Source organism: Arvicola amphibius, chromosome 17 (genome assembly GCF_903992535.2).
Source record: "Arvicola amphibius chromosome 17, mArvAmp1.2, whole genome shotgun sequence".
Classification (NCBI taxonomy): domain Eukaryota; kingdom Metazoa; phylum Chordata; class Mammalia; order Rodentia; family Cricetidae; genus Arvicola; species Arvicola amphibius.
This window is the reverse complement of record NC_052063.2, coordinates 1,625,594-1,897,466: the sequence shown is the minus strand read 5'-3', so window position 1 is coordinate 1,897,466 and position 271,873 is coordinate 1,625,594. Positions and strand designations below refer to the sequence as shown.

At 47.2% G+C, this 271,873-nt stretch overlaps 2 protein-coding genes across 5 annotated transcripts; both read left to right on the top strand.

Annotated features, from left to right (window-relative positions):
• Positions 1-98,111: 98,111 nt before the first annotated feature.
• Positions 98,112-163,100, top strand: Rfx4 (regulatory factor X4). 2 transcript variants are annotated; one of them, XM_038315102.1, is made up of 14 exons: positions 98,112-98,206; positions 99,849-100,062; positions 100,726-100,803; positions 106,067-106,230; positions 121,746-121,846; positions 123,801-123,859; positions 127,358-127,502; positions 132,613-132,707; positions 133,088-133,205; positions 141,484-141,603; positions 141,807-141,968; positions 150,874-151,036; positions 152,462-152,600; positions 161,521-163,100. In XM_038315102.1, exons 1-14 carry the CDS (start codon positions 98,112-98,114, stop codon positions 161,791-161,793), a joined length of 1,926 nt encoding a protein of 641 aa, XP_038171030.1. In that variant the 3' UTR covers positions 161,794-163,100. The 2 variants fall into 2 exon arrangements, with proteins under 2 accessions (XP_038171030.1, XP_038171029.1); XM_038315101.2 differs by lacking the exons at positions 98,112-98,206; positions 99,849-100,062; positions 100,726-100,803 and having other exon boundaries at positions 105,789-106,230; positions 141,810-141,968.
• Positions 163,101-173,460: 10,360 nt separating this feature from the next.
• On the top strand, positions 173,461-269,135 carry Ric8b (RIC8 guanine nucleotide exchange factor B). 3 transcript variants are annotated; one of them, XM_038314424.1, is made up of 10 exons: positions 173,461-173,986; positions 180,898-180,945; positions 204,648-205,256; positions 215,494-215,588; positions 228,702-228,930; positions 229,611-229,706; positions 235,350-235,494; positions 247,295-247,439; positions 255,562-255,681; positions 267,895-269,135. In XM_038314424.1, the coding sequence occupies exons 1-10, from the start codon at positions 173,903-173,905 to the stop codon at positions 268,004-268,006; spliced, it is 1,683 nt and encodes a 560-aa protein (XP_038170352.1). In that variant the 5' UTR covers positions 173,461-173,902; the 3' UTR covers positions 268,007-269,135. The 3 variants fall into 3 exon arrangements, with proteins under 3 accessions (XP_038170352.1, XP_038170353.1, XP_038170351.1); XM_038314425.1 differs by lacking the exon at positions 255,562-255,681; XM_038314423.1 differs by lacking the exons at positions 173,461-173,986; positions 180,898-180,945 and adding an exon at positions 258,536-258,619 and having other exon boundaries at positions 204,652-205,256; positions 267,895-268,021.
• The last annotated feature ends 2,738 nt before the right edge of the window (positions 269,136-271,873 follow it).

Below are 271,873 nucleotides of genomic sequence, written 5' to 3'. Positions count from 1 at the left end.
GTCAGAGAACATGCTTGCTTGGGATCACCGTTTCCCTCTGACTTCAAAGTCAGGGTGAGCTGTGGGAGCTGAAGCCCACAGAATGCTTCCATGTGGGGAGTCAGGGCCGCTTCCAACAAGGTCCTGATTGGGTGCCGCGTAATGGGCCCCGTTTGGCCAGCACCTTTATTTGCAGTAATGAGTCACACAAGACTGAGCACTTAAGGGGCATGTGGCTGGGCCCCTCCGCGTGGCCTCGGCCCATTCCACTGTGAAATGGATGGTCAGAAAAGCAACTGTAAAAATCACACCTCTCCCCTCTGGATTGACTCCATGTGTGTCTTAGGAAAACGTGTATTTCATTTGTCGGCTGCAAGTTGGACTTTTACTACTTCAGAACACGGGGCCAGGATGGGTTAAAATCAAAGTCACACTCCTTTGAAGAGGACGTTTTAAACGGGTCAGAAGTGGCAGCCCAGTATATTGTTTGTTGCCAAAACCAAGCTACCAGTTTAGTTTGAGACTCCAGAAGCACTTAGCAGGTCGGCTTCAGGAAATCAAGTTTGTAACTTGGGATATCATGGTAGAAAGTTCCTGAGCAATGCAAAGCTTCTCACTCCCAGGTCTAGGTTGTGGAGTAGAAGTAGACTTCGAGTCTGCGTAATAGCCGCCATTCCACGCCCAATAAATTCTAAGTCGGGTTTCCTTCCAACCATCCACGTCAGTGGAGGTATAGGGGGGAATGTGGAAATTAAGGCAAGCAATTGACCCAGAATCCTTTGCGTCCAGTGCTGGGAAGGAATTTCACGTTCAGTAAAATTGGAGTGGTAGCATGGCTTAGCGTGCCTTTGCTAACTTCGCAGTGACAGCTTCACCCTGCATCAGGAGATGCTGGAACACCACCCTCCATGGATAAATACAGGTCACAGCCCTGGAGGATGGGGCAGCCTGGCACAGTGGAGATGCTGTAGGCCAGGGATTCTCCCAAGTCTTCCAACCAGCTACACAGACGTAAAGACCCTGGGGGTGTCTGTGGTGATAGCCGGAATGTCGGGTCCTGCTACAAGCAAAGCTGCACGTGCCAGCCTCCTGTGCAGCCAGCCACCCTCCTGTGCAGCCACCCTCCTGTGCAGCTGGCCTTGGGACGTGTGGGGTGTCAAGGCATCTTGGAAACTGACTCCGTGCTGTCTTGCCCCGCCCTGCCCTTCCACAAGTCTGGATCCCACGTGATACTTTCCCAACATGCTCCACTGTGGCAGTCATCCTGTGGAGAGTAGCAGCATATAGGAGCAGGTAGCTGTCCTCCAGTACCTGCCACATGGCTCCCCCAGTGCCTACTGTTTCCAGACTTCAGCCCCAAGGTTCCCTCCCATGACTCACCTGTGCTGCCAACCCTTCCAGAAGCCATCCTGCCACCCGGCAGCCTTTCTGGATGTGGAGCAGATGATCAGGTGCCGGGCAGTGAGACCAGCGTCCTGATCTTTGTACATGGGGATGTCCAGATAGACCAAGTGCATCCGTCGAGGTAGGTATGAATGATATTTGGGACTGGGGGAGTTGCCCTCTGTCACTGTAGGATGTTCAGTCACACCCCGTGCCTCTTTCATGGGATGCCTTCAATATGACAATCAGACATGTCCTCAGACATTGCTGAGTGTCCCCTGAGGGACAAAATTACATCCAGAGCAAAACCACTGACTTAGGCAATCTTGTAAAAGTTGTTTATATTTTGAAGCAATAGTGAAATTGTGAGCCGTGATGGTCCAGAGGTTAGGAGCACTGGCTGCTCTTCTAGAGGACCTTGGTTCTGTTCCCACAACCCACATGACAGCTCACAGCTATCTGCAATACCAGTTCCAATGGACGCAGTGACCTCTTCTGGGCTCTGTGGGCACCAGGCATCCATGTTGTGCATAACCATACGCTCAGGCCAAACACTCATACACGTAAAATTATAGCTGTATAAATCTGTCCTCAAGAAACGGACAGCTGGCCTACTTCTGGGTAGAGCAACTCCACCAGGAAGTGAAATGAACTCAGAGCCAGGTTTTCCTTAGTTAGGATGCCAGTTAGGATGGCATCAGCTAAACCATGTTGGTCATCAGCTGGTTGTTACGTGAATAATTCCTGTTGTACCGTGGACTTTTATAAACATTACAGAGGTAAAAAGACTAGTCACCATCGCCATTGTTATTCACGTTTGCAGTGACTTGGTTTTGTGCTGGATCTTTCCAATTTCCTGTCTTGTTTTTCCCCCAGAGAGATAGGCAGCCCTCAGCTTTGCATTTCTCTGGCTGCTGTGTAACAGGAATTGCTCAGCCAGTCCCGTCTTCCCCCTGAATGACCCTGGAGGACTGAATGGGGTGTCAGTTGGCTCACAGTTTCAGAAGCCTAAGTACATCGCATCAGGAAGAGCTGGAGAGACAAGACCAAGGCTAGTGGACAGGCAAGAGCAAGCTCCTGCTGTGCTCAGTCAATCTGGGAGCCCAGCCTGCAGCATGCTGCCGCTCCCATTAAAGACTGTCCTCCCTTCCCTGACCCGAGTCCTCTGGGAGTGTGCTTTACCAACCTTGTCACCTCAAACCAGCCAAGTCAAAATTGAGATTAACCATTATGTGGTGGTAGGAGAGCTCTCCCTCCCCTAAGCAACCTGAAGGATGGCCTGCACTGAGTCCTCAGAGCAGAGAGGCATCAGTAGCTCCCTGTGAGTTGCTGGAAGCTTTTCCTCCTAGTCACTGTGGGTCTCTCATGTCCATGCAAGTGTCCAGTTTCTCGGTATCTGAGACAGAAATGTCCGTACAGGAAATGAACTGTCTGCACGTTCTAATTAACTCATGCAGTGGCAGACGTTACAAAGACCATAAGGCTGCAGATGCCACAGGATCTTCTAAATGAAATCAAGGGTAGAAAGTACGCACAAGCTTCTGTTCCCTGTCTGTCACTCTCGGCCATCCTGTACTAACCAGCTGGGAGACCAGAGCAAGCTGTGGCCACAGCAGGGACTCAGCCACCAGACTACCACATCCAACCTTCTGTGATCTTGGGCAGATTAGTTTGCCTCAGCCTCTCATCTGCAAAAGTGAGATAAAATTAGGATGATAATAATTCCTTGGGGCCAACCCAGTTACTCTGCTCCAGCCACAGAATAAGTATCCTATAATACCAGCTATCATGCACGATTCCTGGGAAGTGGGCCCATCCTTATAGACCCTATTGCCAGCCATCAGATGGACTCACCAACCGTTTCTAAGCTCAGTGGACAGCCTGTTGTGCTAATACCAGAGCTTTACCTTCAGAGTGGTCAGTTTACATTTCATTCAGAAGTTCCCAAGCGGGACTGAGGGCATGGCTCAGCCAGGAAAGGACTTACCTTGAAAATATGAGATCCTGAATTGGATCCCAGAACCCATGTAAAAATTCCAGGCATGGAGGCCAGGGAAAGCTTAAAGACCAGGGTTCCGATTCCCAGAGTTAAATAAATGCTAGGTGGTTGTGGCAGCTCTCCTATACGCCCAGCCTCGGAAGGCAGAGAAGGGGGTCCCCAGAGTGTGCTGGATAGCAAGCCTGTCTCAGTGATCTGTAGGTTTGATTGAGAGACTGTTGATGAGTAAGCAGAAGAGAGATTCATGATCCTGACATCATCCTCAGTTCTCCACATGCGTGTTCGCGTAAGTGCTCATGCACACACACACACACACACACACACACAAAATGTAAACTGGGAAAGAAAAAAACAGCAATACCAAACCAGCAGGCATGATAGCATACCCCTGCAGTCCCATTGCTGGGGAGGTGCAGACTCCCTGACCAACCAGCCTGGCCTGATTGATGGGCTCTAAAACTCAAAGGTGGTGGGTGGTCTGCCTGAGGATGACACTCGGGGTTGTCCTCTGCCCTCTACATGCACACCCATGAACACGCTCATAATAAAGACCATTTTTCCCCCATAGCCTTTGGTCACACTGGAGACAGAGACAAAAGAACAGTCCTCTTGATTGGCCAAACAACGCAAAACACTCCCCTGATACTGGGCCTACGGGGCATTTGCACGAGTGTGGGAATTTCACAATGTGCATGTGGCTTCCCACCCAGCGTCCGTGCTGCTCTATGTGACCAGAACCTATAATGCATATGTGTACAAATACTCCGCTCTATATGGAGGACTCAACATTCATGTCCCTTGCACAAAAATCCGGTGACCTGCGTGAGAAAGAATTTATGCATGAAGGAATCTTTGGCTTACGTGCAAAGGAAAAAGTCTGCCCTGGAAAAATGCAGGCCTTACACATTTAGCAGGCCCTCGTGTCCACAGAAACAGTCACTGCCAATTAGGCAACTGCTGGCAGATCAGAAGCAAGAGCCCGCACATGAAACAGAGGGTGCGGGGAGATTGCCGCCTCCTATCTCTGAGTTATGGGCGGCCGAGCTTGCCTCCCCCTGTGTCCAATCTGCGCTGAGCTTTTCCTGCTGTGGACCGGAGGCCCTGGGGACTTTTACACACCCCTGTTTTCATGCAGCTTACTGATTCCTTTTGCACATGAATGAAAAACGCCTTTGATTTTGAAGACTCACGTCTGTTTTGTGTAACACTTAACCGATGTGCCAGAATCATCCTGTACCTAAAGGGGGTCTTGAGCTGGGTTATTAAACTCAGTCCTTCTGGGAAGAGTCACTTTGCTCACTTAAAGGGTAACCGTCTGCCTCTCCTAATGGTGCTCATCTCGTTAAACCTGGATTAAGGAGCAAAGGAGAGGCCGACGGCAGCTGGAATCCAGCCACAGCCCGTGGATGGGCTTGGGCAAGCCACAAGAGGGGCTTCAAAGAAATAGTAGCTTCTATAGATCACCTGATCTGGAGCCTCAAAGCCTTCTAGCTCTCTCTTCTGTGGAACCTTCCCATCAAAGTCGTCATTCCAGTTGTTAGACCACGACAAGCCACCAGAGACCTTGAGCCAGTACATTGGCCCAGTAGATACCGCAGGCTGGTGGCCTCACTGTGGCGTCCCCTACCTCTGGAAAGGGCTAAGGAGAAATTAAACCATTCACCTGTTCCATCAGACAGAATTCTGCTTCTTCTAGATAGGGGGCTCTCCACTGGGTCCTGGGAGTGCGGAAATGAGCTAGATGCCCTGCTCGCTCTCAGGGCACTCTGCAGGGGCAAGGACTTTGGCAAGTTGAAGTACACGCTCAGCCTGGAGGAGGGATCAAGTTGAAACAAGACGACTCCAGCCAGGTCCTCATGGTCAAGGCAGTCTTCTGTCTTCTCTCTGCTCTCCCAGTGTGAGATTCTCTGCTCAAGGTGAGCCATTGGGTATGAGAGTTCTGGGCAGATTTTGAAGAGAGAGTAACCGACTCTTTCAGTGCTGAGCAATTTACATCCATCGTCTTCAGTGATGACTGACTTCATGGTGTTTCCACTCCAAATGCTGTCTTGAGAAACTGGCAGTGAGACTCCATTCTTCTACTGGGCAGCCAACGGAATCGCAGAGGATGCTCTTGAGCAGTTAAGGCACGGTCCCCAGAAGAGGTTGCTGCCACAGCGACTTCAGAATGAATGGACATTAGCCAAGGGAAGGATGATTTAAAATGGGACTGTGTGGAGAGAGTGGAGTTGATAGGACTTTGTGGGAGTTGAGAGACAGAAATGAAGAGAGCACCTGAGTTCGAACTTGTGATAGTGAACCTCCGGGACAAGGAGAGACTAGTCAAGAGCCTGAGTCAGCCGCCCATCTGATGTGACACAGCACTGTGGACAGACTAGGAAGTTATGGTGCTTGAGAACATGAGAGTGGGTCCCTCTCCTCTCCTCTCCTCTCCTCTCCTCTCCTCTCCTCTCCTCTCTTCCCCTCTCCTCTCCCCACCCCTCCCCTCCCCTCCCCTCCTCTCTCCTCTCTCCTCTCTCCCCTTCTCTGTCTGCTGAATAATAGTCCATGTGTATTTATACCACGTTTTCCATACCTCTTCATCCATCACTGGACAGCCATGTTGATCCTATGCTCCTTTAAGCAGCATTGCCATGAAAATGCAAGTGCAGTGTCTCCAACATGATAACTTCATCTGTGTTGAACACATACCCAGAGGCAGGACTGCCAGGTCACGTGACTGCTGGTTCTAGTTTTGAGGCACCTCCATTCTGTTTTCCACAATGGCCGCGCTAATTTATATTCCCACCAACAATGTAGGAGAAGTCCCCTTTCCCCACATCTTTGCCAACATTTTTTTGTCGTTTTGATAATAACTATTCTAGTTGGGGGTATGGTGTATGCCCGGTTTTGATTTGTATTTCCCCAAGGATCAGTGGGGTGGAGCAGTTCCGTATACACGTTAGCCGTTTGAGAACCGTCTGTTCATATCATTGACTCATTTTTTCACTCATTTTATTTGCTTTGTTTTTTGCTTTTTCTTAGCTTTTGTTTTGTGTTTGTTGTTGTGTTGTTTGCGTTTCTTATATATTATGTAAATTAATCCCTGTTGGATGACACATTTCTCCCATTTGTAGGTAGTGTCTTCTTCCTGTTGTTTTCTTTGCTCTAAAAGATTTTCAATTTCACGTAATACCATTTGTTAATGTTTGCTTTCTTTGGGTGAACTTACAGACCAATGCCCTGACACATTCTCCCTGTTTTTCCAATAGTCTCATGGAGTTCGCCCTTCTGTCTGTGATGATGTCGATTACCCTGGCTGTACGATACCTAGATCACCTGAAAGTGCAGAACGGAACACGGCAGCCCTAACACTTCTTCATGCCGCTAGAGCACGCTGCTTACAGACATTTCCCTTCTTCAGCTGTGCATTTTCAGAGGTGAATGTCACATAGTAAAGACCAGCTATTTGATCCTTCCCTGTACAGACTGTCAAAATATGAATTAGTTTCCTAGCATACTTCCAGCAGGGTCTGGAGTTTGTTGTTATGAACTTAGGGGTTACGAATATTCCAGTGTCCCAATTTCTTGTGGTTATTCCCCCTTCTGATGCTCAGATTGGTCCGTCGTTGTCTGGAAGATGTTCAGGTTGACTCCCAAGTCTTCACAAGCTCAGTAGAACTTGTATATTCTTGCCCTGTAGAGTGCTGTGATTCTCCAGTCCCTCGTGGCACATTTCCTGTCTCAGGCCGGCATGCAACCATTTCTCTTCCAGACAGCTCCCTTTTTGTGGGAAATATTTCTAGATGCAAATTCAGGTGGTAGGGAGTCTTACTATGCTGGGTGGGTAATTGTTTCTGTGCCTCTTTGATGGCTAGAGATGAGGAAGAAATGATGATGATAGATAGGTAGGTAGATAGATAGATGATAGAGATGATACGCACAGACACACGTATGTATGTATGTATGCACGTATGTACTTCTACATACATAATCAGTCATAGCAAGCTATGGCTTGAATGTACCTGTCAGATGTTGCCAATATGACAGTCTAGAGTTGATTCGCTCTTTGAAGTTAGCACCCCACCCCCATGTCAGTGAAAGAGGCTTCCTGTAGCTTTGGGTGAGTTTGCAAACCATTTAACACTATCTGAAAGAAAGCCTTAAGCTGTATCAGTTTTAGACAAAGAAGACCATAATGAATTATTAGGAAGCATTAAATAGTGATAAAGGAAGCAAGACTCCAAACAACAAGCCCAGCCCTAATGTGTGTGCAGCAGGAAGAGCACAAACGTCTGTGCAGGGACGGTGATGGGAGAGAGAGGAGACAAGCCCACCCATGGATTCCGAGACTTCAGGCAGGAGCAGTGTGGGTGACCTGGGCAGCAGTCTCAACCACACTGGTGGAATTTTCCATTCAGCCACAGCAGTTCTTCCCGAGATTTCCCGGCCACTGATCAGGATAGACATGTACTGTACCGTCGATCGTAACAGTGCACCATAGGCGCTGCGCGAAGAAATAGCAACAGCGCACAGACACCTGCCAAGGAAGGGCTGAACGATGGCGAGCTGGCCAATGGTCATGGAGTAGAAAACTACCCGTTATTAAGATGTCAAGTTTTCCAACCTAGCATAGAGATGAGATACAGTCCAAATCGAAACCTTAGCAAGGTGCTTTGTGGGTATTGACAAGGATTATAAAGTTTACACAAAAAGACAAAAGGCTTAAAGCAACTAAAACCACACTAAGAAGAGCAGAGATGAGACTCATGCCCAGTGATCTTTAAAACTAGTATGAGATAACAATAGTCAAGACAGTGTGACATTGGTGAAAGAGTCACCATATTAATTACTGGAACTAAATCCTGAAGGCACAACTAGACATACACAGGAGAAGAAAGACATCAATGGAGAAGGAATCTTTTATCCAGAAATGATGCTGCAGTAAATAAAAATTAAAAATAATATAAAATAGAAATAAACCTGTCTACAGGCCTTATACCTTTCACAGAATTTAAATAAAATGGAAAAATTAAATCAGAATGGACCGTAGATCTAAATATGAAATAAAAAATATCTACTGGGAAACTTTGAACTTAGAAAAGAGTTGGTTTTTTTTTTTTTCTTCACCCAGCAACAGAATCATAGAGAGGCAAGGAAAGGGGCGGGGGGAGGAGTGAGGTGAAAGGAAAGGACTGGACAGGATTGGACTGGAAAGATAACGAGGGAAAAGGAAATCATGCACGAAGGGTGTGAACTGGAGCCTGTGCTCCAGAAACCACTGCAGGGATCGTGCACTAAGGGTGTGAACAGGAGCCTGTGCTCCAGAAACCACTGCAGGGCTCGTGCACTAAGGGTGTGAACAGGAGCCTGTGCTCCAGAAGCCACTGCAGGGCTCGTGCACTAAGGGTGTGAACAGGAGCCTGTGCTCCAGAAACCACTGCAGGGATCATGCACTAAGGGTGTGAACAGGAGCCTGTGCTCCAGAAACCACTGCAGGGCTCGTGCACTAAGGGTGTGAACAGGAGCCTGTGCTCCAGAAGCCACTGCAGGGATTGTGTACTAAGGGTGTGAATAGGAGCCTGTGCTCCAGAAACCACTGCAGTTGCTCATGATGTGTGGCTTGCACTTGACAACCCGGCCATCTCCCGGCACCTTCCCTGGGTCTTCTCTCAGCTGCCTCCTCTACTGCTGCTTCATAAGAGGGACCCAGTCTGTCCAGTAATTGACGAAAAAGAGAATTACATAAAAAAATCAAACTACTAAAAAAAAGAAAAAACCCTGAATACATTAAATCAGTGTAGTGCAAACTAAACTTCTTCCACATCATCAGATAACATGTGCACATACTGGGTCCTGGAAACCACAAACCACGTGATAGGAAGATCTTTAGAAGGATTAAAATACAGATTATGTGACAGTTAATTTGATTGCCAATTTAACAGGATTTACAATGCCCCTGGGAGACCAATTTCTGGGCCTCTCTGTAAAGATGTTTCCAGAACGGTTTAAAGTGAGAGGCAGCCCCCAAGAGCGGGCTGGGCTGTCCTATCCGTGGGTCCTAGAAAGGAGACAGTGAGGTGAGGCCAGCATTCCTCTCTCTGCTTCCTGTTGATGTACTGTCACCAGCTATAGGGCATGGCACCCCTGCCTCACACCTCCTCCACCATGAGCCAAAATAAACTTCCTTTAGTTGCTGTTCACAAAGATTTTATTATCATCTCACGTATATGAGTGTTATTTCCATCTACGTCTGTGTACATGCATTTGTGATATCCTCAGGGGCCAGAAGAGGGTGTGAGGGCCTCCTGTTACTGGAGTTACAGTTGCGAGCTGCCATGTGGGTGCTGGGGTTTGAACCTGGGTCTTCTGGAAGAGCAATCAGTGCTCATTACCACTGAGTCCGTCCCTCCAGCCCCACCTTACGTTGCTTCTGTAAGGTGCTTTGTCATCGCAAGGAGAAAAGTAACTAATGAAGTCCATAACACGAAGTTGAGCAGAAGCTGACATCAAAGTGTTTGCTGCTCTCTGTAAACTCAGATGGATAAAGATTTTAAAGAGAAGATGCCCCAGCTGGATCATAGGACAAGGCTCAGTCCTTTGCAGTCCTGAGCTAACCCCAAACATGGCAGCCTGGAAAATTTAAGATGGGGGGGGTTACAGGGCAGCATTCTGAGGAATATAAGACCTGATTTTACATTTATTCATATACCAAATGCAACACCATCTACATTCCCAAGTGTGTATGTGTGTGTGTGTGTGTGTGTGTGTGTGTGTGTGTGTATAGCTGAGGTTGAGTTAGCTGTAGGAGACATCATTCTATGCAGATATAGTTTATGAAATAATAAAGTGATAAAAATCCTAATTAAAATATTTGAGACAAAAGCAAGGTCATGACCCCCTCAGACTGAAACCCATGGGCATTGTCTTCCTGCAACTCTGCAACTAAGCCACCCGCTTAATTGTGCAAATTACAACACAAACCAAGATAAGAAGGCTCCTGAATCAATGACAGAAGTCAAGACAACTCCCACCATAGTGGTATGTTATTTGTGTTTTAACAAATAAAGCTTGCCTGAAGATCAAAGTGCAAAACAGCCACACTAGTCAGCCATACAGGCCAGGCAGTGGTGCACACACCTTAAATCCCAGGACTCAGGAGATCTCTGTGAGTTCAAGGCATCCTGGGGCCTTGAATGCTTGAATCTCTATCTAAAAGAGAAACAGTTCACACAAAGGTGATCCCAGCACTAGGGAGGTGGAGACAGGAGCGATAGGCTGGGTGGAGAGAGGCGTGTAAAGGTGGAGGAGACCGGAGCTCAGTGCAGTGTGGAGTCTGAGGACTCAAGGAGACAGGATCTCTCTCGCCCCTTCGGTCTGAAGATTCAGGAGAGGTAAAAGGTCTCTCTACTGGCTGGCTGCTTTGCTCTTCTGATCTTCAGGTTGAACTCCAGTATCTGCCTTTGGGTTTTTAATATTCATACTACACCCACCACCGTTGTTCAGTTGGAGGAAACAGAAAATTCCAGAGCACTTAGAAAACTGCAATAAAAATGCTTGCATTTGAGACTTGAGAGATAGCAAAGTGGCACAGAGAAAATGTTAATAATTTATAGATAATATAGTATTAATTAATGAAGGTATATTAATTCATAATCTTGCCAAAGGAGTTAGGAGAGGATAGGGGTAGCCAGTGAAAGCAGAAGGGAAGGCGAAAGCCCAAACTCACCGTATTGGAGTGCCGAAGAGCTCTCCAGCACAGGAGCCTGACCAGGGGAAATGGAGACCATGCAAAACAATAAGGAGAGAATTAAAACAATGATGGTTTTAACTGTTCAGTCTTAATGGATGATAATTTGAAGAAAATATGAATGCTTACTGTTCATCTTAGGGAGGCTGAATAGGCTAATTTATAAAAGAAATCCCTTTAAAGATGTCGCAAGTTATCGTTCATGAAAAAACAGTCCAGCAGGGTCCCAGTAATTTTAGATATGAATGTGTGTTTTTTTCTGGACTATTAAAAACCACAGCTAGAGTAGTTCCTGCCTTGAGGGTCCACTTTTTCCCAGTCGGGCAGCAACAGTGAACCAGTACACAGACAGAAACTCCCATGAACATCGCTAGGCTCAGTGAATGGTGGCCCAGGCAGAGTCATAAAGTAGCTGGGGGGGGGGGGGTCACCAGACAGGAAGGGCTGCAGAGAGCTCCTGCACCATTGCAGCCACAGTGCTGCCTGGAGCGAGACTCAGTGAAACTGTGGTCCACCTGTTCTCTAGTAGAGGCCAGCAGATAGCTCTCTGGAGTCAGCCAGTCAGCCTTGGCAGCGAGCGTCTTTATGCACTGAGCCTTCTTTCTCTCCAGACCCAGGATTATCTTAGCTGACAGCATCCACTCCCCGGCCCAACTAAGGTTCCTAAGTGGATCGGCATCTTTTTGCATCATAATTATGTTATCTAACAGTTATCAATAATGAGAAGATAAAGTGATGTGGTGTGTGTGTGTGTGTGTGTGTGTGTGTGTCCCCATGTGTGTGTTAAGAAATAGTTCCTCTGTGGAAGGAAAATTAGGATATTTGGGACAGGAATTAAAAATATTAAACCTTTCTTACCAGACTTGGTTTCTAAATGTGTTACATGCTTCCTTTAAAAAATGAAAATGAAAAAAAAAGCTGCATGAAATAAGAGAGTCAGCTTGTTATCTCACCCTTCGAGCTTAGGAAAAAAAATCACTTCTTTACTAACGATCAGAGAAAGCTGACACTCTGAAAAGCAATGAGCATTTGGACTGCTTGGAGGCTGATGTTTCAGGGACAAGTGCCCTCCCAAAGATGGAGGAGCAGGATGCTCCAGAGAGGCCTGGAACCAAGAGCTTCCATGAATTGCTGGGGTTCAGCATGAACAGTGGGAACCTGCTGCAGGAACGAGAGGCTCCCAGGGACCCCAGCCTTCGGCACTGCCCTGCCAGTAACCCCACCAGGTTCTCACGGTTAAGATCTGAGAACGACCCCTTCATGGCTCTAGTAGAGAAGACTCATAGTTGTGAAATATGTCCAGAGCTGTTTCCATAACAAAAGCCTCCACTCCAGGATGGGGGCTTCTCCTGAGGCCTGCCCCAGGGCCCTGGGGAGGGAGGGAATGGCACTCCCTTTCCTGCCTGTGCCCAGTCTCTTGTGTTTCACGCAAGGGAGAAAAGAAGCCATGAAGAACAGACACTTGTGTAAAGTCACAGACATTGGTGCACCAGAAGCCTGACCCGAATATGATGGACAGCTCCGGTCCTCTCTCCTCCCCACCAACCCAGCAGTATGTGGTCTGCATAGCTTCAACAAGCTTCAACCAGTTTGACTTCCTTCCCAGCTAACAATCTTCACAATAAAGACTGGGCTTCAGCTGCCAACAACAAGACATTGTGGGGCGGGGTGAGGAGGTGGCCCAGCGGGTCAAGCTGGAGGAACTGAGTTCAGATCCCCAGACCCTCTATAGAGCTGGATACAGATCTGGAATCCCAGTGCTCTTGTAGTGAGATAGGGGGTGGAGACAGGGCACCCAAAGGTTTCTGAGCCAGAAAGCCTGGCGCACACAGAAGATTCAGTCAAGGAAGACAAGGTGTCAGGAAAGGTCTGGCATCCACGGTTGTCTCGTGACCTCCCCCTGCACAGCTCTCCTCTGTGATCCTGCCTCGAGGCCGTGAAACAGTTCCTAGGAACTATTCTTAAAAAACTCTTACATACCGTCAGAAAATAAATAAATAAAATCAGTTTTGGCGACGAACACCAGCTAATATTAAAACCAATAATGAAGCAGCTTCTGGGAGCAACTGGTGCTGCTGGTAATTCCTGCACCCTGCAGTCTCCTTAGTAACAGACACGTCTATCTGTGTCTGTGAACCCCGATGTGCAGGTACAGAAAGTGCACGCCACCTCCCACACGCTATTTCTGTCAAAGCTGTAAACCTGGATTGGATCCTTTAGATCCAGCTGCCAATGTATAACACCCGAGACCTCCAAGAAGAGGAGGTTTCTATAGGGCAAGGGGGAGGGGTCTCCCAGATATGCCTTGGGCTCACAGGGATGGGCATGAGCTCACAGGGATGGGTTGGGCTCACAGGGATGGGGTGGGCTCACAGGGATGGGGTGGGCTCACAGGGATAGGGTAGCCTTACAGGGATGGGTTGGGTTCACAGGGATGGGTTGGGCTCACAGGGATGAGTTGGGCTCACAGGGACAGTTGTGGGCTCACAGACATGGGGGGCTCTCTGGCTTTGGAGAGAGGAGGGCAGGGACTGAGGGAGGGAAAGGAGAACACCCCAGATTAAAAAGCACTGAAGCAGGCTGTTTTGTGTGGCCCTGCTTTGAATCTTCATTCAGACCAACCAGGTTTAACAAATTGTTAAGGAAATCAGGCGATCTGGACGGCAAATATTTGATGGTTGTCAGGCTCGTGTTTCGAGAGCTTGGTCTCCAGCATTCACGCTGCTGTTTTAGATTTTTGTTTGTTTCTTTTCAGACAGAGTCTTAGGTAGCTCAGGCTGTGTAGCCAAGGATGACCTCAACTCCTGTCTCTGTCTCCCACGTGCTGGAGTTACAGGCATGGCCAGGAGCTTCAAGCAGCCACCAGGAGAAGAGCAGCGCTTACCTGCACAGTTAGCTTTCTTAAACACCTCTGGAGCATCTGCCTAAGCACAGTACCTCCCGCAGTAGGCTGGGCCCTCCTTCATCAATTAACACTCAAGAACACAGTACCCCAGAGACGTGCCCACAGGTCCTCCTTCCCAGATGTGTCAAGTAGGCAGCCAGGATTATCTGCTGTACTCCCAAGAGTTCCCCAGTTAGTAAGCAGGACCACAGTTTATCCTGTTCTCAAAGTTCAAAACACGGGACTTCTGCATGATCCCGTTATCCTACTCACAACCCAGCTGCAAGCAAGTCCTGCTCTTTATAATCCAATCCTCCTTCCCGACTCTGCCCCTTTATTCCCCATCCCATGATCCCTACCATGCTCTGAGTCACCATACAATTTTCCTGGACCCGACTGAGGAGTTCTTCCCCACAGTACTCCTAACCTAACCTAGGAGGGCCTAGGGATGCCATAGAACAAGCCACCCAAAGCCACAGTGGCCCTTTGCTTTCTTCAGCAGTCTGGGGTGTCTGGGGCATTGCTTCTTCAGGTCACAGGCTGCTCGCTCTTGGTCTCAGGCTGGGTGATGTGTTCCAGTCCCATGCCAAAGTCAGGGGACGAGGTGACGTGCTCTGCCCCCCCCCCATAAGGAAGGGGAAGGGAGAGAATACCTGCTGGAGAAAGGCTATCTAGCCAAGGGGCCATGCAAAGCAGTGGCCGGAATGCAGAGGAGAAGGTCTCAGAGGAGGAGAGTAGCCAGGGAAGCAGAGATTGGGAGACTGGGCACTCCACAACCAGAGGTTTGGGGATCAGTCAGGAAGGAGGTCCCAGGAGAAGGTCTCAGAGGAGGAGAGTAGCCAGGGAAGCAGAGATTGGGAGACTGGACACTCCACAACCAGAGGTTTGGGGATCAGTCAGGAATGTGGTCCGGGGAAGGAGACAATTAGCTGGTGATGCGGGAGAAAATGAGCTGAGAGCCTCAGAACCAAGGTGAGGGCAAATGATCGACAGAGATGGAGAAAAGAATGGGAGGCAGAAAATCAGTAGCTACAGTTGACAGCACAGCCATGACTGGGACTCTTGTCTCTTAGGGACGGAAGGAGGACGAGGGCGAGGCTGTGAAGGAGCGGGCTCGGGGGTAAGTAGACTGTGTGCTCATAAATCGCTCTTTGCTGAAGGGTCTCTGGGGTGGTGTCTGGGTTTCTGTAACGATGATAAAAAACACCCTGATCAAAAGTGACGTGGGGAGGAATGGGTTGACTTCCACTCACGCTGCCGCATCACAGCCCTGCATGAAGGAGGTCAGTGTGACTCAGGGCAGGAACCTGGATGCGGGAGCTGATGATGCAGAGGCCATGGAGGATGTTGCTCACTGGCTTGCTCCTCAGGACGTGCTCAGCCTGCTTTCCTATAGAACCCAGGACTGCTTGCCCCGGGATGTCTCCACCCACAATGGGACTGGGCCCTTCCCCATCAATCACTAATTAAGAAAATGTCCCACAGTCTTGCAAGGTCGAGGCAGGTGCTCTTATCTGCAGACTATCTCATGTATGTTGTTTCTCAATTGTGTTTTCCTCTTCTTAACTCCACCTTGTGTCTGGTTGACAAAACAAAAAACTACCAACCCGACCAGGAGACAGATAGGAAGTGGAGATTTGGTTTAGTGAGTGAGAAGGTCGCATGAGAACAAAGGAAACATTAATTCCCTTTCAGATAATTTTTATGTTTATTTATTTTGTGTGTGAGGGGGGTGTGGGTGGGGCACTCACGTCATGGCACGTGTGGTGGCCGGAAGACAACTTACAAGAGTCAGCTCTTCTACCAGGTGGGCTCTGAAGATCAGGCTCCAGCAGCTGGCGTCGTGGCAGGTGTCCCACCCAGTAAGCCATCTCACCGGCCTGAAGAAATTTAAAATAGGAGATGCCTAGTGAATGCGAAAATGTTCATGGAAGATTCCAGAAAAGAGAAAGGGATGGATCAGGAGAGGAAAGATGTATGTTCAATATGTTCCTGGGAGGAGCTGAGTCTAGCTCTGTTTATCCAAGATCTGCTTCTGCTTCTTTTTCTGTGGGTGGGTGGGTGGTTTTTCAAGTCAGATTTTCTCTGTGTAGGCTGTCCTGGAACTCACTCTGTAGACCAGGCTGGCCTCAAACTCACAGAGATCCGCATGCCTCTGCCTCCCACCACCCGGCATGCTTCTTTCTAACCAACAGAACTTGTTTGTTTGAAGGGTCTGTGTGATTGGCTAAATTAAACACCACTCTTCGAGGATGCCTTTGAGAAGAAAACAATACAGTGTTCTAGAAAGAGAAATGAGCCGGAAATGCTGATAGAAGGCTCCCTTCCCTGCTGCTTTTCTTCCTCTTCCAGTCGGGAATATGAAAGGGATATATTATTTTAAAGCATTTACTATTTATTTACTTGCAATGCTGGAAGTTGAACCTAGGGTCTAAAGTAGTGGTTCTCGACCTTCCTAATATGTGACCCTCTAATACAGTTCCTCATAATGTGGCGACCCCCAGACATAAATTATTTCATTGCTGCTACTTCATAACTGTAATTTTGCTATTGTTATGAATTGTAATGTAAATATCTGTGTTTTTTGATGATTGTAGGTGACCCTTGTGAAAGGGTTGTTTGACCCCCCAAAGGGGTTGCAACCCACAGGTTGAGAACCATTGGTCTAGAAAGTGCTCCAAACACTCCACAACCCCAGCTCTCCTTTTACTTGTTTGCTTTGAGACAGACTCAGTTGCCTGGACCGACATTAGCCAAGTAGCTGGGACAGCAGGCTTCCACAGCAGTGAGGAAGGGCAGGCTCCTGACCTTAGACCCCCGGGAGACTGGGATGAGGAGGCAAAGATTCTCCTGGTGAGGGCCGTGGGCAGGTGGCACCCTTGGGGAGCAGAGATGTGGAAAGAAGCCACTGTGGTGTAGGTAGGGTCCGCTCGGGACAGACTGAGTTCCAGAACTCCCAGGAGGGGCTTGGGAGGATGAGGTGTGGGAAGTTCATGTGTGAGGTGGTCAGGTACCTCATGGTTCTAGGGGTGACACATACCATCCACCTTGGAGGGGTGGGTCTGTAAAAAGGGCTGGTCTCAGTTGGAAATACAGTGACAGTTTCCCTGAGCTCACTGTCTCAGGCACTTCATAGTGGAGAGGATATCTCGGGACGTCTCACAGGACATCTGTGGGCTTCTTGTTAGGTTTTACCTGAAGGAGAAAAGGAAGAAGGAAGAAAGAAAAGAAGAAGGGGGAAAGAAGAGAAAGAGAAGAAGAAGAGAAGGAAGGAAGGAAGAAAGAGACGGAAGGAGGAAGAAGGAAGGAAAGAAGAGAGAAGGAAGGAAGAAGGAAAGAAAGAACAAGAAGGAGGAAGGAAGAAAGAAAGGGGGGACGGAAGGAAAGAAAGAAGGAAGGAAAGACAAGAAAGAAGAAAGGGAAGGAGCGGCAAGCAAGACAAAAAGCAAGCATAATGACTGCGTAGAAGAATAAGTCCGTACTGTCCATACCCTTCCTTCACTCACCTCCTCCTCTTTCTTCCCTCCCTCCCTCCCTCCCTCCCTCCCTCCCTCCCTCCCTCCCTCCTTCCTTCCTATTTATTTTTGTTTTCCTTGAGATAGGGTTCCTCTGTGTAACAGTCCTGGAACTCACTTTGTAGACCAGGCTGGCCTCGAACTCACAGAGATCCACTTGCCTCTGCCCCCCGAGTCCTGGGATTAAAAAGATCTGCACCACCTCTGCCCAGCAACTCTACTGCTTCTTGCTGTGTAATCTTAAGCAAGTTACTTACCTTCTCTGTGACCTGTGTAAAGGCAAGTATAAATATGGTACCTATCCAGATTATTCTGATAATTGAATGTAATTCATTTAAACACTTAGAACGACTGCTCACTTATAGTGGTGCTCAATAAACCTCAGCCATCATTCATATTTCTCTTATTCCCTTAAACATGGCAGAGAGCAATGGACTGTTACTCCTGTCTTCCCCTTTCTTATGATAAGACTGTATCTCAAAGCTTGTAACAACATATGTTTGTGTCTGGCTTTCGGGTCTGCAGATTCCCTTCGGGCTGCTGGGTAGGTTCCCATCGATTACCTGTATCTCTTATTATGGGACCAATAACCAGCTTGGGGCTGCTTGCAAGGGCAAATCGGGAGTCTAAGAATCCAATGCTAGAGAGGGCGCTTGAGTGCATGTAGGAAGCTCGGGCTGGCTGGGGCTGTGCTGATCACCGCACCCTGAGCCAGTGGGCAGGGAGCCAGGATGTAGGAGGGAAGGGAAGTTAGAAACTGTGAATCCTGTCCCCCATGACAACATACCTATAATGATGGGGCGGGGGACTGGGTAGGATTGCTAAGTGCAGTGCTGTGGGGGCTGCAGCACAGGAGCAGAACCCAGAGCAACCCCTACAATCTTTACTTCTACATCATACAATAAGCTTTTCCAGAGGCTGCTGTAGCCTCCAGTGTCACACAAAACCTGCCCAGTCCATGTCTTCCTGGGTCTGCCCACCTGCCCACCTGCTACTGGCAAGTTTTATGGGTACTTCAGGCCTCCTGGTCTTTGCTGCCTCCTCCTGCCATCTCCCACCCCTCCTTGGTCCATCTTGGTGAGTGGGGTGGGCAGCCCCTGGCTAATGCATGGTCCTTCCCTTCTCTTCTGGCCACAGTCAGTCAGCATCAAGGCCGGAAAGTACTTGTTTCTCCTCAGTCCCCCGAGCCCCCATTGCTGCATCTGTGAGTCATGGCGCCGCCCCCTCCAGCAGCCAGCTCCTCTCATCCTGGTCTCTGTGGTCTTCCCAAAATGCACTTCTAGTCCCAGATGCAAGACCCATTCCTTTGCATAGTCTCCAACGAGAGCACCTTCCCTTACCCGTCCTCGGGTCCAGGCTCAGTCCTTACACACCAGATAGGCACTCCTGTTGGCCTTCGCCCCGTCCTTAAAACTCAAGGCCCAGGCCTGGTTAACTCAGCTCCTGGCTTGGCCCTCATTTCCTCCAGCCTTGTCATATATACCCCCCCCCCGCCGTGTCTCAGCATCTGCACACACACACACACACACACACACACTGCCCTCCTGGGCTGTGTTCTAGAGGGTAGGGAGTGATAGGTGTTGGACACACTGACCTCCCGTTATCCTCCCTAGGCAGGACGGCAGTGTGTGCTCCTTGTGTAGGGGTTAAATGAGACGCTGTCCCTGAGGTCGGTGGAAGGGGTAGACACTGGTCTTCAATGAAACCTTTGTATTGAAGGATGGCAGACTTTCACAGCTGTGTGCTTACTATGTAGTGAATGGCCCCCGACAGACACACTGGTGTGGGCAGCCCCTGGGCAGCATCGCTTTGAAATTTTTATCTGACTTCCAGTGAACGATAGCACTGTTTTTGAGCTCAAGTTGCACCTGCAGAGTGATACCGGCTTTGACATCTGCCCACTCCTCCATGTAACAGGCATGTGACATAACCTAAAAGGTGCCAGGCTGTCTCTCCCCTCTCAGGCCAAGCCGGACAGGCCAGTGACTAGAAGGGCCCTGTTGCCACTCTGAGGTGTTCCTGTCCAGCGCGGGCCAGGCCTGCCTGGACCTCGCAGCCCTTTTCTGTCCCCCTTGCCTTGTGGGGGCAGCCCAGCCCACCCCTTCCATTGGATAGTGAGTGTAATCTAGCTAGCAACAGCTGTGTAACAGTCTCACCAACCTACAGATCACCTCTGCCCCAGTGTCAGTGGTAGAGGGCTCCCCAGAGGACCCTAAGCCCTCCTGGTGGGGCAGCTCCCCTCCCTGGAGACAGGATCCTCAGGATCACCCAGTGCACCCCAAAACGCACACCCTAGCATTTTGTCCTAGGGCCAGTGTGGCTTTGAGAGACAGACCCTGCCATTCGATCTCTAACTTCGAACCCACGAGGGTAGGAGGGGATCTTACTCAACCCCTTCGGCTGCCAAAGATTTTCACCGACCACCACAGCGGGAAAGGGTGTGCCGGGGTGGGTGTGGGTGGAGGATTTCTGGGCACGACAGGGCGGCGTGTGAGGTTGTGACCAAATTCCCTGGACACGACCCAAGTTAGAACTCAGTAGAGGCCTGAGCAGGAAGGAGCAATTACCCACGCAGGTTAGTCAGGGCCTGGGGAGAGCAACGGGAAGGAGCTTCGTTATCCCATTTCACAGACGAGGAAACTGAGGCCTAGAAAAACGTTGGACTTTTCAGAGCCGGGATTCGAACCCAGCGCAGCCTTCAGACCGGCACTCGGCACTACCCCTTCCCCGCGCCCCGTGACCTTAACGCGGCACGTGCTGGTCCCTTGCCCCCTCCCACCATTGTCCCACTCGGCGCGGCTCGGGGGCTTCCCGGAGGCCCGCGGTGGGCAGGCCCGGGGTCGCGGGCAAGAAGCGCACCCGGCGCGGCGGGAGGGACCCGGGCGATCCGCCCCTGAGCCTCCGGCGCTGCCTCTGTCCATGGTCAAAGCAGCGGGGTAATCCGCCTTTCTCTTCCGCCCGCCGAGCCCATTCATATTCTAATCACAGCCCGGCCGGCCCGCGAACGGCCACTTTCCCGGGGCGGCGGGAGCCCCCCCCCAACTTGCGGTCCGCCAGCCCCGGCCCCCTCCTCCTGCACTTTCATCTGCACCGGGGAGGGGTCCCTGGGAAAGCCGCGTCCCCAACTCGGACGCCGGGGGCTTCTTACCAACTCCGCTGCGGGCTGTGGGGGACCGAGAGGGTGGCGGAGGGGGGAGTCGGGGGACATGGGAAGAGGGAGGGACCCGGACGCAGACAGACTGACATACAGGGTTATGGGAAGAGGCAAGGGGGTGGGGTGGGGGTGGGGGTCCCAGAGACTCAGGGGGACGTAGTCCTAGGGAGAGACAAAGAGATAGGCAGCCAAAGGAGAAACGGAGACCCAGACAGCAAGGCACGAAGACCTGGAGAGACCCGTTGGGCGAGAGACAAGGGGTACAAAAGTTGTGGTGGAGGCGAGCCAGCCCCTCACCCCTCCCTGCCAAGCGTCCTTCTTGTCTCTCAGACTGGAGATGGGAACCTAAGGCTTCAGTTTCTCCTTCCCGGCCCTCTACTCCCACGCATGTCCGCGGATCTACGTGGAAGAAACTCAAGACACACTTCCTCTGCTTTGCTCCAGGGCCCCTGCTCAAAATCTAACTCAGGACGGAAATGGGACGTGTCTCAAGGGGAGAGAAAAAAGGAGTTGGGCCCACTCGTGGCCGCACAGGCGACTCATAGGGCTCTGACACCTTCTGCACCCCCCTTCATGGCTGCACCGCGCGGGGCTCGGGCGCGGGAGGGCTGGAGAGGGGGGCAGATCTAAGCCAATTTTGATTTCGCCTATAATGAGTGCCGGGCTAAGGCTGGAGAAGGCCTCTGGAACTTTAAATAAGAAAAACGTTGCTAATGCTATAATAGAAGGGGGAAGTCGGAGGGCTGGGATTGCGTCGCTCTGAGCCCCCCTTTTCGGAGGCGGCTTTTCTTATTCAAAACAGGCCCACAATGGGCTTCACAGTGCGCCTCGCCACGGCCCCATCTGACGAGCGGCCATTCATCAGGCCCGCTGGCCTATCAATGACATTGCTCCCATCGGGGCTCCTATAAAATGATGTTTTTTCCCATGAAACATCCGCAAACATTTTGACGGGTTTGGCTTTGCCCGACTGGATTACTGAGTGTCCCCTCGCTCGCTCTCTCCTTCTGCTCCAGCTCGCTTCCTTCCTTCCCTTGCTTCTTTGCCTCTTTCTCTTTTCTTTCCTCTGGTTCTTTCTTTTCCCCCTTTATCCTTTTGCCCTCTCGCCCATCGTCTCCCTCTCTCTCGTTACCCATTCCTTTCTCCCTCCTTCCCTCCCTTTCTCCCTGGGCATCTCTAGCACAGGGGATCCCCAAATATCAGGACTTTTGGGGGGCGTCTGTGCTGTCCATGGGAAGAGCATGCATTGTGGGTTACTGGAGGAACCCGACATGGATTCCACAGGTTAGTCCTGGTGGGACTTGGGGGGAAGATACTGGGAGGAAAGGAGCAGGGACGGGGGAACTTGAGAAAGAGCTGCAAAAAGTTTAGGCGGCTCAACTTGACAGTGAGATCCCAGGTGAGAAGGAGTGCAGAAGTTTTCGGCCCAGCGCTAAATACGTAAGTGAATGCATGGAAGTGTGTGTGCGTGTAAATGTGTGTGTGCGCGTGCGCGCACGCTGCGGAGCGCGCTTTCACTTGTGCATAAAGTTGCATAAAGATGCTCTCTAGCTCGCGGCGAGCTCGAGGTGCTGCTGCTTGCAGGAACTTTGCGAGCCAGCCTCCCCCTCCCGGCCCCGCAGCTGCCCTGGCTTTGGGCAGGGTAGTGGTGTGCTCAGGATCTGGGGTGAGGGCCGGGAACGCTCCAAAGGCGGGGGAGGGCGACAGCGTTTCACCGCGCGGGAGGTGGAGGCTCTTGCTGCAGGAGCAGCGCAGCTGGAGGGAGTGGCGGCGGCGAACCCGGTGGTCCTGGGGCATTCGTAGCTTTGGGCTGTGAGAGGTGGGAGCCCAGGCGCGAAGAGGCAACCCACTAGCCTCTCCACACGGAGGCTGTAACCCAGTTGGGGGTTGGGTGGGGGGGGGGGGCCGAATACAAAGCATCAGCAGAGGCCTGAGTTCTGGCATTGAGTTCTGCGAACTGCCCTTCGGTTAGAGGGCTGTGTAGTGGGCATCAGGCTCTAGGGTCGCCGCGGTTCACTAAAGAAGGGAAGACATGGGATCTCGTACAACGAAAATACCCAGCTTCTCCGTGTTGAACCGTCAGTCAGCTTCAATGTCTAGCATCTTTGGGGACCGCCACACTTCTAAATCTAGATTACTTTTATTATGTCATTTCCAAGTAGAAGTCCTTAAAAAGTTTAATCCCTCCCATAGGCCCAGTCTCTCCACCAAGCCGCTCCAATCCCTGCTGGGCCTCAGCTTTCGAGTTTCTTGGGGGTGAAGGAGGCAGCCTGGACAGAGGCTGCCGCTTCATTGAAACCAGGGAGAATGTGAGGGCATCGCAACCCAGCAACAAGTGCCTGCTGGCCGCAGCTGTGCCCTGACACACATAACTTACTTGCAAATAAACACCGCAGACAGCTCTGCCCCCACTCCACCCACCCCTAGGCAGGTCAAAGAGGCTGATGGGCCAAGCCATCTCGACATCTTCCCAGACGTCGTTCTTCGTTTCTGGGAGGAATGTTCCAGGCCTCTCCTGGCCTACATTGCAGACAGGGTGGCGGAGACGCGGACCCGGGGTACTTTTCTGTCTGAGGCAATCAAGCCGTTATGTTCCCCAGGGTGGCTGTGAGCCCCCAGAGAGTGGTTAGAGCCTCTGTGAACACACACGGAGGAGGCAAGAAGCGTTCTTGCCTGGGGAGTGCATCGCGCTGCACATACCTGAAGGCCCCGCTGTGGTCTTCTCTGCGCCCCACTAATACTGGTCCCCGATAGGGAGCAGCAAGCTTTTGCTTCATTATTTTTTTAACTCAAGGAAAACCTAAAAACTACAACATTAAAAGCGAATTATTTAACCAGATTAAATCTATTTATACAGAATTAGTGGCTGAGGAGTTTCAAGGGGTCCCTACACGATCTCAGGGCCTTCCTCATACCCCAAATCAGGTATGCCCCAGCTGGGTTTTAGTTGATCCCTCCACAGGACTAGAGTCCTTGCTTGGTGTGGAGTGCTTTTGAACTGTGGATAGGTTCTATTTTTAATCCCGGATTATTAGGTGGTTGCAGGGGGCACTAGCCACCCCCAGCCCAACTGCAAACACCCCAAATGGGTTATAAAACCCCAGTGCCTCCCTGCTCCGGCTCTCCTCTCAAACCTAAGAGGTAACCTTAGGTCACACTCCTGAACTCAAAAATCAAAAGTTTTGGTTAATGGCAGCAATTGAGAAGTCATTCCGGGCGCACCAGGTGACATTTCACATGCAAAACTCCGGACAAGCGAAGTGCCGCGCAGCGAGGTCCGATCCAGGAGCCTTCTTTCGCCTCCCTTCCAAAGAATTAATCCAATTAGTCTTTATTCTGAGTTTCCCTTGTTATGCAAAAGGTTCATTCCCCCTCCCCGGGCGTGCAGAGCCCAGTGCTCCACTAGGCAGTTCGATTCTGTACCCCTGGTGTAAGATTGCGCTCGGCTAGAAACACGAAATTTCATTCTTATCGGGCTCAAACAACAGGCGCATAGCATCTGCTGGAGCGAAGTCCGGAGCATCCATGTTTAGAGGGGCCGGCAAGTCGAAGCTACAGTCTCTGTCTTTTAAAAGGAAAATCCCCGCAGAGTGCCTGGGGCATGGGAACGGTTTTGCTGGGGCCGGGGCTCTAGTGGCCTGCTTTGGGCCCACTTCAGCGTGACCTGCGGAAACTCACCCCTTTGTTCCGCGCATCGAGCTGGTAATATATTCCTTGAGTTTTTCCCAAATACGCACTACAAGTGTGGGGCCAAGACAATGGCCCAGTCGGGGGAGGCTCTGGAGCCGGCGCGCGCCTCCTGGGTCCTCGGCTCTGGTTTCTCAACACCACAAAGCAAAGCCCCTCTTGGACGGGACTCTGGCGGCTTCGCCCAGCTCCTTCGGACTGCAAAGGCAGCCGGCGCGCTTAGGATCCATCAACGTGCGGGTGCGTCGGGACAGGTTTTACAGTTAGCGCCAGCGCGCTGAACTCGCCCGTCCTCAAAGTTGGTTCTCAGGCCCGTTTGGCCCACACTCTCTAGGAGGGGCCGCTGGAGGTGGCTACTTGTTCGTGACCTTTCGGGTATGATTCCAGATGACCCCCACAGTGCAGCGCTGTTCAACTGCTCCTTACTCAGAAATTCGATAATGAGCAAGGAAAATGGGTAGAATTTTCAGCCACCTAGAACTTGTGCAAAGCGAGGATGGGACAGGTTGGTCGCCTACGCGTCAGAAGGGTCATTTCTTGTTAAACGGGATGGCTCGTTAGAAAGGTGCATTTTTGGCGCTCCAACTGGAAGCTTCTAACTCTACCCAGTTCCCTCCACCCACCCACCCACCCATCCACCCTGCGCCTCCAAAACTCAGATCGGATCTGAATGCCCGGGGCCCACTGGTGGGAAGACTGGTTCTGCAGGGAAGGTGACCCGGTACTAGGTCCAGCCACGTTTCATGGGCCCTAAGATGAGACATCCTGGGGCCTTAGGTTTTTACCCCAGAGACACAGGCCTGGAACCTCCTGCATTTTTCCCCCAGGAGAAGCTCTGGGTAAGTAGAAGTAGCCTCCTTGTGTATCCTGGAGAGCCGGTCCTTGGCTCATAGCAGGAAGCAGCGAAAGATCTGAGCCTTGCTCCTGTGCTAAGCCAGGCTCACCCTCCCAGCCGTGCGTGGGTAAGTGTGTGTGCGTGGCCGGAGAGGTGGACTTGCGTGGTCCCACTCTTACCACCTGCTAGCATCTGAGCTTGGCAGCAGGGTCAAAAGAGTGTCCCGTGGTCCCGGAATTCCAGATACCCGCGATTGCAGTCTTGCACGCGGCCGCGGTGCAAAGGTTTGACTCCACGGGTCTGCGGGCTCGCGATTACACGATTATCCAAGGCGGGCCCTGGATAGCGCACTTACTTTCCCCAGCGTGGTACCCAGAGACCGGGAAAAGTTAGCCAGGGCTGCTCCGCAGCTCGGGCCTGGGATCTGAACAGCAGCCGCCGCCGCCGCCCCCACCCTCTCTACCCCCAGCGCGTCGCCATGGAGACTGCTGGAAGTTGGTGGTGGAAAACAGACCCGGCGCAAAGCAAAATATTATGAGTGCAGTTGGGGTGACTTCAGGGGGGCGGGGGACCCGAGGGCATGAGCGGGAGCCAGAGGCGGACAACAAAGGGCCGAGAGCAAGGAGGGAGAGGAGTGTGTTTAGGGCCTCCCCGGCGCTGTGTGAGTGCTGGACCGTCCTGCTTCCCAGAGGGGCCAAAGTCTCTAATTTCTCTCCAGCAGCTACACCTTTTCTCAGCCGGCTTGTGCACCCTTGCTCCCACCCCGCCTCTCCGTGTCCTCTACCAGCCTCCCTCCTGGTCCTGAGTGAGGCGCCAGCTGGGCAGTACGCCCGCCTCCCCAAGAGCCACAGGCTAGCCAGCGTGAAAGGTTCTGGCTTTTCTTCCCCACGACCCGTGGGTCGCCCAGGAGGGATTTTCTCATCATCCCTGTCTTCAAATGGGATCTAAAAGGGCGGTGGGTTCCGTGGCTGGTCAGACATCTAAGAGGCTGGGCGGGTATCCTGTCTGACAGTTCTCACCCGGCCAAAGCACTTGAGTTAGCCTTCTATGGCAGCCACTTGTAACTCGACTTTAAGTCAACCAAGCCTTTCCCTGCCTGGAAAAGACGCAGACAGCTCAGGCTGGGATTCTCCAACAAGTTAGACCTAGCCCTCGTCCAGCGTTGGCTTTACAGCGGGGGGTCCAGGAAGCAGAATGTGAGACTGTTCTGTTAGCACCGTCTGAACAACGTCTCCCCAAAGCAGTGATATTCTAAACCACATGGTGGGGGGGGGGGGTCACTTGGGAATTCAATAGTCAAGAACCTTGAATAACTCATTTTAAAAGATTCTCAATTTCCTTTCTTAATGTCAGCCTAAGGTGCATTCTCATCTCCTCCCGATTCCCCAACTCCAGAGAGAATTTACAAAAAGACACTAGATTTTACAGGAGCTGTGTTCAGTGTTGGGGGCTTCTAGCTGCTGAAGGCAGCAGCAAGGGCCTGACATATGTCGGAGAGGAACACACAGCAAGCCAGTATTCCAAAATGCACCCTCAAAGGAAAACCACACTAGCTCCTTTCTTGCATCTCTGACAGGAGCCCTTCCCATCGGTTTGAGACTCTGTTGGCTCATCCACATTGAGTATGGTCTACCCTGCCATTCCAGAACTCCAGGAGGCATAGTCAAGAGAAAGACTGGGAGCCTGGGGCCAGCCTGGGCTAAATACCAAATACTCAACCAGCCAGGGATATTTACAAATCATTGTCTCAAAAAGAAACAAAATGGCTGTGTTCTAGCTAACATTGTACCGCTCAATGACAGACCTGCTTCTGTGCGTCTGGTGACACACACAGCATGTGACACCTACCAGGTACTTTTTGTCTGTAGAGTAGCTTCAGGGAAATGGATCCTCGCAAGCCCCGCATGGGGGAGGCAGGGAGGCAGTCCCCTTCTGTCCCTGCTGTTGCAAGGCCATGGGTTCTAAGATGACAAAGATGAGCTCTAAATAGATGACATCACAAAGCAGAATGCTGGGAGGCCAGAGCTTCACTTCCTCAGGCCCCTGACTGCCCACCCTACATGTTCTACAGGTCTCTTGGGACCCTCTTCGGCTGCCCCTCTAGGGGTCCCGAAACTCTTCAGGACGGAAAAGGTGGGCAAAAATCTCTGCTGCAGCTTTCACCCACCCGCCTCTCCTTAGAGACTTGTAGTTTGACGAGGGTTTCGGTGAGACAGAGTGAACTCCAAGAGTTCTCAAGCAAAAGCAAAGAGTCCTTTGGGGTTCACTCAGTCTCAGTTGGGTGGCAGATCCTGGGGACATCCATGCCGCAGACCTCACTGACAAGGATTTCAGAGTGTGTGTTTCAAGAGAAACTGTCAATACACTGGGAGTGGCAGGCGCCATCAGGGACGTAGGAGACGGAGTCATCTTTGGCTTCGGAGGCAGGGGTGACAGTGGGATGACAGGCATGTCATCAACAGCCACCCCTGTTGGGTGAAACAGCTGAGGTTACTGCTGTTGGTGGCAGGAACAGAAAAGCCAGACGTGAGGGAAGGTTGCTCCCTCTCTGGGCCCACCATCTTGGCAGCCTACTGTATAGTCTTACAACAAAGCAATGGGGTGGGATCCCCTTTAGGTAGCTCTGGCACTCCCTTGGTGGGAGAATGGTGCGTGCAGGGGCATGGAGAATCCTGGACCGTTTTTTTCTCTGAATGAGAGAAAGTGCTCTTGCGGGGAAACTGAGTTCTTCATGGAGTAGTTTATGTAATTGCCATGGCTGTACGATAGTGGTTGAGCGCTGACCTCAGACACGCGGCATTCTTGCATTCACTCATGAATTCATTCGAGAAAACCACGTGTCTCCGGTATGTCTGACACTTGGTTAGACGCAGTGCTTAACAAAAAAAAAAAAAAAAAAAAAAAAAAAAAATGCTGCCTCTGCTTCTCTAGGACGGCGCTTCTGTGGGTCAGCCCTGCCATAAAAGCTGTTATGCCTCTGGCCTGAAGTCTCGGCATTGCCAAGACTCCCTGTTCTCTTGGGTGCAAGCATCCTCAGTTGAGGGAGTGCTCACTAGACATCGTCACTTCACGAGGATTAGTGAAATGCACCGTTAGTGAAATGTCCACCGAACCCCATAGGAAAAGGGCTGTGCCACGAGGAGCAACAGGCTGATTGCACAATGGCTCTCAACACGGTGGTGCTCAGTGACTTTCCGAGCCCCAGAAGCCGGCTTGGCAGGGACACGGTGGCTCTGCCATGTGAGTTTGTCACACAGGGCCCACTGCTTTCTGAAAATGCTAACCGGAAACTGCCATGAAAAACTTAAGTTTAAAACAGCTCTGTTCATGGTGTAGCTGCTAATCTCTCGTTGTGCCTAATTTGTAATTAAACTTTAACATAGGTTTGCATGCAGAAGGGAAAATAAAGAAAGTTACATATAGGTACTGTCTGTGGTTCCAGGCTTGCACTGGGGGCTGGGAAGGTATCCCTGGTGGATGGGGAAGGGAACTACTGTTATCTTTTAAAAATATCTTGTTTTAGGCAGGCAGTGGTGGCACACGCCTTTAATCCCAGCACTCGGGAGGCAGAGGCAGGCAGATCTCTGTGAGTTTGAGGCCAGCCTGGTCTACAAGAGCCAGTTACAGGACAGGCTCCAAAGCTACAGAGAAACCCAATCTTGAAAAATAAAACCTTGTTTTAGTTCAAGACAGGAGCTCACTGTGTGGTCCTCACTGGCTTACAACTCACTGTGTAGAACAAACTGACCTTAAACACACAGAGGTCCACCTGCCTTTGCCCCTTGAGTTCTGGGATTAAAGGTGCGAACCACCAGGCCCTACCCTCCTATTAGTTAAAATATATTTTTAATTTATTTTTTATTATTCTTGGGAGATGGGATGTCTGTGCACTATTGTGGATGTGTGGAGGCCAGAGAATAATTCTGTGGGAGTTCCTTGTCTCTTTCATCATTTATATGCGTTCTGCGGATCTAACTCAGGGCACCAGACAGCTGTCAGTTAAGCCATCTCCTTGCCAGCCCTAAAATATCTTCTTGTACATTATTATCATTCTGTTTTAAGCAATGGCATCCCAGGGATAAGGGCACAATGAGGGGCGGCAGAGGGTACCACAGACAACCTACAGTGACCCATTGTTTGTCCCTGTGCGCCAGGCACAAAACTGTCCCAATACTTCCTCTTCCTTTTATGAAGAAGGTGGCGATGGGAAGAATAGACAGAGAATGAAGCATGTACCATTAGTCAAAGCAAAGAATGCCATTTCTCCCCCAAATGTTACAACAACCCTTCAAACCGTGGAGATGAAATTTAACTTACTGCTGAAAAAAGTAGGGATTGAAAGAAGTCTTTACTATGGATAAAAAACGTGCTTTTGTCTTTTGATCCATCTGAAGTTTAGAGAGCATGGTTTTATCTCTGTCAATGCCCTGGTTATATCTACCACATACAGGTAGAGACCACAGAGTCGGCCAGGGAAACACACGCTGTTAAGCCAGGTGGTGACACGGATGGTCTTTAGGTAACTCAACAAACAGTACCTTGGAGGTATGTTGTCAACCACAGACATGTGTTAAAATGGGACACTGGGTACATACAACAAGATGTAGTGGGAAGAACATGGGCTCTGGAGTCTGTAGATAGACCAAAGTTTCAGTCCTTGTCTGTTGGCCTCTAGCTCTGTGTGTGACATGCCTTCTCCGAGCCTCGGTGTTCTTGTTTGCGAAGCTGGCCCGTGCCTAGGGCCACTGTGAAAAACCAGCGTAGCCGTACATATTGTTAACTTTATCATGTGGCCCCAAGAAACCGCCCAGCCAATGCCAGACCCCGGTATCATTAGCAGTGTCCTGGCCCACCTCAGCTCAGTTCTTGGTATCTTGCTGGGAGATGAGGACAGGGTTCCTGGAGAGGGTTTCGACTGCCTCATCAAGTCAGCATGCTTGCTGTCCAGACATTGCCTCTGTTCCGCTTTTCTTTCTTAAATAGAATATTTTCAGTGGTACGGATGAGACCCAGGACCTCAAGGCTGCTGGGCAAGAACTCTACCATCGATCTCTATTCGGGGGGCCCCATTGTAAAGCCAGGAGAGCTTTCTCTTCAAATGGGCTTAGACTGAGTAATAAATGTCACCTTCGCTTCCATACCTGTCCCACGACATAAAAAGGGACTCCGTGGTCTCATTTTCTGTGATTCCATCCTTGTGTCCCTCAGTGCATAAAGGATGTGGAACACACATCATTGTGGAGGCAACAGCTGCTGGCTTGCATTGGGGTCCTGGGAGATCTGGGGATGGGTTGAGGAGATGTGTTCTGGACACCCTGCCAGAGCCTCCCAGAAACTCCCCCTACTTTTCTGGCTCTGGAACGGAGGCGCCTCGGATGCGCCCTTCTCTGATGCGCCCCTCTCTGGGTTCTCCTCCTGTCTTTCTCCTCCAGCTTGCAGACCAGGCTTGCTTAAAGACGAAATCATTTTATGTGGCTTCCAGGAAGCAGTAAGTCTAGAAAAGATTGAATTCTCGTGCCCTCCCTGCAGTGTTTGTATGTGTGTGATGTATCCCCAAGTGTGTGTGTCTGTCTACATACCATGCGAGAGAGGCCTGAGGAGGGCCTCGGGTGCCCCGCTCCATCGCCATCATCTTCCTCGAGATGTCTCTCACGAGACGTCTCTCACTGGATCCAGCTAGACTAGCAGCTGACAAGCTGCAGCAGCCCTCCGGTCTCCACCTCACGCAGCAATAGGCTAACAAGATGTGGGTGGCCGCTTCTATCGGGGTGGGCACTCATAACCTTCTGATGGCACAGTAAGCACTCCTCCCGTCGGAGCCATCTCCCCAGCGTGCACAGATATATATATATATATGTATATGTATATGTATATGTATATGTATATGTATGAACAAAAGTGTCCATTTGCTGTGTTTATGTCTTGGTAATTTGAGTTTTACCTAAATCATGGCTTTTGCTATTAAAAGCTAGGGAGTCAGACAGACAGACAGACAGACACACACACACACACAAGTGAGAGAGAAATAGAGAGAAAGAGAGATCATAAAAAGTAGAAAAGGATGAAACACACCTATATGTTTTCTCCTGAATTTGGCCCAAATATAGGTAACTAGGACAGCATTAACCTGTGCTAGCAGATTAGGTGGCTTCCACTGTGCTGTATTAGACAATCAGAATAGAGATTCTTTTTCATTTTAAAATTTATTTATTTATAGAGTTTTGAATATATATATTAATATTTTGTCTGCATGTGTGTATGTATTTGCATCATGTGCATGCCTGGTGCCTGTTGGGGCCAGAAGAGTACATCGGATCCCTAAAACCGGAGTTATAGGCAGTGGTGAGCCACCACATGGGTGCTGGGAATTGAACCTGGGTCCTCTGTGAGAGCAGCCAGTGATCTTAGCTGATGAGCCATTTCTCCAGACCCATGAGTTCTTTAAACTGCGTGCCTGGGTTCTGCTTTTGTGGTTATTTAATCTTCAATAAAACCCCAAAGTAGAATCTGTCCATGCACAATCAATAATTATTGAACAGGGAATCCAGAAACATTGGCTTGTGTTGCACTCATTCTAATTTAAAGACAGAAGGAAGGGGCTGGAGAGATGGCTCAGTGGTTAAGAGCATTGCCTGCTCTTCCAAAGGTCCTGAGTTCAATTCCCAGCAACCACATGGTGGCTCACAACCATCTGAGATGAGGTCTGGTGCCCTCTTCTGACCTGCAGACATACACACAGACAGAATATTGTATACATAATAAATAAATAAAAATAAAAAAAAATAAAGACAGAAGGAAGCCCTGGGAATAGTCTGCAGCCCGGAGAAGGTTAGTTAGTGCTTAGATCCTGTCTTCTAACCACAGTTGTATTAGCTTTGCTTAGATGCTGAGAGACTGTGGAATGCAGCAGGTATTTACTTTGTACAAGTAGAGAATTACCAGCTCATAAGCACTGATGCCCAAGACCGTCAAGGTGGGAAAATACAACATGAGTCCATGCAAGTGACTGGATCTTTGAGCTGACTTCGGACAAGCTCATTGACATGGAGAATAATTAGTAACTATTAATTACACCTTCAGACCAGCATCTGATTTTGAGGCACAAATGCATCTTGTTGAGAAAACTGTCGATTTGTCTTTGTCTGTCAAATCTTGTGCTTTACATTAGATTCTGGAAGGACGACGTTTCCTTGGATGTTAGAATTATGTAATTTATAATTTTACAAGTGATCACAGGTGACTTTTTTGAGTTCCATGCTATCTTTTTCAGGACCACTGGGCTAAATGTGGGGTGTTCATGCACTCAACCTCCTTATAGTTTATGTGCTGAATCTAAGTGGTCATGAGGAAGCGATGTTTCTTTTGGAGTAATTAAGATTGCATATATCTCCAGAACTGGACACATTACAAATTTAAACTTACTGATTATGTAATTGATTGATTAAACATTTCCCGTTCACGTTGTGAGTTCAGTTCTGCAGCAGTAAACTGGGCTGAAGGGAGAACAAGTGTCTGCATAGAGTTCTTTGCTCCATAGGAAGAAAACCAGGCCACTTCATACTGTCCTCGGGTGATGAGCATTTGGCGTAAAATTTCTGTCTCTTGGAGTTTTGTCTCTCCACTCGTTGACTCTTCTGTCAAACACAAAACACAAAAGTTTCTCCAGAAAGCACGACTTAGCGCCATAGACCATACCTACCTCTGGTGGAGAAAGTTTTGGAAGCTGTGAGGAGGAACTGCAGAGGGCTTGCAGCGCTCGCTTGATGTGTTGGAACCTGGAGGCTTCTAGAGGGCTGAGCGTCTGTTGGAAGGTCGGCCGTCCTGCAAGTTTTCATTTTCAACTCAGTGGGCAGCGTTCGTGAGGTTGCTGTGGTTTGGGTAGGGGACCATTCTACAGATGTCAGGCTTTTAGATTAAAAAAGAAGAGGAGGAAGGAGGAGGAAGGAAGAAGGGAAGAAGGGAGGGAGGGAGTATAGTGAGTATAGTGCCTGTTTTTCAGGTGCAGAAACCAGGCTTCAGGGGTTGTCAGGTTGCTCACCCACAGTCACAGAATGAGAAAGTGGGACCCAAATTCAGTAGTTTGTGCTCTTCACTGCTGCATTGTCAGAGCACAAGAAAGAAAGAGAAGGGAGGCAGAAGGAAGGAAGGAGAGGAGAGAGGAGAAAGGGAGGAGGAGGGAGAGAAAGAGAAAGGAGGGAGCCACTGGCATAAGCAAACACCGGGAATTGTTACCGTGATTCCGTCATTTTGTTCTAGAACTTGGTCAGAGCTGGCCCCGTGGAAAGCACGCTCTGCATTTAACTCTCCCATGGGCAGAATGGTGTTTTCCACGAAGGGATGCCTGTTTCAGGGGTTAGGGAAGATCCCTTGCCTCCCGTCCTTCAGCTAGGGAGGGGGTGGTAGTCACCAGCGCGCAGTCCTCTCTCTCCTTGGCAGAATAACACAGCAGGAAGAAGAGCATTAGGTTCTCCGTGAACGTTACTGCTGGCACGAACTTTGAATGGACACGGAGATGTGTGACCCAGGGATGGGTATGAAGAGTAGAGTCACAGGAGAACCCTGTGATGGGTGCTCAGGGGAAGGGAAGTGAAGGTTCCTGGCCACACATCCCGTCTGCAGACAGTTAGCCTGGGCAGAAACGAGGACAAAGGAGAAGTGGTTTCTGGAAGGAATGGTACTCTGGAAAGATAGGGATCTCTTTCCAAGATTAGAAATCATGCGATTGCAATAGATGAGCAGGTCAGAAGGAAGAAAGTATTTCACCAAGGAGAAGGACCTGCTTGTTGGTGGCCTGTCTCAGAGGTTGAAGCCTAATAGAAATCTGCTTGAGGCCTATGGACTGGGCTTTCAGGGCAACGAGCATCACCTAACAGAGCTGTGGAGAAGAAACCTAGACATATTTAAAGAGAAAAGCCATTCAGAGTCTGCCAAGGATCTGATAATTCTGATTTTCTGTGAGTTTTATCAATGTTGTAATGACAGATACTGAGCAATTTTATATCTGCTGATGTTGGGTAGATATGGCCAACAGGAAATTGAAGGGCGGCAAAATTAGTACAGGCTGGGTCTGTGGTTGTTTAACCCTCATGCTATTCTCTGTTTCTAGAAATGTGCTCTGACATTGGTCTCCTCCCCTACAGGAGACAGAGTCGAGCTCCCTCCTCTCTGGTCTCAGCACATTTCTGTGAGTTGATAACTGGATAAATATCACTGGTGCATCCTGGGAAGGGAAGAGGGTTCCTTATCAATTCTTGCACCATGTAAATAATGACCTTGGTGAGTCTCTCTGCTTGCTTTAGAGTTGTATGTATTGCAGTCTCTTGGAAGCCGGCAGAGCAAGGCGCTAATATATGAGCCCAGCAGAATGTCAATTAGGAGTCATTTTATCGCTAATTTGTTTTTTAAGACCAGTAGTATTGGGTTTTACTCTAGGCCCTAGGTCCCTGGGCTGGTCTGTGGTGTTGGTCACCCAAGCAGTGTCAGCTATGGGTTCCGTCTTGTGGCCTGGGCCTTACACCAAGTCAGATGTTGTCGGTGACTCCCACACGCCGTGTGCCCCATTGTACCGGTGTCCTGGCAGGCGGGACAGATTGTAGATCAGGTTCTGCGGCTTGGCCAGTGGTTGTGCTTCTCTTCGGTAGCATGCAAAGAACCTTCCCATACCCAGACCACCAGAACGTAAGGGAGAAGGCTCCACATAAGCCCGGCTCGGCTTCTCCACGCTCATTGAGTCATGTAGTGCCGTCTTCAGCAATGGGGCTTTGCTCTCAGTCTGGGGAGAGCAACCCATTGTCTCAGCAACGGCCTGGGTGGTTTGAGGTTCCCACTGGACCCCTTTGGCCAGCGACTCGATCAGATGGAACCCAGCCCCAGTACTGGAAGCTTCATTTGGTGACAAGAGATGGCAGTTAGGACTGTCTCCCCCATACGTTGGTGATTTCATTTACATCACTTTCATCCATGTATATATTTCAGGAAATTTCTCCTGTATCAGGTTTCCATACGACCCTTCAAATGCTCCTTAATTTAGGTGTATGTCCCCATATTTCCTCTCTCAAACCTCTCCCGCCTCTACCCTTGATCCTCCCATTCCAGCGTCTCCCCTAATCCATCCGTGATTATCTGTTCTACTTCCCTTTTCTAGCAAGGTCTCTCTGTGCCCTCTGGTCCCTCACTCTGTGCCCTCCCTCTGTGGTTCTACAGTCAGAGTTTGGGTATCACTGACTTCACAGCTAGTGTCCTCACAGAAGCCAGTATGCACCAGAGTTGGCTTCTGGGTCTGAATTACCTCTCCCAGGATGATTTTTTTCTAGTTCTATCCATTTTCCTGCAAATTTCATGTTGTAATTTTTAACAGCCGAGTAATATTCCATTTTGTAAATGCACATTTTCTTTATCCATTCCTCATTTGAGGGACAGTTATATTGTTTCCGGTTTCCGGCTGTTATGAACAGAGCAGTAATAAACATGGCTGCTGCTTCATAGGCTCCTTTCTTGGAGCAGTGTGGTTCCAGTCATCCTTGGAAAGCTACAAGTGTCTTTCTTGTAAGATGAAGTGTCCTTTGGGTATATGCCTGAGTGGTATAGCTGGATTTTGAGGTAAATCAGTTCCCATCTTCCTGAGGAACAGCCACACTGATCTCCGTAGTGACTGTACAAATTTACACTCCCACCAGCAATGGACGAATGTTCCTGCTAGTCCACACCAGAGGGACAGCTTCAAGAGTTGGTTCTCTCTGTCATGTGAGTCCTAGGATTTCAACTGGGGTCCTCAGGTGTCTCACCAGGTACCTATCTCAATGGCCCAACCTGTCAATTTCCTGAGTGCGTTCTGCCTGCTTCAGGGGCTTTGCACATGCTTTTCCTCCAGGGACCTCCCCTTCCTCCCTCTTTCACACCTCTTCCCCCTCTTTTCTGTGCCTGCCTTGTTAACTCCTTAGCTATCTCTTCCTCTAAGAAGATTCCTGACTCTTAAGATAGGTCAGATTTCTTTTCATCCCCCTTGGCACAGGGAATTGCATTTTTTTTATCGTGTGACTCTCCAGAACTGAGCTGAACGCTCCAGCCCTCTCTGAAGGTGCTGAGCCCGTGGCGTGCGGCTGGCACCAGGCTCGTGATCTGCTACAGAGACCTGATAGATGAACAGAGGGATGGACGGATATAGATTCCTTCATCGGCTCCTCGTTTGGAGCTGAGTGGTTCAAGACATCCTTGGAAAGCTGCAGAGAGTATTCAGATGACTTCATAGAACATTGGGATAAGTGTGAAGTTCCACCCTTGGCCACCAAGTCCCTGCATGCCCCAGCCCTTCCTGACTTCCTGTTGTTCTTCCATGCCCCTTCTTCCCCATCCCAGTGGTCTCCTGGATTCTCCCCATTCTCCAAGCCCACTCTGCCTTGGGCCTCTGCCCTGCGGTGTCACCCCCTCGACCAGCAGTTCGTGTCCCTTCTACCTCAAGCCGTACCTCAGGCCCACCTTTCCCGTCCTACGGTTCTTGCTCAGCACACTTCATGCTCCGAAGTCATCTCGTTGTCTGTCTGGGTCTGTCTCCACTGTGGGACGTAGGTCCTCCCAGTCAGGACTTGATTGGCTTTTTTGATCATCTCTTTAGCCTAGCGGGGAGCAGAAGGCACCACATCAATATTTGGCGAACGTGGGAAAGAATAAAGGTAAATAAGGGGTGGGGCTGTCTTTGTGGTCCAGCCCCTTCCTGGATAGAACCCAGGGGCCCCTGGGCTAGGGCCTGTGGCGTCGCTGTGGTAACCACTGACCTCAAGAGCCCTTTGGAGAGGCCACAGCTGTTGCCTCCTAGGGTCCAAATTCTCCTGTGTGTGTCCCCACCAGTGTGGAGCCAGGGGAGAGAAAAGAGAGGCTGGAAGAAAATGAGAGACAGAAAATGGCAGCGCCATTTCTCTGGTAATGACCTGGGCTCTGGGGAAGGGGTCTGGAGACAGGACCTCCTTGGCAGCCGTCTGCCTGCCATCCCAACCCTTTCCAACCCTTTCATGTAGTGTTTGTACAGTCGTGGGTTCCAAAAATAAGCTTAAATACAATGTTCTGAAAGCCTGCTTCTACAGTGCGTATTGAATAACACCTTCTATTAAAAACCTGGTGACACTTTCTGTCAGGCAGCCTTTTCTCGGGTGTTACATAAGACGTTCCTGTTGTCAGCGGTTCCTCAGATGCAGAGCTCCGTGCTTCCTATTAACGCTCCCGCTGACGGGGCTCGCTGCCTCCCAGCTGCCTGCACGCTTCCTGGCCCGGCGAGCCAGGCCTTGTGAGCTGCTCCCAAGGTACCACCACCTATCCATGTCCTTCCTCCCAAGTCCTTGGGTCCTGGGTTGGCAAACTCTTCACCCTTCCCAGAATTCGCCTGGCCTTTGGTCGCTCTGTGCCCTTGTCTCTGACCACAGCCCTTGTGCCTAAAATACCTCACTTGATCTGACTGTGAGGCAGCCAGGCCGAGATGGACACTGTCTTCCCTCAGCCATGGCATCTTCATATACACGCTGCTTGTCCACGGAGGCCACGTGCCACGAAGCAGAGTGCTTGAAGTTAGGCAGACCCGGCTCAGCTCAGCCACTGCCTGCCTGACTTTCCCCACCTGGGTTCTCCTCAGCCGCCTTAGCTTCCTCCCAACAAATCAGAGCCCGTGGGCCGTCTGCCTTGGTGTCTCCGAGGAGTAGAGACGAGGCAGGTGACACAGGGTAGCTGGCATGTGGTAAACACTTGGCCACGGCTGTGGTTCCCATGCCCACTGGCTATCTGGCTGTGTCTCTCAGCAGTGTGTTCCTGGTCCTGGGAGATGGTACCTTCCCTATTTTCCCATGACCCATGAGACCAAGTGGGTTAAGTGCTTTGCCATTTCTATTTTAGGGCGTCTTTGGGGAACCCTGATAGGCATAGCCAGTGAGTGGTGAGGCCGGGACTTGAACTCGAGTTCCCTAGTTCTAACCCTTGCAGTCACCAAGACGAGTTCCGTCTTCCCTTTCACCTTATACCAACTACATCACCCTGGATTCCCATGTGTCAGCCGCCTCCTTCCTCATTCTGATTCCTTGAAGGGCTCGTTCCCTTGCTGTCTTCGCCTCCGTCCAAATTCCTCCTCTTCTGAGACCTCTTCTGATAGAGGGTCTCCCTGTCTGTCATTCCAGTAACTGTTTTTTTTTTTTTGTTTGTTTGTTTTGTTTTCATTAGTCATCCCTGCCAAGTGGTTACTTAAGTATTCTTAGCTCTTGGGGACAAGATACTGACCAAGGCAAATAAGGTTGTTACATTTTAAGGGTTAGGAAGATAAATTACAGAAAACAAATAAGTAAGCCTTGAGGCCCTAGTCCACTGGAGATAACGTTGGTTCTGGCTGAATAACTTCTGTTAGATTTACAAGGAAGCCACGTGGCAGTCATTTGTGAAATAAACGAGTAGATAGGAAAGCTCAGGTTCCTGTGCTCTGCAAGCCTTGGGGAGTGTTTGGCTTCTGAGAGTCATTTTAATCAGCTCCCCTAATATATCAGCACGTGTCTGTGGTGCAGAAGTCCAAGTCTGGGCCGCCTGGGACCTGCTGCTTCCAGGATGCGACAACTTACTTCTTCCACAGCCTCCTGGGAAACCCAGTACCATATGCGGTTCTCCTCAACGTCATCCTGTGACACAGAGGAGTCATAGAGATCAGGGTTTCCCAGTCTCTGAGCCTATGTGAAGAGACGTGTAGGTCTGCCTGTAGGCCAAGCTGGGCGAGCGCCTGGGAAGTGAAACTCGGGCAGGCACAGTCGCATCTTCCTTCCAGTTGTGAGCCCACTGAAGGGAGTGGGTGCAGCCCAGTAGCCCACTGAAGGGAGTGGGTGCAGCCCAGTAGCTCACTGAAGGGAGTGGGTGCAGCCCAGTAGCCCCAACTGAAGGGAGTGGGTGCAGCTCAGTAGCCCCAACTGAAGGGAGTGGGTGCAGCCCAGTAGCCCCAACTGAAGGGAGTGGGTGCAGCCCAGTAGCTCACTGAAGGGAGTGGGTGCAGCCCAGTAGCTCACTGAAGGGAGTGGGTGCAGCCCAGTAGCCCCAACTGAAGGGAGTGGGTGCAGCCCAGTAGCTCACTGAAGGGAGTGGGTGCAGCCCAGTAGCCCCAGCTGAAGGGAGTGGGTGCAGCTCAGTAGCCCCAACTCACAGCCATCCTCACAGCCTTTGCTACGTCTGCCGCAAGCTTGGTTTTCACTACAGGAAGTCATCGCGTGTGAGTGAAAAGCTCCTTCCCCGTCCTGGAAGACAGTGCCTGTGCGGCAACCGATGCTCTTCACAGCCGGCCTTGCTTTATAGCTTCCACTTCAAGTATCTATAAATAGAAATATCAAAACATGGCGAGAACATTGCTCTGAGGTTTGACTTAGACCAATATATGACAATGCCTTCTTGAGTGACCCTTGCCATATGGTGGGAATGCAACAGGAACTTCATGTTGTGGGCCGTGTTCATTTACCAACATTTCTGGGGCCAGGCATAGTGTGCAGCTGGGTTCAAAATGGTAAACAGAAGCTGGGAGTAGCGGTACATGCCAGGAATCCAGCATATGGAAGGTGGCAGGACTGAAAATTAGAGGCCAGCCTGGGCTACATCATGAGACCGTGTCCAAACAAAGGGGGGAAGCTGGAGAGATGGGTCAACAGTTAAGAGCACTTATGGCTCTTTCAGAGGACCTGGGCTTGGTTCCCAGCACCCTCATGGTGGTTCACAGTCATCTGTAACTCTAAACCCACTGGATCTGACCTCTGAGGGCACCGGGCACACATGATACATATGTGGAGGGAAAACATTCATGCACATCAAATACATGTAAAGATTCTTTTAAAGTCAGAGAGTAGACATTAAAGGGTCCTGGTAAACGGAGACTGTGCTTTGTTTCCCGGCCCCGAATAATCACACAGAAACTATATTAATTACAACACTGTTTGGCCAATGGTTCAGGCATATTCCTAGCTAGCTCTTATATCTTACATTAACCCATTTCTATTAATCTATGTACCGCTGCGAGGCTGTGTCTTACTGGTAATTTTCTGGCATTTTCTACTTCGGCATCTCCCTGACTCCGCCTACTCTCTCTCTCTCTCTCTCTCTCTCTCTCTCTCTCTCTCTCTCTCTCTCTCTCTCTCTATCTCTATCTCTGTTTGGATTTCCCACTTGACTTTGCTCTGCTAAGCCATTGGCCAGAACAGCTTTGTTCATCAGCCAATAAAAACAACACACATACAGAGGACACCCCACATCAGGTCCTCCCCTCTGGAGTTCAGGAGATAAGTCTGCCTTGCGCTTAGATGGTCACGGAGGCTAGACGCCAGTCTTTTGTGTTCTTGTCACTCATAGTGTGTCTCTGACACAGCTTCTCACATCACAAAAGGAAGTTGGGAAAGGGCCTTTGATGTGTGCTGTGCTTTTCACGGCCTCCACGATGAAGATGACTAGGGAATCCTGCAGCTGTGTGGACAGATGTGCTTATAAGCTACACATTCTTTGACATCTTCTGGCAGTAATGTGGCATATATTGAGGCGAGGCTGGGCCCTCTATGCTTGAGTCTGATGGGGGACTCTGAAGAAAAAAACCCAAATGGACTTCATTCCCAAGTTGTTTGAGCCCTGAACTGAAGCCTGCCATGCATGACAAAAGCTGACGAGGAAGTAGGGAAGCAGATTTAGCAAAAATTGTCATGTGTAGGTAGAGTGTTAGCGAACGTTCTGACACAAATCGGGTTGTGCTTGAGGCTGCAGCCCTGGCACTGTCTGGGTGCCATGTGGGTTTGCAGGAGGAGGAGGAGGAGGCTCAGCCCACACTTGGGGTACTGAGGTTACGACCTTTGGGTGCTGGTCCTGTCCTCCACCAGCTGGGTGACTTTGACAAATTGTCTAACCGCTCTGAGTTTTTGCTTTCATACCTCAAAATGTGCTGACCCCCTCTCACCTCCTTCCTCTTTGGGGGTGGATGTGCATGCCAGAGGTTCCAAACCTTAATTTTTGAGAAAGTGTCTCTCATTAAACCTGGAGCTCACTGATTTGGCCCTAGGGTGCGCCCTTTCTTTGGCTCCCCAGCCCCAGGATGACAGGCATGCCGTCACGCCCAACTTCTTACATGGATGTTAGCAATCTGAACTCAGGGTCTCGTGCTTTCTCAGCAAAGCACTTCACCCACTGAACTGTCTCCACAGCCTTAAAATATCTCCTTAACAACTCCTAGCTCATTTTGATCCCAGCTCATGGTGATCCATGTCCCGATTTGAACAATGTGGAACACATCCCAAGCATTCGATACAGGCTGGCCTTTGTTACTGAATCACATACAAGATAAAGGTACATGAGCACAGGGCCTCATTGAAATTCAGTATGTGTGTCATTCTGGTTGAAAGTGACTAACTTCAAACTGTCCCATCCACCCAGTCTAGACTGCAAGACTCTTGGGAGCATGGGCTCTCCAAGTGTTCATTCCACAGTCTGGACCCATCAGGTTGACTCTGTTTGCCAGATGTTCACAAGGACATTGATTAGATGTTTAGAAACCTGTATAACAACAAAGCAGGAGAAATTGCTTCCAAGAAACAACTGAAATAAGTGACCTTGAACCAGAAAGTCGAGATGTGGATTGGTTTCCCATCTCTCCCCGGAGTCAGGAGACTAGATATATTTTGAATGGTCCCTGGCTGAGAATGGAGACCAGCCTGGCTACAGACACAGCATGTCTGTAGGGAACGGCGAGTGTGCAACAGTAGGCGGAAAACCTGATGACATCCGGTGTCTTTTTGTTCCATTGCCCTTTTTACTGTCCCCTGTCCTTGGGCTGGGCTTCATTCATCGCTGGTTCTGGGACTGAGCCACAGCAGGCGAACAGGAGAGGAAAATTCTTGCCTGATTTGTGATATGATAACCAGGGGACTGTACCATTCCGGCCCACCCAGTATGGAGAACAAGCTCCTCTCTAACGTTGCCAACTTTATCAGAAAATCTCTCCTATAGCAGTGGGTTCTCATGGCTGGGCCAGGCCCTTCCAAGGTTAACAGGACTGACTTGGGTATAATCCAGTAAGTGACAGCAAGACTCTCCCTTGGGTCCTAGTCTCACGAAAGGGAGAAGGTAGAATATGTGTGTGAGAGTGTGTATGTCTCCGTGTACATGTGAGCAGCCAGGTATGTGTTCTTACCTGAGGATCAGGGACGATCCCAGACCAATAGCAGCAAGAGCACTGCTCTCTCTCTCTCTCTCTCTCTCTCTCTCTCTCTCTCTCTCTTTTTCTCTCTCTCTCTCTCTCTCTGTGTGTGTGTGTGAATATTCATGTGCATGTGGGTGTACGTGTGTGTGTGTGTGTGTGTGTGTGTGCATTCCTACAGAGAGCAGAGCGCATCTTCAAGTGCCACCCCTCTGGCAATGTCTACGTAGTTTTTGAAACAGGTGTCACTGTCTTGAAAGTCATATAGAAAATGAGGCTGGCTTGTCAGCAAGCCCTGGAGATCTGCCATCTTTGCCTCACCGGTGCCAGGGTTTTAGGCAGAGCTCAGACCCTGGAGCTTGCCTCACTGAGCCATTTCCCGGGCTGCAGACACCAATGTGGTGGTGTGGTTTGATGGCGACAGATGTCGTCATTGTCAGCCATGGATGCTGCCAGGGAACTGTGGCAGGGCTAGAAGTGAGCAACACACAGTGATAACTTTCCGGAGAAGGCTGGAAAGGGTCCTGGAGACCCATTTGCTCTGGGATGTAATGTTTAGCAAACGCCTATCTTGTGCCTCCCAGCTTTGCAATGTTACAAGCGTCTGGCTTCCACGCCGTGCGGTTGAGCCTTGTGTTCCGTGATTTCAGCTTCTGCACTCCTCGGGATTGCTCGGAAACACCAGATTTCCATTTCCTCTCGACAAGCTGGCCTTTGTTCTTCTCCTTGGATGTCTTCCCCTACTTGTCTGTAATTTTGGAAGCAGCTTTTAAAAGAACGGTTGGTTGGGTCATCACTATAAAACAGAATGAAATGCAGCCCTTCTCCCTGCTGCTTGCCCTCACTTGGTTCTCACTTGGTGGAGCATGCTCACCTGCCCAGCTTCCTTCTGCAGCTTGTGACCTAAGGTCCTCATTAAGGATTTTCCCTCAGCTTTGGAAGAGCAAGAATTCACATTACCGAGCCTTCCTCTAAGTCCCAGCCGCTTTCTAGGAAAAACAGAGACTGAGATCCTTGCATCTGGGAGCGGTTCTTAGAATGGATAAGATAAGAGAGGACATATGCCAGTCTCCACATTATGAAGGCAGTGAGGGTCAGGGGTGGTGGTGCATGCCTGCAAACGTGGCATGAGATGCCGAGGCAGGAACATCACCAGCATGAGTTGCATATTGACACCAAGGATAAAATGAGCTGTATTTTGAGACTATTTAATAGGAAGGGAGAGAAGGTGAAGAAAGTAGCAAGAGTATTGAAAACCACATAGCCGTGAGTGCAGCCAGTCCTGGCCTGGGACCACTCTGTGCTCCCAAGAATTGCCACATCATGTAAAATCACATGATAAAGAATACAGACTTCGTCAGAAGCATTATGTTTAGGGAGACAAGACTCATAAACAGTCACAGACACATAGTAGGATCATAATAAATAACAAGCTTGGTACAAGCCTGATCGTTAAGAATGTGCAAATCCAAAGGCCTGAAGATGGCTTTGGAAGCAGATGTCTGAAAGCTGACTCACTGTGACTTATCGTGATGTCACTGGCTAGCCTATGGGCCGTGCAGGCAGAAGTGGCTTGCTTTGAGAATCTTGAATTAGCAGGTAAAGGTTTGAGGCGAGAACTTTTGTGTATTCTTCTGGGCTCGGTTCAGCTGTTTGCAGTTTTCTTCCTCTGTGTAAGTATCATCACAGAAGAAATGGAGCCCAAGGAAATACAGGTGTGGCCCCGTGCTTGACTCCTCCCTCTGAGAGCATCGCGTTGGGCTATGCTGTGTTCAAAGGACACAACTGATTGTGTGTAGCGGGTATTGTTGAATGACTGGATGAGTAGGGGGTGTTCTAGAAAATGCAATAAACTGGGGCTGGAGAGATGGCTCAGCTGGCTGCTCTTCCAGAGGTCCTGAGTTCAATTCCCAGCAACCACATGGTGGCTCATAACCTCTCTGTAATGAGATCTGGTGCCCTCTTCTGACCTGCAGGCAGGGTACTGTATACATAAATAAATCTTTTAAGAAACGAAAATGGAATAAGCATTATGCTATATTATGAACAATAGACCCCTAATTAACTTTTGGAATTGGATAGAAAACCAGAGTCCTTTAGATTTTAAAAGTGCTTCATGGATACTCTGGTACCTTTGATTTCTGCTCTCACTATACTTGGAAGAGTCCCCTGTGGGGATCACCTGACAAAAAGTGACCACCAGCTTCCCTGCCCTCCTCCACTTCCACCAGATCCCCTGGGGTTTTGTTTTTATTTGAAGGAAAGCTTCTCTGACTGACAGGTAAGTTTGCAGAGCCTGACCAGTTGATCAGACTATGGTTCACAAACCACTTCTCAGGAATGTATGCCATTTATAAAGAAAGATGATTCTTAGTTGGCAGTACTGGGCTTCGAACATCCCAGAATCAGTAGATTTTGATCAAGAAATCTTCAGGTGGGTCTTCCAACGGCCATGACGCCTCCTACCTGCTCGGCAAACTCAGCAGCAGTGCTGTGCACAGTGCTACATGGACAGCCCGTTTCTGGTCCAGGCTGACCTGTAGGAAGGTTTGTGGCCGTGCTCTCTAATGGGTTTGTTATGCTCCTGTCTCCTGCACACAGCATCTCTCTGACTCACTGTTTATTTTTCCTTCTGTAGAGAGCTGGATTGAAAGATGTCTCAATGAAAGCGAGAACAAACGCTATTCCAGCCACACATCTCTGGGGAATGTGTCTAATGATGAAAGTAAGTGCTTGGACCTCGTTCCTTTGTGACATCCCAGACGAGGCCAGGGTGCTGATGGGATTGAGAGCACTTCTGGTGTGCCAGGCTAGGGCACACCACCTGGAGCAAGACACGCTCCAACTAGGAATGTTCTGCAGAGAGTGGAGTCCAGTCACGTGGGCATGGAAATCTGGGTCAGAGCAGAGCCTTAGTTGCTGTTTACACGCCACACAGAGGGTCTTCTAGCCTGGTCCACACAGATCCTATTAGATGATACCATAATTGTGCAGATGCAGACCCTGAAGGGGGGAGCACTGTCTGACCCAGTGTTAGCATAGCTGCTGTCGGGAAGTTGAAATGTCTTGTGGACCTCAACTGGGAACTAGAGTTAACTGCAGGATGCAGATTCCTACATCTATACCTGTCCTTGTGCTGTGACAGGCCTCCCGAGTGCCTTAGAGTTAGACCTGCCCATCACACGTAGCTTCCTCCTTTGGGAGTGATGCAGTCTGAACTCAGTTTTCTCCAAGGCCAACCTGGGACCACCCCACCACCAGCCCCCAGGAGACTCCTTAAACTTGTGCTCTTTCTTATGTTGAGGTACCTATTCCTAATTCTCGGAGTGATTTTTTTTTTATTATAAAGTGTTTAATTTCATCAAGTGTTTTCTTCTGTGTCAATTGATATGATCACATGCTTTTTCTCTTTCTTATGTTAATATGGTATATTAATTACAGTGGTCTCTATATGCTGTACCTTCTTCACCCTCAAGTAATTGATCCAGCTTGGTCAGTGCAGAGTGTTTGTATTCCAGTCGCCAGTATGTTGAGTGTGTTTGGTCATCAGTGCTCACGAGAGATGCTGGTCTGTAGTTTTCTTCTTCTGATAGCGTCTCTGTCTGACTATGGTGCTACGGTGATGGTTTTGAGTTTGGAAATGTGCCTGCTTCTTCCATGTTTTATGGACTGTAGCAGTATTGGTGCTCTGAACATTTCTGTGTCTTTGGTGGATTTAGGCGCTCATTTCTGCTGAGTTTGTCACAGGACAAATGTATACTACGCTTTAGCAGCTAGGTCTTTCTGAAGCAGCCGAGCCGATGTGGGTTCCCAGATATAGCAGAGGCTTTCGGGTGGCTGTTTCCCTGCCAGCCTTTGTTGCCCCCATTCGTTTCCGTGCTGGCTGTCCACACAAATGCCTGTTGTTATCACTGTGGTTTTAGTTTGCATTTCTCAGATGCCTAATGTGTATTTTACATACACTTACTATTCCACAGCCTGCTTGTGTCTTCTTCCTGAGTGTTTTTTAGATCATGTTGTCTTCCTATACCCTATCTAGGGGGATTCACCCGGTAAAAGTAGTGTAAATACCTTCTCTCCACTTGTGGCTTGCCTTTCCACTCTGTGCACGTGCACATGTCTGTGCCTGTACGTATGCATATGTTTGTGGGTGTCCATGTACTTGAGTGGAGGCCAGAAGTTAACCTCTGGTGATCTGAAGGGGCTGCCCACCGTGGTTTTTGAGACAGGGTCTCTCACTGGCCTAGCACTTGCCTGAGTAGGCTGGCTGGCCAGAAGGCTCCAGAGAGCCTGCTCTCTCTGCAGTCTCCAGCACTGGGCTTCCAAGTGCCCTCCCCATGCATGGCTTTCTTCAGGCTTGCAAGGTGAGCACTTAATTGGCTGAGCCTTCTCCCCAATCCCCTTTTCATTCTCTTAATGTGAATGTTAGATGACTTGGCCTTCTTAATTGTTGCTTTTGCTTTGGCATTTATTTATTTTGTGTGTGAGTAGTTGGGGGTAGGTCGTACACACAGGTGGAGGCCTGAGAAAATTTCCAATAGTTAACTTTCTCCATGTGGGACCCAGGGATGGAGCAAGTGCCTTATCCCACCAAGCCATCTCCACAGCCTCCAGACATAATAAAGCCCAATCTACCAATGGTTTTATCTTACAGTTAGCACTTTCTGAGTTGAGAAAATTCGCTTGCCTTAAGGTTATGAAGATATGTTGTTATATAGGATTTCATTATTTTACCTTTGCATCAACTGTTCATCTGGAATTTTTGCATGTAAACGTGAAGGAGATGTCAGAGTTTGTTAGTAATTTTCTTCAAGCAGAGGTCCGTTACTGGAGAAGACCATCCGTTGCCCACTAACAGGGTGCGGGGATCCGGGTCTGCAGAGTTATATTCTGCACTATTGTTCCGTCTGTCTGTCTGTCTGTCTCACGCAGTCTTTGTTTCTGCACCTTTATAGGCTGTGGTGCCTGCTAACAAAGACCTCATGATATTTTTCTTTGATTTTGGTTTCTCTGGGGACAGGATCTTGCTGCTTAGGCAAGGCTAGTCTGGAACTCGGTGTGTAGCTTGGTCTTAGACTTGTGATCCTCTTGCATCTGCCTTCCCAGTAGTAAGGTTACCCACAGGCATCACCACGACTCACAGTTTTCTTCCTTGCCATTATTTTGGATAATCTACATTCTTACAAGTCCATGTAGACTTTATAATCAGCTCGTGATATTTTACATGTAGGAAAAAACCCTACTAAGATTTAAAAAAAAACAGGATTTTATTAAATCTGTTAAAAAGCTGGGAAGGCAGAGCACCGAAGAGATGGCTCAGTAATTAAGATCATGACTCGGATGACCAGGATTTAGTTCTGGAAACTGTCTCCAGCTGCTTACAACCGCCTGTAACTCCCGCTACGGGGAATCTGAAGCCTCTTCTGGCATTCTTGGGGCACCAGCACATGTGTGGTTCATACATACATACATGGACATACTGTAGGCATGCATACACACACATCAAATCAAGATAAATAAATGTGTTTCTTCAAAGTTTGGGAAAACAAGTTGGGTGACCCGGCAAAGCCCTAGGGAGGCAGAGTCAGGCAGAGGCAGGCAGATCTCTAAGCCAGTTTGGTCTACAGAGTGAGTTCCAGGACAGCTATGGCTACACAGAGAAACCCTGCCTCAAAAAACAAAACAACAGCAAAAGATTTTGGAAAAACTAACCTTGTAGCAATCTTGAATTTTTAAGCTCATTTGGCCTCTATATTTAGATCATCTTCAGTTTTCCCCAGAAGTGGGCTACACATTCAGTGGGAGTCTTTGCACCCCACATTCAGTGGGGAGTCTTTGCACCCCACATTCAGTGGGGAGTCTTTGCACACCTTACTTTAGATTTATTCCCAGGCAATTGGTGTCTTTTAGTGCTTCTGTCAGTATTATTATTTTTTCTAATTAGTCTTCACTAGTGGATTATAGTGATTGTTGACTTTTTGCATTGCCTGAATAAACCACCCTTGGTCAGAAATGAGGATAATTTCTGGGTTACCCTGACTGCTGTTTGGTGAGAGATCCAACCTCTATGTTGATGGCATTTATTGGTCGTGATTTTTAGTGTGCTTGGAATGTCCTTCTCAGGTTTCTCTGTGAAACCTGTGGAGGTCTCAAAAAGGAATGTGGAGCTTCCATTTCTCCATTTGTGTTGGAAAGCTTGTGAGAGACTGGCTTCGTTCTTAACTATTTGGGAGAAGTCTACAGGAATTTCCTTTGAAGGAGGGTGTTCAACGTCAGATTAAATATTTTAAGTGGGTATAAAATTATTCATATCTTTATTACTTTTAATGAATGTTTTTAATTAATGTATTTTCATTTTATTGATGTTTTCCTGTATTTATGTCTGTGGTGAGGGTGTTGGATCCTGGAGTTAGAGACAATTATGAGCTGCCATGTAGGTGCTGGGAATTGAAACCCGGTCCTCTGGAAGAACAGTTAGTGCTCTTAACCACTGAGCCATCTCTCCAGCCTCCAAAAATTGTTTTTTTAAGGGATGTATATTACTCGTCTTAACATTTATGTGTCCTGGCTACTTTTTGACACTAGCTAGAGTTATCTGAGAAGAGAGAACCACAGTAGAGAAAAATATCTCCATAAGACTGGCCTGCAAGTCTTAATTAGTCTTAATTAGTGATTGATATGGGAGGGCCCAGCCCACTGTGGATGACTCCACCCCCAGGCACATGACTCTGGGTATTTAATGAAGCAGGCTGAACAAGCCACAATGAGTAAGCCAGAAAGCAGTGTTCCTTCAAGGCTTGCTCTTGCCTCCAGTTCCTACCTGCAGGTTCTTGCCCTGCTTCCCTCAGTAACAGCCATATAAGTTGAAGGTGAAATAAATCCTTTCTTCCCCAACTTGCTTTTGGTCATGGTGTTTATCTCAGCAATAGAATCTCCTAGGAAGACAGTATGTACCCAAACTCTTCCCTTATTTCTTGTTGTATCTTCATGACTTCTCTTGGTTCACCCTTCTCTGTTGAATTTATTTCTATTCCTGTGTTTATTATTCCTTTCTTCCTTTGAATTTAATTTGTTGACTTTCTCTAGTTTGGGGGTAGATAATTGATTTTGAGCCTTTTTAAGATGTGCATTCAAAGTTAAAAGTTTTTCTGTAAGCATAGTTTAGCTATATGCCATAGTTTTTTTTTAAATTTATTAATTTATTCTGTATTCAATATTCTGTCTGTGTGTATATGCTTGCAGGCCAGAAGAGGGCACCAGACCCCATTACAGATGGTTGTGAGCCACCATGTGGTTGCTGGGAATTGAACTCAGGACCTTTGGAAGAGCAGGCAATGCTCTTAACCTCTGAGCCATCTCTCCAGCCCCGCTATATGCCATAGTTTTTCCTTTTCTTCCATCACCTTCCTTCCTTCCTTCCTTCCTTCCTTCCTTCCTTCCTTCCTTCCTTCCTTCCATCCTTCCTTCCTCCTGTTTTTGTTTTTTTCAAGGCAGAGTTTCCTTGTGTATCTCTGGTTGTCCTAGAACTATCTCTGTAGACCAGGCTGGCCTTGAACTCAAGAGATCCACCTGCCTCTGCCTTCTGAGTGCTGGGATTAAAGGTGTGCACACCCCCCCACCCCACCCCCCCACCCCCCCCCCCCCCCCCCCCCCCGCCACACACACCTGTTTTCAGTTTTCCGTCACTACTTCTTGCCTGGGGCTTGTTCCCAGGTCTGAGGCTGTCTTTCTGAGCACCTGACTGTGCTTAGCTGCTGCTCTGCTCCCAGTTCCTCCCTAGCTCCACTCTATCACAGGACATTTGTATGATGCCAGTATTTGAAACTGTTGCCTCCCTAGCTCCACTCTATCACAGGACATCTGTAGGACGCCAGTATTTGAAACTGTTGCCTCCCTTCTGTTTCAGCTCAGGCTTTGTTTTGGCAGACACCACATGCTTGTTTCTAGTTTTCCGGCTTGCAGTATTCTCTCATCGGTGATCATCATCAAACATTTCTTCTTTGTCACCACATATTTTACCTTAAGTTTGCCACAGCTACACCAGCTTCTTTCTGGGTTGTTATGGTATGCTTTTCGTCTTTTTTTTTTTTTTTTTCTGATTTTGCTGAATTCAGCATTAAGGTTTTTCGGTGTCATTTATTTGGAGCTCGTATGAAACCTAGGGTGGCACATGTGCTGGGCACATGTTCTGCTAGTGAACCCCTCCTCTAGCCTCACTATGAAGGTTGTTGTTGTAATGATCTGCCTGGTCCCTTTAAGAAACAAGTCACACCCCCTCCCCCCCTCGCCAAGGCAAGCTGATCTTCAGCTTCCAGCCTGAGTCTCTTCCTCTCCCACTTCTCCCCTTCCGCCTTCTCTCTCTCTCTCTCTCTCTCTCTCTCTCTCATCCATCTCTCCCTTCTCTCTCTTTCTCTCTCTCTGCCTCTGTGCTCTTCTCCCCTTCTTTCCCCTCCATAACCCACTAAATAAATATCCAACCTAACTGTGCATGGCGTGCCTATCTTCTGTCTTTTCTCGCCTGCCACGAGCCCTGAGGCATGGTCCCATGGCGTGCCCATTTGTCTGTGCCACTTGGGTAACAGCATTGTCCCTGTCTGGGACTGGTTGCTCTTGGGACCCACTGTTTGCTGCCTGCTGCCACATGGCCCACTGCTGCTCCTCAGGGACCTGCGTCACTTCTGCCACTGCAGCCTCAGGGGATCCACAGCATTTTTCTTTATCCATTACTATTGTGTTGTTCTATATGGTGCTGGGAGTCACCCCAAAGGCTTCATGTGTGCTATGCAAACCCTCTGCCACCTGGTTGCCCCAAGGCTGTTGTTTTTCTTACAACTTTAAAATATGTCGTTTGTTAATCTTCACTTTATTGAAGATTTACTCTTCACTTCATTGGTGGTGTTATCAACATACTTAGTGTTGCCTTTTCTTTTTCTCTTAAAATTGAACCATGTGTCCTTATTCCTTTATTCTTTATTTTTACGGTTTTTTTTTGGGGGGGGGGAGGATGCAGTGGTTTATGGAATGCTTATTTAAGATGCTTTCCTTGGCTCATTTTCAAAGTAGACATTTTCTAGAGAGAAAATCCTGGTCTGGAGAGAGGGCTTGACTACACAAGCGTAAGGAAACCGTTTGACCTTAGCACACATATCACAAGTGATGACCACATCCGCAGTTCTCTGTGTTGTGGGCAGAGACAGGAGTGCCCCAGGGCTCCCGGGGTGCCCAGTCAAACACATAAGAGACCTTGACTCAGAAAATATGTGGAGAGTGATTGAGGAAGGCACCAGTGTCAGCTCAGGCCACCACACACACGTATACACAACCACACAAACCTGGACACACACACAGCACAGTGGAAATCTTGGGGTTGCAATTTTCCTGCTATGTCTGCGCTGGTTTTCCTTTCCACTTCCGCACCACGTGAGTTTCGTCCGGTGACCTCATTCTGACCTCCCAAGCTCTCACTCGAGTGTGTTTGGTCTAACTATGTCCAACACCCACACGACGCCAGATATTGTTGTTTTAAGCGGTTAGTATTTATTTTTGGTGATTGGCATATTCTTTACTCCTGTCAGTACTTGAGTTCATTTTTCACGTTTGCATGAAGAAATTGTTTTCCTGACGCTTGCAGTTCAGTACAGGGTGGTACATGCCATGTCGGGTGTCCTGATTGGCCAGTTTTATACAGGCTATTTCTGCTGGGTATAAAATTCTAGGTTGGTGAGGGAATTGAACTTTTGATTTTGCTGTCAACGCATTAAAATTGACATTTAAATTATCTCCTAAATAACACACAAAAAATGTCCCTTGGGAATAAGACTATAGAGTAATCATCATTTCTCTGAATGCGGTGTGCTGTTTTCTTGCTGCTGTTGAATTTATTCTCCTGGCCTTCTCTTTTCACTGGTATAACAATGATCCCACACCACCGGGGACTCGATTGTACTTCTTCTTCATGCGGGGCAGTGTTTCTCGGATCTATAGGTTGCTATCACATTTGTAGACTCCTTGGTCCTTGTCTTTCAGGCCTGTTTTCTGTCCTCTGCTCCTTCCTCCCTAATCTGGAATTCTGGATACTTGGATACTCCAGCTTCCCACAGCACACCTACGCCTCTGGCTGGCTCTGGCTGGCTCTGGCTGGCTCTGGCTGGCTCTGGCTGGCTCTGGCTGGCTCTGGCTGGCTCTGGCTGGCCGTCTTTCTTGCCTGCCGCTTTGCAGTTGCCATGCTGACCGTTTTAAAAACATGGGTTCTGAGGTTTGACTTCAGATCCTTGTGCTTGCAAGCAAGCGCCTCACCTGTGGGCTGCCTCCCAGGCCCTCAACTGCCATGTTTAACCATGTCCAGTCTGCTGCAAAGATGGCAAAGAAGTAGGAGAAAGCCATGAGCTGGGTTGTGAGGCTAAAGAAGCATGGGAAACGGTCTGGAAAATGTGAGCCTTAGGCTTGTGTTAGCTGGTTTATGTCAGCTCGACACAAGCTACAGTGAGCTGAGAGGAGCAAGTCTCAGAAAGAAAATAGCTCCAGAAGATCGGGCTGTACGCGGGCAAGCCTGGAGAGCTTGCTTGCTTGCTTGCTTGCTTGCTTGCTTGCTTCCTTCCTTCCTTCCTTCCTTCCTTCCTTCCTTCCTTCCTTCCTTCCTTCTTTTTCTTCCTCTCTCTTCTCTCCCTCCCTTTATCTCTGTTTCTTTCTTTTCTTTTCTCTCTTTTCTATTGAGACAGGGTTTCTCTCTGTATTCCTGGCTGTACTGGAACTCAGTAGACCAGGCTGGCCTCGAACTCACAGAGATCCACCTGCCTCTGCCTCCCAAGTACTAGGATTAAAGGCGTGCGCCACCATCATTTTCTTAGTTAGTGATTGGTGTGGAAGGTCCCAACCTATGCTCAGTAGGACCACTCCTGGGCTGATGGTCCTGGGTTTTATCTATGAGAAAGCAGCCTAAGCAAAGCACAAGGAGCAAGCCAGTAAGCAACACCCTCCATGGCCTCTGCATCAGCTCTTGCTTCTGGGTTCCTGCCCTGCTTTATTTCCTGCCCTGACTTCCTTTAAGATGGACAGTGATGTGAAAGTCTTAGCAAAATAAGCCCCCTCTTCCCGAACTTGCTTTTGGTCATGGCACTCTGTGACTGCAATACCAACCCTAACTAAGACAGCCCCATCATGGGATGCCTGGAATTTCAAAGAAGGAATTGCATGTCAGTCTGGTGGCTACGGTGCCCCTGAAGCACTGGCTTCAGGAAAGGTCCATCAAGATGATGGTTTCAGGCCACGGCTGAGTCTCCGGGCATGTGGCTTAGAGCTAAGAGGGCCCTCCCCGGGGCTCCCCTCAAGGTACAGATTTGAAAAGATGAGGCACAGACTTTCTGTGTTAGTCATGGAGGGAACTGGAGGGACTCTGGTGGTAAGATGACTCCAGAGAGATCAGTGGGGTCCTTCCCACTCCTCTCTGTCTCTGGGAACTAGAGAATGCCGGTCTAACACAGATGTGCCCAAGTCCTCTCGCCCCAGGCGGCCATGTCCCTAGAACCTCAGCGTCACAGGACTCTCGCCTCCAGGCTGTATCTCATTGGGAGCCACAGCCTTCCCTTTGGGCCCCAGGACTGTCCCACCCGCCTGCTGCACACAAGCAGTGCTCTGGTGCCTGTGGGGAAGGAGTCTCTTTGCCTTGAATGTTCTATCCGGGCCCTGCTTCCTCCCCTTCCTCCCAGGTCCTGATGGTGGTTCTCCTGTATCTCACATCTCACCTCACCCCCAGATCTGTCTTCCAACCCTCCTGACTCACCATGGCTGGAGGTGACAGGATATTCATAGCACAAGCCAGGGGAAGGCTTGAACTCGGCAGTATGACAGCATAGGAAGCCCAGGGTCAGAGCGGGTCACAAGGTGATGTGACTCACGGCTGTTCTATTAAAATAGCGCCCTGTGTCAAGGTTATGTAAGCGAAAGCCTCCTTTCTTTCCCCGAGCAGCTCGCTCAGTGCGTCTCGGTTTATTATCCAATTTGGGGTCTCATAACTTCATAAAAGGGATTCTGGGGAATAGGAAATGCTGTTAGATCTTATTTGAAATTCCTAACAGGGAAGAAAATGATGAGACAACTCCTAAGCCTCATCCACTGGAGAGAGGATGTGGTGGGCAGGGAGGCTTGTCTCCCAGACCTGCTCCGTAAATCCGTCAAGCTCCCTGACAGTGGCAGAGAGAGCTCAGAGAGTTGCTGGGCCAGAGAACACCGTAAAGTCAGAAATGAGGGCTGTCTCCTGCAGGGAAATCTATATGTTGCTTTTTATAACCATTACCACCAGCACCACCAGCACCACCAGCGCCACCTATGATCATTATCGTGGTGGTGGGGACAGAACCCGGCGACAGGCATGCCACGCCAGTGCACTACCATGAGGCCACTCCCCCAGCCCCTGTCTGCTTTTGAAGGCTGGGGTTGCCTTCCTGGGTGTCAGCAGCCAGGCTTCCTGCAGGAAAGCAAGGCTGTCAGTTTGCCCACGAGGCACTAGCATGCAGCTTGATTTATATGCCCCCCACATTCTTTCCTTCCTGGGCCTCATTTCTGTTCTCACACCAAGGGTCTCCCAGCTTGACCTTGGGGTCCTTTCTGTCTGTCTGTCCTCTCCAACCCACTGTCCCTACACTCGGTGGGGAAGAAAGTGTCCCCCTCTATGCTCTGACCCCTGCCAGGGCCCTCCACTCCTCCTTCAGTTACCTATGGCCACACTCCATCGAGAAGAGCCTGGAGCCTGGGCCTGGGGCTGGAAGGTGGAGGAAGAGCTTGCTGAAGCACAGGAAGGAAGGGAGGCAAACAGTCTGGAGCTGGACCAGGTATCACGGTTAGAGACCCCGAACCACTTTGCTGTGGAAGGAGATTCTTCCTTTAGATGACCCCTCCTTGGTCATGTCTTCAGTTTTAGAGGGCTTTGAATAGCTAACACCCTCACACGATTTAAAAGCCAAAATGCTTTTTAAAAAGTCCTTATTTAGAAGTCCTGTCCCCTCCCCTTTCTTCTCCCTTCTACTTTAGCTCCTCAGCAGTGATCACCTTTACCCATTTTTTTTTGTTTGTTCTTTGAATTACATTCATTCATTCATTAATTCATGTAGTTAGTTAGTTAGTTAGTTAGTTACTTAGTGGAGATCAGAGGTCAACTTGCAGGGGTCAGTTCTCCGCTTTCACCATGTGGGTCTTGGGGCTTGAACTCACATCCTCAGACTTGGGTGCAAGTGCCTTCATCTATTGAACCATCCCACCACCCCTGCTTTCATCCATTTAAAAATACATTTCCCAGGATTTCTTAATGCACATAAGAAATGTGAACACGTGTTCTTCCACACAAATAACAGTACATTCTGTGGGCATGTGCTGTGCCGTGATTTGATGTGTTCATCTGAGTCAGCCTGGCGCTCTATGTTGGTAAGCTAGAGGCCACCAGACACAGCGGCACTCACCTGTGACGCCATTGCTTGGGGGGTAGCTACCAGAGGATCAGGTGTTCAGGGCCATCCTTGGCTATACAGTGAGATTGAGGCTAGCCTGGACTACATGAACCCTGTCACAGAAGTGGGAGAGAAAGAAAGGGAAGGAGGGAGAGAAATAACATGGAGGGCATTCTCCTTCTTCTTCTATTTGCTCTCTCTCCTCTCTCTCTCTCTCCCCTCTCTCTCTCTCTCTCTCTCTCTCCTCTCTCTCTCTCTCTCTCTCTCTCGCAGCTGCATGGTATTCCAGGGTGAGAATGCATCCGTCGTTTATTTAATCAGACAGATACTGGGCCCCTTCCCAGCTTCCCATTACAAGTTACCTGAATTTGTGTCGTTCCTGTAAGTCCGGGTATGGCCCCTGTGAGGCTGCTGCTGAACAGACACTTCATGGAACGCCCCTCCGTGTGGGAGGAGCTAGTCTACACCCCCACTCTAAAGCAGGGTGCCTGCTCCTCATAGCCTCATGGCAGAGTGGTTCTCTTCTCCTTCCGCTGATGAAGAAGGCCCACGTGCTCAGGTTTATTTTACGGCCTCGCAGAGTGGGCATCAAAGCCTGACTGGTGTGCCAACCTGGCACAGAATGTGGGCTTTACACTCCTGTGATTTCCTCCTCCTCACGTCACGGGCTGAGGTCTTCAGGGAGGGAGAGTCTTTTAGGATAGTCCTCACCCTAAATTCCCCAGCCTCCTGGGCCTCGGCTCTCCTCCACCGTTTTGATTCTGGGTGGAGGGCTTTGTTATTCAGCAAATTGTCTGTAGCTTTTCAACCCTTAGAAAAGGCAGAAAGTGCCCGGGCAAGCAGGCGCCAGCTTCTAGCTGGGGAAGACAGGGGTCCAGTGCCGCCAGCTTATCTGACAGATGCGCTTGAAGCCACCTCAGACTGAAAATGGACCATAATGACCAGTTTCTTACTCCCATCAACAGTGCATGCTCTGCCCATCTTCCTTCTGGGCTCCGGGTCTTTCTCCTCCTGGTTTCATGGAGCTGGCTTCTGTGGTGGGCAGATGAGCACCCTCTGCGTTATCACGAACACAGTTTTTCCAAGCGAGTCATTATCGTTGAAAATTATGGCATGGTTTCTCTTCCCTCACATAGAAAAAAATTGATTTTTTTTGTAGTGAAAGTATTTTTTTCTTACACAGCTTTTGGGATTCACATGAGTTAGGTGGCCCCTCCCTAGACAGAGGCTATGGAGGAATTCACCCAGAAGGGGAAGAGAAAACAGGTCTGTGGCTCCTCAGGGCAATGCTGCCAGCATCCCTGTTTTGTCTGGGACCCAGCCCTGTTCCCACAGGGAGAAGGATTTCTTTTTGCCAAGGGTTGGTACTGCTGCCAAGAACCTGGGTGCTTACACTCCCAGCTCATCAGCTGAGGTCTAGGAAGATGGAGGTGGTGTGAATTAGGGGAAATGGAACATTTGCCAACTGCCCGCTCCCAACAGGTGAGTTCTGGCCAGGTGTGGGCAGGCCAGCACAATGGAAGGAAATAGAATTAGAACTTGGAAGTGAAACCCAAGACTCACATGAACTTGAACCATCCCTCTCTTGAGCTGAAGAGGTAATTAATTAATTTAGAGACTTTCTCTCCCAACATATTAAACTTGGCGAATCAGCCTCAAGGCAGGAAATATGCTAGAACAGGAGCTGGCTGTGGCAAATTTAATCAGCACAGGGGCTGGACCACTAGGGAGAACCAGTATGTGGGAACTGTGTTCTTTATACCTCCCGCTCATCACAGCAGCCAGAAAGCGAGCCAGGCTTTGCTTTGTCGCACATGTTCAAGCTTGGGAGGCTGACAAGAAGAAGGTGTGATCATTCTCATCATGCCACCAGCAGTCATGTGACTTCCCTCTCTCCCTCTGTAAGAGGAGAAAATGCTAATAACTTGCTCTCCTGTCAGTAAATGCTAAACACCATAGACACATTCGGCGTTCTATGTGTGCGAACTCGTCCACTCCCTAGGGCAGCTGCGAAAGCAAACAGCATCTCTAAGAGCTTAGCGTATTCTTGGCACCTACGCGTCTCCTGAGTGTGCCCTTCATGTGCTGCCGTTACTCTGTGTGCCTTCTGAAGCCTCAGCTGGGTGTTTTTCACATCATGTCTTCATTCCACAAATACTTTCTGAGCCTTTGCTGTGTGTTGCATGGCGTGGTGCCAGGTCTGCGCCCTCCTGAGCTGGCAGCCCAGCATGGCAGCCGTCGATCACTTGGTGACCAAAGTGACAGGATTTAGAGGCAGAGGTCTAGGGAGGGGCTTAGGGCCTGAGCGTGGGATCCTTGAGAGTGGAATGAGCGCCATTATAGAAGAGGCCCCAGAGAGCTTTCCACCCATTCTGTCAGGAGACAGAGTACTGCATATGCTATGTAGAATCTTTTTGCGCCTTGATCATCGTGGACTTCTCAACTTCCAGCAGTGTGTGAAAGGATGTTGTTGATAAGTCATCTCTTCTGTGGCATTTTCCTTCAGAAGCCGGAATAGGCTGGACAGTCATGAAGTAGCGATCCTACCCTGCAGCGCACCATGCCTGTCTGTGCCCTATGCACTACCATACAGTTCACGAATTTCGGGCAAGGGGCTGGAGGTTGAAACACACAAAGACTCACACAGAGACAGAGACAGCACAGACAGGAACATGGACATCTAGGCACTGGTAAAAAGGCCTTTATTCCAGAGCGCTATGGAGGCTTACATACCCAACCCAGTCAGGTGGGCCAACAGGTGAAAACCTTATCCTCTGATCCTCAAGGCCAAGGCAACATGTGCTCGTGAAGCAGAGCTGGTAAACAACTTTGACTCAGCTTTCAGTAACTCAAATCAGAAGGAAAGTAAAGATCTCTAGCAGGGAAGAGCAGCTGGAGGCCAGGATTTCAAATGGTCCCAACACTACCCAGAGTCGAGGGCTCAGCTAAGAGGAGGACAGAGGGCCGTGGGGCCCCTGAGTCCATATAGTACCCTGTCACTGCACAGGATGGTGCCTGGGGGGTTGCCCTCTTGGAGAAATTGCAGCTTTTAGAGGCTCTGGGGACACTGTGATAGCATGCACACTGTAGCAGGGGTCAGAGCCCTGTGTGCTTGGTGCTTTCTGATCTCTACAGAGGAGGAAGCAAGAGACCGAAAGGCTTCTCTGGGTCACCCAGCCACAACTTGCAGAGCCGGGATTTGAGCCTAGAGGTAGATGAAAGTAGAGGAAGAGGCGCAGAGGTGCCTGTGCTGTGCTGGAGTAGGCAACTGTTTCCCTAGGGTTTCTCCGAAGCTGAGTGCTACCCTCGGCTTCAGCTGGTGAGCACTGGAGAGCAAAGATACCAGGAATCCCACTGACCCGATGTTGTACTTGATGTGTGGCCCTTCAGCCTAGTCAGCTGCAGAGGCCCTTGGCAGCACCAGTCCCTAAAGTCTTCGTCACTCATGGCTAGTCCATCTTCTTCTTTTTTTATATATATTTATTTATTTATTATGTATACAATATTCTCTCTGCCTGAAGACCAGAACAGGACACCAGACCCGATTACAGATGGTTGTGAGCCACCATGTGGTTGCTGGGAATTGAACTCAGGACCTTTGGAAGAGCAGGCAGTGCTCTTAACCACTGAGCCATTTCTCCAGCCCCTAGTCCATCTTCTTAAACAGGCGCTCCTGCCCGCTGTGGTTGACGGCTCCTTCAGATCCCAAGCCAGGCTCACATCCCACCAGCTTTGCTGTCACAGCATCCTGGACCTGACCTCCACAGTGCCTGCCCAGAACTTAGACTTTTGTTAACTGATTTTTTTCATTGAAATAAAATTTTTTATACAGTATATTCTGATTATGGTTTCCCCTCCCCCAACTCTTCCCAAATTCTCCCCACTTCCCCACCAAACCAAATGCACACCCTTTCTTTCTCTCTCTCATTAGAACACACATAGGGATCTAAAAATAAGATAAAATAGAAACAAACCAGGATAGGACAAAACAAAGAGAAAAAAAAAGATCCAAATTAAAAACACAAGAAATGCACACAAACACTGAGACACACATTTGCCTACAAATAAAACCTATCAAAATGTGTGTGTGGGGGGGTGGCGCACACCTTTAATCTGAGCACTCGGGAGGCAGAGGCAGGCAGATCTCTGGGAGTTCAAGACCAGCCTGGTCTGCAAGAACTAGTTCCAGGACAGGCTCCACAGCTTGGAAAAAAACAAAAACCCATCAAAACAATGGGAAAATAATGTAAAAGCAAAAGATCTGTAAGGCAAAACCAAAACAAAATAAAAATCTCCAAAAATATCACCAAGTTCCTCTCGTGTTGGCCGTGTACGGCTGACCACAGGGCCTGGCCTTAAGTATGGTGTGTACACCCAGAAAGACTCTGTGAAGATAACTGAGCTTCCCCCTTTTTAGCTGATGGTCTGAGCTCAAGAGAGCGAGGCTGTGACTATTTCTCAGCCTTTGCACTTGGCACAGAGCTCAAACATAGTAGACATTCAATACATATTTGGTGAGTTAGGAAGTAGCCACTCCCTCAGGAGAGTTTGAATTGACAGTCCCTAACTATGAGGGTCAGGCCTGGGAGTAACACCCTTTGAGGGAAGGAGGCCAGGAGTTCACAGTTCTTGTGTAAATATTACCGCTAGCCACCCTGGGACCAGTCACCAAGCACCAGCCCGCATTTATGGACTGTTTGGACCATGGGAGTTGTCCACAAAACTTGGTTTCTTAATTTATAAGTGCAATGGTAAAAATAAAACAACACCAGCCCCAAGGAGCCTGTGGGCCATGAGGGGCAGCGAATCCCAGGCCGGGAGCCACACAACCGGCGAGAGCTGTGGCAGATGAGAGACAGACCAATAGGCACACCATGCCGAGTGTGGGTTTAGGTGTAGTTTATTTAGTAGGTTATGGAGGAGAAAGGGAAGAGAAGAGGGAAGAGCAGAGAGAGAGAGAGAGAGAGAGAGAGAGAGAGAGAGAGAGAGAGAGAGAGAGAGAGAGAGAGAAACAAAGGGGGGAAGGGGAGAGGAGAAGAGAAGCTACCTCTTCAAGAGAGAGATGGAAAAGAAAGGAGCTCAGGCTAGAAGCAGAACCCAACTGGGATGGGGGAGGGAATGGGCGGGGTTTGTCTCTTAAAGGGACAAGACAGACCATTATATTCCCATCTCTTTTTTTATAAAAAAAAAAAAAAAAGGCGGGAGGTTAAAGGAATTGGGACTGCAGATTTTCAAGACTGCTTCCTGCTTATTTGTGGGCATCGTCTTGAGGGGAGGAACCTGAGAAGGCTGGGTGCTGGTCACATCCTGGGGTAGCTGCTCTGTTTGTTCCTGTCCAGTGTTTGTGGTATGGAAATGTCTGGTGTCTCTTACACCTGTTTAAGGTATTGGCAGAACAGAGGACAAAGTTAAGTTTAGGGGAAAAGTTTAGGACCAGGGAATCGAGAGGGGTGTATTTGACCTGTTTAAGGTAGATCCTTTAATTCGGCTCCCTAGAACTCACAAGAATTTTTTTGGGTTTATGAAAACATAAGTTTTAAACAGCAACAGAATGACTGTGACAGATATTTTTGCACAATTAAAAGTATCTTTAAGACTATGAAAGGCAGTGTGAGTGAGAATATCTTATTGAAATTTGTTTGGTGAGGCTGTCCTTTTAAATGACAGAACCTCTGAGCTGTCAATCTGCATCAGAGATCTTTGAGAAGGACAAAATTTTACTTGAGTTATTGATTAAAAAAACAACAGAGAACTTACTTGGTTGTCTACCTAGAGCCCCTCCTCAGGGTCCTCCATGGTCGCTGAAGGTCGTATTTGCCATTTGCTGTGTAGCACAGGGCCTGCCAGGCTCCAGAAAATCCTGTGGTCTAAGAAACCTGTAGGAAGACAAGCCTACCTTGACCTGAGCAGCTAGGCTGCCCATTCCAGCGATTCTGTCCACTGTCTGGAGATCTTCAGTTTAGATGAAAGGCAGTTTTTCCCAGCGGTCAGCGCTTGGCAGTTGAAACAAAATGGATGGACTTTGTTCTGTGCCCGTTTGTCTTCTGTCTTCTGTCTTCTTTGGAAGTAGAGTGCTGGTCCTAGGAGCCAACCTGTCTCTTTTTGTTATGAAAAGTCTTTTAATAGTTAAACATTTAAATACAATATTCCCCAGATCTCTGAGCAGTTGGGGGCTGTTTACCGGGAATAGATGAGTTATAACTGCAGTAGAGAACCTGCCTGGAGAGCCCGGTCTGAGCTCGCTGTGACTGACAATAGTGGAGAACAGTTTAATGTATTTTAAAGCAGGGTTGGATTAAATATATAGTATTTTATGTAAGAGACTTAAAAGTACATACCAATTTAAAACGTGAGACTTACTGCTTTGTAGTCTGAAATAAGATACAATGAACAGACAATTATAACATTTAACAGTAAGCACAGGCTGGGCGGTGGTGGTGCACGCCTTTAATCCCAGCACTCAGGAGGCAGAGGCAGGCGGATCTCTGTGAGTTCGAGGCCAGCCTGGTCTACAAGAGCTAGTGCCAGGACAGGCTCCAAAGCCACAGAGAAACCGTGTCTCGAAAAATTAAAAAAAAAAAAAAAAAACAGTAAGCACAGGTGCATTTAAGTTACATGTATGCACGCACACACACACAGTGAACAAGAATTGGGCAAAATGGATGCTCTTGGTGGGCACTCCCAAAGGCATGGCACTCTGCAAAACACACATATAAAATAGAGTCAGCACCAGGGACCAGGCAGGAGATGGCAGGACTTGGTCACTTGACCTGGTCCTCAGTTAAGATGGCAGTGAAGTCACCTGACCTCAGTTAAGATGGCAGTAAGGTCACCTGACCTCAGTCAAAATGATGGCAGTCACATGTTGTATGGAGAAGTCACTTTTTTTTTTAAAGCCACTATAGCTTAGCTTGATTGCATTCTTATGACAGCCTCAGTTACGTGTTTTTTACCATGCTATCAAACTACCTTTGTTGTTGTGGTTTGAACTGTGGGCAGCAGAGTTAAGAGTGTTAAGTTCCGAGGCCCTGGCAGGAGGCGACACAAAGAAATGTAGCTTGGGTGCTCACCTGCCTTCTGAGTGAGCTGGCCCTCAAGGAGAGGAGATGGGGGCTGGACGGCTCACCTGGGAGATGGTGCAGCGGAACAGAAACAGATGTGTTGAGGGCTGGGGAGAGGCCTGCAGGCAGGTGACGCCGCCCAAGTTAGGCTGGAAGGAACAAGAACCATTTAGAAGGGGATCTGGGTGTCAAAGCAGATGACACAGTGTTCAGTCTGTTGAGGATTCTGACATTTTTGTGCCTGAGAACTCTTAGTGTTTATATCAATATTGTAGCTTGGGAGACAGAGGAGAGAACACCCGATGGATACAGGTTTTATTAGCTGGGGAATGGGATTGGATTTCAGAACAGAGAGGCAGCGATTTGGGGGCCCATTGACGAGAGGCGCAGTGTGGGATTCAGAGGCCCCTGTCACTCCCTGCCTTCTGTCTGCACCCTCAGCATTGACCTTGTCCTCAGCCCACCATTCTGCCCAGTTACAAGTTTGCTGCCTCTTCCCCATTCCTTTACTGGCCAGAGAGTCTCTCACAGATTTTCCATGTGGGAAAAGGTTTTTTTTCCAACCCCATGTTCTAATCAGAATTATACTGATACCAATCTGCTCTCTTGGAGAAAATATTTCCTGGACTCAATTTACTGAAACAAATGAAGATTTTAGGAAGAAGTTGATGGGATGTATCCAACCTGTGGCCTTTTGGATCTGTGCATCCAGGATAATTGGCCTGGCACGAAAGCATGAACTTATGCAGACTATTATGAGATTTCGGGGGGCAGCTTGGTTAAACAGTTCTTGAGCACAGACTTTGTAGATGACAGCATTGTGTCACACCGTCAGATGGGCAGACACCGCTGTTTGCCTCCAGCGCCTCACACCATCTACATTCTTATTTAAGCTGTTTTCACAAGTATCAGCTCCTTTCTATGGAAGTTTTCTGTGCCAGCTTTTGTTCAGTGTATTTGTAGGTTTGGTCAGTATGATTTCCTTCTCTCTTTCATCTCTCTCTCTCTTTTCCCTTCTTTTTCTTTGCTTGAGATACTGAGAATGAAACCCAGGGCCTTGCACATCTTTGAGGCATCATCCCACTGTGTACCAGATGAGCCATGTACACACACACACACACACACACACACACACACACAGACACCTCTCTCTCTGTCACACACACATACACACGCACACACACGCTCACACACACATTCATCCGTGTTGCGGAGTGCCATGCTATGGAGTGCGTGTGGAGGTCAGAGAACAACTTCCAGGAGCTTCTTCCCTGCTTCTGCCATGGGGTCCATGGTAACTCAGGTCATCCCGACCTTACGAACATCTCCTGACACTGACCATGACCCGTTCACTAACCCTCCTCCCACAGCTCTCTGGGTTTGGATATTACAGGCATGTATGACACCCAGCCAAACAGTTTCTTAAAAGCCAAATTTTTAGCATGTGCTAATTGTATGAAATAATGAATTTCATCATGTATTTCCATACATGTATATGACTTTCTTTTGAAACTATCTGAGGCTGTAGCAGTTTTCTTGGGTTAAATTTGTGGATCTAGAGACTTTGTGTTGATCTTCCACTTAATGATCCTCATTGAGACATGGATGAAAGACACAATAGCTCTTGGGTGGGCGGAGACTTAATCCATTGCTGGGACTGTTGCACTGAAGGACTTAGCGATCAGGACCCTGTGGTCTGACTGGCCTGATGGCTCTTTGGCTAGATGAAATCTTTTACAGATAGGTGACTTTTACGGATGAGTTTTTTTGATATTGGGGAATTCTAACTAAATCCCAATGAAGAGAAATGTTAAGCGCCCGTCTGAAATAACTTTATTCTTCCCTTTAGTAGACATGCTGCAGACATTCGTGATTGTAATTACCGTACTTTGAATTTTTGAAAAAAACGTGGGGGAGCAAGGATTTGTTTTCTTTCTTGTACCAATTCTGAGTAAGTCACAGTGGCTCAAATTCTTTAATCTGAGCACTCAAGAAGGCTAAGGTAGGATGATTGATGTGAATTTGATCTTAGTATCCAAAATATTCTTGATTTTCCTCTTAGACTGAGAACCTTGCTGACTCTCCAGCCCTTTATAAAAGAGGCTACATGACTCATAGACTCCAGCCTGCCATACTGCCCCTTCTGGCTCCCCTGAATTCCTACACAGCCTTCATGGTCCTAAAGTGCCCCATTGGGGTCACGAAGAGATAAGATGACAAATGTCTAAGTCTGTCCCTGTCACTTCAGTAAAACTCAAGCTGCTTTTAAAGGCAGCAGGGCCAAGGCATCTGTTGAAGGTTTGTCTCTGGTGGAAGCCATTTCCTGGCTCATTGGTGGAGCCTTCCTGGCATGTGCTTAGGGCAGAAGGGACAAAGCGATTCTCTGGGGTCTTTTCATAAAAACTTTGATCCGAGTCAAAGGGAGCTGAAGGGGTTGGCTAATTTCCTAAAGGCCTACCGGAGGGACACAAGAGATCATTCTGTAGCAGTGAGGGAGGATAATATGCTTATTCTTAAGTCCTCAAACCATGGAGACAGATGTCCAAAATATTTAATTGACTGGGGCATTTTAGAAGTCTGTGACGACGGAGGGCGGCTTGTCAGACCAACTGCAGCTGCCACAAGAAGAAAAGTGGACTGGAGCCTTCTGTAGGAATCAGTTTTCTGTGTCAGGTGTAGTGGTGCACACCCTCAATTCCAGGGCTTGGGAGGCAGGTGGATGTCTTTGGGTTTGAGGGTATAGCCTGGTCTACATAGTAAGTTCCAGGTTCTGTGTATGATGAGGGCTGCACAGTGAGATCTTGTCTGAAAAAGTCCAAGTTTTCCTTGTGTTTGTATTAGCGTGCAACAAGACTAGCATGGTGGAAATGCCAAGATGTCGCTGTTTCTGCGGAAAACCGGTCTTTCGAAACTTGGGGTCACCGAGCTGCCTTTGACTTCCTCCCGTTGCCAACTGAAGCCAACTCCTTTTTTCTTTCCTTTAACAGATGAGGAAAAAGAAAATAACAGAGCCTCCAAGCCCCACTCCACTCCCGCCACTCTGCAATGGTAAGTGTCGGCTGCGAGCCAATGCGAGCCGCACAGACCTTTCTAGCTAGGGCAGCCTATCGCGCGGCTGTTTGGGTGGTGTCATGCTTACTTGACATTTGGTAACTCACCAATGCAAAGGGCTTACCTTAGCTCTGGCCTGGTGATTTGAGTGTTCATATGTCTGTCTTTGGGGGTAAATATTTTTCCATTGTCAAAACACTGGTAAGGATTAGAGTTCATGTGATTTTTTTTTAAAGTGGGTTTTTGTTTTGTTCTATTTTGGTTTGGTTTTTGGAGACAGGGTTTCTCTGTAGCTTTGGAGCCTGTCTTGGAACTAGCTCTGTGGACCAGGCTGGCCTCGAACTCACAGAGATCCACCTGCCTCTGCCTCCGAGTTTTAATAGAATCTGTTATTATAATGGATGAAGTTTTAGTAAATGGTAGAAGTGCAAGTCTGTTCATCCTTAACCTAGGAGCCCCGAGTGGATTAACAGTTGCTGGAAATATAATTAACACTATAGCGTTAACAAAAGTAGTCCTCTAGAATGACTTTCCCGTTAGTGTTTGAGATTCCTGGACTTGATGACATGTACAGCGAGCCCCTCTTCTCGAAGCTTTACTTCAACATTATGTTGTGACCTTGAACCCTTGAGCTCTCTGACCTGAGACCCTTGCTTCAGAGAACCTGGCAACTGAAGGCTATCACTTACCAGTCTAACTCAGGGAACCCAGGAGAGGGGAAAGTACTCACGTCGACTCCTTGCCAGCCTATGTGCGGGGCTCACTTACACGCCCTATGTCATTCTAAGTCAGTGGCCTTCGTATTGCTGCATCCGTTCTGTAGAGGAGGAACATAAAACCGAGACAGTTATAGCATTGGTCGTCTACTGCTTTTTAAGTGGAGGAGGCAGGGATCTGGCGGGGACTCTTAAGTGCCAGCCTGGTGCTTGGAAGGACTGAGATCTCAGATTGGGGCTGTGAGGACTTTCATCTTTCCGTCTCTGGGCTGGTGATTGCAGAGAGGAAGGGAAGGTGACAGAGGAGAAGGCATTGGGATAGATCTCAGTTTGCTCAGAGGTCTCCACGGTCAGCCTGCCGTCCAGGGGTCTCCACGGTCAGCCTGCCGTCCAGGGGTCTCCACAGTTACCTTGCTGTTCAAGGGTCTCCACAGTCAGCTTGCCATCCGGGGTCTCCGCAGTCAGCTTGCTTAGCAGAACTTCAGTGAGAAGGAACACATGGACAAATAAGAGGGACAAGGAAAAGGCCTAGAAAGGAGTCTTGGAAGCCACCATTGATATTTGGTGAGAGCAAGCTGATGGCTGTTATGAGGAGCCCATATCCTTCAGAACGCTCCCTCCCTCCCTGTTTGTCTTCCTCTGCCTCTGCAAGCATTAGCCTAAAGACTGTGACCTGGGGATTTGGCTCAGTTTGTTGAGTGCTTGCCTAGCATACAGAAGGCCTGGCTTTGATCCTTTATACATGATGAACCACCTGTGGTAGCTCATGCTGTCATACATAGGAGGGAGGTGGAGGCAAAAAGGTTAGAAGCACGCCTCCCTGTGTGCAGTGAGTTTGCGGTCAGTCTGGCTGTATGAGGTACTGTTCTCCCCAACCCTGCCAAAAGTAAATCTACTTCCCCTAGCAAAGCTGCTGCTGCAGTAGTCTCCAAATGTCATGCCAGTTATGCTCCATGGCACCACCACAGGAATGACGCAGCCGTGCAGAGGCTTTTGGGTGTGGGGATTTCTAGAAACACAAGACATCAATACTTTCTTCTTAGTGACCTGAAACAGTTCATTTTAAAATATCAAAAAGATACTAGAAGAAACTCACCTTGTGGCGTCTGTTTGTCTGTGATGAGGCAAGTGGATCATTCTAGAACTGACTTCATCCTCCAATTGGCAAAGCAAATTTGAAAATATGTTCTTTTAGGAATAGCAAATCAGTCTCCAATTTCCTTTGTATTGTATGTTAATATAGCTTCAGTCATTAACTAAATTCAAGTAGTTCTTAATGAATACCTTCTATGTGTCAGGGCTGGTCCTATTCTGGGATAAGAAAGATGTAGAAGAGGCAAGCAGAACTGTTCAGTTTTTTTTGTTTTTTGGTTTTTTTTTGGAGTCAGGGTCTGTAGCTCAGGCTGCCCTTGAACTCTCTTTGGCCTCTACATCCTGAGTGCTGGGGTTACAGAGTTGGCCAGGCACTAACACCTGGCTTATCCAGGGCCTTGGGCAAGCTAGGCAAGTGCTTTACCAATTGAGCTATGCCCACAGTGATAATTTTTTAAGGGACCACAAAGAAAACCAGGCACATATTAGCCCGAGGTGGGTGCTGTGGGACGACTCAGTGGCACCAAAGGACGGTGGCAACACTATTGTGATGAGCAGTAAGGGACAGCTTCTTGGAGGTAACACGCCCGTGGACAGATGTGTGGGGGCAAAGTCCGTGATACCGCGGTTTGCAGAAGCCAGGCCAGAGGAACATGCAGACAGGACCGCTCCAGTGGCCTGAGGCTGCAGCCCAGCTCTCCACTTTTCAGGATGAGCAAGCGCACAGCGGGCATTCAGCCTGTGCCCAGGATCCACATGGAGCACTGGAGCAGGTGACGAGGACCTGGGCTGGGAAGAGAGGAACAGTTCTCGGGCAGTTCTGAGGCCCCCCACAGCCTCTCGGAGATAAGCCCCTGTCAGTCAAGCAGAGAAGCCATATCACCACCCAGGTCTAAGCCATGGGCCAGCATGTTGCTCCAGGAATGGCAGTGTTCGTCATAGTCTGCCAAGGATGACTCCCTCTAGGCCCGGGACTCAGCCCCAGAAGCCCACTTCCCTGTGCCAGTCATAGTGTTAATACAGAAGTAGTCTGGTCACACACACCAGCATCCCACGAAGGGAGCAGACTGGGCTCCTTCAAAGCACCACAGCCATGTAGCGTGCAAAGAATGCTGCTGTACAGATGAGGGGCGTGTGCAAGGAACACTGTGGTACAGAGGAGGGGCGTGTGTCGTTTATCCCTGCATGTACTAGGTGAAGGCAGGAGGACCAGGCGCTTAAGGCGACCCTCTGACGTATCAAGTTCGAGGGGCTACACCATACTGTCTCAAGACATACACACAAAAACCAAAATCCTGATGAGGGAGAAGTCGTGTGTATGGAGGGAACGTGTAGGACATCACACTTAACCCCACCCACCCCTCCATAAAGCTCCCTCGTGAGTAGTTATTATTTTTGTGATATAGTTCCAGTCTAAAGCTTTGTCTCTCAGAAGGAACTAGGTGCAGGTTCATCCTACAGAAAACAGCAATACGATTTACAGCGCGTCTCCCTTTCTCTCTGGCTGCCCGGGAGCTCGGAGGTTAATCTGAGCTGGTTCGGCAGCGCTGTCTGCAAACTCCTCCTCTCCCCTTCATCCAATGATCATGGAAAGGCCAGGAAATACATGTAGTCACAGGTGCCTCCTGTTTCTTCTATTATTAACGCAAGTAACACATTTTCTTTTGTCAGAAAATGAAACCGAAGATTAGGCTAATGTCCATTTTCACTGTAGTTATTCTACTTTTTCTCAGAAATAACTTTTCAGTAAGGCGTGTGTGTGTGTGTGTGTGTGTGTGTGTGTGTGTGTGTGTGTAAGTGTTTACATGCACGCACCCAGGGAATCTTGTACTGTTTTTAATTTGTATTTTATTTTATTTCTATCCTCCTTATAAGAGGCACACAGATGTATTACACCATTGCCCCAAACTCTGTAGATCCACAGCTGACTTTATTTCTTAACATCCTGATGTCACGCCGGATTAGCTAATAAAGAATTAACCTCAGGATGAGGAGGTAACTCGGGGGCCAAACACACCTGTCACCAAGCTAACAACGCAAGTCTGAGCTATGGAGACCACATGGCAGGACAGAAATGACCCTGTACACCTGCTATGGTGCGTGCGTGCGCCCCTCCCCCCACATTTGAAGACGAAGAGAATGAGCTTCCTTCTAAGTGGCGCACGGTGCTGCCTGGAGAACAGCTGAAGAGCCGGCCCCTTTCCCGCATGCTAGGTATTTAGGTCTGTCCAAATGTCACCCCTGAATTATAAACAGGACCCCACAGAAGGTTCCACATGGGGCCTCTGTAGCCCTGGGGAGGGCCTCTCTGTGCGCGCATGAAGAAGAGTAGCTGGTGATGGAGTTGCAGTGTTTTCTGCCCCCAGTTTCCAGCTCTGTCTTTCCCTGCACTACAAAGGATTTAGACACACAAGCCTAGGAATCTCTCTGTGTAGGAATCTTATGTCTCAGTCGTTCAGGTCCTTCACGCTGTTTTGTCTCCTGCGGCACTGTGCACCCAGAGGGGTGTTGAGGGGAGCTGCTGTGCCAGGCTGGCAGCACCCAGCCTCCCTGGCACGATTTGGCTTGCCACTATAACTGGGTTAGGAATGGTTTGCCTCTCCTCTGGCCCCTCCCCTCCCAAGCCCCCTCCCCACCACCCTGGAGACACCAGGCCTCCTCGGAGGAACAAATAACATAACTGCCAAGCAGCCAAAAAGAATCGGGGCCACATGATCTGGAGGCAGCTTCCAGCAGAAAACAGGCAAATGTTGTCCAAGGGCTCCTGCCAAACCCTTTCCAGCAACCTCGGTCATGGGGGTGAGTAAATCCCACCTCACTGGGGATGCTGGGCGCCGCTGGAATCCCAGCCACACAATCACCCCTATTCACACTGGAGATTTTGAAATGGAAAGCGGCCCTGTTGGGCCATGCCGGCTGACCTGCTGCCAATGCATGGCTCCTCTGTGGCCTGCTCCCTCCTGCACCCACTGCTGTGCCCTTCCTGAGCCTGTGCACCGTCAGGGTTGGGGCAGTCTCCTCCTCAGCGACTAGCATAAGATGTAAGGGTCCCCCAGTACCCAGAAGGCTGAAGATGAGGTAGTGAGGTGTCGCTTTCTTGGCGAGGGTAGCTGGAAGTGTGAACATTTTCCCTTTTTTGATGGGCTGTTGATATTTGATATTAGTGTGAAATCAAATAGATTCAGTGTTTCTCTTTAAAATGTTCTCACAAATCACCAGTGACTTGCTAGACCTGGCACTGTTCTAAAGCCAGACTTGGATGTCTGTCCTTGTTTTGTTTCTGTTGCTATGACAAACGGCCTGGACAGTTTGGAGAGACAGCTCAGTGGTCAAGAGAGCACACTGCCTCTGCAGAGGACCTGTGTTCAGATCCAGTGCCCCCCTCGAGTGGCTCACAACCACCTGGAACTCCAGGTCCAGAGGATCTAATTAGTGCCTCTTTGGGTCTCTATGGGTACGCATGTGCTCTGTCTCTTCCTCCCTCTTCCTCTTCCTCTTCCTCAGCCTCCCTCCCCCTCTTTAAATTTAAGGAAATAACCTGTCCAAAAGCAAGACAGCAGGGAGTAAGGATTTTCTCTACTCAGAATTCTAGTCCATCCTTTTGAAGGAGTCCACCCAGGGACTCCAGCAGCCCGTCTCCCCACATCCACAGTTCAGAAGAGAGGAGATAAATAACATGAAGGTTTTCTACTTGCTCTTGCTTGGCTATTTTTTTTTAATGGTACAGTTCAGGGCCCAGCCTAGAGAGTGGGGCCACTCACAGTGGATTTAGCTAACAGTAAAGACAACCAGCTACAGACACACCCACAGGCCTGCTGGAGTTGGGCCATCCCTCATCCAGTTCTTGCCCCAGGTGAGTTTAGGCTGCAGTTAGTTGACCCTTTAAACCTGAACATCGCAGTATTTTAGACCAGGACACGGTTCCTAGGTCTGCCTGGGGTTCTGCTCATTTGACTCTGCTCCATGTGGAGAACCCTCCCCAGGGGTGTAAGGAGACCCACAAAGATGATCTTTGGGGCCCCACTGGCCACAGTAAGGCGAGGAGAGGTAGAGATGGGGAATGGATGAAGAAGACGGAGACTGTGTCAAAATCCCTTTAGCTTCGGAGCCTCCCGTCCCTGGCCTCCTCCTGACAGAAGCATTGATTGCCTGTGAGAATTGTAAGACCCCAAGTAATAGACGTGGATACCCGACAGCTGGGCAGACCACTGCACCTACGTTTCTGAACCCAAGCCTCTGGGAAGTTGTAAGCAACCCCGGGGGATGATCAGATGGTTCTGTGCTCCAGCCCAGGTAGTCATTGCAAAGGCAGAGAGAACTCTCGTTCCGTTTTCCGCTCTGGACTGGCCAGATCTGCAGATGCGGGACATACCAGGGCAGTGCTTCCTCCACCCCATCAGATGGTGTCTCTCAAAGTCACTCAAGTTCCCTAAAATTGCAGAATGGGCAGAGCCGCCATAGCCACGCACTAGCCGCAGACACACGTCCTGGGACACACAGGTCTTAGGCCACTGCATTGTTGAGTGAGCATCATAGACATGCGTGTGGTGTATGTGTTACAGCTGATCGCCCCTCCGGCCATGAGGAAATCGGGAGAATTAAACCTGACACAGGAGAGGATAGCACAGTCCAGTGACAGGGTTGCTGGTGTAGGCGCGTGAGCTCCAGGAGCTCTGACGTCATCGTTTAGAGTGGCAGATGATAAACACACCTGTAGCAGTCATTGTCTACCAGAACGTCTGTATGTGGGTTGGTGAGAAGGCTCAGTGGGTAAATGTACCTGCCACCCAGCCTAGGACCTGAGTTCAACCTCTGGACCAACATAGTGGAAGGTGAGAACTGATTTCCATGAGTCATCCTCTGACTTACACGCGCAAACACACACACACACACACACACACACACACACGGATGCACGTGCACACATACATACACACATGCACGCACACACACACACCACGCACGCACACATATGTGCGCACACACACACATGCGCATGCACACACACACACACACACACACACATGCACTCGACAGCACAGTTGGTATGTCACCCCTGCATCAGCACATACACGGGAGGAAGGGCCTCCACTCTGCCCTCAGGATGACTGTGATGCCGCAGACAACAACCTTTGGTTGCTGTTCTGTTCTTAGGACATTACTGCTGTGTACTTGGTTCACTGCCACCAGGCACTATGGGTGCATTATGGCACGCATGGGTGCATTATGACACGCATGGGTGCATTATGACACGCATGGGTGCATATGACACGTATGGGTACATCATGACACGTATGAGTGCATCATGACAAGTATGGGTGCATTATGACACGTATGGGTGCATCATGACACGTATGAGTGCATCATGACAAGTATGGTGGGTGCATCATGACACGTATGGGTGCATATGACACACATGGGTGCATTATGGCACGTATGGGTGCATTATGACACGCATGGGTGCATTATGACACGTATGGGTGCATATGACATGTATGGGTGCATATGACACGCATGGGTGCATATGACACATATGGGTGCATATAACACGCATGGGTACATTATGGTAAATGTATTTAAGGTACAGGGCACAGCTCAGTAGCTGAAGAGAGGGTATCTGTGAGGGATGGGGCAAGTGAAGGCTGGAGAATCAGTCAGGGGTCAGACAGTGGAGGCCTTGGATGTCCAGGGAAGGAACCTGGACTTCTGTGAGGAGGCAGTGTGGAGCCATTGAAGGTGTAGAACACTGCCCGGCTCTCATTGCTCAGCAAATTCCTACTGTTGCAATCTCAGATCTCCAAACAACCAAACAAACAAAAAATCAAGCCAGGCATAGAGACTCACACCTTTAATCCCAGCATGCAGGAGGCAGAGGCAGGTGGATCTTTCTGAGTTCAAGGCCAGCATGGTTTACATCGTGATTTCCAGGACAGTCAGAGACATATAGTAAGACACTATCTCTAAATACAAACAAAACAATACAGTGTCCAATCTCTATGGCCATCTCTGCTTTTCTATTTTTGGAATGTATTTTTTAGATCCTGCTTTGGTAAAGTAGACCTGTTGTAGCATTTCTAGATAAGTGAGCAATAACTGAAGAGGTGGACACTTTGCCCGACAGCATGTGTATACACAAAAAAAAACTGTTAGGTAAAAATGTGGCTCAGAAGAGAAGCGGTTCCGGGCGTCACAACATTCTCTGTTGCTTGAGAGCGTTGATACCAAGCTGCTTCCCTGTGTCTCAGGAGGCCACAGGCTGAAGCCTTCCAAGGCGGTCTCCTTAAGAAATGTGTGTCTCAGATAATGGCTCATGCTAGCTGGTGACCGAGTTCATTATCTGCCCATAATAGCATGGGCTCAATTCAAATACAATGAAGTTGTTAAATAGAAGGTAAGAAAATAGAGCAAGTCCAGAATTGTATGTGTGTGCATGTGTGTGCAGTAAAATAAAAAATCCAGGTGAAATGCAGCATTGTTCACCCACCATGCCGGGCTAATGATGTCCTCTAAAAGAGGGAGGGAAGGGGGAAATTCATCATCAGATATGAAGAGAAATAATTAACTGCTTTCTCTCTTTCCCGCCTCTGTCAGCGGAGCGGATGCTCCAATTAGTAACTTCAGTGCACACGCCGAGCCGCTAGGTTTTGCCAGGCAGTCTGAGGGACAGCGTCACAATACTATTCCTGGAGCATCCTTCTAGCATCAAAGGTGCCCTTCCGTGCCAATTACACCCATCACTCACAGAGCTTATTAAAATGCTTCATAGTCATAAGCCACCTGGATACTCGAGGGTTCAGCCGCTCCAGTCACAGGGACAGAACCCGACAGAAACGTAGTAGGTTAGCAGGCGCTGGCCTTTCAAGGTAGTGGCTTAATTAGCTCAGCCTGTGTGAACCGTGACTTTGATTGAGCAGATCCAAATAGTTTGTTGTTGCTAGGGGTTTATCTCACGTGCTGTGTATCACCTTGAGTGCCGTATTTCAGTCCTGATCTCTTGGTCAGATTTAGCAAGCAAACAGAATAGTAAGTAGAAATGCAGACATCGTGACTTTAGTAACACGTAATGACTACTCTCCCTCCTCTCCTCCATTCCCTCCCCCACCTCCTTCCTACCCTCCCCCATCCACTCCTCTCCCATCTCCATTCAGAAAGGGTCAGGCCTCCCATGGGAGTTAATGAAACATAGACCTAGTACTTCTTGCCTGAACTAGTATAGTGCTGCCAGATAGTCTCATATGTTTGCTGATCCATGCGAAAAATACCAGTTAACCCAACTTTGCTAGTTATCCTTGGTCGTCCACCTCAGAGGTCCTGCCACCTTTAACTATGCCACTCTGGTCCCTTAACAGGGAGAGGGGTGCTCTCTCATTTAAAAGCATCCCACAAACAGATTCCAAATGGCTTGAAAAGCTTGCTTTACCCCTGAATCCTTGGATTGTTTGGGCCAAAGTAAACTTAGGACAACGTTAACACAGCACAGAGGGACACCCTCTGCTCTCCACCAAGTCCTGGCTGCCCGATTTCTTATGTCGGTGTATTAGAATGGAAAATGTCCCGCACACAATGGCCTGAAGAATTGAAGTCAAACCTATGTTAATTTAGAGAAATAGTTTAATGGAACACTCATAAATCTAAGATGTGGGGTTTACTTTCTTGCTTTTTTGTGTTCTTTATACTCGGTTATCAGTTAACAGAACCTATTAACTTTACATTAATGTTCTTAACCTTTGTCAACATTATTATTGTGGTTAATAGAGCATTCTAGAAGTAATCAGGCAAGAAGAGCTGAAAGTTGTGTGCATGCGTGTGTGCGTGTGTCTGTGTGTGTGTGCGCGCGCGTGCGTGCGTGCATGCGTGTGTGTACAGTGAGTGCATGTGTGAGTCAGAGGTTGACATCGGGTATCCTGTCCCATTTTCTCAATTACTCTCCATGTTATGTTTTTGTTGCTTAGTCCCTCACTGGCCCTGTAACTCACTGGTTTGGTCTGCAGGCTGGCCAGTCCCAAAGCCCCCCCCCCCCCCCCCTCCCCCCCCCCCCCCCCGTCTTTGCATTTCCAGCTCTGGAATTACACGCACACACACCTCCCTGCTCATTTTTAAAACATGGGCTCTGGAGATCCGAGGTCGTGCTTCACAGTGAAGGTTCTCAGGCTTTACAACAAGCACTGCACACACCGAGTTGTGTGTGTGTGTGTGTACCATATGCACAGACCTGCCTGTAGAGGTCAGAAGATGGTGTTGGATCCCTGGAGCTGGAGTTACAGAAGTTGTGATCTGCCCGCCATGGTTGCTGAGAACTAAACTTGGGTCCTCTGAGAAAAAGAGCAGTAAATGCTCTTAACCGAAGAGCCATCCCTAGCCCCTGATGAGCCATCCCTAACCCCCATGAGCCATCCCTAGCCCCTGATGAGCCATCCCTAGTCCCTGATGAGCCATCCCTAACCCCCATGAGCAATCCGTAGACCCCATGAGCCATCCCTAGCCCCCATGAGCCATCCCTAGCCCCCATGAGCCATCCCTAGCCCCCATGAGCCATCCCTAGCCCCGATGAGCCATCCCTAGCCCCCATGAGCAGAGCCTAGCTCTTTTCTTTCGGTCTCCCTTCGCAAGCCCTCCTCCCACTCAGGCAGATGACCCACCATTCAGAGCACACGACACATCTATTGGTCTCTGTTGTTCCGCCTGCCTGGAGCCTCCACCAACTGCAACAGTAGAAAAGGCTTCTAGTGAGAAAAGTTAATCGCTGGTCACATTAGCAAATGAATTCTACTTTCTGAGCCTTAGTCTCTTGATGTGAAAGGTTGGTATACTGCCTACTTCATAGGGCTTTTCTGTTCTGCTTTTGCTTCACTTGGGTTTTCTTGTTAACTCAGGCTGTCACTGTGTAGCTCAGGCCATGCTTGCACACACCGTTAGCCTAACCGCTCCTCGAACCCCATGCCCTCCCACGCCATCCTTCTGAGTGCTAAGGTTACAGGCATGTGTCAACATGCCTGACTTTTATGTGATTACTATGAGAATTAAAAGAAAATAACCCTGGCCACCCAGTGCCTGGCACCTAGAACAAACTCCATGAATTTGAGCTGTTGTTTGCTGTTATAAAATTTCAACCCGAAGTCGTCTGTGGAGCCATAGTCATCCACTCCCATCTACACACTAAGCAGGGTCTCCCTCTTCAGAAGCATCTGTGGTAGGGAGGCTGTAGTAGTAACACATTCTCATTTCTTGTGTCATTCTCCCCAGACTCCAGAGTGAACTAGGACATAGGTTATGTCTTCTGCCAACACAAGTGCCCACAGGAGCCAGGAAAGGGACAGAAAACAGACTTGGTGTAAGAAGGAAGGGGAGGAGTAAGGACTCTGGCCAACCCCAGGGCACATGTCACCCTGGCCCATTGTTGTCATGAGGGAATATTGGTCCAGGTTGCCAGACCTCAGCTTTTTCATAAGAAGCCAGGAATCTAGATTCTTCTGTGCGAAGTCCTGGGGTTTAAAAGCTGAGCCATTGGTGCTTAGGCAAAACAAAGCATGCCTGTGAGACACACCCCCCTCCCCTAGTGGTGACAGCCGCCTCATTTACGTGGTTCCTTTAAAGTTTGAGCCTCAGCTGGGCCTTTGAAGTTACAGAGAAGCAATGCTGTGAGCAGCATTTAGGGATCTTGGCTAAACTTGCAGGTTGATCTTCATTCATCCCAGATCCAAAGCTCAGGACAGCTTCAAGAAGCCTCCTCTGTACCTGGAGCCAGTTTCCCCAGGTGAAACCCAGGTAGAGTTCCGTTGCTAGCACCGAGGACACTTGCACTGGTGTGGAACGGCTTCATTTTGTTTGCCATTGTTTCCTTAATTTGTTTATGTTTTAATGTGGGACATTTCGTGAATATGCATACCATCCTGATTCAGGGGCCATGCTAACCTGTTTCCTTATGATGAGATCACTGCTTAGCCCTCAGGAAGTGTGTGTTGAATTAAAGACCCCATCTCTACCCCTCTGTTTACTGTGAATCTGCTCACTGTATGCCATCAAGGCCCATTTTGCTCACCATGATATGGCCCAGTGTCTGGAGAGTGATAAGGTCATACACATTCGCTGAAGGAGTTAAATGGTTGAGTTAAATGATAAATGATTGAAATGACCCATCCATCAAACACCAGACACCTATTTGTGCTGAGGGATATGTGGGACTTCATGGATTCTGAAGTGACTGGATACTCCCCCAGTCTCAGGGTATTTGGTCCTCTAGAAAGGATTGCTTGAGGTATTTTTACTGGAACATGAGAATCAGGAACTACTCCATAGGTCCATTCCGAAGAGAGGGCCGTGGACTGAACGGCCGGGACCCCTCAGCACTCGGCCCTGCCATTGCCTGCATCCCTGGGGTCAGATTCATGCATGAGGTTTGAAATGGTTGAGCTGACTTATTTTTAGTCTTATTCTGGAATGAGCTCAGTGAGTGCCACCCCTTCAAGGGTGCCCTTGGGAGGCCGTGTCCTCATCCTTCTTGAGTTACGACACTGCTGGACCACTTCTCTGGCAAGTGCCCTCCGAGGGAGGCTGAAGCTATTTGAGGACATTTGCTCCATTGCTTAAGAATCATGCCTTATTTTAACAACAAGAACAAGGAAAAAGGTCCCAGAAAACAGGTACTCGTCCTGGTGTCCCCTAAACTTGATTCCGGGTTTGTTTATTTGTTTTTGAATGGTTTCCCTAAAAATCCAGTGACCATAGAAGAACTGTTTTCTGTTGGAGTGTTTAATGAATGAGCTGTGTGTACCCCAGGCTCCTCCAAGGTGTCGTGTTCCACAGCAGGGATGTGGGAAGAGGTGTCTTAACCCTCTGACAGATCCATGTCATTGGAGGCAGGATTTATTTGGATTCCTAAATTCTGTTTACTTAAAAAAAAGCTTCAAAACTTATTTATATTTAATCTGTGTCCTCAATGTCTATCACAGAGTTGGGTGCGGCAAAGTGTCTTATGGAAAAGAAAATTGAGGATTCCTAATGCCATTCATAGGACATCTGGGCCCTGTCCTTATAATACACATACCACTTTGTTTGATATCAGCAGCCTCTGTAAAAGGTAGTCATCAGTCATCACTTCTGAAGGGAAACTGAGGCCTGAGGTTAGGGAACCTGCTCACGGTCACCACCCCAATAAACAAAGAGGTTGGCATTTGAACCCAGTTGGAGAGTGGACATTTTCTTCCACAGAACCCCTAACCTGCACTCAGGAATGTACGGGATATAGCACTACCAGCCTGAATACCGCACAGAGGAAGAAGACCCTAGCATAACCAGAGGTCAACTCTACTAGGATCATGAAGTCGCCCTTTGGCAGTGACCAGTGGCTGTCCAGCTGTGCCACCTCTGCCTGCCCATGACTTTTCTCAGATAATTCCTCTCTACCACTCTTGTCAAGGGGAGAAGCTCTAAGGTGTGGACACACAGCCTCTGACATCTTCCTGTTAGAAATGGCTTCAGAGTGAACACATGGTTTGAACCCTGGCTGAGCAGGGCTCCTGCAAGCTCTAGCGTAGCTTTAAAGGCCTGAAGGGACCTTTCTCGCCAGTGTGGTCAGGCCAAGCCAGCTCATAGTAGAGGGACTGGAATTTGGGCTAGAAAAGTAACCAGGACCAAACGTAAAGGAACCTGCTGACCCCATAGGTGATCCTGGCTTCTCATCATGGAGGAAGAGCCCTGTTTCTGAGACCTTACCAGACCGGAAGGAAGGGGAGCTGAGACTTTTGGTTGCTGTTGCTCTTCTCACTGAGTGTCTATTTCTCTAGGCTGGAGGAGAACTATGAGATCGCCGAGGGCGTCTGCATCCCTCGCAGTGCCCTATACATGCACTACCTGGATTTCTGTGAGAAGAATGACACCCAGCCCGTCAACGCGGCCAGCTTTGGGAAGGTCAGTCTAAGCCCAACTTTAGATAATCCACACACTTTAAATTTTTTAAAACTTACATTTTACTTAGTGTGCTTGTGTATGAGAGAGAGAGAGAGAGAGAGAGAGAGAGAGAGAGAGGCAAAAGTCGAATTCTCTCCTTCCACTACGAGACTTGGGATTCAAACTCAGACCCTTAGGTTTGGTGGCAGGTGCTGAGTCATTTTGCTGGCCCATAACACACAGATTTAAAACATCCTAATTCTTGTTTTATGAAGTTACTAAAATAAACACGTGGGTGACTTCGCTGTGATCTTTTGTTGCAAAGTCCTCACACAGTTATACAAAACAATACAAAATCAAACCCCAGAAGAAAGCAATCTGTAGGGTTTGGTAATACCTGACCATAAAAATGTCAATCAATTCATGAGCATTATGAAACATGAAGTTGACATGCTCTGCCATCTTTCCTTTGTATTTCACTTGAACAAAGTAATGTCTCTTCTGCAAGAGGCAGATATGAGTGTACAGTTGCATCTACGTCTGATGGTGAGCCTGGGACCGGAGAGGCACTTGGCTTGGTAATGCGTGCCGTGGAGAGACTGGGAAACAATCCTGGATTATGACATTGGTGGTCCCGGGGCCCTCAGCTGTAAGTGGTACTACTTCTAATGTACAACAGGTCCCATGTTAGGTAGTCATAGGAGGACCTAGGGAGGGGATTCAACATGCTGCTATTAGGGGCTCGGACCCAGTGGTGAGGGAAGGGAGAGTGTTCTATGACTCCTGTGACACCAGGCTTGTGTTGGCATCCTCATGAAGTGGCCGCAGCAGAAAGGCCAGGTAGGTATGGATAGAGGGGCAGCTTGGGCAGCTTCTAAGAATTTAACATGCAACCTCTTTGAGCCTCAGCTGCCTTGTGGGAAGCAACAAGGTTCAGGTGAGATATCAGTGGGGGCTGGAAAATGATTTAGTCACCCAGCAACTCAGATATATATTAACCACCTCTTGTTTGTGACCACCGTTGGTGTTATGAATTCATCTTTGAAGTTTCTGCGTCCAGATGCAAGCAGCCATCCTTTAGCTCAAATTATGATGTAAAGAAAACCAACACTGTTTATTGGTTTGCTCGTGTGGAGGGTTTATTTTAAAACAACAAACAAAACAAAAACTTCCACAGCTCTGTGGTCATCTTGGCGTGTACTTGAACTCTTCCTCGAGAGGACTTTGGCTAAAGTCTGTCCTTCCCTGTTAGCTCTTCACTTCCATTCCTGTTTTAAGCCTCAAACTCCCTTCAAGATGTGGTCTAATCCCCAGAGGTCTGTGGTCTAGAAGCCCCCTGACCTGGGACTCCTCTTCTGTCTATGCCATCTCTCCTTACCCCTGTGCTCTTTAGCCTGGTGTCTTTAGCCAGAGCTTGGCCCTCCAGCAATTGTATTGGCTGCACTGCAAATAGCTATACCTGGCCAGAGACCACAATGTTGGATGGCCCCTCATCATCACGGAAGGGTCTGTGGACCATGGATGAAGCATGGTGTCCTTTTGTTTCTCATGTGACAGCCCACAGAAAACCCCTGTGAAGTTCATAGCCATCTTTACTTCTCAACAAGGCTGGGATCAAGCCTTCTTCATCAGCAGGTTTATTGGTCCTCAGCTCCTTCCCACTAATCCCAGCCCCTCTCTGCCCTGCGTCTCTTAGCTGTTCCTTCCTGATGGCCTCCCAGGCCCATTTTCCTCTCCCTTTCCTTGTTGAGACACCTCCTGCCAAATTTCTTCTCTTCTTGGGTTCTTGGTCTCCGCTGACGACACATTTGACCACACAGATGTCTTCAAATGGTTTTCCGAATGGGGAGCTTCCTCCCCACAAATTTCGGTGCCAGAAGCTTCCAACACAAACACTAAGAGACATCTATGTTCAGACTGAATGCAAGGAACTGTCCTTATTATTAAGACTGTGAGTACACAGGGCATCTGCCTTGCCAACAGTCCAAACACTCAAGTTGGGACTGTCCTTCCAGCTGCCGGGGGCGGAAGGTGCCCGCTGAGGGTCCATGATGAGTTTGTTGCATTGAAATCTCAAGCACACAGTTGCCCATCCTGAGACTCCTGTACTTTACAGCTGCCATTTCCTCCGAAGAAGGGAACCAGGTTCTGCAAACCTTAGGGTACAGCCTGCACTTGAACAGGGGCATCCAAACTTACGATTAATCTGTGAACTTTTAACTTAGAGCAGCCAGTTCGGTATTTCTTCATTTTCAAGGGAGACTCTATTGGTAGCACCCTCTCCCCACCCCTCTCCTCTCCCCCCCACCTTGGGCTGGCAAGCAGTGAGTCAGATGTCTGCTCTGAAGCTGTCCCTGGGGCAGCCTGGCTGGAAACCGCTGTTGCTAAAGATGAAGGCAGCGGTTTCGTTGCCACCAGCAAGGCCTGAGATGTCTCATCATTGACCAAACTCCACAAGCACTGGCTTCTGGGAAAGCGGCAGTGACCTTGGGTCCTGTAGTTATTCAGGAAGTGGAGAGGATGCGGAAGATTCTAACTGGATTGTTCTTGGGTTGGCTTTTGCTAGTGGCTTAGGTCGTTTTCTGTGATCTCACATCCTTAACCTCTTCTTTTTTTGTACATATGTACATGCTCATGTGTGCTTTGTGTGTGTGATTGTGTGTGTGCACCCTCGTGCGTGGGCGTGTAACAACATACTTGGACAAGTGACTTTATTTTGGCTCTGGGCTTTAGGGTAGCGTCTGTCATGGCAGGGAATTCATGGTGACAGGAAGGTGGTGCAACTGGTCAGGACGCAGGGAGACATGAACGCTGGCTCTCCATTTGCTAGGTCCTTTCTATTCCGTCCGTCCAAGAACGCTCCCCCTCCCCCGCCACCAAGCCATGTCATGTGGGTCCTTCCACCTCAGTTGAACCTTATAAAATGTCCTCACAGACACCCTCGGGTGAGTCTAATCCTGTCAGGGGACAGTGAAGGGTAGCCCTTCCAGAAGGTCTACCTCTGTGCTGTCTGTTCTTTTTATTAATCTATTTGTCTACTCTTTTTGACAATACTAGAATGTCATGATTATTGTACCTTCATAGTAAGCCTTGAGGTCAGGTATTGCCGGTCCTTTCTCTTTGTTCTTTAATAATATACTGCTTATTCTGGGTCTCTGACTTCTCTGTGTAAATTTTAGAAGTAGTTGGATAATAACTACAAAGTACCTGCTGGGATCTTGGGTTGGATTATAATTAATCTATACATCGTGTTGGGAAGAACGAAAATCTTAACCAGGTTGCATGTATCTTCTTATCCATGCATGTGGAATACCGCTCCATTTATGTAGCTTTCCTTGACTCTCTTTCCACTGAGTTTTCTTCATATAGCTTTTAAACACATCTAATTGGACTTATACGACATCTCACTTTTAAGAAGTGTTGTGTTCGTTGCTGGTGTAAAGAAAAGCTTTTATGTATTAACCTCATATCCTGTAACACTTCTATAATTTCTTTTTAATTTAAAATAACTTGTTTTTTTGCTTGTTTCTCAATATATCTTGATTTTCTTCATAGACAATCACGTTATCTGTGGATGAAGACCATTCTGTTCATTCTTCCTGATCTCTTTTTTATTTCCTTTTCCTGCTTATTACACTAGATGGGTAGGCTTTCTGTACCGTGTTGAAAAGAAGTGTGCTATTCTGTTGTTGTGAGCAGCATTAAGAACTGCTGCCCCTTCTTGAGGAATCGGCCCCTCAGTCAGTGTGCCACCACCCTTGTATGCTAGACCGTGCTCCTTGGTTTAAGTCAGTTTATCTGAAGTCAGTGCAACTCCTTGCCCTTTTGATGACTGACATCTTGGCATTCAGCTTTCATCTCTAAGCATCTTTGTATTTAAAGGTTTTTTTTTTGTTTGTTTGTTTGTTTGTTTGTTTTGGTTTTTTTTTTTTTTTTTGGTAAGGAACATATAGATGCCCTGCAGGGGCAGCAGACACTCTCAGCTGCCAAGGTGTCGCTCCAGCCTCCCACACCCAGCTTTTCTGTGGATGCTGAGCATCTGAGGTCAGGTCCTCACGCTTGCGAGTAGAGGCTGCACAGTACTTTAACCACCAAGACAGCTTCCCCTCCCTGCTCTAATTAACCATTTTAATTAAACTCTTACTATTTAGCCCCATTTCCCTCAGATTTACTGTGTAAGCCAGGCTGGCTTTGAACTTACGGTGATCCTATCACCTCAGCCTCTGGAGCAGTACTCTGTAGGTGTATGTATTTTACAGTCATGTTCGGCTGTGTACATACGTACATGTGATGTGTGTGGAGACCATGTCTTCTTCTGCTCTCTCTGCTTTGTCCTGTGAGGCAGCTGTCTCACAGAACTGGAACACACTGTCTAGACTGGCTGCCCAGCAGGCTTCAGGGACCTCGCCCTGGGGCTACAACTGCACTTAGCCGTACTGGGGATTTGAACTCAGTCCCCCATGCTTGGGCATTTCCACTGGACATTTTAGATGGCCCTGCTTTCATCTCTATTTGGCTTTGTATCAGTTGTGCTTTTTTTAAAAAACTGAATTTTAGTGCTCGCCCGCAATTTACAGTGTGCGTTTACATAGCTAATCAAGCCACCTTCATGACACCTCACGGCGAGCACCCTGCAACCATCCTCCTTCCTCCCCTCCCGCTCCTTTGTCGTCACCCCGCCACCATTAACCCCCTGACGCGTGTGCCTGATCGGCAGATGTATGATTTAGTGTATCGCTGGGCCAGCATTCTGAACAAAGTGTCATCTGGTGGGTGGATTAAAAACAAGTTTTACTTTTACCTGAAGTTACTGATAAGAAAGAGAGAGGAGAGCCGGGCGGTGGTGGTGCAAGCCTTTAATCCCAGCACTCGGGAGGCAGAGGCAGGCGGATCTCTGTGAGTTCGAGACCAGCCTGGTCTACAAGAGCTAGTTCCAGGACAGGCTCCAAAGCCACAGAGAAACCCTGTCTCGAAAAACCAAAAAAAAAAAAAAAAAAAAAAAGAAAGAGAGAGAGAGAGGAGGAGGAAACAGCAATTTTTATCTCTCTGAGGCTATCCCCGATACGTGCGTCACGGTTATGACGTGGAACCAGGGCCGAGAGCCCTAGGGTGTGACAGTGTTCTCTGACTTACAGTGGGGTTACATGAACATACATCTACTGAAAGCTGAAAATGTCATCAGTTAGACATGTGCTTAGGACACAGAACCTGCTGTGCCTTAAACATGCTTAGGGCCTTACTCACCCTGCAGTCGGGCACAGTCACCCCCAACAGAGCATCCTTCCTAAGGAGCTGTCGGACATCTCATGCGTCAGCATGGCACGTCATCGAGTTCTAGCTCTCTGCCTTCACGACCTCACGGCCAGCTGTAGCTGCCCCTCCCCGCCAGTGTTCAGCATCGCAGAGGTCACCATCCCTCTGTCGCAGACTGTCTCTGACCTGGAAAAGATCAAAATGCAAATGCAAATCCTGGCTGCTCCCAAACGCACGTCACCTTTGTAGCATCTTCATGTTGGAACAGAGGAAGCTGAGTCATCAGGTGGGGCCCGTCTATCAATGCTCTGATGTTGCCAGTTAAAAGTAGTCCAGGTGGTGCATATGACCACTTGAGACCATGAGGCTGACACAATTTATGGTCCACAATTTGTGGGGTTCTTGGGGAAAGGTAGAAACACGGAAAGGCATTGATAGTTTTGACAGTGTAATTTGAGTGCATGAGTTCATTTAGCATCACAAACTTCACTTCCACGAAGCTTTGCTGGCGGCCCTTGGCCGTAAGCACAAAACTCGAAGAGAATACAGTCCATGGCTCTTACCACTTGTCTCCGCACACTGAGAGTTTAATCTCTCGGGGAGATTAGAGATCTGTTGGTACGAATCCATCATTTTCTAGATGGGGAAATTAAAATCAGAGGGAGGGAATGATTTTCTCAGGTTGCTGTATTTGGTGGCAGGGTTGCCCCGCCCACGCCAGCTGAGATGGGTGGCGTGCTGACTTGGGTAAGATGGGAAGAAACCAGGAGTCGAACTCCAGAGGGCTGTGTTTGTGTGAATGTAGTCACTGGGAAAGGCGAGGTGTGAATGAGCTATAGAGGTCGCTCGGAGACTGGACAATGGGGGGCTCCTCCTTGAATGTCTGGCTTCTTCCTTCTTGCTGGCCAGCCTTGCTCAGTGGTGGGAACAGCTACATGTGTTTGGGGATCTGTGCTTAGCAGTCACATGTATGTGGAACACAGATGGAAATAAGACCTCCCCCTTTGAGAGACCCTCCATTCTGCCTACCTCCTTCCTGTCCTGACATGGGAAGAGGGGTCACTCACACGTCCATGAATGCAAGAGGTGAAAGTGTCCTGATGACATACCAAGGGGTCTTCATGATGATATCTTGCCATCACTCAAAGGAAAAATTAATTGTACAGACAGTGTCTTTCTATTTTAAATGCTAGCATATGTTTTCCTTAGCCTTTAGAATATGGTACCCCCTGTCCATGTGACTTCTCATCAACATATATATTTGGTTAATTTGCTTTTCTTAGTGTGGTACCCTGCAGAACTTTTCAGGTCATTTGGGTCTGAAGCTCAATCCCAGCATTAACCAGCCACAAGAACCCAGACAGCTTAGCTTCTCTGGGCCCAGTTTCCCGGTCTGTAAAGTGGACCCATGAAATCAGCTCTGGGGACTGTGGCGGAAACCACCGTAAATACCACTTAGCTCAGAAGCCAGCCAACAGAAGCACTCAGTGCCTGTTAGCTGTGATTTCATTTTATCATAGCAACATTCCATGGCTCTAATACTTCATGTTTCTTTAATATACCATCCCTAATGCATGAATGTTCCAGCCTTCTCGGCGCTCTTCCTGCTGAGCAATTTTGAAAACTATTGTTCTAAAAATGTCCCACATCGCAGTCACTGCCATCACTGCCCGCACTTTTCTTATTATCCTCTGTGCGATTATTCCATATTTTGACTTAACCTGCACCTTACGTAAGTCACCCGCTCTAACGAGTCTGCCAAAGCTGTCACCGTCTCACGCACATGCGACACGGCACCCAGCCACCCTAAGGACAGTCCCTGGTTCACGTGTGGATGTTTGGACCCCTGTAGCCCTCATCCACCTTTCCTGCCTCGTGGTTCACAGCTGCCGCCCCTCCCCTGGGCTCTTCCCGGACGCCTTCATCTGTTCACACATGGGCTATGGAAGTCTACTTCTGTCCCTTCGCAGTCTACACGGATTTCTTGTAGAAACATCTCTTGAAGAATTTTCTGTGGAAGTAGAACTTCAAAGCTCATGTGCAAATGGATGACTTCCAGGAAATACGTGTATGTAACACTTTATATGTGTGTGTGTGTGAGCACGCGTATAGACCGGACCCTTATGCCCCACGCAGAATTGCTCTTGCAGATACTTGATGGAGGCACAGAGGTCGAATGTTTCGAAGTCTTTATTCGCACCCACCGCTAGGCTTCAATTCTTCCTCCTCTGAAAGGGGGGCTAGGTTTGTTGTCAAAACAGAGAGTAAGTAGCTCACTTTACTTCTAGGTTTAAATTGGTGGGGCTCAGATCCTTAACCAACTTCTGTCTTACTGTTGTTCAAAATTTCCACAATGAATACTTATAAAACACAGGTCTTAAGTTTCAATTTCTGTTTGACCAGCCTTTCTTTTCCCACACCCAAATGACCCCTGAACCAGGACCCACCGTTCGCCTTCAGATCAGCTTTCAGCATCTCTGACTCACTGCGTACCCAGGATCCTGTCTCCTCTTGGGCGTGGGAGGATTCATACTTGCTCTTTCACCCTGGGATTGCTTTTAGATCGTTTGTTGGGTTGGATTTGTAGAAACAATAAGAAGCCCGGTGGCTAAGTTTGGGAACCAAGGCAATGGAGGCGGTATGATGAGGGCCCGGAGTGAAGCCTGTCGGCAGAGGACAGGGACCAAGTGGCTTTGCTGCATGGCTCTGGAGGTATCTCTTGATGTGCCACACGAGAGGACATATCTGTGGGTTTTCATGCTAATGGACACGATTCATGAATACCTGCTGACTCCCTGGTGCCAAGTGTTAGCGAGGTTAAAGATCAGGGGAGGTCAGTGGGATCCTGTGCACGTCTCTTCCACTGGCAAGGGGGCTGCAAACACAAGAGGTAGATCACTCTCTAGATCCCGGGTCTCAGTTGGGAAATGTTTTAGGGTCACTTTTAACACCAAGAGGAATGTGCCCTAGGCAGTGTGTGGCGTTCAGTGATGCTCGTGGGTGTCTGCCCTCCTTTTCCCATCTTACCACAGGGCCACTGCGTGGCCATGCCGTTTCAGGAATGCACACCTACAACCTGTGTTCTGTAAAAATTTTACCCACAAAAGTATGCATGGGTACCGAGCATGCTGGGCCTGCCCAAGGCTGGACCATGCACACGAGCCACTCAGTGCCACCTGAAATCATTCCAGCAGCTCTAAAGAGCGCCGTTCTGAACGGGCCCACTTCCTACCCCCACCCCGTCCCCCCTAGCCCCCAGCTCCGCCTTCCCCGGCTGAAAGAGAGAAGGGTGGGCTTCACGAGTGACCGAAGGGAATTTGGAAGGCCGGGGTGCTGCGGAATGTTAGATCAGTAGCTGGAACAGCATGTGGCGTTCTTTAGGCAGGCTTCATTGAATCCACACAAATAAAGAAAGAGGGGCTGCCTGCCCGTCTGCTCATTTATCAAACAGCGAAGCTCAAACCTTCACAGCCACCACAAAAGTGTTTTACTGTTTGCTGAGTCTTGCTCCAGAAATTAAAAGCTGAACAGCCCTCATGGGGCTGGACCGATCCTGCGGTTTTTTGGATACTCCCAACGAAATTATGCCGGTCTTTCAGATTCAGGGACCAGTTGATGATTTGGTGAAAGGAGAGGAGACTCATTTGTAATTTGCAGCCCATAAGAAACACTTAAAGAAAGAAAAAAAGAAAGAAAAGTAAAGTAAAAAGAAAGAAGAAGAAGCCAAGCCTTCCCACAGGATTTTGTTGCGGCTGCAAGGAGGAGGTGCCACCTGCAACAGCCTTTCTTTGCTCAGAGTGGGAAAACTCCGAACTCCGCTGGGGCAGGCAAGATGTGATGCATTACAGCCTGCCTCCTCCCATCCCCCACCCCCAGCTCTGAACAGACTTCCCCTCATATTTCCTGGAAAAGGGTGCTTTGCTGTTGTTGTTTGTTTCCTTGCCTGCTTAAGCTTGAGGAGGTGAAGATTAAGCTACTAAATGCCAAATACTTTCATCCCACAAATGTTGGGGAAGCAGCATTTGCCGTACATAAGCTTGACCACTGGATTTAATGTGATCCCCTGACAGCCCAGAAAAGGGTGGACGCAAGGAGGGCTGATTCTGACTGTGCGGGGGACGAGGGCCTCGGTGCTCGAGGAAGGGGATGCAGGGTGGGGCGTTAGGAAATGTAAACCTTTCATTCCATCTGTTCACTTCTCTCCTTCCCTCCCGTCCCCAACCTGGAATCTTGTCTGTGTGGGCTCTCTCTTGTCCTGCATCCTTGCTCTACTTCTGAGTGATGAAGCCCAAGGAGAAAGTCCAGGCACCCTTCGCTGCTCTGCCTTTGCTCAGCTCAGGCCCAGTTCCCGGGATAAACGGCGTTCCTGCTACAGACGAGAGCTGATGCTCATGTGGCAGAAGGAGCAAAATACTTTTTCCAGTCTTTCATTTTTCTTGTTTAGTTTTTTTGAGACAGGGTTTCTCAGTGTAGCCCTAGCTGTCCTGGAACTCACTCTGTAGACCAGGCTGGCCTCAAACTCAGAGAGATCTGCCTGCTTCTGCCTCCCGAGTGTTGTGATTAAATGTGTGCACCACCACCCGGCCCAGTCTTTCATTGTAAAACACTGTAAAAATGTGTACATGCCCTGCTTCCCTTCAAAGATCGCATCTGGGGTATTGGGGAAGAGGAGCAGTGGGAAGGAGCACCTGCTGTGAAGCCCAGGACCTGAGTTCAGATCCCCGGCACTCTGGTAAAGCACCTGGCATGGCTGGACACAGGCCTGTAACCCCAGGGCAGGGGATGAGGGTGACACAGTGGCAGGAGGATAGCTTGTTGGCCACCAGCCCAGCTCTAGATTCAGAGAGACCCTTCCTCATAGAAACAGGGTGTTAGAATTCTCCTTTTGTCTTCATACACACCTACATACATACGTATACATCTATATGCACCACACATGTCCTCGCACATGCATACACGGCACACACGTGCATGCACACATCACACACATATATCCATGTATACCACACACACACATATCCACATACACCACGCACACACACATGCATACACACACTCACATATCCACAATCACTGCACACACACATACACACACAGGGGGAAGAGCTCAGCGCTGGCACTGTGCCAACCGCCAAGATGCTTTATGTGAAGTGACTAACGGCAGCCAATCCAAGCCTGGGACCGAGTGGGCACAACACCAAGCCCCTCTGTTTAGTCGTAGCGTACAATCACTTCAGTAGGGGAGCAGGTGGGGCCACCCAGGGCTTCGCGAGAAAGTGCATCCGTTACTCTTTCACCGCAACTGGACGACTTGAAGAAGGGAAGGTGTTGTGTTTCGGTTGTGTTTGAACACTTGGCCTGCCTTACGTTTAGCTCCGTTGGGAGAGGCCTCTGGAACCTTAGTGAAGGAAGTGGGTCACTAAGGAGGGGAACCTCTTGAGATTTTATTGACTGACTCCACTTCCTGTTCACTCTCTTCCTGACCACTGGAGCCACAATCAGCCGCTTCCTGCTTCCATCACACCCTTCTTGCCCTATACCCCCTCAAACTATGAACCAATAAACCCTCCCCTGCTCACATTGTGTGGTGTCATGTATTTTGGTCACAGAAAGGGGAAAAGGAACTATAAGATACAATGTGTGGGGCAGAAAGATCATGAGAGCCAGAATGGCAGGAAGTCTTCTGAGAGACGACTGCAAAAACACCACCTGGGCAGTGACCGGCAGAATGGGGGAGATGGGGGGGCCCCACCCTCCAAAGAACTGCAGGCACTAATGACTGCAGAGAGAGGGAACGTTAGCCTTTCCTGACGTTATCTAATACAAAGTGGTCAACCCTAAAACCATATACATACAAAAAATCCAAAACTGAATTCAACAGGTTATATTTATGTATTTGTGCATATGTTTATATCTCTGTCTGTCTGTCTGTCTGCCTGTCTGTCTGTAATGACAAAGAAAAGGAAGATATGGCGTCTGTCTGAGGCGTCTGCCTGACTCTGCTTTCTTTCTCCCACAATTCTGTTCTGTCTACTCCGCCTACCTAATTTTCTGTCCTATCAAAGGGCCAAGGCAGTTTCTTTATTAACCAATGAAAGGAACACATAGACAGATGACCCTCCTCCATCAGATATCAATTTGAGACTTGGGGGCGAGGCATGAGGGTTGGAAAGAATGGACACTGAGAAGAAGGTCCCTAGCATTTCCAATGACAAAATGCAATGACCACATTTGCCTTCTAGATGGCTCCTGTTAAGGAGACTGGATTGGAGGCAGGGCCTCCTGTTGGGAGAATGTGTCTGTGGTTCAGGTAAGAGATAACATGGCTAGAGCAGAGTTGGAAGGGGCATAGAGATGCAGCTGGTCCATAGGGGATGGAGTTGGGGGACAGTGAGGACTCCCTGCTGTCATAGGGAAACTAGCAGATGGTGACACTGGTCACAAAGATGGTAAAGGCACCATCCCAACATACAGCTTATGCCAAACTGCTGGCAAAGGAGAGGATCATAGGTCAGATTGGTCAGTGAATTCCCAGACAAAGAGTGACAAGGACCTGGACTGTAACTCATATTGACTCATGGAGGTAGAACATATGAATCCGGGAAGCAAAGACCTGGATTGTAACTCATATTGACTCATGGAGGTAGAACAGATGAATCCGGGAAGGCTGACCCTATGTCCCAGTGGCCTGTGGCTTGTCTGTAGATGAGCCTGTGGCCCTGTTTTTCCAGCCAAAGGTTTGCCTATTTGCTCTGCAGAGGTTGTGTGGGATACCGTGGACATAAACAGAACAGGGCTTCAGAACCCAGCCAGCCTCCTAAATCAAGTGATAATGAGACTTAGCAACCAAACAAAACAGCACTGCTTTCTTTTATTATCTGAGATGATTTACAGGGAACAGAGAATGGTTTACATTGTTAAAGAGAAAGAAAACTCTACGCTGTAACATCTTGGTTGATTTGGGATGCATCTTGTGAAAAATTATCCTTAATGTTGTCAATCAGGACGACTTCTAATGAAATTCTTTTCTTTCTGCATGAACAGTTTGTTGAGGACAGCGGGGATCACAGTTTTTGTCCTACCCACAACCCAACCACCCTAGAGAATTCCCAGTTTAGTTCTCCACATAATCTGCTCATTCGCACATCTTTACAAGCAAAAATTATAGCTAGAGTTTAACGTGTGCGTCTACCTGGTATCCAGTCAAAGCTGTTTTGACGTCATGCTATATCAAAAGGCTTTGGGGCCGTTTTTTTACGGCGATGCGCATACTGTTGACTGTATACACAGCATGTACTTAGCCAGTCCCCTGCCCTGGGGTATTCATGGTGTTTCTATTTTTTTCTCTTATTAGAAGACCCACAGCTTCTGTGTTCTCGCTTTAGGAAACTTTCTTAGAATTCATAAACCAGAAAGTTTGAGTGTCCGTGGCCCCTGACATACATTGTAAAACTGTTCCGGGGGAACAGCTGTACTAATCAGATGGCTGGGAATCTGAAGACTCTAGTTGCACTATAGATTTCAAATTTTTATTACGTTTGTTTAGTGTGTATGCACATGAGTGTATATATGCTCATATACACATGTATACACACATATACATGCCATAGCACACGTGGCGGCCAGCACGCAGCTTGCTCCTTCCACTGTGGGTCCTGGGGTTGGAACCTGAGTGTCACGAGGCTGAGGCTAGTATGTTTATCTACTTGCTGAGCCATCTTGCTGGCCGTTTACTACAGTTTCGACAGCGCCAAGTGTTACCTTTTTCATACTATCTGCTATAGAAGGCTCATTGAGTACTTCACTCCTGTACCCATCTGCACAGGAGAAACTTCCCAGGGCTAAACAAAAGAGAGGCCCTGCTTTTTCTGAGAAATAGGTGTGTCCTGAAGGATTGCTGGGACTCCCGTGACACTATTGTTAACTTGTTTGCGTGGGTGGTTAGGAAATCAGAACCCAAATCATGACCCTCTTTCAGACTTATGCTGTTCTTGTCCTGGGCTATCGCTGGTGTTCATCCTTAACCCTTGGCAATATCTGCTCTGGACATTCCTCTGTGGCTGATCAGGCGAGGAGCCTCTGGAGGGGCTGGCCACAGGCTGATGCCCGTGTGAGGGAACAAGGTCATTAGACCTTGGTGTAGACTTAGCCTGCACCACAGGGCAGGGAGTTCACTGACCCAAGCTCTGATACTGCATTTTACACAGGACGTGGCAATCCCGGGGGACACATGACTATAAAAGTGGCACTATATGTAGCTCAGAGAACAACTGAATCGTTTTTAGTTATCACTGTTTCTCATGTGTGTTTACATGCATGTGTGTGGAAGACAGAGATCCTTGTCGAGTGTCTTACCCATCATTCTCTGGGATCCGGGGTTCCCCAGTTAGGCTGGCTGCCAAGCCCCCCAAATCCTTTACCTCCATATCCCTAACACTGGGATTATAGGCACTTGCATGTCACTGCACACGGCATTTTACATGGGTGTTGTGGATCTGAACTCAGCTTGAGCATCTCAAGCACTTGGCCCAGTGAGCCACACCCACGAGCCCACAAAATCACGTTTATAAAGTCTCATTTGCCTCCCCATGTGGTTTCATGATATTCTTGCACTAGATTCTCTGAGGACCATGTGAGCTATCTCTTCTCTCCCCCACCTCAAGATGAGGCAAGGCTGCCTGTCTGTTCTCTGCACGGAAGGCTCCCTAGTGTGCCAAAGCGGACAGTCTTCATGCTTCCCCTCAGATCTGTTTCTCACTATCTGTTGGCTTCCTTCTGTCCCACCGAACTGGTGCTAGTGAAGTCCACCCCAGCGTCAGTGGTCACTCCAATTAAGGGCAGACGACATGACTCCCAGAGTCCTCAGACATCACAGAAGGAAACCGAGCAGGCTCGCGGTGCCTGTTTATCACACGGATGGGTTAAGTCGGTGAGAACACTGGCATGGAGGAGAAAAGGAAGCCGATGTGATGAAAAGAGTCTTATCTCTAGGGAAAGCCCTGGAGGTTGCACCCCACCAGCTGGGGAAACAGGATCAGCATCTCTCTGACCATGAACTTAGCCAGAAGGAAGAGTGCCTGGGGTTCCGAGTGAGTGTAAAAAGGAAAGTCTCCGAGGAAGGCGTGGAGCCACCAGGAGGTTCTGAAGCACACTATGTGCTTACTAAGCTCTGGACTCTACATATGTTTAACACTCCCCCCCCCCCCAGAGTTTCACAAGGATTCTTTAAGGTAGAGGTTATTATTATTTTTATTTAAAAGATTTTATTTTTAATTATGTGTATGCTTATGTGTCTGTGTGTGGGTATGTGCACATGAGTACAGGAGCCCAAAGAGGCCAGAAGGGGGCATTGGTTTCCTTGGAGTTGCAGGTAGTTGTGAGCTGCCAGATATGGGTGCTGGGAACCAAACTGGGGTCCTTCTGCAAGAACAGTGCCTGCTCTTAACTGCTGAGCCATCTCTCCAGCCCCCCAGTTCTGTTTTATACATAGGGAAAGCATGCCATTTGAACACAAAGGCATCTACCTTACAAATGGCCGAGTTAAGATGTAATTCAGGTCCTCTAATTTCTCAGACTCAAGCACACAACTTCCTATCACATCACCTCTCCTAAAACGTCCTCAGGAAACACAAGAAGGGAGGCCTGTCGGCATGTGCCCACCTTGGCCAATGGCCTCCTCTCCAGACTCCTTTCAGGAGTGTGGTTTTCCCCAGCCACAGTAGTTACAATCCTCTCCTCTACAGAGAGGTGAAGGATAGGAACGAGAGCCTTATCTTCTCAGTCCACAGCAAGACCAAGCTTCCCTATGTGCCAAGGCTTAAGCGAGGTCTTTGCTCTCACACACCTTACATTCAAGAAGCAAGAGACCCAATTAGCACTCAGTGAGGAAGGCCCAGATGCTCTCAGGTGAGACCAAGTCAAAAGACATAAAGTAGAACCAGGTGATGGCAAGAGGCTGCCTGAGCTACCCGACAGCGGTTAGTCCAGGAGGCCTCTAAGCATGAGATCTGGCTCAGAAGCCCAAATGTCATCTTCAAAAGTGGAAGCCTGTGAGAAATGGGGGTGACCTTGAATTCTTGTAGGGAAATGTGGGGAGCAAAGGGACCAGCCTGTAGGGATGAAGGAGGGTACACAAGGCCCAGTTACAGGGCTGAAGGCACAAGAGGGACTGGTATACCTTAGACCAGGCTGGCTTCTGTGCTGTGAATACAGGGCTCAGGATCTGAGCCCCACCATCAAAGCGCTGTCCACCTGCCCCCCCCCCCACACACACCAGAGTTCTCTCTAGGGTGCCCAAAGACCCCTACAAGTTAGTGCACCAGGGTCTGTTTCCTTGCCTTCAGTCACACCACCACCATCCCCCTTTTGCTGATGGGTGACTGGTTCTCGTGTTGTCTTACACACACACACACACACACACACACACACCAGCCCTTCCCCCCTTTTCCTGATGGGTAACTGGCTCTTGCATTGTCTTACAGATCATAAGGCAGCAGTTTCCACAGCTAACCACCAGAAGACTCGGGACCCGAGGACAGTCAAAGTAAGCACCAAACAGCTCACTGGGCCTTGAGGGAAGACCCCAGACCGTTCCTCTGGAGTTTGAATCTCAGCCTTGGTGGGAGATCTGAGCCTAAGTGGGGGACATGGAGGAGAGGCTGGTTTTTCAAAAACCTTTGGCCCAGTTGCTTGTTGCCGTCTGACCCTTGCCACCCTGTCCCCGAGTGTTCTCCGTAAAGCAATCTCCTCTTCATATTTTCAAGAAGTCCTGTGACTTCTTAGACCATCCCCAGGTTGTACGGACTGTGTGTGTGACCTCTGCTCTGATTGTACAGAGTGGGCCACAGACACAACCCGTCTCCACCAAGAACATGGGGAGAGGCTGGAGGTTCCTCCTGCTTTCGCCTTTTCCACCAGCCTGCGAACGTTTGCTTCACTCCCTTGTCCTGGACAGTTTCCTCTGAAAACTCTAGTTCACCATGGTCCTCTTGCCTGAGTCTCTCACATCGTGAGATGACAGGTCTCATCATGTGTGGCTTGCCAGGAACATTCTGATACGTAAGACCACATGGAGACTTCAGGTCATAGCAGAGAAAGAGAAGGGGGCAGGGTATGGCGAGGCCTTCTGGAGGAACTGTCGCTTAGGACCAGAGGAAGTGCTGGCCATGAGGACACCTGTCTCCAGGTGTGTACAGAAAGGGGGACCCAACCTGTCCTGCTCCATCAGAGATACACAGGATACAAAATATCTAACGATATTTTGGAAACTTTCGGGGTCGGGAAGTGTTCCTTGGGAGAGGGAGGTGGCCACACATGTTTGGCCAGCCCCAGTTCAACAACTTCTTGTGCTGGAAGACTTCTAAGCACCTTTCTTATGCTAATGTGCACGGCAGCTCCACTAGAGGGTGCCTTCTTCTTAGGTAGCGGTCTAGACCTTTGACCACCCCAGCAAGGCTGCACAATGAACTGTCAAACACCAAAACCTTAAATCACCGTATAAGACTAAAAGTCTTGTCTTGGGGGGGGGGAGTGTTCAAAAGCACACCCCACATGGTTACACTGAGAAACTCACAATGGCCTCTGAACTGTACACCCTAGGTTTTTATTTTCATTTGATTTGGTTTTTATGATGAGTAGGGTTTTAGATAGCCCAGGCTGGCTTCAGACTGGATATACAGCAGAAGAAGTCCTTGAACTCCTGATCTTCCTACCATTGTGATCACAGGCCTGTGCCACCACCCCTGGCTTTGGGCAGGACATTCTTATCCTCCAACGAAGAGTTGGCTTTGGGAGTGGGAGGGAAGGAAAACAGATTATCAAATTTAGGAAAATCCATTTTTGGTAAAGTCTGAAAATGAGAGTAGGTGTGCATGCGTGTGTGTGGTGTGTCTGCCTGTGTTTATGTGTGCATCTATGAGTGTGCCTGCTTGTGTCTGTGTGTATATCTCTGTGTATGTCTGTCTATGTGCATGTCTCTCTCTCTCTTTCTCTCTCTCTGTGTGTGTGTGTGTGTGTGTGTGTGTCAGAAGCTCTTAGGAGAAATCCCAAAGGAATGCCCAGAAAAATTTTTAATAAAGGACATCTTAAGATAATTTCTCAATGATTTATTTTCCAGGGTCACTACATTGAATAACAAACTTCCTAACTTCATTTATAAAGAAACATTTTGGTATTTTACTTAAAAATAAGGTTGCAACTTCAGTAAGGACAGAGTGCAAAAATCAGATTCTTTGTTAATTGTTCATTGGTGATCTCTAAATCAGTAATTCAGAATCTCGGTTGAGCCAGATTTGAACCCTATATGGTGGCTCTGCCCGTCATCCTAGGACCTTGGAGTCTGTGGCAGGAGGCAAAAGTTTAAGACCACATGAACTTAAAGGCCAAGCCGCCCGAGGCACACAGCAAGACATTTTCAAAGTGGGGGTGGGAGGCTTGATTCAAAGGATGCTGGCTGGATGGAAGCTTTTGTCTGTGGTCTTTGGAAACCACTGGCTTGAGTGCATACTTTGATTTCTAAGAAGGAGTAGTAGAGTTGATATGGAAAACCAGAAAGGGCAGGAACAGAACATACGTGTTTCCTGCCCTGCATGATGCGGAGAATGGTCCTACTGAGAGAGCATGTTTTTCTCTTTGCCCTTCTCTTTTCCTTTAACCTACGCGTTAGCAGACTGGGCGGCACCCGATTTTGAAGCCTTGCGCGTTCAGAGCCCTGTTCTACTATTTCCGTAAGGATCCTTCCATGTTCCCATGTTGTTCACCTCCTCAACCAAGCTAAAGGCAGCAAGGTGCTTCAGGCTGCAAAGGAGTCTCCTGCTGCAGCGTGACCTCCCCAAATCCCTCAGCAAACCCACTTTGATAGACCAAACATAGGCATGGCTAGTGAGGACCGGTATGATACTCCCTTCAGACCCCAACTAGCAAAGCCAAGAGGGAACAAGACCAGAACAGCAACTGTACTGTAACTTATGATCTCAGCAACATGAGTGGCTAATCAAGAAGTTAGCTGTTCTTATAATGTTGTAAATATTCCACAAAGCCATATTAAGATATGACTACCTTGACCTCAAGCAGTTCTAAGGAACATTTTAAAGCTAAGGCAGTATGCTACAACTGTCTCCTCTCCAGAAGGTACCTCTGGAGTCACTGGAGCCAGCCCCTCCCCCGCAGGGGGCCCACAGAGGGAAAGGCAGTTATGTGACAGTTGGGGAGTAGAAGACCCAGACGGTCGATATTAGCTCAACACAAAGAACTTTGTGGTAACTCCATCGGCTGAACATGAGCTGGGCTGCCTTCAGCGGGCCTGAGTACTTCATCCCAGGAGGCATGCAGATGGAGGCGAGCTGCCCTCTGGGCAGAAATTTCACAGAATGGTACCAGCAGGAAGGGGGCTGTGAGAGGGAAGGTTACAGTGCCCCCATTTCTCCCTCCCAGTGAAACCTCTCCCAGGACTCAAAGTGCTTCCCTGGACCCATCGCCATGTGTCTGCGCAGAGAGAAGAGTAGCTCATGCGTTGACCAGTGTCTCTGAAAACGAGGCCCCCGATTACCCTAGCCTTACCACTGCACTGCGAGACTCCACCCTAGACCACTAACTCGGAATCTTGGGGGTCAGGATGCTGCCGTGTGCTCTGTGGGTGATTCTTAGTGTTAATAAAGCTTAGGAATCACTGACTGACTCAGAGGTGCAAAGCCCGTTAGAGGCTCACAGCCTGGCCCTGCTGCCCGCTCACCTGGGTGGTAAATTCTCTAGACCTTGGCTTCCTTGTTTGTAAACTGTAAAGTGTGAGTTCTTCCTAGCCTCGTGGGGAGTTTGTGAAATGATGTATGCCAAGCCCTTCTTGCCGTGGCCCTCAAGCTGGTGGGCAGCTGGTTCGTGGGCCCCATTCTCAAATGTTCTGAATTAGTGGGTTCTGGGAAGGGGTCTAGGAACCTGCATGTCTGTTAAACTCCAGAAGTAATTCTGAGGCACACCCTGTTAGTGCCTCACAGTGGCTGTGTAGGCGAACAGACTGGCCCACAGCCTGTCCTTGCCTGAAACTGCCCTACGCCCTTGAGCAAATCTCTTGCCGTTTCTTTTTTTTCATTTTTTTTATCATCTTTAGGATGATTGCAACAATCCTCATTTCAGAAGAAGGTTATTTTCAAATTAATGTGGATAAAGTACTTTGCGAAATGTTCAGAACCTAAGTGCTCAGTACGGAAAGATAAATCAAAAACCCAAAACCCCACCACCTCCACCAACAGCAAAGGCAGCTTCCTTCTGTCCCTCCTTAGTCATAACTGAACGTATGTCTGTGATTATGCCTATTGTGAGTTAAGAAAAAGTTCTGGTCTTTGGCATTCAGGGTCTCGTGAGACCCTGAATGTATCTTCTTAAAACTGCAGCTTTTGCTGGGTGTGGAGGCGAACACCTTTAATCCTAGTACTTGGGCGGCAGAATCTCTGAGGTGGCTGAGAGTTTGAGGCCAGCCTAGCCTAAATAGCAAGTTCCAGGCCAGTCAGGGTTGCACAGTCAAACCTAGTCTCAAAATTAATAATAATAAAATAATAATGAACAAATCGTAGGTCCCTGAGACTAGCCTCTACTGAAGAAAGTAATCACGGCCAAGTACATTTTTATTGGTGATACATGAGCACATTCTGCTCTGGATCCCCACAGAGAGGGGACACTGAGGTGTTAGGTACCCTTGGGAAGGTATTTGGTAGACATTAGAGATCAGGTATAAATGGAAAATTTCTCTTCCCTTTTTTGCTTTGCAAAGTATTTGACTTAACATTTTCTGTAGGAGGCAATTTTAGTTATTTTTACCTGCCTGATTGATGGCTGGCAGCGTGGAACTTCGGCTTAATTGTAGACTTCAGGGATGTCAAGCCTTATAGAAGAGTTAACTCTTTCAGCCCTGGGTTGGATATGTCCAGCCATCCTTGGTTTTGAGCAACGTTCTCCAACCCAGGAAACCCCCAGCTAATAATGATCCATGTACGCCCATCTGTCTCTTTCTCGGCGGCCCAGGTACCATTACTATGGGATAGCAGTGAAGGAAAGCTCCCAGTATTATGATGTGATGTATTCAAAGAAAGGAGCTGCCTGGGTGAGCGAGACAGGCAAGAGAGAAGTGACCAAACAGACGGTGGCGTATTCTCCCCGGTCCAAGCTTGGGACGTTGCTGCCAGACTTTCCAAATGTCAAAGACCTGAATCTGCCAGCCAGTCTTCCTGAGGAAAAGGTAACTTCATAGAAAGTGATTGCTAGGGATGGTTGTCCTCCCTCCCTCCGTCCCTCCCTCCCTCCCTCCCTCCCTCCCTCCCTCTTTCCCTCCCTCCCTCCTTCCCTCCGTCCCTCCCTCCCTCCTTCCTCCCTCCTTCCTTCCCTCTCTCCTTCCCTCCCCCTCTCTCTTCCTCCTTTCTTCTCTATCTCTGATAGAGTTCAGAGAATTCCCAAATGTCTGTGATTTTTTTTTTGCAGAAGCACATATATAAATGATGCCTTGGGTTCTATTTTCTTCAATGTCATAGCCATAAGGAGAGTTGAGCCCCCCCCCCCCAGCCCTACTGTGTGTGCCATGTGCTAAGCGCTCTACAGTGCGTTGGACACACGAGTGTGAAGACCACGTTAGTTTGATCTTCCTGGAGCCCAGAGTCTCAAGGTGGAAGATGGGGGCAGAGTCAAACCAGTGCTGCAGGGTGGTGTTTGGGTGCCACACGAGCACAGAGCCAGGAGCCAAGGCGCATCAATCACCCCCCTCCCGCCTCAGGCCTTTCAGGATGCGTGGCTGTTGGGTGAAGTCCGTCCCTCCAATGGAACAAATGGTATCAAGGCTGCGATCCCCAGGGCAGCCCCACTGTATACGAATGTCTCCTTATTCACTGACCCTTCACTCACCCCGCAGGTGTCTACCTTCATTATGATGTACAGAACACACTGTCAGAGAATACTGGACACTGTCATAAGAGCCAACTTTGACGAGGTAGGTCGACACCGCTGTGCCGCGAATGCTCTGTTACAGTATTGTACTTCACACCGCTCCTGCTTTAAGAGCTCCCACCAGGTGCAGGGCCTGCTGTCTAGAAGCCCCTGGCAGCCATTGGCCCACCCACCCTTCACAGTGATGCTACCCAGGCAGGCATTGCCCTTAGCCCTGTCTCACGGAGGTCATTGTGCAGATCAGGCAGCATTGGATTGGATTTCCCTTGATTTGACTAGACGGTGACACATTAGGAGGGCCATCTGGCCAGCACATCGGCACACCTACACATACGGATTCTGAGAGGCTAAATAATATTTTGATTTCAACCTTCTCCCGAGATCATCCACCGTATTGCTCTTGGGGTTATTGCCCTCCTCATCCCTCGAGGCCTGCTCTCCATTTCCTCCCAGTCCCATCAGCAGGGCCATCTCCAAGGGCGAGAAGTCCCCTCTAGTTCTGCTTTAGGATATTCCATTCAAGGAAAGAACAGAGAGGGAGGAGCCAAAGAGAATCGGAAGGACACTAAATTCCTCGTGCCCACAAAGCCACCTACTTCACCAGAAGCCTCAGTGTTTAGAGATGGCGTCATTTTAGTCAGAAGCAGTGGCGGCGGCGGCGGTGGCACCTGGGGACTGGATATGGATGTTCAATTAGAGGGAGGAGAGCTGGCCTCTAAATGAACTGCGAAACTCTGTCACTGGTGGTGGAAAATATCCCAGAGATGCCTTGTGTTTTGTCAGGCAGCATATCCGTTGTCTTTCTCCCATTGCCTGGCTCTGTAGGCTAGCACCAGAAGAGATGGCAGAATGTTGGTAAAGACAGGCCATCCTTCCTTCTCTCAACTTCTGTGCCCACATCTCTAAAACGGCCTTTCAGTTCCTCCAGATAACTGACTGAAGTGGCCATTTCAGTGGATCTTTTTTTTTTTTTTTAAGTTTCAAAAGCTGCTGCTGTCAGCAAATAATGAGTTATAAACAGTTAAGACGACTCTGGCTGCCACAACAAGTAAGCTCCAAGTCTTAACTTTCTGGAAGCCTCTCCCTTAGTCATGGCACGATCTAATCTGGATGCCCTTTAGTTGAGATTCGGGTGGCTATGGGTGATTTAGGGATCCAGACTCCTGGCTTGTGGCCTAGAGTCTCAAGAGTCTTGCAGTTCAGCCTGTGGATTGTATGGGAGGCTGCAGGGAGGTCATGCCCCGTTCTTTACCTTGTCTGTCATCTTAAGATGACGTCACATCACCCTTGTGATTGACAAGAGTGGGCTCCATCTTACGGCAGCGGGTTTGAGGAGTATGTGTGAACCCCAAGGCTACTGTGACAATCTCCCTATCACATGCAACTTTATGTGATTCAAAACTCATTCCCATCATTCCATTTCCCTTCCCTGCACCTGTTTCCAACACTTAATGGTCATCAAATGTCACATGTTACTTACTCATTTTAGAAACAGACTCATAGGAGAGAAGGAGAGGCTTGCAAACCAGAGTAGACTGTGGAACATACAGGGGTTTGGGAACTTCTTGAGGGGGGCAGGCAAAGCACCCCTAGGGAGAACAGATTCAAGGTCTGGCTCTACATTGGAAGTATCAGTTTCTCAGCTGAGAAAATAAAATAGCAACCCCTATGTATGATTCGCAGGATTAGCGGAAGGAGGAGATACACAGTTTATAAACTGCAAATGGTCTTACGGATGCTTGCTATTAGACATCCAGTCGTTCAGAGAACAAAGGACTTGTCCAAGGTCACACAGCCGGGTTAAGACCAAAGCTGTGACTAATCCTTTTGCTACCTGACACCTTTACTCCGGTGTCCTTTCTTCTCTCCTGGCTGCCTTTAAGGTGCCTAAGCAAGACATGGTTCAGTCCACCTACCCACAGCGGCAGGAAGCAGGGAGCCACGTGGCCACAGCAGCAGGAAGGGCGATGTTTTACTTCTAAGAAAAGTCTTCAGTAGATGGATTGTTTGCCACAAGCATTACGGCATAACCTCCCCGGGAAGGGACCTTGTCCGTCTTGTTCCCTGCTCATCCTTGCTGGCTCTACTCTCAGACTCTTGTACATACTGGCTGGATGTATGAGTGGGCGTTTGGATTGGTAGGGTGGGGGATGATTGGACAGATGGGTGCACCTCACGTAGACCATTGTCAATCAGGGATAAGACCCATAAATTCACATGGAGGGGACTCCTCTCCCTCTCCAGACAGTATATCACAGTGAGCTAGGAGTCCCAGAGTCCCATGGTTGAGTCTCAGAGCCATCATTTCCTAGCCTGTGACTCGAACCAACAGCATTGTCAGCCTCTGAGCCTCACTTCTAAAAAAATTGGTCGGTGATCTCATAGCAAATTGGGGCATATACTAAATAGTGTCTGCAAAATGTCCAAGTTTCTGCAAAAACAAAATAGATGATAGACATTTTGGTAACTATTGCTTTACTGAGCACTTTCCAATGCCAATGCCAAGTAAGAACTCAAACCATGTCATTAGATGTCTTTCTACATATTATCCGTGTGTTTGCTGTAAACTAAACACGGGCATGGAAAGGCGATTAAAAAAAATAACCTTGCTTAGGTGTTCTTTTAAAAAAAATAAGGGAGCTGGGGGGTTGGCTTCGTGGTTAAGAGCACTTGTTGCAAAGGGCCCGAGTTCAGTTCCCAGCACCCACGTGGAGGCTCACCGCATCCTCGGGCAACAGGCATTCATGTGGTACACAGATGCACATGCAGGCAAAACACTTGTACATACAAAATAATAAAAATAAATCGAATAAACACTTTAAAAATCTGGTGCTTCCCTGGAAGACAGGTGAAAGTTTAGGAGCCTGGATGGACAGTCCAGGATGCTGGGGTTCAATGGTCATGTTCAGCCATTTGCCTGATTCTTCCACGGAAACTGCACGCAAGAACGGAGGATCCCTTCCCACAATTCCTCCTTTTGTCTAATAATAAGTTTCCATTTGTCCAGTGCCTACACAATGCCAGGCATTTTATATAAGTCGTCTTATTTCATCCTAACAATGGGTAGAAATCACTATAGCCATCTTGAAAGGCCTGTTGACTCTCACACGCCTAGTCCCGAGCATCAGATTTGATTGTCCTGGATTTACATGGCTAAACCATAGCTCTTAATCCCTTGCCGTATGTCTGTTTCTCCCAAGTCTAACCTTGCTGGGACCCTCTGCCCAGCACTCAAGCAGCTAACCTCAGCTCCTCCCTCTCCCTCCCTTCCTATCCAGGCCAGGGTGGGGTCAGAGCAGTTCTGTCCTGAGCGGGAATGCTCTCAGTGTCCCACTTCACAGTTGGCCTCCGGGTCTCTCTCTCCTTCCTTTCCTTCTCAGAGGAGTGGGGACCGTTGGACTTTCAGTGACAGAGGAAGAGAAGGAAGGAGGATGACAGTGGATGGCACACGTGATACAATGGCTTCCAGGAGCTTGGGGACTGATGAGGGTTCCTTGTGTGGCTTGAGCAGGCTTCTTACAGACGGATGTGCGCTAGAGTCTCTCAGTGGACTTGTGGTACCCTACACCGCAGCTGGTCTTTTCTATACGTTCTGGTAGAAGCTGGCAGCTTATAGAAAATGGGGGCAGGGCTAAGGAAAAGAGAGTCAGAATCTACCAGCTCTGAGGAGTGAAGTAGGCAGAGTTTATATAGTGGAAAGGTGAGGCCTAGTGACTAGCTAGAGGTCAGTGCCCAGGGGTGAGCTGGGATCCGGGACCTGACCCTGGCAGGGTCTGCAGGGCGGTGCAGACCACCAGGCAGAGACAGGAAGCTATGGAGTGGCAGCAGCAGAGAGAGCCATGGACCAGGGAATAAGCCAGACCCCAGCTACCAGGCAATAAGAAACCTTATATACACAATGACACCCAAGTCTGTCGTCCAGAGCCCGGCAGCTATCCAAAGGCGACAAACTTGGTGGCTCTGTTATCAGCAGCAGTGTTGTGCTAGACAACGGGGCACACAATGAAAATACAAACACTAGTCCAAAGCACCAAGTCCAGGTTATGTGTCCCACACTGAGCCAGTGCTGGTTTATGGGAATCAGCAACCTGGAAAGTGCTGTATGTGGAGAGAGTGCCTTTGGGGCGGTGGGGAGAGCGGTGCCTAGCCCAGGGCTCAAATCGGTCCTGTAGAAATCCAGTGTTGGATGCTCCCAGCTTCCCGATGGGTTTCTCAGTTTAGGGATGTTATTGTGTACATAGGGCTGCCCTCTTCTGCTCCCCTTTCCTAGTCTCAAACCCCACCCTAGACGCTGTGGATGTGGGGTCACCAAGGCACTGTCTGCTCGGAGACATCCCCTCAGCCATCTGCTTACCCATAGTCCAGTTCCTGCTTCACTGTTGACAGTGACTCCACTATGAGCGTCCAGCAGAGCTCTGCTCGCTCAGGGCCCTGGTGACAAAGGAAAAGGCCAATCACGTGTGTCACGTGCCCTCCTATCTTCTGCTCGTGTGTCACGTGTGTCATGTGCCCTCCTATCTTCTGCCCGTGTGTCACGTGTGTCACGTGCCCTCCTATCTTCTGCTCGTGTGTCACGTGTGTCACGTGCCCTCCTATCTTCTGCTCGTGTGTCACGTGTGTCACGTGCCCTCCTATCTTCTGCTCGTGTGTCACGTGTGTCACGTGCCCTCCTATCTTCTGCTCGTGTGTCATGTGTGTCACGTGCCCTCCTATCTTCTGCTCGTGTGTCACGTGTGTCATGTGCCCTCCTATCTTCTGCCCATGTGTCACGTGTGTCACGTGTGTCACGTGCCCTCCTATCTTCCTGACCGTGTGTCACCACCTCTCATTCCATAAGGACACCACACACTAAGAAAACAGAAGTTTGGGATATGAGAAGTTCCTTGCACTCTGTTCAGGATTTTGGCACACATGTCTGAATTAGGCTATGTTTGCGTAGCAAACACTTCCTGTGCTCTCAACCTGTAACACCGCATCTTTCCCCTTCCTTCCCAGAGCGCCTGGAGCCGCCAGGGGACTCAGAGAATAATGGGTGCTAGCGCTCTGACCTGTCTGACCTTTTTAATAAACAGTGTCCATCGCCCCTTCTTAACTGACTCTTGGAATTCAGCTTACAGCGAGGAAGCCCAGCACCAGGCTGCAGGGCTGGCAGGTGTCCAGTAGTGGGCATGTGCAAGTGTGGACAGCATCCCCCAAGCTGGGGCAGCTCCCGTTCCCACCGGGAAGTGGACTCTGGAGCTGCAGCCTGTGCTGGGGAGGTGGTATTGCAAGGCTTTGTCTGACCACTGCTCTCTGGGTCAATGCAGGTTCAGAGTTTCCTTCTGCACTTTTGGCAAGGAATGCCACCCCACATGCTGCCTGTGCTGGGCTCCTCCACGGTGGTGAACATCGTGGGCGTGTGCGACTCCATTCTCTACAAGGCCATCTCTGGAGTTCTGATGCCCACGGTGCTGCAGGCATTGCCGGACAGGTGAGTCTGCTGGGCCTCGCCTCCCTGTGGGAGGAGCCAGGCGCTGGCTGTCTCTTTAAATTTTTTTTTTTTTTACTATTATTATAAACAAGGTCTGGTAAAGACCATTAATAGTGGACTTTTAAAAATTAAAGGTTGTAGTTTGACTGTGGATAGAATGTTTCTGCTTTGAAAATAGTTCAGGCTTCCAAAGGTACATAGTGGAGATCAACATGACCACTTCCACGGTCCTCTTCACGTGCTGTCCACATGTCATTAGTGCCCAGAACACGCGGCTTGTCCTCGCTGACACGGTGTCACTGGGCAGACCATTTTGTGCCTGGCTTTTACACAAAAGTACTCCTCCCTGTGCTTCCGCTGTGCGGCTTCTCTGCCTTCTCTGCCATGCTGCTCTTTTCCAGGATCCCGGCCAGCTGTGTCCTCCACAGGACTCTGCCCTTTGTCCTTCGGGCCTGAGAGCAGGCAGCATCTCACCCCAGTTTGCAAAGATTTCTCTACGGGTTTTCTCTGCTTGTGCACCCCTTTCTCAGTTGTCCCTAAGAAGCCCTTCCTTTAGCATCTGTGCACTGTCAGTGCTGTGTTGGGGGCGTTCCCCACAAGCTCACAGGTCTCTGTAACAGCGTGCGTTTCTGCCATATTGAATTTTATGGATTCTCTCAGGATTTCAAGTCCTGTTCAACTACAAGGAATGCTGGGAGGGGTGACATGGAGGAGCATATTAGTTTCCTGTGGAGTCTGTGATAAATTGTCACACATAGGTGGCTGAAAATGAGGGCACTTGACTCTGCCCTTTGGGTTCTTCTTTGTCTGGCCATGCCTTCCTGAGTGTCCCTTGTAAATAAGTCAGATGTGCCGAGTCACAGGCTCGCAGGCTGTCTTCACAGAGGCTCTCTGGAACCCCTGCCAGGGTTCTTTCAGCAGTCCCCGGTGTTCCTGGGCTTGTCGCCCCATCTACTCATGGTCTTCTGCCCTGTATCCTGGTCTTCCTTTGTCTCTCACTAGGACACCTACCCTAGAGTTAGGGTCCACCTGGCTAATCCAGCTGATGTCACACCTGCAAAGACCCGCGTTCCCATAGGGTCACCTTTGCCAGCTGAGTGAGCTTATGTTCGGCCACTGTTCGTCTTACTCCTGGAATGTGCATCTAGGGAAATTCCTAGAGGGTTGCTGACTTGGTCATTCAGCTCGTCACTTGGGACAGGTCTCAAGTGGCCCAGGCACCAGGCGCGTCAGATTCACTGTGTAGCTAAGGATGACCCTGATCCCTCTGCGTCCAACTCCAGAGTGCTGGATTACAGATTTGTGCCACCATGCCGAGTTTTATATGATGCTTGGGGTGAGCCCCAGGACCTCACACATGCTAGTCATGTTCTAACACTGTTTCAGCTGTGTTCATTAGAGTTTGGTATGCACTATTTTAAAATTGTTATTTTATACCTATTTTACGATTTCCCTTTGCAGCCCCACTGCCATAAGAACTGAAAAAGAACATTTCAGACTTTCGGAGTTCTGGGAGCTATTGTTGTTCACCTTGATTTGTGTTCTTTTGTGGTTAGATTGTTGCTTACAGCATTTCTTCTCAAGAGTCCACTGAGAGTGCTTGTCGTCTGACATGCGGACAGAGATGCCAGGAAGAAACTCTGTTTTCAAGGCACACACACTCTCCTGTACTTTTAGAGGTGTGTGCGTGCGTGCGTGCGTGCGTGCGCGCGTGTGTGTGTGTGTGTGTGTGTGTGTGTGTGTGTGTGTGTGTTACTGGAGACTGAAGCCAGCAGAAATGCTAAGCATCCACCACTGGGTTCCCTGCTTCCTCCCAGTTGGTCTCGGGTTCCTGGTCTCATTTCGGCCTCTTGAGCAGCTCTGAGTCCAGGAAGACACCACTAGACATGGTTTTCAAATTTTAGTTTTGTACATGATGTGAGGTGCAGGGATCAAGTTTTTATTTTTGGATTTATAGATGAAGACCAAGTATTCCAGCGCCATTTGTTGATAAGTCTGAACATTTTCAGTTGAGTTGCTTTGTTGCATTGTAGAGCATTGGCCACTCATGCAGACATACCCTGGACTCTTGGTGGTGTTCCATTCCTTGATACGCCCTGTCTCCACTCACACTGTAGTGCCTTGGTTATAACGGCCTTTAGAGTCAACTCCAAACACGTGATAGGAGACCTGACTTATTTTTCTCAAAATGGTTCCTTTGCTGCGGCATATTGTTAGAGACTGCCCTGAGTTCATAAACACAATTAGAAACAATGTCTTACTAATATGGGTTCTTGTAGTCCATGAACATGGTTTATATTTATATATTCATGTGGGTCCTGTTACAGTGCTTCTGAGGCTTCCAGTCGTTCGTTACTCCTTTGAACACATGACTTTAGTTTGTGTGTGAATCTTTTGTCTTGAGAAGTTAGTTATTAAAGTAATTTATTCTAATAGTTTCTATGGTAGGTTCTTTGGGACTACTTGTGGGTATAAATGTATAATCTATGCCAAGAGACTATTTTGTTTCATGACCTCCAGTCTCTAGACCCCTTTCATCCACAGTGTTGTTACATTGGCTAGGACCTATCGGTGACGATGGACATCTTCACCTTCTCTAGGTCTTAAAGAGAGAGCGTGTAGTGTAGTGTTCACGCTAAGATGTAGAAAATGTCATCAGATCAAGAGAGTTCCTTTCCACTGCTAATTTGCTGAAAGTTTTCATCATGAAAGTATTTTGAATTTTATTATCCCCCCCTAGACTGCAAGTGTCGTGGATTTCACATTGCTTTATTTTCAAACACTGTAGATTCTCTCCATCTTGTAAACACTACATGTTTTCCCTATCAGACCCAGGGAAAGTGTGAGGATGTCCATTGTCACCCATGCTCCTAGCCGGTGTAATACACTCCGTCACGACTTTGAAATACATTGCTAGCTCTGAATTGCTGTTTTGTTGTGGATTCCATATCTCAATTTATAAATGTCCATGGCCTTTAAGGCTTTTTTTTTCTTACATCTTTCTCCGATTTTGGTGTCAAGGAATATTTGCTCTTATGAGGTGGGAATTTCCACTTCGCTTTTATTCTAAATTTCATTCAAAATTTGTATTTTTGAGCTTAAAGTGGTCTGTATTTCTTTACTTCATGACACCGTCTGTAGATCTGTGGTAATGTCCTCTCGTTTCCTGGTGAGTGACTGGGATTTCCTTCCTCCTCCTTGGTCAGCGTGCCTAGAGACTCATCAGTGATTTCTACATAGATGTTCTTCTTTGAAAGCAGGTGCTGCTTCCTCTGGCTTGTCACATTTCTAGTTTCAATTTTATTGATTTTTTTTAAAATAAAATTGATTTGGAGCTTCTTATTCTTCCTCTCATTAGTCGTTGTATGGAAACATGTCATTGATTAAAAACCTTTCTGTTTAGTCCGGTATAGGTAGCTCATGCCTGTAATACAAGCACTTGGGAAACTGAGCTTACCATGAGTTTGAGATCAGCCTGGGCTACACAGGGAGTTCTAGGATATCCTGGGCTACAATCGAGACTCTGTTGTAAAGCAAGCAAACAGATAAAAACAAATTCAAGTAAATTCATTTTCTTGGAAAATCACTTAATGTCTTAATTTTTCTAATTGTTTAGTTTTATTTTCATTCTGATTTAAAGTAATTTTACTTTTCCCATCACTCTCTCTTTAGTCTACGGATTATTTTAAGAATGAAGTGTTTAATTTCCAAATACTGGGGTTTATGAAGATAGTGTTGCTATTAATTTCTGTTTTAATTCCCTGTGGTCAGATTGTGTGCGTTGCGTCATATCGGGTCTGTCAGGTACATTTCACTGTCTGTAGCCCAGAACCTGGAGCCTGTTGAGGGGCAGCCTGTGTTCCTGGGCTGTCGTTTGATGAGGTGAGCTGTCGTGTCTGTCAGGTCTCCCCCTGTCCTTAACGACTCTGTCCTGTCCTGTCGACTCCACCTCCAGCTTTCATTGTGGATTTGTCTGTTTCTCTCCATTTTTGTTTCATTTTGAAACTTATTTTTGAAGATTTGTAGTTAAATTCATTTAAATTGGAATGTTGTGTCTGCCTAGAGAACTGATTGCTTTTTATCACACAGATACAACATTTGTGTTATTCATAATAGCATAATACTAATACCAATACTCATGCCCTGGTAACACCGCTTGCTTAGCAGTCACGTGGTACTGGAGCTGCCACACCGCTCATATACTGGCCTTGTGTTTTATGTTTAGCGTAGAGGAAGACCTTGTATGTGTTTATCTGATGTCGAGATTCCCCCGTCTAGACCGTACACTTCACGCAATGACGTGGTTAGTCCGAGTCTTCCGTCTCGGTAGTTGTTTTAGCTCCACTGGTTCTGTCCAAAACATCTTTCTGTGTGTGTCTGGTTTGGGGCCATGCATTATCATTCTCTTTATTTCCACAACTATTGATTGTTATCGATACATCTTTTAAAAAGTTAATAGTTGCTTTGATTTATACGTAGTGTCAGATTCCTAGCTGGCTGTGGTGGCACACACCTGTAATCCCAGCATTTGGGAGGTGGAGGCAAGTGGATCTGTGTGAGTGAGTTAAAGGCCACCCTGGTCTAGATCGTGAGTTCCAGGACATCCAGGAGAGAGATCCTGCTTCAAAAAGAAAATAAAGAAATAAAAAAGAATCTTATGACAGTAATGTTGAATTTGTTGTCTCTTTTTTGGTGCTGCTGTCATTTGTTTTTATATATGCTAAAAATTTGCAAACTACTGAATGTTTATTTTTCCTTTAGACAGTTGTCTTTCAGTGCGTTCGAAGATTCAGAAGCCAGTTTTTTACTTATGCCCTTATTCTCGTTATTCCTGATTTTGAGGGGTAAACTGTACCTGTCTGTATAGCATATTCCTGCCCATGGCACATCACATTTTGTGTATGGTAGGTCTGCTGGTGAGGACTTGAGTTTTTTTGTTTGTTTGTTTGGTTTGGTTTGGTTGTTCTTGTATGAAAAATGTATTTCCTTCCATCTGAGAAGCGTTCTCACGGGGTCCAGTGCCGGATTGACAGATTATGTGTGTTGTGTGTGCACTGTGCCCATGGAGGTCATCGCGATGGTTTGGGTGAGACTGTCCCCATAGGACTGTGTTTGAACACTTGGTCCCAGTTGGTGGTGCTCTGTGGGGAAGTTCAGGCGTGGCGTTGTTGGGGGTGTGTGTTTGAGACTTTAGAGGTTCTTGCCACTTCCAGTTTGCCCCTCTGCTTTGTGCTTATGGTAAAGGATGTGAGCTTTGAGTGTCCTGTCCCCACTTATGCCTGCTGCTTGCTGCAGCTTTCTCCACCATGGCAACTGCTGCCCCTCTGGCACAGTCAGCAGATAGATCCTTTTTTCTCTAAGTTGTCTTGGTCACAGTGCTTTATCAGAACAGCAGAAAAGTGACCAATACACCGGTGTGTGCACGTAGAGGCTAGAGGTCAACAACAGGTGTCCTCTTCAGTCACCCCTTGCCTATTTGGGGGATGGTATCTCTCACTGAACTCAGAGCCCACTGTTATGGTCGACCAGTAACCCCAGTAATCCACGAATCTCTGCCTCCCAAGCGCTGGGGTCACTGATATGGGCCACTTGGCCTTCACATGGCTGCTGGGACCCAAACCCCGGTCCCATGCTCCTATAGCAGGCAGTTTAGCCACTGAGCCGCCTCTGCAGCCCATGGACGGACAAAGGTTTTTGTGTGTTTTATTCTCTTTTCAGTATTTTAAAAGTCCATGCATTTGTCTTTGACTCTTAGACTTGTATATTTGTGCTTTTCGTATCTTTTGTCCGCCGTGGAAAGCCCCACCCACTTGACCACCTCCAGCTTCTTTACGTCATTGGTTTTCAGGTGTTTGACAGTGACCCCTGAAATTTAATATTATAATTCTGTTTTAGATCCTGCCTGTTTGTGGAGCTTCTTGGATCTGTGCTTAACTGTAATTTCATTACTTTGGAGAAAACTCCTGGATATTATCCTCTATATTTTCTTCTTTTTCTCCTCCTGCCATCTCAGCAGTGTGTATGCTAACCCATCTGACATCATCCCACAACTCTTAAAGGGAACTTTTTGCTTTACTTGTTTTTACCTTTGAGTGTGGATTGGTTAATTTTTACTAAAATATTTTCAGGTTCATGGATTCTTAACTCAGCTGCCAGTGTTACCATACCTTGATTTTATTTTCATATCTGACAAATCATTTGATTCTTTAAAAGTTTTCACATGTAGTCGTTTATTGTTATCACTGTTATTTATTGTCTGTGCGTGTGCACGGCACAGGTGTAGGCGAGAGGACACCTCTGTGGAGTGGGTTCTCACCTTCCGGTTTTTACATGTGTTCTGGAGATTAAACTCAGGTCACAAGGCTTTGGCAGCAAACACCTTTACCTGCTGAGCCATCTCTCCCACCCCCACCCCCACCACCGTTATAAAGTGATTCTTCCGTCCTGTTGAAGTTTCTCAGCTGTCCTGCACACTGTTTGTCTTTTCCATTAAATCTGTATCAATATTAATCTTTTTATAGTTATTTTAGGGTCTCTTTGATTATCTGGGTATACTGACTGTTTTGTCTCCTAAGAGAGGGTTCTTTTCCTTGACTTATTTTTTAAAAATCTTATTATGTATGTATGATTATGTATATATGTGTGGTAGTTTGAATCTATTTGACCCCTATAAGATCATAGGGAGTGGCACTATTAGGAGGTGTGGTTTTGTTGGAATGGCCTTGTTAGAGGAAGTGTGTCACTGTGGGGGCGGCCTTTGAGGTTTCCTATGCTCAGGATATTGCTCAGTGAGTCAGTCTACTTCCTGTTGCCTCTGAGTCAAGATGTAGGACTCTCAGCTCCAGCACCGTGTCTGCCTGCATGCTGCCATGCTCCCTGCCATGAACTGAACCTCTGAAACTGTGAGACTCTTGAATTAAATGTATCATTAATTAGAGTTGCTGTGGTCATGGTATCTCTTCACAGCAATAAAACCTAAGACAGTATGTGTCTGTGTGCGTGACGTGTATGCTGTTTGAGATAAGATCTCTCACTGCACACACAGAACTTGTCAGTTCAGCAGACTGCCTGGCCAGCAAGTCCAGGGACCCCCCCCCCCTTATCACACTCCCAGTGCTAGGATGGCAGGGATACTCCCCTGCACATGGCTGCAATATGGGCTCCGGGGATCCAAACTTAGGTCTTCGTGTTGAACAGCAAACTCTCCCCTTGCTGACCCATCTGCCAGCTTTAGAGTGTTTGGTTGACTGTCAAGCAGTGTTTAGAACAGTGGATACTAAAATGATTAGGGTTTATGCCAAGAAATGGACATATGCCCCTTCTCCTACACACTCGGCGGGAGTTGAATCTGTCTTCAGGGCTCCCTGGGCTGCTTGGGGTTTGTAGTTGCGATGGTTACCTTCAGTACAACTCAAGATTCAAATTCTTCTGGAATATTTTGTGCTTAGTTTAGAATTTACTTGTCAGATTTCCTCCCTTCTTGTCTGAGACAGGCTTCTTTCACAGAAGCAGCAGTTGGAGCTTAAGAGCTGGAATGCCTTATCTGCCTTGTGTGCAGATAATAAAACAGCCAGAATTCATTCATTCACTCCCTAGTGTTTACCAGTTGCTGTAATGTGCTAGTCTCAATGCTTGGCCCTAGAGGACAGCATTAAATATCTAACATGATTGGGTGTGGTGGCACTCACCTTTAATACCAGCATTCAGGAGGGAGGCAGAGGCAGGAGGAACTCTGTGAGTTCAAGGTCAGCCTGGACTACGCGCTGAGACCCTGTCTCAAACAAAGAAACAAACAAACACAAATATCTCAAACATGCTTGCTGCACTGAGTTTCCAGTAGACCTTTGGAGACTCTTTAGAAATAGCACAGTCAGCCGACTGCTCTGTGGTCTCAGACTTACTAATTCAGTCCCTTTCACATTAAACTGAGAGGGCAAAGTCACCGCAAAGGCCAGGGTCTGTCTGACAGCTAACTCACTTTTTTCTCAACTTGCCTGAGTACCCAAGGCCTTATGCTTCGTTGGGTTGGAAATAGACGCTGTCACTCATGACCCTGGCCAGGTTGAGGTTCAGCTTCCAACTCAGTGGCTCAGGATTTAACCACTTTGTAACTACAGCGGAGGTGACCTGGGGCAGCATTGAGAAGCCACCGTGCACTGTGCCATGCACCTCTATTTACAGAAATGGTGTGTAGAGCCATCATTCTCAAACATTGTCTTGCTCACCTCTTCCAGGAGATTTTGGCAGAGGGCTAACAGTGTTATCTGTCGAGGTAGCAAAATAAGGTATTGCTTGTGTGTGTGCGTGCGTGAGTGTGTGCATGTGTGTGTGTGTGTGTGTGTGTGTGTGTGTTAGAGTAACAAGGATAACAACAACAAAAAAAAAAGCCAAGGACCCAGCCAGAGATGCTAACTGAAAAGCAGAAGGCATTGGAGAGGGTAAGATGTGAGGCCCCTGGAGCACCCAGTATGGGAATTGTCACTCTACATCTGGCCTTGATCCTTAGCTCTGGCTCTCACTACCATGGAGGAGGCTCGGTTCTCACTTCTCTGGAAGGACTGATGATAATACCCACTTCACAGGGTGAGGTGAGGATTAAACAGAGAAGAGTGTGTGAAGTGTTTAGTGTCTGGCTCAGCAGGCTCGCCCATTAGCAGGTGTCTGCTATCATCTCTTCCTGGCTGTTGTAACAGCTTCAGGGCTGGCAGTCACCCAGGGTCCTGAGAGAGTCACAGCAGTCAGAGCCTGAATGAGGTTTAGATCCATCCATGCAGGAATGTTGGGCTAGGGAGTGAGGTGGGGGGGGGGGCTAAGGGAACCCTTCCCTCCTGGTGAGCCCCCATGACTGCAGAAGGGTCAAGAAGAGGCTCAGTCAATGCTGAAGGAGGTGGCATAGCTGGGGGTCTGGAGAGGCAGTGGTCAGGGTGGGTAGCTCCTTGTTATCATTTATAAAGATGTGGGGGATCAGTCCCATGAGGGGCTCTTGTGGGTCACCCGAGGCCTTGGCGAGTCCCCTGGTGGGTGGCCTGAGACCTTGGCAGGAGACAGATAGATATGCCATGCAGAGAGAGTTTGGGTATAGAGTTTATTTAGTGGGTTCTGGAGGGGAAAGGGGAGAAGGTGGAGAGAGAGAGAGAGAGAGAGAGAGAGAGAGAGAGAGAGAGAGAGGGAGAGGGGGGAGAGAGAGAGAGAGAAAGAGAGAGAGAGAGAGAGAGGGAGAGAGAGAGAGAGAGAGAGAGAGAGAGAGAGAGAGAGAGGCAGAAGCTGCCTTTCTAGAAGAAGGGCAGACAGGGTGGGGGGAGGAGGTGGATGGCAGGTTGGGAGTGGGCGGGGCCATCTCCTAAAGGGTCAGGGTACCCCAGGTGACAGACCAGGCCAGCAGATTACAACATTCCTATCTTTTTCATAGAATAAAAAGGCAGGGATTTAAGCATAGCAGGTTGAAGGAATTGGGATGGCGAATTCTCAAGACTCCTTCCTGCTTATTTGTGGACATCAAAGTCTTTCTTGGGGGGCCTGAGATAGCTGGGTGCTGGTCACATCCTGGGGTTGCTGGTCACTTTACTCCTGTCTAGGATTTGTGGTGTGGAACTGTCCGGTGTCTCTGGAACCTGGCAAGGTGTTGGTAGAGCAGACGACAAAGTTAAGTTTAGGAAGGAAAAAAATTTAAGACCAGGGAATTGAGAGGGGTGCATCTGATCTGTTTAGGGTGGATCCTACAATTCAGCTCCCTGGAACTCACAAGAATTTTTTGAGTTTGTGGAAACACAAGTTTTAAACGCATACATTATATAAACAACGCCATATTTATGTCAGAATGACTGTGGCAGATGTTTGTGCACAATGAAAAGTATCTTTAAGACTAGGAAAGGCACTCTATACCCAGACTTTCCCTGCATGGCGCATCTGTCTCTCTCCCACTGGGGCTTCGGGCCTCCGGCCAGGGGACCCGTCAAGGCCTTGGGTGACCCACCACTGCCCCTTGTGGGACCGGTCCCCCACCTTATCTTTATAAACAATAACACCTTGCCTCCTCATGGGCGCTGCCACAAAGCAGCCTTGGTGTTTACATAATGCCTAAAAGACTACGGACCCAGGGCTAGAGAGATGGATCCGTGGGTAAGACTCAATCCCAGGACTCCCGAAGCAAACGAAGGTGGTAACAGCAACATCTCTGGAAGCTTGTGGGCCAGCTAGGTTACGGGGGACAAATAAGAGAGACACCAACACCTGAGGTTGTCCTCTGATCTCAACATGTGAGTACCCACATATCATACACACAGACACACAGAGAGACAGACAGAGAGAGGAGAGAGAAAGACAGACAGAGGGGAGAGAGTGAGACAGAGGCAGAGGAGAGAGGGAAAGAGAGAGGGGAGAGAGATGTTTTAAAAGCCTCTAAGCCCCAAAGAGAACCGTCTCTGGGCTGAATGCCTCCACACTTTTCTTCAGCTTAATAAAAGCAAACAATTGCCCGAAGCGAGAGGTCCCCCACAGCGCCGCTGTGCTCTTTCTGACGGTAGACAAAGGCCAGCTCCCAGCTCCCGGCTGTGTGCCAGCTACAGCGGAGCACAGGGCTGGAGAATAGCAGGCTGCCCCTGCCCCTGGGCAGTCACCCAGCGCTGCTCCACAGCTTGGCCCTCTGTGGAGAGCAGCCAGAGATTCTGAGAAGTTGCCCCTCCACCGTAGAACTCAGCTCCAGTTTGATGCTGACCAGCCAGCGTGGATTTGCCTTACGACATTCTGAATGCTCTGAGTTCACCCTGCCTTCAGTGCTGGGAAGTGCGTGTCTCTGAGGTGCCTAGTTCCACTCTCCCTCAGGAAGACACAGGTCCCTTCCTTCCTCAGCCACACCCCTCCACCGTCAGGAAAGCCTGCTGGCTTGACCTCTAGAGTATCCAGTCTGACCTTAACGTTCTCACCATCTCTGCTCTTACCCATCCTCCCTCTTACCGGGCTTGCTGTTCTGTGCTAACCTCCCTATAGTTAATTTTCATCACAGGAGCCAGAGTTACTGTTCTCTAGTTCTGTGGTGGCATTGAGTGCTGAGGCAGCACAGGAATCTCATGATGGGGGAGGGGGAGACCAGTGACTTCAAATGCTGCAGTCAAGGTGGGCAGCGTTTGGAGCTGGTAAGAAGGAAGTGTGCCATTATCCGGGGCAGGAAAGTAGTAGGTAGAGGGACTAGCATGTGCAGAGTGGACACGGGCTTTGGGTGCCCGGGCAGAAGGAGGGGAGCCTGGGCATGGTTTGGGGAGGATGTCTTGGATCTGTCCATCTGAAGATTGAGAGACATGTATTACTTATTACATCTAACAAACATTTCTTGAGGGCCTGCGATGTATCTGGTGCTGAGGACAAAAGCTAAGCTAGACAGACATAGCCCTTGACCTCTGCTCCAGAGCTCATGGTCTAGAGAAAGATGACATGATTGACATGACAAGAATGACATGATTCTATAAGTCAGCACAGAATGGCTTGACTGTCACAACCGCGCCCCCTCCTCAGAGGAATAACTATAGCTTTGGACCTCATCTTGGGAGTGGCAGGTATTGTTTCCTTACAGAAGTAACAGCCAGTCTGAGGGGGACGAGAAGGAGTTGAGCCCATGAATAAAGGGAAAGATGTTTTTGGTGTAAAGAACTCAAGGAACAAAGGTCCTAAATTAAAGGGAACTGCTCAGAGGCCAGTGGGACCCAAAATAGAGCAAAGGGGGACCAGAGAGAAGAGAAGGCTGGAGGATTCGGGGTTTTAATCTCAGAACGTTGGAAGGCACTGAGGATTTTTAACCTGGGGGGTAACACAGTTGTAGAAAATGATTTTCAGGTGTGTGACTTTTGTTTATGCTGCATTTGTTTAACACTGTGAAGTTGTGGTTCTTTGCCTCTAAAACACCTGATGGTCTAATGGCTAATAGGTAGGCAGGAGAAAGGACAGACAGAGGAGAACTCTGGAAGAGGAGGAAGGCGCAAGAGAACAAGGAGAGGAGGCTGTTAGGGGTCAGTCATCCGGCCAGCCACCCTGCAGCCACAGAGTAAGAGTCAAAGTAAGATATACAGAAGCAAGAGAAGGGAAAAAGCCCAGAGGCAAAAGATGGGACAATTTATGAAAAGCTAGCTAGAAATAAGCCAAGCTAACGTTGGGCATCAAAGAAAGAGTAAGACTCTGCATTGATTTATTTGGGAGCTGTAAAGACTGAGAAACTACTACATGACACAGATCAGCACGATAAATGTCGGGGGAGTCTTCCCTTCACCTTGTACAGGGATGGAGGTAGAAGGCAAAAGGTAAGGAAGGTGCTTAGGATGTTAATATTGGGGCCCAGGTAAGAGATGGTGGCTGACTGAACTGGCAGGAAAGTGAACACATTAAATGCACTTGGGAAGTAATTTGGAGGTAAAAATCTGCAGTCCTTACTAAAAAGGGGCAAGAGTCTGTGATGGCACATGAAGCAGGCACTAATAGAGGGAGATTGAGCCACAGGCTCACTAATAGAGGGACACTGAGCCACAGGCACACTAAGAAAGGGACACTGAGCCACAGGCACACTAAGAAAGGGACACTGAGCCACGGGCACACTAACAGAGGGACACTGAGCCACAGACATCCTCCTGATAGATGCAGCACAAGGATCACCTGGGAAGTTTCCTGGACTAAACAGAAAACTGTGGCCATTTTGGATCAATTCTTAGGCCTTACAGGAAGCACACTGAAGAAGTGACTAGAATAAATTACAACAAAGTGAGCGAGTCAGTCATAACTGAATCTAGAAAGCTTAAGAAACTGAATGTTATATATTACGTGTAATACATCCATATCATTAATTCAGGTCAACTAAAAGCTGTCTTTAAGAGAGCGGGGAAATTGGAGCCCCAGCTGAGCCTTAGGTACCCCAAGGAAGTACAATTCATTATGCCAGAGATACACATATTTATTTAAACTGTGTGAAATTCGCACAGTAAGTTCTTCCGGGTGAATAATGTCATGTATTTGCTAAAAGGTCCCAGAAAAGAAAAAAAAAAGGCATGTTGTAAATTAAACTGATAAAATACTGGTGATTATTGGGGCTGCTCAGTACTTGGAGGGTTTTATTATTATTATCTTACCCTAGGGTCTGTTTAAAACATTTCATAACAAGCAAATTACAAACAAAGCTTCAGGGCTGAAGAGATAGCCTAAGGTCGAGGAGCTCCTCTTTGTTGGGATGGTGCATGCACACAGACACACGCGTGGAGGAGCACCTGCTTTCTCAGAGGACCTGAGTTCAGGCTTGCATTACCTGTAACTCCAGCTCCACCCAGTCAAATGCCCCTAGCCTAAGTTCACAGCATGCACTCCATTCAAAATAAAATAAAAATAAACTTTCAAAAACAAAACTTTATGGAAAGCAGAATCTTATTCTGAAACAGGGACTATGAGAAGAGAAGTGCATCTGTGAGGGAGAGGGATTTCATCGGGGCGATGGGTCCGGGCATTCCTCAGACCTCTATGCTGGAGATGGGAAGATACAGGCAGTAGCTGACGTGGGTGTGGATAAATTGCTAAGAGAGACAGAGAGGAGAATTTTGAAGAGGGCCCAGGACTAGACCAAAGATCTGTATAATATATGTTTTAATTTTTATTTTATGTGTTTGTGTGTTTTGCCTGAATGTCTGCAGGCCATCTGTGTGCCGGGTGCCCATGGACGTCTGAAGTAGGTCTCGGAGGCGAGGTTTGCGTCTCTGAACTGGAGTTGTAGTGGTGGGGTCGAGGGCACGGAGCTGTGGCTGAGGACAGCTAGGAGGCACATCCACCAATGCCGAGGGAGGGAAGCCGGGGTTTCCCGAGGACAGGTCACAGTGAAGCACCTGCTGCGAAGCCCAGCAAAGCCGAGGACAGAAGACCAGGTCTTCTGCTTAGATGGAGCGTGCTGCCTAGGGACAGCCATGTAGGCTGGGAGACGGGTGCGGCCGGGAACAGTGAGGCTGAAGAAGGCTGCAGAGGGTCCATGGAGCCAAAGAATGACAGTGTGGTGGCTCAAGGGGCACAGCTGAGACAGTAGAAGCTATTTATGTTCGTCTGTGTGTGTTCCATGTATGTGAGTGTCCAGTGGACACCTTTGCTGTTGGCCCTCCTCTTCCATCTTATCTGAGACAGCTGACCCCACAGCTGACCTGACTTCCAGGGGTCTCCTGTCTCCACCCACCTCCTGTCTTGCGGTAGGAGCACTGGGAGCACAGAGTCCAACCATGTCCTGCTTCGTGTGGGGCTCTGGAGATCCGAAGTCAGGTCCCGTGTTTACACCGTGCGCCTTTTGCCTGCAGAGCCATCTCCCCAGCCCCTCCGTTTTTAAAGGGGTACTTAGCTATGCCACCCATACAGGGAGGAGGGTGGAGACTCGGGGGTGAGGGTCTTGGAGAGGGCTAGGGTTAACAAGTCCCAGAAAGAGTGGAGTGGGTGAAAGAGAAAAACAGGATTGCCATGGAGGTTGGACCATGGTCTGTCTGACAGGTGAAGGACAGCCGTGAGCCAGGACAGGGTAAGTGGTCAGGTGATGTGTACGGTCTCCATGGAGAGAGGGCCCCCCCCCCCAGCCCCACAACACCCAGGAGGAAAGTGAGTCTGGGGCCACAAACAAGTGGTCTTAACATGGGGGTCTGAAAGTGGTGCTTTCTATTTCCACAGCTCCAAATTCCCTTCCCACGTAATCCTGTGGCCCCTGGCTGCCTCCTGGGTCTAAACCCTTCCCACTTTTCTCCATCCTCAGAATATACTATGGCTTCAAGGTCCATTTTAGAGCTTTTTGCCAACGTAAAACAAGCTGCATCTAGTCCTGCGAGATGGCTCAGCCAGTAGAGGTGCTCGTGGGCCCCAGGGACCCACGTGGTAGGAGGAGAAAACTAGCTCCTTCAAGTTGTCCTCTGGCTTTTCCTTCATGGCACATATGTGTCCTAGCTTGTCTTTGCACATGTGCATATGCATATGTGCACATACGCACACATTTAAATAAATAAAGTAAATGGTGTGTGTGTGTGTGTGTGTGTGTGTGTGTTTTAAATGAGCGGATGCTTCCCAACTCTTCCCATCTCCGGCCGAGGGCAGCAGGTTGCGAGGCTGAGTAGGTGAGCATCTCCAAACACCGCACATGGATTCTTCCAGCTGGGCGTTGGGAGCAGACTAGAGGAAAGTACGATGTGTGGAGACCAGTTCCAGAACAGCTTCCTTAGACCAAGGCCCACTGTCTTCACCCCTGACAGAAGGTGCTCCCAGAGTACCATGGAGAATGTCTTGCTCAGGGAATGAATTCTGGGTGCCACCTCACCTTGCAGTGGCTCTTACCCCCCACTGTGCAAGGCACCCATAAGATCCTCCCCCAAAGCCATCGGATCCCCGAGGCACAGGCTGCACGCTGTGCTTCTGGGCTGCTCTGACCAGCAGCATCTGTCAGTAGCAGCCAGCAGAGGATCATGTGAAATGAATTTGTCTGGGGGCGCAGAAACTCAGGACACGCTTAAACTCCTCATTTCTTCCTTCAGCCTAACTCAGGTGATCCGAAAGTTCGCCAAGCAGCTAGACGAGTGGCTGAAAGTGGCTCTCCATGACCTCCCAGAAAACCTGAGAAACATCAAATTTGAATGTAAGTATTGAGTTTGGGAGCGGAACAGAGTGAGGGCAGCATTTCAAAGCCACTCCTGTCACGTGAGTCACTGAGGAAATAGCACTCGGACCATGAAGCTCCGGGGGTTAGGCTAAGTACTTCCCACATGTGCACTCATTTAATCCTAGCAAAATGTTTGCTGCTAGCAACAAGGAGAAGGGACTCATTTGGGCCTTGGCAAGTAAGAAGCAGAGACAGGATTTACCTCAGTCTCCCTGTCTGATTCCAAAGTCAGCAGTCAACACAATACTCCTAACTCCACTTAATTCTTACGGCGGGCACCACGATGAGGTAGGACGTCGTGTCCCTATCTACAGGTGTAGAGAGGCAGAGAAACTTCCCCAAAGCCACAGAGCCACACAGCCATGGATTCACAAATCAAATTTAATGCTTGAGGTGTCCTTGAAACGCCTGTCCACAAAAGGCTGTAGCTAGCGTAAGAGCCTCACAGATTCTCTGCCTAATTAGAAAGCCAAATTAATATTTCTTATAAGGGGGCTGGAGCCACGAATGTTTTCTTGGCTAAGTAGTTCCTGTAGTCCCCAGCATTAGCCGAGTCTGAAAAGCCTGGCTTCGCTCTGTCTCAGTGGTCTGAGCGCAGAGAAGACTCGTGTACAACACAGTTGTTGCCATTGAACAAAGATGAGATGATTTTAAGCAAAACAAGGTTTTAAAATATGTTTCTTAAAGGCCCGTTTGAGTACAGCGTGCAGTCCGTGCCAAAACAAGTGCAGTGCCACTGGGGCAAGTGAAGGCGCTCAAATCCCCTTCTCTGCAGGCAAAGCAGGCCTTTGAGACCTCGGAGACCCCGCAGCGCCCGCCACCTATTGATGAACCTGCTTTATTTCAGGGCTCTCAGTTCTTTTCTTTTCTCCAGCACTAAATTCCACATCACAAAGTTAAAGAAAAAGTAATTAAGGAGCAGGATTAACAATTGATTGGCCTGGAAAATTAGAAGTTCATCTCCCTGCACACACAGCCCCCCCATCCCTCCACCCCACACACTATTTTTCAAACCAAGCTAGCTCTGAGTACAAATTAGAATAATCCTGGGGAAATTTCTGACTATTTCATGACCAGTTCAGAAATTAATGAGAAGAATGCCCTGTGCCCGTTTTAATTACAGCACCGACAAAACAAGCCCCTCAAAGTCTGCAGCCAGGAGGAGGTGGGCTGGGCCTTCCACCTGTGCCTGCTTGGAGGAAGTGGTTCCTCCCCAGGGAGCCTGGATGTTTGGAGATTGTGCAGGAGCAGGGAAGCAAGTGCCTCCCAGCCTCCCACTACCACCACCCCCTCCCCCGTGCAAGACTGGAAGAATTAAGACTGTGAACAGGGACATGCCTTAAAAAAATAAATCAACAGATATAAGGTCCCTTCACTTCAAATAATCAGATGCTAAGGGCAGATAGACAAACAGCCTTTCAAAAATCAAAACCCACAAACAGAGGCCATTTGGCCGAAACGACAAATGCCAAGTTCCCTTGTGGGGCAGCCCGTGTTCCACAGTAGCACCCCTGACCACACAGCAGTGGGGCAGTCACGGTTCCGATGAGACACGCCGTGGGCCGTGTCTTAAAGGGGCTTCTTCAAAGCTTTCGTTTGATTCCTGCGATTAGCTGGAAAGCAGTGAGCTTGCAATTAGCAAAGTGAAAGCCAAGTAGATAATTGCTTTGGCTCAAGGTTGGTTGATGCCAAGGTTTCCCACACCTGCGAGTGCAGCATGTGTGTGATTTTGAAATCTGTACCCTAAGTATCATCATCAGAAAATGGCTGTTGGAGCTGAAACACAGGAGTCAGACGTGGGCGCATGCCCGCTAGTACCTAGAGGCAGGGCAGTGAAGCCCACTGAGAAAAGAACCACGTTTTGAAACCCGCTCCTGGTTGGAACATCAAACATGCAAATGTTTCCAGTTTCTTGTCTTTCTTGTTGCAGTGTCGAGAAGGTTTTCCCAAATTCTGCGAAGGCAAACGTCACTGAATCACCTTTGCCAGGTAGCTGTCTGCTCTCATTTGCATTAACCACTACCGGGTCATTGCAGAGGTCAGGGACGACATCCACAGGGATAATTTCCTGTAACTGGCGTCAAGTCCGTGGCATAACAGGGTCCTCTCTCTTATGTGTTCAGTTTCTATACGTAAGGCACTGAAAACCTCAGCCCCCATCCAAAGTTGTAACTTGTGTGCAACATCGGTTGTCCTGACCTTTCTGACATGATCTGGGCTCCCAGTTTTGTGTTTCCTTGAACTGAATTGCTGGGTTTGCCAACTACTGTTGATACTGGGGGTGCAATTGTGTATGCAGCACCCTTGACCTCTCCCCAGGAGATGCCAGTTGTCTCACTTGCTCAGGATGACATCTGGAGGAAGTCGCAGCTCGCCCAGAGTGGCATTACCTGGGCAGTCGTCAGCGTTTGGCACCGTGGCATCCCCCTCGTCTCCAGCTCCCTGTCGGAGCTGATCCACCCGAACCGTTCACATCAACTGCCTTCACACATTCCAGTTTGTAGCCCCTCCTGTAGAGTGCCGTCTGGCTCTTGGGGGACCCTGGTTATGCAATGACAAGGCAGGAGGTGGGGTTTTCTGATTGAAAACAGTCCAAGGCAGGCTCCACCTTGGTCTCCTTACATCTGTTCTTGTCATCGAAGGCACACAACATGGTTTAGGGACAGAGGGAAGCCCTTCTAGACTGGACAGCTGTGGCAAAGGTAGCCCCTGGGCATTGTTCTGGGAACAATCCGACAGATGACTGGAATGCAGGGAAGAGCGTGGTTATGGGGGAAACCAAGACACATGTCCTGTATTTCTGAGAATTTGTGCCAGCTGCACTCTCTTGCTCTCTTTTACTTGGAAAAGGGAAGCTTAGCCCTACCTGGAAACAAGCACGTGCTTTTGGTGTTTTCCTCTGGGGCTCGGGTACTTTAGGAAGGATGTTGCCTCATTAATGCACTTAATAGACCTCTGTTCCCATGCTTACACTCTCGTGGTGTGTGTGTGTGTGTGTGTGTGTGTGTGTGCGCGCGCACGCATGTGTATACCTACATTCACAAACTTGCACACATAACACATGCACACACACACAGCCTCTTCACCTTGCACGGTCACTAAATACCACCTTTCTAACCTCGCTAGACAGCTCCCAGACACACTCCTGGCCCAGCCAGAAGTCTGGACTGGGGCTAATTCTGGGAATGAAACACAACAGTACATTTGAGCTCATAAGCTCAAACACCCACACGGAGCAAGTCAAATTAAGCAAGCCCTAAGAAGAGACTCCTCTATATGTCAGGCTCTCTTGTGATACACTAACAGGCGGGCCACTCGAGTGGCGCTCACCTTAGCACCCATTTCAGGAACTCTCTTGAGTGCCTGCTGCATGCCAGACACTGTGCTAGGTGGTACCTAATTCAGGAAAACAAGTCAATGAATGAACAAACAAACAAATAAGCATATTAAGAAGAAAATGGGATAGAAATCGGGGGAAAGCACAGAACATCAAGTATTTAACTGGGATACAGTGGTAGGGGGAGAAGGTTTCAGTCTGTGGGAACACAGCATGCAAAGGTTCCCAAGCGTCAGCCCAGTCGATGCAAAGCAAACCGACCTCAGCAGTGACGCTTGGCCATGGAGCCTTGCTTCCAGTCTGTGCGCTACACGTAATAGCCATCACGAGGGACGTCAAGAGGCAGGTACCACTGTGTCCCCATTTCACAGATGGTGAGCCCAGGGGGACAAGCAGCAGAGCTGGGGTACAGAAGCTCAGACGTGGATTCGACTTGTGTGAGCAGAGGCGGGCAGGGCGACAGTTACCTCTGCCCAGAAGTTGACAAACATTGTCCACTTGGGCTAGATACCAAGGATGTCCTTGTATGTTTCCAGTTTTTACAAAAAGTTTATTAAAAGATGCTTTACAAATATGTGAGTAAAAGAAGTAGCCCGGATGTCCTCTCCTTTTATTAGTGTTTTGATTAGTGTTGGTCTAGTTGTGAATTTCAGTTCACTAGCAACAGTTTGCTGGGGAAGCTATAGTTTTAAAGACACTCACACACACACACACACACACACACACACACACACACACGCACATGCACACCTACCTGTGTCTTAATGTCTCCTATTTTTCTACCTTATTCACATTTTTCACTCTCCTAATTATATAAAAACAAGCACAAAGAAGAACCCCAAATGCTGCTGATACATTTTTTCTTTTTTTAATTGATTTTTATTGAGCTCTACCTTTTTCTCTGTTCCTCTACCTTCCTCTCCCCTCCCCTTCAACCCTCCCACAAGGTCCCCATGCTCCCAGTTAACTCAGGAGCTCTTGTCTTTTTCTACTTCCCATGTAGATTAGATCTACATAAGTCTCTCTTAGGGTTCTCATTGTTGTCTAGGTTCTCTGGGATTGTGATTTGTGGGCTGGTTTTCTTTGCTTTATGTTTAAAAACCACCTATGAGTGAGTACATGTAATAATTGTCTTTCTGTGCCTGGGTTACCTCATTCAATATGATGTTTTCTAGCTCCATCCATTTGCCTGCAGATTTCAAGCCGTTGTTATTTTTTTTCTGCTGTGCAGTACTCCATTGTGTAAATGTAGCACATTTTCCTTATCCATTCTTCGGTCGAGGGGCATTTAGGTTGTTTCCAGGTTCTGGATATGACAAACAATGCTGCTATGAATATGTCCTTGTGGCACGATTGAGCATCCTTTGGATATATACCCAAAAGTGGTATTGCTGGGTCTTGAGGAAGGTTGTTTCCTAATTTTCTGAGAAATCGCCACACTGATATCCAAAGGGGCTGTACCAGCAATGCAGGAGTGTTCCCTTTACCCTACATCCTCTCCAGCATAAGCTGTCATCAGTGTTTTTGATCTTGGCCATTCTTACAGGTGTAAGATGGAATCTCAGAGATGTTTTGATTTGCATTTCTCTGATAACTAAGGATGTTGAGCTTTTCCTTAAGTGTCTTTCAGCCATTTTAGATTCCTCTGTTGAGAGTTCTCTATTTAGGTCTGTAGTCTACTTTTTATTGGATTATTTGTTCTTTTGGTGACCAATTTCTTGAGTTCTTTGTATATTTTGGAGCATTTATGATACATTTATGTGAAAAATATTCATTGTGAGATTTCTGACCCAGTTGGGCCCCGGGTAGCTGGAGCAGTTCCTCGGCGTGGTCCTGTTCCTTTTCTGGCACTGGAGGCGCACAGGTTATTGTTGGGGTCAAGACTAGAGGGACTGGGAACAACAGCAGGGTTTGACCTGGTGCAGGCCACCGTAGTGGAGAAAAAGAAGGGGGAGGAGAAAGCCTCAGGAAGAAAAAGTGTCTCTCTGAATTTTTCGGGTCATGGTATCACCATTGTTTCTTAAAATTGAGTTTCCCTGGATCTCTGAGTAGTCTACAAAATGCAATAAGCATACCCACTCAGAAGGCACACAGGGGACAGAGAGGCCGGCTTTTAACTGGGAGCTCACGATGGTTGGATTGGGTTACAGGCATCTCGGACGGTGATCCACAGCGCGGACATCACGCTCCAGATGCTGGAGGACTGGAGGAACGTGGACCTGAGCAGCATCACCAAGCAGACTCTCTACACCATGGAGGACTCCCGGGATGAGCACCGCAGGCTCATCATTCAGTGTAAGGTGTCCCCAGAGGCTGCAGTCCTTCTGTTTCTGTTTTTAATTGATAAATATTCCAGTGGTATTCCCACCCTGCCCTCTTCCCTGGGTCCCATTCTTCCTATTGTTCTTGTTAAATGGGTTGGCCAGACAGGAGGGCTAATTTACTTAAGAGGATATGTGTCAACATGGCTGATGCCATTGGGCAGGACACAATGTCATACAAAGGACCCTGCATGTGACCCTGAATGCCACGCATACCTCCAAGGCAGTGACAGAAAGACTGGGAACTGAAACGTATGGCCTGCCTTGGTGTACGTCAGTATAGAGACAGCTGGACGAGCTGCCTGTGTGCCGGTGACCATGTGACGTGAGGGTCAGGTGACCGTGAGCCGGCCCCCCTACTTCCCTCCCCCCCCTGCCACACACCCCACACACACACACACCCCACACACACCACACACACACACACACCACACACACACCACACACACACACCCCACACACCACACACACACACCCCACACAGCACACACACACACCACACACACCACACACACACCACACACACACACCACACACAGACACGCACACACACGCACACACACACACACTAGCGGGTGACCCTTTCAGGCACATTGAAGTCTGAGAAGACGTGAATGGTGGCGAGTTGCTTCCATGCACATGCGTTCATGGCTGTGTGGGCAACGACTTCCTCCAGTGCCGGCAGCCCCATGTGGATGTGGGTGAGATGTTTGCATCCGAGAGTTAAACAACACAGGGACCACCTTAGAGACTCCTGTTCCTCCTCTGAGCCTTGGCCCAGCTCAGTGCTCGGGGCGGGGCGGGCCTCACTTTGGCCTTCCTTTCCTCAGAAGGGCAGCAGGGCACACACTCTCAGGTGGAGTAGTCAGTGCCCCTCGGAGGTTCCAGGGAGGGTGGCGCTGAAGGCAGACGGTCCAAGACCCGTCCCTTCTGTGTGGGGTAATTACATCGTCGCCCCAATGCCCACCAGGAGGAGGGGTCTGTTCAGAAAAGCCCAGGCCTCTTGAGTGGCAGGGTCTGCTCCTCCACACTGTTGTCCTGGGGGATCTCTGTCTTCTGCCGGCTGGTCTAAGCCTGGGCTGTTTATGATCCAGCATTCTCTGAGATTCCCTATTAGAGGGTGCTTCCTTTCAAGGCCTCTCAAAGGCCAGCAGAGCCCTAAATATCTGAACCTGGCCTCCACTGGACCTTCTTCCTGGGTTTAGACCCCAGACTAACCCAGGTTCTTCATCCTTCTCCCGCACAGTTACCCACTTGTCTGCTGCTGCGTCTTAGGGGAAACGGCTGAGATAATAATGCAGTTTATCAGACGCCTGTTCTCCACCAAGTGCTCTATCAAACCCACTGTGTGTGATGCCATCAGTTCTGCCTCACAGCCACATGGAGGACAGTCTCCCATCACTCCCATTTTACATCTGAGAGAACTCAGCTCCCGAGAGTTGACGGGGCTTCCCCAGGGCGGTGTGATGCACCTTGTGCCATCTCCAGCCCAGGGCAGCTCCGCTGGGAAAGAGCAGAGGGGACCAAAATTGTAAAGTGGGGCTGATCTTGGGAGGGTACAGGGTCTTCCTGAGCACTTTCTGTTGGGATTCTTTCTGTTTGTTTTCTTTCTGTGTGTGTGTGTGTGTGCGCGCGCGCGCGCGCGTGTGCGTGTGTGCGTGTGTGCATGTGTAGCTGCACCTATGCCACAGCATGTATGCAGGTCAGAGGACAACCTCAGCCTTCACCTTTCACCTTGTCTGAGACAAGGTCTCCTGTTCGTCACTGCCTACGCCAGGTGTCCTGCTTAGGCATCACCACTGCTGCGATGAAACACCATGACCAAAGCCGCCTGGGGAGGAAAGGGTTTGTTTGGCTTATGTTTTCACACTGTAGCCCATCACACTGTAGCCCGTCACACTGTAGCCCATCAATTACACTGTATGTAGCCTGTCACACTGTCTCCCATCAATCACACTGTAGCCCATCAGTCACACTGTAGCCCATCAATCACACTGTATGTAGCCCATCAATCACACTGTAGCCCATCAATCACACTGTAGCCCGTCACACTGTAGCCTGGACAGGAACTCAAGTGGGCAGGAGCCTGGGGGCAGAGCTGATACAAAAGCCACCGAGGAACGCTGCTTACTGGCTTGTTCCCCGTGACTCGCTCAGTCTGCTTTCTTATAGAACCCAGGACACCCATCAGTGGCACCACCCACGATAGGCTGGGCCCTCCCCTGTTAATCTCTAAGACGATACCCTACAACCCAGATCTTCTGGAGGCTTTTTCTCAGTCGAGGCTCCCTCCTCTCAGATGACTTTAGCTTGTGTCAAGCTGACATAAAACCAGCCAGCACACCAAGGTAGCTGGCTTTTAAGCTCCTGGGAAGTCTCCTGTCTCTGCGCTGAAGTTGTACCTGTGTGCTGCTCCGCACACAGCTGTTCATTAAATGTGAGTTCTGGGGATCCAGACCACACCTCAAACTCTACCCACTGAGCCATCTCCCCAGCTTTCAGGCCCGATTCTGGCTCTCTTCCCCCTTGTCAGCTCGATCTAAAGAAACCATGTTCCTAAGCACCCTAACAGCCCATGGGAAACCGCTGGTCACTATGTCTCAGGCCTCCCAATGAGCCAGGCATGCAACTGGCATCTGGTGATGTCTGAGGAGCAGAGACCCACTGGTAGCCTCGCTTCTCCGTTTTTACCACTCACAGTTTTATACTGACCTCCCTCTCCCTTAGAACCTTTTGTGGGAAGGAAAATGTGAACCAGGCTTAGAGAAAAATACAGTCAGCAGAGCTGGTTGAAGGGACCAGGCTGAGCCTGTGCTGCAGCCTCATGGACGACAGTGCTGCCTCCGTCTCTGAGAGAGACTCCTCGGGTTCTCTCTCCAAGTTACTTTAGATGCTGGGTAGAATGGTGTCATTTGAAGCTGGAATTACGTTGTGGTCCACTTCAGTCCAGCTGGTCCTCGCTGTGTGTCTGTCCTGGATCAGGCTCTTGTGAACAGCTGGGCGGTGGCTGGGATAGACACTGCCCCTCTGACACAGAGCCCAGGGTCCGTGGCGAGTCCCACACTCACTACAAGTGTGCTGCCCCTTGGTAAAGAGCACAGTACTGTGTGATCAATGCCAGAAAGGAGCGTCTGAGCCAGGGGCCAAGCCTAAGGCCCAGGACATAGGTGTCATACCTGTACCTCCCAGTAGACAGGAGCGGAGTCCGTGGAGCACAGTGCAGTGGTCCCAGAAGTCAGTCTGAGCAGGGTGGGGGCACCTGCTTGCTGCACTTCACTCTGGTTCCAACCAGCTGACATCTGCAGATTCTTGTTGTCAAGGTCACCATTGCACCTGTGCCGTGGAGCCCGGCTCACTTTAGCTCTCATGCGGCTGGTCTTTGAGCACACCACTAGAATGGGTGTTAAGGGCTGCCTTAGGAAAGGGAGGGGCTGCTTGCCCAAAAGAGCTTGCTGGAACCTTGGTTCCAGTGCATGGGGATCATGGTTTCTTGTGCCATACAATGAGAATAATGCAGAGGAGTTAAACAGGATGACATACTGCAGGCTTAGTGCACAGGGGAGTGCTGCCGACGGCACTGGTCACGGTGGGGTGCTCCCAATGGCACTGGCTAGGAGGCAGCTGCAAGGGCAGAGCTCTTTGGAATCTTACCTGCAGCTCACCAGCTGTGAAACATCTGGCAGTCCCTCCTCTTGAAGTGCCTTGGTTTCTTTACTTGCAGGTGGGAAGAAAGAGAGCACCCCCTCTTTGGGTTGTCCGTCTATTCACTGAGTAACCAGCTGCACCTCTACTCTGTGCCAGGCGGTCCTGAGCTCTGGGGTCACGACATTAACACTTGAGGGTCTGTCTTAAGGTTAACTGACTGCTGTGCCCATAGAAGTCACTGGAGAGAGTGCCTGACATTTAGCGAGTTCTCAAGGTCAGCTGTTGCCATCTTTACTGTACAACCATTTTTATCATCACTGTCAAACAAAGCGTGGTTGTCTGACACAGAGAAAGACACATCTTAGGCTCTGCCGTGTCCTTCCAGGGTAGTCGTGACGGCAGGAACTTGAAGTGATCCAGGTGAGGAGGCAGGCAGTGAGGATTGCTTGTGCTCAGCCTGTGTTCTCCTTTTCGTTCAGCTCAGGACCCCGGCCTGTGGAATGGCACCACCCACAGTTGAGGCTGCTAACCATGTGAGGCAAGCCTCACGGCAGGCCAGAGCCCTAGGCTGGTCTCCATTCTGTCATGGTGACAGACCTTCACGTGGTGACGAGCCACCCTACCTGTCGTCTGTAATCTGAGAAAGATCAATGTCTTTTAAAGCCCGTCTTTATGCTAAGCATGGGGACTGTTTGACTTGCAGAGAGTTATCAAACAAGCAAAACAGAGCGAACTGGCTGGCCTTCTCACGTGGGAAAAATGTACAGCTCTTGAACTGTGGTTTTATTTATTTAACTCCATGTCTGAAACCCACACGGAAAATCCTCACTAAAGAGATGGTTGCAATGCGAGTGTCCACAGCCACGCGCCTGTTTCCCACAGAGCTTCACGGATTCCCACACACTCCACGCTTACCTTTCCTAGCGAGAAGCTGAAGACGGGGCAGCGAGGGGAACAGATGGTGTCATTTGATTAGCGTGCATCAAGTACACATGTGTAGCACTGAGAGCCTGGGCGAGCTACTTACACAATATAGCTGTAGTCCAGAAACAGTGGGGTCATTGCTTGTGTCCCATCCTGGACAGACAGCAAGAGATGGCAATGCCCTGGCCTAATAATGGTTCATCAAGGCTTTCCAGGATAACAGCTGTAGCACAGATGATGCATTACACCGTGACATTAGAGAAGATCCAGCAAGGACACTTGACACCTGACTAGCTATTGGCCAGTGCTCTTAATGATATAATAAAAACAGTAATGGGCTGTGAGGGTATGGGGGGGGGATGACGTGTCTGCTGGAGAGGGGCAGGAGGAGGGCTGAAAGGATTTCATCTCAGCTGGGTCATGAAGAACCGTGCGGTTCAGCCTTCTGTGCCTTTAAGGATGTACCTCTGTGGAACCGCAGCTTGAGTGAGGTGTGGGCTCTGCTTTGTTCACAGTGTACCAGGAGTTTGACCACCTGCTGGAGGAGCAGTCGCCTATCGAGTCTTACATAGAATGGCTGGACACCATGGTCGACCGATGCGTTGTGAAGGTTGGTAGGCAGAAGGGAAGGGGCAGCCGTGGTTCCTGCAGATGGTTGGTTGTCTCGGAACCCCAGATGAGCTAGCTGGTGCTCCTCAGCATCCATAGCGCTCGGGTTGCAGGGAGGAGCCCCGGTCCCAACCCTGGGAGGTGGAGGTGACAGAGACAGGACTGACTCTCCTGTCCCTGACTCACCCAGGTTTGCATCCCTCACTTGTCCCTTTGGCACCAGCTTCTATGAAGTGTGTTTATGCTGCTAAAACCAAAAAGTCGAGAGAAAAAAATCACTGCTTCCCAGGCTTGAACTTGAAGGCTTGCAGGCTTCCCTCGTTTTTCAGAGCCAATAGTGAATGCCAAACTGAAGTATTAAAGCCATTCACTTGCTTGTAGGTAGCTGCCAAGAGACAAGGGTCCCTGAAGAAAGTAGCGCAGCAGTTCCTGCTGATGTGGTCTTGCTTTGGTACCAGGGTGATCCGGGACATGACCCTGCACAGTGCTCCCAGCTTCGGTAAGGTATACGGTGTCACACACACACAATGTCCAGCCACTTTTCTGTGCACTGAGTTCACCTCTTTGGAGTCAGTCACAGTCCCACCTGCTGTCTCTGAGGTCACGAGGACGTCGGCGTGAAGGCATCTGTTGGGGGTGGGACATAACTCTGCTAGGCTCTTCAGAAAGCAAGAGGGCATGGAACACTCAAGGGGAAATAGGAAGCAGCTGTGTGAGAATGAGACGTTTGCTGACAAAGAGACCTGCCAGCATTTAAGGAGGTACGGAGGCAGCGCCAAGCACCCCTCATCACCTGTCCCAGTGTCTACCTATGGCCTGGTTAATAAAAACCCAGAGACAGAAATTGGGGTTCAACCTGAAGGTCAGAAAAGCAAAGCAGTCAGCCACTGGCTCTTACCTCTACCTCAGTCTGAAATGGCGATCCTGCTTCCAGGAATCTCAGAGACTGAGCTAAGAGCTGCCTCCTCCCGTCTAGGGCTCAGGGCATGCACCAACCACTGTCTGGTTTCTATGGCAAACTAGTGTGTGTCACCACTGCCTGGTCTTAAGACCAAACAGGGTGGCTGTTTTACTCTCTGATCTTCAGGCAAGCTTTATTTATTAAATGAAATATTAAATGAGATATCACTACACCTGCCCCTTCTGTAGGGCGATGGGCGGAGTTTCACAGATGTGGGCACTCTAACACTGGGTACAGACTAGCCTCTGAATCTAAGCCTTTGCAGATGGCCTGGCTGACACCCAGGGCTATTTTCTGCTGCTTTTTATTTACATTTTTCCATTTGTCAAATGATTGACTTTTGATGTTTTGATTAATATGTCTTCAGAAATGCACTCTGGCCTACTCTCTCTAGAAGGCGTTTGCATGCTCCATTTGTTTCTGGATCCCTTGGATCACCCCCAACTCCTCACTTACTGCCCCCCACTGGAGATCTGTCTCTGGGACCCGTCTCTGCAGACAGAAACCTGGTCCCTAACTCGGTGACGATATTATGCTTCCTGCAGGACACAGTCGCTGGCTTTCAGCAGAGAGGATGTATGTCTGGGTCCAGCTGGTCCATAGCAAGGGAGGTGGGACCTGAAAGATGGTACCTAGATTTCAAAATTCCAAAGCACTGGCCTCTGTTGTCCGGTGTGCTGGGGTGTTTGGTAAAGTTTCTGGGTGATCTTCCGTGCTGTCTTACTCTGCAAAGATAGGTGCGATCTTGTGTCTCATAACTTCAGATGAAGCCGATCAACTCTCAGCTTTGTCCGGGTTTTAACCCGACACTTTCCCATCTGACTCCATGGGCTCATCAGCATCCCCAGCTGTGTCTCACGGCGAAGTGCCGTGTGGGAGAGCACAGGAGGGCTGGTTAGGACCTGCTAGCTCTATGTTCTTGAGCGATTTCTTCCACTGCAGCCCTGGGGTTCTCGGAGCCTGCCCAGGCTTCAGCTGCAGAGGGAACTCTCTTTGAGCAGGGCGTGGACACAGCTCGTGGCTGCCGGGGCAGTGCCATCAGATGTGGCATTGTGGCGACCTCCAGTCCGCGGTGGTGAGCGCTGGCACATCACCTGTAGCTCTGGAAAGGCCATTGGTGGGTAGCTGCTCTTGCTTAAGCAATGGCTGAATGGTATCTTGAGATTTTTTTTTTAATTGCTTCAGAATCAAAGATTCAACCATTTCCGCACAAACACATGCGTGCATACGGAGAAGTGGGGAACCTCTGCTCCTTGTCTTAGTGCTTGTTCTTCCATTTGCTGACCCATGGAGTAAGCATACCCCCGGCCACCTTTCATCACGCAGGATGGCAGTTTCCTTGGCATTACTGTTTGCAGTTCAATTGTTTAGACTGGGTTAATAAGCGATGTAAAAATGGAAGCCTGGACAGAGCAAGTGTGGTCATTGGTGCCTTACCTTTTTTTCCTGGGGTATATGAGTCATTAAAATTAGTGAGTTTATTTATTTTCCAATCATACTATTTTAGGATGTGCTGCAAAGTTGGGTAAATGACAAATACATACACACACATATATAATATACATATATATTATATATATTTGCTCTGTGTGTGTAAATGTATAAGTACACACACACATATATATATTTACACATGCACACACATACCGTAAAAAGAGAGACGTTAGCCCAGTTTCACTCTTACAGTGTTCTCAGCCCTGAGTAGGCTGAAGCAATGCTGCCTCTAGGTCCATTGAGCAAACTCCGGAACGGTTCGGCTCATCTCAGTCATTGCTGAGTTTGCAGTTTGGGGCGACAGGCAAGTTGAAAGAATGTGCGGCAGACAAAAGCCCCGCTCCCCCTTTCTGCCTCTATATGTCAAAGACCCAGTTGGTGGCTGTGTTTGGGTCATGTGTTCGCTGTATGAAAACAGCTAATTAGGAAAAAGAGCCCTCTGTTCCCTGGCCCCTCCCCCAGCTGCAGGGACCGGCTCTGGGTATCTCATAACTCCAGCATGGCCCTCAGCGTGGGGAGTGGTGTGGAGTTCATACAAGTGCCCGGCTCGGCAGGATGGCCACTACCATGATCTTGTGGAATACCTCTAAGGACCCTGGCGGACTCTCCTCTCAGAGCAACCCTCTGAAAGGTAGTTGATGCCTTCCTTCTCCTCGATTGCTTTGCAGTTTTGTATTCATGATTCCTTTTAGCCGAGTCTATGCTTTGATCTAAAGCAGCCAGACTTCCTGCTGTAAACAGTGTCTCTAGAAGTTTGCAGAGCTAACAGGTGACAAGCTTTGGTCCCAGCGATGTTGAGCAAATTAAAGCTTCTGTCCAAAACAACAACAACAAAACCCACTCCATTTCAGTTGGCTGATCTGATCCCAGCTCAGGGATTTCCACCAAATGTCCATTTATTTCACTGCTGTGGGTGTCCAGGAGGCAACAGCAGTTCTAGAGCGAAGCTGTCTGCAAAGCCCAGCGTTACAGCCCGGCTGATGGGGCAGGGCTACACATCCTCCCACACATCACTTTTCCTCACGATGATTTTGTGGTTGGGGCTGGAAGGCCCCGCGGGCCTCTGTCATGGAGTGGCTATGATGGAATCTTCTAGACTCAGGCGCCCTGGCTCCCGTTACCCAGAACCTGCTAAACACAAGGACCCTGATGTCGCAAGTGTCGCTTAGGTTCACTCCAGGGAGGGGCTGAAAGCATGATGTCCCTTCTCCACCTTCCCCATCTCCGTCCGGGCCCAGAGAGATGGAGTTCTTGCAGGGGCAAGGCATCCTTCTCAGCTCAAATGTGTGCTCTTTCCCTAAGCTGTCCTGTCCCACCTGCCCTTCTCAGTTCAATGCCAGTGGGAACTACGGACCAGTCTTTATGAAGAGCCTCATAGATTTTAGACCTTACGTTATCATTGCCTTCCTATTGCTGCCTTGAGCATGTCAGATAAGAAAGCCGAGGTGGAACTTAATAAGGATTTCCTAGAATTAGACATGTACTAAGGCAACAGAAGCCAATAATAATTATTTTAACAAATGTTTAACAAAAATATAAGATCACTTATTTCCCACTTTAGGAAGGGAGCCTGTGGAATTTCTTTGCCCAAGGTCAAGGAGGTGGATTGTATGGAATATACTATATCACAGCGAAAGTGGTATAAAATTTTATTTTAGTTTCCATTCTACAGATTGTAACATGTAGTTGACTTACCGCCTCTCACCATAAGTGAATGTCTTTATCATCGTGAACAGTGTCACAACTTCAGAGCTCCTTCACTCCATTTGTTCTTCTTCTGTGCTGAGTTTTTTTTTTTTTTTTTTTTTGGTTTTTCGAGACAGGGTTTCTCTGCAGCTTTTTTAGAGCCTGTCCTGGACCTAGCTCTTGTAGACCAGGCTGGTCTCGAACTCACAGAGATCCGCCTGCCTCTGCCTCCCGAGTGCTGGGATTAAAGGCGTGCGCCACCACCGCCTGGCTCTGTGCTGAGTTCTTTAAATATTTTTTATCTTACCCTGAGATTTGAAATCCTATGGAGGGGCCCTCGGGGAAAAATCTACACCTGTTATTCAACTAAAGGAGCACAGCAATAAAATGAGTTCTATGCCTCTGTATAATGTATACTGATAGGCCAGTGCGTAGCTCAGCCCTCACCGGAGAAGCTTCTTCCCACAGGTGATGGGAAGAATTAACAGAGACCCACAGCTGAGACAAGGTGTAGAGAGTGTGAGGCCTCGGAGTACTTAGTCCTAAATGAGATGTCATTATCCAGCCTGGCCCTCAGAGCTCAGCCATCTATGTTGAAGAGGAGACAGAAAGATTGTACAAGCCGGAGGTCATGACTGACTCCAAGGGAAAGTGTCTTCCAGACACAACAGGACTGAAACACGAGCTGGCAGAGATTCTGAGAGTGCACATAAGGCCTGCACAGACCTGAGCCTGGCAAAATCCCCAGCACTGAGAAGGGGAAGTGGACACTGAGTCCTACCCATAACCGAGAAATTATTTGTAATTGATATCTATCAGAAAAGAGAAAACCAGTTTTCTCTAGTAGAGTGTCGCTGCAGGGCAGGCCCCATAAAACAGACTGTGTTTTTTGTGTGCTTTTGCTTTGCTTGTCTTTTTTTTTTTTTTTTTTTTTTTGCTTACGTTGAGCTATATATTTTTCTCCGCTCCTCTCCCTTCCTCCTTCCCTTTCTGCCTTCTCCCATGGTCCTCATGCTCCCAATTTACTTAAGAGATCTTATCTATTTCTACTTCCCATGTACATTAGATTCATGTATGTCTCTCTTAGGGTACTCTTTGTTCTCTGGGATTGTGGTTTGTAGGCTGGTTTTTCTTTGCTTTATGTTTAAAAACCACTCATGAGTGAGTACATATGATATTTGTCTTCCTGGGTCTGGGTTACCTCATTCAATATGATGTTTTCTAGCTCCATCCATTTGTCTGCAAATTTCAACATGTCATTAGTTTTTCTGCTATGTAGTATTCCATTGTGTAAATGTCCCACATCTTCTTTATCCATTCTTCGGTCAAGGGCCATTTAGGTTGTTTCCAGGTTCTGGCTATGACAAACAAAGCTGCTATGAACATAGTTAAGCACATGTCCTTGTGGAATGATTGAGCATCCTTTGGGTATATACCCAAAAGTGGTATTGCTGGGTCTTGAGGAAGGTTGTTTCATAATTTTCTGAGAAATTGCCACACTGACATCCAAAGGGGTTGTACCAGTTTGAATTCCCACCAGCAATACAGGAGTGTTCCCTTTACCCTACAACCTCTCCAGTATAAGTTGTCATCAGTGTTTTTGATCTTGGCCATTCTTATAGGTGTAAGATGGAATCTCAGAGATGTTTTGATTTGCATTTCTCTGATGACTAAGGATGTTGAGCTTTTCCTTAAGTGTCTTTCAGCCATTTTAGATTCATTTGTTGGGAGTTCTCTGTTTAGGTCTGTACTCCATTTTTTATTGGATTATTTGTTCTTTTGATGACCAATTTCTTACGTTCTTTGTATATCTTGGAAGCCAGCCCTCAACCAAGGTAGGGTTGGTGAAGATCTTCTCCCATTCTGTAGGCTGTCATTTTGTCTTGTTGACCGTGTCCTTTGCTTTACAGAAGCTTTTCAGTTTCAGGAGGTCCCATTTATTAATTGTTTCTCTCAGTGTCTGTGCTGCTGGAGTTATATTTAGGAAGTGGTCTCCTGTGCCAATGCGTTCAAGTGTACCTCCCACTTTCTCTGCTATGAGATTCAGTGCGGTTGGTTTTATGTTGAGGTCTTTGATCCATCAGGACTTGAGTTTTGTGCATGGCGATAGATATGGGTCTATTTTCATTCCTCCACATGTTCATATCCAGTTATGCCAGCACCATTTGTTGAATATGCTTTTTTTCCATTTTATATTTTTTGCTTCTTTGTCAAAAATCAGGTGTTCGAAGATGTGTGGATTGATATCTGGGTCTTCTATTTGGTTTCATTGGTCCTCATGTCTGTTTTTATGCCAATACCAGGCTGTTTTCAGTACTGTAGTTCTGTAATAGAGTTTGAAGTCAGGGATTGTGATGTCTCCAGAAGTTCCTTTATTGTGCAGGATTGTTTTGTGTTTTCAACGATGAAAATTTGTCAGCTACCTAGCATGGGCAAATTGGCATTGAGGACCATTCAGCTGCAGCTTACAGGTCAAGGTGCCTGCATCTACAAACAGAGAACCGTCAAAAGCAAGTTGCGGAACACTGTGTAGTGTGTTGTATCATCTTCCTATGTGTTGCTTGTGGAGCTCTGCATGTATGTTCGCAGTCTAAAGCACACGTGAGCAATAACAGATCCAAGATTACTGATTACTCAAAGGGATTAACATCAAGAGTAGGGGAAATTACAGTAAGGATGGGAACTTAATGTTTCTCTCAATTAAAACACATCTGATTTAAATATAAAAAAATGTCAAGCAAATCATAAAGCTATATAGTAAGTACACTAATGTTCATTTTAGAATGCTCTCATTCTCTATAAGCTAAAAAAGCTCAGCCAGCAAGTGGCTTTTACTCTCTAAGCCTTCATTTCCCCCCACAAATTAGCTTTCCCAGTGCTGTTGGGAGGCTGACTAGCTTAGCCTGGTGTTCATGGTAGAGTGGGCAGTGCTTGGGTGGTGCTTGCCCATTCCTTGGTCCCTCTGATAGGTGTGCACTGGGTCTCGCTGTGTTGCTGACTCTGCTGGGCACAGAATGAGGATGGGGGAATTCTACAGCATCCTCTTCTCTCTCTCTCTCTCTCCCTCCCTCCCTCCCTCTCTCTCTCCCTCCCTCCCTCCCTCCCTCCCTCCCTCCCTCCCTCCCTCCACAGTTTTGCTTCTATATTTACCCTCCCCTGGGCCACGACACCCTGGCGTGGAACTGCTTATTATTCAATCATCCTAACAATGGGTTTTAAAGGACACGGCAGCCCTTGCTAAGACAGGGTCTTCATTCATTCCTGTACTCAGAGAACCACAGCAGGATGGTAGGCAGGGGCAAGAGCTCTACAAAGTTCCTGTTTGAAGAACGATTGAAAATTAACAGACCTGTTGGGTGTGTTCCAGGGTTTTCCATTCTCATTGATCAGTTTATGGATGTTTCATTCCATCCATGTTGACTTAGACCAACATCCTAGCAAATAAAACAATTTCTTCATTACAAATGCTCTAAGTATTTGATGCTATCCTTTGACTTTTTTTTTTTTTTACTGTAACTGGATGAATCAGTTATTGTGTAATTCTTGAGATAAGAAGTTACCACTTATTAAGCACCTACTGTATACTTATCTCCTTCTGCAGTGTGACCTTCACTGTCTTCCTTTCAGAGAACGTCACGTTGCGTGAGGTCTGCCCCTTACCTGAGTGGCGTTGCCTGTTTCAGTGAGGTCTGCCCCTTACCTGAGTGGTGTTGCCTGTTTCCGTGAGGTCTGCCCCTTACCTGAGTGGCGTTGCCTGTTTCCGTGAGGTCTGCCCCTTACCTGAGTGGCGTTGCCTGTTTCCGTGAGGTCTGCCCCTTACCTGAGTGGCGTTGCCTGTTTCCGTGAGGTCTGCCCCTTACCTGAGTGGCGTTGCCTGCTTCCGTGAGGTCTGCCCCTTACCTGAGTGGCGTTGCCTGCTTCCGTGAGGTCTGCCCCTTACCTGAGTGGCGTTGCCTGTTTCCGTGAGGTCTGCCCCTTACCTGAGTGGCGTTGCCTGCTTCCGTGAGGTCTGCCCCTTACCTGAGTGGCGTTGCATGCTTCCGTGACTCCTGAGGCCCGTGCTCTCCCTTTGGGAGAAACTGCTATTTCCCTCCCATGGCTGAGATGCAGATTAAACATAGTAACGTACCTGGGCTGATACAGTGTTGCCACGCAGCACTCACTCGATCTAACTAGTTTCTCTTAGTTAACCACAGACATCACAATGCCGTCTGTGCTGGGTGGATTTAGACCTAGGAGACTGTTGAACCCAGACCCGGGTACATGGGGTGGTCTTTAAAATATCCGTAACACCGTTCGCTTTCCTTTGTAAGGAATTATGTACACTCAAAGTGAAGAGTAGTCCTTGAAAGTCCCACCAGGCACCTTTTCTAAGCAAGCTTCAAAAGCATTTAGGGAAATAACTTGTAATTTTACTATTTTAATTCTGCTCCTGGGATTCTATCAGGTCCACTGGTAGACACCCATGAACTAAAGGGCACCTTCCCTGCTGTGCACATTCTTGAAGCATCTACCTCAGAAAGAATGGAAGTGGGCGCTGCTGCTGATGGACGCTGAGCAGTGGGGAGTGCGGAGGCCAGGTGGGGGAATGCACAGGTGGTCTGACTCCCTTCTCCATGTGATCTTTTCTCTCCAGGGTCTTTCCACCTAATTCACTTGATGTTTGACGACTACGTGCTCTACTTGCTAGAATCTCTGCACTGTCAGGAGAGGGCCAATGAGCTCATGCAAGCCATGAAGGGAGAGGGGAGCACTGGTGAGTGGAACCTTCGGTGGGGATGTGGGGACTTAGCCATCCTCCTCTGTAGAGGGCACCTGTGTGTGTGGAAACCACTGACAGGCTTGCGCAGGGAGTGACCAGTGCAACGCAGATTAGAAAGCCTGTTTCATTTCTGTGGTTTGTAAAGGCAGCCGGCCTTGACCGTGGGATCTAAGAACTCACCTTTTCTCTGTTTGTAGCAGAAGTCCAGGAAGAGATTATCTTGACTGAGGCTGCTCCGCCCACCCCTTCACCAGTGCCGTCATTTTCTCCAGAAAAATCTGCCACGTCTGTGGAGGTGCCGCCTCCATCCTCCCCTGCCAGCAACCCATCCCCTGAGTACACTGGCCTTAGCACAACAGGTAAGGAGAGCCTCCAAAGTACTGGGTGGCAGATAGATGCTGAAGGCAAGAGATTTCTGGAAAACGGTTTTCCTCAAGAGACAGAGAAATACCAACACTCAGGAATTTTGGATGTGTGGAAGACTGGCAGGTCTCAAATTATTCATTAGTACGTCTTCCATATGTCGCTGCCTCCGATGGGCAGATTAAACATATGGTAAATCTCTATTCCCCCAAGTAAGCCACTGAAATTATTAAAATGTTATGGGAGTTAGTATACAGGCATTCTTGAAAACCAGAAACGCAAGCCCAAACCTGAGCAATGTCTCTGGGAAGGTGGACAGGCGGGAGGCCGTGTCAAGCCACAGTACGACTGAGTGAGGCAGCGGCTGTGAACAGAGCCCGAGAATCACCCAAGCCTGGGCACCCACCCATGTCTAAAACAACTGGTATTTGTATATCACTTTCCGTAAAAGTATTGATAATAGTCAAAGTGGAAAGGACCCAAGTGTGTCCTTTGCCTATTGAAGGGTGAATGGACAGAAGCATAGTATACTATGGAGTATTTTTATAGCCTTAATCTAGAAGACACGGCATTGTAATATATCGTTATAACCTGAATGAGTCTTGATGTCGCTGTGCTGAGTGAGTTGAGCTGGGCCGTAAAAGGACAAATGTCTGACTCCACTGTATGGGGACCTGAGAGTTCTCAAATTCAGAGAGTGAAACAGAGAACAGAGGCAGGGGAAGGGGGCAGAAGGGCAAGAGCTTCAGTTTGGGAAGATCAGAAACTCTGGGCATGGATGATGACGGTAAATGGACGACCCAACAGATGTACAAATGCAACTGAGTTGAAAGAGTGTAATTGATTTTAGGTTAAGGTCCTTTTAACACACACATACACGCATGCACACACGTGCACACATACATGTGCACACACTCACATAACACACGCACACACATGTGCACACACACCTGTAGGGTGGGTGGGACGGGGCTACAGAGTGAGCTCTTAATTAAAAAATAAATAAATAAATAAATAAATAAATAAATAAATAAGAGACGAAAGGAAGGAAGGGAAGGGAGGAAGTAAGAAAGGGAAGAAAGAAAGCAAACTTAGGAGGAAGGGAGGGAAAGAGGAAAGGTGGCAGAGAGAGAGGGGGAAGGAGAAAGAGAGAATAACAGTTTAAAGGCTTTACAGAATACAGAGATAAGACCTAGGATAACATGTCCTTTCTTTGAATCCTGAGGTGATTAAATGGGGCTGAGGGGTGGAAGTCATCTCTAAACTCACGGAATAAAATTAGAAAGATCTTACCAGCTCCAAAGTAAACAGATAATCACCAAAGGAGACTCAGACTGACACCAGACTTCTCATCAGCAATATCAGATTCAGCGTCTGAGGCAGTATTTTTAGCATGCATTGGAAATCTTCAGCACAGAATCTGTTTCATAGGTTGTGTGTGAGAGAAGGGCACACGAGTACATGCATGCATACATGCATACATATACATGTATAATCTATTTAAGGTGCCAAGTCCTATGCTGAGTACTAGGTGTGGCATGAATGCCGCCATGCCAAGGCCTTGCTACCAACAGGCCACACAGGGATGAGGGAAGTAAAGACAAGCATCATGGAAAAGAGTGCAATCAAGGTGTGAACTAACACTGCAGGGCTGCCAAGGAAAGCATGCATGCATGCACACAGCGTTGACGGGGGGTGGGGGGGGGTTCTGTCACAAGGAAAGCGTTTTAAATACAGCTCTTTAGAAGTGCCCATCCTCGCAGTATCAGGCTCCCCCGGATTCTAGCGGGTCTTTAGACCCACAGGACTGCAGCTTCTCACAGCTTAGCAGACGAGCTCATGGGAAGTGCCTGCAGACACACTGCTTGGAAACTCTGGGAACCCAGCTGAACAAACCTCAGACAGGCAGTTGGGGCACTCCCTGGGAAGAGAACGATGGAGGTCAAACACAAACATTTCTGCTGGCTGACAGCGCTGTTCACAGCTCTCTAGCGCCCAGGGGTCCTTCCTGGTCAGAGTATTCTGTCATCATCCCTGGGTCTCCAGTGGGGCAACAAGCTGCCCAGAGCCACTTCCCTGCGCCGTGCTTCTGACAGTTCTGCCATCACCAGGACAAACACAGAGTCGTGGCCGTCCTGTCTTCTGAAACACACAGGGAAGTTTTGCATCCCAAACGGTGTGATGAGGGTGGTTGGGAAACAGGAGGGTGTGAGGGGCATCCAGGGAAACCTAACTTGAGCCTCTCGGAGTCACCCTGCTAGTGAGCCAGCCTGGCTTTCTTTGATTTGGAGGCCTCCAGGTAGAGGCAGGTGTGACATTCACCAAGGCCACAAGAATATCGTAAAAGAGTTGAGAGATTTCTGTGCAGCACTCTGCAGGTCATAAAAGTACCTTCTTGGAAATATAAATGTGAAACAGGCTCTCTTCAGATGGTTGTAAGCTTTGAAGATTCTGGCACATTCCAGCTTTGTTCTCAGGTATCTCCAGAGGGCATTAAAAATGTCATCCTACATAAAAGTATCTATACTATTTTCCTACAGTACCAAGTCTGGATCCATAGACTGGATCTTGATGTGCAATGGGCCGTGGTCTTAGTGGAGACACACATATAATCTCCTAAGAAGCTGCATGGTTTTATGTGTATGCTATAAATGTAGCATTGGAGAGTTCTTAACTTTGGGGTCTTGTGCATACTTTCACTGAATAATATTATAACTTAGAAAATGATTATATAAATCTAGTAAAACATACCCATTGTGCTCTTTTAAAAAGTTAACTCAATATATGATGTTCATGCCAGGTAGTTTCTATTAAATTGCTGTTTTATATTCCATCTACTTTCCAAAGAGCTAAAGACAAAAAATTGCATTTATTTGTGTATGCATATGTGTGTGCACATGTGCATGTGTGGGCATGTGTGTGTGCACTCATAGAGGTCAGATGGAAACTTGTGGTAGTTGATTCTCTCCTCCTACCACATGAGTTTCAAGGATTAAATTCAGGTCATGGAGTTTAGCGGCAAGTCCCTTTCCCACTGAGTCATGCTGCCAGACTCAAACCAAATTTTCTCTGAGGAACCCAGAGTCAGGGCTGTGAGTGTAGCTTAGTTGGTAAGATGCTTTATTTGACTGACATTGATGAAGTCTGGGGTTCAGTTCCTAGCAGTGCATAAACTGCCAGTGTTGGCCCAGCTCTGTAATCACAGGACTCGAGGCAGAGGCCAAACCAGAAGTTCAAGTTTCATTGATCAAATGATTATCAGGTGTGACTTAAAGAGTCACGGTCAGGCAGATCCCAGAGTCTTTTCACCAAACCAGTGTCTTCTTCTGGATGAACACGTCTTGGCTTTTCAGCAGTGAACAGAACATAGCATGTGTGCTCATCTAGCACATAACCTCGTGGCGGTCTTTGATGCGAGGGCTGGGAAGGACTCAGCGTCCCAGAGAGGGAGTTATGGCTTCACCAGGAAAACAGTTTCTCTACTTATTCATATCTGTGTCTAGTTCCATGCCCATGCAGAGATGTATTTTATCTTAAAACTGTGCTATCACTTTTAAACAGGGTGTGGGTGGGGAGAAAGGGACTAAGCGCAGGCACCTTAGTCCTGTGTCAAGGCCAGTGTCGAGTGCGTTTACTAAGCCTGTGGGCATCTCATGAGAAGTGGCTGGTTATGGGAGTCCACACCAGCATTTCCACTGGGTAAAACCCAGCCCTTTGCCACCCACCCACCTGGATCTCTGTGGGCTTGCCGCCTCCCTCCTGGTCAGGCAAAGTTCAGAAAGTTTAACTCTAGGGGAGGGGGGCTCTTTTCTGCCTTGGGGCATGGCAGGTGGTGCCTAATTGATCTGTCCATTTAACATGACATGGGCTGCATTTCTTTAATGTCATTGAAACAAAATGTTAAGCTCAGACTCTGTCGGGGCAGGCCAGCGAAGGGCTTTAAAACCCCATTTATGATGTCATGTTAAGTGTTCCCTCCTTTGGCAATGACAATAAAAGTTAACGATTAAGCTCGTGTTTTCAGCTTCCCACCCAGGTTCCCTGCAACACAAAACCAGCCAACTCAATCATTGGGAAGTTAGGGCGCCCGATGAAACGGGGAATTCCTCACAAGTGCCCTGACTGTAGAACATCTGGCCAGCCCAGCTGTACTTACTCCGCAGCAGTTGAGGATGTCCCAAAGATAACTGACCCTTCGACTTCCCCAGTAACAAAAGCCCACTTATTCTTAGGACGCCGGGGACGCCTCGGCCAGTGGCTCCCAACGGTGGGCACTGGTGACTCATTGACAGTGACCCCCCCTCCGTCACAGCTCCTTCCTCCTCACTGAAGGAACAGAACTAGGAGACACGAACCAGGGCAGAAAGAAAGATTGTTTCCCGCGTGCTGATTTCACTCCATCCATCACATCTTGACTTTGTTCATCCGTCCACATCATCTTTTATTCATTTGTTTGTGCAATAAAGAAGGGTTCTGTGTTTTAGTCTATGCCCAGCCCTGGAGGTACAGACGTGAAAACAAAGCAGATCTGGCCGCTGCCCCTTGGTGGGTGAGAGTTAACACAGACGCTAAGTCCCAGGTAAATGTGTAACTCCAAAGGGCTGTGAGAGGCAGGAGCGAAAGAGCAGCATGTTGTGAACAAGTCTCTGGGGCCCTGCCCAGCCGGTGCACAGACAGTGCTTCTCTGAGGAGCTGGCATCTGTCAGTCACAAGGGCCTGACCACAGAGGGGCTGGGGAGGGGCATGTGGACATGGCGGAGGCAGAAGTAGCTTGGTGTAGTGAGGACTGGCTGCCGCATGGGAGTCAGGGAGCGTGCCAGGAGGTGAAGTCAGCATGTCTTCCTGGGAATTCATTTGTTGCCCCTGGGCACTTTGGTCAATCTGATGTTGACCACGGAGCTATTAGTGCAACAACTCAAACAGCCAAGGCCTCCCATGTCGGTGGGCACGCTCCTTAAACACAGCTAGCCCAAGGGCTGAGGCAGCCCAGATGCATATGGAGAGAGGTACAGGCAGAGCTCTGTACATAATCTTTCTGTCTCAGTCTTGGAAGATATAATACATGTTTGTTTAGTGTATCTCAGGAAACAAGTATCATTATCCAAGTAGAACTTTTTTGTGATTATAGTAATTAAAAACAAGCAAACAAATTATTTGCCATGGCTGGAGAGATGGCTACGGATTAAGACTGTTGGATGCTCTCAGCCCCCACGTGACTTTCTGTAACTCCAGTCCCTATGCATGGAAATAGTGCACACACGTACATGCAGGCAAAAATCCACCACAATTTATACACCTCCTCAAATGAAAACCCGTGTGGTTTTGATATTGATCAGCTGCAGGTGACTGCTAGCGAATGTCTAGGGCATCGAGTTCCAGATTCTCCACACACTCACCAGAGCTTATTCCCGAGAAACTGCAAGTAAAGACTTAGGTCAGATTTTTCAGGTGGGAGAAGAGGTCCGGTGGTTTTGTATAGCTGGACAATTGGAGAAAAGGCCAGTTTACACAAGTGTTTGGCAGAATCTCACAACTTCTGGGCTGGGGGTGTAATTGAGTGCTCACTCAGCACGTGGATTCGATCACCAGCACTGGTGGAAAGCTTTTTTTCAGGGGGCTGCACCACAGGAACCAACAGCATAGTCACCTTTACTCTTACTACAGTAAATGCTCCCCTGCTGGACCCAGTGGCCTCAGGATTGGCATTTTAATGGTATTTTAACACTATCTCCAGGGATCTGGGAGTGGGAAGTGTGGTTGTTATATGCTACTTTATGTCGGGTGAACATTCACTAATTTCATTCAAAAAATTATTGACCACCTTTCTTTGCCAAACACACTTTCTGGCCTGTGCTTGCAACCCCATCCAAAACCCACACAACCTTGAGGAAGAGTGTCCTCCTGCGGGTGGGGAGAAAAATGGTCCCTTATTGTAGTGTCGGCATTATAAAGCAGCCATCAGCTGCCCCTTGGGAGGGGGGGTCTTTATAAAATCCTGAATGTTCGGGAACCCTACCACTACCCTCAGACTGTTAAACACATGGGGTTGTGTGTGTGGTGTGGGGTTGGAGGCTAGGAAAGGAAATATGGGAATTCAGGCGATAGGGAAGCCCTGTAGTTTAACCAACAAATGACAAGCGTTTGGGCTGTGTCAGCTTGGCCTTTATTAGTGTCCCTTGAGCCCAGCCTGTGCAGCGCTTCTCACTGGAGGTCCCCACCCAAGAGCTGGCGTGCAGGGGGTGCTCTCTCTGCTCCCCAGACAGAAACTGCTTCTCACCCAAGCCAGTAGGTGTTAATCTGCTTAAGGCTGCCTGAGTGGATGCATTAGATTGCTGGCGCATGGCCATTTAGAAGTTTTGTTCCCTAGACCGCGGGCTCATTTTCCCAGGAGTTCTCGCTTTCTGTTTGATAACTGCCATTCCTCGTAGCATGGCTCCTTCAACAACTGACTCAATGGAATCAAAGTTTACTGCTCACCTACGCCTTGGCAGGCCTGATGCTGGGGAGGGAGACCTGAATTAACAGTTGCTGTGCTCCAGGGGCTCAGACAAAAGCAACTTCTGCTGCATTCCCTCTGGTAATGGCTATCCCGGGAAGTTTCTCTACTGCTTAGGAAAACCCTCCGCCTTCCTGACTGCCCCTCTAAATAGCCACTGACTTTGCCCACTGCCCTAAGGTACTGGGGCTTGAAGGGTTAAGCGCTTGCTTGTTGTGACTGGCTAATTATTCTCTCAGACTTTTCACTCCCTCTCATTACAGCTCTGGTAGTAAATCTGTTTACGTTTTTTATGAATTCTTTTCACAAAAGCAAAATGCATTTATTATAGAAAACACAAAATAAAACCAAAAGTTTAAAAATCATCAGCTTACCCAGAAACAGCACATTTTAATAATAAAAAAGGGAAACATTTAAAATTTTAAGAGTGCGATAATCTCATGAAATTTATGTTTTTGTGATCTGTGCATGGGTACATAATCATGTGCTCACAAGTGCACCCAAGGTGTACATTCTTGCACATGTCCTCTGTCACTCTCTCCCTTGTTTGTAAGAAAGGTCTCTGTAAACCGGGAGCTGGTGGCCCGTGAGCTCCAGCACCCTCCTGTCCTCGCCTCCCTGGGGTCACAGGCACAGCTGCTCCCAGCGTTTTACATCCATTCTAAAGATCTGAACTCAGATCCTCCCACTTGTGCAGCAAGCGCTTTGCCAGTGGAGCCGTCTCCTCACCCCTAAGGAAAGGTTCAGGCTAAGAGAAGGGAGGCACATCTAATCCAGTCACCTGAGGCTGCAACTAGCCTCGCGAGTCTTCTCTCTGATCTTGGTACAGCTCTTAGGAGCGATTTCTTAATTTAAGGATGTCTGTGAAGGCACTTCTCCCACAACCTGGCTTGTGATAGATGCTCAACAGAGCAGACCTCCTGGCCATGCTCCTGAAGTAAATCATTGCCATTTTATTAAAAAACGGTATTATCTGCATTCCGAGTTTGCAGATTTACATAAGTTCTTAGAGCAAAGCACTTTCAGTAATAAAACAATACATTTACAGTAGGGTTTCCTTCCCTCCTTCCTCCCGGCTCCTCCTTGCCAGGTCTCTGCCTGCAACAAAACTCCAGTCCACCAACTCTGCCCCCTCCTGCCACCCTTCCCTGTGCTTTCAGCAAAGCCTTGGGCAAGGCAGGCTGAATTCTAATATGCAAACTCTTCCTTTGTCTTCCTGTAAGAGTTTTAAGGTAGAAATGGGCTTCTGCAGACAACATAGGATTTTACTTTATTTTCTTTAAAATTTATTTTTATCTTACTTTGTGCGTGATGGGTGTTTTGCTTGTCTGCGTGTGTGTACACCACATGATCCCTGGTGCCGATTGTAGACCAGAAGAGGGGGATGGCTCTCCTGGGACTGAAGCTACTGGTGGGTTGTGGTGGCCATGTGGGCGGTCTGTGATGTGAACTGAACAGTCGGGAGAGCAGACTGAAGAGAGCAGTCTTGACCTCAAAGCCATTTCTCCAGCCCCTTAAAAGCAGCGTGTCGCCAACTCTCCAGCTCTCTGTGTACCCAAAAGAGGACACCGAATCCTGTTCCCTTACACCTTGTGAAATGATTTTATTTCTGCTCTCAACATTTAAAATTTATCAGAAATTAAGTTTGCCTAATGGGTTACTGGCTTTAGCAAGCTTTTAAATTGTTCTTATAAAAATTCTAACCATATATAAAATGTGCCTTTAGAGGACCCTTTGTCAGCCGCCGCTCCGGCCCAGGTCCTTGCAGTTTCCGGTGCTAAGTCAGCAGATGGGGTTAGTGATGAGCATGGGATAGCTGTAGTTAGTGAGCTGCTTACATGGCTTAAGCAGTCCGAGTTGGACATGGAAAGCTAATTTTGCGGGTGCCTGCCTGGGCCACGCTCTGCCAGCCTTTGTATTCTTTTTCTTCCTTTCCTCCTGTCTTTCCCGTTCCTCTTCTTCCTCTTTACTGAGTGTGTCTGGACAGCCAGGCACTGTCCTAGGTGCCAGGCTGGGCAAACGGATACAAGCCTAGCCTCATGGAATTTGCACTCTGGTGGGGGACGGGGGGCATCCTTCAAACCTCGCACCTTCAAATCTCATACCTTCCAGAATGGGGAACTGAAGATTGAAGTAGGGAACACAGAGGCCCACAATGCACTGGGGGGCCCCAGCTAGCCTGGAGTTAGCAGGCAGCTTCTCTGGATTCATCTCTGAAGACTGTGTGGGTAGTGAGGGAAGAGCACGGATGCTGGGCCGCAGAAGCAGTGTTCTGCTGCTAGGCCAGGGGCTGCGGGGGAGCTGAACCAGAGGGTGCCTTGTAACAAACGATTTTGACTTTCAGCTTAGGAGCAGTGGGAAGCCACAACCGTTAGTGACCAATGCCATGCAATCTGTCTCCGTAGGAGCAATGCAGTCATACACGTGGTCGCTAACATATACAGTGACGACAGCCGCTGGGTCCCCAGCTGAGAACTCCCAACAACTGCCCTGTATGAGGAGCGCCCACATGCCTCCCTCCTCCGTCACACACAGGATACCAGTCTACTCCCACAGAGAGGAACACGGGTAGGTGACCTGCTTGGCATTTCACTTGAGAAGGATTCAGGTGAGAGTACAGGCAGGAGCTGCCCTCTGGTTAGACTGTGTGCCTTCCTCAGCCCTATAACCCTAGAGAACTTCTTGTGTAACCCCAGCGATATGCAGGTGAGGAAGGAGGGAAGGAAGGGTAAATGGTCCCGTGGCTCTCCAAGACAACTGGCAAGTTGTGGAGCTCCAGCTGAGCATTCCCCATGTCCCCTTCCCAGCCACAGTGTGTCCTGTCCCTGTCTACCCCACCTGTGCCGTGGGGATCTCTAGAGGACCCCGGTGATGCTCCAGGTTCAGGGAGCTCTGCAACCAGGATCGTTTGTTTTGCCCGTGTTGCGTGCAGACCAGGGTGGGGGTGCTGCTGGGATGCGTGGCCTGCACTCTGTTCAGAAGCCTTACCTGAACTCGGGCAGGCTGTCAGGAGACAGCAGCTATGCTGCGCTTCCTGAGCAGAGGCTCAAAACCACTCTTAGCACACAGTGCTGGGGCCTCACCTGCAGCTGCTCACAGGCCTGCAGACTGGCCAGAGAAGCCACAAAGCGGCTGCGGCGCAGGGGCAGCTCAGGCAACTCCCACACAGGTGGTCCAGTAGAAGACAGAGGGCTTGAAGGTGGGCACAGGCCTATGGGTCAGTGTGTCCCCACGGCTCAGAGCCCGGGATCTCCACGGGCAGCTTATTCCCCGCGGCATTTCCTCCATCAACACGATGTGCTCTTAGAATTGCATTTCACACCCTTTTTTCAACCTACAAGGATGGTAGAATAGAGACTCATGTGGCCACAGGTTCAGTTCTTTGCCGGGACGTGTTAGAATATGCAGTCATGGTAGTCGTAGCCCGTGTGCATGTGTGAGCCTGCGTGCATGTGGCATGGCTGTCACATGAGTGGTCCCAGTGCAATCCTGTGTGTCATTTCACAGATGTGAGAAATGGGGCCGTGAGTAACTACAGATCACAGTGCTAGACAGGGACAGAGCCTGGCTCAGCACCAGGGTCTCTGGCCTGCTTTTTCTCGCCATCAAGTTCCCCAGGTTCTTCACCTCCACTGCCCAGCGGAAGTTCAAGGAACGCAGAAACAAAGTCCAAAGCAATTTTTCTCTCCCCGTTTGACTTCAGGATGTGCAATGGGCTTTTGACACAGGGAGGAGAGGCTTCCCCAGAGCCAGGTTCCATCCCCTGAGGTGCAAGCTTGTCAAGAGTGCTGAGGGAAAAGCAAAACCAACCTGGGGTTTCAGACTCGCCACATCAAGGCCAATAGGGTGTTGGAGGGGATCAAGTGGAAGAAAAACCGGTGGTGCGGGGACAAAAAGAAAAAAAAAAAAAAAACAGAAGAGGTTGATTTTTTTCAAGGTATCAAGCTGACTGTTCTCTGCTGTGACTCATCCATTGTGCTTGCTGCTTCTCAGGTACACGGGAAGCTATAACTATGGGAGCTATGGCAACCAGCATCCTCACCCAATGCAGAGCCAGTATCCAGCCCTGCCTCACGACGCGGCCGTCTCTGGCCCACTCCACTACTCCCCTTACCACAGGAGCTCTGCACAGGTGAGTGTAGGGGCAGAGGTCTGGCTGGCTGTGCTCGGGGGCCCAATCAAGTCAACTAAACACAGCTAAGGAGTCCAATGTGTGTGCCACCTGCCGGTCCTCAAGGGCAGCCAGCTCAACACCCTCCAGTGGTGCCTATGGTGACGTCATTCCCTAAGCATCCACGTTGCTTAATTGTTCTCTGAGTTCTTGACTCTCCTTGACTTCTCTGATGCCGGGAATCCAGATCTCTGTTTCTGCTGGTCCCTCTAGGCGCCCACCTCACAGTGGTTATGTGTCTGCTCATCCCCATCACTACCCTCATGGCATCCGTCAGGATCTACTCATGATAGGCTGGCCTCTTGGTTTCTAGGCTGTGTTCAGATTTGACCTACCATGCCATCTTAACCGAAGCATCCTGAAATGGACCCTCTTGATTACTCCCACCCATCACACCCAAGCAAACTGAGCCCTCTATGGCCAGCCTGGGGTGGAGAGAAGTTGAGGAAGTAGCTAGATTGCCACTGTTGGGTATTCCAGTTACATTAGACACCCTCCTATGCATTGTCCCAAGCACGACTGATCACCAAGTCCATCCAGTTCTGAGTTTTTGCTGTTGTTGATGTTGTTGTTGTTTGTTTGTTTGAGACAGGGTCTCTCTCTACATAGTCCTGGCTGTCCTGGAACTCACTATGTAGACCAGGCTGACCTTGAACTCATAGAGATCTGCCTTCTGAGTGGTGAATTAAAAGAGTGTGCCACCATACCCAGCCTCAATTCTGTGTTCTAAAATGTCTTTGGCATCTTGGCTCTCCTGCCTTAGCTCAAGGCCTTCATGTCTAACCTAGATAATATAATAACAGGCCTTCATGATGATCTCTGTCTCTAAAGCTTGCCCTGCCTGCAGCTGGAGGGGTCTTCTGGAAAACCCAAAACCGTAACGCGGAGTCTGATACCGTGCTGCAGTCATTTCCCTGTCTTACTCCTCGATGTTGGGCTCCTTCCCTGGCCACCCTACCACCCTCCGCCCTGTGAGAGCCCCGGCCGCTGCATGTGGGCACCAACGTCCCTGTCTTCCCTGTCTGTAGGCACTGTTCTCCGAGCTGGGAATCTCTTCTGCCTATCATCTGAGCATCTTATGGTCTCCTGAGAGTACCCCCTTCCTTCCTCCAGGCCCCTACCAAGTGCCTGCCACTCTCTGGCCTCCTCATTCCAGTTCACACTTCCCTGTCAGCCAGGACTTCTAACTCTGCAGGAGTCACCAGGCAGCGATTAAGTGTTCTATCCCAGTTCAAGCCACACAGAATCCATCAAAGGTCGGCCTACTTCTCCCAGATATGCCAGGCTCTGTGCTTGACATTTTGTATGTACTCTAGATAACCCTAGCAGAAGAAGTGAGACAGAGTGACTTATGCAGGGGTCAGAGCCCAGGAAGTGCGGTTGCTTTCTGGCTCATGAGCACAATCTCCCACTGTCTCCCAGATGTGGCTCTCACTTTTTTGGGTGGATGGAAGCAGCTGTCGGCAGAGCCAATGGTTGGGATAGGCTAAGCGTACTTTGTCTGCTCTGAAGGTTGAGAAGTCACATGTGGTCTTTGTGTCAGAGAAAGAGAGCTTTCCCCATGGGATAAGCACAAAAGGGGGCTGGTGTGGGCAGGGGCCTAGGAGGGCAAGGGCAGGATGGAGAGAGGCTGGATGAGGCTGCATTGCATCAGCCTGCAGCACACAGATTGGCCTCCAAGGGAGGCAGTGAGGAGAATGTATCCCCAATACGAAGGCACTCAGGGTAAACAGGCGTCTGTTTTGATTTCCATCTCTGTACCAAGGGGAACCCTGGTTTAATCCCAAGACAAGTCAAGGAGTCAATTCCACTAAGTCATCCCCTGGGGCATTCCTTAGAGACCTCTGACTGCAACACAGAGATGCCGGCTCCTTGGGTGATGCTTCTCCTGGGAGCGGAGCCTGTGCGCCTGTCTGCAGTACCCCTGTATGACTGAGTTGCTGTCAGGATTCCACTCCGCACAGTCTGGGCACTCTTTCCTGCCTGCCTCCCTCCCTCCCTCCCTCCCTCCGTCCGTCCCTCCCTCCCTCCCCTCCCCTCCCCTCCCCAGGAGAAGAGGAGGGAAGTAGGCAGAAGCGCCCTGCTTTGGGAGCATGCACTCGAGTCCGAGACAGCATCACCACACCACAGCTCTGGCTGTTATCTTCCTTCTCTATGGCCTCATGCCCCTGCCCCAGGAAATTTCAAGAGCTCCTTTTGGGGGAGGGTGACTATTTCTTAAAACCGTCACCATATATAAAGAAGCCAAGTTCTCCTCAAAGGCCACAGAGACCCTGGTGGTCAAAGATAGGTCTGCAGTGTCCGTTTTGGAAGCCACAACAGTATCCAGCTGGGACCCTTATCATGCAATGGCTGGTCTTAATAGGAATGGCCAAGAACTAAGCTCCAGTCCACAGAGAAACCCTTCATATTAGATGAGGACTCAACTAGCCTCTCCACCGTCTTGTCCTGTGCCTCTCGGACAAGGGTATTTGACAGTCTGCCATCCCCAGCACACACACACACGTACACACACATGCATACACACACGCATACACACACACATACACACACACACACACACACACATACACACACACACTACTACTACTACTACTACCACTACTACGCTTTATGGTTCACGCTTTAGTTAGTCTCCATCTGTAAAGTGGGGTGGGTAAAAGTTAATTATATTATATCCTCTGCCTAAGCTCTTGGGCGAGGTCAGTGTTGAAGTGTCCCTCTCTTAGGGAAGGTCCTGTACAGAGAGAGACAAAGCAACCTTTGTTTCATTTTCCATTAACATTTAAGCAACTTGCACCTCTGGGCACTTTGAAATAGATGGGCTCATTCGTTCCCATAACAACCTCAGGAAGACTGCATTTTCTCCAGTTCTTAAAGATGCAGCAGCAAGGGGCTGGAGAGATGGCTCGGTAGAGCACTGGCTGCTTTTCTGGGGGACCTGAGTTCAATTCCCAGCACCCACACGGCAGCTCACACCTCTCTGTAACTCCAGTTCCAGGGTCTCTGACACCCTCACACAGACAGACATGCAGGCAACACACCATTAAATAAAATAAATTATTTTTTTAAAAAAAGATGAAGCAGCAACTTCAGAAAGGCCATGTGACCCAACCAGCAAAGCAGACTTGAGCACAAATTCAACTCTCAGCCCCAGCCCCATGCCAGGGACTTAAAACCACTGGGTTGAGGGGGTCAGCAAAGCCTAGAGATTGGCACTTGTATTCTCACTAAATGTCAAGTTCTGAGAGAAGATAAATGCATTTTTTTTAAATTTAAAGTTGAATGTACAAGGCTGAAATCCATTGTAGGGTCGAGTAATCTCAGCTTCCCAGAGCAGAGTTCAAACAGCCTCGGTCCCCCGTGAATGGGCAACACATATCACTACAGAAGGTTCATGGGGATGAGGAAGAAGTCCACATAAACTGAAGAAAATTCACGATCAAACAATGTCTTTTTAAAGAAATGTACTTGCACTGGGCGGTGGTGGCGCATTGCCTTTAATCCCAGCACTCAGGAGGCAGAGACAGGTGGCTCTCTGTGAGTTTGAGGCCAGCCTGGTCTACAGAGTGAATTCCAAGAGAGCCAGGGCTACACAGAGAAACCTTGTCTCAAAAAAAAAAAAAAATCAAAAACAAACGAATGAGCACTTCGGTTCCCAGCAGAAGGATGCCTATAAGACTGTGTTCGGTTGGCTTGGAAGACCCATACATCCATGGACTGTGATATTCACATGCATTCAGCACTTATGTTATAGAGTGATCTGAACTCACTAGCGTTTCCCGTGAATATGTGTATGCCTGTTGAGGGTTCTCATGTGCACAGCCTGTGCTTGCTATGGCCAGTTTGAATCGCATGACGGTTGAACGCGTGGGTGGGATATCTCTGAGCCTCAGTCAGACCTGGCCATGCAATCCTTACCCTGTCAGCAAGCATAAGTGTGTGAACAGGGCCCAGGAGTTCAAAAGTCATGCATACATCATCCATACAGCTAGGCATGTACTCCACGAGGCAGGAACGCTGTTCCTTCTTTCCTATCTGAATGGCTCAAGTGTAGCATGACCAATGCAATAGCCACTGCGGTCTTCATCTGCCTGGCCCCAGCCAGCCCACAGCCAGCGGTGCTACCAGAGTCCTCAGGGTTCTCCCCCTCACACACACACACACACACACACACACGCGCGCGCGCACACACACACATATGCACATGCACACACAGTTGTGAAGACAGCTCAAGTAAGGTGCTTTCTTGAATTCACTCTCTAGAACATAAGCAAATGTAGTAGAATATGTTTATAGCCTCAGTGCTGAGGAGACAGACAAGCAGGTCCCTGGGACTCAGTGGCCAGTCAGCCTACTTGGTAAGTTCCAGGCTAGTGAGGGACCCTGTCTCAAAGAAAAAAAAAAAAGGTAGACAGCACAAAAGGAAAACACCTGAGGTTGTTCTCTGGTCCACATGCACACGGACACACATGCTGACATGTGCCACATATGTATGTGTGCGCACTTACATATCAACCATAGTATTGCAAGGTCTTTAAGTGCTGAGCTAGACTCCCTGGGTTCAAATCCAAGATCTGCATCTAATTAGTTCTGAGCTTCAATTAATTCATCTGGAAAGTGGAGATAAGTTATAATACCCATTTCACAGGGTATAGTAGCTGTGGTCAGGTATTAATAAAGAATAGAATAAGATCTGGCTCAGAGTTAATGTTGTTTGTATTCATCATCATCCTTTGCCGTTCAGTTATAATGGTGTTCTATTTTATATACTTCTGTTCTCTGCTCTGTTCTGGCTCTGCAGAGGCAAGAGCCAGGCCCTTCTCACCCCCCAGACTCCTAGGACTCTCGCCAGAGCTGGGTCCTTAGTGATTGCCCAGGATGTACTCCCAGGATGTCAGTGAAATGAAAGAGCCTTGTTTGCACACTGAGTTGCTATGTGGCTTCAAGCAGGCCATTGCCCTCACTTGGAAAATGAACACTGGGACCTTCCAGTTAGTCACCGAGGCTCTTAGGATCACTAATAGACCATGATCCTATGCCTTTCAAAAATGAACTTTAGTAACGGCTAACACATTTTGAAAACTTACAACATAGTTTCTAAGTGATTTCACTCCAATTCTTTTGACCAGTCTTGACCCTAAGAGCTCAGCAGATGTGGACTGTCTGACAAAGAGTCTGAGAGACATGTCCTACTACTGCAGAAGAGGCCAAAAGGAAGGCTGCTGGGGGCGGCCCCTGGCAGGCCGTGCGCACAGTGAGAGCCGCCTTTCACCCCCTGCCCAAGCAGCAGGCCATGTGGTGAGGGGCAGGGATAAAGGGCTCAGTCTTCCCTTTCCATGGACAGGAAAGTCCGCCCCTGGAGTAGGGAGTCGTCCCAAAATAGACTTCCTAATACAGTTCCAAAGAGGCCAAGAGTCATCACTACCAAGATGGACTTAAATCATAGCCTCTTGCTGACTACTTTAAACACACACACACACACACACACACACACACAGAGGCAATACCACACCTCATGCACTCCTTTCAAGAGGTGGTAATGATTTAGTGATTTATCTTATCTTAAAAAATGAGCAGCAACAGCTTGTGATTTGATCCAGACTGATAACTTCCTGTTACCCATCTCCACAAAAGCTCCTTTATTCTGGCCTGAGCTCTTGGCACCCCAGAGTTTGTACCCAGCATGCTTAAGGGCCTTGCAGGAAGCCAGATGTGAAGTGTGAAAGTTGAGAGGGGGCGCTACTGTGCAGCCTCTGCCACTCCCGGCAGACTGCACACTGACGGTCGGGCCAAGGCAGCAGGCACTCCAACCATCCCGCCTCTCAGTGCCCTCTTATACTAGGGGGTAAGCAAGCCACTGACTCATCTGCAATTAGCTGACCTAATGGGACAGAATTTTCCACGCTGCTAACAGAATTGTATTGTCACATTGGAGATATTTTGAGCCAGTCTCATTTCCAGGCAATTGCTCTTTGGGGTCTATGACACAACCTCTGGGCACAGCTGTGCTGAGGGTCCTCGAGGAAGCACAACAGCTTCACTCTCTTGAGTTTGGTGGTAAGGGCTCCAAGTCCATGCTGTGACATTTTACCTACCCAGGCCGAGGCCAGAGAGGCCAGCAGGCTTCCAGTGGCCTGGGTCAGCATTCTAAGACCTATTTCTGTGGAGGAGGAGAGCTCTTGATGAAGGAAGATGCGAGAATAAAGTGTTTGCGAGGGGTAGGTAGGCCATGTTTAGGTCAGTCAGACTGATATGGGGAGATTGCGCCACTGAGTTCTGGGCTTTGTTCATGCTTGGTGACACTGGGCATGGCTCCAGCTTTTTCCGCTTCTACAGTATGAGTTTAGACTTTATGACCCTGAAGGTTCTCTCTGCTGGGACTGTCCAGTGTACATTTACCAAATATGGTTAGCACCTGTTAGGTGCCAGGCGCTGTACCAAGTTCTGGGGACATATCATGAATAAAACAAAGCCCCACAGGGAGCATCTGAACGCAAGCCAGGGGAGAAACAGCTGCCAGGCAGGGTGGAGGTGGTGGGGCATTTGGCTTCTTTAGGCAGCATGTTCAGAAAAGTCTCTCTGAGGAGTTGATGTCTGAGCTGAGATAAAGAGTGACCTAAGGGAGGACCAGCTCACCGTGCCCCTGGATGAAAAGGGAGACCTCTGAGGGCCAGGGTAACATGCCCCCAGCTGCTTCGCCTGGGAGAGCATCATTGGTTCTTCTTAATGTTGTCTTTTTAGGACATCTGGAATCTAGATGTTGTTCTGAGAATCTTCATTCACAGGCCTGAGGACCCACCATGACTCCACCCAAACAGTGTGCTGGGGGCCCTTATTCTGCATGGCACATGGGTCTGTGCCAGTGCTGCAGATCTGATTGGGGATTATGAAAACCTTGGCATGCTGTCTGCAGTCTCCTTGGCAACAGCCCTCGGTCCTTCTCCCTGGAGTTCCCAGACACCTCCTACACCCTCTTTCTTAACTGTTCTTTTCTTGTGCAGCAGCTGCCCTCTGCTATGTAAGCAGGGATCCTGTGTGAGGGAAAGGCTCTCAGTGCTCCACCTGAGACCCCTCTTCCTGAGTCCTGCGTAGCTAGCTCTCTTGACATTGCCCAAGCCTCCTCTCCGTCTCCTGCTTCCCTGGGGATCGAGCTCGAAGAGGCCGAGGTGCTCCTTGCTGTCAGCACCACGGTGCTGTCTAGGCTTCAGCCTGTCTGTCTCCCTCTCTGGAGGCACCGCCCACCTAGTGCCTGCGGGCTCCACTTTCCAACTGTCAGGGCAGACAGATGGGGGACAAAAATCCACACATGCTGTCCTCCATGTTACCCTTGTCGTCCTGGTTCCTTGGCTCCTGTCCTTGTTGGCCCTAAGCATAGCAAGCACATCTTTGTGCTGACTGCCCTGCAAACATGAACTCCTAAGGGAGCCTTAGCCCCTTCCCTCGCCATCGTTATAACAGGGCCGCGTTTCCATAGCTGTCCTTCCAACAGTGAAGAATGCGAAAGAAGGACTCAGAGGCCCCTCCTCTTCCTCCTGACTCTCTCTAGAGCGCCTTCCCGCCTCTTGTCTCTGCCAACACCTGTTCCTTGGCCTGATTCGCCCCAAAGTTCCTTTTCCTGCTGCCTCCCTGTCTCTCTCTCTTGACTCCGCCCCCCAGTCTCTCCTAACTCCGTGTGCGCCCCCCCCCCCCGTCTCTCGTCTCTCTCCTGACTTTGTCCCCCCCTCTCCTGACTCTGCCCCCCCCCGTCTCTTTCTTGACTCTGTCTGTCCTCTGCATTCATTTACCATTTCCTCCTTGCACATCTTCCAGGACTCCAGTGAATGTGAACCTAAAAGAGAGATGTTCTTTAAATGACAGGCACTAATAATAACCTTTGAAGCTGTTGACTTGCTTTCTCTTCAAAAGCCTGCTTGTGGCTGAGGATCATGATTGAATTCAGCTGTAAAATGCTATTTTTAATGTCATTGTGTTTTACCTGGTAGGGCTGTTCTCTTGGGTTGATGGAATAGGACTTATCACATCTTCATAAGTAACGATAAAACTCAAGCCTATGCAGCAATCACACTTAACTGGACATACTTGCTAGTGTGTATACACAGTGACACACACATAACTACTACCACCACTGCCGTGCGCCGCGCCCCTGTGTCTGTGCTCTGTGTGCTTTTGCCCAGCTACCCAGCTTCGGGCAAGGGGCAGGAGGTTAAAATACACAAACACGTACAGACAGAGACACGGGTCATCCTTGAATTCCCCAAGAATGCCCCCTTTATTGTGTTCAGGGGCAGATTATATAGAGATAGCCACGCCCCAGCCAAACCCACCAGAAACCACTCTCCGGCCATCAGGACCTCCTGAAGGTCTCATGCTCAGAGCAGCTGTAGGCACTCAGATCAGGGGATTACAAGAAATTCAGGATCTGGGGTCTCACTGCTCCCAGCACACCACCACTACTTACTACTACGCACAAGCACAACCACCACCCCAACCACCCACCACTACCCCCAACGACCCACCATCCACCACCACCACCACCACCACCACCACCACCACCACCACCACCACCACCACCACCCAGTATTCCCAGCTGGGGATGGTTCTCTCTTTGAATTTGACTTCTTAGAGTATTTCAGACTCACAGCTCACAGTCATTCTGTGTAAGCAAAACACCAGCAGCCTCTAGCCGTGAGACCCCTGTGACTCTCCCACTGATTGCTTGCTTGGACCAAAGTTCACACTTGCACAGAGGCTCACCGATTCCTTTCCATCACTGCCTGTGAATAGTGTCTTGCAATGTTTAGCTTACATAAGTTTGCTCTTGGGTGCAGGCAACTTGAAGCTAACCTCACTTTTGTGGACTTTGTTTCTCCTCCACAAGTGCCCTTTTAACAGCCCCGCTTCTAGGATGGAGCCCTGCTTGATGAGCGGCACTCCCAGGCTGCATCCCACCCCTGTTACTCCTCGCTGGCCAGAGGTGCCAACAGCCAACGCATGCTACACGAGCCCATCTGTGCATTCCACGAGGTACGGGAACTCGAGTGACATGTACACGCCCCTGACCACGCGCAGGAATTCTGAGTACGAGCACATGCAACACTTTCCTGGCTTTGCTTACATCAACGGAGAGGCCTCCACTGGATGGGCTAAGTGACTGCTTTCATAGGAATTCATATTTAATATTAATAATTAATAATAATAATAAACCCAATACCCACCCTCCGGAAGACTTTATCTCTATACATCATAACTCGCGGGCTGTTCCTAAGCGTCCATTTTCCTAATGAGCAAGAGGATGTTCAACCTGGGATGAATAGACTTTAGTTCAGAAACAGGACTTAGTAAAAGTCCCTGGGCTTGGGTTCCTGTGTCCAAGCCAGACCTGACTGTTTCTAGAGAGCACTATCGTGGGCAGGCCGACCCGTGCCTTTCCCCTCTGTTCCATGACCTTGCATGGCAGCCACTCCCTGTAGGGTACTTATTTTCTCGTTGACAAAGCTCTTTAGTCTTGAAGGATGGATACTGGAGCCAGAATCCGGTTTGTGTTCTTGGGTGGGTGTCGTTTACAGAGAGCGCTTGCCTTGCCCTGTCTGTCATCTCACTGTGCAGCCCCCAGCCCTTGGGCGTTTCCACCTCCCGACTTATCGTGGTGGTGGTGGCATTGCTACTTCCTGGAGTCCTAGGGCTACGTGGAAGTTCCTGAAAATGCTAAGCAGCCTGTTCCACTCACGCCTGCCATGTCTCCTGCATTGTCTTGGGGTGTAAGCACTGTTTGGAGGGACTGAGGAGGCCTGCTGTATTCCGCCTTTGTTGACTGATGTCCGTACGGACCAGTTCTTCTATGTACAAGGATGTGTCCTAAGTTTGCACAATGGCTGGCATCAGCGAAAGGCAGGAGAGGGTTTTCTTAAGTTCTGTGAGAACTGTGGATTTATGGCACTACGCGTCATCCTCCACTCTGTTGCTTTGTGAAGCTGGATGGATCAGACTTTGACTTAGCAAGCGCCAAGTGAGACAGCTGTCCTGGTTCCTTCATAAGACTAGAATATTTTCCGACACTTTGCTAGAAAAAAAAAAAAACAATTCAAAGCTGTGCCTTTGAGTCTATACTATACTGTGTATGTGTGGAAATAAAAATGTATTGTACTTTGGGGAAATTTCTTCGTAGGTATTTTTTGTCAGATTTGCAGATATTTGTGAGGTTTGTTAGAGATTAACATAGGTTTTCTTTCTGTATTATAAGATGCACCAAGCAATTATGGTGGACCTATTACCCTATGGGTAAGAAATAAATCGAAATATGACATCGGATGTTTTAGAAAATGTTCTGTAAATAAAATGTTTGATCACACCACCCAGTGTGATAATCATGTCTACAGCTAAAATGGAAATAGTTTTATCTGTACAGTTGTGCAAGATATGAATGGTTTCACACTCAAATAAAAAGTATTGAAATGACCAGCTTCCATTTGGTTTTCATTTGCATTTGATATGCCAGGTATGTGTCTATGATATAAATAACATTCTTAAATTCTTGGGGCATGGGTAGGCAGAACAAAACTAAAGGCCTTGCTGGGTGTGGCGGTATATACCTATAATCTTAGCACAGAGAAGGCCGAGGGTGGAAAATAGTGAGTTCAAGGCCAGCCTAGGTCTGGCCTATAAACAAACAAACAAACAAATAAATAAATGCAAATAAATAAACAACAAAAGCCTTGTATGACTGTACGGTTTTGTTTCTTTAGTTCCTGTCAACACGTCATACAGTAACCATACAGTTTGGTAGGCCCATGCATCTTGTCCTGACAGACGGCTGAGTGAGCACAGTGCCAACAGTGCATTGCAGGTGTGGAGAGGACCTATTCCACAGCGGGGGATCTGTCCTCCGTTTGCCTGCCAGCTCTTGCAGCTCAGCATCAGTAAGCGCTCCCCTGGCAGCAGGTTCGCTATGCTCTGACAATCACTGGGTGTAAAGATATTTCAAGTACCTTGCTTTAACTGAGAACCCACCGAGCAGTAACATCACTGAGTACTCCCCAAGAGTTAAATCCTTCTCCGGCACAGCATCTTGGTTCCGTGGCTAAGGGGCATGGGGTACAAAAGAAGTGGTTTCCTTTTGCCCAGATGTTAAGAATCTAGGATCTAAGAGAGATCCAGAGCCACAGATTTCCAGAAGCCTCTTCAGGAGTGACTGTGCTAACCCAAAGGTATGAGAATGTGACAAGTTAATTTGCATTTTGATTTATTTTTAAAGCCAAGCCCTTGTGTGCTATTACATAACATGTTTATACCTGAAAGATAATTTTAAGATGGAAATTATTTGTGTTACACATAGCCTCCCTTTTAAATACATTCAGCTGTGTTATCCTTCAAAAAAGAACATAGATGCTGGATCTCATTCTCTCATGGTAAATTAGTTTGACCTTTGGTTCACAATCCGTTAGCTTTCTATGATGAAAGCAAGAGAGGGGATGAATGAAATTTTGAATTTAGGCACTGTTGAGAATAAACCTCAGGAAGACTTCAAAGCAAGTGCTGCGTAAACAAAGGTGTGGTCTGTCTGACCTTTGTCTCAAGGAGCACAAAAACAAAACAAAAAACCCAAACAACAACAAACCACAGGTCATTATCAATTCTCCAGCCAGGTAACAGGATAAACAGTATCCATTTGCAAATAACAACCACAAGTTCATTAGCTGAGCAGCCCATTAGGGGAAAGCTCTTCACCATTAACAAGAACCTGGGGTGGAGAGAGGGAGAAGCGGCTCCATGACCTTTTCAAGTGACCGCGCCCCTCGCTGCACAACCAGGAGTGAGTGACTCCAACAAAGGAAGCAGCTTGAGATGGGGGCAAGCCGGCGCGGGGCATCCCCAGGAGCCTAGGGCATGTCTGTGTGCCCAAATGTGCTAAAACCTGCACCTTAAGAAACCAAAATGCTCTGACTAGGAAAGGAAACAGCCTCTGGGGCTGGACTCAGGCATCTTCTTTCTGGTGGTTCCTCTCCAGTCACCAGAGTGGGGATGAGAGAGGCTGGCAGCTGAGTGGGGCCGGGCACTTCTCAGAGGAAGCGCAGAAGAGTTTTGGCAATAGGCGTTTTTTCTTGAAAGCGCCTCCGAGAGCTGAAGACTGGCTGAAGTCATGAATATCTACAGCCAGGATGTCACCCACGCTGCAGGCCCATGGCATCCTTTCCGTTTGTCCTGCTGTGTCCTTTGCCAGGCCTCTCATCATCCAACCTCAGAGAAGGCAACCCATACAAACAGGGGATGTTCGCCATGGAGGGAACCCAATCATGGGATGAAAGCCCAGATCATTAGGGTAACAGGTGATTTGCTGTCACGTGACCTTGGGTGTGCTCCCTCCATATTCTGGACCCAAAGCAGGCCTGTTAACTGGCCCTGAAATTTCAGATCATGGTGTCTATGCTGAAAGACCAAGGCTCGCAGATTTGGGGAAGGAGAGTGGACCCACAAGTTAGGCCGACAGCTGGTCAGTGATTCATGGAGGCTTCTCAGCTGGGCCAGCACTCAGCCTGAGGGCCATGCCTGCAAGCTCAGCTGGCACATCTGCCTGTCACTCCAAAGACCCCACCACTCCTTCCTATCACCAGCCCTTCTCCCAGCAGGAATCTTTTGCAATTTTCCCTCTGTTCAGGACTGGCTTGGATATCTGCCCCGGGAGCCATCAAAATGTCCACAGTGAAGCTGGAGATATACAGGGAGCGCCCCGGGCTCTGTCCCTCTCTCTTTGGCAGATGGCAAGATTTTAAAATATTAAACCCAGGGAAAGGGCATGACATAAATATGCTATTACAGGCAAAGGGGGGAAAGGAGGCGGTTGCCATGGGCCTCCAGAAGCCTAGGAGGAAAGCTCTCTGCAGTTAAATGAGAACAGGGATTTCGTATTGAGTCGCCCAGAAGCTTAAAAACAAATGATGGATCTCCTTACCGACATATTCTTACTAGGGTGAAGCAGGTGAATGAGGCCGAATCCTGGTCCCACCAAGGACAGGCTGCAGCAGGGGCATTCCTATACTAGGAGATGTGGTATTATGTAGGCACCAGAATTTTTAAGCTCTCTGGGTGATATGTATTTAAGGTTGAGAAACACAAGCCTTCTACAGTGAAGCTCCAAGATTCAGGGACCTACTTCATGTGAGTTCTGGGTTTCTTTTTTTCTTACAGGGTCCCAATGTCTCCAAAGAGGAGAGCCATTATCTATGCAAACTTGTCACCTCTCCACAGCCTCTTCTGTACTAGTTTTATCCGCAGTCAAACCCCTCTCTGTGGTGTCATGATTCGGCCCTCCATCCACGCCAGTCCCTGTCACTTTGCGTGACTCTCCTAACCTGGGACTTCACAGCTTTGGTCCCTTGGCAGCCTCCTAGGCTCAGCCAGCCTGGACACTGCCCTCAGGGACTCCTCTTCTTCCTGGGAGGTCAGGGCCTTCTGTGTTTCACCAGCCTCATTCCTGAGCTCTTTCCCCATTCTCTTCCTGAACCTCAGACCCCCCCCCAACACCCCCACATTTTGCTCCTGCTGGTGTAGGTAGGGCAGAAGACGTGAGCCACGGAGTTAAGAGCTGTTGCCAGGAGTGTGGGTGAAGAGAGACGGTGGGTGAGGAAGCCAGGACTCCCCAGTCTTCTTTCTGCCTCCTCTTCTCATTATAAAGACAAAGAATCAGGTCTGACCATGTCTGCAGGGTGAGAGAAATCAGCTTCAGAAACAGCTGCCGGACCCGTGTGTGGTATTTATAATGGTGTAATAGAGAGGTCTGAGGACAGTTTGAGGTAAGTTCATTCTCAAGAAACTGCCAAACTGTACCCCTGGCGAAGGTCGGTATCCAAGATGTCTCGGCACAGACTAACCTCTTAAGAGAACAGAAATAGGTGGTGTCTTTGGGCTGAAATGCAGCCAAGGCAAGACGATTGTTAGAGAAGGCCCTGTGTCACTGTTAGCTCACACTTCGTGGCCTCTGAGAGCACTTAAGCCCACCTGCATCATCGCCTGGGGTCCACCAGGTACTGGACACATTAGATACACCGCACCTACATCTAATCCTGCCTGGTTCGTGGTTACCTCTCCTGTTTACACCCTGTTCAAGGGCACATGGCTTAATGGGCAGTCCTGGGATTTGAACGGTGCCCCCAGGTCCATCTGAGCTCCTTCTACGACAGCACACTGCCTTCTTCCTTCCTCCTTTTGTTTCCCCACTACCCTACCCTGTTCCTCTCTAAGCAGCTTTGCAAGCTTGACCGAGGTAACACAACCCACTGGGGTCCAAGAGATGCTTGGAAGTTCTGGGAAACTGCGCTCGCTTGCTCGTTAAACGAAGGCAGTTCCTTAACAAGGGCCCCAGGTCTTCCCCTCCACCCAAGGTAGCATTCCATACTCTGTACAAGAATGACAGCTTTTTCCTCTGACATTTTCCAAGGAAGGCTTGACCAAAACACAATCAAGGACCGAGATTTGGTTATTCTATAAAGGGTCAGGAACAAAGGAAATCAATAAAACGTTTTTCTTTTTCTTTTTTTAAAATCAGGTCTCAGGGGGATTTTTATTACCAGGTTGGGGGGGGGGGGGGGCACCACAGGGAAGGAGCAATGAGCCGAGCATTCACTAGAATGAAGTCATTGGGGTGTGGGGGGAAGTAGGAGAGGGCTTGGCTGCTTCTTGCTGTTAAGGTCACTACCCTTTGACAGAGGTGGCCTCTGACCTCCACAACCCTACAATTCTATTTTGACTGATCCTGAAACCCATGAAATTCAGATGTAGGCCCTGCCCAAAAGTTGAGATACCGCTGACTAACATGGGAAAAGCTCCCGGTATGTGCCCCCAGCTGAAAGGGGCTGGCAGTTCTTTGGCCAGGGATGCAATTTATTCCGTCCTGCTCCTTTCAGGGAAATGCTAATCCTTCATAGGCGACTGGAGGGGAAGACTTAAATGTGTTGATGATGAATGACAATAACCCTTTGTCCACTGCCGCCTCCTCCTAGGGTTGAACCTTAAGAGTTTAATCAAATGTTGGTAAGTAAATTAATGCTTTACTGCAAAAGGAGGTGCTGGGAGGAAGGGGTGTGAGAATATATTTCCTCTGACATGTGAATTTCAATACATTTAATTGCAAAGGCATTGGTTTGAGGAGGTGTTGAAAGGGTGCTTTAGATTTTTTATTTACACACACACACACACACACACACACACACACACGAGGCAGGGTCACTGTCTTCAAACTGTATGGCAGCATGCAGTGTGAAAGAAGTTACTTTAAAGTCATACAAATCAAGCATTGCCTTGGAGTTTTCTCTCTTAACAGTTGCAGCAGAGCTGGAGAGATGGCTCTGCAGGCAGTTAAGAGCGTGCGCTGTCCCAGCACAGCTGCCTGTATCTCCAGCTCCAGTGGCTTCGACTCCTTGGGTATCTGCATTTACACGTGCACACGTGTAATGTGCACCTATGCATTCGTATACACATAATTAAAAATAAATATTTAAAAAGTAGCAACAACAGCAGTAGCAAAAAAAGAAAACAAAATTAAGAAGTAACCCGATAACTTCTTAATCCTGGAGATTCAGAGTTATTTTAAGGACACCAACTTCCCTTCCCCCATTTCAGTCCAGCTAATGCTGGACGTGGCCTCTCCACGCCAAGTCCCATGTGATGGCCACACTGACAACTATCTCTTTGAACCCTATGACATCCCACAAAGTAGGTTCATTGCAGCTGAGAAAATCAGCATCCCAGGAGCACAAATGATTTACCCCAAAGAGAGCGAACATTCATGAAAGGCTTTATTCCCTGTTGGTTTCGAGAAAGGTTTAAAGATATTTGACAAACCACTGTGAGTTGGGGACGACGGTGTCCCTCTCCTAGGCCGGGTTAATTGTTGACAGTTCTTCTGCCCGGCCACCCCAAGGGCTGGGATTTTCCCAAGGAGGGATGTGTTTTGGGATTTCCAAGTCAATAAGCTGCAGATAGAGCTGAGCAAACATCCAGGAACTCGGGTCCATAAAACATCCTGAAGGTGCGAGGACTATTTCCTGTGCTAACTGTGGAAACCTACTGTATACAGTCAGTGTAGATCAATAATGGGCATATTTGCCAAAGACTACCGAGAAGACTGGAAAGGTTACTGATGCTGGCTACCATTCGTTCTAAATTGTGCACACTACAACATGACAGAGGACAGCTCACAGAGTTGCGTCTCTCCTTACACAAAGGTGGGATCAGGGATCGAACTTGGGGGCGTTTAGACTTGGCAGCAAGCACCTTCACTGGCTGAACCTCTCAACCAGCACACAGTCTGAACCTTTCTTCCAGCTTTCATTCCAACATCTCCTATAGCATACCTCCTCTGAGAAAGCTTTCCTAATCATCCGCTTTTCTCATTGCTTTATTTGTGTAGTAATTGCATTCAATTCCCTTATTATCTCTAAAAAAGAATTCATTTGCTGCCTGGTTTTTATGATATCCTCAAACAATGGGATCAATTGCTTCTATTTGTTTTTGTTTTTTCATGGAGTCTAACATAATGTCCATATTTCCAAAACATGGAAAATATTTGTAAAGGAACAAACTACATTAATTAGTTTTCTAGGAAAGGGTAACTTTCATTCTTCATAAAAATGAAATAAAGATAATTCATTCTGCCATGTTATTCAGTTCTCAAAAACTTTTAGGAGATCACCCAAAAACTAGTTCACTTGCATGATCTTCTTTCAAAAATATCCATTCACTGGTTTTGAAAATCCCAACTGCTGTTTAAATCCTCTGGCAAGCTTCTGAACTGACCGATACCCAGGCCTCAGCACAGACGACTGATTCAGAATTCTTCATGTCCATACAATGATAAATCAGGTAATTCTCACAGCCCCTCTCATGAATATGGATTTTTCTCTTTGGGTTTTCGAGACCAGGTTCTCTGTGTAGCTTTGGAGCCTGTCCTGGAACTAGCTCTGTAGATCAGACTGGCCCCAAACTCACAGAGATCCACCTGCCTCTACCTCCCAAGTGCTGGGAGAGTAAAGGTGTGCACCACCAACACTCGACGTAAAATATGCTTTTTAAACTAATGCATATGCAAATATGTTTTTTGTTGGTTAAGAAATACAGATTTAAAAAAAAAAAAACAAGATCTAAAATAGACCCAGGTCAATCCTGGTGCCAAAACAGACAGACACCGAGGTGAAGAGCAGCCAAGTAGCTGCCCACACAGGGTGGTTACCAAGTGACAGGGCCTATCTTGAATGACTGAATTTTTCAGAACTCCTGTCCTAGAACCACAGTTACCATCCTGAGCTGTTTAGTTTCTAAATTTCTGCCTCTAAGAAAATGTCCAAGAAGTACAGTACCTGAAATGGGAAGCGCTGGGTTTTAAGGGCCGACCGTGCCAGGATCCCCTTAAAGACTTTCAGGGTGGCACAGTCCAAATACCCTGCTGCCATGACAAGAGGAAATTCTACAGCAAGATATATCAAAGTCCAAAATGAATAAATAAATGACTAGTATCTGTCTGTAGGCTTTTTCATTGGTCCTAACTCACAGGCCATGGTATCTTGATGTCACAACAGAGCCCATCCATCCCTTAGCTAAACCAACAGATTTGTTTACCTGTAAGATAATCAACATTGCAGCTTCCTCTTTTAGTGCCTGTCCTATTGATTGTATGTTTTCTAGCTATTGTAAAGGTTACGTGGATAATTTATGTGGAAAGTGTTTTGAGGATCGCAAAGCTTTATGCACAGATTTGCATTGTTCTAGCATCTCTCCAGAGTGATGCCTTTCAAGTGTTTGTTGCTTTGATAACTCAAGTTCTAAATCCTAATTCCTTGGCACCACGCCACCTATTTAGTAAGCGAAGCTAGATTTAGTGATAGACTGGCGTTTTCAGTCACTGAAAGGATCGCATAGCCGATATCTTGGGAGGTGAAGGAATGGAACAGTCTGCTCGAGGCTCTGTCCCAGAGTTTTGCTTTTGGACTGTTTGACTTTGGTAAAGCCACTTCATTTTTTCTGGGACTAGAGTCTTGTCAGTGATTAAAGAACAACTTGGGTTAAAGTCAAAGTTACTTTGATTCACAAAATCAGGATATAAATACTTATTAAAATACAATACAAAATCCCAAGCTATTAATTCATGCAAGTTCACATTTTTCTATTTCTTCTTAGAAATACAGAATTAGGGTCTAAAAAAAATAGTCTATTTCTGAAAAAAAAAATAAAATAAAAAAATAAAAAAATAGTCTATTTCTGCCAAACTGATATTTCAAAGATGTGTAGGAGGCCACCCCCCTTCTTTTTTGAGACAGGGTTTCTCTGTAGCTTTGGAGCCTGTCCTAGAACTTGCCCTGTAGACTAGGCTGGCCTCGAACTCACAGAGATCCACCTGCCTCTGCCTTCTAGGTGCTAGGATTAAAGGCCTGCACCACCACCACCCAGTGGGAGCCTTTTTTTTTTTTTTTTTTTTTTTAGATATCTTTACTGGGATACTTTCTTCTTGTTATATTCTTTCTCTTCTGGATACCTTTGACCCCTCTACTGACTGGTTTTATGTCAACTTGATACAAGCTAGAGTCATCAGAGAGGAAGAAGCCTTAATTGAGAAAATGCCTTCATGAGATCCAGCCCTAGGGCATTTTTTAAATTAGTGATCCAAGGTGGAGTGCGCAACCCATTGAGGGTGGTGCCATCCCTGGGTAGATGTTTCTGGGTTCTATAAGAAAGCAGACTAAGCAAGCCATGGGAAGCAACCCAGTAAGCAGCACCCCTCCATGGCGTCAGCTCCTGCCTCCACGTTCCTGTCCTGTCTGAGTTCCTGTCCTGACTTTCTTTGATGACGAACTGTGATGTGGAAGTGTAAACCAAATAAACTCCTCTCCAACTTGCTTCTTTGTCATGCTGTTTCATGGCATCAATAGAAAGCCTAACTAAGACATTCCCAATAATTGGTAAATAATTACCCAAACAGGACTTCAGAAAGTGCTGGACAACACTCAGCTGGATTTCCAGTTTGTTTGTTTAATTCACCTGGACTTCTTCTCTATAAAACGGAAACAATTCCTTGTCAATGATCCATTAAGTTTCGTTTCAAGGACCCGTTTAAATCATGAGTAGTATATGTCTGTAAAGGTAAAAGTGCTATTTTTAATCTTAGAATTGTAGTTTCATGACCTTTTCTTAGAAGCAGTCTCTGGAGAGTCAGATTAAAATCTTTCTGATCTTATTCATTACAGATACAGCACCTATTCCTTTTTACATACTTTGCATCTGAAATATCTGGGCCCATTTATTAAAGACTTGGTTCCCCAGTCCATAGCAACTGTTGGGAGGTGGTGAGACATTAAAACTTGAAACCAAGAGTTAGGGCCATGGCAGCATGCTGTTGGGGGGAATATTGGGTCCTGGCTCCTTTCTGGATCTTTGCTTTCCAGTTGTCATGAGGTGAGCAGCTTTCTCTGCCATACCTTGCCAGGGAGTCATGAGGCATCACCTGGCCACAGGCAATGCAGACGTAAACCACATTTATGTTTTGTATGACCAAAACAAATCTTTTCCTTTACTGATCGACTTCAGTATTTGTCTCATTAACAAAAGGTCAGCAATCTCCTGCTCTTTAATGATTGGTTCAACTATATGTACAATAAAATGCTGGCTCCATTTTAAGTATAATCCGCAGGAAATCTAAGCTCCATAGACTCAGCTTCTATGTTGTCTAGCTCCAAATTCCCAATATTCCCAATTTATAATAGAAACCCAATAAAATGAATGAACATTTGTCAGCTCTCCTTCCTCTTCATCTGAAGAGGCCAACAGGGAAGGCATCAAAGATGATTTTTTTTTTTGGGGGGGGGGAGATAAAACACTTAGAAATTTCTTTCAGAATTAATCTATTTCCTATGAAAAAGTCTGGTAGCACAGAACAGGCTCCAACTCTTTTTAAAACTATGCATTTTAAATTTTCAAGACTGATCATCTTCAGATAAGAGCAGGGCCCCGTTCATGGTGATGTTCACGAGGACGGACGGCGTAAGAGAGGATGAAACTTGCTTTGAGGGTCACTGTGTCCAGACTGTACGGGATAATGCCCAGAAATGCACAGGTTCTCAAATATTTGTTGAGAATTTTTGAGGAATTAAGCGAACCCAGGTGAAGTGCTAGTGCCCGGCACAGAATTAACACTTGGCAAACATGCACACACACCCTCCCTTATCCCCACTGCCTCCATTGCTACTCGGGTTGTATGACATTTACGGGTGGTTGGAGGGTGGCCACTTTTGGGAAAGACCTGGATTCAAATCTTGATTTTCTCATTTACTGATCCCTGGGACTTAGGCCAAACTGCTTTATCAGTTTGGATTCCACAAAGACCTGTGTTCGATTTCCCACGTTGCTGCAGCCTAGTGCATAACACAGCTGCAACCGGGTGAGAATTGAAACCGCTAACTGGGCATAGAGGGAGCGCAACCGGCTCTTGACAGCTCCCACCAGGGGCCGGCAGTTCCGCCGTCGCTAGTCAGTCCAACCAGCCACGTCTGGTGCAGGTCAGCAAAGGAAAAAAAAAAAAAAAAAAAAAAAAACCCAGCAGAACACAGTTTAGTCCCTCCCACTAACGGTCCCTCCGCCTCTAGCCCCGGGCGGTCGCAGGACTCTGGTTTCCGGTCTTCAAAGGACTACAATTTCCAGCATGCCCCCCGTGGGCAGTCTTTCCCGATGGATGACTACAAATCGCGGCATGCTATTCGGCTCACGACTAACTCAGATGACTGCATGGGATGACCCCGTTGCACGCCGGGAATTGTAGTTCAGTAGCCGTGGACTCGCAGATGGGTGGGGAGCTGCCCGCCAGTTCTTGTCCGCTAAGGGGAATGATTCATAGAGTGTCAGGAGGGACAGTTCTGCTGGTGAAAGCCCACTCCGGAGCTAAACTCTTCTCCAAGGCTGGTAGACCGATGAGAGTAGGCAGGGGCAGGGCCTGACCCCGTCGCTGGCGGCTCGTCAGGCCTCCATTAAGCCCTGGGCCTTGCAGGGGGAGGCCTCGAGGCGCCGGTTGCTGGGGGAGCGGTGACGTCTCGGGGTGAAAGTTGAGGGGCGGTGACGTACGGCCTGCCCGGGCGGAGGCTGGCGGGTTGGAGACTGGAGGGAGGGAGGGAAGGAGGGAAGGAAGGAAGCTGGGAAGGAGCGAGGTAGCGGGGGCGCGAGGCGTTTACCTGGGAGGCAGCGGCTGGGGCGCGCACAGCGGCCGCGGCTCCCCCGCACCTGCGGCCATGGATGAAGAGCGCGCCCTCTACATCGTCCGGGCCGGCGAGGCGGGGGCTATCGAGCGGGTCCTGAGGGATTACAGCGACAAGGTAAAGAGCTCTGGCCCCGGGCGTTTGCTGTCTCGCCCCGGGCCGCCCTCGGGGCTCGCACTTCGCATCCTTTCCTCCACCCCCCTCATTCCGGGGATGCGCATTGCTCTCCCCCGAAAACGTTTCCGGCTTGGGCATGCGTGTTTGTGCCCCCAACCTTTCCCACCCGTGCATCCCGCCCCCCCCCCCCCCCCTCCTCCACTGTAGCTCCCACTCCTCCGATTCCTGACCCAGCAGCCTGTCCTGTGGTCGTCTTCCTCAGCGTGCAAGTCACACCCCCAGAATCCATAGATGCGCATCTGCCCAGTGCATCCACTCTTGGATGCATAAAATGCATGCGAGGCGCACTCACCTGTATACTGTAAAAATACATGATTCTCTGCATAAACACGGCCCTTGACATACCAGCAACCATGGCAGCTCTTCATGTACCAGTACCATTGTATGGTTCTCCAGGCGTTGATGTCTTATGTGTGATCCCCTTTGATCCTCAGAGGGTTTATAGGGTAGATGATTTCAGCCTTCCCATTTTATAGATGAGGAAACCGAGGTGCAAAGGACTGAAATCACGCCCAAGGTCATGGACATATGTTGTAAGTGGGTGGAAAATCCTACACCTAATAATACCTGTTACTTGTATCGCCTTAACAGCTTTCTTACTCATTATCTCATTTAATCTTGACAGCGGTCCTGTGAGGTATTATCTGTGTTTTGCAATGGAGTCTCTAGGTGGGTTAAGTAACTAGCCCAAGGTCATTCTTGGTAGCCAGAGTCTTCCCACCTAGGTCTTCCAACTCTCCATTCATTGTTCTGTCAGTTTACAGGGAAATGGTGTCTTGTAAATACCACTTCCTTCTCTGGAGAGTGTCCCTCAAGAACCGTTAGCTCTCCCTTGAGCAGTTTCCCTGAGTAAGTGGCCTACCTGGCTCCTTTAGTCAGTTTAGGGGACTAGGCTTGTCTGAGGATGACTGATGCCTCTCTTCTGTGAAAACACCCCGGGTAACTGACATCTCATTCCTCATGGTTCCCTTCCTAGTTATCAGTTCCTCCTCAACTCCCGTCCTGGGTCCGCTGCTGCCCCTTTATACTTCACAGTAGAAAATACCCCCCCCGGGGAGATATACTTCGAAAAGACCCTTCGTTCCCACTTTATCTCCCCAGCAACCTGGTGAACAAAGTGAGGACAGTCCTCATTTCACATACAGTAAAACTTAGGGTGATAATTAGCCCCATATTCGCACAACCAGTGAGTCTAGCTGTCCAACTCCAAGTCCAGGGCCTGTTTTTGCTGCACTCCCTTCTTTGGGAGCATCCATGGGCTGTCTCCTTGTCACATGTTAGCCCCTTCACCTTCTGATATGCTTTGGTGTTGAGCATAACTGCCTAATTTAGGAGAAACTCATTTTATGCGTAGGTGTACATTTTTCGTAGATTGTATTATTTTAACTTGATTTATTATTGCTTTCCAGAGAAGATATGGGGGAGCCACAAGCTGATTTTCAGAAGGAAGTGTAATAATTTGGCGATTGTGTTGAGTTGACTAATGTTTATTTAGCACTTACTGTATACCAGATACCCAACAATAATAGGGACCTTCTTTTACAGGGAAGGGAGGAGGAAAAGCCTACACTGGGATCTTAATCTAGTAGTCACTGTTTTGTGGCTAAACCAATTAGCTCCCATATTTATTTGCTTCCTCTAGTTTATCCCTTCCTCTCTTTGATCTCCCTTCAGGTTGGTTTCTTCCTGTCTCTCATGGCCACGTCTTGTCTGAGTTTAGCTTCCCCTTTCATCCTGTAAATGTTGTCAGTTTGTCAGGATCGTCCTCTGTCGTTTAAGGAGATGTCCTCAAGTGCTTCAGAGCATCCCCGACACTCTGGCCAAGTCCAGCCGAGAGCGCTCTGGTTTGGTGTGAAGAAACCAGCTGGCTCTGTTAGGAGACAGCACTCGTATTTACTGTTGGTTGTAGTAGGAAGCGTAGAGTTGGGCCGACTGGAACACACAGAAAACAGGTGGCCGTTGTGTTGCATTGCAGCACCGTCCCTCAAAGGGAGAAACTGTGGGGACATGAATAGGAAGGTGATCTATGATATCAGTAGTCAGGCAAGAAGAATAGGAATACACTGTCCAGATTTATGGTGGATGGGTCCACCCCAAGAAGATAGATGGATAGATATCATGCCCTTCAGTTTTCTTATCTGGAAAAATGGATTTGAAAATTTTTTAGAGTCAGAAATGATTGTGGGGCAATGAGGAGCCCAAGCAGAAGAGGAATGGATGATGTTCATTGGCTGGAAGAGGAGGGCTCTTGATGTTATCTTTTTATAATAAGTTGGTCATTGCAAGTATAGCAGAAAGAAGATGGGGTCTGGCATCAGATGAGCCTTGGTTCTGATCTCATATCTGCTGCTAATAGTTCATGGCTGTGGATAAGTTAGTTCAGGCCTGAGCCCCGGCTGCCCTGTCTGTAAAGGAGGGGTTAAAACACTGTTCTTCTTATTTCTCATGCAGTAGATTCAGTGAACTATAATGCCAGGCACTGAGCACAGTGTGTCTTCAAGTCTTCCCCATTAAGTTATGAGGAGTTGAAGGTCTGCGTCCTTCATGAGGTGGTGTGGCCAGAGAGCCGGCTCTGGAGCCCAGCTCCCAGCACGCTGATCCTCAGTTTACAGTTTATGTGGCCAAGGCCAAGTGGCTCAACTTTGCTGCGCTCTCCGTTCCTTTGTCAAATGAGAAGAGAAGCGTCCAGCAAAACATGTGGCACTGAATTGATGGAACACAGTGAGATCCTGGGGATCTTCCCCACTCCTTGTCTTAGCCATGGCACCTTCCAGGGCTGTCATCGTGGTTTGTCCCTTACTGTTCAGAGCAGCCTTTGCTGTGTGCTTCCAGAATATGCCTGGTCTCTACTGTAGTGCAGACATTCATTTCCAAACATCCTTGCTTCATTCACTGACCTTTGCTATCTTAGAGACAGATCTCTATCCCAGAAAGAAGAAAAAAAACTTATCTGTTTGTCAAGGGGAAGTTGCTTCAGAATAGGAAAACCAATTCTTTAAATTAAGAGTGGCTGTTTCTTGGGTAGTAGTGAGGCAAAGGCAGGTGGATCTCTGAGTTCAAGGCCAGCCTGGTCTACAGAGCTAGTTCCAGGACAGGCTCCAAAGCTACAGAGAAACTTTGTCTCTAAAAAAAAAAAAAATAAAAATAAAGGAAGAAACTGATTTGATTAACTGTAACCGATAAACCCAGAGATGACATGACAAGCCACAGAGGCCACCTGGCATCTCCCTGTCCCATAGCCGTCTCTAGCAGGATTCCATTTTTTGGAAGTATGGCAAGCTTATGGTCAGATGATGGTGACAAAGTTACTTAAGATGCTGTCACTTATTCAAGTTCTCCAAGAGTTGGGAACAGGGAAGGAGGGAGGACTGCTGGTAGCCTTGAGCCTGTCCTTTATGTGCTTGGAGAATGAGACTGACAGAAAACTCACATGGACACGGTTCTAGAAATGCAGCCTCTGCATTTGAATGGGGATTTAAATGTCCAGGACAATGTAGGAGGATGTTTTGCTTTGCATTTTTGAGGCTGAGCTTTGACTTTGGGCTTGTCATAGGTTTTTGCATAGATATATCCTTGTTACACATTGTACTTATTTCCAAATTGTTTTACAGTCTGTTTTGACTCCTAAAAAGTAGTCTTTGAGTGTATCTGTAGACATCAGTGTGTTAACCCCGGATTATCTAATAGATCAGGGTTTAGCAGAGACCATGCAGTAACAACAGTGGTGGCCATTTATTGATAAATACCTACCATGTACAAGGTGCCAGTAATAACATACAGAAACATAGGAAACCTTATGGATTGTAGAGGGCAGCCCGACCAGGGCTGCCCATAGTGCGCAGTCAGACTGGACTGAAATCTGAGGTTATCTGATGGCTGAGTTTGGGGGGCTCTCCTAGGTGATAAAGCCTGCAGTCATGAGTCTGGTGTCTCACGGAGATGTTCTAGTTTGTGGTCTTTAAGTTGAACAGTGATTTTACTCTTTGGTTTATATTCCATTTGCTCCCGTTCTGGAAGTAAAATGTATAAGAAGCCTATGTCGGTTTGCTAACAGCTCTAGAGAGGCGTGCGGACCTGGATGCTAGTTCTCTTCCCACCATTTGAGCTTTAGAAAGGGGAGCGAGGCAGCAAGACCAGAAGCTAAAGACCAGCCTAAGATACTCAGAAAGCCCTGCCTCAAAGAATTAAAGTCTTTAAAGAGTGTTGGCAGGAGAGGTGTAGAGTGTCAGGTCTGATCTAGCTTGGGTGACTGAAGCTAGCTGCCTATAAATCCAACATCTGCTGGGTACAGTGATCTTTGGGTTGAGTTTCTAAATAACTTGATCCATTCAGAGTTTAATTTATAGTGCCCTCCATGCTAGTATATTTTCCAATTAAATTAAACTTTCATGCTGACTAGATGGAGCCTTTGAAAACATTTTTTTAAATACTTCTTTTATTATTATTTAAATTTATTATTATTATTTTGATCAGTTTTGCTGTGAAAAAGCAACAGAAAAGTGAAAAATTGGCTCTTGCTACTACTATTCTGAATTCTCACCTAAAAAATAATCCTATGTAGGAAATACTTAGAAGATATTTTTGTAACTTATTGTCTTTCCAAACAAGAATTACTTTTTTTTTCTGTCCTCTCCTTATAAATGCTAAAAACACATTTAGGAGAAGGAGAAGTATTACATTTTAACAACTAGGCACATTTATTCCAAATAATTTGCAGAGTTAATATTTTATGTAGAATGACAAAAGCCAAGCCTTCTTGGTTTCTAAGTATAATTGTTTTCATTTATAGGGAACTTTTACTGAGCTTCCATTAGAACATTAGCCTGCTACCTCCTTATTTTTAATGTTAGGTTTCAGTCAACCCTGGGTCTGTAATTGCCTAAGAATAGCGTCAGATTCACGACCTCCTCTTCCCCTCTTCTCTTCTTTCCTCCCGTTTTCATTTATTCTTGAGATTCTTTATCACCTTTCTTTTAGTGGCTACATAGTATTTATGAGATGGATACAATATGTTCAGTAGAATATTTTGACACAGTTTTTCAGTGTTGTATGTTCTGCTTGCCTTTTTTACTATATTAGAAAACACTGTCGTGAATGTGCTAACAGATAATTTTTCTCTCACTCTGCATGACTTCATTAAAATAAACGCATAGGAGTAGGAGTTCTGGGTCAAATGGGGTAAATATTTTTGTGTCTTCTAGTATGTGTTGGCAGATCACTTTCCCTTTATAGGTTTGTGTCGAGTGGTCGGTCCTGCATTATAACGACGTGTGATGCCCCATTCTACATGGCTTTTTGCCTTCACTCTTGCTCGCCTTGAGCTGGCTGTGCGCTGCTGCCCAAACCACTCTTCCAGAATGTTGTTCATATTCCACCCTAGACCTTCCCAGTCATCTGCAGCCTGCTGCCATGTCAGATGTAAAGTTTTGCATCTTGCCCTTCTCTCTCACGTCATCTGTTTCAGTTGGTTTGATCCAGGTTTGAGTAGCCTCTTTGAGGTTTCCTTAGATGACCCTTGTCACTTAGCCTCTTGTCTTCCTTTAACATTTCTTACACTCAAATTGCCTCCCTCCCAACATTTCTGTAGCTCATTTTGTTTCAAAAACTGTTTCTGCAAAGGTACAAAACAGAACTACCAAAATGATGCTGTCTTTCACACTTAATGTACTTAATTTGTGGTGGGCTGCGGTTCTCTTGGTCAGTATGGACAGAGAGATAATTAGGAAGCAGTGGAGAGCGCAGAGGAGTGTCTGACTGCTTTGCCTTAGGAAACGTCAGGTGCTAACGTGAGCAAATTGTAGTTCTGTGCTCTTGGTCTCCTAATGCAAACAAGACAGTGATTCTGCCCATTCCCCGCTGCTTCTGCTTCAGAGTGCGAAGTGCACTGTGGCTGTCATTTCAGGGGAACCATGACACTCCTTTCCCTTCCAGTTAATTGTTAATATCATTAGCAGCAGCAGCAGCATCCTGACATAGCTGTTTACCACGTGCCAGGCTCTCAGAACCCTCACAGTCACCCCTTAGCTAAGTCTGTTCTCACAAGAGGAGCCAGGTGGGCGACGTGCCTGAAGTCACAACTAGTGAGTGAGTGACAGAGGCTCCTTTCCAGAGTAGTGTCTCTGCAGTTCTCTGATGCCTCCTTCCTTCCTTCCTTCGCCCCATCTGTCCTTCCTTCTTTCCCTCCCTCCCTCCTTCCTTCATCCCTTCATCCCTTCCTTCCTTTCTTCATTTTTGGTTTTTTGAGATAGTTTCTCTGTGTAGCCCTGACTGGCAGTCCTGGAACTCGCTCTATAGACCAGGTTGGCCTCGAACTCAGAGAACTCAGAGATCCACCTATCTATGCCTCTCGAGTGCTGGGATTAAATGCGTGTACCACCGCTGCCAACTTCTGATTTTTTTTATGGAATACAAAAAGGAAAAACCCAGCACACTGATGGGATTTGTAGTCTGCCCCATCTGTGTTTCCAGTCTCATCTTCCATGTGCCGCCCTCTTAAGTGTCCCATTTTCTTCTCAGAGCTGCTAGCTTCATGAGTATATGGTCCACACATGTACAGCAAACACCTGTTACCCCTCAGACTGCAGCTCAGTTGTTCAGTGCCTTGTGTGAGCCCTCCCCCCCCCCCCCCCGGGTAGTTGCTGTCTTGGTTCTCTTTTCCCTTTGTGTTGCTGCCGTGGTCTTTTCAGGTGGCTTTATGTTAATTTTTAAATATTATTATGTCTGTCTTACTTTAATAAGAATATTGAGATGAGAAAGCAGTATTTTATAAGAAAATTAGTTTGCATATTGTGTTTAAAAATATTTAAAATGTATATATTAAAATGACAATGTTTCCTTTTTCCCCCCTTCAGCATAGGGCCACTTTCAAATTTGAACCAACAGATGAAGATAAAAGAAAGGTAAGGTTTGATGTGTGTGTGTGAGTGTGTTGTGTGTGTGTGTGTGTGTGTGAGTGTATGATGTGTGTGTGTGTCTGTTACTCCTGGATGGTTTAAGCAGTGGACTTGTTTTCATCTAATGGCTGTTGATTAGTTTTCTGTTTCAGTTCAGTTTTTTTTTTTCAGGAATCCTGAGAAGAAAGAGAGGTAGCAGGTTTAGGATGGGTTACACACAAACCCCTCCTGTTCATCCCCACCGAATCCCTGGGCTTACTTAAGTAGGAGAAAGGCTCAGATGGGACTGGCCCATCTCCAGGTTGTACACAATGTCGGCTAATGTACAGCGTGGCTGTGCTGGCTAAGTTTGGGAGCAGCTTCTCCTGCTGCTGTTCTGTGCTTACTACCACATTGTCTAGGTTACCAGCCGCACAGTCAGGGTGGGATCCAGAGAGCGGCACACAAAAGTTCCTGTGAGGGGGGGCTCTGTAGTGCGTGGCTGCCTTACCTGGTGGATAAGGATTAACCAGTCCTCCCTTTTTGTTTTCCTGGCTCCCATACCCCATCCCAGCCCCACAGAGTCCGAGGTCAGATGAGAGTCTGACTGAGTCAGGGTGCATCTCTTGCTGCTTGGAGAGAGGCTTAGATGCTGTAGAGGATTGGTAACCTTACACCTGCCCGTTACCTCTGTCTGTATTCAGTTTCTCTACACCTCCTAAGATTTAGTCCTAATTCAGATCTTCATCTGGATCACTATATTAGTTTATTTTGATTTGCTTTTTATTGTTGTTTTTGAGACAGGGTTTCTCTTGATAGACCTGGCTGTCCTGCAACTTGCTCTGTAGACCAGACTGGCTTTGAACTCAGAGATCCACCTGCCTCTACCTCAAGTGCTGGGATTAAAGGCCTGCGCCTCTACTGCCTGCTACTACATTAGTTCTTGAGCTGCCCTTCCACTTTCTGGTGACCTGTGGCTCCAGCTGTAGCTGCCTGTCCATACGCCTAAGACAACAGCCTGGCTGTGTCATTCTTAGCCTTGGAGTCTTCCGGTGACCTCCCGTGCTGAGGATGGTGTGCCATCAGTGATCTGCTCCGTTCTTTCGCTCCCTGTTTTCTCTGTTGCCCTTGTGTTTATGTTCTGGTGTTACATGTTCGTAGTTACACATACAGAGTACTCTGTTTCTTCCCTCCTCTCCTTATCCGTTAACTTCTCCTTTCACATCACAGTTCTGAGTACACAGTGAACTCAGGACGCCTGCTAAATGAGTGCCGTGGAGTGCAGCGAGGGCTTGCAGTGTAAACAAGACAAACGATACCTTCTGCAGTGGAGATTTATTAACTGGATATACTTTTTGAATAGCTTTAAAAATTGGCCTTCTTAGAAACACTCAGAAGCTGGGGAGTGGGTACCAAACGTGTGTATCCCTGAAGATAGTCTTTCTTCCAGCGACACAGTGCGTGAAGGAGAAGTTGGTGTTATCTGTTTAATTGAGACTTTTTGCCCTTTGACCAAAATATGTCACTTTTGGAGGTCTGTTTTATGTTTAGATTGAACCCAAGTGAGCAAAATTTTTTCATTAAAATGTACATAAACAGCAAAAGATTGGAAACAACCAGTTAAGGTATATTGGGAAGAAAAAAAATGGTACGTTGACAGAATGCTATGAAGTAGTAAAAAGAAAAAATTACAATCTGCGCTATTGAAAAAACGAAGTGAGGTATTTAAATGGAGCATATTGAATGATAGACATATATTTGATTGGGAGAACCCACCCTACATTTGTAACATTAATGCTATATTGGGGGTCAGACGTCAGATCTTTGATAGTACTTTTACTCATCATAATAAGCACATTAAAGCAGCAGAGGTCACCCAGTCAATAGAGTGTGTGCTTCACAATCAGGACTCCAGTTCAGACCATAGAACCAATGGAAAAGCCAGGAGAGTGACACGCCTGTAATCCCCACACTGGAGAGAGAGAGACTGAAGGATCCCTGGGATACACACACACCTGCACATACATACGGGCGTATAAAAAGCTAAATGCAGATATTATAAATATTAGTTGAGAAGGGAATTTTTCCTGTTAATTATCCATGTTGTTTGTTTTCTGTAGAGTAGTAGAAAACCTGTCATTTTCTAACCGTTCTCCCCACCCTCTGTCTACATGGGTGTGCTTCCAGCAACATTCCTCTGACGCGCACTCAACCCCAGACACTCAAGTTCCTCATCTTCCCATATACTTCAAATCATCGCAGGCGCCTATTCTGATGCGAACGCTTTGTAAAGTGGTAGCGTATTGTGAGTGATGATGAAGACATCCCTATCTGTTTTGATCCAGAGGTTGTTTGCATCTGTGGTGTGGAGATTGCCCTCTGCTGCTGTCAGCTCTCTGGAGAGAGTGACTTCTGCCCTACTGTTTACTGCAGTGTGTGTGTAGGTTTCTGCTTCCTGGGAGGTCTGTTGTAAACAAGTGTCAGTAGGGACCTAGCTAGGTAATTCTCATTAATGGAAAACATTGACAAACAAATCCATTCCAGTCTCCAATGGTTAAAACCATTAGCGACTCCGATGCTTGCATTTCCTTTCAGACACTGGCAGGGAACTGTGGGACAGCTCCAGTGCTAACTGCACAGACGCTCTCTGTGGAAACAGCAGGAGGCGCTTCTCTACATTGAGTTCAATGTGAAAATACAAGAAATCAAATTACTGAATAGTTTCTTTTGCTGCTCTTATGTATTGTCCTAAGTATGCTTCTAGAGCAGTGGTTCTCAGCCTGTGGGTCTTGACCTCTTTGGAGGCTCCATTTCAGACATTTACATTATGATTTATAACAGTAGCAAAATGTCAGTAATGAAATAGCAACAAAGTAGTTTGGTGTTTGGGGGTCACCACAGCAGAGGAGCCGGACTAAAGGGTTGGGGCATCAGGAAGGCTGAGAGCCACTGCTCTAGAGCCTCTGTCAGTAGCTACTTGGTAACAGAAGTTCAAGCCCTCCCCTCCTTTCATAAAGTACGTGCTGTGCTAAAAGCAACATCAACTAAAAACCCACCCGTGGTAATATCTTACCTATATTAAAAAGAAAATTTTGTGACAACCTAGTATAGTGTGAGGGGCGGTGCCTTCAAAAGAAAAACTTTATTCTGTTGACTTCTCTAGGTCTGGCTGCTGACACTGCCATGGTTCTTAGTTCTACAGAGATGTGCTTCTCCTCAAAACGTCATTCTACTGACTTCTCTAGGTCTGGCTGCTGACTCTGCCATGGTCCTTAGTTTTACAGAGATGTGCTTCTCCTCACTAGTGCCCTGGAGGACTGGGGCTTGTGCTCACACTGCTGGAGTGTGGTGGCGCCTCGTGTGGAAAGGACTCCCTGCTATGTACAGGTCTCAGGGCTCCCCGCTCTGCAGCTGTCATGCATTGAAGCAGACTTTGTAATACTCTACGTTATGGTCTGAGGCCTTGTTCTATCTCTTATTTTCTCACTGTTGAGACACCACTGAAGCACAAGCTTAAGCTGGGAGTCAGCAAAGGGAATCGGCAAATGGGAATGTATGGATTTTCCTTAAGGAATAAAGTCAGATGCAGTTCCAGTGTTTGTGCATGCGATGCAAATTGTGACAGGTGCATGTGAATCATTGTGTATTTGGATAGAAACACCTGCGCTTGCTTTACATCTTCACCTACAATGATAGGCTGCGATTACCTGTCAGCCCATAAACAAATGTACCATGCAAACATGCGAGCTGGGGAAGGAAATGATGAGTAATCTGGAAACCCGCATTGAGACAGTGAAAGCTCTTGCTTTGGTTTTTAACACAAAACGTCCCTCAAAGCCAGTAAAGAGTATTGCAATAAAACTTAAAAGGATTCGTCATGGGGGCTGGAGAGATGGCTCAGTGGTTAAGAGCACCGCTTGCTCTTCCAAAGGTCCTGAGTTCAATTCCCAGCAACCACATGGTGGCTCACAACCATCTGTAATGAGGTCTGGTGCCCTCTTCTGGTATGTGGGCATACATGTAGACAGAATATTGTACACATAATAAATAAATAAATAAATAAATAAATAAATACAAAAAAAAAGATTCGTCATAAAATGACTAGAGCTGGATGACAGGCAGCTCAGGGTCACGGTTTGCCTAACGTGTGCGGCTCCGAGTTCAACCCCAGTACTGGGGAGTGGAGAGAGGAGTAGCGTGCTCGGAGCTCCTTGACCTGAGCATCCTCAGCTGTGGAAAAGCTGCAGTTGTCTAGGACAACGACTGTGTTCAGTTACTGCCCTCAAAAGAACGAGCGCTTCAGTACCTTACTAACCGTATGTGAGATACTGCCCTCAAAAGAACGAGCGCTTCAGTATCCAAACTTCAAGCATATTTTATAATTTCAGACTCATTTCTGTTCAGCCGTGGGGTGTTTGCTGATTTGGAACTGTGAGCTCTTTAGGGGACCCGGCACTTGAGTGACTTACGTGTATGACATCACTGCGGTGATGTCACTGAGATGAGGGAGGGGCCAGGCCTTGGGCACAGCCTTTAATTCCAGCAGTGAGTTCGAGGCCAGACTGGTCTACATAGAGAGTTTTCAGGACAGCCAGGGCTACACAGAGAAACCCTGCCTCGAAAAACCAGCAAACAAACAAACAAAAAGCTGGGGAAAGGAACTTGGAGGCTGGGTGGAGCCAGCGCGCCTGTGATGGGAGCGCGCTGTGTGGTTTTGTGCTTTGTGTCTCTTAGTTATGCTTCAGAATTGCAACACAGCTCACGATGTTGTTCACTCAGGGCAAGATAAATATATTTGGAGAGTGATCACAGCTGTAATTCTAGTAACAACTACACAGAAAATACGGCAAGGAAATCCATAGAATGCTGCTACTTGAGGGTTACTGCTGTGGAGTAGGTTTCTTTTTTCTGTAAACTGTTGGATTATAATAGGTTGCACTGATTTCAGAACATAACTATAATAACACAGTAAAATACAAAACAGTATTTTAGAACAGTATGGTTGGGGGCATAAACATAAAGCAATGCTTTGTTCTTCCTTTTCTTTCTTTTTTTTTCTTTTTTCTTTTTTGGTTTTTCAAGACATGGTTTCTCTGTGTAGCTCTGGCTGTCCTGGAACTCACTCTGTAGACCAGGCTGACCTCAAACTCACAGAGATCCACCTGCCTCTGGCTCCCAAGTGCTCAGATTAAAGGTGTACACCATACCACCTGGCTTCTTTTTTCTTAATTGTACATTTTTTCTAAAATTGAATTTTATTACGCTGGGCGGTGGTGGCGCACGCCTTTAATCCCAGCACTCGGGAGGCAGAGGCAGGCGGATCTCTATGAGTTCGAGGTCAGCCTGGTCTACAAGAGCTAGTTCCAGGACAGGCTCCAAAGCCACAGAGAAACTCTGTCTCGAAAAACCAAAAAAAAAAAAAAAATGAATTTTATTGATTACCTTACTAAATAAAAGTAGCATTACTTACAAACCAGTTTATATAGTGAAGTAAATGTATATGAATACAAAAGTCCATTTTGTTATTTCTGATATATATATATATATATATATATATTTTTTTTTTTTCCCTCTAGACTATGCTCTACCCAACATACTAGAGCACCTGTAATCCACACACTGTTACTAATCCTGTGCATCAGGGCCCGTGGTAGGCTTAGGTTCCTGAGTTGGCTGTTGGCCTGTGGGTTTGGCTTGGTGTATCGTCAGTCGCATAGGTGCTGGCTTCACCATGAGCTACAGAAAACAAATGGCAAACATTTCCATTACCTTCCTCCAGGGAAAATGTACCAAGACAGAATTGTTGATCTTCAACTTTGAATCCATTCTTAGGAATAGCTCAAAGCATAGGTGCTTGTCCTGAAAGCCTTTGTTACACTTAAAAGAAAAATCTTAATATGGCTTGTAAATCTGAATTAAAATTTCCTTGATGAGTTTACCTAAGGAGCACATAGGTAGATAGTACAAACAGTACTCACTCTGAAACACGTCTTGTTGGGGGCCAATTTGTAGTAGCAGGCTGCTTGTTGATTCCCAGCTGCCCGGATAGTTTAGACCCGAAATAATCACACAGAAACTGTATTAATTAAATCACTGCTTGGCTTATTAGTTCTAGCTTCTTATTGGATAACTCTTACATCTTAATTTAACCCATTTCTATCAATCTGTATATCACCACGAGGTTGTAGCCTACCAGCAAAGTTTCAGTATATCTATCTCCAGTGGCTCCTTGGTGTCTCTCTGACTCTGCCTTCCTTCTCCCATGCTATAGGCTAAGCCAATTCTTTATTCATTAACCAATAAAGCAACACATAGACAGAAGGACCTCCCACACCAGTGTCCTACCCCCATAGATGGTAACAAGGGTTAGGGTGTCCCTCCCCACAGATGGTAACTTTAAATATTTTTTATCCCATTAAAACATGTGTACACATACCAAATTCACACCTCAAATTTTTGTTTTTAAAGCTCTTCCCTAGCAGGAATCTATTACAGGTCTTGACTTGTAAGCAGAACGAATGTCTAGTAGTAGTTAAACCGACTTTAGTTTTATTCCAAACTGTACCTTTCACTGTGGATTTTTTGTCAAAGAATCAAAAGGATCAATCTAGGGGAAAAGGTCAGAAAAACTCTTCTGATTTAGGGTTTTAATGTGATTTTTTTAAAAAAAAAAAAAAAGTGTGCCCATGTGTGCACATGGGAATGGACATGACACTGTACATGTGGTGATCAGAGACTCCCTAGCCCCGTTCCTGGAGTGGCAGCTGCACTCCCCACCTTGTTCGGAAACAAGGTCTCTGGCTTCTGTTGCGCACTTCCAGCTTCTGTGGATCCTCTGTCTATCTCTCCTCTCTCCAGGGCAGCGTGGGCTCACCAGTGAGTGCAATCCAGCACACCTGACTTTCCTAGTTTCCCGCCTGGAACTTTGATCATCAGGCATGCCAGCAAGTGCTTTTACTTATTTACTGAGCTGTCTCCCTGGCCCATCCTGTGTGATCTTTGTGTTTCTTTTAGGGACTTGTGACTGGGTGATAAGAATTGTGTCTTTAATAGATATTACGGAGTTTGGGGTATATTTTCTCATCTGAACGTGCCTGTGAGCGCGTCTCTCAGTCATGGCAGAGTATGGAGCTCTAAACCCTCACCCCAGTGAAACCTATGAAACTTACTTCTTTTAAATGAACACAAGTTTGTTGTTGTTGTTTAAACTAATCCCAAGATTAGCTTCATTATGAAGAAAACATATTCTGAAACAAATTCTGGAGCTCAGTAAAAGAAGTAAGTTGGTGACAGGTGTGCTGAGACCCCCAGCGAACAGGTGCAGTGAAGAGCACTCCACGACTAGCTGGACTTCTGTCTTCTCAGGAGGGATGCAATTCACTTTTCTCACCTATTTTTCTCCTGCGGCCGTCAAGAATTTTCCCTTATCTTTAGCTTTTAGTAGTTGGTTTTCTCCTTCCACCATGGGCTCTGCCAATCTGACTCAAGCTACAGGCTTATTTTCCAAATCCTTTACCAACTGAGCCATCTCGTGGTCCCCTTTAGTGACCTTCAGTGTATGTAAGTACCCTGTCTAACTCCCACACAGGTGAACGGTAGCAGAGCTGTACTGTGTTAAAGTGACTCCAGATGGCAGCTGGAGTCCACAGGGACAAATTAAAAGAAGCAGAAGTGATACTAAACACGGCCAATAAAGCAAATATTGTGCCAGGAGGTGGTGGTGCACACCTTTAGTCCCAGCACTCGGGAGGCAAAGGCAGGCGGATCTCTGTAGTTTGAGGCCAGCCTGCTCTACAGAGTAAGTTCCAGGACAGCCAGAACTACACAGAGAAACCCTGTCTCAAAAACAAAAACAAAAAGATTGATAGAAATGATTAATTTTAATTATTGTTGTATTTGTGACATTTGCAGATATAATGTATATAACAGTATTTCAAAAGAAAAATTACTATATATAAGTGATGCTTCAATACCTTCCAGAAAATGAATATTAATCTTGAGCAGATCTCTCAGGTGCATATAGTAAGCCTTGAAGCAGTGGTTCTTAACCTTCCTAATACCGGTGACCCTTTAATACAGCTCTTCATGTTATGGTCACTTCCAACTATAAAATTATCTCCGTTGCTACTTCATAACTATAATTTTACTACTGTTGTAAATCGTTAATATCTGTGTGTTCTGATGGTCTTAGGTGGCACCTGTGAAAGGGTTGTTTAATTCCCAAAGGGGTCATGACCCACAGGTTGAGAACCTTTGAGAACAAGTAATAGCTCAGAGTTAAATGTTAAAGAGTCTAAGACTTCACTGAGAATAATTAAAGAAGATCTAAATAAATAAAAAACCCCTGTTTATGAATTGAAAGACTTACTACAAGTAGAATATCCATATTCTTACCACTGATCCACCAATCCAGTGTAATCACTTCTAGAATTCTAGGTGGCTTCTTGTTAGAAGTTGATAGGCCAGTTCTGAAATTAAAACAGGCACAGAATAGCCAAGAGGAACATGGAGGAGAAAAGTGAAAATGGAGTGGGTTATGGTAGGGTGTGCTTGTCGTCCTGGTGTGTGGTAGGGCGCGCTTGTCGTCCTGGTGTGTGGTAGGGCGCGCTTGTCGTCCTGGTGTGTGGTAGGGCGCGCTTGTCGTCCTGGTGTGTGGTAGGGCGCGCTTGTCGTCCTGGTGTGTGGTAGGGCGCGCTTGTCGTCCTGGTGTGTGGTAGGGCGCTCTTGTCGTCCTGGTGTGTGGTAGGGCGCGCTTGTCGTCCTGGTGTGTGGTAGGGCGCGCTTGTCGTCCTGGTGTGTGGTAGGGCGCGCTTGTCGTCCTGGTGTGTGGTAGGGCGCGCTTGTCGTCCTGGTGTGTGGTAGGGCGCGCTTGTCGTCCTGGTGTGTGGTAGGGCGCGCTTGTCGTCCTGGTGTGTGGTAGGGCGCGCTTGTCGTCCTGGTGTGTGGTAGGGCGCGCTTGTCGTCCTGGTGTGTGGTAGGGCGCGCTTGTCGTCCTGGTGTGTGGTAGGGCGCGCTTGTCGTCCTGGTGTGTGGTAGGGCGCGCTTGTCGTCCTGGTGTGTGGTAGGGCGCGATTGTCGTCCTGGTGTGTGGTAGGGCGCGCTTGTCGTCCTGGTGTGTGGTAGGGCGCGCTTGTCGTCCTGGTGTGTGGTAGGGCGCGATTGTCGTCCTGGTGTGTGGTAGGGCGCGCTTGTCGTCCTGGTGTGTGGTAGGGTGTGCTTGTCGTCCTGGTGTGTGGTAGGGCGCGCTTGTCGTCCTGGTGTGTGGTAGGGCGCTCTTGTCGTCCTGGTGTGTGGTAGGGCGCGCTTGTCGTCCTGGTGTGTGGTAGGGTGTGCTTGTCGTCCTGGTGTGTGGTAGGGTGTGCTCGTAGTTAGTTCTGGTGTATGGGAATGGAGCTGGTTAAGGTAGGTTTATGGTAAGGTGTGCTTGTCATCCTGGTATATGGGAGGTAGAGGCAGAAGGATAAGGGGCCCAAGGCCAGCCTTGGCTGCTATAAAAGTTTGAATGCATCCTGAGCTAACATGTCTCAAAGAGTGGTGGGGGCAGTTTAACAGTTTTAAAATGGACAGAGCCATGGTGGCCAAGACTGGAACTAACGTGAGAATGACTGTGGCTCTTAACAAAAGAAGTGATCCCTAGACAACCATGTGCTAACAAAAGAAGTGATCCCTAGACAACCATGTGCAAACGATGTGGTCGGGTCCTTACCTGCTCCACATCCTACTCACAAATGAAAACGGGGCCTGGGGAGATAGCCCAGTTCTTATGAGCACTGAGGATCTGGGTTCAATTCCCAACACCCACATGACAGCTCACAACTGTCTGTAACTCCAATTCCAGGGGATATGACACTTTCATAAGACATACATGCAGGCAAAACACTAATACACATAAAATAAAAATGAATAAAAACACTTTAAAAATGAGACTGGATCAAAGATCTTGATCTAAGAGATAAAACTTACTGGGGAAACCATGGTATCATGCTTTCAGATGATACCAAAAACATAAACAAAAAAGAAACAGATGAACTGGACCTTGTTGAAATTAAAAACATTCATGCTTTAAAAGATACTACCAGAAAGAAAAAAAAGATAATCTGTAAAATTAGAGAAAATGTTTGTTAGAATTAACATATTTGGTAAAAATATCACCTAAAATATTTAAGGAACTCTTTAAAAATTTTGAAGTATCTTTTCCTTCATGTGTGTTTGTGTATCATGTGCATGCTTGGTACCCATGGAGATCAGAAGGGGGCATTGGATTCTTTGAAACTAGTTATGAATAGTTTATAAACATGCAGGTGCTGGGAACTGAGCCCAGGTCCTTGGCAAGAGCAACAAACACCCTTAACTGCTGAGCCTTCTCTTAGCCCCAGGGACCCTTACTCAGAAGACAACTGAATTTACAGTGCACGGAGAACTGTTGGGGAACTTTTGTTAGCCAGTGACCTTTAAGGTACTGTCCCACATTGGGCGCCAAATTGTAGTAGTATCAAAGTGTTCCACCATGTCCTGGAATGGAGTATAACAAAGGTTTCTTTATTTGGGGATAAACTCACAGTAAAGGTAGCAATCAGTCCTCTGCATCCACTGGGAAGTGGAAACCAAATTCAGCAGAAAAATGTCGATGCTGGTCTCTGACAGAGAACTGAAGAGCTAGGTTTCCAAAATAAAAAGTTGATATCAGATAAAGGTAAATCAAAACTGCTATAAAAAAATCAACTCACCCCTACTGTGCTAGAACAGGAGATAATAACAAATATTGACAAGAATGCTGAAATATGCAAGCCTGCGATTCACACACTACTTGTAGAAAGTAGTATATCTAGTCTGGAAAATAACCTGCCAGTTACTCACGAAGTTACACCAGTTACCCCCTAACATGCCAGTTTTACACCCCTAGGCATCTAGAGTGTCTCTTGCGAGTGTGCTACAAAAAGCAATGTGGACATAGTCCACATAAAACTGCACACACAGGTATGCTGCATAATAATCAAAGAGTAGAAACTACCCAGATGTCCATCAGCATGTAAATGACGAACAAATATGTTACATCCTACAGCGGACTATTGTTCAGTTAAAGAAATAAAGTCGCTGGTGCGTTCACGCTGACACTGAATGGACCTTGAAAGTGTGCTAAGTGGAGGAAGCCAGACAGATGTGGTGTTAGTGTGAGACGCCCTGGATAACAGGTCCTTAGCGACAGGAAAAAGATTAGTGGTTGCCAGGGACCGAGGACTAGGGAAAGAGAGGAGCTGGGATTTACTGCTAGTGGGTATTGAGTTTCTTTTGGGAGTGATGAAAATATTCTAAAATTAGATAGAGGTGACGGTTGCACAAGTGTGAATATGTACTCTAAAAACAAATGGCTGTGTACTTTAACAGGTTGGACTTCTGTGAATCATATCTCAATAAGATGGTATGAAAAAAGTATTAGTAGATAAAGTATACCATATGCCGTTCCTCTTATAAACCCTGTATGTCCGTGTGCACATCTAATCTTCTCAACAGAGCTTTAAAGTCCATACTGTGGTTTTTCTTGCTTTACAGGAGAGGAAACGAAGGCATACAGAGAAAGTGCTGTCTGAACTGGTGAGGGGTTAGGCCAGGATTCAGACCTCAGAAGCCTGGTACCATAGCCCTGTATTATACTCTATCAGGCCGGACTGGCCCATTGTGTGGCTTATTAATCTACTCTTAAGTGTCCAGGATTTGAGTTTTGTTGTAGAGTGTAGGCACTGAAGAGTATCAGAGAGCATGCTTTCCACATCCAGCCCCTGCTGTGTGGATGACTGGAGGACGTGGGCTCTAGAATTCCAGTGTGTTGCAGATTCTTTTTTTTTTTTTTTTTTTTTTTTGGTTTTTCGAGACAGGGTTTCTCTGCAGCTTTTTTAGAGCCTGTCCTGGAACTAGCTCTTGTAGTCCAGGCTGGCCTCGAACTCACAGAGATCCGCCTGCTTCCGCCTCCCGAGTGCTGGGATTAAAGGCGTGCGCCACCACCGCCCGGCTAGATTCCTTTTCAGATATATCAGAATTTTTTTGTTGTTGCTAGAAGTGTAAGGTTGGTTCCCTTATTCAGTACTTTGTTCATTTCTCAGAAATTTTGCTCATATGTCAAGGAAAGTGGAATATTTATATGTCTGTAATTGATAGAACTCATAGGGACTAGACTTTGCCAATAATTCTAATTATTCCAATTATGGATAAAAAATTGAGAGTTTTCCACCTGTGTGGGAAAGCTGTGGCCAGAACAAGTCTCAATTTCTCTTCTTGCCTTTAATGATCATCGCTGTGAAGCTCATCCTCAGAGAACTCACACTGTAGTACGGGGCCCTGAATGTTGTCCCATACAGGTTCCCTCTGGGGTATCATGAGCCAGAGGCATCAATTCTGAATACTTCATCTAATGCCCGTTTTCCAGGGTCTGCTCTGGTTCCTTCTCTGGTCCCCGCTCCTCTCAGGTTCTGTCCATGTTCCACTGTCCTTCCGTCTCCTGCCCCGATAACTCGCCTACCAACGCTTTCTGTGACTAAAGTCCCTGGATTATTTATTCAGTATTTTAACACATAGCTTAAGCTGTTGTATATTGAAAGATGCTTACTACTCACTCATTTTCCATGTGTTAAATCTCCCTAATATAAATTATCTGAGTCTTGTTGTATTATTGCTATTAACCCAAAATAGATGTTTTTTCACTTAATAGTTCTCTTAAAATTTTTCTCTTTTGAGAAATTCTGGCATGCAAGAAATGAAGATATTTCTGTAACTGCCAGTATTACCAACCTAAATTTTCTTAAAGACTAAGATTTGGCATCTGGTTTGGAGAAAAGGACTTTTTGGAAAATAAAGACACCTAAATAGTAAGAGAAATGTAGTGGACTGGATTTGTGTTTGAAGAGAAAACGTTTCTACACATGCTTTTCTACCCTCAGTCTAGAAAGGAGGGACAGCTGAGTAGTTTTAAGTTTTTGTCTACACCTAAGCCGTCTTTCCCCTCTGTTAGGAATCGTTTGATGGTAAGCGCGCCATTCTCAGGATTGCTAATTAGCTAAGAAACTTGAGCCAAACCAACTTAGTGATTGTTCCTCAGAACTCTTAGGTCTTTCCGACAGAGACCCTAGGTGGTGGTCTGTCCTGCTGAGAGATGAGCACAACCAGGAAGAGAAGACGTAGCTCGACTGTGAGAGACGCACTCTGTCGGAAATAAAGTGAGAATTTCCTTGTCTTTCATAATATGATTTAGGAAAAAATCCCAAATGTATAGATATAACATTGGTGTAAGTAAACATGGACTAAGATGGGTGAGTATTCATTTAGGAAATCTGTTTAGCTTTTTTTTTATATTAAAAAAACTCAAACTTGACCCTCCAGAATCCTTCTCTATGACTTTTATTAAAAGCATGTTTTACTGTTCTACAGTAATTCATTAAATGTTTAGTATTTTAAAATACAATTTTTGAATAGTTCTTTTAGAGAATGGACAGCCAGTTACTTATCTCCCACTACTAATGTAGTAACTTCCCTTCATCTTGCCTCCCTCTCTCACTCCCCTCCCCTCCTTTCCTCCCTCCCCCTCCCTCCCCTCCCCTCACCTCCTTTCCTCCTTCCCCCTCCCTTCTTCCATCTCTCCTCCCTCTCTACCCCTCACTCCCTTTCCTCCTTCCCCCTCCCCCTCCCTCCACCTCTCCCCCTCTTCTCCCCCTTCCTCCCTCCACCTCTCCCCCTTTCCTCCCTTCCTTCCCTCCCTCTACCTTCCCTCCTTTCCTCCCTCCACCTCTCCCCCTTTCCTCCCTCCCTTCCCTCCCTCCACCCCACCCCCTTTTCTTCCTTTCCTTCCTCTCCCCTTCTCCCTCCCCTTCCCTCTCTCCACCTCTTCCCCCTCCTCCCTCTCCCTTCCCTCCTTCCTCTACCTCTCCCCCCTTCCTCCCTCCTCCTTTCCTCCCTTCCTTTCCTTCCCTCCCATCATGTCTGTCCCTCCTCCTTTCATGCTTTTTCTCACTGGCTGTATACAGAGGGCCAAAGTTGAGAGGTATCATGTTCAGGTGGCTGACCTTCAGTTCCGGTTAAGGACTAAAATTAGATCCCTGTGGAATATATATCCACTGACGTCTGGTGGAGAGTGGGCATAACCTTGACTGGCCATAAAGACATCATCCAGGGAGTTTGCTTTGACTATAAATATTCCTTGAACATCTCTCTTGTTTAAAAATTTGAAAATCCCTATGACCTTTGTGTTGTAATCTGTAATGCACATTTAACATGCGCATCCCACATCCCAGTATTTTAGTATTGCTGTGGTCCAAAAGATACACGAGGACTCTGACACGGGCCACCAGGTGAATGTAAAAGAGTCCATTTTAAGATTAGGATCCTGTCCTGTCCCTCGAGCGGTACTGGTTGATTCCAGTGACTCCAGATGAGGTAGCAAGGTGGTCAGGATGGGGAAAATAACAAGGGCAAAGTCCGTGTTCATTGAGGAGAACGTGGCAGACTGTAAAGAGAGCTTATTCCAGTACCACTGCAATAGAAGAGCAAAACTGTTAAAAAGAAAAGGTGAGAATTGTAGGCCTGTGTTTAAGAAGTGAGGTCTGTTTAAGGGTGGGGAAAATCAGTCACTACTTCCCTTGACTGTCCTAGTCTAGTTCAGAGTGGTGTTTACTGTTGGGAACATCCGTTTGGCTTTATTTCTGGTATCACACATGTCATCTCCTTTCATTCTCCCTACAAACCACGAAATGGATGTCCTTGACAGATGAGGGAGTGAGAGGAGCTTGCCATTGTACCCGAAGCCACAGCGCTGGAGCTGAGACCAGAGCTTTAGCGCCCTGTTGAGTGTCTATAGCTCCCAGTGCGACTGTGTGTGTGTGTGTTTGCAGACAGTCGGTGCATCAGACATCCTCAGGGAAGAGCAGAGACATGTTAGAGCCTGCCTCCCTGCAGGTTGATACGAGAGATGCATCTCCACAGATAGCGTTCAAAGTCTCCAGTGTCCATTCAGTTCTGCAGCCGTAGAGATTACGTCCTGCTTTGGGATGCTTTTGAAGATAGGACTAATTTAGCAAGGTGAACAGTTGAGACGACTCTAAATATATAAAATGAGAAGGCAGAGAGGTTCCTACAGATACTTAGTTACTGGGCCCACCCCAAGGATATTGTGACACTAGTAATTGAATATGTTTTAGAAAGGTCATTACAGGCGCTCTGAGCTCTCTCTAGCTATTGAGGGGCTTGTGTTTTATATGACGTGACCACTGTGGGACTGTGACAGAAAAGTCTGTCCTCGGCACTGTTGTCTGAACACAGGGAGGCTCTTAGCGTCACTCCCTTCCGGCCACTGTCCTCCCAGCTAGCGCCCTTTGGAGTAAGTCCGCTCTCCACCAGGCGGTCCCTCTGCACACCTCCATGTTTTTCTTCTGTGTCTTGAGAGCTCTGCTGCCCACTTTCCCTGCTTCCAGGCAGACTTTAGAAACCTCTTTGTCAAGGTCCTACCGATCTGCTGTCTGCATTTGGAACAGCTGAGCATTCACCCATAAAACGCTTTCTTCTGTCTCCCAGAACACCCACACTTCTAAATTTCCTCATAAAGGCCAGTCATGGTGTTGGCTTGCCAGGGCTCTTTTGCCTTTTCTTTCTGCTTTTCCCCATGCAGTCTAATCCAGTCATAGTGAAGTGTTCCTACCCATACAGAAGGCATAGCTTCGATGGCTGCTTACAGCTCTGCCATGTACATTCAGCTTCCCACTGGACATTTTTATAAGCATTTCAGACATATTGTGACCTTATATAGAGTTCTCCAAGCCTGTCCTTTCCCTGGTCATCCCTTCCTTGTAAGTGTGTTGATGAAGCCAGAAATAATCTCCTGGTGTGGGAGAAAGGTCTGTATTCTGTCAATCATGTTTTAAATAAACACTGATTGGCTAGGTAGGAAGTATAGGCAGGGCGGTAAGAACAGGAGTATTCTGGGAAGAAGGAAGCTCTTCCCACAGTCCAGCCCAGACTACCAAAGAAGCAAGATGTAATCTGCCCGGCTGAGAAAAGGTACCAAGCCACGTGGCTAACATAAATAAGAATAATGGGTTAATATACGTTAAAGGAGCTAATACCTTCATAATTATACCTTCGTACCTGAGCTAATGGGCCAATCCGTTTATAATCTTATGAAGATCTCTGTGTGATTTTCTCTGGGACTAAACGGCTGGGGGACCGGGCGGGACAGAAACCCCAACAAGCAGACCCACCTGTTACATTCTCCCACACAGCAGGTCCTGTCAGTCCCCTGCCACCACCCCAGCTGAAGCTGTGCTTACTCTTCTCTAGTCTCTTCTAAATAGACAGCCAGCTTGGTTTGGTTTGGTTTTTAAATTTTAGCTGGGTTTAGCTCTTCTTTACTTAAACTCTTTAGTGACTTTTCATGGCAGTTGAGCTCAGTCCGTAAGACTCCTCATGGCTGGTTCCTGCTTTCCTTGACTTCATCTCACAGCAGCCTGCCTCTAGTCTCACTGCACGGGCTTCCAACACCGCAGACACACCTGGCTCCACCGGCACTGCCGTCCTCTACGCCGTGCATTCAGTCTCTCACATCCAGAACCAGGCTGACATTGCTCCAGCTACTTAGAGCTTCTAGCCACCCTCCGTTACAATGATTCATAATATTTTTAACTGTTTATTTTCGGCTTTCTTCACCAGCCTGTGATCTGCTCAGCCTCAGAATTTTGCCTTTGTCCACCCCCACACCAAACACACACACGATACCTTGAAAATCTTACTCATGTGTGCTAGGTGGTTGATCAGTGTTTCTCAATGAGGGAACTGATTGTGCTCCTTGGAAGACTGTTGACAATTTCCATAGACTTATTCTTGTGATGACTTGGTGGCCCTGCTGGTGCGTTACTAACATCCTGTAGAAACTGAAAGTTCCTGTAAATGTCCTAAAACACAAAGCAGCCTTCCAAACAAAGAATTTTTCTAACCCAAACTGCCAGTAATACAAGAAACTTCTGGTGCTCACCGCATTAACATAGCTTATATTTTCCCATAACTCTCCACTTGACTCTAAATCCCTTAGACCTTTGCTATTGTCTCTCCTCACCACCTGGGATTTATAAAGTAGACACCGGGAAATCTTGATTGTGGCAAGAGAGGAACAAGTGAATGCTCAAGCTAGGCAGGGTAGAACTAGCCTGTCTTTTGGTATTAAATAGAAAAAATAACTACTAGACTTTGCAGTAGAGTATAAAATCCGTATGTACAAATTACTGGCATAGAAAATTGTGGAAAGAGCATGCGTGAGATCCTATTTCAAACGTGCATTCTGGGACGGGTGGTAGTGGTGCAGGCCTTTAATCCCAGAGGCAGGGGGATCTCTGTGAGTTCAAGGCCAGCCTGGTCTACAAGAGCTAGTTCCAGGACAGGCTCCAAAGCTACAGAGAAACCCTGACTCAGAAAAAAGAAAGAAAGAAAAAAGAAAGAGAGAGAGAGAGAGAGAGAGAGAGAGAGAGAGAGAGAGAGAGAGAGAGAGAAAGACAAGCATGCATTATCTTCAGGTGGTAACTAAATTGTAATAAAAGAATCAACACATTTAAAATGACAAAAAACAAGATAGAAATGGTCTAAGGAATTAAGGAGTTATCTTTACCTTTGCAAGTAACAGTTCTGAGGTGACTGTCTAGGCATGCTAACTGCTATGCTCTGTGGATTGATGGGGTGGGGGGTGTTGCTCTTTTCCTTCCAGTTGTCAGGACGTCACTGTCTGAGCAAAGTCCTGGCCTAGGCCAGGCTGCCGTTTCTAGGTTGTACTGTAGACTTGAACAAGAAAGAGAAAAAGCCGAAGCCACTGTCTTAAACAGAACGTAATGACCCTGCGTCGTAGGAGCTCAGAGGCTTTGTTTCTGAATAGCTGGCAAAGGTGGTGTAGCCAGGCAGCCATGGAGTTACTGCCTAGGAAAGGGAAGCTGGGTTTGTTGGTGGGCAGCTCTCCATCTACCTCAGGGTCTGATGATGGGCGTCTCGATCAGCATCCTTACCAAAGACAAGATGCTTATCTGTAACAGTGCCTCAGAGATGATTAGTAAGGACTGCGGGCTTGTGTTCATTTTCTCCTCAGTGCTGGAGCACAGTACTTTTATGAAATACAATCAGAATTAACCACTAAGAGAAATAACTGTATTCTTAGTTGCCCCAGCAACATTAACCTACTGTGAAGATTGATTGCTAAGTGAAGACTCTCAACTTCTATATCTGTCTCAGTTTTTGTCCTCATCCCTCTCCGTGGTCTAGAAACAGGCTGTGAGTGGGCAATCACCCAATTGATATGGTTTCAGAAGTGTTTTCTGAAAGCCTCTTTTGGGTTTGCATGTAGACTGTGAAATCAGGTTTTAAAAAAAGGTGTTTTCTTTATATTTAAAACTTGAAATTTGCTTTTAAAATAGTTTTAGAGGTCACCTCCTAGGAGTGTACAGATGATAATAGATCATTTGAGTGTTCACGTTCGCTTCGTAGTTTATCTTACTTGTTTCACAGCTGAAGCCAAAGCTGACCTTAGTTCTGCAGATACATAAGAAAGCCTGCCATTGCCAAGCTGGGTGTGCATTGGTTTTTCTGGACAGGCTGCATTTCATGCTAAAGCTGCAGTGACACCATGAATTGCATCCTGCATATCCATTTAAAGCTGTGTTTGTGAAGGCCTGGGGAAACGGCTTAGCAGTCAAGAGTGCATACTGCTTTTTTAGAGGACCCAAGTTCAGTTCCTAGTGCCCACATGGATAGTTCGTCCCTGTCTGTAACTCCATTTCCAGGGCATCAAGTGCTCTTTTCTGGCCCCTGAGGCTACCAAGCATGTATTTGATGCACATACATACATGTAGGCAAGATACTCATACACATGAAGTAAAAATAAATCTTTTTAAACATTGTGTTTATATAAGGACCCTGTAGCAATTGGGAAAATGAGTTGTTTTTTAATGTCAGGAAACCAAATTAGGTATGCACAATTATAATTGTTAAAATAATAAGCATATTATTACAATTCAAATAACTTGACTCAGGGCAAAGTTCTTTGGTATATAGAACGTAGTATGGTTGTATTATTTTTATTATTATGGTTTTGAAAAGTTTACATGTTCATGCAATGTATTTGATCACACTCATTTCTTTACCTAATTCCTCCTGGTCCATACCTCTGCTCAACTTCTTGTTGTCTTTAAAAATGTTTCTATTTTAAACAACATACACATCTAAGTAATCTAAGCCCTCCTGGAAAAGTCTCCTGTGGGGAATCCTTTGTTCACAGCAGCAGACGTCTCTGCTGCTTTCTCCTTCCTCGAAAGAAGCATTCAGTGATGTTAATAAGAGGCTAATGTCTGCAGCTTGGGAACTCCATGAGTCTTGTGGATATTTCCTGTGCTCCGCTTGCTCTGTTAACAGTTACAGGAAAATAAAATAATGAAAGTCACCTTGAAGGACTGTTTTTATGTCTGTTTCATGACATTGCTTATCAGATGCTTTGATATTATTCCCATTATGCAAGTGGGAAACTGAAGCTCAGAACATAACTGTTGTAAGTTGAATACCATGTCTAATTATACAACTAGGAACTTCTTAATGGCAAAGTCAGATAGTAAGGGAGATCTTCCTGATTCAAACAGCATTGCAGTACATTTTATTTTTATAAAAGCAAGTCCTTGTGCTGCCAGACAGCTTGTGTTGTTGAGGCAAACCATAGGAAAAACCAGGACAGATGTACTGAATACAGGATAATAACTACAAATTGTGGCTAGGATATTCCTTGGGAAGGAAGAATGTTGGAGGTTAAAGTGGTTGGGGAAAACTTAAAGTAAAATTTAAACTTAACTTAGAAAATGGTTAAACTGCAGGCAGAGAGGGATTGGTGTTCATGGAGGGGAGAGGGTCAGAACACCAAAGAGCCAAATGTGAGACAATTGGTCAAGAATTGCAGACTCGGAGGGTACCTTGTTCAAATAGTACGAGAGAAAACTCGAAAGACAGGGTAGGCCAGCAGGAATGCTGTGTACATAAAGGTGTTTGTTCCCCAGAACTCACATGTTCACATGTTGGAAGGAAAGAACCAACTTCCAAAGTTGTCCTATGACCTCTGCCAGTGTGCATGCACACAAATACATGTTTTAAAAAGTTTAAAGACAGATCAGAGGATCTTATGCCAAAGTGGAGACTAGGATGTTTTGTTTCATGAGACCTGTGTGTGTGTGAGATTAAAGACAAGTGCAGTGTCCAGAGAAGAAAAGTGGCTGAGCCAAGTTCATACCAGGAGTAAATACAAGAGGCAAGATTTAAATCCAGACAAGTAAAATGCCCTCTCCTGTTCCTGATTACACCATCCTGTTCTGGTTGTAGTGGCCTTGGTAAGATGAACAGGTTTTGAGCCCAGAGTCAACCTTAAACCTTTAATGTGCCTCTCACATGGTTGGTTTCCAGTTTTCTTTAAAAAAAGGTGGCGATTCAACAACAATACCCATTCCCTGGCTGTTGATGTGTACGCACTGGAGAACTATTGGGCACTTAGCTTAAGTTTTTCTTACTGGGACTTATACTTTGTCTTTGTAGGCATACAGTGTGTTTTAAGAGTAAAGTCAATTTGAATATTGGTCTGTAGCTCAGTGATAGAGCACTTATGTGCCACTCACAGAGCCCTTGGTTCAGTTTACAGCACCACTGCAAACTTGATACATACTGGAAGGGTAAGTCGTCCATGCAGTCAGACAGAGCCATGGAGAAGGCTGCTTCTTCAGCCCCTTGCTTGGTTTAAACATAAACACCCAATTTTTCTGACTGATCCAAATGTGGTACACAATTGTTTTCTTCTAAAATCCTTTGAGTAGAAATTATTGTGTCCAGTAAAATCGTAAGTATATCTATTAAATACCCCTTGCTTCTTTTATACGTTTTCTTTCATGTGTTTGTAGTATGTATGCACGTGTGTATGTGTTGGATATGGATGCACATTTATGTGCAGGTTGGCTGTGTGTGTGTGTGTACCCAAGATTGATATCACGTGTCTTCTTGGTCACCCTTCATCTTACTTATTGAGACAGGGATCTTGTTTGAATCCAGAGCTCACCTGTACACTAGTTGAAATAAGCAGTCCAGTTACAGGGGACCAGCGATGCTGTTTCTGCCCCCTGCCCTCTGGTATTCTAGGCAGACTGCCATGCCCACCCAACACACATTGAAGTCTAGGGCTCCAGGCTCTGATCCTCATGTTTACATGAGAAGCACTTGCACCACCAGGCCACCTCTCCAGTTCTACATGTTCTTAAGTACTTGTATTTTCAGAAAGTAAGTTGACATCTAAGAACTGGCGTTACACCATGGTAAAAAGCTGCCTACAGTCACTGTGTGAGGTGTCGTCGTGAGATGACGTGCTCAGGAGAAACTGGATGACAGCTGCTGGAAACCAGAGCTCTTGTCATTCGTTCCAGGAGATGTGTGGTGACCTTTAGGTGTAAAGTATAAACTCTGTAGGCGTTTCTGACTTCGTAGACTTTCTTCTTAGGTCTGTTTCCCAGTCTGTTTGGTCTCTTTGTAGCCTTGGCTATTCTAAGTCACCTGCATGCTGTCTTCATTCTTGTGTCTGAAGACTTTTGTTATTGTTCTTGTTTTGAGTTTAGAAGGTAAAGATATCTGTGTACTATACCACATTCACATGTTACATTTTATATTTATTTAATTCCTTAGTTATTTTCTTATTCTTTTTATTATGTGTATGGGTGTTTTGTTGGTACGTATGCTTGCACCATGTACATGCAATGCTCACGGAGGCCAGAAGAGGCGTTGTATCCCTGGAAACGTGTTACTGGTAGGTAGGTGTGAGCCAATATGTGGTTTCTGGGAATCAAAGCCAGGGCCTCTCAAGAGCAGCCAATGTTGAGCCATCTCTCCAGTCCTGTATTCCAGGTTTCATATACAGAAAGACAGATCATTTCTTTCTTTTTTTTTTTTTTTTTTGGTTTTCGAGACAGGGTTTCTCTGCAGCTTTTTTAGAGCCTGTCCTGGAACTAGCTCTTGTAGACCAGGCTGGCCTCGAACTCACAGAGATCCGCCTGCCTCTGCCTCCCGAGTGCTGGGATTAAAGGCGAGATCATTTCTTTCTTGAAACAACTGTGTGGTGGTAAAGATTATTTGATTTTACCCCAGGATCATACCACATGAGAAATAGTATACACAATGTGTGTGTGTGTTTTAAGTCTGGCAGATCTGAAACAGAAGCAGTTCCCTGCCCCATGTAATTCTAATAACTGCCACACTGTAGCCCTGGACGACACCCACTTAAAACACTGCCTTTACAGTGACATAAAGACATTAAAAGAGAGCCGTGGTACCAGATGAGGCAGGGTAGAGTTGACATGGTATATAGTTGTTGGTGGTTTTTTGTTTGTTTGTTTGTTTGTTTGTTTTTTAGCGTGTCTAGTAAAGCTCCTTATTACCTTTAGAAAACGTTTATATTAGGATTAGTATTCTATTAGTTATATCAATAGCCTGTATCTGGACATTCATTGCACATGACCTGGGAGTCTTGGCAAAATCATGTTTGACCCATGTAGCTTCTTTGTGAAGAGCTAAAGTCTAATGATAGGCTAATAGAAACTTCATTTTAAAAATCTTACTGGTCGCCAGGCAGTAGTGGCACACGCCTTTAATCCCAGCAGAGGCAGAGGCAGGTGGATCTCTGTGAGTCCAAGGCCAGCCTGGTCTACAAGAGCTAGATCCAGGACAGGCACCAAAAACTCCAAAGAAACCCTGTCTTACTGGTGCTGGAGAGTTAGGTTAAGAGCACTGACAGCTCTTCCTGAGAACCCGGATTCAATTCTCATCACCCACGTGGCAGCTCACAACTGTCTGTAACTCCAGTTACAGGGGACCGGAAACTCTTGGCAAAACACTAATACACATAAAATAAAATTTAAAAAAATCTTATTTGCTGTGTCTGTTGTTTCTAAAGAATGTTGGAATACAGCTATGTCTTAATAGAATGATAACACTTACTTGGTCTGTATATGAGATTAAGTTTGAGAGATGCAGACCTGCAGTCTAAGAAGGAAGCTCACACAGAATGTTGAGGCCGTGTTATTAAATTTGGCAATACAGATACTTTTGAAACATAAGATTAAGGGCTGGAGAGAGAACGCGATTGTTAAGAACACTTGCTGCCCTTCCAGAGGACCAAAGTTTGGTCCCAGTACCCATACCCTGGTGGCTCACAACTGCCTGTAATTCCAGCTCCAAGGGAGCCAACACCCTCTTCTTGCCCCCCCCTCCTCTGGGCACCCACACGCAACGAGGACCAGCTCTCCATTTACAGCCTTACCTCCTAGGAGGGATGGCTGCGTTTGCCCTCTTTTCCCCTTTGCCCCAATACTATGCTTTTTAAAGCCCTGCTAAGATTAAAGCTATGGGAGATACTTTAGTGATTTAAGACAAAAAAAAAAAAATGATTTTTTTAAGTAAGAAAAACAACGGACCGAGAAGGCAGTGACTGCATCCTTCGGCTCTTCAGTGCTGCCATCCACTGCCCAGTGCAAGCTCCTCACCCTCCCTGGCCCTCAGTTTCCATATCTGTAGCAGTAAAAATGTGTACCAAACAGAAGGTGCCTTCTGGTTCTGATGTTTTTTGAGATTTATATAAAAAAGAGTCCTTTTACAGCCAGATCTTGAGCCTACACTGTTTGAAGTAATACGTACTTGTTGTTTTTCAGAAACTCTGTGAAGGCATATTTAAAGTCCTTGTAAAGGACGTCCCAACAACGTGTCAAGTGTCCTGCCTGGAAGTGCTCCGCATTCTCTCCAGAGACAAAAAGATTTTAGTTCCTGTAACAACTAAGGAAAATATGCAAATACTGCTGAGACTAGCCAAGCTGCACGAGTCAGATGATTCTTTGGAGGAGGTGTCAGAGTTCCCGGTTATTGTGGAATCATTAAAGTGTCTGTGTAACATCGTGTTCAACAGTCAGATGGCCCAACAGCTCAGCCTGGAACTGAATCTCGCTGCAAAGCTCTGTAACCTCCTGAGAAAGTGCAAGGACCGAAAATTTATCAATGACATAAAGTGCTTTGACTTGCGTTTGCTCTTCCTCTTGTCACTTTTGCACACTGACATCAGGTCACAATTGCGCTATGAGCTCCAGGGACTCCCGCTGCTAACCCAGATCTTGGAAAGTGCCTTTAGCATCAAGTGGACCGATGAGTACGAGTCGGCCATTGACCATAATGGACCTCCTCTTCCACCTCAGGAGACAGACTGTGCCATCGAGGCCCTCAAAGCTCTCTTCAATGTGACGGTAGACAGTTGGAAGGTGCATAAAGAGGTAAGGTTGGGAGGAGCACGCACATCCACCTGGAATCAAGGGTATGGGTTGCTGCACACAAAAGAGGAATGCCAAGTTGGGAAATGAAAAAAAAATGTTCCTTCACTAGTTGGTTCTCTAAACTGCAAGGTATTTCTTAAGTTGTAATCTTTCAAGGGCTGGAGAGAGAGCTCAGCAGTTAAGAGCCCTGGCTGCTTTTCCAGAGGACCTGGACTCTGTTCCCAGCACCCACTTGGTGACTCACGACCATCTCAACTCTAGTTCCAGGGGATCTGATGCTCTCTTCTGGCCTTCGTGGGTAACAGGCCCACATGTGGTACAGATACACATGCAAGCAAAACACCTATATGCGTAAATACAATAAAAATAATGGGGTAAAGAAAGAATTCCATTTTGTAGAATGGCAGATAGAGTCTTCCGAGTTCTATAATAATCTTACCTCTTACCTGGGGAGAAGCAGCAGGCTAACGATAGGTGTTTGTATTGACTTCCATCTTGGAAGTTAAGGTAAACCCCGTCAACTGAGCTTCGCCAACCACAGCTGATGTCTGTTGGGAAGAGAAAAACCATTGAGTGCACCTGTCACTGCAGTCCACAAGGTGTTAGGTTGCAGTGCACCTGTCACTGCAGTCCACAAGGTGTTAGGTTGCAGTGCACCTGTCATTGCAGTCCACAAGGTGTTAGTTGCAGTGCTGTGAAGCCTTCAGAAGCCTAGACCCACAAGATACTTAGTTTACATATGGTCTTAGGAAACAGGCTAATTATACCAAAAAGGGGGAAATGTTTTAAGCCACTCTACTTATTTCTAGACTAAGATCTTCCTTTGTGGCCTGAGCCGTCCAATAACCCCAGGTGAGGTAGATTAGATAGTTATATTTGAGTTCCTCCAAGAACGGTGTGCTGAACTTGAGATGTAGTCTGAGAAGCCCACAGTTCTAAGTGAGGAGCACACTATTGTTCATCAGGAACTCAGCATCTCACATTCTCTTCTTCATTAACTTTAAAAACCAGTATAGTTCAGCTCCCGCCTTTGAGGCTAACATTTGCCCTGTCTATTTGAAGTAATGCTCACCCATGTTTTTGCCAGCAGCCTACTGGAGAAGGATTATCTCAGCGCAGCTATAGTGGGGGCACACAGGCATCTGAGTTGCACAGCGCAAATAGGTCTGTATTTTGAAACCAAATATTTGAAGATGAGTGCTAACAGCTGTTGAGATGGCTGCAGTGTTGTCAGCCTTACTGAGACTTGGCAGGAAAAGATGTGGGAAGCCCACATGCTCCATGTATGCTTTCAAACCAAATATTTGGAAGTATTTAAAATGTTATGTCTCTGCTTATATGGTACCTTCTGTGGTTATTTTTCTTACACTGTTTGTGTTGGTGTTTAAGATTTCCAATTGGTGTAAAAGTGCCTCTGAGACTGTTGGTTTGCCATTGTTACACTTCCCTGTTTGGATCCTGTCAAGATGGCTGCCCCGCAGTGTGTGGGGGCCCGTGGTGAGAATCAGTACTCGAGACGAGCGTCTGGTAGTGCTTCAACTAAGTGACTGTGGCACTGGGGAGCTCTGGAAACGGTGAAATGGTAAAGCCTCGTTCTGTGTTCCAGGAAACTCATTCTTCGAGACGCAGGCTCTCCCCACATAGGGTCAGTGGTCCTAGAATAGGTTTATCTGTGTGAGCTATGGGGCAGTTAATGCAGCGTTTATGAAGTACGTGTCGTGAATGGGACACTGGGCCAGTGCTGAAGTCTTCAGAAATATAAACAGCACTGAAATAGGATCTTTGACAACCTATTTATAAAAGAGTGTCTTCATGTGGCTCTATTCAACAGTCGCCCGGCAGATGTTTATAAACAGTTGCTAGACATTGTCCCAGCATTGGGGAACACACTGGCAAATACTGAGCAGCTTTGCCTTCGTGAAACTTTAGTTTTGTAGGTAGAAATGGACAATAAGTCAGCAGATAGTTGGGTGCCAGGATGGAGAACTTCTGAATTAGCCACATGCAGAATGCAGGATGCAGGGACAAAAGTTTCCTAGAATTAAAAAGCACTTACAGGACGCAGAAAGCAAAGCACAGACTGCCTTTTTTTGGGACACTCAACCCAGCTGCAGTCCAGAGGCTGGGTGGGAGGCCACTTCCTAGGAGTCCAGTATCTTGCTTTTGTCAGACCAAAGGCACTTACTTCAGTTGAGTGAGCCAGTGGGATGGACAGTGCTTTAGGCACCAACCAAAATAAAGCTATATGAAACCGCAACCGAAGAATTCACTTTAAAATAGATAATATTTTTCTTCTTAGGAAAGTAATGTAGATTCATAGGCTCTACAAGAACCAACCACATAAAGGACCAAAAGGTGTGAACTACCTGTAGACCCCTCCCTCCCCGAGAAGGCGAGCTCTGCTCTGTTCACTCCCCATCACTCTTCCTGCATAACGTGAGCAGAAGGGAACTTCCCCAGAGTGCAGTCACTCTGTGACCTCATCTCCTCCACACTGCCCTTGAAGAACAGTGGTTTTCAGGGCTGAGGGCAGGCTCAAGTCACCTCCTAGCTTAGCTCCAGATTTGAGCCTCCAATTTGCCAAGATAAATCGTTTTTAAGAATAAGGGTCTCAAAATACATTCCCTCTGGCAGAAAGGTCCCTAGGAGTGGGCTGTGGGGTGAGTCTTCCAGGCTCTTGATCTCTACCCTAAAAAGAAAAATTTTAAAAAGAAAGATGGAACCTTTGAAAAATTATAAACCTTTGGAAAAAATAGCTATTGCTGTTCTCTTTAAACTTTTAACTAAGATTTTGTTTGGAGACTAAAAGGTTCCTGCAGCCGAGACAAATTTGATGGCTGCTTTCTCGCCCAGAAATACTAAAGATGATGAATCTCATGGGAGATACTTGTACATTGAAAACCACTTGTGAGGGTAAATAAAACCGCTGAGTATACATATAAAATAGAAGTATTTATATTTATCAGCCTTTTACAGCCTTCCTCATTTAAGCATGAGTATAATTAATTTTCTTGTGAAGTCTACATTCCTGAAATTGATGGAAAAGGATTTCAAAAGTTTGTTTTTTAAAAATACATACTGCCTGAGTGTATCTATCTACACTGTTTTAAACCCTAGGCATCTGACTAAAAATATTTATGCCTATGTTACACTAACAGGTAAAGAAAATAGAGCTATTGGCTGTGGTTCTAGCTGTTTCAGCAGGTATTTTTATTTCTTTTGCGTTTCACCAAAAGCAGAAAGTTAATGACTGGGTTTTCCTTGATGACTCACAGATTCATTTCACTTCTTCCTGCCTCCTGCAAATGCCTTCTAGTGGCTGAATCTGAAGATCCTCTTCCTTCAGCTGGTGTCATCTTCACCTGTGGATTCAGCTTTCTTCTCTCCTCCCCCCGCACTCTTTCCTGTCTCTCTCTCCCTTTCTTAAGAATAGTATATTTGAACGAGTGAGATGACATCTCTAGCAGGGTGTAAGCTTCTTAGTTCCAGAAAGGGTAGTTTTAAAATAATCTTATCTTTCCTATTTTATTTCCCCCAACATCTCTGTTGATGGAGCAATCTGTATTTTCCAGAGATCCCCGACTTAGTTCCCATTCCCTTCCCCATGTGTCCAAGTATCATGCCGTAAGAGGAGCACAGGGTTAGCAGGCAGATTGGAGACAGACGGAAGCGCAGAAGATACAGAGCGTGTAACAGGCAGCCCAAGGAACATTAGCCAAGAGTTGCCATAGGAGCACAGGAGGTGATATGGGACGGCCTTCTGTATATGTGTTGCTCTTATTAGTTAATGAATAAAGCTGCTTTTGCCTGTGACAGGGCAGAATATAGCCAGGCTGGAAGAGATATAGAGAGAGTAGGTAGAGTCAGGGAGACACCATGTAGCTGCTGAAGGAGACAGACACCAGAGAAACTTACCTCTTACCTGGTGGTGATACACAGATTAATAGAAATTGGTTAATTTCAGATAGAAGAGTTGGTTAGAAATACCCTTCAGCTATTGGCCAAGCAGTGTTGTAATTAATATATTTTCTGTATGATTATTCAGCTCTGGGCGGGCCAGGAACGACTGAGCAGTCTCCACCTGCAGGATGGTCCTAGAGACTTTGAAGGAAATAGAGAAAAGGATAGATTATTTAAAAACAAACAGAAGAGCTCCGGCTATACAGTGTTTCATTGTTGACTCATTTCAACAGTTACTTATTTTGTGCTAGTTTGTGCCAGATTCTAAACATGGCAAAAATGCAAGGTAGAGTGTAACCTCTCTCGAGCGCTGACACCCTGCAGGGAAAGCACACAGACAGGTGAATGCAGCTGTCCTACTCCGGGTCTGTGGCAGAGCTAGGAGTCCCAGATGAAGAGACCACATCTGGAGAGGTCCCCGTATGGTATCCTGAGTTGGTGGAGGCCTCCCATGGTGGGGGAGCCTGTGGATCTGGGGGTCACCTCTGGTGACAGTGTCCACCCGTTCATTAGTGCAGAGCCCCATCACCTTAAACACTTTTTTTTCTTGGTTTTAGAGACAGAGTTTCGCCAGGTGTCACAGAGCCCACTCTAGAACAGGCTGGCCTCAAACTCAGAGCTCCACCTGCCTCTGCCTCCTGAGTGCACCACCACCCCTGGCTGACCTTAAGCACCTCTTAAGTACCCTGTCACCATGTCCATTACCATGGAAGTTAGATTACAGTTTGAGCGTGAAAGGAACTTTTCAAACTATAAAAAGCTGTTTTTTTTAATAGTGTTTGCAATTTTTCAATATTCTGTATACTTGAAAACAACCACTTCACCATGCCTAGGAGAACCAAATGCCGTGTATTCCCGGTCTTTCGTCTCTCAGGCATGGGTAGCTAGGTCAGACTTTGATGAATGGTTTTGCAGATAAAGTGGAGTCTTGCCCAGTTGGCGTGAGAGGAGAGTGGTGGTAACAGCAGACCCTAAGTAAAGAGGGACAGCTATGTAGAGAACTCAGAGACTTTCTGCCTCTCCAGCCTGCCCGTCTCACCTCCTCCCTGTCTTCCTTCTCTTCCTGGCCTTGTGTCAGGTCAGAGGAGAGATGAGAATACTGATTTCCTGCAGACCGCATATCTGAGCCATAAAGTAATAAGACCCGTGTGTGCTTCACTAAGAGGAGGTGCATCTACTCCCGGTGTCGGTCAGATAGGAATGTTAGCTCTGCTGGATGCATGAGGACACTGAGGACACGTATGAGATCGGAGAGCTGAGATTATGTGGGGAAATGTACACAGTGGTTGCCAACAGTGGGAAATAGTGTCCGTGTGGATTTATACACACCACATACATGCAAGTACCCACAGAGGCCAGAGGGCATCTGATCTCCTGGAACTGGAGTTCAGGGTGCTCATGAATGCTGGTCACTGAACACAATTCCTCTCAAGAGCAGTAAAATACTCTGAATCACCGAGCCATCTCTTAACACCTAAACTTATTTTATGTTTTTGAGGCAGGGTCTCACTGTGTAGCCCTAGCTGGTCTGGAACTCACTATGTAACCAGGGTAGCCTTCAACACACAGGTATCCTCCTGCCTCAGCCTCCCAAGTGCTGGGATTAAAGCTATATACTGAAACACCCTGCAGTAAATTTTAGTTTTAAAATTTATCTTGTGTGTGTGTGTGTGTGTGTGTGTGAGAGAGAGAGAGAGAGAGAGAGAGAGAGAGAAATAGAGAGAGAGAGAGAGAGAGAGAGAGAGAGAGAGAGAGAGAGAGAGAGAGAGGTGGTGTACACACACATTCCATCGTTCACATGACAGAGATCAAATGACAACTTTGTAGAACTGGTTCTCCATCCATCTTCGTTCAGGGATGGAGCCTAGGTCATCAGGGTTATCAGGCTTTCATGACAAGCTTTTCTTTTCCTGCTGAACCGTCTCTGGCCCCACTCTCTTTGTTGAATAGTTGTTGTTAAAGTAGCACGCCTCTAACACACATGTTGAGATGTAGACGGGAAGAGTAGAATGAAGTGTACAAGTGAGCCACGTGCACGCACGTGACTGGTTATGATACCTGGAAGGATAAGCGAGAGGGTTTTTTTTTTTGATAAATGATACAAGTTCAAGTGGATGGGAAATGGATTTGAATCCTTTATATAATACACAAAAAATTAACCTGAGTTAGGAGACCTAAATATACAAATAAAATATTAAAGTTTATAGAAGATTGCCTTCATGATTTTATCTCAAACAACTCAAACATTTCTGAAATAAGCAAAGACTTCTAAAGAAAATAAGGACCAAACCATAAAGGAAAATTAATTGATCTTAATTAAAATAAATTCAAAGATGACAGTGCTGTCAAGGATAGGAATAGGCTTCTGGAACCCCAGTACTCAGAAGGCGCCCATGAAGGGTGGGATCTGCACCACAGGTGCCCTGAGCATGCTGCAGATGCCCACCGATGTGTGCACACCGTCAGCCCTGCAGTAAAATAGGCAGAGGGCTTGAGTAGAAATTTCCAAAGAGCTGTGCCAGTGCCCGGGAACACAGGCTGCTCGGGGATGTCATCTTCTCACCACGTGTCAGAAGACTCTGCTGGAATCGCTGTGCAAGGTGGGGTGCCCGCTTTGTGAGATGTTTTTCTAACTGTATGCTTGGGAAATACCATTTGGCAGTGCTCTCTAGAAACGTCAGAATGTAAAGTGTGAGTGTAGACAGTCCTGATGATGCAGCATTCCCTCTGGTGTGAACCCAGTATATTCCAGTGATGTGTAACAAGTGTGTTGATGGCAGCAGTCTCAGAATGCCCCACACAGGAAAAACAAAGTTCCCATTGAGAGAAGGGTGAATAGGTAGATGGTGATATAATATGTTCAGTGCACTCATGTGATAGCAGTGCTGTTTTGTGTCTATATGTGTATATGTATTCACGTATGTGGGCTTGCATGTGTGCATGTGTGTATAATGTGTGTGTCAACTGTCTTGTTCAATCACTGCCCACTTTGTTCTCACTGAAACTAGAGCTCACTTTATCCACTCAGCCATCTACCCAGCCCCGGTGGTGCTCCTGCACCAGCCCCGGCGGTGCTCCTGCACCGGCCCCGGCGTTCTCTGCGGTGAAGGCCCCATATGGTTTCACTACCAGAATGGTACTCTTCTATGTACTGTGTGACACACGACGTCAGGCTGCTCAGAGGGTTTCTTGGACTCACATGCTTTTGCTGTGGCAGATGAGGGTCAGCTCAGCACTTTAAGTAACACTGCTGTCAAGCACAGAAAAAACCACTCCAGCACATACAGCATGGGTCAGTCTCAACCAGAGAGAGACTGGGAGTCCGTTCTATTCCAGCCATACCAAGTTTAGTGGCAACCAAACTCACGAGTGTGATGTTGGAAGTTGGAGCTCTGGAGGCTGCCGTCTGCATGATAGGAGAGTTCTGGGGTCCTTAATCCTGACAGTAAGTCAGTCTCACGGCACTTACAATCGCTATTCATTTTGTGAAAAGTTGTTCAACTATGCACTTAGAATTCGGGCAGTTTTCTCTCTATAGGTTTTACTTGACACTTGAATTAGAATTTATTGTTCACCTGTTTAAACACATACCTTCTGTCTTCATGAAGATAATAACGGAGGAAGTATATGAAAGTTCAGTTAAATATGTGAAATTACAAATTATTCCACAAAAACACTCTTTTAAAAGATTTATTTATTTATTATGTACACAGTGTTCAGCCTCCATGCCTGCAGGCCAGAAGAGGGCACCAGATCTCATTACAGATGGTTGTGAGCCACCATGTGGTTGCTGGGAATTGAACTCAGGACCTCTGGAAGAGCAGTCAGTGCTCTTAACCTCTGAGCCATCTCTCCAGCCCCCACAAAAGAAACTTTAACAAAACACAATGATACAGATCAGGTGGCCACAAAAGGAGTTTCCTTAGGTCGAAAAGAAATTAACAGCAGGAAGTAGAGGCAGGGCAGCCCACGTTCAGAAGTTGCTCTTCAAGGGGGACATTGCAGACGGAGAGCATAATTGGGAATAAGAGGTAAAGAAGGCAGTGGGGCGGGAAGTGGTATTTACAGTTGTGGCTGGAGAAAGGTCAACATGGGTAGTTGTGTAGAGGCTTGTCATGGTCAAGGTTTGCTACCTCCAGTCTGGTTTAAAAGGAAGTACAACTCATGCTGAACTGCACACCTGTAGTCTCTAGCAGTGACCAGGAGCAATACAGGGTGTGAGTTCAAGGACAGCCTGGCTTACATAATGAGACCCTGTTACATAATTCAATCAATCAATCAACCAATCAAGATCTGGAGATGTGGCTCACGAAAAGCCCAGGGTGCTACCGCCAGTTTTCACAGCCAGGACAGGGTGTTTTGTTTTGTTTTGTTTTGTTTTTCCAGGACAGGGTTTCTCTGTGTAGCAGTCCTGGCTGTCTTGGAACTTGAAGACCAGACTGGCTTTGAGCTCACAGAGATCCACCTGCCTCTGCTTCCTGAATACTGGGATTAAAGGTGTGTACTTCATCCACCTGGTATAAATATATATGTACACATACTTATGTTATTATAGGAGGTAATTTTATCAGTGGCTAAGCAATAGTTTAGTTTGACACAGGTTTCATGTGGGCAGGTAAGAGTATACTTATGAGAGAATTTTCACTCAAGAACTGGGGATGGGTGGTGAGGTGACAGCTTTCTCCTGGCCCTTAGGTGTTAGCACCCTTGGTTCCCATTGGCCCTTGCCGGCTCCCTGCGCTCTCCCAGCTCTGGCAGTCACACTCCCCTTCCTTCCCTCTCCCCTCCCCTCCCTTTCGTGTTCTGCTCAGAGTTTAGAGCACTATCATGCACACTATTTTCTTTGATCCTGGCAGAACCTCATGTCTGTGCAACTATGTGGGAAGGGACTGAAGCCCAGAGACACGTGACTGACGTGAGGTCCAGCCCAGACTCCTGCTCGACAGCCAGTGTGACACTGTCCCGTTCTGACTGAAGCTCTCATCTGTCTCAAATCTGTATGCACTGTGCTGTTTGAAGTGTTTCCCAGCCATATTAGGAGTAATGAAAGTGTGCCCTATTGTTTGTTGGGGTCTGTGAGAGGAGTCTTAGAAACATGCACACGTATTTTGCTTTAGGGAGCTCAGTTATTATTACCTTTGAAATAACTGAAAGCCGTACTGTAGCATATGCAGGCTGTCATGTTGTCCTGTTATGTATAAAGAGCTAGAGTACCTTGATGCAGGTGGTTAAATCCCTTGTAATTGTGCTAGTGAGGTGGTTTGGCAGGTGACGTGCCTGCCGTGCAGACATGAGGACCAGATTTCTGCTTTCAGCACCATCTGAAGAGCCAGGTAGGTGTGACAGCCGCCTGGAGTCTCATGCCCCAGGTGAAGACAGGGTCTCTGCATCAAGCTGCCTCACTAGACTAGCCAAATAAGTGAGTTAGAGATTGAATGAGATGCTGCATCAGGAAATAAAATAGAGAGTAATAGAGGAAAACATCCAGTATCAACTGCTGACCTCTGCACACAAGTGTGCACACACATGGACACACAGCACATATGCATGTACATTATACATGCGTACACACACCAAAAAAGGAAAAGAAACTGTAATGGCCCAAGACCTCATTATAGATGCAGAGGCATTTCATTGTGGGTCTCTTCTCTAGCTGTGTGTCTTTAATTCACTGCCAATAGATAAATGTTGGGAAAGTAAGGGGATACAATTCTGATTATTTGTGGTACTTTGTTAGGCCTTAGAGATTAAGAAGATGGAGAAAAATGAAATTATTGGCCATCCATAGTGGTATATACATATTGCTAGCTCAGTACTCAGAAGTTCACAGGTTAAAGACTAGTCTGGACTACATAGTAAGACCCTCTCAAATAAATAAATAAAATAAAGAGTTGTTCTCATTACTTTTGAAAGCTAAGAGATGAAACTGTCATTAAGAATAGAGAACCATTTATAAAAAACTGTCTGAATGCCACTTACACTTGTCTGAAGTTTTATAGTGAGCAAACTGGCGCACTGGCCGCAGTGAACAGAAGAATCAGACTCTGGAGATGTGAAATCCTTAAGTGGAACTGAGTTTCCACAAAGGTGAAACAGGGTGCTGGATCAGCACCCTCTGGCCCCAGCCGTCTCTGCAGGTGGCTGTGGCTGTGTCTCGTGGCAGCAGTTTGCTCTACCGCTTTTCAAGGTTTGGAGTCCCTTGCTTGGGGGACAGCGCTGTGCTCCCTTGTTAAGGCTTTCCACCCCCAACTCTCCCTCTCCTCTCTGTTCCCCACAGAGCGACTCTCACCAGTTCCGTGTCATGGCAGCTGTCCTTCGCCACTGTTTATTAATCGTAGGTCCAACTGAAGACAAAACGGAAGAACTGCACAGGTGGGTGCCATCCGCTCTTGCCATCTCTGTGTGTCTAGTTAGGAGCTAATTATGAGCACAAGAAAGTGGAAATACTGTATTGAGTCAGGTAGGCCAGAGCTACGCCTTAGTGTGAAATTTGTGTACTGTTCTCTTTGCCTTTGTTCTGTTGGACGCCTGTGTAAGACTTTGGCGTTTGTCGTATTCAACCATAAACCCCAGAACAATAGCATCACAATCATCAACAGCTTCTGTATTTCCTTGTGCTAAGTGCTTACTAGAGGTTTGCTCCCGGGCTGGGAGTTACTAGTGGTAGAGCACTTGTCCACCATGTATGAGGCCCTCAGAAAAAAGAAAAGCTAACTTAGTTTTTTCCCTTTTCTTTTGTTATTTTAAATTAAGGATTTTTTAATGCAATCTTTTCTCATTTTACATAGCTATCCCCATTCCCACTCCCTCCCCTCCTCCTGCTTCCTCCCATCCCACCTCCCCATCCACTCCTCAGACTTCATAGCAAGACCAAGGCTCTTTCCCCTGTATCTAGGCTGAACAAGGTCTCTCTCCAAAAATAATGTGCTCCTAGATGCCAGTTCAAGCACGAGGGATAAATCCTGGTCCCACTACCAATGGCCCCAAAGACTATTCAAGCCTCAGAACTGTCCCCCACACTCAGTGGGCCTAGTTTGGTCCTATGCAGGTTCCCCTGCTATCAGTCCAGAGTCAGTGAGCTCCCACTAGCTCAGGTCAGCTGTTTCTGTGGGTATCACCATCATGGTCTTGACCCCTTTGCTCATATTATCGCTCCTCCCTCTCCTGGGCTGGTGTCTGGTAGCTCGGCCCAGTGCCTCGCTGTAGATCTCTGTATCTGCTTCCATCAGTTGCTGGTTGAAGATTTTATGATGACAATTAAGGTAGTCATCAGTCTGATTACAGGGGAAGGCCAGTTTAGCCATCCTCTCCACTGCTGCTTAGAGTCTTTAGCTGAGGTCATCCTTGTGGATTCCAGGGATTTTCCCTAGAGCCATGTTTCTCTATAGCCCTTCTTTAATGGCTCCCTCAATCAAGATGTCTCCTTCCTTTCTCTCCCTCACCGTCCCTCCCGCTTCTTGAGCATCTCATTCCCTCATGTTCTCCTTCCTCCCTCCCCTTCTCCTATCCTTCTCCCCTTCCTCCCTTCCTTCTCTCCCTCTCATAATGTTCTCAGGAGGTCTTGTCTGTTTCCCCTTTCCAGGGGGATCCACCTATGTCTCTCCTAGGGTTAAGCTCACTACCTGCTTTCTCTGGGATCGTGGACTATACAGGCTGGCTATCCTTTGCTGCTATCCATGAGTGCGTACAATACCATGTTTGTCTATCTGGGTCTGAGATACCTCACTTAGGATGATTTTTTTCTAGTTCCATCAATTTGCATGCAAATTTCAATATGTCATTGACTTTTACTGCTCAGTAGGACTCCATTATGTAAATGTACAACATTTTCTTTATCTATTTTTCAATTAAGGGGCATTTAGGCTGTTTCCAGGTTCTGGTTATTACAAATAATGCTGCTATGAACATAGTTGAACAAATGTTTTGTAGTATGATTGGGCATCTCTTGGATATATTCCCAGGAGTGGGATTGCTGAATCCTGAGGTAGATTGACTCCAATTTTCTTATTTTAGTTATCATACCAACCTTTCAAAGGATAAGAAAACTGAGGTCTCCATTTATTTACTATTCTTAACTAATATTTTCACTATTTCATTTTAAGAGTGTTTAACAAAGAATATTTTATATAGTAATATTTTAAATAAAAAACTACAAAGTAGGAATATACTCATAATGTCTTCTATTAAGATATATTTGATAAGGCTGGGCAAGGTTGGCTCAGTAGAAATGCTTTCTTTGTGAGCATGCAGATCTGAGTTTGAAACCCCAATGCTCTTACAGGATGGAGACAGAGCTCCTGGGTTAGCTAGCCTGGTGGATGCCACAGGAAAACAGAGGTCCAGTATCAGAACATGGTGGAAGGCGGGGACCAAGTTGACCTGGGTTGTTTTCTGACCTCCCCGTGTGGGCAGCCACATCACACACACACAGCAGTATGCACATATACCACACATACCCAATGAAGTTTTATATACATATGTATGTGTGTATGTGTGTTGCACGTCTATAAAAACAGCAGTCCAGAGATGAGGACCGTGTGCTGCAAGACCCTGACTCCAAAAACCAAAAAACGTGCAAATATTTCCTTGCCATGCATCAAACACTCCTTTACTTTTCCAGAGACAGTGCCCACATATCTGCAGTCAGTCACACCCTAAATGACCATATTAAGTGTTTTTACCCTTTGATTTTTTCCATAATCAAGAGACACTAACAGTTCAACATCAAAATTAAAAGTTTTGTTTCTTTTTTAAATCGGTTACCCCAGGCTGAGGAGCACATGGGCTGTAAGAGAAAGAAGTCTCGTGGCCACTGCTGTGCTGGCCACAGACAGCTCTGCCAGGGTCTCTGAGCCAAGGGTTTCCGATCTTAGCGCAGTGCTTGGTCGTTGTGAAGAGAGACACTGCAGAGGTTATTCATATTTTAAAATGAAATCAGACTCGGCCTTTTAAAGTCTTTTCCTCTATCTGCAGTTGCTTTGATAAAATGCATTAGCTGCACTGTGCACAGAGAGATGCACCCCAGAGCCACAGTCAGGATCCCGAGGCTTTCTCAGAAGCCTTCCTGGGAGATTGCGGCTGCTGCTGACTTCGCAGTACCCTAGCATGGCCTTGCGTGCCCTTTTAATCAGAAGAAAGCGATTAGTATCAGTTTGGACAGTGGTGGCTCCAGGCTAATCCACTTACATGCCAAGAGCTGCCCCAGGGTCAGGAGCTCTCCCTTGAGGGGTTGAGTCTGTACCTCTGCAGTGCCCTGGACCCAGCACGGTGTGAACCTGTACAGGTGCCAGCGCAGGCTAGGTATCTGAGACGAAACTTAAAAGGCATCTTTAAATAGTAGTTTTATTAATTTGTTGAGAATTTCATACAGTGTAATTCGATCATACTCACTTCCACCCCTGCTCTATTTCTTTCTTGAAGTTATTTCCAGGGTTTTTCTCCGTTTTCCAGTGCTTTTGTTCTCGTTGTTGTTGTTGTTTTGGGGCGCACTGTAGAGATGGGTGACCCTGGACGGGCAATATGTGGGTGTCTGTGAGGCTTCCTGGCCCAAGCTCAGTGAGCTCCTAACAGCAGCTGCATCCACTGTCTCTTCTGTTACTCTGTCAAGCGTATTGATTTGTAATGGAAGACTCGGTCCTAAAGTTTATAGATTGCTCCCTGAGCTTTTAATATCTCACTCAGAAACTCATTTTTGTGTTTATCCTTTGATCATATAAAGATATTTGTTTTCTGATACTCTAAATTTTTTTCCTAAAGCCAGAAATTCCATTCATATTAGATGATAAAAAAACAACAACAAAGAGGCTGGCAAACTTCTGGTCAGTTTCTCTCAGAGTCAGCATCATTGTTAACGTCAGGGAAGGGAAGCCTGCGTGGCCCGATACACGACCTAGGTAGTGGTCCTGTCTCCTGTTGTTTCCTCCTAGCAGCTGGAGTGGTAGTCGTTAGTGTCAGCTGCCTGTGTGCTAAACGATGCCCTGCTTCTATTTGTCTCTACTGTTTGATTGAAAGTATTTTAGCGCTCCTTATCACAATTAATAAGCTTGCCCATTAATACTTAGACCCTCCCAAACTTGGACAGTTCTGATTTGTTGTGGAAAGGCAATAGACAAGGATGGCCTCCAAGCTGCTAGGGAGGGTGAGACCCAGACATGGGGTGGATTGTTTGAGGTGCTCAGTTCTAGTTTCTTCCACGTGCTGAGCTCAGCGTGTGCTTATTCATGTCTTCTTCATGCTGAGCGCCCCAGCGTGTGCTTATCCATGTCTTTGATGCATCTTGAGTGAATTTTGGTGTGTAGTGTGTAAAATCCTCTTCTTTTGTTTGCATGTTGGATATCCAGCTTCGGCCATCATTTATTGAAGCAGCCTTCCTTTCTGTGTGTGTGTGTGAAAGAGAAAGAGAGAGAATATTTCTGAATTCTTTATTTCCCATTGGTCCGAGTATCTTTAGGCCATTTGTATACCTCTGTGCTTAAAGTAGAGTATTGTTTTCAAATCAGGAAGTTTGATCCTCCAGGGTTGTTCAGGCTGTTCAGTCTCTTGACATTCCATATGCGTTTAAAGATGAGTTTTTCTATTTCTATAAAAATATCATTGAGGTATTGGTAATAATTATCTTGAATTTCGACTATTCAACTCCTAACAATATTGTTTCCTAATTATCATATATTTCACTCTTTAAATGTTTGGAAATAAGATGACTTTATTTCCGTTTACATTCACTTGCTAGTGAGCACTTAAGCCATGTGTTAAGTACTAATTTGAGCTTTAGGGTTCAAAAAATGATGAAAGCATATAGTCCATTCTCTGCGGCTCACCCGTTAGTAAATTAGCTAGTAATGAGCCGTCTCCCCACGAGCTATGTGAGAGTAGAGACGACGTCTGCTTTGGAGAAGTCAGAAAGGCAGGCGTTTATTGCTCTAGTTAACTCTCTTGGCTCCTTTACGCTTACTCTCTGTGAATAAGTTCTTCAGGTCCAGCTGAGTGCCTTGGTGGAACCAACACTAAATGGGAGTCAAGACATAAATATTATGAAAAGTTAAAAGACAGTTCAAGGAGAGAATATTAAGAGACCACAAGGTAGTTCTGAGCAGTTTTTAGTGACTGAGTCTAGTAACAGTCGCTGAAGGGCCATCTCCCTGTGGTCTGAAGGGAGGTCTTCCTCACAGGTCTGTCCTCTGCCTGTTGTTGCCCTCCTCCCACCTCCAGTCAGGCAACCTCCACAGCCCGGTGGGCAGTTACGGACTAACAGACCGCTTCATGTCCACTGTGCACAGAGTTGTTCTTCAAAAGCAGATGTCTGTGTACAGGTTCTCACGGCCCCTCTCAGTCATAAGATTCAAGAACTCTCCTTTGGATTATGACGCAGCCCCATCTGGGGAATTGTGTCCTTCCTCCGTGCATGAGTCGGCCAAACCTTAACAACCTGCGTGAGGTCCAGGTAGCCACGTCAGTCCATACCATGCGTTTACTTAGAAGATGGCTTGGCCACATGGGGGAGGCGGGTAAGATTGTGCAGTCCTGAAAGCCTTCACACTGTTTCTTGGCATAGCCATAGAAGCCTTGGATTGTCCCAGCCCTCCTACAAGACTTCGGGGAAAATGCTGTGCTGACTGTCACACAGACTCTACCATGAACCGGGCAGTATGTTCCCACCATGGCTGTGTGCCAGTTACATCAGTGTCTTCTGAATGAAAACTGTCTCTCATTGTGTGATATTGGATAAATCCATGGAATTAGATCTGAGGCGGTGGCCTCACTCTTCGGGGAGCAGTCTGCTTTTGACAGTATCCCTCTTCCTATTGTGAAACAAAACATCTTCATGGCACTGATCCACTCTTTACCCAGCCTCTGAAAGCCTCCCATTCTACAAACCAGATGGCTCCATGTTCAAAATAGTCAGCCCCTCTTCTTCCCTCGACACACTCTGCTTATTTGGGCCTTTGCGTTTTCGCTGTCTGGAAATGCTGGAATGCTTTTTACCCAGGTATTCAAGGGCTTGGCTCCGTCTCACCGTGTAGCACTTATTCCAAATGTAACTTGCTTAGTTCGGCCTTCTCCAGCCTCCTAATTTAGACTAGTGCACACACACATAAATACATCTTCTCCCTATTTTATCATCTGCTTCATTTTTTTCGTGGCATTTATCACTAACTAACCTAATGTTGTTCCTTTATTTTCTTGCACATTTGTTATTTCCCTCTAGAAGTAATAAGCTTAAAAAAGAGATCAGGCTAGAGAGATGGTTCAGCAGTTGAAAGCACATACTACTCTTACAGAGGACCTGATTTCAGGTCCCAGCACCAATGTCAGGCAGCTCACAACTGTAACTAAGTCAACTCCAAGGGATCAAGGCTCTCTTCTGGCTGTGAGTACACCTACACACGTGTACATACCCACATATAGACACACAGACATACACAAACAAAGTATTTTTTTAAAGAGGGATAAAAGAACTTACCTTCTTATTCCCTACTATATCCCTCACACCTAGACAAGTACACATACGTGCATATGAACACACACACGTATGTACGTAGTATGTACAGTGAAAATTAATTGAACAGAAGGGTAGTTGGATAGATGACAATCTTGCCACCCTCCTAACAGTGACGGAAACTCAGGCAGGAACTTCCTCAAGCCCTCCCGTTGGCAGTACCAATAGATCTGTTGCAGTCTGTATCGGTCTTTTTTCCTGCCAGTCTCTGCTACGGGAGCTGCTTCCGTTCCTTCAGCCAATAGACTTTAAGATACCAGCCCACTTGGGCGTGGTCTGGTTTGCTTTAAAAAACACCGGCAGCTGTGTGCTCGCTCTCTTGCTTCCTCCGCTTCCCGCTCCTAGACTCCTTTCCTGATTGCTCAGAGGGCTGTTGTCTGGGACAGTGATCTGTAAGTTTTTCCCCTTTAAATAAATAAGCATTCTATTAATTATAATTCCAAACTGGTATGGGATCGTTTGTGACTTATGCCTTCAAGTCTCAGACATTTAAGCGGCTGTTTTTACACATTTTGCTTTTGCCTCCTAAGACCTTATCCTGGAGTTATCTCTCCTTCTAGATCTTCGGTCTCCTTGAGGGTATTAAGTCTACAAAATGAGAATATGCTCAGAACTGTCTCATTTGTAGGAGGAAACAAATCCTTATGAAAACTTTTTTCACAGGGCTGGAAGGTGACTCAGTGGTTAGGAGCACTTACTGCTCGTGCTCACTAAAGATGCCCAGCTGTCTTCTATTTGCAGTCCTCTGTAGCTGTGGCTCCGGGAGTTCTGGTGTCCCCTTCTGGCCTCTGGGAGTACCTGCAATCACACGTACATATGTATCCCTGTGCGCTGCTCGCGCGCTCTCTCTGTCTCTCTCTCTCTCTCTCTCTCTCTCTCTCTCTCTCTCTCTCTGTCTCTGTCTCTCTGTCTCTCTCTCTGTCACACACACAATAAGATGTAATTGTTTTAAGTTGTATCCCTCAGAGCCGTTACCACATTTGCTTCTGTCCTTTTACAGTTTTTTGAGTGTGTCCTGTGCCATTGGTCTCCAGAGGTCTTGATCATCTCGAGGCCTTGGAGGAAAACCTTTTTTTCTTTTATTCTTTTCTCATGCATTGCATCCTGACTGCAGTTCCCCTCCTTCCACTCCTCCCAGCCCCTCTCCCACCTCTTCTCCCCCAGATCAACTCCTCCTCTGATTTCCTTTTAAGGGGGGGGGGCAAGTTTCCAGGGATTTCCACTGAGCACGGCCTGACAAGATATAATAAGGCTGGACACAGACCCTCACACCATGGCTGGGCGTAGCAACCCAGCAGAGGAAAAGGGTCCCAAGTGCAGGCAAAAGAGTCAGCCACACCCCCACTCCCATTGTTCAGAGTCTCACAAGAAGTAGGAAAACCTTTTGGAACACACCCTCAAGTGTGTTTACTTACATGTGAATTATCGTCATATACAGCTGTTTTATGTGTGATACATCATGAATTATATATAGAAATAAACAGTAAAGGTAATAATTTTTGAAAACAAAATTTTAAATTCACCTCTCACAGGTTTATTGGATTCTCCGTTAGTAGCCTCTTCTGTGTATTTTACACAGTTGGCTTCAGATGTGCTGCTACTTGAGTTGACCTTATCATTAGCTCATTCCTCAGGGTATATGATATAGATCAGGCAAAACTGGTCAGTAATACCATGTGGAATTCCCATCTTTACATTTTTAACTTTCATATTTATGTCATTGATTGGACAAGTCCTCCAGCTGACAGTCCTGCCTCAGCCCCCGAAATCATGCCTGCTTTCACTGCGTGTGCCGAAGCGCCATGTGGAGCATGTGTCCTCTTCACACTGGGGATCCACCTCAGATTGCCATAAAGCAAGCACTCCTGAGCCAACTCTCTGGCCCAAGTTTCAGATGTTTTTAAACAAACTTTTGGTGGGTACATTCTGGTAATGAGGCAGAAGTGTCAGGAGTTCAAGGTCACTGTCAGCTACTCAGTGAGCTTATGGCCATTCTGCTGTGGGGACTCTCAAAGTTTACACAGTGACTTCGTATCCTGGGTCACATGAGATCCAGTCTCAAAACAGAAACTTGAGTCCATGCTGCACCAGTTGAATTGTCCTGACTTTCCTTATGGTTCAGCAAAAACATAGGATTCTGCCATTTTCTTGTCAGAAAGAAAGTAAAATGTGCTACTATTTTAAGTAATGTCTTAAATTTAGGTTTCCTCTGCAGGAGTCACTGAAAACGGTTCGCCTGTTTTGTAAGAATTTGCTCAACTTAAAACTTACGAAGCAAGGCTGACCATTTTGCTCAGGGATAGCGCTTTTAACAGACGTGAGGCCCCAGAGAGCAGCCCTCTCCTCCCACAGAAGAAGGTGGAAAAGCAGTCTGTAACCTACCTAAGCATATGCCGATTGCATTATGACCAGTTCTGAATGCAAGTGCATGACCAAAGAAAAGGGGTCACGGCCGGTCTTCCCGTACCCCAGAATCTGTATTTTCCCTCTGCTTCACTGGAGTTTGTGAGTGGGGAGTGGCACACATGGCTGAAGTCATTGGTTAGAGAGCAAAGCAAGAAGTAGATAAAATCGTATGTTTTCTTTCTGCACCCCAGTGGATCATTTTGTGTACCTCTCTGCAGCTGCGTGTGCCCTACCCTGCTTTACAGAATATTGTTTTGAACTTAATGTTTCTGTAGGCCTTACCTATTCCTTTTGGTCACACAAATGAATTAACAGGCAGTCATCAGAATTGCACCTCTGCCACTCAGCCCAGACAGCTCTAGCTCAGTGTCATCAGCAAAGCATGACATAACCATAAGAGAAGCAGAAAACCCAGGCTGAGTGCTGTCATCTTTCTCCCCCACACCACCACAGAAGCCCCTAATAGTGAAGGTTGTTGAGTCAGAACAAAACTTCAGAGGTATGGTAGTACCCGATTTCATAAGGTATTATGAAACTCCAATAATCGAATTTTGGTAGCGTTTACATGGAAATAGACATGTAGACCACTGAAACAGCATAGAGAGCCTAGAAGTAAACCTGCGTACTACAAATGTGTAGTCAGCTGTACTGACACATGCCTGTAAAGAATGCACGTTCTCCAGGAAATGGTGTTAAGAAAACTGGGCTTCTGTGTGTAAATAATGAAGTTAAATTGTGACTTCACATTATACACACACACCAAAGGAATGAAGAAAGTGTTAAAGCCTTTAATAGAAAGTCTAAAACAGTAAAACTTGTAGGGCTTGGTCTTAGCAATAATTTGTGGGTCTGACACCGGAACAGACAACAAAGGCAAGGATAGTTAGGTGGTAATTCATCAGCCTGCAAACCTGCTGTGCACAGGACACTGCCAAATGAAAACATAACTATGCAACAGGAAGCTGTTCATAGCTGCCCTGCTGCCTCTTTGGTAGGGAGTAAGCAGCTAAAACATATATAGGGAATGTGTTTCTTTGTTTTGCTGTGGATGGCAGTGTCTTGCTTTGTAGCTCAGGCTAGTCTTGAACTCACTATGTAGACTAAACTCTTCAATTGGTAATCCCCTGCTTTAGCCTCCCGGGTGCTAGGATTACAGGCATGCATTACCAGCACAGGACTCTTGATTGTCAAGAAAAAAAGAAAGAGGGGAGGAAAGTGGGAGTAGGGGGAAGAGAGGATCTGAATGGACATTCCTCCAAAGAAGACATGCATCTGAAAGCATGTTTAGCATAACTAATTCCTGTAAGATGCAAATCAAAATCGTAAGATTCCCCTCACATCTGTTACAGTGGCTGCTTAAAGACCACCACAGAACTAGGGTGTGGAGAGCCGCAATGTGAGTTAACGTAGCCATTGTGGGAGGCAGTGTTGTAGTTCTTCTAAAAACTGAAAAGAAAAGTGGCATTGGCTCCAGCAACCACACTGATGGATAGATATCCAAAAGAAATAAAAACCATTGTCTCAAAGAGATACCTGTCCCTCATTTTCATCATCGTTCACGATGTCAGGGATGTGAAGTTTGCCTAAATGCCTTTCAACAGATAAAACTGATAAAGAAAATAGAGGGAGAAGGGAAGGGTAGAGACACGGGAGGTGGAAAGTCTAACAGCAGATACGTGGGTAAATGTGGGAAGTGCATGCGTGTGATGGGCTCCATTGACCTTTGAAAAGGAGATCCTGTCTTTAGGTATAGAAGACACTAACAAATTAAGCGAACCAGATACAAAAGGACAAACACTGCATGGCCCCTTTAGTAAGGAATCTAAAACAGAGAAACTCATAGGGCCAGGAGGTCGGATAGTGAGGACCAGGGGCAGGGTGTGGGAGTGGTATCAGTCAAAAACCTACAGTTTGTGGTTGTGACTTCTAGTGTTGCTGTCCAGCAGGGTCTGTGGTTAACAGGACTGTAGCATATATGTAACATTTGGTAAAAAGGGTAGAATCTTTGGGGGGGGGGGGTGTTTTGTTTTGTTTTGTTTTGAGACAGGGTTCCTCTTTGTAGCTTTGGAGCCTATCCTGGAACTCACTCTGTAGACCAGGCTGGCCTCAAACTCAGAGATCCGCCTGCCTCTGCCTCCTGGGATTAAAGACCTGTGCCACCACCACCTGGCAAAAGGGTTGATCTTAAGCTTAAGTGCTCTTACCACAAAAGAAACAAAACTTAACCCCCCTCCCTTTTTTTTTTTAACTAAAGAGAGCAGGAGCATCTTTTGAAGATGTTGAGGTTTTTGTCTTTCTTTCCAAGCTTGAAAATACACATGTAAACCTCAAATATAAAGAAACTATATTTGTTCATACGATTTGTTACTTGCTGTTGATGAATGCGAGCTGTTAGCTTGCTTCTTGCTTTCATGTGATGTTCTGTTGAGTTCAGCAATTATTGGAAGACTAGATTTGGGATTGTCTTCCCCTTCCCACAGCTAGTAAGCCTTTAATCAAGGCACCAAGTTGCTGTAAGTAGCCTTGCTTCTGAATCTGCATATCAGGAGGGGGCTGGGAGCAGGAGCTGGAGGATGTCAGGGCCCAGTGATTAATGGCTCCAGGAACTGAAAAGGAGAGTAGTATACACAGCCTTTCTACCCCCTGGAGGAGGAATGCAAACACCATTGTGTAAATGTGTGCATCCTCACCGACTTCCTGGTCGCTGGGGAATCTCATGCACTCTTCTCCCACAAATAAAACTGTCACAGGAGTGACAGGGCTCAAAGGCTGACCCCTCGCCTAAACAGAGTGGCTGGACACAGCGAGCCAGGGAATTAATTTCCTAGCTGTTTGAGAACCAAGTTGTTCGGTGAGAAATGAGAAAAACGGGAACTTTTCTTGAAAAGTCTTAAACATCAAATATTTGTTAATTCCAGCTCTACATTTGGCTTCTTAAATCTGTGAATTCCTGGAAACTCCTCCTTTAAGTGAATCTAAAGGAGAAGTGTCCCTCTGTGATGGAGTGACCACCCCAAACTCTTCCGCCGACCTGTGATAGATTTAGTCACTGCTGATGGTTTCCAGAGCCGCTGCCTTGTGTTGGGGGACGTTAGCATTCAGAATGGCTTGTACTGTTTTAGAAAGCGATTCTTAGGTAAAGTTCTTCTCTCCAGTGAGTTTCCAAATGCTTAAGTGAGAAGCAGGTCATTCTAAACTACAAGGAGTTGTGAATGTGTGCGTATGTGGAAGGCGGCTTGCTCTAACTGCCTGTGAGTGCTGACAAGCAGCAGAGCAGACTGCGTGCCGGTCGGCAGAACTCTCCCTGGACCAGAGACCGTCTGCTCATAGAAGGGTGCCTACAATTCATACCATTTTTATTCCCACTTATTTTCTGGTTTGTCTAATTTGTAGTGGATTTTTACTAATTATTATTTTTCTATAATATAAAAAGAATGAACTATTAATTTATGGATAAATAAAACCATACTTCAGTATAAAAGAAGGAACCTCTGTTTGCTCTGTCTCAGTTTTTAGTGTCACCCTCACTGTCAATCACATTTCAAAGGCTGTGATCTAAATGAAGACGGCGTCAGCTGGGTTAAGCCCTGGCTGTGGTTTCCGAGCGGTTAGACTTGTAAACTGTATTTGCAAGAGTTTATTTTTAGTCAGGATGTGGTTATTTTTAGACTCCCTTCTGTGTCACTAGGAAATGCAATGCCTGTCTTTCCACCGCTGTTTATCAGGAAGTCCTGGGGTGCAGGCTGTTAAGATCCAGGCCATTACAGCACCGCCTCTCCTGTAGACGAAAGTAGGAAGTACAGGGGAGAAAATCTGTACACCAGAAACATGCCGAACTCTGAATGTCTACTCTCATTCTAACCTCCTGTATTCTTGTTAACAACAGAACAGTTTTTAGGAAATGCCAAAAACACAAAGTTTGGGTTCCCCCTGCTGGTGTGTATCTCAGGTTTGTGTATAATCCTTGGGAAAGCAGAACAGCCTGGCTGGACTGGAGACTAGCAACAGCAGTGTTGGCCTCTTGAAGAGACCGATGATGGGGAGCACCACTCTTTTCCCCGGAAAAGTCATAAAAATGGGATCGTTTAAAAATTGTACTTTTGCACATTAGAAAAGACAATCCTAATGCTCCAGAGTGTGTGTTTTTAGTGGTGTTGCATCTGACAGGCAGCTCACAAGCACTGCTTCTCAGGTTATGATGTTGTAATGTAAGGGATAATGAACACCAGTGAATCCACAAAAGGAGTTCAAGCCCCTGAAGAAGATTCAGAGCCAGCATTGTCATAGTGAATTAAAGCACTGGCATTCAAGCTGGCTAATTCCTGTTTTAGTGTGTCAGAAAGGGCGGTGTTGCTCTGTGATTGTGTCTGTCCATTTAACACTGCTTCTCGTTCATTTGTTGTGTGTGTGTTTGAGACAGTTCTTCATTTTCTCTGAGTAAATGCCAAGTAATGTTAATGGCTCATTTTGAAAAAGAAAAATTTTAATTGACTCCTAAAAGTCACCTCCAAACTGCATTATGTTTGCATTTTAAAAGCCCATTCAACCAAACTAAAATATTGTATTTTCAAATTGCCTTTCAGCAATGCCGTCAACCTTTTAAGCAATGTTCCAGTCTCTTGTTTGGACGTCCTCATTTGTCCATTAACCCACGAAGAAACAGCTCAAGAGGCCACGACTCTAGATGAACTGCCCGGAGACAACACAGCCGAGAAAGACACAGCTTTGAAAACCAGCACCATGGTGTACAACGGCATGAACATGGAGGCCATTCACGTCTTACTCAGTTTTATGGAGAAGAGAATAGACAAGGTAAGGCTGCCGGCCTGAGTCCTTGGAGACCAGTGTGCCCTGCCAGAGACGCCACACAGCTTAGCCTGAGTCCAGACCAGTGTGCCCTGCCCAGAGACGGCCACACAGCTTGCGCTCACAACTTGGCATGCTAAATAGTTGTACTTTTAAAAACAATTTATCATAATAACGATAAATTGCTAGAAATAAGTGAGTTTATTTTTTTACACCAAATTTATAGCTAGTGTCTGAAAGCAAAGGAAAAACGAGTAACTTTCCTGCATAGCTACTTTGTAAATGTTAGAGGAACTAATTCATTCCAAAATGACATCTTCAGAAGTGTCTTGTTGTCAGTTTCTCTAGTCTGCCCTCAGCGTTCTCTGGTAAATGTTAAAGGCAGCAGTGTGGCTTAGATGGATCTCACAATCCTTGGCTTCATTGAAGCGCATTAACTAAGCTGGTGTAAGCCCTAGAACATGTAGGAAAACCAGAAAAGACAAAACTAGAAAGTAAAATGGAGACAAGTTATGGAAATACTATTTAAAGTAACTTTAAACATTGTTTGTGAGCTTAGATATCATAAGATATGTCCTCTCCCCTTCTTCCCCTCAAAACAAACAAATGTGTTCATATTCTCAGGTTACGGGGAGAGCCACCCTTTAGGACCTGGACTAACACAGCATGCATGGTTTTCTTTGTAGGGAAGCAGCTATAGAGAGGGTCTAACTCCAGTTCTCAGCTTATTAACAGAGTGTTCCCGAGCCCATCGGAACATCCGAAAATTTCTCAAAGATCAGGTAACTGCTTACATCTTAAATGTAAAACTTTGTTTATATGTTGTTAACGTAGAACTAATGAATTCTAATCAGAATAAACGGTCTTGTGTAAATTGTTACTCTTTCACATTTACCCAGCACATGCTCACTGAGGTCTGCTGTGTGCTGCTGTTAAGTATTCAGTACCATGAGTCCTTTACCCTTGCAGGCTTTACCTTATGAATGGCAGGGCATGATCAGTGTTGTAGAGAAGGGGAAGGAGATGTGGAATGCTGCTGAAGGGGTGACAGTGAGCAGGAAGTTGGAGAACTGAGAAGTGTCTCAGAATGTTGAGAGTTCTCAGCTGCAAAGCGTCAGTATGCTGCCGGACGCGCGGCAGCCAGTGTTCCTGGACAAAAGGCAGAAGGGAAAGACAGTCAGTGCAGCAGAGCCCACAGGGCGGTGACAAGCTTGCATAGCACTTTGGATGGATTCTCTCTGAGTAAGAACCTCCCAACTTTCTTAAACTCAGGGCTTCGGCAGTGATGGATTCCTTAAAGTGTCGATGTCAGACACCTTCTTTAGTGCCCCTCAGTCACTGCTTTTAGTCCAGCCTTGTCTCTTCCCATGGGAATGTGCCATTCCTTTCACTCCTCGGGGCCCCTACCTTTTCTTGTCTGGACAAGCTCCTGTGCAGTCCACAGCTGTAGTCCCTGCTTCCCAGACAGCTCCGACTGCAGTCCTCCCCAGTCTTCCCATCGGAAAAAATAGCCAGGTGGTTGAATAAGTTCCTACCCACTGTGGCCTGCTACCAAGCACGTGAACTGACTAGTCTTTAAATTTAAAACTACCAACACCAAGTGGCTTCCCAGCACATTGCAGTGTATTTTACAACTCCCTGTTCCGCAAAAGGAGACAGAGTTCCACGTAACTCACACCATCCTCTGACTCACTGCATAGCTATGGATGACCTCATACTTCTGGTCCTCGTGCCACCACCTGTGAAGTGCTGGCATTAAATTTGTGCACCACCACAGCAAATTTATGCACTGCTAGAGATGCACCCCAACACTTGGTGCATACGAGGCATGCCCTCTGTCTGCAGAGGTGCATGCATGCTGGCCTCTGATAGCATGTGGTAAGGTCCCGCCTCCCTGAAACACCTCATTTGGATCTTGGGACATAGTAGAGACCTTTGCTGGTCATCTTCCAAATCCTGAATGCTTTTGTGCCTAAGGCAAATGTGTCTGTGTCTACCTCTCTCCTCCCTCCTTGCACACACCCCCGTGTACTGATTCTGACCCATCCACATGCTGACGATTCCCAGGTGTGTGTGCTTAGACACAAAGCTGAGCCATCAGGGCTCTAGACAGTTTCTTCACTATCAGATGTTGTCCTTTAGTGTGGCCCAAGTTAATGCCTCATTTCCCACCCTCCACTCCTGTTGCTCTCTCGTCTCTTCCCATGCTTCCCTGGCCATTGATAAATTAGTCAGGATCACTTTGATACATGGTGAACATTAAGTAGACACCTTTCTGTGTATCAACCCCCAGAGTAGTGCTGATGAAAGACCTCAGAAAGCAGGAACTCGTGTTGCTTTAAACAGATAAATAAAAGCATGGTCACTGTTTCAGCCGGATAAGTTAATCAGCCCTATGTGGTTATTGGTTTGATTGCTTTAAAGAATTCTACCTTGGCCAGAAGAAGCTGGTGAAGAATAGTAAATGAAAATGTTTTATGGGGCTGGAGAGATTGCTTAGGTTAAGAGCACTGTTCTCTCTCTCCAGAGGGCAGGCTCAGTTCTCAGCAGCCACACTGCTGCTCGCATTTGTCTGTCCCTCCGTTTCTAGGGGTCCAGTGCCCTCTTGTGCCTCCACAGGCACTGCATGCACATCTCGCACAGGCATACATTTAGGTAAAATACCCATACACATAAACATAAATGCTTCTTTCTTAAAGGACTTCATTTTCTGTGTTCTTGTTAATATAAAAGCAAAGTCAAGGTTCAAGTAAACTGGCTGTATTTACTTTTTCTGATATGGACGTCCTATTTCTATATCTGGAAACCTATTTGTAAGCCACATGCTGTGTAGATGCACAGGAGTATAAGACCTCTGTCTCCTTGGGAAACCCTGCACTGTGGGTGAGGTGTTGAGACAGGGCAGGTTAAAAAGATAGCTGTGTTTGTTAGCCTGTGACGATACTGCAGCGGGGAGGATGTGTCTCATTATGGGGGTCCCAGGTTGAGAGATCACATTCCTAGGGAGATGCAGGACACCACTGGATACATTAGTTACACTTCTTGTTGCTGGGACAAAGGTCTGGCTCCTGGTCCATCGTATTAAGGAAGGCACGGAAGCTACAGCAGCTCCTAGTTGTGACATAAGGAACACGAAGCTGTTTGTTCCTGTCTCAGCAAACCTGCAAGCAGAGAAAGAAAAAGCCAGTTCTGAGCTGGCTTGTTCATGTTCAGTGTTCACGTCCTCACAGTTCAAAATAGCCACTCCACTCCCCAATAGTCGTAACTTGTTCCAGCATCCCTTAAGGTACATAGTGGTAGCAACCTGAGGTCCATAGTGAAACCTGACTCAAAACAATAACAGGTGTCCAGGGTGATGACCCAGTGGGTAAGAATACTTGCTTCATAACCACGAGGACCTGAGTTCAAATCCTCATTGCCCACGTGATAAGGTTGGGCATGGTCATGTATTACCTGTGACCTCGGGCACTGCAGGGGACAGTGACAGGAGGGCTGGTGAGGAGGACCACCATCCAGTCGTTAGCATAGGGCAAGGTTCAGTGAAGACCCTGCCTCGAGGGGATAAGGCAGAGAGAAAAATAAGGCACACAGATGTCCCCTGGCCTCCGTGTATGTGCCTGCATGCATGTGCACACACAGTAGCAAACAAACAAACAAACAAAATACAAAGTTTCAGAAACTCAGGGTAAATTCCTTCTATCTGTAAAATCAATATGACTTTTTAACTTCCAGTGTGCAGTGGTAGCACAGCCACCAGGCATAGATTTCCATTCCAAGAAAGAAGTGAGATGGGGAATTGGTTTCAGGTCTCAATCAGGGGCGGGGTGGGCAGTGGGGAAGACACTGAAAGTCTGGCATCTCAAGCACTCTGTAGTTCCCTGCAGTTTTGCTGGCCATCGCCCAGATAACGAACACATGCGTGGCTTTCCTGAGCAGGTGTGACGTGTTGCTAGTTAGCTTTGCTTCTTGGGTCCCTACTATAGCTTCACCTCAGCATCTCCACTATGCGTAGTCCCACCAGGCACTCATTGCGAGGGCTCTGAGCCTGCAGACTTCTGCTTGCCTTTCTTTGAAATTGTGGTTGACACCATCATGATCTCATGAGTCTTAAATTCTGCACACCTGCAGAACCAGCCCCGTGGAGAGGCAGAAAAGTCTGCTCAGATATGAACCCAGCTTCTGCCTGGTTGAGCCATGACTGCAGCCAGGGAGCTTCACCAGTTGGACACAGAAAAACAAATCCTGAGATGTCTCGGATAGTAAGCCAATAGAGAGACCCGGGCTCGGTACCTAAGACAGTGCTGTCCTGAAAGACAGTCTCTTGGCCGGGGTTGGGGTGGGGAGTGGCCTAGAAGACTTGGGAGATGGCCTCAAGGCTTGTACGCAACCTCATAATTGGCATTCTTGCCAGTCCCTAACAGTCTCTCAGTGTGCCTACCTAAGCCATACCTTTAGTTACAGTTTTTAGTCATTCCTTGGGCAAGCTGCAAGGTTTACAAATTTATTTCATTCCCTTTTGTCCTCAAAGTGGCAGTGGTAGGGATGATGTGGAACCTTTAAGATGTATTGACTCATGGAAAGTTTACATGGAAAGGTCTCGGGGGGCACTGCCCAGCAAGGTTTAAGAGTTCCTATGAGCCCCTTTAGCCCTCACAGAACAAACTGGAGCTGGCCTGACCCTTAAATCCCTGACTCCTACAAACACCCTGCCTCTGTGATACCATCCTCCAGTAAGCCCAGAAGTAGAACCAGTAGGTAGGATCACCAAAACTGTAAACTAGAGAAAATGGTTTTCTTTGTAAAGTTAGTGTGCCGTGAGTCTTTTCTTACAGTAGCAGAGAATGAACCAATACATCATTTAATGAAAATTACTTGGATTGATTCATTTCTCTCTAAATCAACAGATACTTATTGGACACTTGTAATATTCCAAGCACTGAGAGGAGATTAATAAAGAAAGGAGAACTGTCCCTATACTTTTGAAAAAAGATATTAAGATAAGCATTAGGGTTAAGAGAGAAATGATGAGAAAGAAAGACACGCCCAAGTGCGTGCCTCCTAAGAATCACAGGATGCACTTCAGTGGGAAGAGGGTGCACAATAAATATTTCCTCTGCCAGGTGTTAGAGCTTAGAAGACCTAATGGTAGGAGATGCGGGGGGATAGTAACAGTTGGACAGAGGCATGCAGAAAGAGCGGGGAGGAGGGTGTGCATGTGTGTGTGTGCGTGTGCGTGCATATGTGTGCTTGTGTGTGCGTGCGTGTGTGTGTGTGTGTGTGTGATCTGTTGCAGCTTGGTGATGATAGATTTTCTCTTCCTCAAATACTTGGGTCTAAAAGTGTTTCAGATTTATAATGTTTCGAAATTTGGGGATATTTGCATAGATTACACAGTAAGATACTTTGCACTAGGACCCCGCTGTAAATATGAACTTCTTCATATTCCTTATGTATATACCCAGAGCTTTAAGATGATTGTCCATTGTTAGCACACTTTCACTGAACCCTTCACATGAAGTTCATTTCCCTGCCACATGGAATTTCTGTGTGTGGCATCATGTCAGGACTCAAAGGTTTCAGATTTTGGAGTTAGGAATATTCAACCTGAAATAGCCATTTTTATTATAAAATTAAACAACTAAAAAGCATAAATACAGATCTTAAAAAATTAAATACTGAATATGCTGCTAGACTTGAAAGTGTTAAGTCCGTATGGTTTGGGCTACAAAAGAAGTATATGGAGGAATGGGAAACCCAGGGTGCTGGTGCAGGTGGGAGATGTGTGTATGGAGTGTGGGTTCCTAGACGCCATCCGCTTTCTCTCTCCCCTCATTCCTCTCTGTCCCTGTCCTGGGAGATGTGTGTATGGAGTGTGGGTTCCTAGATGCCATCCACTTTCTCTCTCCTCACTCCTCTCTGTCCCTGTCCTGAAACCTCCTGTCTCCACTCACCCCATGCTAGGATCACAAGCCCATGCCACCACCCCTGGATTTTCCCCTGGTTTCTGAGTGCTGAGCTCAGGTCCTCGTGCTCACAGAAACTGCACCTCTGGCCTTCCCCTCCTCTTGGTTTTGGAGGCAGCCCTGCTGTGTAGCTAAAGAAGACTTTGAGCTCGTTTTCCTCCTTGTTCAGCCTTCCTTGTGCTTGTGTATACTGCCATACCCCGCAAGAAAGAGAAACTCGATACAGACTCCCAAATTGTTTGCTAGGCACTGCAAGTGTTGAGAACCAGGTGACAGGGTACAGCTGTGCTCTGCTCCTGAGATGATCTAGGTGGCTGCTGTTGATGATGATGATGGCTCATTTCCTTTTATTTTACTCCTATAAAACTAAATGCAGATTCTAAGACTGACAGGTTGCATAGTACCATTCTCACACACACCCCAGGACCCCAACTGATGACGGCTTTTTCATTTATGCGTCAGGTTCTGCCGCCGTTGAGGGATGTGACAAACCGGCCTGAAGTCGGCTCGACGGTGAGGAATAAGCTGGTGCGCCTCATGACACATGTCGACCTTGGGGTCAAGCAAATCGCTGCTGAGTTCCTTTTCGTCCTCTGCAAAGAGAGAGGTAAGTGAAACTCTCTTTGCCTTACTTTTTATCTTTTGGAGGAAGTTTGAGAATTTCCTGTTGATGTAGCGTTTGAGTCCACCCTGTAGAGCTGGTTGCTCACCCGTGGTTACTGCGGTTGTCCAGACATCAGGCAGTGGTAATCAGTTGGAGAAACATGCTTCCCAGGCACACAAGCATCTAAACTTGGCCTCGTGTGTGCGGACCACAGACCCCAGTGCATCTCGGACTTGGAAGCCATTGTAAGAGGTCTGCCACTGTTTTAATGGCCAGGTACAGTTCTGTGGCTCCTCTCCTCCTCTTAAGATGGCACTGCAGTCTGAAGTCACAGAATACTAACTGTAGAATATACTGCCTAGAAGTCCAAAAGTTACTAAGGTATGGCTTTACCCTTGAGGTAACAGTAATATATTTCTTCTTATTTATTAATATCTTTGTACAAAAAAACACACTTTATTTCACTTTTTTAGAAACTCCAATTTTACGAGGTAGTTCAGAGATGAAAAACAGTCTTCTCAAACTATTTATTAATTTGCTCATTTATTTTTTAGTGCTGGAAATTGACCTTAGGGTCTCATACTTGTTAGGCAATTGCCCTACTACTGAACTATATTCCCAGCCCTCAAAATTTAAACCTTCTGTGTTCTTAAACCTTATTTCTGACTTTTTTAGTTTAATCATCTGAGTTCCTATAGGAATAATGCATTATTAGCAACATAATTGAAATGTTACAATGTTGATGACAGCTTTTAGAAATGACAGGTGTTATGTGCCTGACATCCTGTGCCTAAACCCACTTAATCCCATAAGGACCCTCGTAAGGTGATCCTACATCTTGTAATCAGATAGTTACTGTAGTTCTTACATGTGTTGTCAAAATAGTCGCTGATTATACCTATTTTCTTAGATCAAAAATGAGCTGTATGGAGGCTGGAGAGATGGGTTAGTCAGTAAAATGCTTGCAGAAGAATCTGAATTGAAGGCAGGCAGGCAGGCAGGCAGGCGAACCAGGCTTGGTGGCGAACACTTAGAATCCCAGTGGAGAAACAGAGACAGAAGGGTCCCTTGGAGAAGGATCCCTGCGGCTTGTTGGCCAGACAGTGCAACTTGATTTCCAGGCTTTAGGCCAGTGAGAAACCCTGCCTCAAAAGACAGTGGATAGCATTCCAGAGGTGCCTTCTCGCTTCCACATGCTCATGCACACACATGTACACCTGTTTTTATGTGTGTGTATGTGTGTACATTAATTTAAACCAGCATACATGTTACCCACCCACTTAAAAATGGATGTCAGAGCTGCGGAGGTGTGCAGCATGAGAACCTGAGTTCAGATCCCCAGAACTCATGTAAACTGTGCCCTAGCAACATGGGATGCAGAGACAAGACAGTCTAGAGAGGGGGCCAGCCCCGGGCTTACCCAGCTGTGAGTGAGACTTCCAGAGCACGCCTGAGCTTTTCTCTCACTTGCACACTCAAAGGTTTTTATAGTAATGTATTATTAATAGTACTGTTACTCTTGACTAAGAAGATTGCTAGTTCTTCATAGATTATTTTTAATAATCAATACACATTTCTTGTATACTTCTTAAAAATTCATATATGAGCCAGGAGTAGTGGTTCTCGCCTTTAATCCCAGCACTCAGAAGGCAGGGTCAAGTGAATCTCTGAGTTTGAGGCCAGCCTGGTCTACAGAGTGAGCTCCAGGACAGCCAGGGCTACACTGAAAAACCATGTCTTGAGAAACCAAGGATGGATGGGTGGGTGGGTGGATACTGACATGTGATTGTATATCTAAAGACAGTCTCGCCTTACTGATGAGTCAGTGCATAGCAAATGTGATACATGCCTTTGCAGATGAATTCTGTCGCTTGTTTTCATTTGAGATAGCTGGCACTGTTCCTCCTAGGATGTCTAGTACTTCGGAAGTTTTATAATATAGCTAAACTCAGACCAGCAGCACAGTAATGTTTGTGGGGTTTGGTATTTTTGGTGTTTTTTTTTTTTAATTTCATTTTGTTTTTTAGTTAAATTTTGAAACTTCTCTGTTTGGTCATGTGGTATTTCTTTTCAGTCACTAGAAGTCTATAAATATATTGGAATAAAATTCATTCATTTGAGGGCTCATATATAGTTCTTGAACATCAACGTTGAATTTGATCCTGCAGAGAACCGAGAATTGCAGGTTGTCCTCTGACTCCATATGTGTGCAAGCACACACATAAACTAAAGTAAACAAATAAGTAAGTAAATAACTGTGATGAATATTTTTAAATTCATCCATCCAAAAGGTATTTTTAAGCTAGACACAAAAGAACACAAGACTGTCAAGATTTCCACACTCACGTTATTTGCTTATGCAAATAGCATCAGCAGCCAGGCTGGTAATAATGAAAATAAGACACTGTCTACACGTAAAATGGCAGATGAAGACCGACCCTTTCCAATAGTTTGTTTCTTGGAGAGCAGAGCTGAAGGACAAGGGCTGCGGGGGTGGAGAGGAGGTGCTGCTGGCTACAACTCGGTGCTGCCATTAAGGAACTGGAGACTGTCAAATGACTTTCTTTTTTATTATTGAAAATAGATTCTTCTCTCATACAATACATCCTGACCATACTCCCCCCCACTCCTCCCTGCTTTTCATCTCCTCCCCTCTTCCTCAGATCCCCTCCCTCTCCCATTCCCATCAGAAAAGAGCAAACACAACAAACGAAACACAAAATGAGGTGGAAGCACCTTCACACTAAAGCTGGGCATGGCAACCCAGCAGGGGAAGAGCCCCAAGATCAGGCAAGAGAGTCTGAGACACACGAGTTTCCACAGTTGGGAGTCCCACAAAAGCACCAGCTAACAGCCACAGCGTGCACACAGGACCTTGAACCTGCTCAGTTGATTGAGTGGGCCGTGCTTTCCTGGTGTCCTCCATCCCCCTGACTCCTACAGTCTTTCCCCTTTCCATGGGATTCTGAATGGCGAGGGAAGGGACCTGGTGGAAACCTATGATTGAGACAGTCAAAAACTCCCCCCCCCCCCCCCCCCCCTCCCCCCCCCCCCTCCTTCCCCCCCCCCCCCTCTCTCATCTGGCTGTGGGTCTCTGCACCTGCTCCCATCTGCTGCCTGAGGAGGCCTCTCTGAGGATGACTGGACAAGGCATTGGTCTGAGTATAGCAGAATATCATTAGGAGTCATTTCATTGATTTTTTTTTTTTTTTAACCAGTCCTGCTTGGTTCTACCCCAGGTCCCTTGGGCCATCCAGTTTCTGTTTTCTGGCCATCCAAGCAGTGTTGAACATGGGCTCCCTCTTGTGGAGTGGGGCCCAAGCTAAAGCAGATTGTTGGCCACTAGCACAAGTTCTGTAGCACCATTGCCCGAGCACATCCTGCAGCCAGGACAGATTGTTTGTCAAAGGCTGGTGGATGTCCAGGTTTCTCTTTCTGTAGCCTAGAGAGCACCTTCCCACACCAAGGAGGCTAGAACATAGGTGTGCAGGCTCCATGTAGGCACCAGCTCCACCTCTCTGCATTCAGTGAGCCGTGCGGATGTTGACCTTGGGGTCCACTCTGTCAGGACATCAGCCTGGTTTGTTCTGGGATCACCACAGGAACCCCTTAGCTAGCACTTTAACCAAATACAACCCAGTCCTGCCCCTGCAAGCCTTGCCGGGTTACCAAAGACTTCCAGTTCAGACTTTGTACCTCCATTATTAGGAGCCCTCACTAGGTCACCCTCATAGATTCCAGGAAGTTTACACTGCACCAGGTTTCCAAACCATGCCCCAGGTGCCCTCAGTTCCAGCTGTCTCTCCCCGCAGGTCATGCCCCAGGTGCCCTCAGTTCCAGCTGTCTCTCTCCGCAGGTCATGAACAGTTTTGTTCATTTCCTTTAACTGTTTCTTTCTTGGCTTTCTTTAAGGGATTTATTCATTTCCTCTTCAAGAACCTCTGTCATCTTCATATTGTTGGTTTTAAGGTCTTTTTCTTATGCTTCAACTATGTTTGAAATATTGAGGGCCTGCTGTGGTAGGCTAGCAGGCTCTGATGTGGACTTACTGCCCTGGCTGCTAATTGTGTTCTTACGTTGGCATCTAGGCATCTCTGTTTGGGGTGATTGTAGGTCCAGGTGCTGATTTCTGGGTTTGCCTTTGTTGGGTGTGTGCGTTGTTCCTCGGTTTCTACTTCCTCTCTGGGTTCTCAGTGTGTTGCCTCTCGGTCTCTACTTCCTTTCTGGGTTCTCAGTGTGTTGCCTCTCAGTCTCTACTTCCTCTCTGGGTTCTCAGTATGTTGCCTGTTGGTTTCTACTTCCTCTCTGGGTTCTCAGTGTGTTGCCTCTCGATCTCTACTTCCTCTCTGGGTTCTCAGTGTGTTGCCTCTCAGTCTCTACTTCCTCTCTGGGTTCTCAGTGTGTTGCCTGTCTTGCTGGTCTGCCCAGCTGGTGTGTTCTCAGGGAATGCCTGCTGGTGTTGGAGGCTGGGATGGCAATGACAAGTTAGGGGAGGGAACGTATGGAGGGGATAGTTCGTGGGATCCACAGGAGCTATGGACAGGGAGGCAGGCCACAGCTGATGTTCTGCTGTAGTGCTAGCGACGAGCCTCGGGAGCAGAGGTCTGTGGGCAGGTCAGATAACTTACAAAGAGTCGGAGTAGCTAAACTTCTCAATGTAGTAAAGCTAAGTTGAATGTGAAAGAGCTGTGATCTGTGTTTGCACCACAAAGTAGAGAGGTAAGCCGCAGTCAGAAACAAAATAGGAAGGGTAAAGTCTTCGGAGAGACTGTCCACCTGTGCCAGGCCAGCCCACTTCTCCAGCCCGCAGGAGCATATGCTGGCTTGTCATGCTGGTTGGTGGTCATGCCACCAACATGTGTTCAGCTGTGACAAAATTAAATTTTATTATCCTCTGTAAAGTCGGTGCTTTCTGGAAATCATGGTAAGAAAAAAATCTAAATTCAGAAAAACAAACAGTGCTACATATTCTCTCAAATGTGAAGTCTAAATGAGAGAGAGAAAATATGAACCATAAATGTAGAAAGGAGACCATGAGAGCTTGGGGTATCTGGGTAATGGAATGCATGAAGCAGGAAGGAAGGCCGTTGTCAGGGAGAAAGGAAACCAGCTAGGAAGGGGTAAGAACCAGCTGTAACGACAAGCGTGTGTGAACAACATGTGTGTGAAAATACCATAAAGAAGCTTAGCGCTTTGCATGCTAACATATTAATAAAATTTTTCTAGAATAATTTTAAAATTACTTCCTTCTGGCTCCTTAAAAATCATCTGCATGGCTTAACCAGAAGAAAGCGATTTGTGAAATAATGCGTTCCTTCCGGTATGTGGCAGGCAGGTGGTAGGGCTGAATTACAGCCGTGAATTCTGCCGGACCTGCTGGCCTGCAGCTCACAGGTGCAGGTCTCCTTGGCCTCCGTCCTACTGTCAGGCCGCAGGCACCTCTCTAGCTTGTTGCTACACTACCTCTTTGCTGTTCATCTTTTTCTTCTTCTCTTCTCAGAGGTCTTCCTCTGTGAGTTGTTCCTCTCTAGTCTTTGGTTTAATTTTTTGAGCTCTCCTGTGTGTCTTTGTCCACCTGTCAGCAGTCTTTCCCATATTGGCATCTTTCCAAGTATCCCCACTGCCCAGGGAGACCATGAGTCAGCCATTTCCTTCCCAGTTCCAGGAGAACATGCCTCTCACTACTGCCCTCCCCACTGGAAACACGCTCAGCAGGTCCACGGGTTCCTAACTCTGATGTGGTGGGTATCTTTCCATCTGTATACTGCTCTCAGTGTGTCTATGCTAGGGGTCCTAGATGTCCTTGACAGCTGGTTTTTCCGTCTCGTCTGCGGACAGCTCTCCCAGCTCCACATATAGCTCCCTGTAGTCGTCCTCGGAACCCCGTTCTCTCTGTCTGTGGCATCTGCTTCAGGGTGAACCCCTCATGTAGCCCCACATACTGGACATCTGTGCCTGAGTTTCCTCACAGACGCCTCCGCCTCCTGTCTGCACCTTACAGATTTTACTTAAATACCATCTTTATGTGTCTCCTATTCTGTTCCCACACCACTTCTTGTTAAATGAATTTAAAATAGTTTTCTTAAAATATTAAAATAGTCAGATCTCCTATTTCCAATCAGATTTTACTGTGTGTCTTCGAGGTGGCTATTGGAGGTTTTGGTATAAAATGAGGACACAAACTTCTCATTACCTCCATGTAAATGTTTAGTGTTGTCTCATCATTTGCCTGGTGAAACCCAACTTTTATCGGATTGCCTCTGTGGTGTTTGACTTCTGCTAATGCTCCCCTGCCATGTATACAACTGATACTTTAGTGCTGCCTAGGACGCCCTTCCCTTGTCAGCATGCTGAGTTGTCTCTTGTTTTGTATTTTTGAGACAGGGTTTCTCTGTAGCTTTGGCGCCTGTCCTGGAACTTGCTGTTGTAGACCAGGCTGGCCTCGAACTCACAGAGATCCTCCTGCCTCTGCCTCCCGAGTGCTGGGATTAAAGGCATGCGCCACCACCGCCCAACCCGAGCTTTGTCTTTGAAGAGCAGCATGGACATCATCTCTGAGAAACTCTGTGGCATTCAAGTTGATCATTTTCCGCTGTGCCAGTTTTACTTATTTTGTTTTCGAGCTTTCCCCAGTTGTTACACTTCTGACTCTGCAGGCCTTACATTCCCAACATCAAGCTTCTTTAGCTTACAGATAGCAATTGTTCCATAAATATTAGGTAAAAGAACAAATATTTGTGCTTCCTGTGAATTCAGTGCAATGGCCATGCTGTCTTGCATATTCCCCCACAGTGATGAGTAACCTCCTAAAGAGAAAACTGTGCTTGCTACAGTGGCATCCTAGAGGAAGGACTTTTATAAGGAGCCAGAGGAGTGGGCGAGAGTCACAGAAAAAGACATTGCAGGGTCTTAGGCGTGCACAGAGTGGAAACCAGCTGTAGAAAAGGAGAGAGAGACTGCCAGATGAAGAGCTCTTATAGACCCATGGTTGGGGTTGGGCCTTTAGGAGAAGCAGGAGAGGCTGCCTCCAGGAACGTAACACAGCCATGTTTGTGCAGCACGAAGCACGGCTTAGGTGGCTGTATGGAAATGGACACGGGAGGACGTGGGGCTGGAGAAGAGACTGGCTAGAGCTGCTGGCGCTGTGGGTCTCTGCATGGAAAGAGTCCTCTGAGAAGGGACAGTGGTCTCCTGAGTGTGCTCTCCTCTCAGTAAAAGGGTGGAAGCCCTGCCTTGTGGTAAAATGATAGATAGAACTCACATGTGGATAGGCTTCCAGCTCTCTGCCTGCCAGTGCGGGTCTCCAGCACCTGACGACATCAGTTTGCTGGGATTGTTTTGACTTCAAAGACAGTCATGATGACAAAGCACAAGCACCCTTGTGAGTGTCTTTGTAAGACCACAGAAAGAAAACCCTCCCTTAGGAAGCCTCTTTCCCAGTGTCTGTTTTAGCCCTACAGTGAGAGGTAGCTAAGTCTTCTCCAGCAGTCATCTCTGCTAGAGTTCTGTATTCCCTTTGGCTCCATTCTTTGCTCCCCAGTTTTTAGTTGTTTAAAAACTTAATGAGATTTCATTTAACTTTATCTTGAAGACAATAATATGTCTTAAGTCGTTCGTCTCTGTAGCCTGTTTCCCGCAGAATTGGCTTATCATTCCCGTAAAAGAGCAGTGACCTTGTTCTTATGAAAACCCTGGTCATGGTTGTTGAGCAGCTTCAGAAGGGTTTCTCATAGGAAGAGGAAGCACTTCATTAGTGTACTCCTCTCTGACCTCGCCTGACCTTCCATAGCCTCTGGGACCTTAGACTATTTAATCTTGGGCCATTTTATGTCATTCATTTTTTTTAAGCATTATTTTATTTGTATGGGTATTTTGCCTACATGTGTGTCTGTGCACCACTGTCATGACTGGTACCCATGGAGGCCAGAAGAGGGCAGTGGAGTTACAGTTACAAACTGCCATCTGGATGCTGGGAATTGAACTCATGTCCTCTGGAAGAACAACCAGTGCTCTTAACCACTGAGCCATTTCTCTTCCTTTGTGTCTGTCTTAAGTATATTCATTTAAACCATTTATTCATAATGTTCAATTTAAACTTTAAAAATTTTAGTAAATGTCACTTTTCTGAAACCACTAAACACCTTTATTTTTTTTTAAAAAAGTCCGAGAATGGGGTTAGCTCAGTGGTCCTCTGTGAGGCCCGGGTTCATTTTCCAGCCTGTATATGCCAAATAAAAATAAGCATTGTAGTAATGCTTGTGTTAAAAACATCAGTGTTCTGAGAGGGCTTAGGTCTGTGACCCCTGATCACCAGAGGGTTTGTATCTGACCATTAACATCCTGTCTGGCCTCTGTGAGTATTAAGGATACCTGTGTACCCCAGAAATTCTTTTGTCCCCTCAGTAGCTCACTAGGCATTTGCTGACTTACTAAAATCTCTGCAGCTTGAAGCTCTGGCAGCAAGAGACAGTATATCAGATTTACCCAAGGGTTCAAATTACTCTCCCTCATTAAAAACTTATAGTGTTTGCCAGTACCACTGAGGAGGAGTACAGCTACCATAGGTCTGAGGTTAAGAATGACTGGTTGAAGCTGAGTGTGGTAGCACCTTCCTGTGATTTTGGTGCCCTGGAGACCTGGAAAGGAGGGAGGTGAGCCCCAGGCCAACTGGGGCTTTATGGTATAAATCTCACTTAACCCATGTTTTTATTTTTACAAATGTACCAAGTATTCTATATTCCTTGAAAGGAGGAATGCCTTCATATGTCCCCAGAGTATTTTTTCTATCAAAGAAGTGCTCTCTAGTCGAAGTATCTTAAAATTTAACAAATTAATTAGTGTTATCCATATTCTTTATAATTTCATACTCTGACCAGAATATTCCCTTTTCTTATCTGTTTCTCTGTCTTAAACTTCTTTAATGTCCTCAAGATAATTATTTTTTTAAATTTTTACATGAATACTTTATTTGTATTATTTCCACCCCGCCTACTCCCCATTCCAACTCCTCCCATACCCCTCACTCCCTCTCAAAGTCATGACTTCTTGCAATATTATATAGTTATATGCATGTGCACACACATAAATATCCAAGAACCTACTGAGTCAATTTAGTGTTGCTGTTATGTGCATGTGTTTAGGGCTGGCCACTTGGGATTCAGTAACCTATCAGGGGCCTGGGCTCATCCCTGGAGAAACCGATCCTTTTTCAGATGCCATTGATGGCCTGTAAATCTTCATCTAAGGGTGGGGCCCTACGAAATTGTCGTATCCGTTTGGCATGTGGACTCGTGGTGTCATTAGTCATTATCCAGGTCTTATCTAGGAGAGCCCACTGTTTAGATCTCACGGATGCAGCATCCCTATTGTGTCTGGAAGCCACTGTCTGGTGGCAGATGCCCTGGACCTCTGGCTCTTAGCAGTCGTAACAGCCTTTCCGCCCCACCTTCCGCAGTGTTTCCTGAGTCTTAGCTGTAGGTGTTCGCTGTCGATGCACTGAATGGGCCTGTCCACTCCACTGTCTCCCTCCCTCCATCTGCTGCAGAGAGGAACTCTGTTTATGTGTGGGCATCAGGGGAGTATTTAGAAGGCAGTTAAAAATGATACTGGGTTAGGAAGACGGAAGAAGTAGGTTTCCCGTAGGATCCATGACCTTTCCAGACAGGTTGAATTCCCTTCTAGTGAGTGGGTCTCAGATAGTTAGACAGCTGTGGGCAGCCTCAGGCGCTGCCACTACTGCACCTCTGGAAATAGCTGCCCTGCCAGTCCTAGGCTTTGCAGCTGGGTAGGACTGTCGCTAGCTTTGCTCTCTTGGCAGCTCACGTAGCATCCTCAGATACTGTGAGAGCTAGTCCTTAGAAAGGAGCCTTCCATGGCAAGTGCAGCTTGATTCCTCTCAGTCCTGTGTCTGACGTGTGTAGGGTCTTACCTTCAGGTTCTGGGAAGCAACCAAGGACAATGGCCTGTATTGTTTTGGGGATCCCTTGGACTTCCCTAACAACTCAAAGGGAGGTTTCTAATGCCTGCATTGGAGTTCTGTTAGTCTGTGCGCTTTGTAGGGAGTATTACCATCCCGTGTGACACACTTCTCTATGTGTGTATTTGTAAGCAAGCGAATCACATGTTCCTTGTGGCTTCTTCAAACGTTCTTAGTATTGGTTCTCCCCTTCCTCCTGTATGACTCCACCCCAGCTGAAGTCCACGCACATCCTCTCCCTCCTCCTTGGTTCTCCCCTTCCTCCTCCTGTGTGACCCCATCCCCAGCTGAAGCCCACGCACATCCTCTCCCTCCTCCTTGGTTCTCCCCTTCCTCCTCCTGTGTGACTCCACCCCAGCTGAAGCCCACGCACATCCTCTCCCTCCTCCTTGGTTCTCCCCTTCCTCCTCCCGTATGACCCCATCCCCAGCTGAAGCCCACGCACATCCTCTCCCTCCTCCTTGGTTCTCCCCTTCCTCCTCCTGTGTGACTCCATCCCCAGCTGAAGTCCACGCACATCCTCTCCCTCCTCCTCCTCAGTGCCCATCTGTACGTCTGGATTTTCTCCAGCGTTAGTTTTTGAGGTGGATGGTATGAGTTGTGCTATTTCAACTGTTGGTTTTAGCATGGTTTCATATGTGAACAAATATGTGGTTTGTTTTCTGCACTTGACCTTAGGATATCATTTTATGAACATTCTACTTTAAAACCTTGAGGAAATTCTGACAGTTTTTATTCTTTTTATTATAGACATAATTGTGTACCTTGAAATTGTACCTGAAGAAAATGAAGTGCCAGTAATTGTTCAGTATATTTAAAAGTTTATGTAACACACACACACCTCTGCAGTGCAGACTTCTTTTACCTGTACCCAGTGCCCCAAACTCTGTGTGTGTGGGTGTAACATGATCATTTTACATCATGTTTTAAGAGAAGAAGAGCTTGCTTTTCTGAGAAGCCCAGGGCCTTACTCTGAGGAACGCAGCTTTTCCTCCATTTCTACAGGCCAGACACTGGGCCAGAGCCGCAAAGACTTTACCAAAGTTCTACCAGCTAGTGATAGTGATCATATGGAAATGTAGCTGGTCGGACTCAGTGGGCTTCCTGTGTTGACATGTTACTTTTTAATGTGTGTGTGTGTAGGTGTACATGGGTATACATATGAAGGCCCAAAAGTTGAATGTCTTCCTCAATTGCCCTCTACTTTATTTATTGAAGCAGTCTCTTGTTTGACCCTGGGACTTTCTAGTACCTGGAAAACCTGTCTGTCTTACAAGTAACCTGCTCAGCTTTAAATGGGTTCTGGGGATTTGAGCTCTGCTCCTCATGCCTGTGTCACAAGCATCTTCCCAGTCTGCCCTGCCCTGCTAAGTGGTATATTAACCTTTCCAATTTGTTAATACCCTTAGGTGTTAAAATGCCTATATATTTTCCTTCCTATCTCTTTAAGGAATAAAAAAAAAATTAAGGTTATTCATACAACACATGCAGAACCTCCATTTGACTTTCATTATCTTTAGTTTAAAAAAAATAAAATTAGAGATGAGAAAGTTGTTGCACGCCTCTTACTATTAGGGGCAGAGAGAGAGGCCCCCCGCTTGCCAGAGTGTGTACGGATGAGCAGTTTCAGAATTGCTGATATCCAAAAACAGGATCTTAGTTTTCATAGCAGGTAGGGTATTTTTAGGTAGTTCATCCTAACCACTATATTTTTAAAGGCCTCTCAGAGGGTTCCTGCCAGGGCAGGGGCCCCAGCAACTCTGCTGGAAGGTGGGCATCAGTGGTGAGCACCTAGGACGCCTGTCTGAACCCTGTTGTGTTTTGCAGTGGACAGCCTGCTGAAGTACACTGGCTATGGGAACGCTGCAGGACTGCTGGCGGCCAGGGGCCTTTTGGCTGGAGGAAGAGGAGATAACTGGTACTCAGAGGACGAGGACACGGACACTGAAGAGTACAAGAACGCAAAGCCAAAGTACAGTACCACGTTTCTGCTTGCTAAGTGGCTGTGTCTTTCAGTTAGTGGCTTGTCTTCCGCTTCCGTTGGCTTTCTCTTGTGGATTTGTAAGTTTTCCACCTACTGGTCTTTTTAGAGACAGTTTCAAATAGTACCTTAGAGTGACTTCAGGTGATTGAAGGGTGGGATTTCATGAAAATATGCTGCACGATTCTTTCAACAAGTCCATTACCCTCTCTGAAGCAGTAAGAGTGCTGGCAGTTTTAGGTGCTGATCAGTTTACAAGAGCATTGTCACCATTTACCTTCCTTTATGTGAGGCTTCCTAATGTACAACTAACACATGCCTGCATAATAGAACGTACGGCTAACAACATCAAGTATTAAAGTTGGTTATTTGATGCTTCAGTCATTCTTAGTACCCTTGCATAAAAATTCTTACAAGTCAGAAAGTATGACAGCAAGGCACATGGCGACAACAGGAAGAGCGGGCTCTGTGCAGAAAGTATGACAGCAAGGCACATGGCGACAACAGGAAGAGCGGGCTCTGTGCAGGACTCTAGTCACGCACACTCAGGAGCCCAGCTTTTAACAGGCATCTCAGTGCCCTGGAGGACAAGCCTGAGATGCTGTGACATCGCTGAGTCAGTGTGTGCAACTTAAACTGCCACCTCTCTCCCTTCTTCCTCCTTCCTCCTGGTCCTCTGCAGTGCTCATCCTCAGTCCCCGCTGACTAGCAGTCATTTGAGCTGAATTTTTCCTGGGTTCCATGACTGGTTGCTATAAGGCACCTTCATTTTGGATACTGTCAGTGGGACTGGTCTTCTTCTGTAGAATGATATGGGTCATGAAGTAGGTAACCAAGAATAGAAAATCACAATCTAAAATCAAGTATAGATTGTGTTCTGTTGACAACATATTAAATTGCCATAAAGTGGGAAAAAAATGGCCAGTCTCTCATCAGGCAGGAACAGTGTGACCTGATTCTTGACAAGTCAGGCTTAAGTGCATGGTGTTATTTTTAGCACCCTAATCCTCCAGGCTTCAGCAGGGTCTCACAGAAGGTTACCTGAGAAACAAAGGCTTTGGTTGCCGGAGGAATGCTAGCGGTGGCTTTTAAGTAGTGAGCTTTATAGACTGCTGTCACTTAGATGCTGTGGGTTAAACGTCTCTGTCAAGTATTTGAGAACAAAAGAGAAAGAAGCCAACGCTCTGAATTAGTTTTCAAGCTGTCGTTAATTTTCCCCGTAAACTACATTTCCGTATCATGTCATGATATACTAGTCAAAAAAGTCCCCTCTTGTTTGGTGGTGTGTGTTTGTGGGTGGGGCAGGTGCTTACTGTGTGTTGCCCAGGCTGATCTCAAAGTCATAGACTCCAGCAGATTCTTTCCCTAGCTTCCCCAGGAGCTGGGATTCAAGCGCACACTCCCGCCACCAGTGACCGTTTCTCAGACGTCAGGGCATGTGGTGTCTGCATCTCCCATCGTCACCCAGGAGATGACCTGTGCGATGGCCATAGAAACGGGAGGTGCAGATGCTGCCTAGCGAGGCGCTCAGAGAAGGCGGAGGAGCAGTGCAGGAAATAAAGTCAGACCTCAGAAAGCACCTGTTTGAATCAGTGTTGATGTCTTCACTCTCTGCTGCGGGACAAACTGTGCTTAGCTTCGCAGCCTTAATGCAATCCTTCTTGGCTCAGACTTGGCCAGTCATTACCAGTGTGAACTGGTCTTTGGAATGTTGCTCATTACAGGCGTAAATAGGAGTTTTTCAGGTATATCGTGCACCCTTCAAATAGACTGTGTCTGTCTGCCCTCTGGAGAGGAACACCTGGTGGAATCGTTAGTGTTACTTTAAAATATTCCTCCAGGGTCCCTGGGGAAGTGACAATGAATAAAATACTTTGTCACAAGCAACCCTTTGTCACTCTGGGGTACCCACAGAGCTTGAGGAATGTGTAAGAAGACCTGTTAGTAGTCTGAGCAAACTTAGAAAGTTTAGAAGGGATTGCTCATTTTACTGTGCAGTCTTCCCCAGGATCCCATTCTGCTGTTCTTATGATCCATTTATTCACAACAGTTGTGAGTATTAACAAAAGTAATCACATTTCATCCAGTTGGCCCAAGTCCTGTTGTCAGAAATGTAAGTGGATTCTGATTAACGCACCAAGGTAACCTATAATCCTTTATTGGAATCTAAAACCAAGAATTGTGTGGAGCTTCTGTCCAGGCTTTGAGACACAGTTAATTTTACAGCAGTCTTTTTATTGTGTCAAAATAAATGTATTTAATGAACTGGAAATGGTTTTCTGCAGTTAGGCATAGAACCCAGTTACACACCACATGGACATCTAGCCAGTGAGGCTTGTCCAGTTTTCAGATAAGTCCTTTATCAAAAGGAAACCAACTGTCTAAGCTCCTCTTCATTTGTTCTGTTTTAGACAGGACCTTACTATGGAGCCCTAGCTGGTCTAGAACTCAGAGATCTACCTGCTTCTGCCTCCCAATTACTGGGATTAAAGGCCTGTTTCACCACACCCAGCTCAATTTTGATTTTATACCGTTTCCTTTTATGTCTCTGAGCATGGAGCCCCTTGATAACTGATGTGGTTTATGTCATTTTAAACATAAGTGGGAAGACAGATGTTTAATGTGCTTGGCTTACTTTCAGTCACCAGCCCATAACTTTCAGGCTAGGTGCATAGGCATCCAGAGGTGTCTGCTTTATAGGGAGGCGCGAGGAGGAGCCGGGTCAGGCCCTGGGTGATTGACCTGTGGAGTGCAGAGCCTCAGAACTGTGCCCAGCACTCAGGATAGTTCTGAGTATGCTGACCTCAGGCGTCATGCCAGTGCCTGAGTCTTCTTCTCCTCTGCCAAGATTTGCTATGCTGCTCTGGTCTGGTAATAACTGTCTTGTTATTGTATAAATTATATGGTTTAATATTTCTTAAAGTGAATGAACCACAGATCAGGACTTGCTGATTTTTTCTTTCTTTGCCTAATCAGGACTGTGTTTGTTCATACTAGGATTTAACTCATTTAGGAACGCAGGGTTTTGACTGTAAGCATCCAGTGAAATACATCTAAAATCTCATCATAAAAGACCCTGGATCAAAACAAAATCATTATTGCTTCTGCCACACTCACACCCACTCCACACACTCATCAGCCTTTGTTGTACCTGCACTTTCAAAATGGAATCATCTCAGTTCTCAAGCTGACGTTGAACTCGCCATCCTCCTGCCTCAGCTTCCTAAATGCTGAGATTATAGGCGTGTTCAACACAGCTGCTTCAGAGAAAGCCCCACCCTCTTCTTCTCTGTAACAGGCTTCCCTGCATAGCCCAGGCTGACCACAGCCTGGAGAATGCCGTGATTACAGCCGTGTACTGTTGTTCCCGTTTATCTCCAGAACTTTGCATCTTCCGTCCTGCGCCCTCTCCTCACCTCTCCCTGTCTGTATATCAAGAAGCCTCATATTTGTGGAATCATATATTGTCCTTTGTGACTGGCCAGTTTCACTTAGTCTGTCATTAGGGCTCACCCATATTGTAGTATATATCATAATATCCTCCCAAATTAAGACTGGAAGGTTCTCCATTTTAATGTATAAACATTGTGTTTACCCATTGGCAATTACAGGACCCTTGAGACACTTGCACCTTTTGTCACCAGTGGCTGACAGTGCTGAGCTTGTGTGTCCTGGTATCTCGTCAGGCCCCTGCTTTCCTTTCGAGTCTGTTTTACCTGTGTTTGCATATTCAGTTTTCTGAGGAACTGCATATTTTACACCGCAGATGGACCATTTTATATTCCTACTAAAGCCATGGGGTTCACGAGATGCTATATGAACGCAGTATGTGTTGTTCTATGCTTCATGCTCACAATGTTATTTTCCGGAGGGTGCTTATCTGTTTTCAGTAGTAACTACTAATGGATAAAAAGTGGGGATTTGTGGTTTAATTGCTTCTGTATTCCACCTACCACTCCATTCCACTAGTCAGAGACGAACTTGTCTTTCGTGCAGCTTCCCTGTTCATAGCTCCTTGACATGGCTACCTTTCTTTAATAATTCTGAAACAGAAGTCAGTGTCTGCACATGCCCTGGTGTCCCTGAGAGCACAGGCATCACTTGACTCAGCGTCCTCCAGTACATGCTCACACACACCTGTCAGTTACAGCTCCATCTTGATAACACTCAGAAATTAGTTGGGTCTTTTACTTTTAACTGTCACCAAGCTGAAACTTTGGCTCTTTCCAAAATCCTTTCCCCTTGGCTGGCACTAGTGACAGAAACCGGGCTTCTTAGCTGGAGAGCTGGTCCAGCTCCAAGGCCCAGCCCAGCTCTGTGGCTGTAAAGCAGCTCCCACTGACCTTGTTGATCCATTCGCAGTTGCTCAGAACTGCCTGGTGACCGAGACCAAAGTCCTCATTGGGGCCACATCCTCCTGATGGCTGCTGTTTCTCTTCCCTCTCCACCTCCAGGTCCTGCTTGAGTCTTTCCTCTCTGTACAGCTGCTTAGTCCTCAGTAAAGCCTGGTCTCACATAAGTTTCCATTCGACCTCATTCTTTGCGCTGTTTTTGTTGTTTTGTTTTTTTAACAGCACCTCCTACCTTCAGCACACCATAAGCTTCCCTGTTCCTTAGGTCTGTTTTTTTTTTCTTCTTCTTCTTCTTCTTTGTTTGCTAGAAGGTAAGTTCTATAAGGGAACGGGACTTTAAAAAAAAATCTGTCTTTATGCAAATGCTTGTTGACTATACTAATAAATTTTTAAGTATTTTATGTTGCTGATATTGACCAGAAACAACAGTTAAAAGAATTGAAATGCAGTTCAACTTTCATACACATGCTCTTTTGCTCATACCTTTTTTTTTTTGCCATAATCCTCCTGTTGTCAGACCATAACTCATCAGTTCTTATAATGGTCTTATTTTAAATATATATATATATATATATATATATATATATATATATATATATATATCATGGTTAGTATACATAGGAGTTCAGATACTTGTCACCTAGTTGGAAGAGAGAACTACTCACAGGCCTGGAAGGATGAAAGAGGAGAAGACAGGGTAAATAAAGACGACCACCCAAAGGTCTACCACAGTGCCCTTAAAGCAGTGAAGACTCAGTCTTCACACCAAGGAAGAATAACCTCAGAATTTCACTGTGTTGGGATCTTAGAACCCATAAAGCTGAGTGTTGGACTGTAGGGTTAACAGCACTAGGTATGCGTCCATCCCAAAATACACAGCTCACAGCTTTGCTGTTGTCATGAGGACTTGTTTTCTTTCCTCGTGGGTGGGAAGCTGTGGGAGACTGGCTGGAGGGGACAGAGGTCCATCTACCTTCTGCCACGACAGGTTGACATTTTTCTCATGGAGGAGTGGCTCCGTTCATTGTCCCGGCTTGTGTTTTATGTGGTTTTGTTTACATTCCCCTGAGTACCATAAGGAAGAAAAAAGATGTCTGTTTAAAAGGAGAAATGAACCCCAAGTCCCTGGGGTTACTGGGGCATTGTGTTTTCTCCATGGGTAGGGGAGGGGCCTCGCTCTTTGAGAAAGAAAATGTTGCCTTCATGCTTCGACAGCAGAGGACGTTGTCACTTGGGAGCTAACCTCAGAGCGAGTCTTGAATCATTCTGGCAGTCAAGAGACTCAGTGGACGTCATCCCACCAATAAACACCTTAGTCCCAGCACTCAGGAGGCAGAGGCAGGTGGATCCCTGTGAGTTCCAGGACAGCCTGGTCTGCAGAGTGAGTTCCAGGACAGCCTGGTCTGCAGAGTGAGTTCCAGGACAGCCTGGTCTGCAGAGTGAGTTCCAGGACAGCCAGAGCAACATAGAGAAACCCTGTCTTGGGGGTGGGGGGTATACCAAGCAAAGAATGGTTCTGTGTTCTGCTCAACCTAGGAATCTGCAACACTACAGGGCCCCCCTGTGTGTCCCTGACACTTTTCTGAGATACATAATTGCTTGTGCTACTGTCGTTTTCTGAAGTGGGCAGGTGTGGTTCTTCAGATCACACCTGTCAGTGGGAGAAGCCTGTTCTCAATGACAACGGGTATGACCAGCATAGCTTATGTATTGGCCTGTGCTTGCGCTCTCCCGGAAGGCTTGAGGAGTTTAGCTGTAATAGTTACCTTTATTCACCTATAAGGCCAGCTGTTAGGAAATAACGTTGGGACACTGCATTTCCAGACCTCTCTTCTCAGAAACCTTGTTCAGTTCTCTTTGTTCTTAAGCTTGGGAGATACAGTGACCGTTTAGCAGTTCTGTGAGGGCCTCTAGCTAGAGCCCCTTTCTCTTTTGTGGACGCCTTTAAAGGAAACTCCAGGGCAATTATCTAACCGGGCAGTGAGTGAGTCCAGTGTATTAAGGTCACACAGGGAACTTCACACGTCGACCCAAACCAGGCCAGCTCTGTCTTTAGAGTGTTTCCCCGAGTGATTCAAGACTAGGACTAAGTGACCAGTCTGCATGTTTTCAGGTCATCCCAGAGTCCCTGAAGAACCACAGAGGATACCTAGAAACAAGGGGTAGAGCCAGCAGACGGGCTCTAGTCCCAGTGTCTTCTGCCTGCCCTATTTCCTTTGTCCCTGAGGAATTCCGCGGCTTTTTGACTTGTACATAGTTTGCTGATGGGAACACGGGGTTTTCTTGGTTTGTTCATTTGCCTTTTTAGGGGACAAGGGAGGGACGTGCTAGGGATTTAATGCATGACCTCACACCTAGTTTCTCAGCTAGTGTTCTACCCCTGAGCTGCTGCCCAGCCCCCTCAAGCCTTGGTAAGTTACTCAGGCTGGCATTGAATTTGCGCTCATCCTTTTTCTCCCCAAGCAAGACTCTTAGGCACACAGCTATCTGAGGACAGCAACACAGACATCAAATCTAGTTTGCTAAGATTGTAAATACAGACCCTTCCACGTGGATCTGTTGTGGTCTGTAGCCCTTGAGGAGTATAGCAAAAAGGAAATCTGGTGGTAGTAAGTGATAGTGACCCATGAGCTAACCCTTATGACAACCCAGCAGCCTCCGGGGGCTGGACGCTGAGCGCCAGAGGAGCCAGGCAATTACACTGCCTTTCGCTGGCTCGCGTGATGCTTTTTCTTCAGTTTACCCCAGCCTCCGACTCCTCACAGTTTGTACTGGTTTGCTTGTCCTGGACCATCCCTGAGAGCATTGGTCCTTTATCTGGAAGACCTTAGGCAGCCATTTGTTATCATTGCCGTCCTGCTGTCTGCATTTTGGTCATTAGAACAACCTGTACTTGACTGGTACAAGACACTGTAACTGTGTCTTCTCAAGAATAATGCTTTAAGGTATTGATATTTAGCAGACATTGAAAGAGCTGTGTTTTATTTTCCCTTCTTAGTATAAAAGAAAGAAATGTGGCCTTTTTATTTACGAGTATAATTTGTTTGGTGTTAGAACTTCATACAAAGCTAGCATAAGAAGTCCATTGCCATGAGCATTGTTCTAGTCTGTTTCCAGAAAGCTAAGATGCTGTTGTTTGTCTCTTGGTAGGCTAGCTTGCATTTTCTTCCTAAGTTAGATCAAATTGAATTAAAATTACTCTTCTACTTCATCTTTTACTGTTTTAGACTCTCATTACCGCTGTGGTCTCACTAATGGACTAACTTCCTGAGATTATAAACCGGCATGCCTTCATTTCCAGATTGCAGCCTCTCTGTCATCATTGTTCCAGTTTTTGTTTTTCTTCTTTTTTTGGACATGTTTGTTTTATGCTGTATCACAAAATGGATTTTCTCGTTTCACTTCTGAAAGTATTTGTCCCCTTACAATTAATGAATAAGATGTGCATCCAAGGATATTTATCCAACGGCACCAATCAAATTTTATATTTTTAAAAGCAGCCATGCCTTAAAAAATAGTTGGCAAGTCAGTTAATTTAAAAAAAAAAAAACTAATTTTCCAAAGCAAAACAGCAACAACAACAATAACAATAATAATAATAAAACATTCCTATAGCAATTCTATACAATAAAATTATTATTGAAATTATTGCCAATTTTTGGCTATTATACTCTTTCTTATATAACTTAAAATTTGGACCAGAAAAGTATAGAAAGAGCATAATTCTAAAACATACAGATAACTTCTTTTTCTTTTTGTAGCATTAATCTAATCACTGGTCATTTAGAGGAACCAATGCCAAACCCTATAGATGACATGACAGAAGAACAAAAAGAATATGAAGCCATGAAACTTGTCAACATGCTTGATAAACTTTCCAGGTATTGTATTCCCATCCGTTTTCTGCTTGGTTTCTAAGAATGTACTAGTTCTTTGTCTCTCTCACTGAGAGTCACCATAGAATCCATGTCTACTGAACAGGGAGGCCAGGCAGCAACAGTACTTAGGTGGCTTCTCTCCGCGTGCTGCTTCTGGGTGTGTGTCGGTGAATCACGGCAACACTCGGTGCTGAGCAGGAGCGAGGTGGCTCTCACATTAACTGACTAACCCCGTCTTCAAAAGGATGCTTTGAGTTAGGGCGGTGGTTCTGCTGCTGCTTTTATTTTTGTTTCAGTCGGTTTGGATTCTGTTTGAAACCACGGTGCGCTTTTCTCCTTTCCTTTTCGATGTGCAAGTTTGCATTATCGCTTTTTGAGTTGCTGCTGAAACCAAGGATTCTAAAATGCCTTATCCTCTTCAGGAAGAAGTGAAAAGAAAGAGCTCAGATAAAGGACTTTTTTTTTTTAAAGCAGGCACTTTTACTAATTAGGGGTTCCAAAAACAACCAGCCCTCCCCTCTTGCTTCACACCTCCTTCCTTTCCAAAATAACTAGTTTTGTAGATAATTAAATAAAGATATGCTAATCAACAACTAGCTCTTCTGGAGGAGTTACTAGAGGCTGATTCCTGAAGGCTTGGATGGGTTGCCTTATTTTTCCAGTCATTATTAAGCCACTGTCTTCCTGTAAGTCATCTTGAGTGAGTGTTTCTTTTTGTTGGTGACAGCCACCATGTAAAGGTACATCTTTTCTGTTCATTTCATTTTTCACATAACCATAAAGGCTGCTATTCATCCATTAAGATAAATAACAGTTGGAGTAGAACAGCCAGAGACTGAAAGTGGGAAGGGAAGGGGCTAACAGGGAAAGCAGAGGTTACATTGTAGCCAGAGGCTTGGCTGAATGAGAAGTGGACGACTGTGGCTTGACAGGATTACAGCAGACAGGGCTGTTGTTGGCACTCTGTGGTGGGTAACAGTGGCGATGTGTCTACAAAGGGCTGTAGAGCTTGGTGATTGCCGGCTGCTCCTAAGGTTTTGTCCGTTCCCAGCATTTGGCCGTTTTCAAATTCCATTCTCCATAACATTTTATACAGTTCTTTCCCAGAAGGAGTTAGTAATAATCATGGAGACTGTTCCTGGATCAGAATAACAAGCTCTATGTGAATATATAAGAATAAGATCTGGTAGCTGGGGAAAGGGTTCAGTCCCCAGCACCCTCCCCTCCTAAAAAAGAATATATGTAAAAATGAGTTGTCTGTGTCTGACAGCTTCCAGGTGGGTCTGCTGTAGCTGATGAAGCATGATGGTGTAAGTAAATTAGAACAAAATCAGTAGATCCGTCTGGGGGAAGCCAGAAAGGAAATTGTTAGCAAGGCCCTGAGTGGAGCATGTTAGTGGTTTAGCTCAGCAGGTCACTCAAGTAGTTACATTTCCTATTGTGGTGATGGGCATTTCCTGCAGTTAACACAGTTACTATAGTTGGTCCATTCAACCTGCATGAGGAAACGCCCAAGATAATGTAATCTGGATATTTGGCTTATTCATAGATAATCAGTTTTATAAAGTACACTACTAATTCACATAAATCAATTCTCTTTTTAATCCCAGGGGTATCTACATATTTTGTATATAGTTTAGAAGCTACTAAATAAGTAAACACATAAACGTTAATTCTGAAATGCCCTACTTGATTTAAACTACGTCTCCAAGAAGACATTGACCGAGAAGCACCCAGCAGGTGCCTGGCTCTAGCTGAAGGTGGCTCTTATGCTTGCTTGTACAGAACAGAGCTAGGATGTCGTGTGTTGGCTTTGATGGAACCTATTTTGCCATTGAAGTTGAAGCAAAAGTAAATTTGAGCATAGTCGTGTTGACTTTTTGCATGACGTACGGTGGGTTTTACATTGTCTGCCTGTGTGTGCGCTTTCTAACATTTGCTCACTAATGACAGTGACATCTGTATAAAGTCAGCCGTAGGCATTCCAGAGCAAGAATGCACAGACGGAACCATTCCTTCATGTGTCTTTCGTGTTTGTTGTGCTGTATTACTCATTAGTCTTAAGCTTCATCTCTCTTTTTACTTTTTCTTATTTTTGGTAAAATAAGAAAAAATAAGATGCCATACAGCTAAGTAGACTTAGGTTCAGTACTAAGCAGCTCCCATGGGCAGAGCACTGAGCCAGGCGGCGAGTGAGACAGTTTCTGCTTTTGGAAAACTCATACTGTAGTGGGAGAAACAGGTGTATAATTTATCTCAGAAATAAAAGGAGAAATTGTGGCAAAAGCTATGTGTTGACCTGTATGCCCCAAGGAAAAGAAGCAGTTTGTTGTGTCTGAGATTCAGGGAGCCTCTCCCAGGGAACGGAAGTGACAGTGGGCTGGTCATGGAGTTGAAGAAGTGCTCTAGAGAGAAACGGCCATTGACTGTAGGGAGAGAGACTTAGTCCTTCCAAGTCTTTAGACTTCGCTTACTGCATCTTTCTTCCAAGAAGCTCAGGTGGCATGTTAACCTCACTGACCGGTGGGAAATGCAAGGACACAGAAATGCCCGAAGCATCTCTAAGCGGATGACCGCTGACAGCCCATTTTCTTTAGGCAGTTTGTCACACACTCACCCATGTGTGCTCTTCAGCTTGAAAATAGAGTGAGACTAGGAACTTCATTTTCCAGAACTCAAGGCCTTTGCTCTGTCCACTGTGTTGCTGTATCTGTGTTACAGTGTTTGCCAGAACACTTCTCAGCATCCTCTCTGCAGTTTCTCCTGCCCAAGAAAAAAAGGCGTGTGAGTTGAGGCTAGGATTGGAGGTGACGTGGCCGAGGCATGGACACTAGACACTTCCTTTTTTCATCCATAGGAGAGCAGATGTGAAGGACCTGCACCAGGATGGTGGTTAGCAACAGTGGCCCGTGCCAAAGCACTTTCCAAAGTGATGACTAAGGTTGGTCATGCCACATACTATTCCTGAGCTTGGTGTAGGGTGCAGACTCTACTGTCAAAAGTGTAAAACCACTACTGTGAAACTTCGAGGTCACCTGTCCATCTAACCTTCCCGCTAGACATAGCCCTAAGGAGCGCATGTCCTCAGCATCCTCAGCAGCTAGGATTCGAAATTAGAATGTTCTTCCTGAGTATGGGCGGAGTAACTCTCAGTGATGTCAGATCGTGTTGGTGTTAGATGGGTCTAGTCCTTATGTAGGGGTGGCAGGGCATCTGGAGGTTTTCAGAGCTAGGAAATCACCTGGACCATGTAAGCCCTGCCCTATAGAGCTAACTCAGTGCCTTTTGCCCTGTGGTTTCCCCAGTGTGCAGGGATGGAAAGGACCGACCTCCAGGTATGAAGTCTGGTTTGGTTTTGTTCATTTTGTTTTTTCATCTATAGAATAACCTGCAGGATTCAAGGCTTCAAAGTGTAATTGTCAGGTCCATTTCTTAGCCAAACTTCATTAAACTAAAGAAATATCAAAGAAATGTGGACCATGGCTGGCTAATTTAAGTTAGTGATATGAATTTCTTTAATCTAGAATAAGTATATTTAATAATCAAGCCTGAGGTATAAGATTACAGAAAACATATGATGTTTATAACTTGCCTGCCTCTCCGCCTCCTTTCTCCTCCTCAGACTTTGAAAGCAAAAATAAGCGCCTGCTCCCAAGCAGGAAGCTGGAGTGCAGTGTAGGTAGGAAGTCCAGTGCCTGACGCAGCTCCCCGCACCGAGCAGCAGCGCATACACTGTGGGCCAAGGGCAGGGACACTTTCATCACAGCTCTGCTTCCTCTCATCCCCTTTTATTTCCTTAACCGACACCGGGTGGACTGATCTTATCCTCCATTCTCACTACAGCTCTGTTTACCAAGGCACTTTGCCTGTTTGCTTACACAAAAACATTGATTGAAATTGCATGTAAATAAACAATACCTATTCTGCCACCACTTCCTTCTCCCATACATTCTCTGGCCACTATCCATGCTTCCAGTCCCACCCCCATTTTTGCTAGGCATATTGGTATGTGGGACATAGCTTTCTTAATTCTGGCATCAAAAGTATAAAGTTATGAGAGATTGATGGCTAAAAAGTAGCACACAACTTTTTTCCATAAATTCTATTGTTAAATTTACTAAAACTTGTAATTGCACATGTCTTTATGAGAAGCTAGTCTAGGATATGCCCTTCAGGTGCATTTCAGAAACACAGCCTGCCCTTTTAGGTAGTATGAGACCTGATGTGACACCAGAGTTCAAAGATCTTAAGATTTAGGCCAGGAGATCATTTGGATCTGCACTGTCATGACTGCTAAACCCTTGAAGTGTGGTTAATCCAAATCAGAATGTCCTCTGAAGACAAACAGGGAGTGGAAAGTGTCTCGTTGATTATTTAGTAGATTATGTGTTTAAAATGACCAATTTTTGTATGGGATTAAATTTCCTCACTTTGCTCGTCTGTGGCTGTTGGCCGTTGGCTACTGACATGCGGCCCCGTTCTCCATCATGACGGAGCCATGAAATCTCAATTAAGGGAGCTCGGCACTTTCAGCTGACAGGGCCTTACAAGAACGAGAGGACTCTTTTGAGAGGCTTAAGTCTGCTCCTCTTTAGGTTGGCTAGACACCAGAGCACGACATCATGTGCCCTTTGTATTCCTTACTGGAAGTCACTGAGTGCTTGGTTATAGCACAAGCTGAAATGGCCTTTGACAGTTAGCAAAACACAAAATAAAAATAGCCTCCTTCCTAGCTGCCTGCCTTTTAACGTTCAGATTTTCCTGATTGGAAAGATTATTATAATTTCCGTTTGTGCTGCTTCCTTCAGTGGAGTTTGCTGCCCTGCAGACCTCATTTAATTGTGTTAACTTAGACAACAGAGTAGAGAAGTTTTCTCACAATGTCACCGAGAAATAAGGATGTCATTATTTAAGGTAAACTAGCTATAGAGTGTTCTTTCAGCAGTGCCCCCACCTTACCCTCACCGCCCCTCACTGCGCTGACTAACATGGGTAGTGACGGCCTTAGACGCTTTGCATGCGGACTTCTAACAGAAACGAGAATAATAAACTAATTCAGTGCTTCAAAATGTAAACATCAAAACTATGTGTGCTCCCTGTTGTCATGAGACAATCCTGTGGTCTGAGTAGGATGGGAGGTATCGTTGAGGAGTGAGCCGTCACAGGTTATGGGCTGACTCAAGAGCAGCCGTAAGATGACCCCTCCAGAACACCTCAGTTGCAGAACTCCCAGATAGTATGCTGTTCTGAAAAGTTACCAACTACTCTCAGCAGTTTGTTGGTCTGATTATTTTTAAACAAATTTTAAATGAATGCAAAGCACCAAAGGCCAGTAGTGCGCAGGTCTGCTTTGACGGACCGCAGGCTGTAGTGGGAAGCACCAGGCACCCCAGTTTCCTACTCCACGTCAGGTGCTGCACCACTGGCTAGAGAACTGCTTTATGAGGGAAGCAGTGACAGTCCTGAGATCCCTGTTAGCACTGGGTGTTGGCACTCTTTTTAAAGAGAATGAGTATGGTATCCTAACAGATCCTTACCCACGCCATCACACTACTGAATCTTAACTTGAAAGTAGCTTCCCTGTGGGGATTTTTAGACAGTTCTCAGTCCCATTACAAAGTGGAAGGGTGTGGTGTTGTGAGCAATTCACTGTGTCCATTTATCTTGGGGTTGGCATACTTACATAGCATATTTTGCTTTTCCACTGGTGCCCCAACTTAGAACGTAATGACAAGGGCTGAGGGAAAGGTCTCAATTATTAAGATGCAATTGGAAGGCCTTTTTCTTGTGGTAAAGCCACCATTCCCATTGTTCCTTTTCTGTCAGTGTCCTGGTGAAAAAGCATTTGCACTCAGAAGCCATGGATAAAATGTAAAGCGTCAGTGTCTGCACGCGGAGCCCCCCTCCCCCCAGCATCACATGGTTCTGTGACTGTCACAGCAGGGCTGCCACAGAGCAAGAAGCCCAGGTCCCACGCACCCTCTGGGCTGGTGGGCTCCATCCTTGTAGGCATCCTACATTAATTAAAATACTTCATTTATATACTAATGCTTCATCCCATCTTCCAAAGGCCAGAAGGAATTAAATATGAAATGGCTAATTTAACATGTCAGGGCTCTTTTTCCAAGCCAACCTCACATTAAGAACAGGAATCCTTGTGCCAAAGTAATGGTTCCCAATTATCTTGTCTTGGGTTTTGTTATACATTGAACAGAAGTCAACAAAACAAGTATGTAACAGAACCTGGCTAACTAGCAGCAACCTCATTAGAGTAGAGAATTAATCAGGGGTGATTAAAGGACGCAGTGCTGCACAGGTTTCCCCTTTTCTAACCACAGAACAGAAGGATGGGAACTGCTGTGCAGGACTCATTAGCGGGAGGAGAGTGGTCTCTATGCTGTTTATCAGAGCAGACGGTGTTTGCATGATTGTCGTTTCCTTACAGACCCTGTCACTAATTCCATGTGTCAGTCCTGCCCTGTAGTGCACAGAGCAGACGAGAAAGAAGAGCCCTTGAAAACAAGGGAATGATTTTTGAGTCGTTATCAAGCTAAGTGGCAAGCGGGAAGCTGAAACTCGTATAGGTAAATTTGAAGGGACTCTTGGGAGACCTGCAAGTGGGAACAAGGATGTGTTTTTACCAACTGCTTGATTGTGTCCCTGCTTTCACCAAGTGCACTTGAGCCGAATGCTTTGTTTATATTGCACAGAACATACGCTGTGGACAAGAGTAGTGTCTCGCTTCCAGGTCAAGTAAGGTGTTCTGTAACATGCACCGTGCAATTGGGCATGCTGTTGTCCAAGCCCCAGCGCTGCACCGTGACCCTGAAGCCCTAACACACTGTGACCATCTCCTATCACAGAGTACTGTCCCAACAGGAAGATGTTAAAATACATACGTAAAAATATAAAGAACAGAAAAATTTAAATATGTTTAAATCCCATAAGTCCCCATCCCTTTTTGGTTTCCATTGGCAGTCCCAAAGGTTAGGCTGGGGCAAAGTAGGGTTTCTTTCCTTGGACGTACTTTATCTGTGTCCTCTTGCCTGGCCACACCCTTACAGACTATGGTTCCTTATCGTTTAGTAAGATCAAATTTCTAAATGATGTTTCGTTCCAGTTGAACATTCTTGGAGGCTTATCTCTTCCCTGGCCAGATGCCTGATCAGATGAGAAGCCCGCCATGATACTGTCCCAGTGCCTAGAATGGGCTCTTTATCCAGTAGACACCACTGTACTTTTTGGTGATAACGGGGGCAGTCGTAACTGTGTTAAGGCCTGTGTGTAGCATTGAAGGTAAGTGTGAAGCAGTTGTTGTATGTGAATATCTTATTACCGATACACATTTCAACCATGATGCTTATTAGACACTCGGCTATCGTGTTTTAGAGAGGACCAGTAGTTACTCATCAAAGGGCCAGTGAGGGCCATGATGCGGTCTGGATCCCGTGTGAGGTGCCGGCCATTGCTTCAGCAGTCGTCCCTCCCTGGCGGGCTGAGGTCTGTGTCCCTGACCGTTGGGGTGAGAATCCCTTGATTAAGAGAAAGGCCTAGGATGGTGATTTTTGAGTATTTTAAAACCCCAGGAGCTTTGTATGTGATTTGAAATTTATTAGCCTGATACTTATTTTTAAAATCAGTATAGAATAGTGTGGATCATCTTGTCCACCCCTCATTTTATAGCTCAGGGTCTTGTGACAGATCAGCAAACTATAACGAGGCTAGAGTCTCGGACTCCTCGGTCTCACACGTAGGCTGAGTCCACACCAGGTAGTGGTGGACAGCAAGGATGCCTGACCTGTGCTGGTGCCGACGCATCAAGGAAGCTATCACAGCTGGCAGGAATGCTTCCTGGCATGTGGTCCTCTGCCGTTCTCCACTTATGCCATGGCCCATGTACTACATACATCCTTGCAGGAAACACTCACCAAGCACCTACTGTGTGCTCTGTCCTAGACCAGATACATGAAAACCACAGCCCGAGAAGACATGGACTCTGCCTTCAAGTTGAGAGCAGCAAACCTTTGCAGGGTCTCCTATGGATTAGGAATCCTTTCCTGATTCTGTAAATCTTGATGAAAACAAATCTGCTTACAGATTTAACCTGTCTTGTTCGTGACTTAGTTGTGAAAAGACCAGCCACATGTAGCTTACAGGTTTTTAACTGAAGCTGTGCTCTGTAAGGCCCTTTGCCAGAACGCAGGATATTAAAACTGACTAAATAAAGCATAGAACAGTTTAATATAGCAGTATTGTTTGCAGCCTTCAAACTTCACAGTAATGATTATTGTGTTGACTACTCAGTCCAGTTTCAGCCTTGGAGCCCAGGTCTCTAGCCCCTCTTTCCTGCCTCAATGCTTTTGAGCTTTCGTTCTTTTCCTCAGCCGCGCCAGCCTGCTTGCCAGTCCCACACATGACTAACTCTCGCTTGTGTGCCTTTGCTTGACTAATTCTGCTTCCGGGATGCCTTTCTTCTGTGATGCGTGTCTTCACTGCCGTTACGGTGTGGCCTCCAGTCTGCCTCCTGCAAAGAGCCTGTAGTGACCTGTCCCCCGTCCTTCCATGTCCTCTGTGTGCATCGCCAGGTGACAGTGGAGGGACGCTGCCGTGCGTCCTCTGTCCTTACCTTACTGACCTGGGCACAGACAGACCTCAGGAACTAAGATAACCCATATCCACCAGGCCATGAGCAGTGTCTAGGGCAGAGATTTTGTTTGGTGTATGTAGGTTGCTGTGCTAGCTTCAGGATAGAGAAGAACAGAAAAGTTAGACGCGAGAATGAGAAGCAATCCAGGTCCACGGGTAAAGCAGTCTCAAGCTAGTAAGTGATCCATTGATGCTCCCAGGACAAGAAATCTTGCTATTGAACACATTCCACACATAGCAGGACTGTGCTGGTGAGCTGGAAGGCTCAGAAGGAAGGCTCTGCCTGTCAGTCATCCTAGCTTGTTGATCTGCTGTTCTGTGATCCTTTTGGTATTGTTTAATGTGTGTGCGTATTCTCTTCCACACTGACTGAAGCTTGAGGACAGGGATCATGTCTGTTATTTACTTCTGTGTATTCTTCCCCCACCACCCCCTCACACTATTTTATCAGGAAGGGGAAGCCTTCTCTGTAAACTAGAGTAAAGCTTGTGGGTTCTGATTCCATCCCAGCCGTTACACTGCACACTTTCTATGTGTGGTCTGTGTGTTCATGATCGCTTAGTGAGGTGTTTCTGATCCATTCTACTGAGAGTGAAATCCAAGTTTAGAGTTTTCAAGGTCTTTCAGGTAATGAGCTGTAGATCTAGAATTAAAAACCAGGTCTGGCTTTAGAACCTGTATATGCTTTTCACTCCCCAGAGTAAATCCTTGAGTCCTCTCCAGGCCCCAGAACTCTTTGATCTGTACTGGTGCGGTTGTTGCTACCACTGCGGTGCTGGGACTTCATGTCATCACTGGGAAGTAGGCAGAGCTAGAGTTACCATGACCCCATCTCACAGATGGGGGAACTAAGACTCAGACTTGCCAAGATCTCACAGCTGGTAAGTGGAAGAGTCCAGGCCTTAGACTTGCTAACTCTTCCCACACATCACAGTGCTGTCTTCATTTATTTGCATGAATGCATGGCTGTGGCCAAGGTGCACTGAAGCCTTTCCTACAGAAATGTCAGGAGACAGACATTGCATGGAGCCGTGTGGAAGGTGATACAGGGCACCCCCAAATGCTTGAGAAGAGGTAACAAGTGAGAATTAAAAGATGGGTGCCCTTTGTTCTGTAAATTAACTCTTGTAAATTCTCCATAAAACTGTAAGATTCTGAGCTATTTCCAGTTGTAAAGTTGGACTAAAGAGTAGGAAGTCTCTGGGTAGTTCACACTGGCAGCTGGCCCCAGTACGGACCTGTTACTCTGGAAATGTAATTGCGTCAGTACTGCCAGTTCTGCTTCTGCCTTTCCCTACCATCCCCACGGCCTTCAGTTACCAACACCTTTAAACCTAGGTCATTTGGTTCTAAAGTTTTGTGTTTGGTTGGCATGTGTCCAGGCTCTTGTTTCCCAGATGTGAATTTTCTTAGCCTTCAGTGTGCTGTTCTCAGCAAGGTGTCCCCTTCACATCAGTGTTAGGACTCAGTGTCACACAGTTCCTCATCACAGTCAGAACTAGAAAAACGTGTTCTCAATCGTGCTAGGTCACAGCAGGACGCGAGCGTTGCTGGTGGCTCGCCACTGGCGTGTCTGTCTGTTTGCCACAAAGGCAAGTCAAGCTCCTTGTGTCCTGAAAAATAGCACCGGTCCACCGAATCTGCCTGTGTTCTGGCTCCTGTAGGGAGTGCCCTAGCACCTGCCTGGAACCATAGGGACACTTTACCACTCACTCACCTTCCCAGCCCCTTCCACACCTGAGGCGTGAGGCCGCTCCTTCCCACAGCCTCAGCCACAATCCGTCTCTTTCATTCTCCATACACCATTACCATGGCCTCCATCCTAGTGAGCCTACACAGCACTCCCAGAGGGTGTGAACCAGTGGACACTCCAGGATAAATGCTAAGCTCCTCCCTTTAGCCATGTTACCCTTCCCTCTCCCCTCACTTCCTTGAACCTCTACTCCCTAAACACTGGTTCCTTGTCCAGCCTTACAAGAGCACAAAGCAGCAAACGCAACTTAACACATTCACACAAGACAATGGGACCTCACAGTCTCCTTTGCCTGGCACAGGGTGGCTCTTCTGTGGTGACTTCTGCCTCCCTCGGGTAGTGTGGCCGTGCTTCTTCTCAGGAGCCACTGTTGCACCCCATCTGTTGCCCAGGTCATCTTGGGTCTGTTTTGTCCACTCGTCAAGGGCAGCCGCTGCTGCCTGTCTTCCTCGTCTGCCCAGCAGGTGGCAGTTCCTTTCACATGGTCACTGAGCAGTGAACTCCGCTGCTTTTCCATGCAGTTAGGGCAGCCAGCCGAGATGGGATTTACTGCAAAGAGCACAGGACTCTGTTTCAGGAGACCTGTCCCATGCCCAACTCTGCCACTGAGCGGCCTTGGGTAAGTCACTCCGTCTCCTTTCCAAAGGGGGTTGGACTAAATGATCTCTGAGGTTCCTTCCAACTTTTCAGCTTTATGGTTTTGATCCTGTTTCTTATAACACGCAGGAGCCTCAGTTAGCCAGCCAGCCACATTTCCCAGACTCCGGCCTCAGCAGTCACCCTCTGACCGAGCCAGGGCCATTGCGTAGGCTCCTGTTCCTTTAAACCAGTCCCCGGCTTCACGGTGCCATCCCATCCTGCAGCTTCCTCTCCACGGGAGGGACCTGTGTTGTCTGAAGGGAGAGGGAAGAAGTGTTTCTTTTTCCCTTCACACCAGAGCCCACCAGCATTACAGCAGCTGCGTCATATTCTCAGTGGTGCCCGTCTCCATGAGAAATAAGTTTTAAGCAGCTCCCGTGCCTTTGCCGCCCTCTTAAGTACACTACTAGCCTGTTGGGAGTGGAAGGCTTGGAGTTAGCAACTCAGTAGGTAGATTTGTCACGACCTCCATGTAATAATAAATACGGCCTATGAAGAGATTAAATAAATCTTTCCTGATGCTTTTTGATTGGCTTAATCAATAATTAACCATCTTAGATGAGGCTGTAACTTGTGGAGTGGATACAATTGGATTAGGTGAAGACAGTTGGGGAGCTTTGAAGAGATTAAAAATGGCTGTCAATCCCATAATTAAACTGCCACAAACAAAAGCAATGGTGTTTTAAATGAGAAAAAGGAAGGAAAACGTGGGGAAATTCAGCTGATTTGAAATGAATCCACAAGTATTCATTAAGTCAGAGATGGTGGGAACAAAACCAAATTTGACAAATTGATTCCATTAAATGAAACATGCGTTTAATTCTAAGTTGGGCAGGTGAAACTCTGGCAGCTTCAACTTCTCTAAAACAAATGAATCCACAAGAGGAAAAAAAAAGTTAATTATTCAAAACAGAAGAGACCTGCTCCTCGTCCCGAGCCCGTTTGGACCTTGACTTTTCATACTTTAATTGGCTTAGTGGGCTTGGCTGTGTGAATGAAGTCTTTCATCTCCCTCTTTCTTTCCATACCCTTTCATCTTTCTGTTACAGACACAGAGCTTGAGAGAAAATACTTTGGGTTTTAGAGACTTCTCTTTTTAAAAGGATGTGGCTCTGGGTGGGGGAGGGGTGTGTGTGATGCTGGTGAACACTTTTTTCTTTCTTTTATCTCTTTTCCAGAGAGGAGTTGCTTAAACCAATGGGACTGAAACCTGATGGGACAATAACACCTTTGGAGGAAGCTCTCAGCCAGTATTCCGTCATCGAGGAGACCAGCTCCGACACGGACTGAAGAGCACCGTCGCCCGCTCCACTCCCAATATGGCTTTTATCAGCATCTTCTCTCTGTAGCTCCAGGGGAATCTTCTTCTGTAAACATGTATGCCCTTGCTTTGGCTAGAAACACATTAGCTGGTTTACTCGTTGGGAACCCAGCATGTTTGAGAGGTGGTCCTGTGTTCTCTGCAACATCGAGGCGTCCACACAGAGCTGCAGTTAGGCAGAGGCGTGGGCTAGGAGCAGAAACGGCCATTCCATTCCATCAGGATGCAGTGTGGGCCTTCACTCTGCACAGCAGCTTGGTCCAGCCTGGCAGTCCTGTTGCCGGGATTCCTAGCTGAAGACTCCACCGTGTCCTCCCACCCACTCATGTAAACCGCCCCTTCTGAGTCTCTCCAGAACCCGAGGCACACGAGCGCCTGTGGAGCTAGTACCAAGGGCTGAGGCAGGGGACTCCTTGGTGACCCAGCCCCACACTTTCTTTCAGTTTTGTATACACGTGGAAACATACGCACAGAGCCCCGGACTTACAAACCTACTACACTCTAACGTTTGTATGTCTCAGCTAAAACTTCAGAATACAGCTCTCCCTCTGAGGAGCTAGAAATAACGGCTTCGTTCCAGGCAGCTACATGTGCCTATTTATTCCTCATGTTTCTGAACACTACACGTACCGTAGGGCTGGGCCACCGTCTGCACTGTGCCAAGTGCACACATCCTCCAGGCTCCCCGAGCAGTGGGGGTAGGGAGCCAACAGCACCATTTGTACATAAAGGTCATTCGTATGTCACGTTTTAAACAAGGGTCTCTGTGTATTTGTGTGTGTGTTCTTTCTACCATATGTGATCAGTTTAATGGTAACTTTATTTATTTAAAAAAGAAACACAAATAGTTACTATTAAGCTGATTAAGGCTGTTGATTTTTACTCTTAGAAATGGTCACATGAAGTAGACGCGCAATCATGTAGACAGCAGGCCAAGTTGATCAGTGGCTAAAGTTGAAAAGGGGTTGGTTTCCTTTCATATATGTGTGTGTGTGTAGGTGCACATACATGCATATATGCAACACACATAGATTATGTGCTTAACCACTGCCTTTTAAAACTTTAAATTAAATAAAACATTGGGGATGATTCAATTTAGCCATCTGTGTGTGTGTTTCTTTATGGATCCACGGGCTGGCGTGCCATTGCCCGGTTTATGTTTTAAAGTGTTTTTCCGTCTGTTACCTCACTTGTCAACACATACCCTCTTTAATGGGCAAAGCGTGCATAGTGCTAGTGAGCATGACTTTTATCTTAATTTCTGACAAAGCTGCACATTAAGATTGAATAGCAAAAGGCCTTTGAGCTGCCAGAGATGTCAGTTTCTTAAAATTTGCTCAGAGGGGAACCCTTAAAGAACATTGCATCACTAAGATTTGCGTTTATTTCTAACGTGTGATTGCTTGGACTTTAAAGCCCCCCCCCCACTCCCCTCACCCCAGCACACAGACACAAAGGCAGAAAGTTTACTAGACTTAAATAGGCACACTGAAAGCAAAGGAGGCCCGCTGAGGGTGGAAGGCCTGCAGGACCCACTCGTCACAGTTCAGATGGGGTCAGGTGCGTGCCGGGATGGGAGAGAAACCCACTGTCCAAGGCGGAGCAAACCTGGGACTCTACTTACCTAAAGAACACCTAAGTCCACTCAGAAAATACTTGTGGTGCTGTGGCCATAGACATATTTCCAAGTGACCCGCTGAGCTGCTGCAGAAGAAGCCAATTCAGAATGCTGTGTAAGCGACCAGGGAACCAGGCCTCAGGGTTTCCACCCATAATCGTTGGGAAGAACTTGTGACCACGTCTTAGCCAATGGCGTATGAAGTTTTCATTTTATTTGCCAATTCATGATTTTAGCTTAAGTGGAAAAATCCAGAGCAAGGGAATTGAATTATTTTGTTATTTCATTCTGCAAATGCATTTTGAAAGTATTTTTATAATCTCTGGTTGGGGGCTGGAGAGATGGCTCAGCGGTTAAGAGCATTGCCTGCTCTTCCAAAGGTCCTGAGTTCAATTCCCAGCAACCACATGGTGGCTCACAACCATCTGTAATGAGATCTGGTGCCCTCTTCTGGCCTGCAGGCATACATACCGACAGAATATTGTATACATAAATAAATATTTATAATCTCTGGTTGGATAGCTTTTCCATGAGTGGCCGTGCCTGGTAGGGTGCCCCTCACTGGCCCTGCGCACTCAGCCACAGCTGTGCTCCTGGATGACCAGTGCATTCCTTTCCCTTTCCATCTCTCTGTACGGGGTACTACTTTTTCTACAGGATTAATTCTTAGAAAGAAGGGGGAGTAGTTTTGCCTCGCACACAGAAAGAGCGCTGAGCGTCCAGTTCCGTGTCTTCTCTGTAACTTCACCCACTCTGGAGGCAACACCTCTCCAAAGAGCTCCCCCTTGGCTCCCCAGCCCAGCTGCAGGCTTGACTTTAGCACCTTCTCCACTGTGCGCCCAGCCGCATAGCCAGAGGCTTTGAGATGGAGGCAGCACGGGCTGCAGTTCTCGGGCCATCTTAAGCAATAACTGTTTTAACAGAAGCAGTCTCAGGCTTTCCCACCAGGGAGGTGCCAGCATGGGGACAGGAAGCTTGGTCAGTGAGCTTAGATGGAGACCTAGGTACCATTAGGTCAGGGACCAGTGGTGTGGACCATTCCCTCTCCAGGGAGGCTGATGGGACAGTACCCGTTGCAGTCTCCAGCACTCTGCCCGTACCAGACTTTGGAGGTGAAGGATGGATGGGGAAGCACGTCCTAAAGCAAAGCGTCCAAGCTGCTTGACGGAACAGTTCCCAGATGGCTGTGGCCCTCAGTAGCAGACAGGGCAGATGCTACCCTTCCTTCGTATAGGACAGGCTGAAGCTTTATAAGTAACTAATCGCTCTTCAGCACATGAGCCTGCCTCCCAGGACTAGGGTTCAACGTGCATCCCCCGTCTATCAAAGTCGTACGTGCTCCTGGTAGAATGTTTGGAAAGTGCGGGAAACAGTAAAACTAATCCTTGACTCAGAGTCGTCCCCCACCCCAGAGCATCTCTGGTAATCTTTAGTGTATTCCCCTTCCTGTATTTTTCTATGCATATATAATTTATTTTACTACAAGATTGGACCATGCTTTGTTTACAGATTTGTACCCTGCTTTCTTTAACATATTTTGAGCATTTTCCCATACCAATAAATATTCTGTAAATGTTAATGGCTATGACATTTCCATTACATGAAGTGTGGCAAACACTGTAGATCTCTGCAGCCAGCGTTGGGATGATAACCCATCTCCAACCCATTAAAAAGATGTCGCCACGTGTCTTTCGGGAAGGCAGCCTGGGCCTCTGCCTGTTAGAGCTGCAACAACTGGAGAAGAGCAGGCCTACCCAGCTGTGCAGGGCTGTGCAGAAACCGCGGCGGCATGCGACAGCAGCAAGATCAGAAAGTCTTGCCAAGTGGGTAGCAAGGGTGCCTCCCAGAGGACCCGGAAATGCAAAGGCGGCAGCCTTGGCCGGTAGGGAGCCCGGTGCCAGCTCTTTTGGAGGTGTCCCCGAGGACAGTCAAGGGTGGAGAGTGACTTGCTCTACGGGAAAAGCGGCGTGACACCTGTCAGAGCGTGGCAAGGACAACACAGAGGACGAAGAAATGCATCGTGTTCTAGGAAGAAGTCATGGAGGCGAAGTCAGTCACAGCCGAGATGAGACCTGAGCAAAGGGCAAGGTCCAGGAAGGACTGGGAAGGGTGCAGAGCTGCAGCTGAGCCTGGCACGGTTTCCAGAAAGGCCCGAACAGATAGCTTTGTAGTTGGCATTCTAACTTCAGCATAAACTTGACATGTACAGGAGAGAAGC

Bases quoted from the DNA above. Each gene is read 5' to 3' on its own strand.
- Rfx4 (XM_038315102.1), top strand. From the start codon at position 98,112: ATGAGCTGGGCTGCCTTCAGCGGGCCTGAGTACTTCATCCCAGGAGGC. The intron at 106,231-121,745 runs GTGAGTCTGCTG...TTCTTCCTTCAG, and splicing joins CTGCAGGCATTGCCGGACAG to CCTAACTCAGGTGATCCGAA. The intron at 141,604-141,806 runs GTGAGTGGAACC...CTCTGTTTGTAG, and splicing joins GAAGGGAGAGGGGAGCACTG to CAGAAGTCCAGGAAGAGATT.
- Ric8b (XM_038314424.1), top strand. From the start codon at position 173,903: ATGGATGAAGAGCGCGCCCTCTACATCGTCCGGGCCGGCGAGGCGGGG. The intron at 173,987-180,897 runs GTAAAGAGCTCT...TCCCCCCTTCAG, and splicing joins TGAGGGATTACAGCGACAAG to CATAGGGCCACTTTCAAATT. The intron at 247,440-255,561 runs GTACAGTACCAC...TTCTTTTTGTAG, and splicing joins TACAAGAACGCAAAGCCAAA to CATTAATCTAATCACTGGTC.